The sequence below is a fragment of the Myotis myotis genome, unplaced genomic scaffold (genome assembly GCF_014108235.1).
Source record: "Myotis myotis isolate mMyoMyo1 unplaced genomic scaffold, mMyoMyo1.p scaffold_m19_p_9, whole genome shotgun sequence".
NCBI lineage: Eukaryota > Metazoa > Chordata > Mammalia > Chiroptera > Vespertilionidae > Myotis > Myotis myotis.
In genome coordinates, this window is record NW_023416401.1 from 60,819,313 (window position 1) to 61,054,049 (window position 234,737).

The 234,737-nt window shown below is 50.3% G+C and overlaps 2 protein-coding genes and 1 long non-coding RNA gene across 15 annotated transcripts; 1 reads left to right on the forward strand and 2 right to left on the reverse strand.

The window, feature by feature from the left end:
• Positions 1-29,174: 29,174 nt before the first annotated feature.
• Positions 29,175-156,618, forward strand: NOL4L (nucleolar protein 4 like). 6 transcript variants are annotated; one of them, XM_036321774.1, is made up of 12 exons: positions 29,175-29,778; positions 78,111-78,266; positions 84,586-84,697; positions 87,536-87,655; positions 93,470-93,579; positions 127,168-127,309; positions 144,084-144,361; positions 146,555-146,740; positions 146,815-147,006; positions 147,273-147,395; positions 147,998-148,199; positions 152,247-156,618. In XM_036321774.1, the coding sequence occupies exons 1-12, from the start codon at positions 29,458-29,460 to the stop codon at positions 152,465-152,467; spliced, it is 2,163 nt and encodes a 720-aa protein (XP_036177667.1). In that variant the 5' UTR covers positions 29,175-29,457; the 3' UTR covers positions 152,468-156,618. The 6 variants fall into 6 exon arrangements, with proteins under 6 accessions (XP_036177667.1, XP_036177668.1, XP_036177671.1 ...); XM_036321775.1 differs by lacking the exon at positions 87,536-87,655 and having other exon boundaries at positions 29,177-29,778; XM_036321778.1 differs by lacking the exons at positions 29,175-29,778; positions 78,111-78,266; positions 87,536-87,655; positions 93,470-93,579.
• Positions 151,669-158,744, reverse strand: LOC118662844. Its single transcript, XR_004969909.1, has 3 exons — positions 158,613-158,744; positions 157,722-157,878; positions 151,669-152,035 (listed from the first exon to the last, which is right to left on the reverse strand). It is a non-coding gene; the product is annotated as an uncharacterized LOC118662844 (long non-coding RNA).
• Positions 158,745-160,801: 2,057 nt separating this feature from the next.
• Positions 160,802-223,559, reverse strand: ASXL1 (ASXL transcriptional regulator 1). Of its 8 annotated transcripts, none has more exons than XM_036321137.1 (13): positions 223,048-223,559; positions 217,330-217,412; positions 216,346-216,402; positions 214,351-214,459; positions 171,651-171,771; positions 171,477-171,574; positions 170,831-170,924; positions 170,218-170,370; positions 168,820-168,983; positions 168,626-168,722; positions 167,224-167,329; positions 166,302-166,935; positions 160,802-165,572 (listed from the first exon to the last, which is right to left on the reverse strand). In XM_036321137.1, exons 1-13 carry the CDS (start codon positions 223,102-223,104, stop codon positions 162,738-162,740), a joined length of 4,608 nt encoding a protein of 1,535 aa, XP_036177030.1. In that variant the 5' UTR covers positions 223,105-223,559; the 3' UTR covers positions 160,802-162,737. The 8 variants fall into 8 exon arrangements, with proteins under 8 accessions (XP_036177030.1, XP_036177032.1, XP_036177036.1 ...); XM_036321139.1 differs by having other exon boundaries at positions 216,346-216,348; positions 223,048-223,550; XM_036321143.1 differs by lacking the exon at positions 223,048-223,559 and adding an exon at positions 222,586-222,710.
• Between the last annotated feature and the right edge of the window lie 11,178 nt (positions 223,560-234,737).

A 234,737-nucleotide genomic window follows, 5' to 3' on the forward strand; every position in this document is an offset into this window, starting at 1 on the left:
TCCTCCTATTTTCATCTATCATGCCAAAGATAATTTTATGCATATACAAGCCAGTGCATACCTTTATCTCTCTCTCTTTTTAAGCGCACAGTAGCATACTGTGCACATGGTTCTGCCCCGTGCTTTTTTCACTTGACAGTCTAATCTAGAGAATTTTCAGGAGGTTCTTTTTAAAGCATATACTATAACTGGTCCTTCCCCTGCAAACTAGCCCCCTGCTGGGTCCCCAGCATTCTCAGAATAAAATCCAAAGTTCCACAGGGTTCTCTGTGACCTGGCCACTGCTGGTATCTCTGACCTCACCTCCCAGCTTACTTGCACCAGATGACTCCACTCCAGCCGCATGACCGCCTCACTGCTCTTCCAATATAGCAGGTACAGTCCCACCCCAGGGCCTTTGCACTTGCTTTTCCCTTTGCCTTCTTCCTCCATAAATCCTCTCATCTCCCTCTCCTTCTTTTGGTTCTCTACTCAACTGTCACCTGCCCAGAGAGGCTCTCCCTGATTATCCTAGCAAGGGTATCCACCCTTCCACCCTGTCCCTTATTCTCCTTTCTTTTTCTTGATAGGATTGATTACCATTTGCAATGGGATACAAATGTTAAAAATACCTTGTTATTGATTTGAGAGAGAGAGAGAGGAAGGGAGAGGGAGAGAGAGAAACATCGATGAGAAATGTCAATCAGTGGCCTCCTACTGGGGATCAAGCCCACAACCCGGGCATGTGCCCTGACCTGGAATCGAACCAGTGATCACTTGGTCCATGGGACATCACTCAATCAACTGAGCCGCACTAACTGGCACAGGGATGCATTTTTTGTTCATCGTTTGACTCTTCCACCAGACTGAGCCCCATGGAAGTGAGCGCTGGTTGTCATCGTCACACTCCATCCCCACAGCTGGATCTTAAGGATTATTCATAAATAAGTGTTGTCTGAGTGCATAGACAGATCCCCATTTTAAGATGAGAAAACTGAAGCGCAGAGGAAGGGAATCCCTTGCCCAAAGTCAGGGTGGAGTCACTGTAGTTCAGCCACCCCAGTCTGGGTTCTCAGGTGAGCCCCATCTTCCCTGTTCGAGCTGTGCGCTCTGGGGCTGTGCTCTGGCCCTCCCTGAGCCCCGTAGTCCTCACCTCCCTCCCCGGGGACTGTGAGGAGAATGAGATGGGTGTCCGTGGTGTTTTCCTGGGGAGCACAGCTTTCCTCACACACCACAATGGGTCACTGTGCCGCTGCCCTTGGCCTTCCACCAGGGGCCCTACCCAGGCTGGCCCGTTCCGGCCACCTAATGTGATGAGAAAGTTCCTGACCATTAACAGCATTTTTAAACAACGATCCCACGGAGATATTTTTTAGATCCCGCATCGTGCTGGGGAGCAGCTCTGAATTACTAACTATCCGGCAGCCCTGCTGTATTTCTTGACAGAGTTTATTCCGACACACACAATTTTCCTCCCGGTAATTTATGAAACTCGCGTTCTCTTCAGGAAATCACACCCTCTTCTCCCGAGCACCGCCTCCCCCACCCCAGCTGAAGTGTTTACTGCACAAACCAACAAACTTTTATCTGAAAGAGTATCTGCCTCCTCGCCTGGTGTCAGAGGACATTTCCCGGGAAGACACTGCAACCGTGTTTCCCCAAATGCCCAGCCCGGGGCTTTTTAGGAATTCAATAAAACCCTGTCAATTAGGATGAGTTAATCATTGGAAGATCTTTTTGCTCAAGTCCTCCAGCAATACCCCCTTCCCTCCCCCCAACCCCCAGCCTCACACTGTGATGCTGTGGAGAGGGGGTGGGTCAGGGGAAAGCTCCTATCTCCTTCCCATCCAGGTGGTCACGGGTTTGAGTCCCAGTGGAATCCTGTTTCCTGGGATCCAGCTACTCTCTGTCTCCCTCTGCATTGCCCACCCAGTCCCAGGCCTGGCTGCCAAGGCTGCAGAGTTAAGGAACACAAATACAGAGGCAGAAGCCGTAGGTTCCAGTACTGATGGTGTCACAGACTTAGCTGAGTGGCTTAGCTAATCAGACAAACCTCTCTGATCTAATTTTTTTCCTGATCCAGTTTTTGGGGTTTTTTGTTTTGTTTTGTTTTGCTCATAAGGCAGGGAATGATGTTCTGAATTCTAATGTGATGAGATGGTTCCTGGCCATTAACAGTATTCTTTTTTTTAAAAAAAAAATACATTTTTATTGATTTCAGAGAAGAAGGAAAAGGGAGAGAGAGAGAGAGATAGAAACATCATGAGAGAGAATCATTGATCGGTCACCTCCTGCACGCCCCCTACTGGGGATCAAGCCTGCAACCCAGGTATGTGCACTTGACCAGAATCGAACCTGGGACCCTTCAGTCCGCAGGCCAGCGCTCTATCCACTGAGACAAACTGGCTAGGGCTAACAGTATTCTTGAACGACCACTCATCATATACACAGAGTGCCCTGTGCTGGGCACGGGGGATCCAAGTCAGTGCCCACCCTCATGGCGTTCCATCCAGGTACAGAGTCAGACCAGCTAAACACACAAATGAACTAAAGAAATGTTGGATGCGCCTGGCTGGCGTGGCTCAGTGGCTGAGCGTCGACTATAAACCAGGAGGTCACGGTTCAATTCCCAGTCAGGGCACATGCCCGGGTTGCAGGCTTAATTCCCAGTGTGGGGGGTGCAGGAGGCAGCCGATCCATGATTCTCTCTCATCACTGCTGTTTCTATCTCTCTTCCTCTCCCTTCCTCTCTGTAAAAAAAACAAGCAAAACAAAATAACAGAAGAAGAAATGTTGGATGCTGCTAAGGGAGAAAGTAACACTGGGGGTGGGAATGGAAGTGCTGGAGGTGGGGCTGCTTTTAGTAGAGGTCTAGGATGGGGTGAGATGGGGGGATGGAGCAGGTCTGGTAAGGCAGCGCAGTGGTTTCCCCACCCCCACCCCCACCAGGGAAGACTTTGCACCCCATCCAAGAGGCAGACAGGACAGTGTCTGGAGAGTTTTGGTTGTCACAGCTGGGGGTGGGGTGCTGCTGGCATCTAGTGGGCAGAGCCCAGGGCTGCTGCACTGGCATCCTGCAGTGCGCAGGACAGCCCCACCACAGTGTCAGTGGCCAGGAATGTCGCGAGTGCGAGGTGCTGCAGCCCTGCTGTGGGGCCTGTGGGCCATTGCAAGGCCTTTGGCCTTTACTCTAAGTGATCCAGGGGCCACGGGAGGGTTTTAAGCAGAGGGAGGACATGACCTGAAAGGATGGAGAACAGGCTGCACCAGAGAGAGGGAAGGCAGCTGTCCCCTCAGGTGCCTGTACAAGGAGCAAGGACTACTCAGCCCTCCCCCCCACCACCATATTTACTACTGTATGTGGACACCAGGGGCTGTGTGCACAGCAGGAATAAGGCAGACCAGGGCCTGCCATCACTGAACGTATGTGCCACTCGGAAGGCTCCTCCCATCTCACTTGGGACAAGCTCCAGGGTTCCCAGACCTGCCTGCCCTCTCTCTGCCCTGTCTGGCTCTAGTCCTCCCCACTCTCTCCTCGGCCCCTTGCTCTGTGCGTGACAGGGGGGAGCTCCCCAACCCCCTGATGGGCCCTGCTCTGTGCGTGACAGGGTACGCTCCCCCCTCCCCCCGCCTCCAGCCACTGTTCTAAATAGCCATCACCTCATCCTTCCCCTCTGGCTACTTATTTGCTTCCATCCATACATCCATCCCTCAGTCTCCCATCCATCTATCCTTCCATCTATTCATTTGTTCATTCATTTAACAGATATTCAGTGAGTCCCGGCTATGTGCTGGGTGCAGGGCCCTAGCCTGTGCAGGTCCACATTGCCAGGAGGATAGAGGGTAGTAGTCATGCGAGCACGTGCCTGCAGCAGTAAGGAGAGCTATGAGGGAAAGGTCTGGGGCCAGGAGAGCATCCAATGGGAGGCCTAGTACAGGTCAAGGAGGGCTTTTGTGAGGAAGCCATCCTTCCTGAGCTGCGATCTTCAGGACAGTGGGAGTCGAGTGGGTAAAGTGGGTGCACTGGTCATGGGGCTGTGGGTGGTGGGGAGGAAGAGTGTCCAACACCTGAGGTGGGTGGGAGTGTGGTGCAGGTGAGGGACTTCACGGAACCCAGTCACTGTGGAGGTGACAGGCATCTAGATTGGGAGGTGAGGAGGGGCAGGAAATGAGGACCAATTGTAACTGGGGCTCGATTGTGTGAGGTCTGTGGACCAGGGTAAGCAGGGCCAGGGGGAGGTTTGAGGACAGGGAAAGTGGGGGCTAATTGACAACCTAACTTCTGTTCTTGGAGAATGATCTGAAGTGGGGTGAGGGAGGCAGCAGGGAGTTCAGTGAGGGAGGGTAGTGGCCTTAGCCAGAAGGTAGCAGGGGGTCCAGAGAAAGTTAGAGGTAAAATATAAGGCCCTGAGGATAGAGTGGATGTGAGGCTAACAGTAAGTCAAGGACCTACTGAATTGCCCCTTTCAGGAGCCAGGCAGGCCCCTTGCTGGGCATGAGGAGCCCCACTGGCCCAGGAGTCCCTCTCCCCATCCATCCATCCATCCTTCCATCCATTCTCTCATCCATCCATCCATCCATCCTCCCATCCATCCATCCATCCATCCATCCTTCCATCCATTCTCTCCCCATCCATCCATCCATCCTCCCATCCATCCATCCATCCATCCATCCAAACATCCATTTATCCATCCATTCTCCATCCATCCATCCATCCATCCATCCATCCATCCATCCTCCCATCCATCCATCCTCCCATCCATCTTTCTATTCTGTGTTCCTCAGCACCTACCATGTATCAGGCTGAGTGTTGATACCCAAGGCAAAGGCTGTCACTGAATCCAGTTAAAGGGTCTTAGCAAGGCTGGAATGGGCCAGAGAGGTCAGAGAGGCCAGATGCCATTGCTCCAGGGTCACTGAAGCCCGGGAGAGCTTCAGGTCCCCATCCAAGGTTACATGGCCAGGAAGCAAGAGGATGGGGCTTGGAACCAGAGGGCCCCCATGCCTCCCACTGCAGCCCCTTTTGCAGGTCTCCCGGAAACCCTGCCAAGGACCTGTCACTCCCCAAGGAGGCCTTGCAGCTGGGAGGAGAGCAGCCTTCTGGGGCCCACAGGCCCCTCCTGGCAGACCTCCTTGTCCCACCCCCCTACACACCCAACAGCTGCAGAAGGGGCCTGGCTGGGAAAATGCTTCTGTGCCACCAGGAGGGCCCCTGAGATGCTGATTCATAGCTCACAGGAGAAGCCTATTAAATATGCAGAGCAGGGCTGTGGCCTGTGCCTGTCTCTTTAAGGAGGGCTCGGGCCTCCCTACCCAGCAGCATTCCCTAAGGGATAGGAACTGGGCAGGCCTGGTGTCCTCCCTGGCAGAAAACTATTGGCTCTAACCTGTTAAGGCAGCCTGGGTGGGGCCCACAGGTCTCTGGGTGGGGCCGGAAGGCTTAGAGGGACCTTTCCTTTTTCAGGCTCACACCCCCAGGAAGGGAGGGAGCCTGGATCTCAGACCAGGCAGCCGGACTCCAAAGCCTGGCTCTGGACCTAGGAGGTCCTGAGTGAGTGTGACTAACTGTCTAGTTCGCCTGAGTCTGAGCCAATCAGGAGGAGCTAGTGGACACTCTATTAAAGCCAAAGCCATCCCCATAATGACAGCTCTGTGGGGTGCACAATCTCTGGGAGCCTGGGACATAGAGGTGCGACCTCGAGCAGGGCCCCTGATCTCTGTGGACTTCATTTCCTCTGCTGTAACATGAGGGTGTGCCCATCGCCCTGCTCCCCTCGGGCCACTGGGAAGGTCCGGACTGCGAGTGACTTTGATTCTTCATCTGGGTCAGTCTCTGAGCATGAGGGTCAGATGTCCTCAGGGACCTCTGGGTTGGCAAGTGTGGGGGAGGGGACCCATGGCTTCCCCAGCACAGGCCTGGCCATAAGAGGATTTGAATAAATGAATGCAAGCACGAATGAATGACTGAAAAGTTAAACACGTGTGTGTGCGCGTGCGTGCGTGTGTGCGTGCGTGTGTGTGCGTGTGTGTGTGCGCCTCCTCTGTGCAGAGCTGGAGGAGCAGGACAACCAGACCCGTCTCTGACATCAAGGTCGCCATCCTCAGGGCGAGGGGAGACAGAGAGGCGTGCGTCTGGGGTTACACTACTTCCCAGCCAGGGGAGCTCGGGAAGACCTGCGCCTCAATACTCCCCACCTGCAAACAGCTCAGCAATGGCCCCTTCCTCACAGGCTGTTGAAAGAAGGAAATAAGGCAACGCAGGGAGCTCAGCACCTGTGTGTGAGGGAAGCCGATGGGAGGAGAGGAGAAAGCGGCCAGAGGAGGGGCATTGGTGTGGGAAGAGCCAGGAACCTGTGAGGGTGACCTTGAGGAAGGCCCCTGGCCAGTCTGCGGCCCACTGCAGAGGGAGTTGGAAGAAACAAGCCCCTCGGGTCTGCTGGTCTGTGAGTTTGCACGGAGCCTTCAGGAAGCTGAGCTCCGGGCCTCGGGGGCAGGGGGCGGGGGCAGAGGCAGAGAAGCCTCCCTGGCGCAAGCCCCTCTGCCCTGCCCACAGCTTGGCTGGCAGGGGTTGGATCCAAGGACAAACCCTGTGATTGGCCACTGTGCCGAGCAGCCTCCAGCCCTTCCACGGGACCACACTTACAGATTATGAATCCCTGACAGCTTGAGGTTCACCAGCCGCCTGACGAGCCAGGGTGGGGCACCGTTTCCTGCCCCAGAGCCACCTCTGCCCTGACCCTGTCCACATAGAGCTCCTTCAGCTCTGCCAGGGGGGCGCTCTTATCCCGCACGGGCAGATGAGGACCGAAGCTTGGGGTCAGGGGCCACCTGTGTTGCCCTGTGAACAGAGGACCTAGGTGGCCAGTCCCCACCTGTGCTTCAGGGGCTCCACAGGGCCTGTGGGGGCAGGGACGGATGACAGGGCTTCTCCCCAGGGGAGAACACAGAGGCACTAGGGCATTATCAGAGCCCACCGCTGGTGCCAGCTGGCCCACTGCCCTCAGGCTGCGGTGCCCACGGCTGCCAGTATCTGCCCTGCTTTAGGGTCCCCAGGAGCCCCATGGCCAGACCCATTCGTTGTTCAAGGGCCTGGGGACAGGGCCCACAATGAATCGGCCAGGTGAGGGGCCTGGGCCTGCCACTGCACTGAAGGGTCCTGAGCCACTTCTGGGTACCGCTCACTGGCTCGGCAGCATTTGCCATAATTATCCAGCCATCCCCTTCAAGTGTACGGCAACCATAGCAACAGACAGATGTTCTGTCCCAGCCACAGTCCATAGCGAGCCAGGAGCCAAGCACGAAATTTAACCCCTTCTAGCTCAGGCAGGCAAGGGCAAGCCTGGACTGTGGGCCTAGAGGCCCGGAGTTCCCAGGCCAGGCACCCGACCGCTCTGGCCCCCCTCAGGTGGGACCCATTCATCTCTGACACTCTCTGCGTTTGCCCTTCCCATCATTTCTGCTCACTTCTTCCTTCTCCCTGGAGCTGAAAGGTAATGAGGAGGAGAGGCGCCATCCGAAAGGCTGAGGCGGGACTGGCTGAGCCCTGAGTGCTAGTCATGGTGCAGGATGAAGAGCACTGGACACAGTGTCAGGTGAGCCGAGCTGGGCTGCTGCCTTGGTTCTGCCTCTGATTTTCTGCGTGACTTTGGGCAAGTTACTCACCTTCTCTGAACCTCAGTTGCTACCTCCGTACGATGAGGAGGTAGACCCGCATGCCCTCATTCTGCTGTGTGCCAGGCCCGTGTAGGCCCGAGGAGACTCCAGGGAACATGATACAGGGGAGCTCACACAATAGACAGGTAAACAACACAGAGGCTGTCATGTTTGTTAAGTGCCATCAGCACCCTCAAAGTGCCCTCTGATGGAGAGGAAGAGGTGGGGGGGGGGAGGGCTGACCTGCTGTAGACAGGAGGCCAGGAGAGCCCTCTGAGGAAGGTGACATTTGAACTAATGCCTGAGGCTAAGCAGGAACCAGCCACGCAGCTCTGGGGAGGAGGGTACCTGGCAGAGGGAACATCAAGGGCAGAGGCCCCCTGAAGGGAACTAGTGAGCATGTCCTGCCTCATCTGGGAGCAGGGCATGAGCAGAGGCCGGGGAAGGGGAGGAAGCTGGCGTCGCAGCCAGTCTCATGGGCACACCTGCCCCAGGAAGGAGCTGAGCAGGAGCCACCTGGTCCGATTTCTGTGTAGTCCCTAAGCCCTTGGCTGTGATTGGGCCTCTCTGAATGGCAATGGCTCAATCACGGGGGCGGGAGACAATGGCTCCAGCTGCTCCCCAGCAGGCCCCTTGCCCACTCACTCACTCACTGGGCTTTGCTCCGGAGGCCACGCAGCTGAGCCAATACCTGGAGGTTCCTGGAGGGCCCCGCCTAGGTTAGCTATTAATGAGCAGAGCATGGGTGAGCCCCAGAGAGCAGCAGGGAGGGCCCCACTTGGGAAGGGAGCCCCGCGTCTCTGGCCCCATAGCCCAGCAGGCCCGAGTCCAGTCCCAACTCTGCCACTTTCATGTTTTGTGGCCTTCGGCAAGTCACTTCGCTTCCCCGAGCCTCGGTTGACCTTCTGGAAAAGGGGCTAGGAAGACTTCGCGCCCTGTCCCCACCGACCCTCCTCGCCCCTGGTTCAGTCAGCTCTGCCTCACTCGTGTTTCACAGCACCCCAAGCTCAGCCCTGTCTCGGGGCCTTTGTAATCCACTGCCTCCTCCACCTGGCACTTTCCTCTTCAGACTCAGCCTTCATTTTCTTGAGTCTCTGCTCAATGACACCTCCTCAGAGAGGCCTCCTGGACCACCCCAGCCAAAACAGAGCCTTCCCCTCACTCTGCATCTGTTCACTGTGCTTTATGGACTCACAGCACTACTAGATCACACCCCTGCAGTCAGCACATATTTCCTCGGCGCCTGGCACTGTCGTAGGTGTGGGGACAGAGCAGAGAATAGCGCAGACAATCGCTGACTGCCCTTCCCAGAGGGTGCATTCTGGTGGGTGAGACAGACAAAGACAAAGAAAGGAGGGAGGACGGAAGGGAGTTTGGTGAGGGGTGGGCCTCACAGAGACAGTGACATTGAACAGGGACCTGAAGAAGCAAAGAGGCAGAGTTTGGGGATCTGTGGGAAAGTCAGGCAGAGGCACTAGAATGTGCCTCCTCTGGGCAAGGACCAAGAGCGTCTTCATTATTGCTCCATCCTTGGCACCCAGCACATAGTAGTGCTCAGTGAGTCTGGCGTTGTCACAGTGGGTGGTTGCACAACCAGGACCACCACAGAGCCTCTCACATGGGGCCGCAGCCTGAGGCCCTTGGGAAGTGCACCACCATCACGGGTTTCACTGACCAGGGTGTGAGGGAGCCCTCCACGGGAGGGGCCACCAAGTGGCGAGGGCTGGAGGCAGAGGAAGAGGAAAGGGTGGTGGCTGGGGCTGCTCTTCAGGGGCTCCCATGCCATAGGGAATCAGGACATTATACTGGGGGCCACGGGCAGCCATTGAAGGGCTTAGGGGAGTGGACAACATGACTAGATCCAGGCTTTTAAAAACCCTCCTGGTGTCCATGGAGGAGAATAGAGTGGATCTGAGAGAGGCTGAGGGACAGATGACAGGAGGCAGGGAGACAGTGAGAAGTGGGAAGGGCCCTGGGAGAGCAGAAAGGCCTCGAGTAGGCCCCAGTGTGGCTGGGGAGGAGTTGGGTCGCATTTATCATAAGCAGAGCTCCCACACCCAGTGTCCATATAGTGCTCTTCCCACTCACTCATTCACCAGGCGCATCTGAGCCCCTGACTGCCAGCCAGGCCCTGTTGTAGACCCAGGGGAGACGGTGGGAACACATGAGCCCAGGACAGAAATCCCGCCCTCCTAGCAGGGTCCAACTGTAAACATGGTAAGTAAGTAAAATATATGGAATGTGAGCGTGTCATTGAGTCCTAAGGGGAAAGAAGAGCAATGGGGGACAGAAAGTGGCAGGTGGCAGGTTGAAATTGTGGATAGGACACCAGGAAAGGCCAAGGAGATGTGTGCTGCTGGGGGAAGACGCTCCAGGAAGCAAACACCCCGAGGCAGGAGCTACAGTGGCATGAACCTTCTGGGGGCGTGGGCGGGGGGAGCAGGAGGGGACCATGCAGGTCTTCAGAGGTCTTTATAAGGACTGGGCTTCCCTGCGTGGTGGGCCCACTGCAGAGTAGAGAGCGCAGGAGGCTCTGTGGGACTCTCCTAGCAATAGGGTCCCTCTGGCTGCCAGGTGGAGAATAGGCTGCAGGCAGCAGGGCAGAAGCCAGGAGATCAGGGAGGCAGCTGGGGTGAAGATCTAGGCAAGAGATGGGCGGGGGGGGGGGGGGGGGGGGGGGGGGGGGGGGCTGGTACAGGTGGAGGCTGAGGGGATGGTGAGGAGTGCTGGGAACGGAGATGGAGTTAGAGCCGGCAGGACTCGCTGATGTTTCCCATGTGGGATATGAGACAGAGAGAGTCAGAATCAGAGGAGGGAGGAATTCGGGGTGGCAGCAGCGTTTTGGCGTGGGCCTGGAGAAGAAGGGAGTTGCCATTCATGGGATGAGTAAGGTTGAGGGTGGAACAGGTCACTGTGCAAATCAGAACAGGCCAGAGAGGCTGCGGGGGGCTGTGGAGGAGAACAGCCGATGCAAGGCTTTGGAGCTCAGGGGAGACATCAGTGCGGGGCTTTACAATCAGGCAGGGAGGAGGGTAGATGGAAAGACATAAAGGATAGGGACTGAGCCCGGGAGGTGAGGGGGGTATGGGGGGAGGGGGGAGGCGGGGGAGGGGCGCCAGCTGAGGAGGTGGCTCCTGAGAGGTGGGGGCAAGATGGAGGAAGACACAGAAAAGGGACTGTGAAGGGGCAGCCAGAGAAGTAGGAGGAAAACCAGGAGGTTCTGACAGCCAGCAAGGGAGGCGATGAGGAGCAGGAGAAGGAACCACGTGGAATACTGCTGATGAGGCCTAGGGCAGTGGGATAGCAATGTGGAGGGCCTCGGCTTCCTGGGAGGGGGAAGTGAAAACCCGGGTTCAGGGAGAGTGGGGACGCGAGGAGCTCCTGTGCACGGTGGGAGAGGAACGAGGGTGTGGGCTCAGAGAAGCGCTGTTTTAAGAGAACAATCTGCAGTGTGCATGTTGTGAGGGTTGCTCGGTAGACAGGCAAAAGCTGGTGAGACCTGAGCGCTGGGGAGAGCTGCTGGAGCAAAGGCTCAGGGAGGCAGAGGGAAGGGGTCACTCATGCCCTCACGATCGGAGGTGAGTGATACTATTATTTCCATTTTACAGATGTGGGAACCGCAGCCCAGAGAAGCCGGGTCTCCTGCCCCAGGTCACACAGCTGGGCAGTGATGGCGAGTCTCTGTAACGCTGCCAGACCCTTCACAGGCTGGCCTGTTTTCCTGTCTGACAGATAAGGCCCAGAGAGGTTCAGTTACTGGTCTCAGTTCACAGAGCTGTTGAACGACCAGATTGGGACATTGATTTGAGGGGATGTGGGGGCCAAGAGGCAGTGGGGGGGTGTCAGGAGTGACTCCTGTTCTCAGCGGGTTTGCCTGGGGCTTTAGGTGCCACTGCCTGGGCCGGAAACTGGGAGAGGAGCAGGTTTTCAGAAGGTGCTGAGCTCAGTCTGGGATGTGCACGAGTTTTCCTTGTGCAAAATGGGGCTGGTCATAGAGCTAGCTCACCGAGTTATTGTGACGCAAGGAGCTGATGTAGGTAAAGCCCTTAGAATGGGGCCCCAAACCCAGTAAATGCCACGTACGGTGTTGGTTCTCATGATTCTGAATCTGCCTAGTGAGACTTCCAAACGTGCACTGGCCACAGGCTCCTGGGCGAGCCAAGCAAGACAAGAGGGCTGATGAACACGGACCCAGAGGTCCTTCTTGGAGGAGACGCAGCTCTGAGTTTAGTCCCTGGGTTTGAAGGCCCTTCTCCAGGGACCCCAGGAGCCCTTAAGAAGCTCCAAGGGTCGGGCTCCTGGAGGAGGGGGAAGGTGCTGGGAAAGATACTAGTACTTCTATTCTTGAAGCCTAAGCTCTTCATCTGTACGGTGGATGTCCTGATCCTCACTTTGTGGTGACTGCAAGATGTGCTGAGTGAGCCCTGGATTGAGAGTGAGGAGGACTGGGCACCCTACCAGCTCTGCCCGAATTTGCTGTGTGACCTTAAACAAGTAGCCTAACCTCTCTGGGCTTTATCTATAAAACCTAGATGATGTTAAAGGTCTCTGCAAACTGATAACTTTATTATTACTTAGAATTTCTTTATTTTATTTGGTGGCAAGTCCCCAACTATACCAGGGAAGTGTTCCAGCTTTGGAGGTCTGCTTGTCATCAGGGCAGGACAAGGGCTGGAGCAAGTAGAATGCAGGGTCACCTGGGTCAGAAGGGTCCCACCCTGGGACAGCCCTGCCTCAGGGACACTCTGAGGTGTCTGCGGTGGCATCTCCGGTGGCCTATGTTTTATTGCTCTGGGACAGAGAAATTGTGGGTCCTATTTTCCAAGTGTCCCCATTTGATAGATGAATAAACTGAAGCTCAGAGGAAACCTAATATACCTACCTTCAGAGCCTTCCTCTTGCCACAACTCCAGGCCACTCTACGGAGCTGGCTCTCCGGGGGCAGACCTCAGACCCTCCAGGGCATGCATCAGTCTCACCCTTGGTTCCCTTATTCAGCCCCAGTATGTGCCACCTCTCACCTATCAGGACCTGTCCTGGGCAATGGGGATGCTAAGAGTACTTGGGTGGGTCCTGGCCTCCTCTAATGGCAAAGACACAGGCGAACAGAAACAAAGAGAAGTTGAAAGGGGTTGGGACACAGGGAAGGAGAGATTCATTCGGATTTAAGGACCTGGGGAGACTTCCTGGAGGAGGGGGCACCAGAGATGGATCTGGAACATGAGCATAACTGTTACCATCTTTTGAGCAACAGCTTTGGGCTGCAGGGCATGGTCTTATCATACCTTCCCAGTCACCAGTGGGGTAGTTTATTACCCTTAGTCCCATTTTTGCAGGTCAGAGAACTGGAGTGACATGTCCAAGGTCACATGGCCTGTGAGAGAGGCCTGGGCCTATTCCCAAGACCTCCCCTCCCCAGGCTGAGGAGGCAGGGAAGGCCCCACCCCACAGCCTCAGCCCAGGAGGCCAGGTCTTCCCCTGGCCGTGTCCCAGCACTCAGTTTCACTTCCCAAAACATAGACTTATTTTGGATCCTGCTGACTTCCTTTCTCACCCATGGCGGTTCTGGCTCTGAGGACTGGGCAACCGTAGAATGGACCTGGTGCCCCGGGGCCTTTCCCAATGCCCCTCTTACACCACCACCCGGGAGCCTTCTCCCTGCTCTGCCTGCCCTGGCCCTTGGGGAGGGCACTGACCGCAGGGGCCGGGTAGGAGCTGCTCCCCTCACCCTCCCCATGAGCCAACTCAGAGGTCCTGCTTCCAGCCCATGTTCAGCCTGAACCGGTCAGGGTAGGAGGCGCCCAAGTCCCAGGCCCACTGTGTCCTGGTCACCTCAAGCAAGTCACTTCCTTCCCTGAGCCTCAGTGCCCGTCTCTGTGACAGGAGGCTAAGGCAGCCTCCCACCCAGAGTTGTTAGAACCGTGAGAGAGTGAGTGGAGCTTAACACCTCGGAACCAGACACTTCTGGGCACTGGCGAGTCAAAGATTCTTGCCCTCAGGACGCTGAAAGCCTCATATGAGGTGAGAATAAGCAATATGAACAGGCTAATTAAATAGTGTAGCGGATGAAAATTGTGGATAAAATGAAGCTGAGAAAGGGATGCGTGCTTGATTGGGGGGCTGCCATTTTAAATAGGGTGATCACAGGAGACTTTCTGAGAAGGTGACATCGGATGACTTGAAGGGGGTGATGGAGCCAGCCCTGCAGACATTGCAGGCAGAGGGAACAGCATGTGCAAAGGCCTTGAGACAAGAGGAGAGTGTGCAGTACCAGCAGCCAGGTGAGGGAGGGAGACTGGAGTCAAAGGGCCAGAGCATGAGGCCCCCAGGGCTGAGGTCAGGACTTAACCCTGAGGGAGGTGGGAGCCACAAAAGGCTTCAGAGCAGGGGAGGGACGTGATCTGACTTGTGTTTTAGCTGTTTCCCTGTGGCTGCCTGACAGAGGGTCTATGGCAGGGGCCATGCTGGGGGCAGGGAGAGGCTGGTGCAACTGTCCTGCTGGTGACCAGGGAGTGAGAGGTGGTCGGAGTCCAGTTATATTGTGAAGGTGGAGCCAAAGGGATTTACTGATGGGTCAGGGGAGAGAAGGAGGTGGGGGCAAGGATAGCTCCCAGGTTTTTGCCCCAAGCGATAGGAAGAATGGACTTTGTGTTTACTGAGCTGGGAAGGCATGGGGGGAGCAGACTTGGGGGTGGAAATCAGGAATTCGGGCTTGGATACGTTCTGCTGAGGTGCCCTCAGCCCTCTGAGTGGTGAGGCCCCACCAGCAGGTGGGCAAGCAGGTCTGGAGGTCGTGGAGAGGAGCAGACTGGTTCCAGTGTCAGCCACCCTCCCCGGTCTCCGCAGTCCCGTCCCACCCTCCGGTAGGCCAGTCAGTCCCTGGCTGCCAGATGGGTCTCTAAGGAACAAGCCAGGTGGCAGATAGACCTTTCCAGTCCAGTGACTTCCCACTGCTCTGGCCTGGAGGCCAGACTCTCCAGCTCCCCTCTTCAGCCTGCTGTCCTGAACTCATACTTTGCGCCTTTGTACGAGCTCGTCTGGATTCTGGTCTGTCCCTTCTGGTTTGGTGGCCCTGGAGGCGACGCATCTTTTTTCTAGGCCTCAGTTTCTTCATCTGTAAAAGGGGGAGCACGGACTCGTTGAATCCTAAAAGTGACCCTTGAATTTCCACATTTGGGGGCTTTGGGAGCCACGAAGAAGCTGCCCTTCTTTGCTCTGTTCATACCTCGCTAGACCTTGGGAAAGATGCTTCGAGTTCCCCACTCCCCTTGGTCTTACCTGCCTTCTGGGGTCTGTCGCAGGTGCTGACTGCTGGAGGAGAGAAGCATGGTCCCCGGAGGAGAGGAGAGATTCCGACACACCTGTGTGGCCTAGGGCCAGTTCCTTTGCTGCTCTGATTCAGTTTCTTCACCTGCAGGGTGGCGCTTGTGATTCTGGAGAGGCCTGGCAGCCACCGAGCGCTGCCTGGGGCCCGGACTGGGTGTCCTGACTGTAGGGATGAGCGACTCAGCCCTGCCTCACAGTCGAATTTGCCCCGTGGGCACTGGGTGTGATTACCAAGCAGGGCACAGTCAGGATCCTGCCTCAGGGGGTACGGGGGCTCTAGCAGTACCTTCCATAGCACCCACTGCCCAGTTCTCAGCCCACAAGGCCTGACCCAGTACCTCCCTCTAGGAGTTCACTCTCAGGCCAACACAGCTTTCTTCATCCTTTGGCCCCCGGGCCCTTCAGAGCCAAGCTGTCATCAGAGCAGGCTCTGGGCAAGAGCCTCCCTTCTGCAGGTCACAAGTTGCGGGACCTGGATAAGTCACTTGCCTAGGCCTTGATTTTCACATCTGTAAAATGGGATGATGTTAGAGTCTGCTTCCCAGGGTGGTTGTAAGGATTCAGTGGGTGATAAAGTACTGGAGGAGTGAAAAATGGTCGGTATGATTAGTGAAGCCCTTCTCATCCACTGTCTGCAGTGGACCCGAGGGCAAGAGGCAGAAGCCCCATCCCTTTGGTATGTAGAAAGGAGTGAATCACTTCCTCCTGCTCTAGCCAGGTCAGCTCTACAGTTCACATGTATTAGAAAGTATCCCAGACCACTCCCTGCTTTGTTCTATTTATGTGCTAACCCAGATTTCCTCCATCTTACAGATGAGGCACCGAGAGGTAAAGTGCCCCAGCCAAGGCCACACAGCTGGCAAGTGGTAGAGCTGGGGTTTAAACCCAGGCAGCCTGGTGCCGTGCCAATACTCAAACCCTTAGGATGCTTCTCGCCAGCATCATCCACTCCTAGAGGTCACCTGTGGGATTATTCATCATCTGAAGCCACAGGGTCATCCTGGGGTTAAGCTCAGGAATCCTCGCCTCAGCCCAGCAGGAGCAAAGGCTGTGAGTTCAAGAACCACATTTCCCATCCCCCCATTGCTGCTGCCTGGCCAGGAAAACCGTGGGCCAGTCCGTTTCCCTTCCATGCCTCAACATCCACCTGAGTCAAATGGAGACTAGAAAGCCCTTCAGCATTGTTAACCCTGGGTCCTGTCCCAGCCCTGTCACACATTTCTTGTGTGGCCTTCCTCCAGCAAGCATGTCCCTTAGGACTGCTTCCTTTTCTGCTATGTGGAGCTGATGGTAACTGCCTTTCTCGAGTTCTAGGGATGGCTGGGAGACCCTCACTCCCATGAGAGCCTGGGTATGGGTGTGAGTTGTATGCAGGGGCTCCCGATGCACCCCCAAACATCCTTTCAAGGTAGGGCCTGTCAGCAGTTCACCTCCTGGCAGAGAATGGGGAGGTCATCCATCCATCCATCCATTTGATAGCTATATATTGAGCATCTACTCTGTGCCAGGCCCTGTGCTGGGCACTGGGGACATAGCTGGGACCAAGACAGATCCAGCCCCTGTCTTCATAGAATTCACAGTATAGGGGAGAACAGCTATCAACAAGGAAATCACATAAATGTAAAATGCACAGGTGGTTAAGTATCACAAAGGGGAGTACGGGGAGCACCCCGGAGCGTCCCTCCGTGGAGAGAGTCTGGAGGGGAATGATCTGAGGGCGGGGTTTGGGGGAAGTGACAATTCAGCTGAGAGCTGTTGGATGAGTTGGAGTTTATTCGATGAACTTGTGGCAAGAGAGGAGGGTTTGAGCAAAGGTCCTGGGGTGGGAGGGAGTGACGTGTCCAGGGTGACATGGCCTGTGATAGGGGCCTGAGACCATTCTCAAAACCCTGGCAAATTCAAGGAAGCAAAGGAAGTCCAATGTGTCGGAAACCAATGGCTGGCGGCAAGGTGGAGCAGGGGGAGACTGGACTGGATTAGTCATGGGTTTCACAGTTTCAGGAGGGATCTTGTAATCCTTCTATCTGTACTCATTATGATACAGATGGGGAAACCAAGATTCAGTTGGATAAGGGACAGGGCCAAGTCAAAGCAATTTGGGGGCAGACACAGAGTTAGAACCCAGACTTCTTCACATCTGCCAAGGCTCTATCTGCCCTGGAGAGTGGCCCAAGAGAAAGGGGAGAAAAATCAAACATTAATTTAGCACCTACTATATGGTCCAGAGTCCCATGCATGTGTGCACGCATGCATACATACTAGTACATGCACATACACATGCACACATGTTTCTCTGGGCCTAAAGCTGGGGCCATGGCTCTGGGAATTCTTTCCAAAAAGAGAGGAAAAGGAACCTAGGAAGGTAATTTGATCCAGTTCCCTGACACTGGCCTCAAGGCTTCATCCCATTGTTTCATTTTAAGTCCTCCAAGGTGATCCTGGCCGGTTTGATCAGTGGTTAGAGCATTGGCCCTTGAACAAAAAGGTCTCAGGTTCAATTCCTGGTCAAGGGCATGTACCTCGGTTGCAGGTTCAATCACTGGTCCTAGTCAGGGTGTGAGCAGGAGGCAACTGATAAATGTGTCTCTCTCATATATGTCTCTTTCTCTCTTTCCCTCTGGCTCTTTCCCTTCCCCCTCTCTCTCTGTACCCCTCCCCCTCCCTTCCACTCTCTCTAAAAAATCAATGGAAAAATATGCTCACTCCTTGGGTGAGGATTTTAAAAAATCTTCTATGGTGACTAGAAATTATAGCTCCAATTTTGTAGACAAGCAAACCAAGGCAAGAAGAAAGGAAGGCTCTCACCTAAAGCCCGACAGAAGTCATCAGCCAAAGCTGTCTTGACTCCTAGTTTCGTGCTCTTTCTGAGGTCATGCATAGCCCAGGTGTGAGCTATTTGGCAAGGAGGAAGTCCTTCCTGTCATCTAACTGAAATCTCTCCTGCTTTACTATGGCTACTTCCCCTGAGTTTGGATGGCTGAAGATGTGAGGAAGCACTGTGATCCTTCTCACGGTCCGTGACTACCATCCTGGAGGAGACTGAGCCGGGGGTAGGAGACTCAGAGACACTCCCCTCCACCGTGAGTCTGAATCCAGGATGCGGGTTTGCTTGGTGAGGTGGGGAAGATAACCAGGCCATTTGCCACTGGGGCCTTCCTTCTAAGAGAAGGTTCTGGGAAACCACTAGAAAGAATTCCCTGGGGACGAAATCCTTCTAGATTACCCCAAGGACACACACTCTCCCCAGGATGCAGCGGCCCAAGGGCTGAGCTCGAGGCCAGTAACCAGCGAAACCCAAGGAAGGCCTCAGACCCACCCCTGTGGCCAGAGGCAGCCTTGCGTTTCCCCCACACACATGCCTGTTCGACTTGCTTGTCAGAAACCACTCAACAAAATCCAATTTATAGAGCCAATATGAAATGGAAGAAAATACCTCTAAACAAAAAATGTCTCCTTTCAAACCAGAGAGGAAGGCTCGGCAGCGGGGCACCCAGAGGAGCAGTCTCCATGTGGGGATCCAGATTCCAACACCGTGGAAGTGAGCCCAGCCCGGAGTTGGCATTTAGTTGACATCTTTCTCCAGAGAGACCCAAAGCATCCCAAAGATGTCAGGGTTCAGTGTGTCTAATACAGTCAAACCATCTCAAACAATTTGGTTCTCAACCAAGTCGTTTACAGAAAAAATGTATCGGTTGTGGAACCAAACTTCAGTTATCGAACCGACAACCCTTTCAAGCGGATACCTCAGCATGACAAAAAGCATCTCTCGGGCAACAAAAGAGAGAATGCTTTTGTTGCTGGTGAAATCAAGGATTAGCACAATTTTAAAACACAGAGGCCATCAAGAGTGCTAATGCTGCTAAGGGTGTGAAAGAAGCAATGATCACAATTAAAGAGGTAGAAAAACTGTTGTTGACTTGGATAAACAAAAAGCAGTTAGCATTTCGTAGCAATGATATATGAACACGCAAAGATGCTGCATGCTGACCTGAAAGAGATTCCTGGAACGAATGCTAAAAATGATTCACTTAAGGCTAGTAGGGGGTACTTCGATAAATTTAAGAAAAGTGTTTGTTTATAGATTAAACAGTACATTAGACATGTACTGTATATGAAAAAGGTTAAAACAGGGAATCATTTGGGGGGTCTGGAATGGATTAATTCAATTTACATTATTTCTAATGGGAAAAAATGATTTGGTTTTCAAAACAAATCACTTCTCAAACAGCCTTCTGAAACGAATTCAGTTCGAGAACCAAGGCTCCACTGTACTAGGTGTACCGGTTAATAATGGCGAATTCTGTAATCAAAGAAAACACAATAATGTCAAGAGAAACATCAAAAGTGCTTTATTCAAAGTAATGTCCATCGCTAGCTACACATTTCCCCCATCTTTCAGGTAATTTGTGGATACCGTCCCAATAGAACTTTTCTTGTTTTGAGGCAGACTGTTCAGAGACCCAATTTTCCACTTCTTCGTACGTTTTGAAGTGCTGCTCAGAAAGTGTGCGTGCCATTGATTGGAACGTAATCTGAAGGAGCAAGGTCTGGTGAATATGGCGGGTAGATTAATACTTCCCAGGCAAGATCTTTTAACGTGTCTTTAACTGGTTTTGAAGTGTGTGATGGTGCGTCATCATGAAGCAAAATTACTTTGCTGTGTTTTCTGGCACATTCTGGTCATTTCACGATCAAAGCATGGTTCAAATTGATTATTTGTTGTTGGTAGCGATCAGTATTAATGGTTTCACCTGGTTTTAGAAGCTCATAATACACCACACCTTCCTGACCCCACCAAATGCAGAGCATTGTCTTCTTTCTGAAGCGATTTGGCCTTGCAGTCGATGTTGATGGTTGACCTGGATCAACACATGATTTTGTGCATTTGGAATTCTCAAAATAAATCCACTTTTCATTGCCAGTCACAATTCGATGCAAAAAAGACTTTCTTTTGTGCCATTGAAGCAACATTTTACTGATGACTTTTCGGTTTTCCCTTTGTCTTTCGTTCAGTTGATGTGGCACCCATTTTCCTTCCTTTAAAATCTTTCCCATTGCTTGTAAACAATCAGAAATTATTTGCTGAGCAACATTTAATCTTTCTGCAAGTTGTTTTTGAGTTTGACATGCATCTTCATCCAATAATGCTTGTAATCGTTGGTCTCCAAACTTTTTCGGTTGACCTGGATGTTCTTTGTCTTTCACATTGAAATCATCACTTTTAAAGCGTTTAAACCAGCGTTCGCAAGTATCTTGAGATGGAGCATGTTCACCACAAGCTTCCCAAAGTATATAATAACTTTTTCTTCAAAATAAAGTAATGAATTAAAACTTCCCGCGAATGCTCTTCTTTTGCACGAAATCCGACATTTTTAAGGGTAAAAATATCTATGATGTTAACACCTTCAGCAAATTTGACATATGAAGTTTTGAAGCGTGTTGTCAATACAACAAAATGGCATACATATCAAATTGCATATATATCAACATATGTGTACCTCCATCTATTGAAAAAAATCCGCATTGTTAACCGGTACACCTAGTATTTCCTGAGAAAGCCGAGGTCGTGGAAATGCTGGCAGCCATTTGCTGAGGGCCTGCTTTGTGCTGGGCACTGCTAGGTGCTTCTACATGGACTACTTCACTTGACCTCACAGCAACCCCATGAGGTGGTGCTGTCATTGACAACACCTTACCGTTGAGGAACTCAGAGCAGTGAAGCCATTTGGCTAAGGCCACATGCTGGTGAGAGTGGGGACAAGACTCAAATGCAGGCAGCCTGGCTCCTGAGCTCTTCCTCTTAGCATTTTGCTACAGAAGTGAGCTGCACCTAGAACGGGCCTGCGGAGTAGAAGGGAGAGGTGTGGAGGTGTAGAGGGAGAACTGCCTAGGTGAGTCTTTGTCCCTCTCTGGCTCTCAATTTCCCCATTCCTGAAATTGGGTAAGATGATTGCAAGCTGGTGTATAGATTCACTGTGTCCATCAGCAAATTAAAGACCTGGAGAAGTCCTAAAGTGAAACAAGACAAAGCAAAGCTGAACCGAAAAACACCAGTGAGTGGTTAACTTGAAGAGTTGATCAACAAAAATAGTTACCTAATGGCTCACAAGGCCTCATGGCAGTATGACTTTGAGTTCAGCCCCAGTCAGTATCTTAGTCAGTGGACAACTATTCTTTGGTCCTTTGAGAGATAAGAAGTGAATAAGACATGACCTTATCTTTGAGGAGCATCTCCTCTGGGGAGAAGGGTAGCCAAGCAGAAGACAATAATCAGACCCTACAGTCACTGCTCTGAAGTAGACCAGCTGGGAGCTCGAGGTGCCAGGGGGAAGAGACATTTCAGCTCGCCGGGGGGTCAAGGGAAGTATGGCAGACAGGGCCATAGTCACGTGGGATTCTGAAGAGTGAGTAGAAGTTCTCCAGGAAGAAAATTGGAGAGGGGATGGCAGTCCCAGTTTGGGAGCAGCATATATAAGTCATGATCATGTAAGAATTTGTTGTTCAGAGGAATGGAAAGTTCAGCGAGATTGGCAGACCAGAACAGGACAGCGAAAGACCTTGAATGCTAAGACTTTATTCTGTGGAATAGTAGAAGTCATAACTGAGAAAAGAAGAGAAACTTTGGGTTGAGGTAAAAGGGAAAACCTATAGACCAGTGAGGTGACTGGGCTGCCTGGGCCAGACCAGAGGGGCCACACTGCGTCTGACAAGGATCTTTGGGTTGCAAGATATCCAGCAAAATAAAAAGGGCTTCAGGCACAGCTGCATCCAGGGGCTCACACGGTATTGTCAGAAATGTGGCCACCATCATAGTGGTCAAGGGGAGGAGATGTTTTCAGTGGTCAGGGCTCAAGTGAGCCCAGCTCCAGCTACATGCTCTGAATATGGGAAAGGGTCCGTTTCTTAAAGGAATTCCAGCTTACCAGGAGAAGAATGTTGCTAGGCAGGTGAAAGCAACAGCCAGCCACTGTGGATGGTGAGAGCTGCGGCTTTTAGTGGAGGATGGGCCCTTGCCCAGCCCAGGCCTCAAAGGCCGAGGCGTGTAACCGAGGACTTATATGGTTGGGGCCAGCTTCATGGAGGAAAGGGGCCTAGGAGGAGACCTGAGTGGCCTAGGATCTGGACAGATGAATGTTATTTGGGGGAGGGATCTGTGAGAACAGAGGTACAGAGGTGAGAGGGAGAAGATATATTCTGGAGCCAGTGAGCCTGCCAGGCCCAGAGAGCTGGTGAAGGGGAGTGGAGGGAGGTGAGGCTGCAACTAGAGGCCTGGCCCCCTCTGCCCTAACTCGCCGGTCAGGGGGAAACGGTGACTTCATTGCTCAACCCCCTATGGCTCCCCATGGCTCACCCAGTGAAAGCCAAAGTCTGGCCAGGCTTTCAAGACCCCAGAATGTCCACTGGCCCCTCATAGGGCCCCTCCAGTCTTCTAAGTGGGCACCAAACACCATTCCCTTATCCACCTCCAAGCCTTTATCTGAGCGGTTTCCCTGCCCTGAAACACTCTCCCTCTTTGGTATTTTCTCCCATACCATGAAGGCCAGTTAAAGGCCTCGGCTGTGGGAAACCTTTACTGAAATGGGCCTCCTCTCCATTTTGAACTCCCAAAGCTCTTTATTTAGTTTAGTGTTTTGGGTTTTTTTACCTGTCCCTTAGTGCAGACAACCTGATGGGGGCAGGGTGGCAGTAACATGGGGACAGGGTGCCTGGGCTTTGGAGCGGGTCAGATCTGGGTTCAGATTCTCCCTCAGCCACTCACTAGCTGTGTGACCTTGAGCGAATCATTTGACCTCTCCTTGATGACATTTTATGACCTAAAAGATACGAACAAGACCTCATTGAGGTTTAGATGTGGTTATATGTACAAATTTCCTGACACACAGCAGGCCCTCCTGCAGTTCTATTTTTTGTGGTTGTTCAAATCATGAATGATGCCCATCTCACCCTCTAGGAGTTCAGGTCCAGTAGGGAATGCACCCGTTTCTTTCCTAGTCTCCCAGTGCCTGCTACTGGGTACTTGTAAGGGCTGACCTACCAGTTTTCCTGGGCTGTGCAGACCTACTCCCCCACCCTGCCCCACATGCAAGAAGCTGGGGGTAGGCCCCAATAACCCACACATCCTCCCTAAGGCTGACCCGGCAAGCTGCTAGGTGCCAGCATCCAGCATCAATAAATTACTGGCGAGTTCAGGTGACGGGACAGATCCAGTGTCAGCTGCTTCTGTGTCCTGCAGGAAGGCTCAGGCCATGTTGATCCCCCTGCATAAGCCTCCCCAAACAAGGGCTCCATCACAATAACAGAGTTGTTCATATGGCACCTACTGTGTGCCAGGCCCCATCTTGGTATTTTGTACCACATTTGATTGACATCTCACAATGATTCTGCAAAGTCAGTACTAGCTCCATTTTACAGATGAGGAAACTGAGGCTCAATGAAGGGAAGTGACCTGCAATAGGCAAAATTACAAACAAAATAAAAAGCCTCCTTCCTTTTCAATTTGACATAAATCTTCCTGGATCTCATTGCAATTTTTAGTTGTAGCACGTGAAGAATACACACACACACACACACACACACACACACACACACGGGATATATCCTCAATAGATTCATTCACTTATTCAACCAAATATGTCCTGAACACCTACTATGTGCCAGCTGTTCTGGATATTGGAGATACTGTAGTCAACAAGATAGAATCCCTACTCTTTTAGAACATACATTCCAGTGCATGAGATGTCAGAAACAAGGAAACAAACAATAGATATTATAATGGGAGGTGGTGCTGAGCCTGTGGAGGTGAATAAAGCAGCGAAGGGGAGAGAGAGTCACTGAGGGACTATTTTTGAAAGGACAGTCAAGGAGGGCTCCTCTGGGGAGGTGACATTTGAATGAAACCCTTAGTTTTGGGGAAGGAGAGATCCTGGACTCAAGGGGTTCTCAAACTCTGCAGGGTGGGCAGAACGTTTTCCCTCTTGGTTATGGTTCCACGGGCACCATGGCATGGGCCATTGTAGGTATGGAGACATTTTCCTCCTTCCCTAGTGTCTTTGCCCTAAGTGCCTCTGGCCAGGGATCCTTAGGGTAGGATTTCTCAAAGATGCTCATCTAAGCCCCCATCAATGTGATCTTACAGCACCTTTCTGTTTTTCAATTCTCAACCCATTTGTCATAATCTTTTGTTAAATCCTCATCCGAGGATAAATTTTTTATTGATGAGAGAGAGGGGAGAGAGAGAGAGAGAGAGACATTGATCCGTTGCTTCTGGTACACACCCTGACCAGGGATTGAACCCACAACCTAGGTATGTGCCCTGACAGGAATCAAACCCACAACCTTTTGGTGTATGGGATGACACTCCAACCAACTGAGCTACCTGGCCAGAGCATTTGTCATAATATTTAAAAAAATAAATAAATATATATATAGATAGATAGATAGATAGATATAGATATAGATATAGATATAGATTTCAGAGAGAAGGAAAGGGAGAGAGAGAATTAGAAACATCAGTGATGAGAGAGAATCATTGATTGGCTGCCTCCTGCACACCCCACACTGGGGATTGAGCCCACAACCCGGGCATGTACCCTTGACTGGAATTGAACCTGGGACCCTTCAATCTGCAGGCCAGTGCTCTATCCACCGAGCTAAAGCAGCTAAGGCTTGTCATAATCTTTTAAGTCAGCTAGTCCCTGAGCTTCACCAGGGCTGGGGCCAAGTCCATCTTGTTTGCAGCTGTATTCCCAATACCAGGCATGGCATCTGACACACAGGATGCACAAACGTCGGAATGAATGGTAGACGGACACAGTGACAATAGCAGCTAACATTTATTAAAGTGCTTATTCTTACAAGAGCCCAGTGAGTTAGGACAAATTCCTATCCCGTTTACCGACATTGAAAACGAAGCTGAGAGAAATCAAGGTGCTCACGTAAGGTCAGTGGCAGCGCCTACGGGGAAGAGCACAGCAAATGCCGATGGGCGGAATGACTGGGGAGAGGCAGCGGGTGCCGCAGACGTCAGCCTGAGATGTGCACGTTGAGAACCAGCTCTGTTTGCTCACTCATTCATTCATTCATTCTTTTTTTTGTTTTGTTCAGTAATTATTCAACTTCAGCGCCTGTGCTGGGTATTGGTAGGTACAAGCAACCAGGCAATCATGATATTGTGTAGTCAGAGCTGGGATGGGAAAGGCCCAGAGGTCTGTGGGCAACCACGGAAGTCCCTGAACCAAACTGACCGGTCAGGAAGCCTTTCTGAGTGAGGTGGACCTGGAACAGCAGGTTTGTGTGGCCAGGCAGACTACGGGGGGAGATGCTTTGAGATGGGCGGAGGCAATGGCTGCACAAGTCCACGATGGAGGTGGCACCAGTGTCTGGCAGTGAAAACCAGCCCTCTGCAAGGCTGCAGGGCCTCCTCCCAGCCTTTGGTGGGCAGGCCTCTGTGGGTGACTGAGTCACACTGCCCTGCCCCAGGCCTGGAACTCTGCCACACCTCAGGCCAGGTTGGGACATTCTCACTTCTGAGTTGCAGGCATTCCTGTTCCCCTGGGCCCAGAGTGGGAGCTCAGTGAAAAGGAGGCGATTTGGGCCAACCCAAAGGCCAGGTGCCCCTCTCTGCCTGTGACCCTGAGCCTGTTCCCTTCTGTGGTCCTCCGTTTGTTCATCTGTAACAGGCCGTTTAAACTATAAACTCCCTGCAGACCCTTCATCACTTACCTCTTGTGACCCAGAATGTTACTGTCAGTATTGGAAGTAGACATGAGCCCTTTTTGCTTCAATCCCAGCCTCACTTGGACATCAGGACTAAAGTTTAAAAAATATATTTCCGGGGGCTCCACTGAATGATTAATGCGACAAACTACTACGTACGTCCTTTTGGCAGGTTTCTGGTATGGGAAGGCGGAACCATTGACCTCTAGGATCATGACTGCCCACCCCACCCCCATGCTGGGCATTGTGAGAAACCTTCTACCCAGCATGCTCTGGGGCAGGGCCCCTGCTAGAGGATGCCACTGAACAGGCCAGAGGTCCAGGGATCTGTTTCCATAGAAGTGGGGATGGGCTGCAGCAGGCGTCTGACTCCTTGGCTCAGCCACCTCCACTTAGGGCAAGAGGTTGAGATGTGGCTGGTGTAGAGTGAGCTGATACATGGGAGGAGAAACCAAAGCCTCTGACCTGTAAGACCCTTAATCATAGACTTGGGCTATAGCTGCCCTCCACTTCTCAATCCCCCTCTGCTCCTCAGTGTCTCCCCTATTCAAAACTCACCAATGGCTTCCCTTCACATCTAGAATGCAATCCAAAGTTTTCCCCATGGTTTCCTGTCTTCCCACCCCGCCTCACCCACCTCACTGTAGTCACACTGGCCTCCTTTTGGCTTCTAGAAAATGCCAATCTCTTTCCCACCTCAGGGCCTTTGCACATGCTGTTCCCCCTGCCTGGAATGCTCTTCCCTCATAACAGCATATTTGGCTCCTCAAATCTACCTCCTCAGAGGGGTCTTTCCTCATTCCCACCCATTTTTTGTTTTCACAGCTCCCCATTTCCCTCATGGCCCTTTCCCCAAGCTGTAATCATTGATAGTTGCTTTGCTCAATGAATGGCCTCCCCCCCCACACACACACACATCAGTAAATTCCAAGGGGGCAAGGACCTTGGTATCCCATGGCTATCTCCCCAGTACCTGGTGCATAATGGCTGCTCAAGAAATGTTTGTTGCATGAATGAAACATGAAAAGTCTCAACAATGCTCATCTTCTTCCTTGAATTCGTTGTAGTCTCTATGAAGGAGAAAATGGCACTTATTGGTTACCTGTTATATACCAGGCTCTCTCACATTTTATTCTGCTGAACTTTTACATCCATGACACTCTGTCCATTGTACAGACAATGAAGTTGGGGTTCAGTGGCCTGTCTGAGGTCACAGAGCAAAGGGTGGACTGATGGGTTAATTCAGTTAGGAGGCAGCCAGTGGGTGTGAAGGGCATGAAGAATGCCATGGCCTATAACAGTGGTCAGGATGTAATCCCAAGTCTGTTTGACTCTCCCCAAAGCCTATGCCCTCTTCACTATACCACACCTCTGCCACACCAGAGCACAGCCCAAGATTGACAACCGGGTTTTTAGATTCTGAAAGGCAGAGTAAGGCCCAGACATTACATGGAGAGGCTGTCTGGCTCAATGTGGGTCTTGGAACTGGACAAAGAGACGTGGTCTCAAAGGGGGACCCTACCCCCTAGGCACCAGGGCACCCTTGCTGAAAGTGATCGTTAGCATTGCTGGACTGAAGGAAGTCAGCTGTGGAGATGTTAAGGGGTATATTGGAAAAGTCAGGGCATGGGTTTCCAAATCACACAGGAGCCCCTGCACCCCTGGAGCTGGGTGGCCTTTGGGTAGTGCCTTCCCCGCTCTGAGCCCCAGTGGTCATCTCTGAAAAACATGCATGCCAGTATGGAACCAAAAAGAGCTCTTAGGAAGATAAAGAGGAAAATGACTGTGGGGTTGTTGGTATATATATAAAGTAACATGGAAATGTAAATTATCTAAAATTAAGTCAATGTGAAATGCAGAGAGAGATTGGGACTTGGACAACCTCTCGGGTTCTTTCGGCATTTATTGGCACCTACTGTGTGCCAGGTGTTGTGCTAGGGCCTAGGGTACAGAGATGAGTCAGACATGGGTCCTGAGCTCCCTGTCTGGGGAAGGGAGCTGGGCACATACAGTGTTGGGATTCTTCCCAGCAGGATGGCAGGGGGAGACTTCTTGTTTGATGTGGTAGCAAAAGCTAGAGATAGACCTGAACTGAAACCTTCCCCTCCTCCCCGAATGACCTTGAGCAGGTCAGGCCACCACTCCAACGCCCTAGGCCTCTATCTGTAAAAATAGGTCTGTCCCTTTGCCTCTCAGAGTTGCCAGGACATGGCACACTGTAGGTACCAGGGTGGGGGACCTTGGGATGGGGGTAGCCAGTAGTTCCGAGGCAGAAAATGGTCCTGCACTGGCCCAAATCTGGGCCTCAGGCTTGAGTGGTGACTTGCAGGAGAAGCCTGGGAATGTGTGGGCTAGACCCCAGGGAACAGCAGGAAGAGAAACACAGCGATTCCTCATGACCTGTTAAGAAAGGAGGGCAGAAATTCTGGGGAATTGGCCTGTACCTTTATTTATGTTGGTAATTTCATTAAGGAGGAGGGGGCTGGCTCTACTCAAGCTCAGCCCTGCCCAGGGAGGAGGGGAATGGCAGGCCACCTGAATTTACTCAGCAAGAGATTCTAGGCCAGGGTGCACCCACGAAGACAGGTTATTTCAGGCTGAATTTATGGGTGTGCTGAGTGTCCCCTAAAGCCTTGGTGGGGTTGGACGGCGTGAGGCCGTGTTGAGACTTCCTTGGGGCCTGGGGCTGTCCCACAGCAGTGGGAATGGCAGAAGCAAGGTTAGCCAAACTTTGGGGAATTTGGGGTAAGGCTGAAGGGAGGAAGTTGGGGGGCCCCAAGGGCGGCGGTTAGGGGTTCCCCTGGGGAACACTGCTCTTCTGGCTCTGGGCTCAGAACCAGAGAGGTCAGACCAGTTGCAGGGAGGGAAGGGGCCCTGCCCTGTACTGCCAGTGCCTGGCTAAAATCAGCCGGGGCCGCCCACTAGGGGAGGCTGGGACGCTAGTGGCCGGGCGGGGTCTGTGCCCTACTCCCTGTGAGACCGCAGGTCCAGACAGAGTGTGGCCTGGGAGGCTTGGGCCCGGCCCGGTCAGAGGAAACTCAGTCCCTGGGCTGAGCACTGTGCGCCTGCGGCTCCTGTCCTCTCTGTGGCTGCGGGCGCGGCAGCCCCCGCGCCCCCAGGGGCCGGGCCAGGGCGGAGGCTGGGCCCCGCGGGCGGGCGCGGGAGGGGGTGGGGGGGACGGCGGCGAGGGCTGCGACGCTCTAACAGGTGGGATCCCGCGGCGTGGTGGAGGCGGGCGCGGGAGGAGGAGGAGGAGGAGGAAGAGAAGGAGGAGGAGGAGGAGGAGGAGGAGGAAGAGCAGCGGCAGCGGGAGCCTGAGCAAGAGCAGGATGAGCCGCGCGAACTGACAGCCGCCGCCGCTGCCGCCGCCGCCGCCGCCGCCCGCGCCTAGGCTCGGTCTCGCTCCCCGCGCCCCGGGCCGCTCCCCGCCTCCCGCCTCCCCCGGCCGCCCGCCGGGCGGCCCGCCCCCTCTGCACCTCCGGGCCCCGAGCTGCCTCCATCGCTCCTGCATCCCGGCCGGGGGGAGGAGGAGGCGGAGCAGGAGGCGAGCCGGAGCCGCCGCCGCCAACGCCGCCGCCGCCCGAGCAGGACAGAGCGCGTTGCAGCCCCGTGCGTCCGGCCGCCGCCCGTGCCCATCAAGCAGCCGCGCCGGAGCCACACCGCGGGACAGCACCGGTCGCGGCGCGCCCCGGCCCGGCCCGGCCCAGCCCAGCCCAGCCCAGTCCCGGCACCGGGCGGCCAGGCGGCCGGCCCGCCCCCGAGGGCGCCGGGCGCGGCGGGAGGATGCCGAAGCCGACGCTGCTGCTGCGCGGGGGCTGGGAGCGCGAGCGCAGTCCCGGGGACTCAGAGCTGGGCCGCCAGTTCCGGGACTGGTGCCTGCGCACCTACGGCGACTCGGCCAAAACCAAGACGGTGACACGCAGCAAATACCAGCGGATCACCGAGGTCCTGCAGGGCGGCGGCGGGACCGGCGCGGGCAATGGCCCGGCGGCCGGCGAGAAAGGCAAGTTCCAGTTCTGGGTGCGCTCCAAGGGCTTCCGCCTGGGCAGCGGCCGGGAACCCAAGATGGGCCAAGTGGTGTATGTGCCGGTCAAGACGGGCTCGGTGAGTGCGCGCGCGGCGGCCGCGGGCCGGTCCCGCCGCGGGGCTCCGGGTGGGCGGGGGCGGGGTGTGGGTGTGGATGTGTGTCCGAACCTGTGTCCCTGAGGCTTTCCGTGGGTCTGGCCCGTCCGAGACGCACGCTTCCCTGCTCACCCGCCCGCCCCGGCCCGCCCAGGCAGCGCTCCGGGTTCGGGTTGTCCCTGCCCCCCTCTGCGCCGCTGCCCGGCCCGTGGTCTTGCGGAGCGGGCCGTCCCGGGCTGCTCACCCCAGTGTGTTCCGTCCTCCCGTCCCCTCCCCCCGCCAGCAGGCGGCTTCTCCGAAGCCCGAATTCCCCCCCACCCCACCACTGCCCGCCCCGGGGCTGCCTGTCCCGGGCGCCTCGCGCTCCCGCCCCCGGGCCGGCTGGGCGGTGTGTGTGTGCGTGTGCGCGTGTGTGTGTGTGTGTGGAGGGTGGTGCCGCGGGCGGGGGGCAGGGGCAGCCACGGGACGGGGAGTCCACTCGCCTTCCCATGGCCCGGGGAGGGGGCTCGCCCGGGCACTGTCTTCCCGACCCCGCCCGGGGTTGGCCCGGGGAGGGGCAGCCCGAGCCGCAGCCTGGCGCAGGAGCAGCCTCCCGCGGGTGGGTGGGGCGCCCCCTCCGCCCCCCGGGCCCCTAGCTTTCCCCCTCCCTGGGACGGGGGCGGCCTGACCTATCCATCCCTTCCCCTCCCCCGTCCCTGGGGCAGCCCGGTCCGGGCGGGGTGGCGTGGGGGAGGGGGCGGGGAACCGCAGCCTCTGCGAGGGAGGGAGGCGGGCGGCCGGGCGGGGGCGTCCCCTCCGGCCCGGGGCGCCCTGGAGAGGGCGTGCGGCGCGGGCCCCGCGGCTCCCCCGCCGGGACCTCATTGTTCTGCCGCGGGTGGGGGCTTGGGGGGGGGGTCGGTTGCTCCCGGGGCGCTGCTGAGCTTTGAACTTTCCGTCGCGGAGACCCTCCGTTAGTGCGTTCAGCCCCCGGCCCTCCCGGGCCGGGCCGGCCTCCCTCCCTGCCCCCCTCACTCCCTCCCTGGCCTCGCCCGGCCCGAGTGAGCGAGCGGGGCCACCCCGCGCCGGCCTCCCTCCCTCGCTCGCTCTCCCGCTCCCCCCTCCGCGCTCCTCCCCCGTCCGGCCCGCCCGCCCGCCCCGCGCTCAGCCCGGTCCCCGGCCAGAGCGGGCTCTTCACACACAATTGATTCGGTCGTTACGAAAAGTGCACTTGTCCCCTCCCCCTCCCCCTCCCCCTCCTGCGGCCGCCCGGGCCCGGCCCGCGGGGTGAGGGGGCCGCGAGGGAGGGAGGCGGGAGCCAGGGAGCGGATCCGGAGGCGCCTCCCCCCCGCGCCTAGGGGACGGGGCTGCAGGCCGCGGGGAGTGGGGAGCCGTGAGCGCGGAGGGCGGGCGGCCCATCTGCGAGGAGCGCTGATAACCGCGCGGCTGCCGCTGCGGCCGCCAGCAGCCCATCTGCGCCGCTGCCGCCTCGGGCCGGACCCAGAGCAGAGGGCCGGGCCGACCACGGCCGATCCTCGCTCGAAGGGGAAGGCTGGGGCAGTGTCCCACCTCCCTGGAGTCAGGGACCCCTTCGACCTAAATCAGTGCTCTCCCCAAAACGGGGAGTCTGGGTCATTGCCCCCTCCCCGATCGAGTCAGGCATCCCGCCCCCAGCCCAAATCAGTGCCCACTTTCCCGCAGGGGGACCATGGGCTATTGCCGCTCCCAGCCTAGGTTGGCCCTCCCAACCCTAACAGTTCTTACCCCTCCTCGGTTCTCCCCCACCTCGGGCTGGTGTCCCCAGCCTAAGTGTGGGTTTTGGAGGTCAGGGACCCACCAGATGGTTGGCTGGGTCTGGGCCCCCCACCCTGGGTCATTGCCCTGAGCCATCCAGGCTTCCCAAACCAGTTAGTGCCCCCCCCCCCCACCCCCCCCCCCTTATCAGGGTTATTCCTCCTTAGGGAGCTGGAAGTCTTGGCCCAATCTCCTTCTTAGTCTGAGGCAGGAGCCCCCACTCCTGGAGTTGTGGGGCAGGTGACCCTCAGACTTGGCAGCTGGTTCACTGGTTCTCTGTGTGGGTTGACCTCTTCTCTAGGGAGTGGCCATCATGGGGCAGTCCCCTTAACCCCTTAGCCAAACAGCTGTCAAGGTGGAGCAAGAACACACTCGCCCATGCAGGCCACATACAGAAATTGGGTGCTAGGTCTGGGCCCGGGTTCTGCCAGCCCAGCCAGTCTTTTCATAACCTTCAAGAGGCCCACACTGACCCGCCCTGGCAGCACGGGCCTCAAAAGCCTCCGCCTGGCTTCCAGACCAATAATAAGCCTTCCCCAAGGGACCCCCTGCTTGGGAGGCAGAGAAGGGGACCCAGGCCTCCCTGACCAGGCTGCCAGGAAGACGACAAACACAAGAGACATGCCCTCCTGTGACAGCCTGCCCCTCGAGCTCCCCACGCCCTCCTGCCTGGCCTGCTGGTCCCCAGAGAGCCTGTTAGTTACCTGCCACCTGCCCAGCCAACCGGAGCCAGACACAGGAGATGCCCCTAGTCTTGCCACCCCCATCTTCAAGCACCATCCTGGTGCTCAGTTATTATTTTTACATTTCTGTTTTCCTTTTCACTGATCTAAGAGGAAAGAATCCTGCTGGGAATTCAGCAACCATGGCCTCTTCCTGGGAGGGGTTGAATGGGACCTTCTTTGACAGGTACAAAGGAGGACCCCCCCCTTCACTTGCCTACACACACACACACACACACACATACACTCACACACACACTCTTAAAGTTATCGTTGCCTCTGGTGGCAGTTGGGAGAGATCCTGTAGTTTTGTCCTGGGTGGGTTTTATGAAGGTCATTGGGCCATAAACCTTTGTCCAGGGCATTTGTTTAGCACCCACAGGCCTTGCGGGGAGTGCTGGGGCATTGGGATGGGTTGGTCCCTGTGCCTGCTCATGGGGCACCCAGCTGGTGGGGGAGGTGGGCAAAACTGAGGATATGATCAAGAAATCAGGCAGAAGAACATTTTCAGGGAGGAGGGGGTGTAGTGTAGGAGTTGGATCATCCAGCAGCTGAACAAGGTTCCCCGGCCTGGGCTCAGGTCCCAAGGGTGGCCATAGTGTGTTGTCTCTTTTCCATGCTGCTGCCCCCTCCATGGGCCCCCTTTCCTCCTCCCACAGCCATATGCGGTGCTGTGGTCGGGCCCTTCCCTGAGTCCCGGCCAGCAGCGGGTCGATGATCTGACACCACTTGTCCTGTCCCATCTGGCCCTGAGCTTTTTCTGGGTGTGTGTGACAAAGGCTTAATCTGTCCGGACCCGGCCGGGGGCTGAGAGGAGGGCAAGGGGAATTACACTCTGCCTGGGCCTCCTGCAGCTGGGGCCCCGTGGGGGGTGGGGCAGGGCGGGGGTCGAGCAGAAGCCTGGGCGTGGGGGGTGGGTGGAGAGGCAAGTTGGTCTTCAGTTTGCAGGTTGTCACAGGAAATAGAAGTAGAGGCGGAGGGCTGAGGGGAGGAGGGCGGAGTCCTCCGCGATGGGCAGGGGTGCTCAAGAGGATAAGATCTTTTTATGACAAGAGCCAGCCGGGCCTCCTGGCTGGGCAGAGCCTGGGTAGGATTTATTATTTCTTGTGTTTGGACTGCTCTGGCCTCCCTGGCTTGCCAAGCAGGGGAAGCAAACCCCTTGGAGGCAAGACCCTCTGATTCCGTTCCAGGGTCGGCCACAAAATGAACCCACCCCTTTCCTTTTCCTCTGGTCTCTTAGGGTGGGACTGTCCCCAGGGCCTGCAAGGGCCACAGGTTATGTCTGGGGTGGGGCCCTGGGCCATCTGTCAACTCCCTGGACCAGAGAGCCCCAGGGCTGCTTGGAGAAAAATGTTCTCAGCCCAACTCTACCATCTTCCAGATGGGAAAACTGAGGCCTCGAGAGAGGAAATTTCTGTTGATAGGGAGCCAGGACTGGAACACAGATCTCTGTGCTCCACTGAGGCTTCTCTGTGGCCCATCACGTGCCAGGATGCCTCCGTTGGAGCCCCGTTCCCCGAGGGGAAATGCTGGATCGCCAAACTCCACTCAACACCAGGCTCTTTGGAGCAGGACCCCAGGTGTTCTTCTGGCCAAATTGACTAATGGTGGTCTTTTCCCAGTTTGCAGACAACGTTCATTTAGTGGAGAGCATTTTCAGTCTTCAGTCTTTCTCCCCAGAGCTTTTGTGTAAACCTTTGGCACCTGCGGCCGCTGGTCTGGGCGGGAAATGGTCTCCGACTTAGCACAGTGTAATATGTGCCGTGACCTTCGGTCGAATACCTTAGTGTTTCCCGCTTTTCTTCAAATTATCACCATGGCGACCCTTTCTGAGTTACTGCTTGGTGCCTGTCACTGTGCTGAGAGGCCAAGACGCAGCGGCTTACTGAATTCTCACAGCAGCCCAGGCCAGTGCTGTTATTATTGCCATTCTTCAGATGAGTAAACTGAGGCCTAGGGAGGCTCAGAGCTTCCTTAAGGCCACTGCTGATGGGGGCAGGTCCTCCGCGCCGGTACTGCCCTCACATAGGTGCGTTCTGACCCTGTCTGAGGTGTCTTGCAGCCTGACCCAATTTGAAAACCTAGGTCCTTTACGACAAGCTTTCAGTTCATTGCACCTTAATCTGAACTAGTTGAGAAGAATCTCTCTGATCAACGTGTCCGTAATCTTACCTGGTGCGATTGGCTCTGTGTGAGGTGTCTGAGGGCTTTCCTGGGGTTCCCTAGGATGGGAATGGGTGAGAAGAAGGGAGGAGGCCTCTGCTGTCCTGGGTCCTGGGGGGCTTTGGGGAGAAGGTTGACAGTGGCATCTGGCAGGGCCCAATTTGGATTTCTCATGGCAGAAATGGGCTGTTTTGTTAATTAAGCCTCAGTTGCTCTGAATATGGTCTTGGGGACTCTGGGGCTTGGTATTTTGGATCGTGTGTGATGCTGGAGGATCAGGTTCTGCCTTCCTGGGACCTCCCTTCTGGGTCCTGGGTCAGACCTGGCATGAACATCCCCTCCCTCGTGGCCCCCCGATAGGCTAACTGTCCCCGAAAGTCTGGGAGTCAGGAAGCCCATCTGGGATCCTAAAAATGCTTCGGGGGGGGCGGGGCCTGAGGGTCAGGGAGCCTGTGGCTCGGGCTGCCCAGGGACAAAGTGACCTAGCCTCAGGCAAACCTGGGCTTCTCCAAGGCAGCTCTTACCATGGAGGTGGTGGCATTGAGGACTGTGCACGTGTGTGTGAACTCGTGGTAGAGCATGTGCGTGTGCATGTGGGCGCCGTGTGCGTGTGCGTGTGCGGGCAGCAGTGTGACTGTGTGGGCGTGAGTGTGCATGTGCCTGTCCGTATGCAGGCTGGAGATGCTGTCTGCCTGGGGCAGTGTGTGTGTGTATGTGTGCGTACAGGTGGAGGGGAGACTGCATGCTCATGAATGTGTGTGATTGTGAGCGTGTGTTGGCAGATGTGCAAGCACCTGGGGTGTGGGCACTGGCAGACCATGAGTGTGACTGTGTGTGCATGTACACATGTTCAGGATCCTGTTGAAAAAAAACACCCATCAGGCTGGCCGCACCATATTGACAGCGGTGTCCTTCATCATAGCTGAGCCAGCCTGAGCTGCTGCCTGGCCTCTGCCCTCCTCAGGTCTCAGCCGCTGCTGAAGCCAAGTGAGAGGGAGGGAGTGGACATCAGAGGTAGCACTGTGTCCCTGTCCCCATGACAGTGGCCCAGGCACCTCTCTGTTTCCAGCCTTCTTCCTCTACCTCCTCTATGCCTTGCCCCATAGGACAGCAGGGAAAAGCTTGTGACCTTTTGGCATTGTGGCACTTAGCCCAAAGCCAGGCACCATGGTGGGTGGGAGAGAGGGCACTGAATTTGAAAAGAGGGGGCCAGGACCTGTGGGATCCCAACTCAGCCACATCCTTGCATGTGACCTGAGCAAGTAGCCTGTTTGATCTCTCCAAGTCTCATCTGGAAAACAGACTCCAAAGCCCCACTTCCAGGAGGCTCGGTCAACTGGAAAAGGCGCTGCTGTCATTTGAGGAGGTCCCTCTGCTAACTTGTGTCAGAGCAGGTCCTGCCTCTGGACCCCAAAGCAGGAGACGGAGCAGAAGGAAGCTGGGTGAGGGCCCAATGAGGCAGGTGGCTTATTAGAACAAGGGCTCCTGGGTCTGCTCTCTGCCCCCGGCCCCGTCTGACATAGAGAGGAGGTGAAGGGCTTGGGGTCTCAAGCCACAGGGCCCTGGTTTCAACTCCAGGTCTGCTCTCTCACCAATCTGACCTTAGTTTTTTCATCTGTAAAATGGAGCTGATAGTCCTGTCTCCTTCACGGGACTGGTGTGAAGATGAATGCATTAATGCATGTAGAGCCTGAAGCATGTAGCCAGTCCTAGGAAATGTTAGCTGCTATGTGATCTCACTGAGCCTGACTTTTTCTCATCTGGAAAGTGGGGATGGTGATTAAAGATGTCATGGATATTAGATGGGACAGTGGAAATAAAGCACCCAGCAAAGTTCTTGGCATGTTGTAGGTGGGCAGCAACGATTAGTTCACTAGAGGTTGTGTCTTAGTTATTTCTCTATCTTCAGTGCCACTGGGGGCCTGGTTAATGTTGTAGTGAGCTTCAGGGAACCCCAGGTAAGTCTTGGTGAAGAACATGGGTTTGGCATAGGCCCCCAGAGCTGGGGATATGAAGACTCAGGGTCTCTCTAAGCCCTTGCTGAGCCTCAGTGTCTCTAGGTGATGTAGGGAAGTATCCCGTGGTTCCTCCTGCCTCTGAATCCCTTCCTGATGTGGGGAAGCCAGATCCCAGAGGTCAGGGTGCTAGAGGGAAGAGAGTGAGGGCTTTACCAAGGTTTGTGGTCACTCACCAGGTAAAAAGGTAGAAGGATGAGCCTACCAGAGGCCTCTCATTCCCACCCCTGCCCCCGTCCCTGCCCGGAAACCTGAGTTCTGGACTCTGAGATCCTACAGAGAACACAGTGAGGCAGGTTTAATAATTTCCTCCCTGGGCAGTGGTCTGAGCACATCCCCTATGTTTTTAAACCCCTGCCATGTGCCAGATACTTTATTTCATTTACTCTCCCCTGGATTCTGTGAGGTGGATGAGAATCTGGCATCAAAGGCAGGGAGTCTCCCGAGTCCCACAGTAAGCCAGGGGCAGGGTGTGGGTTCCATGGCTGTCTGACCCTCTATGCCCCTGGGGCATGGAGGCAGGCTCACAGGTGCTGGAGCCCACCCCAGGCTCATGATGCCCCTCATCCAAGGGCACTCTGCAAAAGCTTCTCAGAGCTCAGGGCAGCCCTCCCACTGGCCCAGACCGAGCCTGTGGAAGACAGATGCCACCTTTCCCCCTTAACCCTTCCCTTCTCATCTCAACTGCAGCCTGGGCAGGCTTCCGGGGTTGGAGGCAGGGCCTGTCTTCTCCCCACAAGGCCCAGTCCTCTTGGCCACCCCGGAACTCGGGGTTTCTCAGCTGTAGATGGGGACACCAAGGCCAGAGTGGAGAGAACAAGCTCGAGGTCCCACAGAGCACCAGTGCAGGGCGTGTGCCCCTCTGGTTTCAAAACCCGGTGGGTCATTCATTCAATCGCTTGCTCACTTATTTGCATCTTCCACTGTCCTCCCCATCTTTGCAGCTCCATGCTTTCCTTGCTCAGCCAAGCCTGGAGTCCTTGTTACTTCTTTCTCCTACTGACTGCCCTCCCCATTCAACCATTTGCAAATCCTCTTGGTTCCACCTTCTACTAGTAAATACATCTCAAATGTTACCTTCTCACCACGGCCACTGCCACCAGCCTCGTCCAAGCCTGGAGATGCATCTGCCTCCCCACTAGGCTCCCTGTGCTCACCCTGGCACCCCTGTCTCACACAGCCAGAGGAACCTGCAAAAAACAAATCAGATTCTTTTCCTCCTCTACGCAGAATCCTACACGGCTCCTGTCTCACTCAAAGCAAGAGCCAGTCTTTCCCAAAGCCTACAAGGCCCTGGCTGCGTGCGGCCCTCGCCTCCTTCCACTCTCCCTTTGCTCATTCAGGCTCGGCCACACTGGCCTCCATGCTATCTGCAAACCACCACAAACAGTTCTGCCCCAGAGCCCTTGCACTGGCAGTTCTCCCAGCCCGGAACACTCTTCCCCCAGATCTCTACATGGCTGGCTCCCTCTCCTGTTGCTCCAATGTTACCTCCTCCCTGATCACCCAGTCAAGACCATCTTAGGTCCCTTGGACCTTCTCCTCCTACCCCTTTCTAATTAATTTTTCTCCTTAACTCTTATCACCTCCTATATTATTTATTTATTTATTTATTTATTTATTTATTTATACTAGTTTATATGTTTGGTGTATGTCTCTTCACAAGGCTATGAGCTCTACCAGGGCAGGCCTGTCTGTTTTCACTGCTGTAGCCTCAAGGCCCAGAACAGCCCCTGCCCCTTGGGGGCTCCCCACTGTGGGGTGGGGGATGGAAGGAAACAGCAATGACAGCAGATGTCTCAGAGCCGACTCTGAGGACCACTCATTCAATCCTGCACTCAGAGGGCCTCAGGAGCCCCGGGCCCAGACCCATCCTCCTGCCCGAGGCTGTCGGGGTGTCCTCAGGGAGGTGACATTTGAGCTGGACCTTGAGGCCGGAACAAACTTTTCAGCAAGAACAGAACAGGGGAAGCTCATTCCATGGAGTGGGGCAGGTTTAGGCATGGTCAGCGCCCAGCGCCCGGCCACTTCCCTGGAGAAGTCTGTTCTGCGGAACATTTAAAATGGGATAGGGGCCCTAGCCGGTTTGGCTCAGTGGATAGAGTGTCGGCCCAGGGACTGAAGGGTCCTGGGTTCGATTCTGGTCAAGGGCACGTACCTCAGTTGCAGGCTCGATCCCCAGCTCTGGTTGGGGCACAATAGGGAGGCAACCAATTGATGTGTCTCTCTCACATCGATGTTTCGCCCTCTGTCTCTCCCCCTCTCTTCCACTGTCTTTAAAAAATAAAAAATAAAATTAATGGAAAAATATCCTCAGGTGAGGGTTAAAACAATAAAATGGGGTAGGGATGGGTAACGGGTCAAATAAGCTTGAGAAGCATGTGGAGTGCAGAAGGGATGAGCTGGTGAAATTGGTTGAGGCCAGATGGAAGAGGAGGATTAGAAGGCCACTCAGGAGCTAGTGTGCCTCCACCAAGGAGAGCAAGGCGTTCACAGGAGGGTGTTCAGGGAGGGGAGGGAAGGTCAGAAACGAGTTTTAGAAGGAACCCTCGAAATGCTGTGGCAAGGAGATGTGTTCCGGAGAAGGAGAAGCAGGAGGCTGAGAAACAGGTGCGGAGAGAGGCCAGGCCCAGAAGGTGGTGGCAGAGCTGGGGTCCAAATGCAGGTCTGTTGTTGGCATGTAACCCTCTGGCCTTCCCGCTGGTTGCTCCGCCTGTCAGAGCCCCTGTGGCCTAGGCAGACCCCTCTCCATGAGAATGACAGCCCACTGTTTAAGCATGTCGCACCGTTCTTTGGCCTGGGTGGGGCCTGGGTAACATGGGAGGTGGGGGTGGGGGGGAGAGGCTAGAGGATCACGTATTCTTGGGTGGGAAAAGGGTTGTTATGACACCAGAAATGTAGGAAGACGTACAGATCTGGGCCGAAGGCACAGGGGCAGGGTCCAGTGGGCAGCATCCAAGAGCTGTCCTCCAGACCGGCAGTGTGTGGCATGGGAGGGCCCAGAGGAGACCTGGTGACTCAGGCCTTGATGGGGGCAGCTTGGGAGTCATCATGGTCACGGGGCCCCCTTCCCAGTTTGGAACCTTTCCCGCCGCAGCTGGGACCCGATACAGGATCCTGGGAGGCCTATGCTTGGGCAGATGACTCATCGTTTTCTCAGCATCCCTGGGCTGAAGACATGTTCAAGGAAACATGGGACTCTCCCTATGCCAGGCAGCCCCCGACTGGAGGCTGGTGGGTTGAGGAAAATGCACTCGGGCCTCGAGCTTTGTCTGAGTGCACCTCAAGGACGTACCTCCAAGAGCCCCTGGCTTACACAGTCTTACATAGGCCTCAACCACCCTGGGAGGGCATTATGACCCCATTATACAGGTTAGCAAACCAAGGCACAGCCTCTGCTGGGCACCCGGCCAAGGAAACACTTGGTGTTTCAGTTTCTTCATCTGAAAAATGGGTCTGATGATTATCCCTCCCCTGCAGGTTGTTGGGAAAACCCAGAGAGAATTATGTGAGATCTTAAACAGCGGAATTGTCGTTTTCGTGGGGATGTGGAGAGGGGCCTGCCCCGGCCGAAGGGGCTGTGCCAGGTAGAGCAACCATAGGAAGGCCAGAGGGTAACATGGCCAACAACAGATCCATATTTGAATCTCAGCTCTGCCACCAGTTTCTGGTTCTGGGCAGATGGCTTGCCTGCTGTGACCCCCTGGCCCCTTCTGTATAAGGGGGTGATAACCCACACCCTGTGGGTTGGTTAGGAAGATGGCATAAAACCAGCTGGCCAGGCAGGCCACAGAGTAGGGGCTGCTACTCCATCTCAGGGTCCCTTGGAGGACCAGCCTCCCCACTGTGAAGAACTCCAAACTAGACAGCTGTTAATCTCTCAAGGGTGGTTCGGAGACCCTGTGTGGGGTGAGAGGAGAGCCTGGGCCAAGGTGGGGAGGGGGGGAGGCAATTCAGTGAGTTCAGGCTGGGGAGCTCTATGGGGCTGGGGCCTCCCTGGGAGATCTGGAGGCTGGAACAGGAGCAGGCCAAGGGGCAAAGGGTTTTATGTTGAATATGTGGCTCCTGCAAATCAGCAGAGCAGTGGGGCTGTGGGGGGACAGAGGCTGGGTCAAGGCTCTGCCATTTACTGATGTGCAATCCTAGGCAGGTCTGTTCTTCACTCCGAGCCTGTTTCCTCTTCTGTAAAATGGGGTTATAACAGCTGTGGCTTCCCTTCTTTCTCCTCCTCCTCCTCCTCCTCCTCCTCCTCCTCCTCCTCCTCCTCCTCCTCCTCCTCCTCCTCCTTCTTCCTTCTCTCTCTCTCTCTCTCTCTCTCTCTCTCTCTCTCTCTCTCTCTCTCTCTAGAAGCACCTGTATCCGGGTGTTTACGTAGTCAAGTCCTCAGTAAAAGGTAGCTATAATCAAGGGGAGCCTAGGATTAGGACTGTGATAGAATCAGTAACTCTAGAATCTGTACAAGGCCAGTATGGAGCAGTGCAGCTGAGTTGGGTTTTGGAGCTCAGGCCAGTCCCAGGTTTGAACTGAGCCCCACGACTCATTAGCTGGATGATCTTGAAACAAGTTGTTGTTCCTCCCCGAGCCTCAGTTTCCTCCTCTGGCAAATGGACTCAGTAGTATTTCCCATCACACGGGGTTGCTATGTGGATGTGAAGGGAGATTCCATGTCAGTTGCTCAACACAGGAAACAGGAGTGTTCTCTGCTTGTCCTGTGCTGTGACCAGTGGCCTTAGTCCTAAGGATGCGGGGTCTGGACAGGACCGGGGACACTGGAGCAGAGAATTGCCGAAGGGGCAGTGGACAGAGGTAGAAGAGAACGAAGGAGGGGTATGTGTAGGAAAACTGGAGGGAGGACTTCCAGGAGGAGGGTGGTCAGCTGGATCTGCTCTGGAGGCTTGACAGACCCCCTCCCCCACATCTGGGTGAGAGAAAGCCTTGATGGAAGCCAGAGGGCAGAGGGAAGGCGCTCCCCCAAAGCAGGTAGGAAGGAGAGGCCAGAGTCTTGCTGGTCCAGCCAGGGAAGGAGGGCGAGAGGAGAACTGGACTCCAGAGTCCAGGCTGCCCATTATGGGACTACAAGTGGGCATGCTCCCTGGGCAGAGAGCCCTGGGTTCAAATCCTGCCTCCCCAACCAGCTGTGAAAAACCTTGGACACATCTCACCCTCTCTGAGCCTCCATTTCCACATCTGTAAAATGGGGATAGTAATATCAACTATGTTTTAGGGTTGTTGTGGGGATCATTTGAGATACATAAAGCACTCGGTCAATGCCTGCTACCAAATAAAAACAACGATAACATGACACAGCCAACATTTGCCGAGTGCTTACGAAGCGCCGGCGCCCTGCTAAATACTTTATGCCCATGACTCCATGTGACTGTTCGACCATTAGAATTGTCATTACAATCCTCAGTTTGCTGATGAGGATGCTGAGGCTCAGAGAGGTTAAGTGACAGGCCTGAGGTCAGAGAGCTGGTGAGCACCAGCGCAGGGACTTGGGCGCATGCAAGCAGAGAAGTGTTGTGTCCTCGGCTCCTAAAATCACCCAGGCTCTCTTTTTTTAATTGCTTTTTTTTTTTATTGATTTAGAGAGGAAGGGAGAAAGAGAGAGAGATAGAAACATCAACGATGAGAGAGAATCATTGATTGGCTGCCTCCTGCACACCCCCTACTGGGGATTGAGCCTGCAACCTGGGCATGTGCCCTTGACCGGAATCGAACCCGGGACCCTTCAGTCCGCAGGCCAACGCTCTATCCACTGAGCCAAACCAGCTAGGGAAAATCACCCAGGCTTTGACAGCAAGGCTTAGATGCTGGGGCCCCTCATGGTAATGCATGGGCTTGGACAGTGACTCTTCCCAGGATGGGCGGCAGGCATGAGCCTGTCTGGCAGAGTGTGCTGACAGCAGGACATGCTGCTTAGGCACAAATAGGATCTATTGGTGGGGCTGACCCTCAGGGTTGCCGAGGTGTTCTTTGGTTAAGGGAAGGCCAGGGAGTGGCGTAGGGCCCCACAGCCAGCTAGCTGAGGTGTGTGTGTGGGGGGGGGGGGGGGGGGGGGTTGTGCCCACCTACATGAGAGAAGGCTCAGTCTTACACCCAGGCTACAGCCAGCTGCTAGCAGTCCCAAAAGGAGATGGGTGGTCAGTGCCCATTCTGGGTGGCACTGATGGGGATCAGTGCAGGGAGAGGGTGCCATGGAAGCTGGGGAGGAGCTAGGGAGAGCACTTACAAAGAGGGGAGCCATGAAATGGGAAAGGAGGGGTTATGGCCTCCCATGACGGGGCCAGTGGCTCTGTGGACAAAGGAGCACGAGAGGTTTGTTTTCAAGGTAACACACATGAATTAAAGCCACAACAACCACAAAATAGCAGCCCCAAGGCCCAGACCACCCTATTCCCCTCCAACTAGTTTCTGAGCCAGAGGGGTTCAGTCCTACATGGCCCTAGGGCTAGGCTCTCCGGGTTTGAATCCTGAGTCCTCTGTATACTTGCTGTGCAACTCATTCAACTTACTCAACCTCTCTGTGCCCTAGTTTTTGCATTTAGAAAGTGGGGGTGATGATAGGACCTGCTTCTCTAGATTGTTGTGAGAACCAGCTTCTGAAGCCTAGCAGAGGGCAGGGCCCTTGGGTGAGTGCTCTGTGAGCACTGGCACTGCTGTTGTTGTTACTATTATTACTGTGATTACTACTGTGCACTGCCCAGCTCCCCTTTGGGGTCTGAACCTCAGTTTTTGTGGCTTCTGCCCTTTTAAGCAAGAGGCAGAGGTGAGAGGTCAGCCCGAGGTCAGCCCGTGGCCTTGGATCTTGAGACAGGCCTCCGGTGTGGAGGGGTTTTCTATCATTGGCTGGGCCCCAGGAATTAGTCACTGCCTCGTCCAGGCTCATGATGTGGGGACTCAATATGCTGCCTCTGTGCTGCGGACGGACGTGGGCTGGTGGTGGGGAGAGGCGGGGTGGGGGGCTGTTGGCTAGGCCCCAGAACTCGGGGTTTCAAGGTCCTCCTCTGCCACTTCTCAGCCTCAGCTCTTGAAAAAGTTCCCAGCTCTTTGCCTTGGTGTCCTTATCAGCGAGGTGGTACCAGGCTGTGGTGAGGAGCCAAGGCAGTCCCTCAGACGTGAGGGGGCCCTGGGGAGGTGCTGCCAGGAACCCCCCTGCAAGCTCCCTGCCCTCAGGGATTCACAGTTGAGTTGATGGTGTTATTGATAAGATCCCAGGGTGGGAGGTGTTCGAGTGTAGCTGAGAAGAACCCAGTCCTGGGTTTACATCTTGGCTGTGCTGCTTAGTAGCTGCGTGAACTTGGGGAAATTAATTAACCTCTCTGGGCCTCAGTTTCCTCCTCTGTAAATTGGGCATAACAATAGAACCTGCCATGCAGGGTGGTTGGACACAGGTAAGAGCCTGGGGCCTGGCTCATGGTAAGACTCAGATTGGCAGCAGTTGCATTATTTTAAGGAGCTCCGACGAACATGGGAAGTCACCAGCAAACAATACAAGGCTACAGACCATCCCTTCATTCACTGGTTCGTTCAGCAAACTTTTATCGGCACCTGCTATGTACCAGGCCCTGCTCATTCATTCCATAAAGATTTAATGAACACCTGCTACATGGCAGGAGTGGTGAACAGGACAGACTTGATCTCTGCTCTCCCAGAGTTGGGAGTCCCAGGCACCCCTGTTTGGTGCTCAGGGCAGACTAGGGCCTGGCATGCCAACCACCTAGTTGGCTCAGGCAGCTGGGCCCCTATCCAGTTGTGCCAGACTTGCTGAGCTCAAGGGCACTGCTTCTGCCCGGGCCCTTACACTAGCTCTGTTGCCCCCAGGTCCAGCTCCTCTGAGTCCCTTTTCCCAGGGTATGGGGAGCACAGGGCCTTCTCATCACTCCCCTCCCACTCCAGTTCTCGTCCTTCCTCCTGCTTTCTTCCCTTTTCACACAGCTGCCTACGTGCTGTGTTAAAATGTAAACCTGACCATATTACTTCTCTGCTCAAAACCTTCCTGTGGGTCTCCATCACCTCTGAGAAAAAGCCACGAAGGCCCGTGAGGCCCAGCTCTGGCCCTGTCTCCACCTTCCAGCCTCCTGCTCACTGCCCATAGGCCACTGGTCTCCAGGCTGTTCCTTCAGCCCCCACTGGGCCCTGGTGAAACGTCACCTCCTCAGTGAGGCCTCCTCTGATTGCCTTTTCAAAAGGCCTTTGTCCCCCATCATTCTTAATCCTTTTACTCTAACTTCAGAACCCTTATCAACCTCTGACAGACACTGATTTTGTGTGTGTTCCTCTTGGGCTCCATGGGAACAGGGATATTTGCCATCTTGCTCATGGCTGTGTTCCCAGCACCTGGTGCATAGTAGGCAGTCAGTAAATATTTGTTCAATGAATGCCTCAAGCCTTTTTCATCTTTGTGCCACAGTTTCCTCCCCTGTAAAATGGAGGGTCAGGCCAGTTATGGGGCTTACATGCGGACTAGAGTGACAGCCAGGACGCGTTGGGGGCTGTCCGACCTGACCAACAAGCAGGCCCCTCCAGTCCAAGGACTAAGAGAGCCAAAGGAGGCTGGCAGGTCAACAGGTGGGTACGAAGGCCCCTCGCAGAAACATTTGGATTTATTCCTTGCTAGAAGGGAAGTCCCAGCAGGGCCGGGACACAGCTGTGGGAAGAGGGGAAGAGAAGCTGGCTTGAAGGGAGCCCTGGGGCTGGGGAGATAGGGCTATGTAGTCCCTTAATGGAGCCTCAGAAAGCCAGCTCTCAGGCAGTGGGAGCTATTGCAGAGCAGGGGACACAGGGATGGGGGTGTTTAGGGAGCTGAGTTTGGTCCATTGTGTGCAGAGCACCCTGTTCCCCTCCAACTAGAAGTTCCTGAGCCAGAGGGGTTCAGTCCTACATGGCTCCAGGGTCTCCAGGCTGTTCCCAGCCCTCACTGGGCCCTGGTGAAATGTCACCCCCATGTAGGACTGAACCCCCTGGCTCAGGAACTAGTTGGAGGGGAATAGGGAGTCTGAGGCCCAGGGAGGCTCTGGGTTCTAGGGGACAACAGCTCCAATGGGAGCAGAAGCTAGAGAAATGAGGTGAGAGGGCTGTGGGGCTGAAGGAACAGATCTACCAGGCTTTTCCTCCTCCTATCAGCTACTTTCTTCTCCAGAAAAGCCTTTTCATCATTCATTTATTCATTCATTCACTCATTGATTCATTCAACAACTCGGAGGAGCCTCCTGGGGTGCAGTGGTGAGCTCCACAGGTGTAGGGAGTGCAGGTCCTTTTGCATCATATAGAGCAGAGCTCAGGATGCATGGTGAGGGGCAGATGCTGCCGGTAATGGTGCTGATAGTGGTGGTGGCGATGGTAATTATGGTAGCGAAGGTGATGATGATGATGATGGTGATGATAGTGTTGATGGTAATGGTGCTGGTGGTGGTGGTGGTAGTGATGATGATGGTGAAGGTGATAATGGTGTTTATGGCAGTGGTGGTGACTGGTGGTCATTGTGATGGTGATGAGAGTTGTGGTGGTGGTGTGTCAGTTCCCATTTATTGAGCGCTCACTAGGTGCTGGGCCAGCTCTAAGTGCTTCCGATGTGTTTGCACAACGGGCTCCTGCAACAACCTGTGAACCACGGAGGTCTTAAGCAACTTGCCCGAGGCCCCCTGTGAGCAAAGGGCGGCACCGGAAGTGAGCCGGGCTTGCTGACTGGCCAGCAGCTGCTCCCAACTATGGCCACCTGCCCCTTCAGCTGTAGCTCCCTCCCTAAGGTCCCTTCCTTGCCTCCTGGACCCAGCACAGGGCCGTGCAGGGGCAAGTGCATGTGCATGTCTGACTTGCCTGAGCAGGGTTTGTGGTCTGGCATTGCCCCGGCAAGCTTGCGCGATTGGTGCCCTCACTCCTCTGCCCTCAGCACCTCGTCTGTGACAGGGAAGAGCAGTCCTCCAGGGAGGCCACCAGGAAGGCAAGGAACCATCACCCACACTATGGCAGGTGGTGTTTCCAGGGGGAGAGCCCGTTTTCTAAATCAGGAGGCAAGAAAGAAAAGAAGGTTCTATTCTGAGCCCTGCCTCTGGAATCTGGGATGGGAATGGGGCAGGGTCCCCTAGATGGGCATGCTGTATGCACACACCCTGGCTGCTTCCCTTACACAGGCCTGGGGAGGGGGCTCTTCTCCCACCCACCGCCGACTCCCATTGCCTCTGTCCAGGCCCTTGCACCCCGAGTTCTAGTAAAACCCAAGCATATCCCGTGCCAGTGACGGAGGGAACAGAAGGTAGGGGTTGGGAGCAGAAGGCCTGAGCATAAATGTTCCTTCTGGGCTCCCTGTGTGCCTGGGGCCCCCCACTTTCCCTCTATGGGCTTCAGCATTATTCAGTTTTAAGATACAGGGTTGGGCAAAACTAGGTTTACAGTTGTGAGTACACAAAACACAGAGTTTATTCTTGTATTTTTATTTATTTGTTTATTTTTGGTTAATCCTCATCCGAGGATATTTTTTGGTTGATTTTTAGAGAGAATGGAAGGGAAAGGGAGAGACAGAGAGAAACATCATGTGAGAGAGACACATTGATTGGTTGCCTCCTGCACGCACCCTGACCAGGGCCAGGGAACCTGCAGCCAAGGTGCGGACCCTAGACCAGAATCGAACCTGGGACCCTTCAGTCCGCGGGCTGACGCTCTATCCACTGAGCCAAACCGGCTAGGGAGTATTATTATTTATTTATTATGTATTATTTATTTGTACTACAACTGTAAACCTACCTTTGCCCACCCCTGTATTGACGAAGTGGCAGCTCTCTGGAGACACAAATGAGTCTCTGCCCTCGGAGAGCTGGCAGTCCAATGAGGGCTGACACTACATAACAACCAAGGGGAGCACCCAGCCGGGCAGACGCTGCGGGAAAAGATGAGCAGAGTGAGAGGAACCGGACGGTGCTGGGATGGGATGTACTGGAATTTTCAATGGGGTATCAGAGAGAAGGTGGCATTGCCAGCAAAGCCCCTAAGGAGGCACAGGAGCAAGTTATGCAGGTGTTTGGTGGAAGAGCATTCCAGGCAGAAGGAACAGTAGGTGTAGTCTCATTGGGTTTGAGGAACAGCAAGGAGACCAGTATCCCCACCCCCTATATTTGGGAATCAAAAGACCACATTTTACCCCTTGAGAGCTTACACCCCAGGACGGAATTCTTTCTGAGCCTCAGAGCCCATCCCAGTGGGAGCTGGTGATGCCAGCCTCCAGGCTGGGGCGTGGCTTGCTGCCGGCTTCTTCAGCCGGAGGGAGGGTTTCAGAGGGTGGGGGCTTGGAAAAGAGAACGCCATCCTGACTCCTCACCCCAAGTGGCTGACAGCTCTGGGTTCCAGTCCTGGGTCCAACTACTTTCCGGCTGGGTGACCTTACACAGGTCATTCTCTGAGCCTCCGTGTCCTCATCTCCAGAAAGGGCATACAATGCCTATATATCAGGTGGTGGTGAGACTTGGGGGAAACACACCAGGAAATGTGTGTAAGTGCCCAGCCTTGTGCCTGCCTGTAGGAGGTGCTCAGTAAATGTTTAAAATTGGAACCTAACATTTGTATGGCTTTGAATTATTTTCATAACTGTTGGGAAATTATCATATCACTTGAGTCTTCTAAGAACTCCAGGAGGAAGAGAGATCAGAAAATAATATCCCGACTTACAGAGGGTAAACCGAGGCCTGGAGAAGATGAGTGATTTGCCCAAGGTCACAGTGAGGCAGGGCCAGTGGAGGACTAAGATGTGGGTGTCCTGGCTCAGGGAACCCCGGGGATCCAGGGGAGTGGAGATGGTCCAGAGCCTGCCCTCCCTCACAGGCTCGCATGTACACATGCGCACACGTCACCACGCAATAAGAGCGACTTTCAGATTTGTGGTTCCCAAGCAGGTTTTGTAAGGCATGGCTTGATGGGTCGGGAGGTCTGTTGTAAGGATGTTGAAAAGCTCAGAGGGTGGGGAAGCTCAGGCCACAGGCAGGCAGAGTCTGGGGCAGGTCCCTGAGAAGAGGAAGAGGCCTGGGCTCATGTGATTGTCCACACGGCCTGTTTGTTTATCCAGTGTCCGGCCTTGCGGGGCAGGTCGGTCTGGGTCCACAGACTGGTCTCCCAGCGCCCGGCTCCTAGAGCCTTGTTGTCCAGATGACCGTCCCAATTAGCCTGGGAGCCTTGGGACAGCCCTGGGGGTGAGGGGCATTGCAAAAGAGGAAGCTGAGTTTCAGAGAGGGGCATGCCCAGCTGACGAGGGGGAGCCAGGGTTGGGACGCAGGCCTGCCTGACCTAGCCCCAGCACTGGCCATTCCTCCCACGGAGCTAGTCATAGCTCAGCCAGGTGCTGGCAGGCGGGCTTTGTGCAGGAGGACCCCTTCCTCCCGTGGCCTACCTTCCTGGCCACAATCTGGCCTCTTCGCCCTTGACAGAAGGCCCCGCCCACCGGTTCTGCTCTTTGGTTGCTGCAGCCTGAACCTTCATCTCATGGGGCTCAGGGCCACGGGATCTGGCCCTGCCCTGCATCCACCTGCCATGGGCACTTGGCTGGCCATCTGACCCCTTGGATTGAAAAGTCAGTGAGTCCAGCCTTATTCAGTGCCTTTAACATGCGAGACGGCCTTTCCCCAGTGTCCACATAACTCAGGGACTTCTAGGCCCATTTTCTAGATGAAAAAACTGAGGCATAAAGAGGAAAGGTTATGTCCTGAAGCACACGGGACATGAGAGCAGAGCTGGATTCCAAAGCCCATGCTTTTTCTATCATATAGCTCCCTCCCCTCAGTTCCTTCCGCTGCAACATGGGAGGCTGGAGCTCAATTTAGAGCACAATGGAAACAGCACAAACCGGAGTGGGCTGAGTTCAGATCCTCACGCCTTCACTCCTAGCAGGGTAGCCTTGGTAGTCACATCTCCCCGGGCCTCAGTTTTCTGATCTGTAAATGGGGCTGAGAGCAATATCACCCCACGAGCTGCTGTGAGGCTCAGTGAGCAGCAGTGCAGAGCGCCCAGAAAACGATGGACACATGCGTGGTCATTAGTGTTTGAGATCGCTGAGGTTCCTGTCCGCCCTTCCCTGTAGAGTTCGAGACGATGGCAGGGGACATGCACGCTCATGTGTCCTTTTGCTCTTCCTGAGCGGTGGCCCAGTGACTCAGGCTGAATGGGCACTGTGTGGCTGTGTCCTGTGGCCAGACAGCCGTCCCGGGCGCCTGTCGTGGTGGGCGGAGAGAGGCAGATAGTTCTGTGATGGGGACAGGAGGCTGCATCGGGCAGCAAAGGGCGCCTTTGTCCCCTTTGTCTCCTCCCGTGCAAATTAGCAATTACCTTTTCTGCTCCTGCAAGCTCGGCCTTTCCTGGGAGAATTATTCCAAAGCAGCCACTGAGCAGGCAGAGCCGCCTGGCTAATTAGCGGGTAGCCACCGGGGACAGGCTCAGGGCCTGGTGGCCAGAATTGGGGCTACAGCTGCCTGCCGCTGGTGCCAGCCCAGCTGGGAGACTAGGCAACGTCTTGGGCTCCAGGATATTGTGGCCTTTCAACCATGGGGTTCAGATCCTCGCCACGTCGCTGGTTAGCTGTGGGACCTCGGGTAAGTCGCATTGTCTCCCTGGGCTACGGTTTCCTCATCTTTAACTTCAAGGTTGTGTGGGTTTGGAGCCCGGCACCTAAATGGTGTCCATTATCAACAGGTAGTGTTCCTGTCACTGTTATTGTCGCCACTGCCGCTGCCTGTACTGGCTCAGGTGGGAGAGCACAAGAAATGCCAGCCCAGTGACGGCCCTGGGGGCCCTGTAGTGCCACCTCACCAGCACAGGCAGCAGAAGCCCAGCCAGACCTCACGCCCTTAGGCAAGAGAGGGGCTTGATTTCTCTAAGTCCAGTCTTCCTTTTGCTCCTCTAAGGATGGAATAATCCAGCTTTCGTGTAGTTATGTTCCTAGAATAGGGCCTGACCTGGAGCGAGTGCTGATAAAGGTGGTGCCCCTGCTCCCCGCCTTCTCCTCCCTCTGCTGCCCCCTCTCTGTCCTCCATCCTTCCCCAGGCCTCAGGAACACACAGGAGGGAGGCAGCAGCAACTCCTGCAGGAAAAACAGATTGAAGGGCTACCTTGGCTTGGGGTGGTCAGGAAAAGGTTCCAGAGGAGGGAGGGTCTGGACTAGACTCAGCAGGACTTGGGGCGTAGGGGTGAGGCAGCTGCTGAGAAGGCTTGGAGGGGAGAGAGAGAGAGAGAGAGAATGAGGGAGGGGGGTCCTATGTGAGCAGAGGAGAGGAGCATGCATGGATAGTCTGCTCAGGAGCTGTGAGGTTATGAGGCTGGTGACCCAGGACAAAGACTGCAACCAGGCAGCTATGGCACGTTAAGGTGGAGCAGAGATTCAGGAGAGAGGGTCTGGATGCCAGGCCAGGCAAATGCTCCACTTGGCTCGGGACCCCAGGGCTGGGGCATTCCTGGAGCATGGGAGAAGGGGTCTCTGGCTCGCCCTGGGGACTGGTGGCTGGGAAGGCTTCCTGGAAGAGTGAGATGTAGGGCCGAGAGTCAGCCAGAGGGAAGCAGAGGATGGTCATCCGGACAGAGAGCACAGCCCTGAAGAGGCACAAAGCGCGGCTCAGAGCTCGGGTGAGCAGGGCCACCTTACAGAGCCTCTCATGCCCGCAGTGAGCCTGGGGAGCCAAGGAAGGTTGGGGCAGGCAGCATTAGGATCTGATTTCCAACATCAAAGAGCAGGTCCATTCATTGGGGAGGTTGAGAAAGTGGTTGTGCAAACTGGAAACCTGACAGGGGGCGGGAATCAGCCGGGCATCTTATCCTGCCGGGTGTCCAACTGGGGCAAACCCCATCCCACTTGCAGCCTCCGCTTCCTAGTGTGTCCAGCGAGTGGGCTGCAGACCTCCTGCCTCCCTGAGTGAAGTCATCCTTATGAAACCCTAGGGCCGGGCACCCTGAAGCATCTCAGTGAAAAGGCACCGCTGTCTTCCCCCAAGCACCCACTATATGTGAGGTATTTTTCAGGGATTATATCATTTCATCCCCACACCTGCCCCTGTAGGCAGGTCCTCCTCATTGGCTGGGGAGGAAACTGAGGCACAGAGAGAGACATGTCTTGCCCAAGGGGCAGAGCTGGATTTGAGCCCCGGCTGGCCTGGCCCCAGCGTGCTTGCTGTTAGCCACTCCACACCCCTGTCCCCAGGTGAGTGACTCTGGCTGGGGTGTGGCCCCGTCCTCAGCCAGTTCCCCCGGGTCTAGTTAACCCCCTCTCAGGATCCACCATCACAAGAGCCAATTAGTGCCTGCTGAGCCAGGGGCACCACACCTGTCCCCCTGCCCCAGGCCCCCAGGAGCCCCACCCTGCCCACATATCTGTGGCACCACCCTCTGCCCTAGAAGCCGATGCTGTCCGTATTGCACCACTAACAAAAAGGACTCAGGCTAATTTTTTTGTCAGAGAATCTGAGAGAAATAAAGGCCATGAGAGCAGCATCCCAGCATCAGGGTTTTTCTAAGCCTTGGCCTGGCCGCCCGTGGAGCCCTGTCTCCCCCACCACAGGCTCCCTGTCTCTCTTGCATCTGCCTCCCTCTCCCCAGCCTGGGGCCTTGGCCCCACCGTGGGCCCCTGTGATGGGGGCTGCTGGCAGTGCTGGCTGCAGCTTCTCACCTGCGTGCAGGGTCTGCCTCCAGTGAGAAAGGAGGAGGAAATAAGGTCCTTGAGATGGTGACAAAGGTCTGAGTGTGGGCTGCCAGAGCAGCCTGTTTCCAGGCAACTGCTCTACCCCGGGCTCCCTGTGGCGGCGGGCACATCCGTCATGCCGCTGCTTGGCTCTGTGAGGGAGCTCGGGCGCCCCAGCAGCCTGGGCACACGGCCCAGGGCCCCCAAGCTCCAGCCCTGGTGGGGACACGAGGCCCCTTCAGTAGGGGCTGCAACAGAAAACACAACATTGTCATAGCTACTGCCTTCCAAGCTCCTACTGGGTGTGTGGCCACAGGCTTGGTGCACACAGGGCAGAGCTCCCATTCATTAGTCAATCTGTCCATCCATCTATCCATCCATCCAACCATCCAGGATGAAATGGCAGCATAGTGTGCCCGTTCCAATGGCTGGGTTGAAACTCCACCACGTCCTCACTGTTTGATCTTGTTCAAGTTACTTTACCTTACTGGGCCTCAGTTTCTTCATCTGTAAAATGGGCATAATAGTTCTTGCCTCATAGGGTTGTTTTGAGGATTAAATGACTTAATATAGACAATGTCCTAGGTACAGTGCCTAAACAAAATTAAATGCTCAATAAATAATAGTTTCTATTTTTATTATTTGTAAGGAGACAGAGTAGTGGGAAACATTCGGTCTGTTACGCTCAAACCCTGGGTAGGGTTTGTGTTTGCCCCACTTTCAACTGTACGACTTCGGGCAAGTCACTTGGCCTCTCTGAACCTCAGTTTCCTCTTGGCTAAATCAGGGGAATAATTAATAGATGCCTTGATGTATGCTCTCTTCTGCATAAGTCTGCTCCATCTTTCATGGGATCAGTGCTGCTGAGTGCCCTTGACAGCCCCAACCTGACAGCATTCAGTAGGCCTCATTTGGCGCCTACTGGGTTCCAGCATAGGGGCAGCCCTTGCCAGCACCCCACCCACCTGATTTCTAGGCTGCTTAGCCCTGCAGGACTGCTCTGCTCATTTTAATTGCTTCAGCCTCTGCCCTTGGGGCTGCCTGGCCATGTCCCTCATTCTTTCATCCACCTCCTTTTTGAAAACCTCTGCCAGTGCCCCCAACTCAGGCCCTGGAGGGAGAGGAGGAGGAAGAAGGAGAAGAGGAGGCAGCCTGAGTGCCAGAGAGCTGGGCACGCTGTGGGCCTTTGTCTGGGCTGCCCAGCAGCGAGACTCTGTCCCCTGGGGCTGGCCGCGTTGCCAGCCTGCTAGCGGTTTAGGGAAGGCTGTGTGGGCGGCAGGGCCTGGGCAGGCCTGGGCTGGCAGCGTCTTCCCAAGACAGCCTGGTCCACTGGGGCAGGAGGGAAACCCAAGCCGAGGAGGTGAGCGGGATCACACTGCAGCTTCCTATGGCAGTGGGTTGGGGGTGACTGTGTCCTCTTGGGGCCCACTACAGGCAAACCTCAGCACCTACTATGTGCCAGGAACAGTGGTAGCTGCTGGGCCCTCAGCACAAGGCCGCATACTGCAGTCCTGAAGTCTGACAGTCTAGGTTCAAGTCCCTGCTCTTCTATTTGACACCTGTGTGGCCCAAGCAAATTCTCAGACTTTTCTTGGCCTCCTTTAGCTGGTCTGAAAAATAAACAGAGTAGTCCTACCTCAGGAGCTTAGAGCAGTGCCAGAACAAAGAAAGCACCCACTAGGTGTTGCTACTATTGTTGTTGACTCTCTGCCCTTGAGAGGAAGGGACTAAATATTTCTTGAACTTCTACTATATATTAGATCTGTTGGAGAGATGATCCATTTTAAGAAACATGTACTAAGCACCTACTCTGTGCTAGCATCTAGATTGGGCATTAGGGATACCCAAATGAAAGACCCGGGAGAAGGGGTTTTGTGGAGAGAAGGAAGAGGAAGGGGGAGGAAGTGATGTATGAGGTCCTATTGTGTGCCAGGCTCTTTGCTGAGCACTGGGAATCCAGATGGGAGACAAGTGGCCCCTGTCCTCATGGCACAGAAATCTGGAAACCGATGATTATGACCCAGGATAATCAGTGCTGTGAAGGGGACATCCAGGGGGCTGCCAACCCAGCCTTTTAAGTCAGGGAAGGCTTCCTGGAGGAGGTGGCCTGGAATCTTGGTATTGTGGTCCAACTTGTCAAGTCCCTGCTGTAACAGCTCTGTCATGTTGTGGTCTGGGCTTGGTCGAAACATGTCCAGAGACAAGGCACTCACTCCACAAGGAGGAATATAATTTTCCCATTTGCAATCACTGCCCTTCCCTTGGACCTAGTCACGTCTCTGCTCTCCCTCTGGTTCAGGCTGCAGCCTCTTCTGCATCAGCCTCCTGCTCCCTCTTCTCCCTCCAGTCCATTCTCCACCCAGCAGCCAGAGCAATCTTCGGAAACATAAATCAGACAACATCAGTTCCCAGCCTAAAACCCTCCAGTGGCTCCCCAGGGGCTCTTAGGACAAAGACCAGACTCCATACCGCAGTCTACAGGCCCAGCCAGGCCCCACACAGCTGACCCTCCAGCCGCCCCAGGCTGCAGAAGGACCGCGTTCAGGCCAGATGCTGCACCTGCCCCTGCAGCCTGTTGAGGGGGCAAAGGTGAATCCAGTACAGCCCCCAGCCCCCAGCAGTTGTGGCTGTCAGGGGCTGAGCGGTGCAGGGTGACAGGGTGGAGATGTGCCTGGCCCGGCTGTGCCATTTGGGCACGCAGTTCCTTTCCAGCTCCATGCCTCAGTTTCCCCATCAGTAAAGCGGGGGGGGGGGGGGGGCTGGCTGCCTGGGTGATGCCCTCAGTGGTCTCATTCAGAGTGCTGGGCCACTTGGGCTTTCATGAGCCAACCCCCTCACCCCATGGCTCCTGCAATGGACTGTTTCGTGCCTTCCCCACCTCCGATCCAAAGATGAGACTAACAAATCGGGGTTTGATGAAGATGCGGATTTTAGCAGCTCTCTTGATCCTGAGGAGACACGTGCCTGTGAGATGAAACGAGCCTGACTGAGCTCACTCTGCCTCAGCCCAGCCCCTCTGGCCAGTTGTCATTTATCTGCAGTGATGACAGAAGGGTCATGTAGGCTCCCTCCACCAGGATCGTAGGTTCAGTTATTTTTAATTTAATTTTTTTTTTAAACACATGGTGCATTCACATGAGTTAGAATTTGAAAGTTTAAAAGCTACAGTAAAAATCCCCTCCGCACCCCTTTTCTTTCCCCCAGATGCTCAGTTCCCCTCTCAGAAGGCACCACTGTGACCAGCTCTGTCTGTCTTTCCAAAGACATCTGATGCACATCCAGGCACATGTACAGACCTGTTTTCAGAGCTAGAAAGAACTGGTCGGTGTCCCAGTTTGCCCCCTGTCCACCGCTAAGGGCCCCCACCAGCCTCCCCCTGCCCGAGCACTAGGCATACCCAAGTGGGGAGATTCGGGGAGCTGTTGGGTTGCTTCTGACTTCCCTGCAAAGAGGCGAGGGTCCTGCTTTCAGGGTGTGCCTCTGGAACTAGGAAGTAGAGACCAAGGAGATGCTGAGAACGTTCTGAATAGCTACCCAGGCACCTTCAGCACCATCCACAAAGCAGGTGGTGAGGGGAGTTGGTGCCGTGACTCAGCAGATGGGACCACAGGGAAGCTCAGCAACAGGGGGCCCATCCATGGAGGTGGGAGTGGGGTGGAGGGTGGGCCCCACTCTTTGGAATAGGCTGGGCGGGTGGACCCCACTTTACATGGTAGACAGGCTCTATATTAGTGGCTTCACTCTTAACATTAATATTAATGAGTGAAGAAAAATAATAATGAATGAACGTTAACCTTAACATCGTTACATTTAACCCTCTTCACATTCCCACCACATCGACACCATTCACCCCATGTTATAGTTGTGGAAACACGCGGGAGAGATGGAGTCTCTTGCCTAAGATCCCATGGTTGGATTTGACTCAGGACAGCCTGATTCCTAAGACGCCCTCTCTGTCCTGCTGCGGGAGTTTGATCAACAGAACATAACCCAGCGCCTGCATGGTCGTGCAGCGACATGAAAGGGGCAGGGTGGGCCTGTGGTCAGCAGCTCAGGCTTCAGGGCCTCCAATGCCAGCTGCACTACTTACCGGCTGTGTGACCTTGGGCCAGTCATGTTCTCTCCTAGGACCTTTGCTGCTCCTGAGGTCAGCTCCTGTCAGTCCCTTCTCAGTCCAGATCGGAGCTGCTGGGTGGGGTAAATGGAGGGGTAGGGCAGTTTCCCCAGGGCTGACGACACTTAGGTGAGCAGATGCCTCAGCTGTGCCCCAAGGGACAGGACTAAGCCCAGAGCCAGGCATAGATGCACCAGCCTCTGCTTGGCTGTGTGACTTTGGGCCACTCTCTCCCTTTTGGAGCCTGCACTTCACGCCTTGAGGCTCCCAGAGGTAAGCTTTTCAGGGAGGGAAGCTTTTGGATATAACCCCAGTGAGTTGGCAGGATTTGGGCAGGGCTGGAACTGGGGTTCAGGAATAACAGGGTTGAAGGAGGCCCAGGGACAGGTAGCAGAGGGTGAGGCACCTTTTCTTTTGCTGACTCTGGGAATGAATTTGACGTTTTTCAGCCACGATTTGATTTAAAGTTGCCGGGCAAAACTGAGCCTTGACAGAGCTGAAGCCCCTGAAGAAGAAATATTTGTTTCCGAGGAGGACTGAAGTTCAGAAGCCGCAGAGCCTTGGATTTGCTGTTTCGTGGCCAGGAAAACAGAGGCATAAAGGGAGGCAAGGAGTTCCCCAAGGCCACAGAGCTTTGCTTGTCCTCTACTCTTTTACTGCCTCGCTCAGCACATGTTTATTGAGTACCCACTGTGCGCAGGCACTGTGCTAGGCTCTGGCAAAGAACATGGCAGACCCCATCCTGTCTGTGACAGATTTGTCTCTAAGAAAAATTTGTTCATTTGTTAGGGCTTCCATATCAAAGTATCACAGACCGGGGGGCTTATGAGGCCTCCTCCTTGGCTTTCAGATGACTGACTGCCTTCTCCCTGTGTGAAATGGGAGTAACCAAACCAGCCTCATGGGCTGGGAGCCTTGGAGGGAGGTCACATAGGTCTAACTAACATGTCTTGCCATATTCCAGCTCCTTGTAGGTACTCAGGACAAGTTGTCCCCTTTTTCTTCCCTTCCTGGACCACCCTTAGTCTCCTTTATGTCCCCCCCTTAGTCCCCATCCCCCAGTCCCTACCTTGATTTGTATGACCCAGCTTGAGATCATGAGAACCCTTGGCAAATAGTATGAACTGGAATGGCCATTTAGGCCTCTCGGGAGCAAGGACATTTGCTAGGGAGGTGCATGGGAGAGCTGGCCTGACTTCTGAGCTCCACAGGGCCAGGCGTGGGCTCTCAACAAAGCGCCCGAGTGTCCTGTGGTCTTTGGAAAGAGACGCTCCACCGCCCCCAGTACAGCATTGCCCTTTGTTGCAGAGGAAATGGATCGCCGTGACGGGGCTCCTTCTCTTGGGGATGTTTGCCAGGCCTCTCTGCCGCGAGCCACTGCTTTTCACTGGCGAGGTAGCCTGTGCTTTCACGCAACACGTTTTTGAAATTTAAATAAATGGCTTATTTTAGAACAATTTTAGATTTACAGAAAGTTACAAAGACAGTCCAGCGCGCTCCTGTAGCTCTCTCACCCGGTTTCCCCCGTGTGAACATTTGACATTATTATGATGTGTTTGCCGCAACTAAGAAACCAGCGTGGATGTGTCCCTGTTAACAGAACCCACCCTTCTTTCAGATTAGTTTTCCCTAATGTTCCTTTCTGTTCCAGGACCCCAAGCGAGAGGCCACCTTACATTTAGTCATCACGTCTTCTTAACCGTCTCTGGTCTGTGACAGTTTCTTAGGTCAAATTTTTTTTTTTTGACAAAATTTTTTGAGCACCTACAGTGGGTATTGTTCTTGGTGCTGGAGAAAGAAAGATTGCTGCCTCCCATGGAGCCTACATTTGGGGTTGAGGACCACAAACAAGTGGTCCTCAAACAAGCAATTGTAAATATTAAATATGTCAGAGGTTATGCAGGAAAATGAAGCAGGACGGGCGATAGGGCTGGGGACTGCTCTGAGACAGGGAGGTCTGGGAAGGCCTCTCTATGAGGAGATGGCGTTGAGGTGAGGAGGTAGGGAAGCCTCCATGGAGATAAATGGCGGGAGAGTGTTCCGGGGAAGGAGCAGAGCACGCACCGAGGCCCTGAGGCGGGAAGGACCTGTAAGGCTGAGGAACGGCGAGGAGGCCAGTGGGTCGGAGCCCAGAGTGTGGGGGTGAGAGGCGGGAGGCAAGAGCAGATGTGTGTGGAATCCGGATGGGAGGGTGGAAGTCGGGAATAGGCTGGTGTCGTGAGCCAGGTGAAAGGGGATGGCAGCGGGGCAGACGGTGCCCGTTGAGGGTGAGAAGTGGCAGCTTCTAGGCCTGTTTTAAAGGAAGAGCCACAGGATTTGCTGGTGAAAACAGGGCTGGTACTGAAAGCTTCTGGCAGGGCTTGTGTGAGGAATAAGAGGATAGATGTTAGTGAGGCTTGAGAAACTGTAAAGTTGGGTTTCTCTCTGGATCTCTTGCCTAGCCCAACATGTTCTCTGGCTGAAGGTCAGTAATAAACCACTGGTGTGTGTGTGTGTGTAAGTGTAACATTTTGAAAAGGTAATAGAATCTCATTACCTAAAAAAACAATTCATCAGTTACCAATGCATAGTGAAAAAAGTCTTTCTCCTAGCCCTGCCTCTCAGCCACCCAATTCCACGCCCCAAGGAAAACCTGATTATTTCTTGGGTATCCTCCAGAGGTATTTGATATAAACATATATGCATATACATTGGGAGCGTTTGTTTTCTATTTTTACACAAAATATACTGTACACTGTTCTGTAGCTTGCTTCTTTTTTTCTTATAATGACTTTATTGAGATATAATTCACGTACTATACAACTCACCTATTTAAAATACAATTCAGTGGCTTTTAGTATATTTAGAGTTATGCAACCATCATCACAATCATTTTCATCACCCCAAAAAGCAACTCCATACCCATAGGAGTCATACCCTAGGCAACCACCCATCTGCTCCTTTTTTGCGGGGGCCAAGGGGAGGAAGGAGGTTAATCTTCACCCCAGGATATTTTTCCATTGCTTTTTAGGGAGAGTAGAAGAGAGAGGGGAAGACAGAGAGAAACATCGATGTGAGAGAAATACATCGATTGGTTGCCTCCTGCATGACCCCCGACCAGGACCAGGGCCCGGGCTGGGGAGGAGCCTGCAACCAAGGTATGTGCCCTTGACCGGAATTGAACCTGGATCTGCAGGCCAACGCTCTATCCACTGAGCCAAACTGGCTAAGGAGCCATCCATCTGCTTCCTTGTAGATTTGCCTTCTCTGGACATTTCCTATGGATGGGATCACACACTATGTGGTCTTTATGCCTGACTTCTTTCACGTAGTATGATTTTTTTTTCAAGGTTTGTCCTTATTGTAGTGTGTACGTCATTCTTTTTTATTACCAAATAATATTCCATTGCAAGGATATACCATATTTTGTTTAACCAACAATTGATGGGTATTTGCGTTGTTCCCACATTTTGGCTCTTATGAATAATTCTGCTTTGAGTAGTCATGTACTACTTTTTGTGTAGATGTGTGTTTTTACTTCTCTTCTACCGCGGAGTAGAATTTGCTGGGGCATATGGGGACCATGTTTAACCTTTTGAGGAACTGCTAGACTGTTTTCCCAAGTGGTTGCACCATTTTACAATCATTCTAGCAGTGGGTGAAGCTGCTGATTTCCCCACATCTTTGCCAACACTTACTATTGCCTGTCTTTTGATTAGAGCCTAGTGGGTGTGAAGTGGTTTGATTTGCATTTCCCTGACAGCTAATGATAGTGAGCACCTTTTCATGTGCTTATTGGCCATTTGTGTATCATCTTTGGAGAAATGTCTATTCAGATCATTTTATTGTGTTTTTTTAAAAATATATTTTATTGATTTTTTACAGAGAGGAAGGGAGAGGGATAGAGAGTTAGAAACATCGATGAGAGAGAAACATCGATCAGCTGCCTCCTGCACACCCCCTACTGGGGATGTGCCTGCAACCAAGGTACATGCCCTTGACCGGAATCGAACCTGGGATCCTTCAGCCCGCAGGCCGATGCTCTATCCACTGAGCCAAACCAATTAGGGCCATTTTATTGTTTTTTTAATGGTTGTTTGTTCTTTTATTATTTAAGGGCTCTTTATATATTCTAGATACAAGTACCTTATGAGATGTATGATTTGCAAATATTTTCTTCCAGTCTGTCAGTTGCCTTTTCATTTTTTATGGTGTCCATTGGAGTACAAAAGTTTTTAGTTTTGATGAAGTCCAATTTGTCTGTTTTTTCTTTTGTTGCTTGTACTTTTGGTGTCATATCTAAGAACCATTGCTTAATTCAAGGCCATGAAGATTTAGCCTGTGTTTTCTTCTGAGAGTTTTCTAATTTTAGCTTTTACATTCTTCAGGTTGTTGTTCCATGAAGCAGTAGATCTATGTGCTGTCCATGCATAAGCATGTCAGAGCATAAAGAACTTCCATTCTTTTTTACAGATACCTAGTATGCAGTTTTATGGATGTTCCATAATTTATTTATTAGTCCTCTGTTGATGGACATTTAGGTTGTTTCCAACATTTTGCTCTCATAATAAGACTTCAGTGAACATTCTTGAAGATAGATGGCCATTTCACATACATGTGAGTTTATATCAAGGGGTAGAATTGATGGGTCTCAAAGAATATGATTTTGGTCTTTAATAGATGATGCCAGATTGCTCTCCACTCCTGGCATCAATGTCTAGAATATGAATCATTAATTGATAAACAGGGTTACTATATATTGTGTGCTCACTATATACTGGCACTGTTCATCCCCACACAGTGACCCTGAAAGTCAGAGTTAGAATCACCGTGATCTTAGGGCATATGGTTTGTCTGACTCCAGACCTTGCTGACTTCTCACCATCTTCTCCGACCCCTGTGCCTTCAGAGTGCCTCACACCCCTTAGAAATAACTGCAGAAAGAAAGCAATTCAGCAGGTGTTGCCTGGAATATTTTTTTCTAAGACCACACTTAATCAGAGGGCAAAGTCTGTTCTGTTTGGTGACTAAGGAGTCTTGAAGGAGCACCTGTTGTATGCTTGACACTTGAATGGGAGTAAAGGGTGGCCTCTGCCCTCGGCCTGCATCCTCCTAGTAAGGCAGTGACACCCAAAGACAGACTTCTGGAAATGTGGGCTGATTCAGGGGTTTGGAGGTCTAGCTTTGGGCCAGTCCTGATTTCACCCATGTCATTTTGGGCAACTCACTTCCCTTCTCGGTGCCTCAGTTTTCTCGTCTGTAAAATGGCATTGTTAATGGTACCTACTGGCACACCAATGATACCCTTGTTGACCAAGTGCTATAGGAAACTGAAGGCAAGAAATATGGCAGGGGGTCAGAGAGTCTTGTGGAGAGGGGGAGGAGGGATGGGTGAGAGGTGGGTAGGTGGGGACGGGGGAGAAGGGCATTTGAGTGAAACTTGGAGGGGGCATGACTCAGAAGCCTGGTGATGGCACTCTAGGCACTGGGAACAGCTCGTTTGTAGGCACGGAGGCAAGACAGCCTCTGGGCTAATGGGGTAGAGAAGCAGTTAGGGCTGCTTGAGTGTCAGGTTTGTACTGAGGCCTGAGGGAGGAGGAGATCAACTGGAGCCCCTCCCAGGGGCCTTGAGTCCGGAGGTGGGTGTCTGGGTGTTATTGGATTAGCTGTAGGGAGCCGTGGAAGGATTGTTGAGCTGGCAGCCCTGCGCAGCATATTCCCATCGGCAACTAGTGCTGCCTCCTTGGAGCAGGCTTTCCCAAACCTCATTCCTTCTGGAAGGGCTGCCTGGAACAGTGTTGAAGAATGAGAGTTCAGAAAAAAAAAAAAAGAGAGAGAGAGAGAGAGAAAGAGTTTGGCCCGGCTGATGTGGCACAGTGGTTGAGCGCCAACCTATGAACCAGGAGGTCATAGTTCTATTCCTGGTCAGGGCACATGCCCGGGTTGCAGGCTTGATCTCTCTCATCATTGATGTTTCTATCCCTCTCTTCTTCTCCCTTCTTCTCTCTGAAATCAATTTTTTAAAAAAAGGATGAGAGTTCTGGGGCCAGGTTGGCTGGTTGGTCTGAGGTTCAGGTACTAATGAACTGTGTGACCTTGGTTTTGTCACTTAACTTCTCTGGGTCTCAGTTTTCTCAACCATAAAAGTTGTTCCTATTTCCCGGGGTTACAGTGAAGATTAAATGAGTTAATATATGTAAAACGCTTAGACCAGACCCTGGCACATGGTGTCCAATAAATGTTACTTGTTATAGAGAAGGAAGGCAAGATATCAGGTTACTCTGTTTCTCAGATGGGAAAATCAAGGCCCTCTGAAAGTGAGTGAATACCCAGAGTCCCTTTGGAGGGCCAGGATGGTTCGTTCATTCGTTCATTCATTCATTCATTCATTCATTCATTCATTGGTTCTCGTATTCAATAACTGTTTCCTGAGAAGTACTCTCTCTGGATATTGGGAATTCAGTCAGTGGTGAACAAAACAGGTTTCTGCCCAAGGAGCTCTCAAAACAGTCATTGCCTCAGATACCCACACACTCTAACCATGTCTCACCTGTGTGTCCTGCCCAGGCCAGAGGCAATTAGAATTTTAACAGGAAGTATCTTGTGAACCAGGTTCTTCCCAGCTCCCAAATCCGAACAAAGGGATAACAGGGGTCAAAATGACCTTCTTCGTCCCACCCTTCCTACAGGTGAAGAAACTGAGACCCAGGGAGGAAAGGCGGGAGCCAGGCCCCAGGGCCCTCACTGTCAGCACATGCCCTGCCCTGCACCCCCCAGGCCCTGGGCAGGAAGTCAGAGCCGGGGAAGTGATAAAATGCAGTGAGGTTCTGGATAGAGTTTAAAGGTGGAGCCGTAGGATTTGCTGGTGGATGGGATGGGCATGGAGGGATGTGAAAGGAAGAGGAAGGCATCAAGGATGACTCCCAGGGAGAGATGGAGAGGCTTCTGGTGGAGGAGATTTAGTGGTGATGACTGGGCCATGGACAGGGTGGTGGTGGCCCACGCACTTGCTGGGTGAATAGATGGATGCCTTCTCTTGGCCCTCTGACACACACTCACTTTCAGATATGTCTGGTCAGCTGAATGGAGGCAGAGGAGCAATGTGTGACCTGCTAGAGGTGTGACCCTGGGGGCATGACATGGTGAGATTCAAAGACTGGGTTCTGGGGCTGCCAACATCTGGAAGTTCCATCCAAAGTTCAAGTTTTCTTCCACGAAATTTCCCCACTTTTAAATATTAGCAATAAATCCAAAATTGCAATAAACCTCTGCCTGCCCCCCAAAATACATCCATAAGCCATTTGACCTGTGACCTGGTTAGGACCATCTGGTGTGTGAGTCTGGAGTCAGACTTCCTGGGTACCCTTAGGCGAGTAACTCTCAGAGCCTTGGTTTCCTCATCTGTAAAAAGGGAATGATAGTACCCATCTCTGGGCTCACCCTAAGGATTCTACTGACAGTTACACTGAAACACTATTTATGATGGATTTTGTTAGTGACCAAGACAGTTGCTGCCGAAGGGGAAGAGCACCAGGCTTCGAGTTTGCCCGAGGGTGAGATCCCTTCTCTGCCTTGAGAAGCTATGACCTGGGACTAATTTTTAGACCTCTCTGCGGGAGAAGTTTGTTGCTCTCGGAGTTGGGCAATGGTGGGAATGCCTGTTGAGGCCTCTGAGCCCCCACAGCCCCTTCCCCTCTCTGCCTCCTTCCCCCCAGCCTTGCCCACCCACCACCTGCAGCCCTTCCACCCGCCACCAGATGCTCTTTGGAAAGCACAAATCCCAGCACGGTCTTTCTCTCCCTTGAGAAAAATGGCATTGGCTTCCTGCTGCCTTTGAGAAAAACGTCCAAGAGCCTCAACCTGGTGTGGGGAGGTGGGAGGCGGCTTCACCTTCTCTGTCATCTTCCTCCACCAGCCCTTCTTAAGCACCAGCTGCACCCAGCCCCTGATCAGACTGAGAGGGCCCCTGTTCCTCTGCCTGCCCATCATCCACCTAACACATAATAAGCATCTGCTGTTTCTCCAATCCAACTACTTACCTCCCATGGTGACACGACCACTTGCCCAGGATCTCCCTGAGTTTCCTCTTGCCCCTTCCTCTTTGCAGCCCATTTTCCACAAGCAGCCAGAGGGATCTTTAGGAAATTAATTTGGATGGTGTCATCTGCCTGCTTCAAATGCCTCCATAGCTGCCTGTTTCACTGAGTAAAGCCACAGCCCTATCCCCTCTCTCCAGCCACATGCTGCAGGTTCCCCACTCTCCACTCTCCACAGCCTAAGATGCCACTGCCTGGCCGGCCCAGCTGTGGGCCTTTGCACATGTGGTTTCCCTTCCTAGATGCTTTCAACAGCACTCCTTCAGCAGGGTCTCCTTGACCACCTGCCCACACGTACAAAGCACTTATTTGGGAGATGTGGCCTCAGAGTCTGCCTGTGGCTCGGTAGCTGCAGTGCCGGGTAGGGGGGTATCCACCTTCCTCTTGGCCACTCGTCCAAAGCCCAGTCAAAACGTCACCAACTCAGTGAAGCCTGCCCTTCTTCTTCTTTTTTAAAAAATATATTTTATTGATTTTTTACAGAGAGGAAGGGAGAGAGACAGAGAGTTAGAAACACCGATGAGAGAGAAACATCGATCAGCTGCCTCCTGCACACCCCCCACTGGGGATGTGCCCGCAACCAAGGTACATGCCCTTGACCGGAATCGAACCTGGGACCCTTCAGTCCTCAGGCCGATGCTCTATCCACTGAGCCAAACGGATCAGGGGAGCTTGCCCTTCTTTACACAGCCCCATGCCCCACCCTGTTCCCAAGGCCCCTCCTCCTGGTCCTTCCCTCCAAGGCATCCCCTGACAGCAGCGACAGCTCCCTCCTGGCTTCCTGTGAGCTTTCTTTTCTTCCCTTTCTGTCTCCCACACTCAACACTATAATTATCACTGGATGGCGAGCTCCTCAAGGCCAAGGAGCATCACAGTAAAGAGAGCTAATGTTTACCATGCTGCCTCTGTGCTAAGCATTTCCCTGTGCCCTCTCCTTAAATCTTCACAACCCTGTGGGGTCGGCTCTCCTCAAAGTCTCACCTGGAAGAGAAGCCAGTGGAGGCTTAAGGAGGTTAAGTCACACGACCACCGTCACCCAGCAAATCTGACACCAGAGAGCGGAAACTTTTAATGAACAGTGGCACTAACTTACGTACAGCACCTTCCACCTGCCAGGCCTTCTACTGAACCCTCCCTATTCAGTTGTTTCCTGCTTACAATAACTTTTATTGCAACTCCATTTTATGGCTGAGGCAACAGAGGTGCAGAGAGGTTAAACAACTTGCTGAAGCTCAGGAAGCTAGTAAGGAGTGGAGTAGGAATTGAACCCATGCTGTTCGGCTCTGAGTCATGCTCTCAAACCTCATGCTGTGCTTGCAGTTGTACCCTCCTCCCTCTGACCTGCCTGGGAGGGTTATCTGTGTCACCGCATCCCCAACACCTGGAATATTAGCTAGCCCTCAGGTGGCACTAGTGAGTGAGTGGGTAATGAATGAGGAAGCAGGTAAGCCAGTGGACATGGGACTCTAGCCCAGCCATCCTAGAACCCTGTGTCTGGAAGCCCAAAGATGTGGCTGCCCCTCTCTGAAGGTCTGTGCCCAACACCACCACCCAGTTGTCCAGACAGCCCCAGGGAAGGACCAGATCCATAAACATGAGGCTCCTCTAGGGCCCAGGAGGGGCTCTGGGCACTGTACAGGTCCTCAATATTATTGCTTTATTGTCATTTAAATAGAGCCTGCCTCAAACAGGCCACCCAGTTTTAGCCACCAGCACTGGACAAAACCCCCATTGAAAAGCCAATTACAATCACTCCATCTAAATTGTCATGGATTTGTATAGAAAATTACATCTCCATTTAGTTCTGAAGCGACATCCTGGGCATGGACAGAGGGGAGGCTGGCCCATTTACCCCATGGCTTAGCGCGGGTGCCTCAGGCAGCGAGAAAGCCCAAGCTGCTGGGTCTTGGCCGGCATGGGGAACAAAGGCCAGTTTGTGGGGGCCCAGAAAGAAGCTGGGCCTCTCAGGGCGGCTCAGATTCCAGGCTGGGCCGATGGACCCTGCACCGCCAGCTGGTCTCCCCTGCTGGCGGCTGTGGCCAGACGAGCTCCTGACAGCCGGTTTCAGGCGGCCGGCCGTCAACCCCACCACCATCGGAGGTAGCTTGGCTTATGTTCATGCCCACGCTGCCAGGAAATGAAGGTGGGTTAGCCCAGGGAACGCTGGACTGAGATCCTGAGATCTTGGTTTCATTCATTCATTCATTCATTCATTCATTCACAAGTTAAGTGCCTGCTGGTGGCAGTGAGAATCGCCATAGGGTAGACATGAGCCCCAGTGTCCTGGATTTGGTTCCAAACTCTTCTCATTGGCTGTGAAAAGTAAGCCATACATTATTCGGGTAGTTCTGAAGTTGTTGAGCACCTACTATGTGCCAGAGAACAGGACAAAATCGTCGAATGGTAAGCTTTTGGGAGGAGCTATGTAAGGAGGCAGCTCTGGAGCTGGTCACACCAAGAGTAAGTGGCAAGGGCATTCCAAACAGAGGCAACAGTGTGCATGTGGGCGGGTAGTGAGGCAAACTGGAGCAGCAGAGGGAGAGTGTGGTGGTAGACAAGGTTCGTGGGGGCACCCCGAGGACTCTGTAGACCCCGTCTCTGAGCCTCAACTTCTTCATCTGCAAACATGGGAATGACGACCTTAGCCTCCGGGGGCTCAGGCTGGGACTCGGGGAGATAATGTTTGTAAGATCTGGGTGGGAGTTGGGCACAGGATGCTCCTGGCTAGCTAAGATAGCCTCACTTAGAGGGCGCTCTCCCTGGGCCAGACAGGGACGGGGGCTCTGCATGTTGTCACTCATTAACCCTCCCAACAACCCTTAATAGGTAGGGCTGTTACCCATTTCAATGATAAGGAAACGGAGGGAGCAGCATGGGTCAGCTAAATATTTGTTACAATTCCAATCATTCATACTATAGGTTAGCCCAAAACCTGACACAGAGAAGGCCCTCAAAGAGTATTTGTTGAATCTGAAACTAGGTGTAACTCTCTATGTGGGAGTCTGACTGTGACTCTGCCAATGACTATGGTTGTATGTGACTGAGTGCAAGCAACTGTGTCTGGAGCCCAGATGCCCAGTAGCTGTGGGGGGACTGTCAGACCAACTGTGTGTGTGGCTGTGTCAGACTATTCATCACTGTCTAATACATCCGTCTGGACCTGAAGGGACATTTGGCACCGCTCCTGGGACGGCTGGCAGGCCCAGAGACCACCGAGGGGCAGGATGGCAGGTTCAGAGGTGAGGAGGGCAGAATCCCCATCCTCCCCCACCCAGCTCCAGCAGGCATACAGGCAAATGGAAAAAATGTTCACACCCAGGGCAGGCGGATGGCTGCCCCATCAGGGACTGCTCTGTGCACAGAAAACAAGTTCTTCTGGTATCAGCTCAAGTTTGGCAGGAAGTGGCTTTTGGGTGGCAGGAAGTTGGATTCAGCTCATATCAACCCCAGCGAGGGGCAGGAGAGCAGTTATCTGGGGTTAAACAGAGTAACCGAGAAGCGGGGCCCCCACACACTATACCCGATAGAGCTGAGGGCACAGCCCACCCCTCCTGGCCATTTGGGATGATGGGTGGGGAGAGGAGAGTCCTTGTAAAGAAGAGCTGCCACCATCAAGTGACTACTGGGTCCCAGACCACAGACAGAGCTCATCATCCACCTCCCATCACCCCCATTTAGCAGATGTACACACTGAGACTCTGAGAGGCAGTGACTTGCCTGAGGACACCAAGACAAGTGGAGAGAAAAGGAAGAGAGAGAAGTAAGAAACTTACAACTATACGGACACAAGAGAAAAACCAGGACAGAGAGCAAAGAGGAGAGGGGAGATGGGAACAGGATAAAGTAGTTGAATGAATGCAGAGAACAATGAGACCACACCAGTGGGAAGACTTCTGGGGTGCCCGCTGCTTGCCAGGCCCTCACATGGAATCGCATGTGACCTGGAGATCCTGAACCCATTTTCCAAATGAGGGGTGTGAGACCCACAGCCTCAATGGCTGAGCCAGGCCTGGAGTTCAGTTCTGATTCCAAAGTCCTTGTCTTTCAGGCCATGTCCCTGTGCCCAACTTCTAGGGAAGGGCAGTTGCTACGCTAAAACAGATGCCCAGTCCCACTAGCCATTTGCCTGGGTACGCTGTTGCATTCACCCAGTTGGCCAGTGGAGAGCCAGGGTTCAAACCTGGGCAGAGTGGCTGCAGAACTCATGTGCTTCACCATGTGACAGGGTGTGCCAAGTACGATGCCAGAGCAGGCAGAGAAGCCATGGCCCTGCCCTCAGGCTGGGATCCCGAGGGTCCAGCCGCTAATCTGAGGCCACACCTGGCAATAAACTGAATCTCCCAATTCCCAGCCGTGGACCCCCGGGACCCCCAACCCAGCCCCCACTGGAGCCCCTGGGGAGTGGGCCACTGGTCCTTCTGTTCCCATCCCAAAAGCAGCACCCAAGCTGTTCCCTGGTTGAGATGTTGATTTGAAGCTCAGTTTGCATATCGTTTGCACATTACTCAGCGCATGTCAGAAGGTACGAATATCTCCTTTTCAGGGGGAGGGCTGTTGGGCCCCCCTGCCCTCCTCCAGACAGCAAAAATGCCAGCCGGCTAGACAGGGAGCTGCGCCCTGGCCGCTGACAGCACCCGCCTGCTGCCACCTCCCCCATTCCCTCCTGGAGCCAAATTTAGGCAGCTCTGTTACTGAGAGGTGGGGAAAGCGGAGGCAGGAAACGGTGAGGTTGGAGGCAACTCAGCCTTAGTCCTTGAAGGGTGGGACAGCCCCAAGGGTGCCCCTGTCCCTAAAGTCTTTGGCCCAGCCTCCCCCCATCCCTCCTCCCACAGGAATGCGGCTGGGTTAGAGAACGCTGGGTTCTCAGCTGTAGCCCAGGGTGCTGGCTACTCCGGCTATAAGGGAGGAGGGAGAGATGTAGGGAGGGAGGAGGTCATGGCCAGGGCAGTGGGGAAGGGATCAGATAGCCTCCTCCTACCCCAGACACCACTGCCACTGGGGACAGGAGCCTGCTCTGCTTTACAGCACTTCCTGCCCCTCCTTGGCATGCCCCCCCCCCCCCCCAGCCAGGCCTGACTGTTGATTGGGGGCAGGAAGCACAGGTAGGCCTGGGGGGACTGAACCACCCCCAAAAGGCCCCACTATCCATCTCTTCCTTGGGCCTTGTGGTCTTACTTTCCTACCTAGAATGATTTTCAAGTGGCTACCCACACTGAGAGCAAGGGTTTCTGGGAGGCCTGGCAGAAATTAGGGACATGGCAGTGGCTTAGGCCTAGGAACTTCTTAGAAATCTAAGATTTCTTAGGATGGCTAAGAGAAGCAGCCCCTCACTGATGCTGGGACAGAATATGGGTAGACTGAACACTGAAAGAGGGAAAAGACCTAGATTGGATGCCAGCCACCATGAACCCAGGGGTGGTGTTAATAGTGCCCAGTAGCTGAGAGCATGGATCAAGGGCTCTGACTGCCCGGGTCACTCTGTTCTTAGTGACTGTGGGCAAGTTGCTTCAGCTCTCTGTGCCTCAGTTTTCTCACCTGTAAGATGGGGGTAACAAAGCTTCCGGGGCTGCTGGGAAAGTGAAATGAGGCAGTGCATGTTTGGCTCACATGAAGTGCACCCGATGCCAGCCACCAGTGTGATTGTTTTGTCTCCCTGAGCAGTTGAGAAGCGCCCCCCCCACCCCCGCCCCCCAAGCTATAACGGATGTGGACGCGATGGGGAGGCGCTGTAGCTTGGTGGTTAAGTGGCCATCGAGATGGGGGTTCAAGTCTGCATGACCCTGGGCAAATGGCCACACCCCGCTGCGCCTTGGGCGGGGAACGGCAAAGGCGCCTGCGGCAGAGGGTCGGTGAGGATTACACAGATCGGGCTTGGCACAGCGCCTGACATAAAGCGGACGCTCCCCGAAGGAGAGCTGGTCAGATCGAATGGTACCGCCCCCTACAAAGGACAGGTGGGCAGCGTCCCGGGGGTGGCGGGGCGGGAGCAGGGCAGGTGCGCCGGGAATGGGGGAGGCGGGACTGAGAGAGGGGGAGCTCGAGGGCGGGCGAGCGGGCTGGCGAGCGGGCGGGCGGGTGCGCGCGCGCGCGCGCGCGCGCGCAGCAGGTGCGCGAGGAGTGGGCGGAGCCCCGCGCGGGCTGGGTCTCCAGGTGAGCGGGCGCGAGCCCGCAGGCAGGAGACGGGGCGGGGAAGGCGCGCCTACCGGCCCACCGCGGAAAGCGTCCCTGTGTCTTTAACGCCCTCCTCCCCGCCTCCCCCCCACAACCCCCTTTGTGCGCCCCCCCAGCCGGGCTGCAGCCGCGGAACCGTCCCCCCTGCACTGACAGCTGGTATCTAATTACTGTGTGAGAATGGAAAGTCAGGCTGTCCCAGCTCGGGGGAGAGGGGATTAACGTCTCCTGCAGAATACACTTCCTCTGGTGGGTTGCCATGGTTACTCTCATTACCTGCCTGCCCGCGAGGAGCCCGCGCGAGCCGCTCCAGCAGGCCCTCCGAACCCGGGCCGGCGCGCGCGCCCCTCCCCGGCCCTCCCCGCCGAGGCGCACGCGCGTGCGCCGTGGGGGGAGCGCCGGCGCCTCACCCCTGCCCCGCGCCCGGCGCCGGACGCCCCGCCCCCGTCCCCCCGCCCCGGCAGCTGTCAGCGGCGCGCGCGGCTCGGCCGAACCCAGCGCGCGCTGTCAACAGTCATTAGCGCGCGGGCCGCTCCCCTCCCCTGCCCGCCCCTCCTCTACCCCCTCCCCGTCCGGGTGGGGCCCGCACCTGGGGCCCCTGCTCGTTAGCGCTCCCGGGCCGCCCGCCACCGCCCCGCAGGGACCCGCCCGTGGGGCCTGCTAGACTCAGGGCCGCCCGGTTCCGCCCAGAGCCCCTCCCCGCAGCGACCCCTTACCTTGTCCTTGGCCGGCGCCCAAGGGAGACGGGGGGTGGGGGGGGGCAGAGTCCTGGAGCGCGCCCCTCCAGAGAAGTGGTGGCCTCGGTCCTTTATGGGTGTCTCGCCCAGGGCAGGCGCTATTTATGTATTATTTGGGTTCCCACAGCCGTCCTGCGAGGTAGTGAAAGCCATTGTGCATATTGTGTCACTTCAACACAAGAGAAAATCGAGGCCCAGGCAGGCCAGCTCCTTGCCCCCGGGACAGGGCTGAATTGTCCTCAGGCCTGTGACTTCACCCCTTGAGCAACTCGTCCCTCCTGACACCCCCAGACCAGAATCCTCAGGGTCAGGCCCTGATCTTGTCCTGCCTGAGAGTGCCATTAGCTGCTCCTTCCCTCCATCCCTAAAACCGGGGTCCTTGCCCCTCTCCTGCCAAGAGGGGGATACTTTTGCCCACCACGCCCCTCTGTTCCTATCCCCTTCCTCCCTTCCCCCTTTCCAGACATCCCAGAGTTAACAAAACCAAAAAAGGAAAAAGAAATATTCAGAGCTGCTTGAAGGATATGGCATCCCTCAAAGGTAGTGCTGTCATTTGGGGGCTGGTCCCAGACACCTTTCTCCGTGGCCCTGGGTGTGCATTTGGGTCCCGGCATGATTTGAACGAGGATGGAGATTCAGTGAAGCAGAAAGGAGCGTTGGAATACTCGAGGCCTGCTCCAGATGGCAGGTGCAACTCGGTGGCGGCTCCGCACTGACAGTTGGAGATTGTGCACAAGGGTGGAGAAGAGGCAGGTGCTGCACTGAGTCCTCGGTGCCTTGTTGGTGTGTTTATTTGGGAGGGGGCGGTCCTCATCCCTCTGTACAGACCTACAGAGCGCAATGCACTATGGGTCCTAAAATTCTGGTGTGCATCTTTATTTTGGAGGGTTTTTTGGTTCCTAGTTCACAGTAGGGTAGTATTCATAACCCAGAGACATGCAATACTGTCTTTGTCCCACTTAAGCAATACCCTCTTCTCAATCATCTGACTGCCCTTTACAATTATGACTGGATTCTCCAGGGGATTCTGAGGAGAGAATTCTGGAGATTTGGGTGAGGACCTTCATTCTGAACTTCTATTCTTCTTGTTCTCTCCGTTTTGTTCGGTTTTTAAATTTCTCTCCACCTCTTTCCTTTCCATCTGAGAACCCTTTGCAGGAGGCTGGCTCCTCCCCTCAGTCTTCCTCCAGTCCTGCCAGGAGTTAGACTGGGACTTTGTAGGAAACTCCTCTCTCTACACCCCCCCTCCACCCCAAACTGCTACCCAGACTTCCAAATGCTGGTCCTGCCTGGTTTTATTAAAGTGCGATTTGAGGGGCAGGAGGAGAAGTTAGGAGGAGCATGAGGCTCATCCTAGCGGTAGCCTCTGCCTGTAATCTCAGCCACCTAGCCGACTGGCCCAGATGGGATGGAGCGGCATCTTCCCATTTGTCTGCACAGTCAACTCCCACACAGGTGGTTGCCAGAGGTGTGTTTCCACTGGGGTGGATTCTGCTGACGGACCTTCTCCTCTGATGACAGTCTTGTTGGTTTTTATGCCTTGTCAAAAGCTGGATCTGAAATGCCCCGAAAGGGCACATCCTAAGGATTTTGTGGTTTCTTCCTCTACCTTAGGAGCCCAGCTGAGAAATGTCCCCGCTATTTAGCCACATCCTCTCAACCAAGGCTTTTTCATTGCTGGAAGGCGTACGCCACTAATATAGTGATGGTGGCCTGAAGCGGTGAGCCCACCTTGATAAGTATGTAACTTATTATCAGCATGTGGCTTAGAAGTTCCAATGGAGATGACAGAACTGCAATCCATTAGCATTTGGACCTCACCTGCCGTCAAGGGCAGGGGTCCATTTAATTGGCTTAGTGGGATACGGACAAGGTACAGTCAGATTCAGGAGGTTACCTGAGGGATGACTCCTGACAACAGCTCATGAGGCCACCCTGGCATTGCCTCTCTAATGCTGGTAAAGCATTCTGTCTCCCTTGTAAGTCTGCAGCCCTGAATGTAGCAGCCTTCCTTGTGCTAAGCATTCAGATCATTGGAGGAAAGTGAGGAAGCCCTAAAAGACCTGTCAAGGGATGACCTGGTTAAGTAGTAACTAACTGTGCCAGGGAGGATTTAAAAATCTGATGCCAGGATGCTGGGCACGCCTGCCCTCTCTATTCATAATCCACATTAAGTTTCTGGGCAGGTATTTTGAATTTATACTAATGTTACCCAGTAAGATTCTTTTGTTCACACCATTAGGAAAATTGGCCTTCATTGAAGAAGAAAATATTAATATGTTAGGCCTAGAAGCACAGAGCATGTCTGTATTTAATGAGTCAATGCCAGCTTCCTTAGTAGTTACCTTCCTGTCTCAATTATGGAGACATTACATTCATCAGTTCTCAAAATTGGCTGTGCATCAGAATTATTTGATGCCTTTTAAAACCCCCAGATTTGGTAGGTATTGGGTCGGGCCTGAGAATTTGCATTTCTAACAAGTTCCCAGATGATGCTGATGATGGTGACCTTGGGAGCACACTTTGAGGACCACTGTCCTAAACATTTGGTGATTTCTTCAGTGACTTGCAACCTGGCTTTTAGTTTAGAACCCAGATGGGCTAGGTTTAAAAAAGATGGTGTTGTCCAAGAAAGGTAGTAGCTCCATGGATTTTTTATTTATTTTTATTATTTTAAATATATTTTTATTGATTTCGGAGATGAAGGGGGAGAGATAGATAGATAGAAACATCAATGATGAGAGAGAATCATCGATCAGCTGCCTCCTGCACACCCCACACTGGGGATCCAGCCCACAACCTGGGCATCTGCCCTGACTAGGAATAGAACCATGACCTCCTGGTTCTTAGGTCAATGCTCAACCACTGAGCCACACTGGGGGGGCTCAGTGAATTTTTTAAAATGATTGCCATGCCTGGGTTTTGTTGGCCTGGGTCTGGCCAGCTGTTTGGAGTTGGCTGGTTCCAAAGGCTGGTGTGTGTTACCATGGTAATATTCTTCCCCATGCAGGAAGGCCCCGAGGTCGGTTTTTCGCAACTGCCCATGTGTTTTTCTCATGGCTTTTCCCATAGGGTGCTGCATCGGGGTCCCATGCCATCACTCCTGGTTGGTGTTCCCAGGAAGCGGGGTACAGTAAGGAGGCTCCAGGCCCTCTCTTTATCCAGCCTTGTAAATGAAGTGAGCTTCCTTTGTCAATGCAGGGCACAGCGTGCTGAGGGCAATGGATTAGATGAAGCTCACTTGGGTACAGAGCAGAAGTGGTTGGCAGGGGCATCCCAAGGCTGTGGGGAAGGTGCTTTCCGCTCCCTTGATTAGCAGCTCTTGCCCTGTGGAGGTGTGTCTGGATTCTCAGCTCGGGAAGGCATGCCTCCCCTTCAGCTTTTAGCATGAAGGTTATTACCTCTCTGGATGCAGGGCATGGCGGAGATGTCTGTGGCACGTGACTGCCGTGGGATTTGTTTGTTCTCCTGCCAGGGTCCTCCTTGAAGGCCACACAGATATCCTGGTGTTCTTCCCTTAGGGTGTAGCACACATGGTGTCCAGGTGGCCACAGCTCGGCAAAGGACAGTTCAAGGTGTGGCTCTGCATATCTTGTGTGGGTAGAATTCTGGTTGCTACAGGCCCTCTCCTTTCCTGGGTACCTCTCAACAGGTGAGACAGACCAATCACAGGGCCGAGGTTTGAACATCAGGGGACATCACAGTCAACTTTCAAACAGGGAACTTTAAAAAATGCTCCCCTGAACTGTTTCTCTGAGATAACTTTTTGGTCACATTGGACCAGGTGCAATGCTTTTGGTTACTCATGTCTGCCTAAGAATGGAAGTGGAAGCTAGGACAGACATGGGACAGGCACTGGACAGCGTTTCACTATTTAACCCAGGTTGATTAACAACACCGTGACTTTAGGAAAGCTTATTGCAAGTTTGTGTGACAGCCTTAGCATGTTACTTAGGACTTACATAAGACTCTCTCTTTTTGTGGTAGATATTACCTTGGGGTCCTGTTCTATAGCCTCAATGGATCAGAGGGCCCAGAGATAAGAGCAGATTCCTAACTATAACGTGTTCAAACTCAGTGGGCCTAAGGGGAAGAGATGGATGTTTACAATCCGATGTGTGACAAATGCCTGATGTATACATTCTTACATAATCCTTGGAACATCCAACTAGGACTTTTTAGGCCCATTTCACAGGTGGGGAAACTGAGTTTCAGGAGGTCGAGAAGTGACCTGCCCAAGATCACAATCTGATCAGGGAGCACTTTCCACCTCACCTGTGTACAATACTGTCTCCCACCAGATTTCCTTCTTCATTCCTTCCCACCAAAATACATCTCCCTTTTCCAGAGTATCTGTGGCCTGAAACAATATTATGAGCAGGGAGGGCTATTCACTTTTAAGCAGCTAAATCCATCATTATGCCTCTGGATTCAGATTACCAAAATGTTGTGGAACTACTCACTATACTTTTTAAATATACATTCTAAAAATTAAGTTTTAACAGACATATAGAAAAGTACACAGATTATAAGTGTTCAGATTAATGACTTTTTATAAACTGAACATACCTAGGTAACCACCATCAGATCAAAAAAATGGAAACCCAGTTATATTTTAATTCTTAAGATTCTTTTGTTTGTTTTTGCCAATATGAACCTCTGGTTAGAAGTATCTTATAACTGACCTGTCATAACATTTGTGCCACCCAACTCTGTCGCAGCAATATTTGAAGATCCCCAGAATGCTGGGTAGTAACAAGTCAGCTAATGAATGAGTCAGTCACTGATAAGCCCTGTTTACAAATGGTCCAGAACTGCAGAGGGGGACTTCAGGAAAGAGAGAACAGTAACTCCTGAGAGGACTTAGGAGCAGAAGAGTCATGGAATTTTACAGCTCATCTCATAAGTGGAGCTCAGGGAGGCTGAAGAGATTGCCCCCAACCTCACAACAAGGAAGCAGGACCAGCAAGCAGCTACACACACGCTCACACCCGGAGTACACATGCACACACACATGCACACCCCAGATGCATGCTGCTCTCTGACAAGTCCTCATTGAAATGGATCCTGACCAGGAAGGAAGCCATTGGCAATACTATCTGCACAAGACCAGTGATGTCACCACCCATGGTCACCACTCACAAACACTCCCCACCAGCTCTAGGGTTTGGTGCTCTACACCCCAAATGCCCAGATGCTCTCCCTCCCCCATTTTGCTCTCAAATGGGTCACTGGCAAAGAGACAACGCTGTTCACCCACCATGGCGTGTTGGGAAAGTTGCTGGATAAAACTAAACCCTGTCTGTGGCAGGAATATGTCATGAGTGAGGATCCCATTCAGCACAGCCTCTAGTCTCCCCAGACTGCAAAGACTGAGGGACTAAGCCAGCTGTGCCACTTCCCAGCCACCATACCACAGGCGGCCCAAGCTAGGAGAGGCTTGGCAAATGGCATGGCACTGCTTCATGACCATGTTTGTCCAGCAGTTCCTATGGGCTGGGTTGGTGCTAAGTGCCACACATGGATCTCATTTCTCCCCCTTGTAGCTCATGGGAGAGGTGCTTCTGTTCTCCCCATTTTCCAGATAAAGGATCGTAGGCTCAGAGACGCTAAATAACTGCTCAGGGTCACACAACCACCTAAATGATGGGGCCTTATTCAGAGCAGGGAAGAGCTGGTCTAAACTACATGGCCTGGCTGCTGCTGGTAACCAGCCAGTCAGTCTGCTATGTGCCAAGCATTGTTCTAGGCGCTGGGGAGACAGCCGTGAGGCAGTGGGTGCAGCCTACACTCTCACAGAGCTGACAGTTCTTGAGCAGGATCCTCTGGGGAAGAATTATCTTGGAAATTTGTGTTTCAGGAACTTTCAGAGAAAGGCTTTCCCCCCAAATTGTGCCCCAACTTCCTCTTTATCTTTGAAGCTCCGCCCCGAGTCCTGCAAGCTTCTCCCATGGGGAGATGATGGCTGAGAGCCAGGTGTACCTGAGCTTGTGTGTAGCCTTTGCCCTATGAATAAGGAACTCACTGAGCAGTCCGCTCCCTTAAAGCACCTGCCCATCCTCACGTCCCCCGGCCTCACACCCTGCAGTCTCCCCGTTCCACCCCAGGCCCTGCTCATGGGAGAGGACAGGTGTGGGCCCAGAAGCTCTTCAGCTGAGGGACTCCACCTCCATCCTGACACACCTTGTCGGGCCAGCCGACAGCACTCAGGCCAGACTGACAAGAAAGTGGGGGCGGGAGGGGGGGGTACGGCCACCCTGCTCACACAGCCCTGCCACCTCCACCTGGCCTCGTGTCTGTTATTCCCGACACCGCGCACAAAGAGCCGGGGTGCCGCTGCTGGCACTCAGCTGCTGGAGTGGGGAGGGCGAGCCGTGGTGAAAAGCTTTTCTGAAAGGCCAGGGTGGAGGCAGGAGTCACCCAGGTGATCCAGGCTGGTCCCCTGGGACCCCAGCCCAGGACCGCAGTGAAAGGTTACTGCTAATTGGCGAGCTCCTGATGTGGCTGCATCTATTTAGCACCCCCCTCCCCAGAGACTTCCAGGATGGTCTTGGCACAGCGTGTGATTCGAGAGCTCCCCGCCTGAGTCTGGCACAATCTGCCTGAAATTGTGAACAGGGAGCCTCTTGGTTTTTTAATTTGTATTTTTGTTGTTGTCACCCCCTGCCCGTTGTTTCTGGGAGACTTAGTAGCAGCAGCCACCCTGACTCTGGTAGCCCCTCCCTGGGCCCTCCCCGTGGGCCCTTTCCACCCCTCGCCATCCCCCTCCATCTATCACCAGAGACCTTGCTGGGGTCAGAGAGCAGCGCTGTCCTGCCCCCGGCCCACTGCCCATCCTGAGGGCCCAGCTCTCACCCCGCCATCATCCCTGACACTAACACAGCTTGTCCACCCTGTGCAGGGGGCAGATGGCCTGTCGGAGCCCGAGGGCATCTCTCTGAAGCGGGTCGCTGTGGTGGAAGATTTCTTTGACATCATCTACTCGATGCATGTGGAGAGCTCAGCGGAGCCCGGCAAAGCCCCCAAGCACGCTGGGCAGAAGAAGACCTACAGAGCGGTGAGATTCCTGCCCTGCCCCTGCTGGCAGCCCCGGGCCTTGGCAGGAGGCCATGGGCTCCGCACATGTGGGGGGGGGAGGGGGGGGCGGGGCGGGAACTGGGGCGTGATGAAAGGCCTTTGGGGACCCAGGGGGGCACAGGGCAAGGGCATGGCAGTCGGAGATGGCTCACAGGGCAGGGGGCGGGTTCTGTGGTCTGAGCACAAAGGAGAAGCAGGTTGAAGGGAGTGAGAGGGAGGGGAGGCGAGGGAGGGGGGCAGGAGGGAAGCCTTTCTCTCCCCATTTCTGCTTCACTCACCCCCCCCCCCCCCAGCCCTTCACAGCCTACTCTGCCACTCTGAGGGGCAGGGGTGTGTGTGGCTAGATAATGATAAGCGTAAGGGCAGGTGCTTTCATGGCGTGTACTGTGTACCAGGCCTGTCCTGCATGCTTTCTGTGTGTGAGTTTTTTTGATCCCCTACCGCCCTGTGAAGTCGGTGTTGGGAGTTCCCCAGGAAGAGTCTGAGGACCTGATCCCCAGCCTCAAGGAAATCCGTTTGATTTGGGGTGGGGAGTTCTGAGAAAAAAAACAAAAACCAAAACCAAAAACACACACAGAGATGTCTCTAAAACTAGGAGGGAACAAGAGCCTCGGTACCTGGGTATTTAGCAAAGGTATCTCCAGACACTGTGCTAAGCCAGGGGCTTCATGAAAAAGGTGGATGGAAGCCAGCATTCTAAGCTGTGGGTAGGCAGAAGGGAGGAGAGACAGCTAAATTGCTAGGGGTGGGGAACGTCCCACATGGGGAGGTGGGAGGGATGGTGCCCTGAGCACAAGCACGAGGGCCTGCCTGTGTTCTGGTTCCATCTCCCTCTTGGCCCCCATCGCCATAGCTTATGCACAGCTTTGAACCGTTTGTCCAGTGCCCACCACTAAACCAGGAAAGCCAAGCACTTCCCGTTCGTTTAAGCCTGATAGCAGCCCTGTGATGGGCTGTGGTCCCATTTCACAGTTAAGGAAACTGAGACCCAGAGAATTCAGCTACTTGTCTAAGGTCACACCGCACCTGAGTGGTAGTCAGCCAGTGTCCTCATGCCCCCTCTGTGTTGGCTTCCTCACTGGCTTCCTAGAGACCTGCGCCTCTGGGACCAGGCTTCCCCACCCGAGGCAGATACCACACCCCTCCTACCCCAAGTTCTTTGTCTAGATAGCCGTGGACTGCAGGGGAGGTGGCCTGTATAAGTCTGTACTTTCTCCATATGGCCTGATTTTTTAAAAACCCAACCATCTGCCCTGGGTGGATGGCTCAGCTGGCTGGAGTGCTGGTTGCGAGTTCAGGGTAGCATACAGGAGGCAACTGATCTATATTTTTCTCACGTCATTGTTTCTCTCTCTCTCTCTCTCTCTCTCTCTCTCTCTCTCTCTTTTTCTCTCTCTCCTTCTTTCTCCCCTCCCTCCCTGTCTCCCTTCCTCTCTCTCTAAAATCAATAAAAACATATCCTCCGGTGAGGATTTTTTTAAAAATCCAGCCCTAGCAAGTTGTTCAGTGGTTAGAGTATCTGCTTGTGGACTGAAGGGTCTCGGGTTCGATTCCCGATGAAAGGCACATACCTCAGTTGCAGGTTCAATCCCTGGCCCCTATTGGGGCGTGAGGGGAAGGCAATAAATCGCTGTGTCTCTAACACATCAATGTCTCTCTCTCTCTCTCTCTCTCTCCCTTTCTCTCCCTCCCTCCCTTTCTTCCCTCCCCTGTCCCTTCCACTCTCTGAAAATCAATGGAAAAAATATCCTCACTTCTCAGGTGAGGATTAAAAAAAGAAAAGAAAATCCAACAATCTGCTGTGTCCTTGTCCTCAGAAGATGGCCTTTGCCCTAAGTGAGTCTTAAGGACGGACCCTTGTGCCAAGGACCTTAGAGAGATGAGGGTTCAGGCTGAGGGAAGCAGGAGATTATTATACCATCTGGCCCACCTCTCCTGCTTCTCAATACATGTGGGAAAGTGTGGGAAGGGAATTGTGAGGGTATTTCCACCAGAGGGTCCTGGGCAGAGGGAGGGCCACCCAGGCTGGGGCCAATGTGGTACCGATGAGACCCAGCACATTTGCTCAGCGTTAAATTTGCCAGTGCTGGGCAGGTAGCATATGCCAGGCCCTGTGCTCGGCACTTCCCAGGCACCAGCTCTTGGTGCTGTTATCCCCATTTTACAGACAAGAAAAATGAAGGTCAGAGAGATGGGTAATCTGCCTGAGGTTGCCCAGTTGACATGCAGAGCGAAGTAGCTGGCCCCAGAGCCTGCACTCTGAGCACTACACAGCCTACCTTTCTTCAAACCCCTGTGGTCAGCTCGTAAAGCCAATGACTTGCTGCTGTCCAGGTAGATGGGCCGGAGCCAGCCAGACCATGTGATTGCCCTGGTTCCCTTGGTGTCCAGCACCACGCCTCACCTGCAGGCACCCCCTGGCTATTTATGAAGGCCAGGGGCTGTGGGCTCCATGCTATGGAGAGGGCAGAGCCAGGCTGGTATTGGCAGCATCTGTGTCCCTGGGCCAAGCGGCCGTCCAGGCTTTGCTCTGCATTTCCTGGCTTCTCGGCCATATGCCCGCCGCGTGCCCCACTTCCCGCTGCCCAGCCTGGAGCTGGCACATGACGGGCAGTGAGCCAGCTGGGCTGTGCACAGAGCTGGAATTTCAGCAGCGGGGCCAACGCTGAGTGGAACAGGCCAGGGCCCTCCTGCAGTGGGTGTGAGGCCAAGGAGGCTGCCGCACCCCCCTCCTCCCTGTGTGTCTCCTCTCCCTTCCCCCTCTCCCCCATCTGTCACCCTTCTCCATGCCACCCTTTCCCTTCTGGGGGTGGGGGTGGTGCCTGGATGTTTTTGTCCCCCTCTTTTCATCTGCCATTTCTTTCATCCGAGCCTAACTCTTCAGGCTCACTAGTGGACCTGCCCCGCCCCATCCGGACCTGGGGACAGGGAGCTCCCAGGAAACTCTGTGCTGATGGCTGCAGAGGGGACAGCCTGGCACCACAGGGCTGGTGTCAGGCTCATGGCTGAGGTGTTTGGGGACCTGTCTCTCTGTGTTTTGCCAAACCTGAATCCTGGGACTGCCTTATCTCCAGGGCAGCTGGGACTTTCGGATCCTCACAGGCCTGGGGTGCCTGCGGGAGGCAGAGGGCTGGAAAGGAGATGGGTCAACGTGCTCAGGGCATTGAAAGAGGTGCATTCTTCAGAGGGAAAAAGAACTTTCTGGCACCTGCCACTGTTCAGCAGTGGATCAGGATCAGGTAATGAGCTTTCTGAAGCTGGACGTATATGAGCTAATGCAGGGGGATTCCCACTTTGGGTAGGAAGCCCGGGCCTTACTTTTTGCCTCTGATGCAGTGTGACTTGAGGGCCAGAGGATCCCAGGAGGTCTTGCCAATGCCAGGGCCTGGGGAGGTTTCCACGCGGTTCTACAAAGTTCCCTGGACCCACATTGAGGATTGGTCCTTTCTCAAGGGGCTTTTCTGGTGCCTGCACCCATCTGGGTTAGAGTGAGCCCGTTTGCTTCCTCCCTCGCCCCCAGGGTGCTGGTAGGCAAGATCAGGTTCCAGAATCCGGATCTGGATGCCCAGACTACTTTGTAGTTGGGGCCAGATGTGGTCAGTAGCTACTCCAGGTCCACCACGTGCTAATCCACCCACGGGGCAGAAGGAGGATCTTGTAAAGTGGTGCAAATCCCCCCAATTGGCCTCATCTGTCTTAGTCGGCCGGCCTCCGAGTTGGGGAGCGAAATGGAGCCTTACAAGTCAGCGACTCTGTAAATAGCTTCTGCTCTTCCTGCCAGCAAAATCTCTCTTGGTTTTTATCACTAGGAAGAAGGTAAGAGGCAAATTCACATGTAAGTGCCAGGGTCCGGGCAGATGGCCCCGAGGAGAGCAAGGCAGCAGGCCCCCAAGGCAGCTGAGGGAAGCTAAGTGGAGACAGGGATCCTGGAGCTTCCCCTCCTTAAACACAGCAGCTCTATCTTTATCTGTTTCATGTTTTGGACTTCAGCATAAGAGTCTATTTCTGAAAACCACCATCCTACTGACTAGAGCATCCGCTGGGATTGTCCTTCTCATTTTAACTCAACCTGTGATCCTGTGCCCTTGGACGTCCGTGCATCGAACAGAAATGGAGGTTCCATTTCTCGTGTGCACAAGCCAGGAGGGTGCACCAAAAGATGCCCGCAAAAGGTCGCAGGCCCCACTGGGGGAAGCATCCTCCACGTGGCTCCCTACAGCAGTGCAGAGCTGGGCTGACTCCCCAGGGAGCTCTTAGCAAGGCCACAGACATTCTAGCCATGCAAGACAGGGCTTCCTCCCTGGTCTTCAGGCAGCTCGAAGGACCTCTCACCTATCTGCCTCCGGCCAACCCCTTTTCCCCCTCTGGAACACAGAGTCAAAGGGGGGTGCACTAGCACTCCCCCTGCATGTGGCGCTCCAGCCAGCCTTTGCATACTGCTGGGTCTGCAAGGCCAGGAGAGCTGGGGCCACCATTCTGGCCTGTGTCAGAGCCCTCTCTGGGAACCATTCCTGTACTCTCAGCAGGCCAATGGACAGCCCTCAGCAGAACAACCAGGCCAGGAAGGCCCTCTCTAGCCGTATAAAAATGGTTTCAGTGGCAGTGAGCTCCATGTGGAGAAGTAGGGCTGTCCCTATGGTATGAACCTCCCTTCATTTTACCAGGAATACCATGCCTCGGGGCACCTACAAGGTCATCTGGTTGGCCCTAGTTAGCCATAGCCCTCTGCTTTACTCCTACAGCCACTGGCCCTTCCGCAAGACCCATCCCTCCCAACCTGCAGCCCGACAGGGATGTTCTTCCCCTAAGACTTCCAGGCAGCTTTGGGCTGGGATGAAGATGTGCATGTGGGTGGCAGGGAAGCTCCCATCTCTCAGCCCTGACATCTAAGAAGGACTGGTGCATGGCTGACCACCACCTTCCCACTCACCAGCTCCAATCGGAGACCAGGGTTTTGCCCTTGTCCCTGACCTCCAAAGAAAGGCAATCAAGACAGGGAATTTGGAAGGGAGATAACTCATCAAGAAGCCTGCCTGCTCCGCAGAGCATCAAATCAGCTGAGAAATAACAATTGTGTCACCAAAATTAACTCTGCTTTTGCAGCCAGCTGCCTGGCAGGAGTGGTCCCTGGTGCTCCACAGGCTGGCTGAGCTGGGAGCACAATGGAGCTGGTCCTCTCAGGGCCTGGCTACAGCTTGGGGTGCCCTGGACTTCCTACTCCCCACCTCCCACCTCATCCATCCACTCCGCCCTGCACTACCCAGCCCCCTGGCCACACAGAGATTGAGCGGGGCGTTTGTGCATCCCTAAGGAGCAGCTGGGCCAACTTTCCCAGCTGGGTTGCAGCGAGGACTGTGGAATGCTGGGGCGATGCTGCCCCTTAGTGGAGAAGAGTGGGAGGGCCTGGGCTCTGGGAAATGGGTAAAAACCAGCAACTGGGCAGCTATGGGCCTCAGCCAGGGAACCTGGGCCTCAGAGGTCCTTCTGGACCCCTCAGGCAGCCAAACCAGGGCCAGCGGGTTTCCCAAAACCCAGAGCAAGAGAAGAGGGGTGGGCCAAGGAGCCCACCTTCCCCACGCCCCCACCCAACTTCTCTCTTGTGTTCTCTCCCATGCCCCCCCTTCTCTTCTCCCTAGCTAGGGGAGGCCCTCTGGAGGCAGGTATGGGGTGGTGTGACCTGAAACATGGGCTTCAGTCTGGCACTGCCTCTAGAGAGCTGTGTGACCTTGGGACAATAGGTTCACCTCTCTGGGCCTCATGACCTAACTTGGAACATGGCGGTCCTAAGAGTCTGTCCTGTTTGAAAAATCGGATCCCTTGGCATCAGCCTTTCACAGCTCTCCCTAGAAAGGTTCTTGATCTGTGAGTTTTCGCAGAAAATAGCTTGTAGAACCTTGGCCCAGAGCCTGTAGATTTATAAACGGGTCTCAGTTTATCCATCTGTGGGAGGGGAAATTGTTTCGTCCTACCCTAGAGCGATGCTCATAAGCTCATTTTTCAGTAACGGTCATAAAATGTTCTGCGAGGAATATTACTAGAATATAGGTTAAAGACTAGGTAATGTTTAAATGCTTTGCTTTTTTAATTTTATTCAAATTTTTAAAACACATTTTCTGCAAAAGTACTGACTCATTTCCATGACTGAGAATCGAGGACATCTGCCCCTTGCTCCTCAAATCCCTGCCCTTCCTGGCAAGGGCCAAGGGCCTGCCACCAAGTGCAAGCACAGCCCTTGTTGACGGGGTGACGAAGCGCTCCCCACGGATCCACATAACAAGCGAACCTCCTCTCTCCCCCAGATTGCGGAGACGTACGCCTTCCTTCCACGAGAGGCTGTGACCCGGTTCCTGATGAGCTGCACAGAGTGTCAGAAGAGGATGCACTTTAATTCCAACGGCCTGGAGCCCAAAGGTAGGGGAGGAGGCGGGCGTGCTGGAGGCTGGCAGGTGGGGGGGCTGTGCAGGGAGAGGCTCTCCCACCAGCAGGGCCAGCACAGACAGAAAAGTGCACGTCCAGCCGTTGTCACAATTCCCAGAGGCTGGTGTGAGTCCATGGGGCTGCCCAGAGAGCCTTGTTTTTTATTTGTTTGTTTGTTTGTTTGTTTTGTTAATCCTCACCCGAGGATATTTTCCCATTGATTTTTAGAGAGCATGGAAGGGAGGGGGGAGAGACAGAGAGAAAGAAACTTTGATGTGAGAGAGACACATCAATTGGTTGCCTCCCAATAGAGCCTGCAACTGAGGTACATGTCCTTGACCGGAATCGAACCCAGGACCCTTCAGTCCGTGGGCTGATGCTCTATCCACTGAGCCAAACTGGGCAGGGCTGTTTTTTGTGGTTTTTTTTTTAAAGGCAAGTTTCACTGAAAAACAAATAGTACATCCCTACTGCACTTCCGGGCGTGGGCCACAATTCTCCCAGGAGGCTCTGGATGGAAATGCCCCCTCGCCTGCCCCATTCCCTAAGCTCTGTAATTCTTCCACCCAGGTCTCTCCCCCAGCAGTGTCCCCTAGGTTTGGTCTTGCTGACCCAACTGTAAGCTCTCAGACGACAGGAGCACAGCCCTATCCTGTAGCCACCCAACTGCCAGCAGTAGGTCTACTCTAAGTGTTTGTCTCTCCTTGTGTACAAATCGGAAATCTAGGGGGATTGGTTAGAATTTAAAATGCCCAGAGCCCTTGTGACCAGCCACTGTTGGTCCCTTGGACCGACATCCATGCTGTCCAGCTCTGCCGACACAGTGAGAAGCAGCAGAGACCCCCACATTAGTCCCCCACACGCCGAACCCCAGCATCCCGGAGGCCTCCAGGAAGTCCCAGGGCCATCTGTTCACAGGCGGCTTAGGCACAGTGAGATGGGCCAGTGCATGTGACGGATGTGGTGTAACTTGCCCTGAGAAATGGTGCCCACACGGGGGATCTATCAGGGCTTCTAGGCTGCTCCTGGGCATCAGGCCTGCACAGGTTGCTGCAGTCCATGGGTGTTTTGCCTGAGGATGGGAATAGGCTCAGAATGAAGGGTGAGCAGCTTACTCAGGTGCCATCCTACAAGTCTGGAAAGGGAACACCAACAATGAAGCCCAAACAGGTGACCACAGAGGAACTGGAGCGCAGGAGTAGAGTTTCCCTCCTTTTGGTTGTCCCTGAGGCACATGAACGTCAGGGACAACTTCTGACACCGGCCAACTCATCAGGTGCAGAGGCTGTTCTGCCCGTGGGGCCGACAGGCCAGCGCTGCTTGTCAGGTACATCAGAGAGCTTCTATAGCTTGAGGGACAGGAAGAAATCTAGTTAATCTCTCATAAATGCTGGGTCCTGGTTTAAGAGCAGGGCCTCCAGGCCACACCGGATGAGTTAAAATCTCAGCTCTGCAGCTCAACAGATGTGTGTCCTGAACAAGTGACTTCGTCTGTCTGAGTCTCAGTTTCCTCATGTGTAAAATGGGTTAATAATGGTAGTCACCTCCAGGGCTGATGAGGCTTGAGAGTTAATTGCTGTTCCTGGCGCAGGGCTGCCACGCCCAGGAGGGGTGACCTGTGGCTGTTGCCATTGTCGTGATAACCCTGGATGCCAGGGTGAGGCCCCTGCGCCATGCGGCCTGGCCCGGCTGACTGGCTGTAGCCGCTGGGCCCAGACAGCAGTTGGTACCTGCAGATGGTACTAGAAGGGCTTTTCCTGCTGCGCTCCCCACCCTGCCCGGGCCTGGGTCCCAGGGGTGCCCACCCATCCACCTGTCCTCTCCTGTTCTGTCCTAGTCGTTTCCATAGCAACTGGGGGAGTCAGACACAGAATCTGTTTGCCTGGGGGAACAGAGGCAAGGCCAAGAGGGGCCTTTTGTGGGCTGCTCGGGTATCTGCAGGCTCCATCTCTGCTGCTCCCTTGCTCTCTGCTGGTGTGGAGAACATTCTCACCTCCCCCATTCCTCAGGGAAGGTTGCGAGGTCTCCAGGGCTGCAGTTCCACTCCTCATCTATGGGCTTCCGCGTGGCTGGGAGGGCGATGCTAGCACAGCAGCAGCCTGTTTTTTCGTAGCTGCCATCACCATGCCTCCACCCCAGGGTAGAAGGAGGGGGAGAAGGAAGGGAGGGAGGTGGGGAGGGAGAGAGCACACAGCCGGAAGGAGCCGCCTAGAATATAAACCAGCTCTGTGGGCTCTGGGCTGGGGCCTCTCTTTCCAAGGGCCTGCTCCAGGCAGGACCGAGGGAGACAGAGGGAGGCTGTGCCTGGCTCACCCTGGCCTGTCCTTGGGTGGAATGCCACTCCTTTGTCCCCAGGAGCGGAGCTTTCCCGGCAGGGAGAACAGGAGACACTGGGGAAGCAGGAGACGGGGCGCCCATGGGAGGGCGTGAGCTTGGCCTTGCCTCTGTTCCCCCAGGCAAACAGATTTTGTATCTTACTACTCAGTTGCTGTGGAAACAATTAGGACGGAACCGGAGGGCACAGGTGGATGAGTGGTCACCCCTGGGACCCAGGCCCAGGCAGGGTGAGGAGTGCAGCAGGGAACTGTTTCCTGCTGTGTGTCCCTCAGCCGGTTAGAGGACCTCTCTGAACCTCACCTGCTCATCACAGCTCCTGGGAGCCTGGGAGGTATCTGTCCCGGTTCACAGCTGAAGAAAGGAGGCATGGAGAGGTGTCATGGTGACATCACTTGTCCAAGGTCCCCAGAAGGCAAGAGAATTTGTCTTCTCATCAGCACTCCCTCCGGGGGCTATTGTAAGGCCTCAGTTGAATTAAACAACCGTGTTCTGTAGGGCGCCTGGTGCAGTGGGAACATCAGCCTGGACCCCATGTTGTTACACATGGAACCCAGACACAAGACTACCAGTGTCCGGGTGTCCCACAGGGAGACACACAGTCAGTCACCCACCCAGGTGAGCACCCTGGGTCCACAACCTAGACGCTGGGCAAAGGGAAGGGAGGGTTTGTTCCTGGCAGCTGCCAGAGGGGAGTCTTAGACTCTGAAAAGCTTCCCTGTCTGCTTAGCGGCCAGAGGCATTAGCCGCCTGGACCACCCTGGCCAGCTGGCAGGTTCTCCTTTCTCCTGCCCCAGCTGAGAGCCTGGGATCCTATCTCTGCCCACCACGCTGGCCTCTCTGGGTGCACTCAGCTGCACCTACCACTTTCACAGGCACCCCTGCCAGGCCAGCCCTGCCTCCCCCCTCTCCCACCCGCCCACAGGGAAATCAGAGCCTGCATCTGGCCACAGAGGCCAGCCCTGTGTTCCTGTCCCAGGAAGGTGGGGCAGGAGGGGGACAGGGAACAGGATGGAGAGTTCTTGAGGGGCTGCTGGGAGAACGCCTCGCTTCCTGGCCGAGGGTTAAAAAGAAAGAAAGGAAGCCAAGCAGCCTTCCCTGCTCAGCAGTTTGTCCCCGGCCGAGTGTGGGGGCCTGGACAGCCCCAGGTCCTCCCCCAGCACCAGAAGCACAAACAAAGGAGTCTGCCGAAGATCAGGAAGTCCGAGGATGGGAAATTCCAGGGCCTCCCGACTCCACGCTCTTCCCCTACCAGCTGCTGAGCAAGTCCAGGTGGAGAGGAGGCAGAAAATGAGAGCTGGTCTCTGGAGGCACGCTGCTGCTTCCCGATGTGACCAAGTATTGTTTGTACGGCTGCAAACTAGGAGTTCGCACTGGGCAGTGCCACCTACCTATGGAAAGGTTCCTTCCTCCTCAGCAGAGCCGTCCACTCAGAAGGAGGCTGCTTGGCAGCCAGGCCCGGACTCCTCTGTGTGGTTTCCACCCCCTCGGGCGCGGCTCCTCCAGGTGCCCCGCTTCCAGCCCGCTCTTCGCCTGTCGGAGGCTCCGTGCCGGCCTGCCCTCCGGCGCTCGTCCTCACTTGCTGGGTGGCAGGGAGAGTGCCTGGCTCTCCACGTGCTGTGGACTCTTCTGTGAAAGGGGGTACTGATGCTAGTCCCCACCACAGGGAGTGCTTGGGAGCATCAGGCAGAAGGGTCTGTGCGGAGCTCCTCGCGCGCTCAGTAGCTGTCAGCCGCGTGCACGCAAGTCCTGTTCAGACCCTCTCTCCGCAGAGCTGCCTCGAGTGCCTTCTCCTCTGAGCTCTGATGGACTGGCCGTCAGTCCCACCCTGCTGAGTGCAGGGACTGTACCTACAGGGTTCCCCCACCTTCCCCACCCTGAATGCGCACACATCAGTGCTCCTTGAAGACTTGCTGCTCCACTGATTGACTTCCTCCTGAAGAGTTTTTTTCGTCGCCTTCTGAGTTGGCCTCAGGCCTTGATCTCTCTTTCCATATCTGAGACCCATGACAGGCTGGCTGGTCTCAGGGCTGCTGTGTGCCAGGCCTTCATCACACGTGTCCCTCAGCACCCCGCCCTGCCTGGGACAGCTCCTGCCGCCGGCTCCCAGAACCACTCCTTACGTGACGCTCATGAGAACTGCCACCTTGTATTCCACCTTCAGGTGAAATTTGCGCCGATTAAGGCATGCCATTGGCGCCCAGCGGTGGAGGTCAGAGCTCAGCTCGGCCTGTGTGGCTTGGCCTCGGTAAAACCTCTGCATCGCTGATGGTTTTCAAGGCCTGTAAAACTAGGTCTTGCGCTTGGGCTGGTTTCCATTTCCCTTGGCAAGGAGGTGTTGTGTTGAAACGTTTCTTTGGGTGGTTCCTCTGCCTCTCTCCCCAGCAGCCTGCCTGATTATTTCGGCTCCGTGACCCTTGGGAGCTCCTGACTCACCAGGGGTATCGGATTATTTGTGGTGGCTGGAGCATGGCCACTGTATGTGTTGATCGCAGCAGGGGCCTGTCCTGTCTCAGCAGAGCCCAGGAAGCCGCTTGTCCGCGTTCACGTGTCTGTCTCAGCTCATCCCCCATCCTGGCATTTATCTCACCTGTGAGTGCCTGACCCCTCCACAGAGCTCCCACTGGCCCCTGCTCCTTATCTCTTTCCCACTAAGCTGATCCTCTCTGTGGGGGCATTTATCACCTCCAGAGCCGTGGGGGCTCCCCACTGTTCTGTGCTGTGGCTGATTTCTGACCTCCCACAACCAGCTCCCTGGCGCATTCCCTCACCTGGAATGTCCCCTGCCCGCCAAGGTCCTGCCTCCCCCACAGAACTCTCACTTCTGGAACTGCAGACGTGAGCATTTCACTGCATACTGACCTCTGATGGGTGTGTGTGTGCTTCAGGATGTCCCCGCTTTCCCAGACGAGGGCTCCCACCTCTTCTCTGTGTGCCCTCCAGGCTCGGCTCTGGGCACCAGAAGCAGTTTCTGATCTGTGGACATGCTGGGAGGGAGCAGGCCAAGGAAGACCCCTTCTCCAGCCTCCCACAGTGCCATCCCAGCTATCGCTGTTTTTGTTTTAACCAAGCTGTACCTGACTTCATTAAAGAGACTTTCTCATAAGCAGCTGTGGCATTTCAGGATGACCAAACACTGAATCACCGTGACACTGGGTGCAGCCTGCATTTGTGGCTCTGACCCGGGACCCTTCTCACATACTATGTTGTCTAACAGCTTTTCACCAGAAACCCCGTCTTTGGGGAAATGAAATGGAAAAGGCAGAATTCTCCCTTCTAAGACCCATGATCTGACAACGGGAGCCATGGCTTTTTTGAGTGACACCATCTCAGTGTCGTCGCTGGGCTGTCTGCCTCACACACTGCATCCACCCCCTGTCGAATTTGGGGGGCCAGGTCGTCTGGGTTGACGGTGGGACAGCGAGGAGAAGAGGCTGCAAGGACACTGGAGCACACTTCCATTCCCCACCGCGCTGGTGTCTGTGCCAAAGGGTCATGTGCACCTGTGTCAGAGAGCCCTTCTGCCACCAAACCAAGAGGAATTCTCTGAAAAAAAAGTTTGATCCATTCAAGTTTCTGAGACATTCTCTGTTAGTGACATTTACCTCTTCCTCAAGAACAAAAATCTTCATCAAAGAACACAAAAACTGACCCTAGCCAGTTTGCTCAATGGGTAGAGCATTGGCCTGCAGACCAACGGGTCCCGGGTTCGATTCCGGTCAAGGGCAGGTATCTTGGTTGCAGGCTCCTCCCTGGCCCGGGCCCTGGTCGGGCGTGTCCATGTGTTTCTTTCACATTGACGTTTCTCTCAGTCTTTTCCTCTCTCTTCCACTCTCTCTAAAAGATCAATGGAAGAATATCCTCAGGGGAGGATTAACAAAAACACACACTCACACATAAAAAAAAATAGCTGTGTGACAACAAAAAGCTAAACAAAGCTCTTTTATAAAATTTGATAAGAAATGTTATTTAGGCTGTGTGTTCACCAGATGTACACGGCCTCAAAATAGCACCCCTAGTCTCCGGGACCCGGCTGCATGGACCCCATTTTCTGCAGGCCTTTCTATCCTGGCCAGCTAGGAGCCTCCCTTCTCCCCTTAGGTGTTCCTCCCCCTTATTTGCAGGGGCCTGGCTTTCCTTATTCTGGTAAAAGATTTATAATCTAAAACTAGCCATTTTAATGATTTTAAGTGTGCAATTTAGTGGCATTGGTTCTTTTCACGTGATTGAGCAACTACCACTACTATCTATTTCCAAAACCTTTTCATCACCCCAAACAAACTGTGTACCCATGAAGCAATAACTTCCCATCCCTGCCCCCATCCCTCATAACCTCAATCCCACGTTCTCTGTGACTGTGTCCGTTGTAGATATTCCATGGAAGTGGAGTCACACAGTAGTTGTCCTTTTATGTCCGGCTTCTTTCACTCAGCCTAGTGTTCTCAAGCTCGCAGGGGTTTCTGGCTGGGCTCCGGCGCTGGAGCAGCAGGTTTAGCTAATCAGCTTGGAGAGCCTCTGCTTTCCGCCACCTGGGCCCATCACTTGCTTCTTCTCCAGCCCATCTCTCGGTGGTGATGGTGGAGGGCAGTCTTCGGCTAGTCCCAGTGTCGTTCGTACACTCAAGTCCCAGCTCATGAACAGAAGTAGGCACCAGGGAGAACTTTGGCCTGGAGTCCTGGAGGCAGGAGCTGGAGGCCAGAGAACAGGTAACCAAAACTGTTTCTCCAGGGAGAGGGCGAAAGCAGGGTCAAGTGACTAAATGACTAAGTGAGATGGGTCCCAGCAGGTGGCTCCAGGACTTCAAGCTTGGTCATAGCAAAAGACATCCAAAGCGGGACTGGGACAGGGGAGAAGTGACAGGCTCTCTTTTAGCCATGCTTCCTGTCTTCCTTGACTTATTCCTGTGCCATTTTCATCTGCCCTGTGTGCCACCCACAGGGCCACCTAAGATGCAGAACTACGCAGTGTCCATTGGCTGGATTGTCCGTGGCAGCAGCCTTTGAAGAAGGCAGCTCAGCCAGAGATTTTAAGAGTTACCGAATATTCCTGCCCTTCAACCCATGAATTCCATTTCTTGGAATTTGTTTTAAAAAGAAAATGATCAGAAATTTGGAACAATACCCACACACAAATATGTTTAGCGCAGTGTTGTTTATAATCACCAACAATAGGACACAACATAAATAGTCATTCATAAGGGAATAACTTAAGGAAAGTATGGTAAAATAGTACACAGCTATAAAAATTACATTTGTAAAGCAAAACAAGATTTTTATTTATTTTTGTTAATCCTCACCCAAGGATATTTTTCCATTGATTTTTAGGGAGAGTGGAAAAGAGAGGGAAAGACAGAGAGAATCATCGATGTGAGAGAAACACATCAATTGGTTGCCTCCTGCACACACCCCAACCAGGGCCTGGGCTGGGGAGGAGCCTGCAACCAAGGTATGTGCCCTTGACTGGAATCAAACCCATTGGTCCGCAGCTGACACTCTGTCCACTGTGCCAAACTCGACAGGGCCAAAACAAGATTTTGGATCGTGAAGGAAATGCTTATGACAAAATGTTAAACAAAAAAAAATTTTTTAAGCAAGCTACAATTTTCTGTGTGCATTCTGATATCAAGGACATAAAGAAGAGAAATCACGGGGGCGGGGGGGTGGGGAGCGGCGAATAAACAGAAGCATATGCCAAGCTGCTTAGTGCAATTATGGTTTTTTTTGTTGTTGTTTTTTCTTTACATCTTTCCACACTTTGCAAATGCTCTACAAAAAGAACACACATTACTTTGATCTTTAGGACAACAAAGCAATAAATGGGAGGAACAATGTTCCATGTGATAAAGGAGGAACCAGAATTTTGGGGGTGGAGGCCCAGAGCTGTGAGCCATATGGTACCTGACAGTGCTTTTGGGGGATGCGGTGGGGGTAGGAGATGGGTTGTGGGGGGGTGGCATGTGTGCACCACAAAGAGAGCTGGCTTAGCTCGAGGTTGGAAACATAAATGCCTTCAAGGGCCTGGCCAGTATCATAACTGAGTGAAAGTGAACAAAACAATAGGGAGTGGTGGGGACTGTGGCAAAATGGAGAGCTCACACCCTCTAAAAGCAGCGGCTGCCGCACAGCTGCAGTGGTTGGTGTGGGAATACGGGCCCAGTGTGTCCAGACCTTCCGTTTTTCAAAGCCAAATATCCCTGAGTTTTTAAATGTGAACTCTCTTATTAAACACTGGCACCTAATTGAAAAATATTTTCAGTGGCATGCAGGCCACATCTACGGGCCAGTCATGGTGGGCGAGCTGTCCATGTGTGGCCTCTGGCCCGTTCTTTCCTTCCCACAGGCTGTGCTGAGTTCTCCATGTGGGTGACAGGGTGTGCTGCCCCCGTGGCCCACAGCACAGACTGAAAGGAGTTCCTTTTGTTCTTTCTGCCAGAAAACGAGCCTCCCTCTCCTCTGGTCTCTGGGATTATTGATTACAACATGCCCCTCACCTCCACATACCTGAAGCAGATGAAGTTGCGCGTGATGAATTCCCAGGAGCAGGTAAGTCTCCCGTCTCCCCTCACCCCACCTGGAAGCGTCCTAACTTGCCTGGATGTGGCTGATCCTTCCCAAGATGTGGGGCCACAGCCTGTGTAAACACACTGGAAATCAAAGAGGCCCTTATCTGGTTATCTGGGCTGTGCCGTCAGGCTGAGAGGGGAGGGAAAGAATGTGTTCCTAGTTAAAGGGTCTGCTGGGCAGACAGCCCTGCTGGGTCTTCAGTGAAACCCAGGGAGCTCACGCTTCACAAAACTTGCCCCGAGGGCAGGGCAGGGAGGGGGAGGCGCGAGCTGCAGACCTTGGCTCTTGGGTGGTTCTGTCTCTGCTCTGCCCTTTGTCTGCTACTCCTCTCCCCAGGGAGACGAGGGAGGAGGGGCCCTGCCTGCCAGCCTGTGGCCTCTGTCACTCTTGGGGCCCAGACAGGCCAGGAGGATGGGCCCTGGCGGGTGGCCCGAGTGAGATAAGGCCCCTGGCTGTCCAAGACTCCCCAGCTGTGGACTGCCAAGGGCTGTCAGGCACCGTGGAAACAGGCTATTAAAAGAAAACCACTCTTGCCTCCCTCCCCACACAGTACACCTTCTAGCCCTTCGCAAAGCAAGTAGCCTGACTGTCTGTCTCTCAAAGGGGGGCAAGTGAGCGCCACCCTCTCCCTCCATCGCCGCCTAAAACCAGGGCCATAATCTCCCCTCCAGCTTCAAGGGTTCTCGTCTGTTGTGACATCTGAACTCTCCCTGTCTTTGTGGCCTGAACAGGGGAATGGGTTCTTTCAAGGAAAGTCTGACTTCCAGCCCTGGGTGCATGCTGTCTCACTTACTGCCGGTCTCCTTGACAACCTGAGCACGTGCTGTCACGGGAGCGAAGGGGGCGAGGGGGTGATAGCTCCAAGGTGACGTAGCAGGATGTGTCCTGGTAACGTCTGGGCCTGTGGCACCCAGTTTGAGGATTTGAGCTGTTTGGCTTGAACATACCAAGCCTGCGCTCCCCTAAGGAGGAGGGAGGGTGTGCCAGCCACGATCAGCCCCTAAAGGTTTAATGAGGTACGCTACGCTCTGGGTGGTAGAGCTGTTTGTGTCTCTGTGTCTCCAGTGTTTTCTTTCCCGAGAGTGTCTGTTCTGTGATGGTTGCATCCCTAAGAAATGTCCAGCAATCAAAGATAACGTCAATGGGGAAAGTGGCATTGGGGTTTCATACTCGCAGAAAGAACTTTGCCGTGGCGCTAGAACCGGCCTGTGGCCCCTGTCACGCTGTGGCCACCGCCAGGACCGGTAGTAGTCAGCATAGCCCACCTGTGATCCCTCATTAACGGATCCTGTTATATTTCATCTGGTTATACAAAGTCTTACCGTCTGGGGGGTGGGGGGGGATCAAGACTGTTGGCTAGATATATTAGCAAGGATTTGGGCCTTCAACAAATATTTATAGAGCCCTACTCTGTGACCTGGGGATGAGCAAAGGCAGCACCATTCCTAGTTCTCCTGATCTAGACAGACACTAATGATAAAATCACACACAAACACCCAGCTCCTAGCAGGTAGCCATAAATAGTCAAGGGAGAGATCAGTCAGCCGTCACGGTGCAGCTGTAACAAGTGTCCTGCAGTGGGGCACGTGGTGCTCTGAGTACTTAGATGTGTGTGGGGGGTGGGGGGGCGGGGCCGGGTCAGGGAAGGTTTGCCTCAGAAAGGGACGTTTGAGCTGAGACCACGACCTGAAGGGAACAGAGCGCCAGGCCTCAGCTTGTGCAAGGGCCCTGTGGCTCGCGGAAAGATAGCACCAGCGAGAATCCGAGGGCTGGTGAGGCTGGTGCAGAAACCGTGAGGAGTTCTACTGCTAAACAAAGGAGAGAGCACAGTGTGAGGCACCTGGTGGATATCTGTGAACGAACTGAAGTTCCTGAAGTGAGATGGATAAATTGTCCCGGTGAGGTCTGGCTACTCCCAAAGGAAGGGAGGATTGTGGGAAGGCATTTTCCCAGGGTGCTCTGAGAACCCAGCTGGGCTGAGGCTGAGGCTGAGGCTGAGGCTGCGGTGCCCTCTCCTTACAGTGGCGTTGACTGTGTCTTCCTCGCCTTCATTCTTAGCTTCCCAGATGGGGCTCTCTGAAAGTAGTTATTTCTCCTGGGTGCTGCCGGAGATCAAAGGGGCAGACCCTCCCTGCACACCTGGCAGAGGAGCAGCGTCCTGCCTCGTACCTAGGGCCTTTCATCTGTCAGTCTCCAGCACTCCGTGCACAGCAATGAGCTCTCAAGGCCTCTGCCTCTCCGGCAGCACTGTTACCCCTCTTTTATAGCCGGGCACATAGCAAAACAAAAAATCACATGCTCACCAGATTATTTATCTACAGCAGCAAGGAAGGGCCAGGGACCCCGAAGACTTGGGTTTTTCAGCTTGTAAAAACACACGTATTTGAACTGATAGCTTCTTTCCTGTAGCAGAGCCAGAGCAGGCCTCCCCTGGGGGTGGGTGCATAGGCCCCTATTCGAACTCAGCCAGGGGACTGGCTCTGCTCTATCAAATCTCGCTTCTCAAGACCAGGCTCCAAAAGTAGTTTCATTCCTTGCCCATCACTCTGACCAGGACACGCAGAGGACACCTGGAGTGTTTGCAAATCAATCACGCAGGCTACATGGAAAATAAACCAAATCTAAACTCACTGGGAGCCAGGACAAATGGTATTTTATTAATGCCGAGCACAGCTCTACATCTGAGAACTCTGGTGAAAAAATCCCAATAATTCATCTTTCCCATCCAAGAGACAAACCGTCAGGCAAGTAGAACATTTCCCTCGCTTTGCTTTGGGCAGACAAGGACAGGTGGTGGGGTTTCCTTGTGAAACGGACAGAATCACATTGCTTGTGCTCCAGTCGTGTCAGATCAATGTGCTGGGAGATGGGTCCTTCTCCACGAGGGTGTTAGGTAAAGTGAAAACCCAGCATAGCAATATTCACACAAAGGAAACATGTTCCTCTTGAGTTCTGATTCAATGCGGCAGAAATTTATGGTGCCCTCAGTGTGCAAGGCATTTAGGGGTCAGCCTCCACCCTCGCAGGACTTCCGTCCTAAGACACAGACCAGACCCCGGGAGCTGTCATTGAAGTGGCCACATTGAGCTGAAAATAAGAGAGTGTAGCCTGAGAAAAATCTCTTTTTTTTTTTTTTCATTTTTGTTCTTACTGGTGAAACTCTCATAAAGATATAAAACTGAAATTCACATTCAATTGTACTGATGATGAATACATTTCTTATAGGGGGCAGGATAGGAAGGGTTCTGTGCATGTAGACTTACTCTGCGCATTCTCTGATAAGAGGAGGGTCCAGGGAGGGATGCAGGCAGCACTCACAGGGCAGGCCCACCAGCAAGCGCCATCCCAGCAGCTGATCTCGCAAAGCCCTTTCGGGGCTGTCTGTGTGCGATGCTCCAAGCGTGCTGGGCCTCTTCCTCACGCTGCCACTGGTTTTGTTTTCTATCCCATTTGGGTTCCTTTCATACTCTCAAAAACATTAATTACACAAGTAATACACAGGTAATACTTTAGTAGAAGAATCAGTAGCCAAAAAAGCAAAAGCACGGTGATAAAAGTCACCATCATCCCACCACTCAGATCACTGAATCCTTTGGTGCCCACCCTTCCAGGCTGTTGAACAGAAAGGGGATTATCCTTTATGCACCCCTTTTACAATCTGCTATGTTTCTCTGGCGCTTATTTCCCATGTTATTTGAAGTCTCTTTGACCTTCGGGCCTTGATGTTTCCACTTGTCAAATGAGCTGGTTATATAATTTTCCTGTCATTCCCTCACTTCTTCACCCATATCCACCCATCTATCCATCTATCCATCCATGTGCACCTGAGCCAGGTGCCAAGGAGACAGTGGTGAATAGAGCCCTGTCTCTGCCTTGCCTGCTCTCACAGTTCAATGAGAGAGGCAAGGAGAAACAAAAGAAAGAGCTTAGGAGAGGAACAGACCAGAAACAAGGGAGCCAGCAGGGTGGGTGCTGTTCCAAGCAGGTGGGTCATTAGTGGGGCGCCTGTTCTGTGTGCAGTACTGTCCACGCTTTGCCCTTCACCCTCACCATTCTTCAGGGTCATGTTATTATCCTCGTCTTACAGACGCCTTGGCTGAGGCTCCAAAAGGGTCAGCACTTGCTCAAGGTCACACAACCACTAATGTGAGTGGAAACTCAGACCTTTCCCATCCCTGAACCTGTGCACCTGCCTGGGCCCCAAGCCCTGCTCCTCTCCCCACCTCCTGGAGGAGGATGCGGTCCAGTATTGCCCCAGGCGCTGGTGGAGGGAAAATGTCCGTGGCAGCGATGCTAGCAGGGCAGGCTTTGTTTGCCCGGTAACGGGGACCACCCTAAATATATGGTGCCTAAGGAAATACGTGAAGAGGAATTTGACAGGGGCCAGGGTTGGGGTGAGGTGGTCTTCCTTACCTCGTGAAGGCTCAGTTATCTGCAGAGGCACATCTGCAATTTGATATCCACATTATGGGTGACTTTATTCTGATTGTTCCTGAGATCCCAGTGTTTGGACCCGCGGTAGAAATCAGATCCAGACCCGGAAGGAGAGAGACAAATCGTCTGTGCCTTCCCGGACACACGCTTTCATTTTATAGAAGTGGAGGCTGAGACCCCAGAGGTGCAGCGACTTTCCCAGGGCACCCAGAGTGGGAGGGCCGTCAGCACCTTCCTCCGCCTCCCCTCTCTCCCCCATGCTTGGAGCAGCGCTAATGTCCCACTAATGGTTTTAATGGTTCTCCCAGCAGTGTGTGAAGTGGTGCACGGCTCCATTGTTTAAGCCCGCGTGATGGAGGCTCTTACTTGCTTCCATTAACCTCTGCCTCCCTCCTCCGCCTTCTGCTCCTGTCCCAGAGTTTTCCTTAGGTCCTGGAGGGTCTGGGAGGAGGGGCAGGACTCCTCCTTCCCTTGACATGTAAGTGGGGTCCGCGACTTTCCCAGGGCACTCAGAGGATCGGTAGCCTCTGCCCAGGGGTCCTGGCATTGCCAAAATATCGGCCCTCCTGCTTTTTCCCCGGGGGTAGTGTAGAGCATTACTGTTCTCAGCCAGGATTCCAACCCACCCACCTAAACCGAAGACCCTGGGTCAGGCTGCCAGGACCGTTTCCACCAGCTACCAGCTGGGTGACTTTGGGCAAACGGCTTCACCTCTCTGTGCTCCCCCCGCCCCTCAGTTATTTGAGAGTAATATAAACACACCTACCCCATAGAGTTATTTTAAGAGTTAATGACACAAAGCAAGCTCAGTGTTGAGTACAGTGCCAGGCATATTAGGAGCACAGAGGAAGTTTCAATGACCTCTACTACTATTGACAGTAATACTATTATGCAACCTTTGTTTAATAGACACGGTGAATGACCTCGAACAAGAAACCAGGGCCATAAAGAGGAATAAGACAGTGCAGTTGTTTCAGTGAGCTCTTCTTAGTAGAAAGGACAGGGCAGCAGCCGTGAGCTATAACCAGGACAGAAAACAGAAACAGGAAGGGGCTAGGGACCTGCCAGGTGGCTCAGGGGACAGGCACTTACTTCATATGAGATTTGAACAGTCAGGAGGGTCCAGGTGAGGGAAGCTGAGAGGTAACAGCTCTGATGGACCTGGGCTGGGGAGGCCAAAGCCAGTTTGGTGCAAGAAGAAGGAAGAGGAAGAAGAAAGAGGAGGAGGAGGAGGAGGAGGAGGAGACAGAGCATGGGCCTTTCTTGGAAATGAGGCCGTGAAACAGCCTTTCCTTAGTCAGCACAGGGAGCCAGGCAGGGATTTGGGCAGGAAAGGAGCACAGTCGAGGACGGAGCCTTCTGAGTCTCCCATCTCTCTAAGTGGAGAAGGAACCAAGCCCACTCTGAATAGCTCTCCACATTCACTTTATTCGTGATTGTGGTAAAATAGCTGTAACATAAAATTAGCCATCTTAGCCATTTTAAATGCACAGTCCAGTAGCGTTACGCACACTCGCAATGTTGCGCAACCATTACCACTATTTATTTCCAAAATTTTTTCATCACCCCCAACAGCAACTCTGAAACCATTAAGCAATGATTTTTCAGTCTCCCCTTTCCTAGCCCATGGTAATCCCTGTTTTACTTTCTGTCTCTATAAATTTGACTCTCTAGGCCAGGGGTGGGCAAACTTTTTGACTCGAGGGCCACAATGGGTTCTTAAACTGGACCGGAGGGCCGGAACAAAAGCATGGATGGAGTGTTTGTGTGAACTAATATAAATTCAAAGTAAACATCATTACATAAAAGGGTACGGTCTTTTTTTTCAATAGTTTTATTCATTTCAAACAGGCCGGATCTGGCCTGCGGGCCGTAGTTTGCCCACGGCTGCTCTAGGCCCCGCATATAAGTGGAATCATACATGTGTCTTTCTGTGTCTGGCTTATTTCACTTAAAGTTTCCCAGGTTTATCTGTGCTCTAGCACCTGGCAGAACCGCATTCTTTTCTTTTTTTTTTTTTAAATATATTTTATTGATTTTTCACAGAGAGGAAGGGAGAGAGATAGAAAGTTAGAAACATCGACGAGAGAGAAACATCGATCAGCTGCCTCCTGCACATCTCCCACTGGGGATGTGCCCGCAACCCAGGTACATGCCCTTGACCGGAATCGAACCTGGGACCTTTCAGTCCGCAGGCCGATGCTCTATCCACTGAGCCAAACCGGTTTCGGCCGCATTCTTTTCATGATTGAATAGTATTCCACTGTATGGACAGGTCTCCTTGTGTTTACCCATTCATTCATTCATTGACAGGCGGTTGGTTGTTTCTGTTTTTTGGCTAACCACATTCTCTTTTTTCTCAGTATCTTTTGGACCAAGTTGTGGGGCAGGGAGAGTAAAGCAGGGTTCTGTTCCTTCTCCGTCTGAACCCGTACCCCTTTTTGTGGCTTTCTTTTCTCCTGAACACTTTCAACCTCCCTGCTGCTCGTTGGGGGAGAGCCCCAAGAAAATGGGCAGACCCAAAGGAGAAACGCAGTCAGTGGGTTTGACAGTGAAAGCCTGGCACTTACCTAAATGGTGCCTGACTCACAGGATGCTTACCTGTGGAGCCACCTTACCAGAGTGCTGACTCTGACACCAGACTTAGAACTCCATAGCGATGATGGAGTTTTCCCCTTTCTCAGGCTGCCCTGCAGCTCAGGCAAGGTATGGACTCGGGGAAGAAACAGCAGAATGGAAATAGCCATGTCCCCGCTTTGGCTCAGTGTGTGTAAACCTTTGATGGTCTCTTAAGAAAGCAGCGGTTCTGATGTCTTTCTTTAAAATTAGAGTAATCTCCGTGAAATAAAAATAGAACGTAGGACTTCTACATCACTGGAGAAAATTAAAGGAACAGAGGAAAATTGACCAGCCCAGCAAGAGTAATTAACTGGAGAAGTAAAAGAAGAAACAACCAAAAGAGACAATGAATTAAAAACATAAGTAAGCTGCCCGGCTGGTGTGGCTCAGTGGTTGAGCACCGACCTTTGAATCAGGAAGTCACAGGTTTGATTCCCGGTCAGGGCACGTGCCCGGGTTGTGTGCTCGATGCCCATGTGGGGCGTGCAGGAGGCAGCAGATCAATGATTCTCTCTCATCAGTGATGTTTCTCTCTCCCTCTCCCTCTTCCTTCCTCTCTGAAATCAATAAAAAGATACACATATATTTTTTAAAAAACCCACAAAAACATAAGTAAGCTAACAGAACAAGACCAAACACTGATAAATTACAATAAATGTCAATGGGTTAAATGTCATTACAGAGTGAAAAAACTCAAATGTGCATTTTTTAAATATATTTTATTGATTTTTTTACAGAGAGGAAGGGAGAGGGATAGAGAGTTAGAAACATCGATGAGAGAGAAACATCGATCAGCTGCCTCCTGGGTATGTGCCTGCAACCAAGGTACATGCCCTTGACCGGAATCAAACCTGGGACCCTTCAGTCCGCAGGCCGACGCTCTATCCACTGAGCCAAACCGGTTAGGGCTCAAATGTGCATTTTTACTGGCAAAATTGATTTGGTATTTATAAAAGACATTTATTTTTTGTTAATTTTCACCTGAAGATATTTTTTCAGTGATTTTTTTTTTTTTTTTTTTAGAGAGAGTGTAGAAAGGAGGGTGGGAGGGGAAGAAAGAGAGAGGAGAGACACAGAGAGAAACATCAATGTGAGAGATACATCAATTGGTTGCCTCCTGCACGCACCCCAACCTGGGTTGGGGATCGAACCTGCAACTCAGGTATGTGCCCTTGACTGGGAATTGAATCTGGGACCTTTTGGTGCACAGGCCGATGCTCTAACCACTGAGCCGTGCCTGCCAGGGTAAAAGACATTTTTTTTAATGGTGTTTTTTTGTTGTTATTGTTAATCCTCACCTGAGGATATTTTTTCCCCTTGATTTTTTGAGAGAGAGTGGAAGTGACAGGGATGCGAGAGAGACACATCGTTAAGTTGCCTCACAGACAATGGCCGATGAATGAACCCTCAACCCAGGTACATGCCCTTGACCGGGAATTAAACCATCAACCCCTCGGTGTGTGGGCCAATGCTCCACCACTGAGCCATGCTGGCCAGGACAGGATACATTTTTAATGACACTAAAAGGAAGATGAAAACAAAAGAGAGGACAGTGCTATTAATGTCAAATAAGTAAATATTCAAGGCAAAAAGGGCATTAAATAGGGCAAGGAGTGATAGTTTATTTTGATCAAAGACATCATTTCCCAGTAAGATTTCAGAGCCTCTTGACCTTGGAGTTCTGCCACTTGGGGAAGTTGAGGCAGTGGTCCTGTTGAACATAAGGCGTGCCTTAGGCTTCACCATGATTTTCACTGGGAAAATCATCATTGCTATCGATTTCTAAATCTTTCATAGCCCTCAGCATCTTCCCCAGCACTGGTCTCTTCACCTTTTGTAATCTTTGCTACTGTCTTGCTGTAGTCTCTTTTCTAGACCAGTGTCTTCAAACGTTGAGCACCTGTGTCTGCTCTCCAGAAATGTGCATGTGTGGACCCTGTGGAATTTGCGAGAAGGTGGGCTCTGCTGTCCTAGACACCTCGTCCCTCCCGCTCATCCTCTTCCCACCGCGGTATGCTGGGACCACTCTCTGTTCCCAGCCTTCTTCCTTCTTCCTGATTCCTGGCTTCGGAATCCGCTGCTGGCTGCTTCTCTTGTCCACCCAGCTCTCGCCTCCCTCCTCTTCAACACCCCTCAGGCCTCCGGGATCAGCTGGTTACTTGTTATGTAGTTGAGCCTTGGGGGCCCAGCTTACTTCTGTAAGAGCCCAAGAAAGGCCCTAACCAGTTTTCTCAGTGGTTAGAGCATCGGCCTGCGGGCTGAAGGATCCCAGGTTCGATTCCAGTCAAGGGCATGTACCTTGGTTGCGGGCACATCCCCAGTAGGGGGTGTGCAGGAGGCAGCTGATCGATGTTTCTCTCTCATCGATGTTTCTCTCTATCCCTCTCCCTTCCTCTCTGTAAAAAGTCAATAAAATATATTTTTAAAAAAGAGCCCAAGAAAGGCCTAAAATGCCACTGGCCCCATTTTCAAGATCTGAGAAGCTATAGCCCAAATCTTTTTCTGTTCAGTAAATTCCTGGCACTGCGGAAGGTTTGTGCTGTGGCAAGAAAAACAAAAAGCAACCAAAACACTGCCCTTGACCAAGGCTGCTTGGCTTTCTCCAGGCAAAGAATAATCCTCGGAGCATCTTTGTTGTAAGAAGATTAGCTGCCCTCAGGTTGGCCGTGGCCCCTCCCCGTAACCCGGGCAGCTGGCCCTCAGGAGCAGCTTCTCGGATAGCCCTGGGTCTTTTTTTTTTTTTTTTTTTTTTTTTTGCTTATTTGTATTCATTTTTATTTTTGTCAATGGAATACCTATTTTAAAAATCACATAAAAAACAGCAGACCCTGCCCTGGTCTTCCCACTTCAATTTCTACTCTCCACTGACAGCTTCTTTTCCTTACCTTTCAGCCGCCGCTTCCGGTGTGTTGCCTCCTGTTTCTAAATCACACGCTCACACTGCTGGCTCTTGAATGCTCAATTTGGATCGTTTTGGTTGTTTAATTCCCTGCTGTGGGAGATCAGAGTTTACACTCCTACATCCTCTCATAAAACACATATTATTTCTCCTTCCTCTGTCCCTCAGTATATCTATACCTCTCTGTCTAGATAGGTCACTATCATCATTTTTAAATGTATTGATTTTAGAGAGAGAGAGGGGAAAGGAGAGAGAGAGAGAGAGAGAGACATTGATTTATTGTTCCACTTATGCATTCATTGGTTGATTCTTGTATATGCCCTGACTGGGGATCAAACCCTCAACCTTGGTGTATCGGACAACGCTCTAACCAATTGAGCTACCCAGCCAGGGCATATCATTATTTATATTATTGTGACTGTGTATATATTTTTCATAGCTGAGCCAATTAGCATACTGTGATTACATTTCCTTTCTTTTGATTCCCTGGAGTTGGCCATGGCCTCTTTTTCTCAACCATAGCCGATGTTGTGTGTATGTCAGAGGGACCCTTACCCCTTGTTGTGTGTGTTGTCTTTTCTTTAATGTTCTCAGATTCACCAATTTTTTTTTTTATTTAATGTCTTTTGCATTTGAGTCTTAAAAGGGCTAACTCCACTCCACCTCCATCCATTGTTTTTAATAACTAATGTTTTCTTTTAGTATTTTCATGTGTGTTTTTTTTCTTAATAGACTGGGGGTTTTTTTTTTAGAACAGCTTTAGATTTACAGAAAAATTAAGATAGTACGGAATTCTCATATTACCCATTCTCCCACAGTTTCCCCCATTATTAACATCTTACATTAGTATGATACATTTGTTACAACCAATGAACCAATAGTGTTACATAATTGTTAACTAAAGCCCATAGTTTATTTATATTTCCTTAGTTTTTTCCTAGTATCCTTTTTCTGTTCCAGTGCTATCTGGGATACAATATTACAGTTAGTTGTCATGTCTCCTTCGGCTTCTCTTGACTGTGACAATTTCTGAGACTTTCTTTGTTTTTGATGACTTTGACAGTTTTGAAGAGTACTGGCCAGGTATTTTCTAGAATTTGGGGATTTGTCTGATGTTATAATACATAAAACTGGGGTCAGAGGTCATTAAGAGGAGGACCACAGACATAGTGTCACTTGTACCGTTTCATGTCACGGGTTCCCACTGCCAGCATGATCCATGGTGTGGGGGAGGGCCACCCCTGGCTGCAATAATGCTCGTCAGGTTTCCTCACTGTGAAGCTACTCTCTCCCCTTCGCCATAACGTGGGCTTCGGAAGGAAATCGCCGTGTGCAGCCCACACCCCAGGTGTCGGGGATGACGCTTCCTTTCCTAAGGACGAAGTGCCCACCACATTATTTGGAATTCTTGTGCATGGGAGATGTTTCTCTCCTTCCTCATTTATAAATCCAATCATTTATTTATATGGTTATTTATTTTCTGTTTTGGCTTATAATTCAATACTAGTTTATTCATTTTATTGCTTAAATTGTTTTAGCTTTGGCCATTGGGAGCTCTTTCAGTTGGCTCCTGTGATATTTCGACAATCCCCTATTGCTTCTTGGGGAGTGTTTTTTTAAAAATAGGATTTCATTTTACTTTAATGTTTCTTTACTTTCTGGCACTACAATATGCTCCCTGCTCGTCTTATATATTTCCTGCCCCAATCCTGGAATCAGTCGTATGTCCAAGGAGCTCTGGTTCCTTCAGTTGGAGAGTCGTGTTAAAAACCAAGATCTGGGCGCTGGGTAAGCCTAGTGCTCCTGGGGTGTCCTTTCTTTTACACCCTCTCAGCTGACAGAGCAGAAAATAGACGTTCTTATTTCCCACATTTGACCTTTGATCCGTTTGGACCTTATTCTGGTATATTCTGAGATGCAGACCCTGCTTTACCCTTGTATGTCAGCGTCACTTATTAGAGAATCTGTTTTCTTCCCACTGATTGGAGATGCCGCCTTTAACATTTACTACGCTTCCTTCTGAAATAGACTCTACTTCTGTTCAGTTCAGTCACTTTGTCTCTTCATGTACCAGCTCCACACCGTCTTAGGCATTGAGACTAATATGTGTTCACATTTAGTAGAAATGGTTACCCTTTGGTGTCCTTCTTTTTAAAAGTTTTCCTGGCTTGAAAAAAAAAAGTTATTTGGGGGAAATTGTTTAATGCCTAAAAATTTTTGCAGCTCCTTCTTGGTGGGGGAAAAATACTGCAGAGACACTGTTGATCTTACCATATAAACAAGATATTTTTACTGCAGGCCTTTCTGTTCATGAAAAAAAAATGAAATAAGGGGAGGGAGGCCAGGAGCCAGTGTTGGAATCTGGGGGCTATAAATATTGACAGCCCCCTGCTCCCACCCTCCTAAAGATGGTGTCAGGAAAAAAGAGGCATTTCTAAACTTGAGCGGGAATGTTTTCTTGGAAACCTCTATTTTAATTTTTTTTTAAATATATTTTATTGATTTTTTACAGAGAGGAAGGGAGATTGAGCTAGAGAGTTAGAAACATCAATGGGAGAGAAACATCGATCAGCCGCCTCCTGCACATCTCCTACTGGGGATGTGCCCGCAACCCAGGTACATGCCCTTGACCGGAATCGAACCTGGGACCTTTCAGTCCGCAGGCCGACGCTCTATCCACTGAGCCAAACCAGTTTCAGCGAAACCTCTATTTTGAGGAGACAAGAGGGGAGTGTAAAACCCATTGTCAAACATCTTTATGAGGCATTCATTTAGTGATCAATATATATTTTTGAGAATCTTCAGGTGCTTTCTGGAAACTTGCCGCAGCTTCAAAACACACAAAGACAATGAGCGTTGCCAGGGCAGCCTGGGCTTGGAGAGGTCTGTGTCTCCTTTCTTCCTGCTTCCCTGAAGCGGTGTGGGGGGTGGAAGCAGAAAACAATTGACATCCTGTCTGTCTCGAAAGCTGGTTGCGGGATGGAGTTAGTAGGTACCCCAAACCTAAACAGCTCCTGCTCTCCATCAGCATCTAAAGGCTCATCCCCTTCCAGGCGGCCGACATCCGCGCCCCCTACATGCAAGGATGCCGATGTGGCCTTTCAACTTCATTATCCAGGAAAAAAAACGCACGCCGTGCCCATAATTTACTGGTGCAGCAGGAGAGCTGCCTGGTGCCATGAGCAAAATCCTGCACGCAGGGCTGGCCGTGGCTTTATTTGCATCGAGGGAAAAGCCAGGATCAAGGTCAGGAGCTGCTACCTGGGCCTCCATAAATGGGGGGCGGCAGCTCCCCTCAGATCTCCCACTGTCAACACCCCCGAGGCACCCCGGGCAGCAGACTCCCTGCTCTGTCCCTCAGGATAAGAGGCATCTCCCTGGTCTGGCCGGGAAGGGGTGGCTTGAACACCAGATGGGCACTGAACCTATTGCTGACCCTGTGACCCCCAACTCTGGGCCTGGCCTGAGACCCGGGGGGCCTTAGTGTGTTGTGGCGAAGTCCTGTTTTTGTTGTTGTTTTTAATAGCGAATCTCCTAATTCCAGTTTCCAGAATGTCTCCTTCACCTGGAGAAGTGGGATGCGAGGACAGGGTGCTTTTTCCAGCCCTCCCTGACTTTGTCGCATTTTTTTGAGGAGGAGACTCTCGGTGGCTTTGTCGAGACTTAAGCTCTGAAACACCAGCTGCTTGGCTGCTGGCGGCTGAGCATTTATAACAGTTGTGGCTTTTGACCAGGGTCTGGACCCACCCTCACTCTGTCAGTCTGATGGCTCCTTCTCGTGTGGGGCCAAACAGTTCCCAGCCCCCAGCGCCCAGCAAGGAGCTGCTCCAGGAGGCCTGACCCCCCTGGGTGGGTGGGTGGGTGGGCTGGGGCTTTGTAACCAGACCTGGAGGATGCAGGAGGGTTTCAGACACTTCAGCAGCTGACGTCTGGAGATCAATTAGAGATAATGGCTTTGGGTGGACTGAAGAAGCACCGCCAAGATTTTTCCTGGTTATGATTGTGTTTACCTCATTAACAGGCCTTAGGTCTCTCTCTCTCTCTCTCTCTCTCTCTCTCTCTCTCTCTCTCTCTCTCTCTCTCTCTCTGGGACAGCATGATGTTGTGCTGTGAATTTGTGCTGCTGGCTGCATTGTTTTTGCTCAAGTGTGACCAGTCGTGGATCCCCAGTGGGCTAGTAGCTCCCCCACCTCCGCTCAGGAGAAGACAGGCTCACGGCTTCCTCTCACAGCCCACCAGGCCCTTGTCCTTCCTGTGACCCAGTGTTTGTATAGTTTAAAAATTTTTTTCTTCCTTCATTCATTCAAAAATCATTTAAGTTCCTACGATGTCCTGGATACTGTTCTAAGCACTGAGGATTCATCAGTGAATGGGACAGATACGAGAGCCTACCCCCCGGGGAGCTTACAGTCAATCAGAAAAAAATACACAAGTGAGGAGTTTGGGACAGAGAATTAAAACAGGGGCAGGTGATAGACTGTACCTCTGGGTGAGAAGGCCTCTCTGAAGAGATGGTATTGAGCCCAAACCTGAATAAGTGGCAGGCCCTGTGGCCATGAAGGGGAAAGGGCTTTCCAGGTGGAAGAGGCAGTGAGTGCAAAGGCCCTGGGGCAGGAACAACAAGGGGGCTAAGACCAGAGAGGGAGCGAGGGAGCGGCATGCTTGGGATAAGTGTGAGCAGTCTGCAGAGGACAGTGCTTGCAGGGGCTGCGAGCTGGGTACGGAGTTTGTTCTGTGCACTGTGAAGCCTCAGGGTGCATCGCCCTCTGACACAGGACAGCAGATGCTTGACTGGGAGTGATCGCAAGTGGAGAAGAGCACCCAAGAGGGAGTGAAGTGACTCTGGTTCTAGGTGTGGCCCTGCCCCTGACCAGCTGTCTAACTTTCGTTTCTCCGTGCTGCAGCTTCCCTGTTAGTAGAACAGCAGGTTTGGGCCAGACTCCAATGGTTTACAAAGTTTGCTTTTTGACAGAGGAACTCCTTTCTTCAAGGAAACTCTTCAGTGGAGGAACTCCCGTGTATCAAGGATCAGCAGCAGGCGGGCATGTCACTGGCAAAAGCTAGGGAAGGGAACCAGAGCTCTGCCCACCCGTCCCTCCCGTCCTCAGGCAGCCGCTCTCCACCTTTCCTGCAACCCAGTGACATGGCCTGGCTAGCCCTGAGCTTTGGACTGGGGTACAGAAGACAGCCAGGGAGAGAGGCTCAGCCTGGCACAGCCACCAGCCTGGGCACTCCTCTCTCTCCTGCAGCCTTTGCCTTGGCAGAAATGAGTAACAGGCCCCATGCCTTGCGAGGCCCAGGGTCATTCTAAGCCTTGGATGTTTGGAGTGGCTTCAAATGCCTCAAGAAAAAAAAAGAAAAAGGCTTGAAACAGAAGATACTGTTTAACTGGAACACGGCTGTGGCTCCGGAAGTGCCCAGGCACACCTGTGCACTAACTAGCCTTGACACTTTTCCCTCTTGGAGAGTCCACAGCTAGTGGACATCAGTGCTTGTCTTCCCCAAGAACCACAGTCCGCACAACCCGAGCCTGGACACAGCCCCCTCCCCAGTCTCTCTGAGAAGTCCGCGCTCTAGAGAAGAGGCCCCCTGGAGTGGGGGAGTGGGGGCTCTTGCTACCCAGTTCATCCACAAACAGGAGCACTGTGATTCAGTCAGGGATGCTTTTGATTAAAAAGTACAAAAGTCTAGCTGACTGTATAGCAAAACATGAAGTTTTTTACTCCTGAAACAAGGATGGAGGAGCCACTGGTGGTACTGATGTTGGCCATGTCGAGTTGGTGTCCCTGTGATATTGTTGACCTTTCCTGGTGGTTACAAGTTGGCTGCTGTTTCTCCACATTCAAGGTGAGGGAAGATGGGAAGGGGTGGTGTAAGCTTAGTCCAGCAAAGCAAAAGCTTCCCCAGAAAATTGCCGATAGACTTTTGTTGACATCACATTGGCCAGAACAGCTACAAGGGAAACTGGGAAAGAAAGAATTGCATTTCCCTTCCTAAGCATACATCATAAAGCACTATAACTTCTCCTGGTTTTAGGTTTTCAATAAATGGAATCATACTATTAAAAAAAAAAAAAAAAGGATTGCATTTCCCCACTCTCTGTAGTTAAGAAGGGAAAGGGAGAGGCGTTGAGTCTGGGTAGCAGGTAGGTTAGTTCACAGTATCTGCTGTGGCCTCGGCGCCTTGGACGGAGTTTGACGGTGCCTTTTGGCGCCAAGTTGCCAGGGCACCACAGTACACACAGCAGGTGCCCGGACGCAGCAGGGGCACAGAATAGTGAGGGAAGGAAACAGAGAGGAAGCGAGAAGGAGGGGGAAGAGAGGAGAGGGCGGCCAGGAGGAGAGCTGGGACCATTGTGGAGGGGCTTCTGTGAGTCAGCTCCCTCCCAGGGAACATGGGGAAACTGAGGCTCGGTGTCAGAGAGCTTCAGTAACTTGTCCAAGGTCATAGTTCATGCTGTCCTTTCCCAAGAGAAGGGGAGGAAGAAGAGAAAAAAAAAGGAAAGTGCTAGTGAGGGTAGGGACAGGACAAGGCCGCAGCGGAACCAGCACCACCAGCTTCACGGGCAGGCCCAGGTCAGCTGATCTCACCACCACAGTCCCTGCCCCTGGGTCAGGCCCCCGCACATGGTAGGGCCCCAATAAATGTTTGTTGACTAATGTCTATAGTATTGGTTACTTATTTTCCACATTATCATCATCATGAATGATAACTAAGTTGTAGGCAGGTGCTCTGTGCTGGGCACTGGTCCAGCTCGCTGCAGGCATTACTGCATTTATGCCTCAGGGCAGCCTTCAGAAACAAGTCCCTGTTGTTGTCCCCCATTTTAGAGATGAGGAAAACCAAGGCTCAGAGCAGTTACTGTCACCTACCTGCCTGAGGCCACACTGAGGAAAGGCCTGAATGCAAACAGAACACATTCCCCGCTGCCTGCCCCCTACTCTGCTCCCCCACCCTAGAGGCTGACCGGCAACCACAGGACTCCGGCCACCAGAAAGGTCTCTGAGCAGCAGCTCTGGCCCCAGAACCCTTGGCTGTTACCCACCCACCCACACACCCCTTGTGGGCTCTATCGTGACGGGATTTCAGCTGAAACGGGAAGCCCTGCCTGTCTCTCTCTCTCTCTCTCTCTCTCTCTCTCTCTCTCTCTCTCTCTCGCTGCTCCCATTTCCCAGAGAGCCTTCCTGGGAGCAGCAGGTTACGTTAGCATCTGACAGCCTGCAGAGGGGCCCTCTCCCGTCCCCAGGCACCCGCGGAGGAGCCAGCTGGAGTTCCAGCCCAGCAGACTCTCGGGCCCAGCCTCCTCAGGGGTTGCCTGGAGGAGCCTCGGGTCCAGCAGAGGCTGAAGGCCTCCAGCAGCCCCGGGCCACGCCCAGCTCCCAGCCTGAGGGAAACCGCTGGCTGCCCTGTGGGCCCAGCCTGCTCTGGTGGCTTCCTCTTTCTGCTCTGCGGGAGGCCGTGAGGTGCCCCGTCACAGCCGTCACCGTCGGCTCGGCGGCCCACCTCAGCAGGGCCCACCACTGCTCTGGATACCCACACCCCTGTGCCGCCCCCGCAGGGCCTCTAGCTTCCAGCGCAGTGACTGCGGGCGGGCGCGTCCCCGCAGTGCCTGTCCCCTCACTATTGGGTGACTGGACGAGCCATTTCATCTCCCTCATGAGCCCCTACTCTTCAGACGTAAAAAGGCAGTCAGGACCAACCTGTTATTGGCCTGATTAAAGAAGGGGACCTGTACCACCATCCGGCGCGGGCCGGTGTCGAGTTGGTCGCAGTTAAGGGTTGTGCCGAGCTCCAGGCGGCTTGGCCATGGTAACTGCCTTGGCTTTTTCTTCCCTTTCAAACTTCTGTTGAAGTATAAGACACACAGAAGAGAGCACATATCACTAAGCGGGCACTCGGTAAATGTTTACCAACGGAATCCGCCTCCTGTGGCCAGTGCTCAGAGCAAGAGACAGGCAGCGATGGCGAACCTGTGACACGCGTGTCAGAGGTGGCACGCAAACTCATTTTTTTGGTTGATTTTTCTTTGTTAAATGGCATTTAATATATAAAATGAATATCAAAAATATAAGTCTTTGTTTTGCTATGGTGGCAAATATCAAAAAATTTCTATATGTGACACGGCACCAGAGTTAAGTTAGTGTTTTTCAAAATGCTGACACGCCGAGCTCAAAAGGTTCGCCATCGCTGAGATAGAGCATTGCCAGCGCCTCGAAGACCCTTTGTGCCCCTTCAGTCCCTGCCCCAGCGGGGGCGGCCACTGGCCTGACCTCGAACAGCACAGACGGGTTTGCCTGTTCTAGAACTTGATCCAGAACGAATCCTATGGCCTGTGCCCTGCTGCTCATGAGCGTGCGTTTGTGAGAGTCATCTGTGCCGAGGCTGCGGAGTAGTCCACAGCGAGGATGTGCCACGCGGTCCCTTCTCTGTTGGTAGGCAGTTGGGGCCACCGTGAATACTGGTGCTGGGACCATTCTAGATGTGTTCGCTAGGAACCAGCAGTTCTCGTTTCTGTTGTGCACACGCCCAGGAATGGAGGTGTCTGGCCTTGGATTTTTGGCTGAGCCTCTCCAAAGGTGCTAGGAAGGAAGGAAGAGAGAGGAGGGTGCATGCTCTGTGGGAGTTACCAAGCATGGCCCACGTTGAGGATGGTCTGCTTAACTCAGAGTTCTGTCACAGACCTCAGGGCAGGGGGCAAGACAGGCTCCTGCGTCAGGCAGTGGTGAGCTCCTACTGTGTGTGGATGCCTGCCACGAGGGACTCTGCCGTCTAAGAGCCTGTCTCAACCCCTGGGAGCTCACTTCCAGTTGGAGAAATGAGATGCCACGCAGGGAACGGGAAGTACCACAGTGCGTCGACTGACAGAGCCCGTCACCAGAGCCAGTTGAGCTGTCTGTGAGATTGACATTCTGAGTTCAGGGGGCCTAGATTTGGCAAGGGTGGAGGGTGTCTTTGCCAACTACCCAAAGCATCTTCCCACCTAGTGAATGCCCGTGCATCCTTCGGTGCCCAGCTTAAGTGTCCCCTGCTCAGTGGAGCCCTCCAGTATCCACTATGTCCTTCTCACATGCTGGGCACTTCATTCTTAGCGGGTCCCACAATTGTCAAGTACAAACTGAATATATATCCTATGACCAGAAACTGTGTGGCCATCTGTTTAATCTCTCTTTCCTGCTGGCCTGCAGGCTCCAAGTGGGCAGACCTTCATCTGGATTATCATGGTGTGTCAGTCATACTTATGGTAGTGGGTTTATGCATATCTGTGGAAAGAACATGTGCCTGAAAGCATGCATGATGAAAGGTGTGGACATGGGTGATTGAAGGGCAGAAGACGGTGAGTCTGCCTGAAGCGCAGTTCACCGTTTGGAACAGGCTCTATGGCCAGCAGAGCTGTGGAAGGCCTCGAACACCAGGCCAGAGAACTCTCATTTGATTTCGCCAGCAACTCAGAGCTGTTGAAGGTTTTGAAGTAGAGAGTGAAATGAAGAGATTAATTGATGACATTTTCAAGTAACACATTTCTGAAAAGATGGATGAAACTAATTTTGACCTTTGTTGTGGTTGTTGGGAAAGTACACTTCAACAAGCCAGGCTCTTTTAGTTATATTCATCATGGGGAATTATCTAATAGAGAAGGAGTGAGGAAAGAGCACTAGTGTCTCCTGGATTTCAGCAAAGTGTCAAACTTACTGTGAGGTTGCAGCCGCCTGTGCAAAAATTGGCAAATGTGAAGAATAAATGGATGAGCTGAGCTACAACCCAACCCGCAGATCGAGGAGTTTGAAGTCAGGCACCTGGGAGGCTGTGGCGCTTCTATCCATGCTCCTCTTTCTGCCTGAATACCCTCCCCCTTTGCCACCTGTCCCATTCCTCCTGCCTTCTTTTGGTTCTGAGTCGATGTCACCTCTTCCAGAAACCCCCCACCCCCTCCTTACTGACCTCTCAGGCGGAAACAGTCCTCCTTTCTGCATCATTGTGCATCTCTGCTATGGCATGGGTTTAATTGTCTTTATAATGGTGGGGGCAGGGACAGTTCATGGGGGTAGAGGTGCTAGCCCCACCATATATTAAAATATATTCTAGAGCTATAATATTGGGACAGGAATAGACAGATCAATAGAATAGAATAGACAATTCAAAAAATAATGGAAAATTAATGTACTGTAAAGATGGCATTTCCAATCAGTGGATGAGTTATTTAAAATGATGGTATTGGGACAACTTGGATAGCCATTAAAAAAAAAAAGCTAGATCTTCACCTCACTACTTATATGGAGATAAATTACAGATGGAATAGATATTTAACTGTAATGAAGCTATAAATGCTCTAGAAGAAAATATGAGTGAATTACTTTTATAATCTTGAAGTGGAAAAAACACACCTTTGTTTTGACCTAAAGCCCTAAAGGGAAAATAAAATTAATGGGATAACATAAAATTTTCATATGGCAAAAAAAAAAAAAATCCTTTCATAAACAAAGTAAAAGGACAATAAAAAGAAAACATATTTGTAAAATATATGACAAAAAATTAATTTCATTTTCCCAAGACTTCTTACAAAAAAAAGACCACCAACCCAAGTAGAGAAATAGACAAAGAATATGAACAAGTTCTTAAAAAAGAAGAGAAACGAAATATAAGTGACCAATAAACACGATACACATAAACATGCTCACATCCCAAAGAAAAATAAGAGATGCCATTTTTCACCTTTCAGACTGGCAAAGATAGAAAGGATTACTAAGTGCTGCCAAGTGTGTAGTGAAATGAGAACTGCCAGATATTGCTGGTGGCTGAGTGAACTGGCACAGCATTTGTGGAGAGGGACGTGGCCATGATTGTGAAAAGTTAGAATCCTGGTAAAAGCTCCCATTTACCAAGCACTCCCTCTGGGGAAAAGATCAAGCTGCATTTTATGGCCTAACCTCAGACGTCATACACCCTCCTTTTCATACTCTCCCACTGGTTTCACGACCCTATTCATTCTGACAGCTCTAAAGTGTGACACCAGGAAGTGAGGATCATCTGGGCCATCGTGGAGGCTGGCTACCATGGTTTCTAATTTCAAAGAGGACATTTTGGTATCAAATACTACATTAAACACACTATCTTATTATTTACTTTATAGATGAGGAAACGGAGAGAGATTTACATATGCTGCCCAAGGTCACTTGTCTAGTGTGAGAACCAGAATTTGAACCAGTCCCCTTAGGCTAGATTATTTCTAGACTCTTGGCTAGACCTCCTTACTGGTCTCCCCACTGCCACTCTTGCTTCCTTATAATCTCACTCTTCTGATCTAAAAACATAATTCAGATTGCCTCATTTCCTTACTCTTAGAATAAAATCCAGACACCTCACAGTGGTGTACAAGGCTCTGGGTGCTTGGCCCTGCATGTCTTCTCACTCTCATCTCCTCCTCCGCTCCCCATGGCCCACTCTGCTGTAGCCACATTGGTCATCTTTCTATTCCTCAAACATTTTAAGCCCCTTCCCACCTCAGAGCCTTTGCACCAGCTGTTCCCTCTGCCTGAAAGACTGTGCCCATGTCTTCACCCAGCTGTCAACTTCCGCCATCCCAGGGTCAGGGCACTTGCTGGCTTTCTCCTAGAAGGGGCCTTCCCTGGCTACTCAGCCCAGAGCCCACACTTGTCTCCCTCCTTAACCCCTGTCTCCACTCCACCCCTCTTGTCTCTCCTTCAACTGTCTCCACTTCAATCCTTACGTCCAGGATCCAACCAAGATTCAAACTTTGCATTTAGGTGCTATTTCTCTTTAGTCTCATGATTTAGAACAGTCAAGTTAATAACAGTGGATCTTTTGAAGAGTTCAGAACAGATCCAGGTTATGATCAGATCCAGATGGAGCATTTTGGGGGAGAACACAGCATAGGTGATGCTGTATCCTCTTATTGCATCCCTTCGGGAGGTGAGCACATTGCATCAGGTGACCCCACTTTCCTGTTTGATTGCTCAGTTGGGGCATGTTGGGCAGATCTTTCCATTGTGCAGGTACATGTTTTCCCCTATCATTAGTAAGTAGTTAGTTGGATAAATGTGTTTTTAAAATACATATTTTTATTGATTTCAGAGAGAGGAAGGGAGAGGGACAGAGAGGGAAACATCAATGATGAGAGAGAACCATTGATCGGCTACCTCCTGCACGCCCCCTCCTGGGGATCGAGCCCTACACCCGGGCATGTGCCCTGACCCAGAATTGAGCCTTGACCTCCTGGTTCATGGGTGGATGCTCAACCACTGAGCAACACCAGCTGGGCATAAATGGGTTTGCTAATGCTTGGAGATGTTTAAATAGCATCTGCTCTGGTCACATTAAGATTCCCAATTATAACAACCCCCTGGTTCCATGGCTAGGTCCCCACTTGGGGAGCAGGCCCATGTCATATAGGGAACTATAAGGAAGGGTTGCTGCTAAGAAACACCATAGAACAAATGCCCCCACCAACTGTTCCTTTACAGAAGTACCCACCATTTGCAGAGCCTGGAGGAGACATGAAGGCAGCTCTGCCCCGATGGGCAGGAGGGAACCGCCTTCTCTGCCGCGGTCTCCCAGCCGACTGGGACACATCATTGCGGGAATCAGTGGTCAAAAAACTAGGTCACGCCATTCCTTGTTAGGACGCACGCACGCTGTGGCCACTTTAAGGATGGGGAGAGTTGGCCAGAGGCACAAGGACGCTGAAAACAACCTGCACAAGGTTACTCAAGGAGTGGCAGCTCCTGTAGGTTTCTGCAGCTCCAGCACACACAAAACCTGTCCAATTCCTGGTGCGCTCAACAGCCAGGTTACCCCAGGGCTCCTAACTGCTTTCTGTGGGTCGAGCGGGGCTGGGGCTGCTTTATCTCAGGGATGGTAAATGAGTTCACATTTCATGCTTAGAGAAAATCACTGCTCTGCCCGCCTGGGCAGTACTCTCTCTCTTTTATTAGTCAGAGAAGAAGTGGGTTATCTGGGTTCAATTCCACCTTTGAACTTCAGTTGGATTTGGCTTTATATTTCAAGCCCAGATGTCCACCACCACTGTGAAATAGTGACTCAGACCAGGAGAAGTCAAAGGTCTCTAGAAATGTGGTGGGAAGAGATGGGAAATCCTGGGCCTGAATCATCTCATTTTCAGAGTGAAAAAGGACCGCCCCTGTGTTGGAAATGTTCACATTTCCCTGGGTGAACTGAGTTGTGGCCACTAATTCTAAAAATCATTATTGGCCACCAACATGTGTGGCGGTTCAGGTAATGAAGTCTCCAAACTCCCCCACCACAGAGGATGTGAAGTAAAAATCTCACAGAGAAACGGGAGTGAATTTGTTTGCGCACACATTTGATTTCAGGGATAAAAGGTGCTAATGAGTAACATGTGAGGTGTATATTGACAGTAAAATCTCCAGCATGTGCGGAAGTAAGTCTGTGCTTTAATTTGATGTGTTGTCATCCTTTCATTTTTCTAATGGGTGAATATACTGAGCACTGAACCTGTGGCGGTGTACTTCCAACTCTAACCTATAGAGGGAGCCTTGTTTTCCTCGGATTGTTCACAATGCAAAGCTTTCAGTGGAAGAAAGAAAAAGGCTTTTTACAAAAAAAAAAAAAAAAAAGTTGGAAGGTTAAAGGCAGTCTGTTTCAAAATTGCGAACAGTCGCGGTGGCTGTCTCGTTTTCTCTTTGTTGTTTCCACCGTGAATGAGTGGTAGCGTACAGTCAGTAGAAATTGTCCTTCCTTTGCCGATGCGACCAGAGGAACCGGGAGGTGGGGTCGTTACTGGTTTTTGTTTTGGTGTTTGGCCATTTCCTCACAGAATTCCACGAGAGCAGCACTCCATCCCTGTTAAAGCACAAGGCTTTCCCGAAGGCTGGTCTGATGTAAAGGAGGATGTGAATTTGGGGAGGTGGGCATCTGCCCGTGACCCACCTTCTCTGTCGGCTCTAATTCTGCTGTTTGGGGACGAGCGTGTTGCTTCAGGCTGAATCCGAGGTGGCTCGGAGATGTAGCCCCCCACCCCTCCACCCCCACCCCCACCCCCACCCCGCGACGCCCCATACCGCCGTCCCCAGCACCCTAGGCTGATGCGGTCTGTCTGCGCGGAGGACAGCGTCTCGGAGCCGCGTGGGTCTTCCCCCTCCGGCGATGCCATGTCTCCCTGCTCAGTGCGCGCCTAGGTCTGGGATAGAGCTGCATTCTTGATATTGTCCCATTACTTTACAACTGTAGCTTAGCTAGCGCTCGGTACGGAGCCTGCACGGTGTGGTCTACGGGAGCACAATGACCGGAGGGAGGGAGCCGGGGGCGAGCCGGCGGTGGGCGCTCGGGAGAGCTGAAACGTTTGGGTCGGACAGGTGAGCCCAGCCTGGGCTCCCAGGCACCTGCCTGGGGGAAGGAGGGGCGCAGGGGTGGGTGTAAAATAAGTGGTGGGCAAGAGACAAAGGAAGAGTGAGAGGCGAGGTGGTGCGGAATAGAGAGGGGGAGGGGAGTGGGCAGCGCGCCGAGGAGCCTGAGCTTGAACTTGATCAAGAAAAGGGGGGCCCTGAGGTGGGGATGGGGGCCCGGGAGAGAGCCAGCCGTGTGCCCGGCTTTCCCAGACCTAGGTCTCGCTTCCACCGCCCGGGGGCCCAGCCCCCGGCCCGGCATCTCCGCCCAGCGAGGACCCGCATCCCCCAGGAACCCGGAGACGCGCAGGGGTCGAGTCCTACCCGAGGGCCCCGGGAGTTCCTAAAGGTGCCCGAGTCACTTTCTTTGGGCCAAGTCTCTCCTCTCCTGGCCTGAACGCGGAGAGCCGCTGTGTGCCCTCCAACCCTCACAGAGACCCAAAGACTGCGGCCTCCGGGAGCGAGGGGAGGGCACAGACCCCATTGCCTTTTTTCTCGGGCTCAGCACCCCCCGATCCCCCCCCGCCCCCCAGCTAGGCTCTCCCTCGAAGCGCTTCCCCCTTAAGAGTGCTCTCCCACAGAAGCGCATGGCGGTGCGTCCAGTGCGCCCTCATCCCTCCCCCCCTACCTGGCCCAGCACCCCCTTCTTCCTCCTCCTTCCCCCCCGCCCGCCTCTCCCTCCTTTCTCCTCTCTCTGGGTGCCTCCTTTTCCTCTCCCCCTCCCCCCGGTGCCCACTACTCCCTCTGGCCCGCCCCTCCACCTCCTCTTCCTGCCGCTCCTCCTACTCCCCTAGCGTGCGCCCTCCCGGCGCTCCCCTCCCCCGGCCCCCGCCCCGTGCCGGGTCCCGCCCCCCTCCCCCGCCTCCCCGTGCCCGGTGCCCCCCTCCCCCTTCCACCCTCTTGGCCACGGCGCCGCCGCTGCCGCCGCCGCTTGCCTGGGCCCTCCCCCTGGCCACCCCCGCCCCCGGGCCGGGCAGTGACGCGCCGCGGCGGTGCCAGCCCCTCTCGCCGGGCGGCCGCGGCGGCAGCACCAGCACCAGCAGCAGCAGCAGCAGCAGCAGCTGGAGCTGTGGGGCTGTCACCGCCGCTCACTCGCGGAGCCCGACCGCCAGTCTCCGCCTCGCCTCCCGCCCAGGTACGGAGTACGGCCCGGATCCCCGAGATCGGGCAGTTTCTGGGCCCCCGGCCGCCGCCCCCCTCCTCCCGCCGCTGCCGCCGGCCGTTGAGCTGCGGTTAGGGGGCGGGGGGCTGTGGGGGTTCCGGGGAGGGGGACGGGGGAGCTTCCTGCGCCAGGGCAGAGGAGGGGGGCTCAGGGGAGCGGCTGCGCCCTGGGCGGAGCGGGCGGGGGGCGGGGGCGGGGGAGTGTGCCCGAGTGATGGGGCAGTGAAGGCTGCGCTCTGGGGGCCGCGCGGTGCCGAGAGGTGTGCGGGGCCCGGAGCGCCGGGGCCGCCGGGCGCACTTCTCTCCCGGCCCGCGCGCGCCGCCGGCCCTGGGGGCGGTGATTGTGCGCGCCGCGCCGCGGTATTGTGCGGCGGCCACACGGTTTGCAGCGAGCTGGGCGCCGCGTCCCGGGCACGAAGGCGTTCTCAGGCGGCGGGGCGGGGGCCGGGCTCGGGGGGCCGCCGCCGCGGCCGCGGCGAGAAGGGAAGTGGACTGTGTTTAGGGATGTGAGGACGGGAAGCGTCGAGCGGCAGGGAGGGGCGCCCAGCCTGGGCGCGGGGAGTTGAGGCGAGGTTTGCAGAGTTGAGCCCACTTGGGCAGGCCCCTGTCCCTGCTCGGAACGAGCGGACCGGTGCCCCGCTCAGGTGTACGGTGGGAGCGGAAGCCGGGGGCGTCGGCCACCCTTCCTGAAGGGGCAGCTCCTTCAAGAAAGGTGCACATGGGTCGGGGGCAGCTGTCCGGAGTGAGGGCGCGCGTCCGGATTAAGTTAGGTTTACACCGCGCTCGCCACTGGGCGCTTGCCACCTAGTCCTCCAGGGCCCGACACTTTGACGGGGGGCGGGGTGGAGAGTGCCAATCGCATTTTTATTCCAGCCGTTCGGGGGCCGAAGTGACACCCCCCCCCCCCCACTCCCACCTGGAGCTGCGTTTGCCTGAGTCTGGTCGCCCCTCCCGGGCGGCGCTTCCTGGGGGAAGTTCTCATTAAGCGTCGCTAATTAGCATTATTCCTGGAGAAAGGTTAAGGTTAGACTGTCCTTCCCCTTCTCGGGAGGCCTACCCCCCTCCCGATTCCCCTCTCTCCTTCCTCCTCAAGAACACAAAAGCAAAAAAGAAAGTGTGAAGAGGCGGAGATCAATGGAGAAGCCACAAACCCATTAATTCAAATGGAATCCCCCCCCCCTCTAAAAACATTGATTTTTCTTTCTGTCTGCCATGAGGGGAGATTAATAACCTCCTGATTTCACCTGAAATGGTGTTTGGACTCTGTGATTTCCTCCTCTTTCTGAGAAGGATTGTGGCTTGAAATAGATTCTCCCTTGAGATAAAGCCCTACTTATCCCAGAATCAGCTGGAAACCCCAGCCTGGGCCCCACCAGGTGGGGCTTGAGACAGGGAGAGGGGTGGGGGGCTCGCACAACTCTGGGAGAGCCATCTGTGGATGGGACAAGGGGCCCCATCTTGCCCTTGCTTTGGGCTGTAGGCTGTGAGGGGAAAGGCCTGTTTATGACCCAGGCCCCAGTGGTAGTTTAACCCCCAGGTAGTAAATCACCCCGTCATTGGAAAACCATTAGGGCCTAAATGTGTCCTCGAATACTATCAAGCTCCTGTCCAATCGCAGCTCAGGCTGGGCTTATTTTATAGAGAAGGGTTGCAAGACAGCTCCTCTCCCCACACCCATTACACCAAGGCTGGGTGATGCCCATTGAGCACCTTCCTGCGTCTGAAGCTGGGAGCAGAGCACCCCAGGACTTTCCCAGCTGAGAAGGCTGACTTTGGGGAACTTATCCAGCCTGGGCCACCCTGGGGCTATGTGGAGCTGGACTGCCCCTGGAGTTGCTCAAGAACTTTTTTGTCCTGTCTGGGCCCTTTTCTTGGAAAGAAACTCCTAAAGGGCATTGTGTCAGAGTGGTTCCTCTCCAGCCCTCCTTTTGGCTGGATGAACCTTGTCTGCTAAAGCCCATCTCTCCAGCCTCCATTTAAAGAGACCCCTGTTCATGGCAGGCCCTCGTGGTGAGGAGTGCTGGGAAAACAGCCAGTTGCCTTTGCTTGGGGAACAAAAGCCTGTTTTACACTCCATACACTAGTAGGAAGGTGTTGAAAATGCTCACCCCCCAGCACCCAGGCGTCCATGACAGCAAGAGCATTCCCATGTATATATGAATATGTTTCTGGCAGACAGTGTGTGTGTGTATGAGAGAGAACACACCTAAAATGTGGTAGGTGATTGGCTCTGTCTCAGCTCTCCCCCACTTCACATTTCCCAGAAGAGCTTGTGCTTTTAAGCAGAGGGGGTATGTTAGCAGGAAGGAGTGGAATTGTGCAGGGTGTGTCCCTGGGAGGCTGGCTTCCTCCCCGGCGGGCCATATGGGCTTGGGGGATAGCATGAAGCTACAGTGTTGGGACCCCACAGCTCCCAGGAGTGGTGGGTGACTCGGACCACCCTACGATTTCATTGGTGCAGTCCCTTCACAACAGGGATTTGAACCCTGGTTGCTTTAGATCCTGGTGGGAGTGGGGGTTTGTCTTCCATTAATAAGCCATCGGATGAACTGAAGTGGTTAAGTTGGGGTCAAATGTGGTTCAGTACCTTCTTGGCATGCTCAGAAGGCTGTGTGTGTAATGCTCGCTGACATGGAGACAAGGGAGGAATTGCCTTGTATTGAAAAATTTCCAGGGCCTGGAAGGGCCTGCAGGTGTTCCAGAAGGCGGTGCTCACTTCCTACGCCTTGGTACCCGCCTGCTTGGGTAGAGCTGGTGCTGGGGAACTGCCCAAGTCTGGTGGTCTTTTGGCAGGAGCTTCAGCCTCTCATCAAACAGACCCTGAAGCTGGACAGAGAGGGGTCTGTTTCCTGCCAAGCCCAGAAACACCCCCTGCACATCCCTACCCGTCCTCTGAAATCCATACCCAAGGCTCCTGGCCAGGGCTTGTGGCTTACAATTGCACTAAATTCTCAGCAAATCCTCCTCCTCTTCTTTCTCAAAGCAAGTGGTAGAGATAGAGTTACAGCTCTGGGGAAAGGCCTGGAAAATGTTGTGTGAGGCACGCCCCAGGATCCCTGTCCTGAAGGATGCAAATGGCTCAACTTCAGAGGCACCAGGAACCCAGTTCCCGAGAAATTGACCCCAGTTGTAAAATAATCATGTTACTGATAGCACCTGCCCATAGTTACACACCATGGATACAGGCGTGTTTCCACCGTTTCCCCTCTGCTCTCCTGTTTTCCCCTCCTCCCGGGCCGGGCAGTGGTTGGTGCTCGTTTGTTTGCAGAGGAGGAAGAGCCTCAGAACCGGGGCAGAGAGGAACTGAACCTGCCCATGAATTTTGGACTGCAGATAAGAGCAGAGAGGGTTTGGGCTCCTCTCCTTCTGCCCAGATTTGGGTGTGTCCCAAGGGCTGGCTGGGTGCTGTCTGCCTGCCCCCTCCCATTCTGAGTTCTCTTTTCAGAAGGGCAGTAGGCTCTATCCCTCTGTGAACCACAATGGCTCAGGCCCTTTTGTGCCGAATAAATGATGCACTTTACCAGCAGGTGCGCAAGGCTGCAGGCTTCAGGGTGTCTGAGGTCAGAGGTAAGAGGAGTCAAGGGCAGCTATCCAGCCAGTCACATGGGATCTGAAGAGAGACGGCCCAGAAATAATGGATTGTACTCATTTATTTTCTAATACAAGTGTCATTAAAGTTTGTTTACAGAGAGAAATTAGTAGACCAAATTCCCTTGAAATTCCAGGAGGGGAAAGCAAGATGTACCTGGCTATGACTTAGGACTTCTGGGCGAGTAGGGGGAGCACTCAAGGTCTGGGCACAGGCCTGGGGCCCTGCCACTGGCAAACCTGTGTACCACCTCCCACAGATGCCTCTGGACTTGGGTGTCTTTTGCCCCTCTGCACAGTTGCTGATGGGCTCTGAACTGTGAGTGCTGGTAATTGCATGTGTAATTAGCTTGCTCCTGGAGCTTTGGCTCAGAGAGAGGCGGTGAAGTTACAGTCTACCCTCTGCAGCTGGGGGCTCTGTTGTAGCAGGTGAGTTGCAAAGAGGTCTTGGGAAGGCTTCTCTCCTAGGTCAGTCCTGAAAGTGAAGGTGTGGAAACTAAGTTTGATTGGGACTTGCTCTCTCTCTCCCCACCCGCCCCCCCTTAGGTTTAAGGGACTTGATTGCTCACTTTAAAATGTTGCTGTAGTAGCAAGTGTCAAAATCTTATATAGAACCATCACTCACATAATAGGGACTCATGTAGCAAAACCCTGGGGGCCATGAGAGCACTGCTGGGGAGAGTATGATTGTCAGTAGATACTAGTAACTGTGGAGGGGACTTCACAGCCCCCTTTCTCTCTCTGCACTTACAAGTGGGTCAGAATTTTTTGCTGGTCGCTTTCCCCAGATAACAAGGTCCTGGAGGAAAGGAACCCTCCCTAAGTCATTATGTCCCTAGCACAACACCAGCACATATTGAGTATATGCTCAATAAATGTGTGTCAACATTGGAGAGAGAGAGAGAGAGAGAGAGAGAGAGAGAGAGAGAGAGAGAGAGAGAGAGAAAGTAAATATAGCTTAGTCTCCCATGAGTTCCTTTTGGATCTCATCTTGAGACACGTTGTTAAGGAATCTGGTTTTTTTTTATTGAAGGGAGGAAGTGTGGTGAGCAGCCTCTTGGTGTGGTGACACTGTGATGTGGGCTCTGGGCAGACTGTCTGGCTTCAGATCCCAGCTCTGCCACTAGGTATGGTGCCCTTGAGCAGGTGCCACATCTAGAGATAGGCCTGGCATGGAGGCCTGCTTTATGGAGGGGGGCTGTTGCAAGGAAATCTCATAAGACCGTTGCCCTGAAACCCCTGTGTGTGGACACTGGATGTGGCCTTCATTATCAGGTGGGTGCAAAGTCAGTGTAAAAGTTCGCACACCTCTTCCCAATGTGCACCATCAGAGCAGGGGAGGTAAAGGGGGATCATTGTGTGAACTGTTAAGTGATTTGAGCTTAGGCTCTGCTGTAGGAAGGAGACCCTGCCAGCCACGGTCCGGTTTCCTATGGCCTCCACTCAAGAACTGTATGCAGTGGGACCGAGTCCTTAATTGTCAAACTAATGCCACATTGTCATTAAATACCAGTATCATACCAGGCGGTTCAGCCGATTCAGTAAGTCTCCCTTGCTTTGCGGGAGGGTCCAGGGAACATACTGCCTGGTCCCCACTCTTTTTTGTTGTTGTTTTGTTTGGTTTGGTTCCCACTCTTAAAAAGGCTTAGAGTTTTTCTGGGGAAGACAGGGCAGAGACCTGTGTGTTGACATGCTACAGCTGAGGGGGGGGTGCCTGACTGACTGATGGGGTTAATGGTACAGGCAGACAGGTTGTGCAAGAAGAGGAACGATGGAGACTGAGCTGGAGTTGATGGAGAGGAATTTGGGTCCGATGGAGACTGAGCTGGAGTTGATGGAGAGGAATTTGGGTCATGGGGCACCACAGTGGTATGGGCATTCCAGGTGAGAGGGACAGATGAGCAGAGGCAAGGAGAGTGTGTCTGGGCCTTCAGGATTGTACACATCTGGCTCTGCCACTTGTTAGCTCATGACCTTGGGCGAGTGCCTAAACCCCTTGGAGCCTCAGTTTTCTTACCTGTAGAATGGGCTGGTAACTGTACCTACCTGGTGGGCCTGTGGGAAGGGTGAAATGAGGTGATCCAAGGGAGCACTTGCCACCTGATAAACTCTGACTTCTGCTGTTCTTTTAAACTTGACCAAGTGGCGCAAGAATGTGGGAGCCTTCGGTGCTGCACCTAGTGGTTCTTACTCTTTCCTGCTTCTCGGCGAGAACACTGCGTGTTCAGTGGAACACTCTACAAGCCTTTCTCTGAGCTGGAGACAGCCCTGCCCAAGGTTTTGTGCATCTTGGGAGGGGACACTCCTGTGTGGCTACTCCTCACATGCACCAGCCTGTGCCGTGGCCTGGAATGCTTCTGGATAGACTGCCCCACAGCCACCTCCCTCACTCCCTGCAGGCCTCTGCCTTTGTTCCCTGGCAGCGAGGTCCTCCCTGGCCACGCAGCCACAGTCCTGCAGGCCCCTCTCCCCTCTTATTAAGCTTTATTTTGCTTTGTACCCCTCATCACCACCAGCATCATGTGTTTTTCCACCTGGGCGGCGTGCACCAGGAGGACCAGCTCTCTGATCCACAGCTGAATCTCCCAGCACCTGGAAAGGTGCTTGGTCCATAGTAGGTGTCCAGTAAATACTGTTGAATGAGTGGATGGGGCATTTTGAGTAGATGGTGCTTCCAGATGTTAATAGAATACTCCGTGTTTCAACAATCAGAGTCAGGAGAGGGCCTTCCTACTCAACCAGGACTTCAGTTCATACCCTGAGCACAGTGTCCCTTGGGTAGCCAGGGGCCCAAGTGAGTATGTCCCTGGTCCTGACTCCAAGTGCCTGCATGGGCTGGGTACCTCTAAGGGTCTGCTCCCCCACCCAACAGCCTCACTCTCAGGTTCTATCCAATTAGCATAGGGGAGAGTTTCGTTGGCCCTTTGGACCCTTTGTGCAGAGAGAGCTTTTTGAACGGGTATGTATCCCTCCGGGTGTGAGAACACTGTCTGAGCGAGTATAAGTGAGCGTGTTTTCACCCAAGGAAGAGTGTGGGTGGGTGTGCCTGTGGGAGGGAGGCAGAGTGAGTGCATGTGGGAGGTGGGGAGGGGGGGAGAGGGGATGAAGATACTTGGTCTCCATCCCCTGAGGTTCTGAGTGTGCTGTGTGGTGACCCCGGAGCTGGGCAGAGCTGGTGTCCTGGCCCAACTTGAGTCCTCTAGATTCAGCTGCGGAGGGTACACACTCTTGCTGCACAGAAGCCGTAAATTCCAGGAAACTCCCTGCAGCCCTGCGGAGTGGGGGAGGGAGTGGAGGCTGAGGCAGGCTGGTTCCCTAGCACTTGGAGAACAGATGTGTCTGCCTCAGGGATAGCAGCAGAAGAAAGTTCAAACTAGAGTGTGTTTGCTCACTATAAAAGAGATGTTTGTGAGGAGGCCCTGGAGGGGAGGCCTGGTGTGGGGGTGCCCTGCCAGACTTCCTTACTGGGAGCCCACAGAGACCATTGTATCTTGCCGGAGGGGCAGGGGGGTGGGCAGTCAGAAATCAGGGGTGTGGGAGTTGCTGGGTCATCTTTCTGAGATTTACAGCCACCTCCAAACACAGTTGCTTGCTGCTCCTGAAGGAGGCTGGGCCAGAGGAGGTGGGGTCCCTTCCCACTGGAGGGCTGGATTGAAGGGGCCCCGCCCCAGGGGTTCCCGGATGACTGGCCAAGTGCTCACTGAAGCCAGTGAGGGGAGAGGAGGCAGGCGTGGTCCTCTCAGCAGGCTCTCCTCTCTGGCAGGCCCTCCGGCTGTTTGGAAGGCCCTAGCGGTCCCCTAGGCCCTTGAGCCGAACCCCCTTTGCGGTCTGATCTGAACCCTTGCCTGCCCCACCCCCTTCCTTCTCTACACTTCTGGGGCTGGCCTTTTCAGCTCTGGAAGCTGCCCAAGAGCATATCTTTGAAGCACAGCAAAGGTTAGAAAGAAGGAAGACAGAAATGTCCTCTGGGCTGGGGGAGTGGGAGAAAGGCATTCCATGCATGCTCTATGGGGGTCAGGGTGGTAGGCCTGGTGGGACGATTGGCTTGGCCTGGGAGGTGCCCGGCATGTCCTGCTACCCACTTCTGGCTGCCTGGCCCTGTTCACAGTGAGCCCTCCTCCCCAGGCTGTGGGTAGGGAGCGGGGAGCTGTGGCCTTTGTTTACGGTGCTTGTTTCAACCTTGGCTCACAAGGGTAAGAGCCAGGCCCTGCCATCCGCCCCTACAGGATGCGAGACCTCGTAATTGTCTTCAATTACAGAGCTCCGGCCCTCAGCCCTGGCTTCCGACAGGAACCAGAGCCCGAGCCCGAGCCACTTCCACGGGGGGCTGGGAGCAACCCAGCCCCCTCTGCAAGGTTTGGAGGCTCTCATGGTCTCCAGAGCTCTGGCAAATGCCCACGGGCCCTGGGCTTCGCTCACAGGGTGGCCTAAGGGCTGCTGAGAGCCCATCCCTGTTGAACACCCACCTTCTTTGTCCCTGATCAGGATGAAACTTCTGTGAGCAGTGAAGATTTTGATATGAACGACTCCACATGGATGTCAGCTGACCCACACCTGGCCTCCAGCCTGAGTCCCAGCCAGGACGAGAGGATGCGGAGCCCGCAGAACCTCCACAGCCAAGAGGATGGTGAGTGTCTCTCGGTGGCTGGTGGGGGAGAGGCTGTGCAGGACAACAGGGCCCTAGGAATCTGGGCCAGGACCTCTGGGGTGGCCCAGGCTTACAGGTGCCCCCACAATGTTCTCCACATCTCCGTGGGCCCCACTGCCCAGCTCCCGGTTCCAGGGAGACCAGGTCACTCCTCCCAAAGGTGAATGAATGGCTCTCAGGGACTGGTGGCCTGACGGCGGGCATCATGCTGGCTTGTTTGTCCTGATGCTCAGGAGCTGATGTGATTTCTGAGTTCCCACGATTCAGGTCTGGGTGGTTAACAGTGTGCTTGGCCCGGAACAGTTCATTTGTGCAGCAGTGAAAGCAACGCCAGGCTTCTGCCGCTCTGAGGGAAGCCTGTAGGGACAGGGTCCCTACCTGTCACCTGGCGATGGAGCAGGCAGTGCACTTGAAAACGTGCCCCCCGTCCCGGGGATGAGATGGGGCCCGGGCTGAGGAGCTGCCTGGACTCTTCCCTACCCTGGCCCTGCTGCCTCCAGGGCCTGCCAGGCGCCACCTCCAGCCTCCCAGAGAAGAGAGACTTCCTCTTTGGGGTGGGAGAGTTGGGCTCAGAAGTCACGCCCAGGAGTCTACTCCAGTGCCCCCTCGTGGCGGCCCCGGGATGCTGGGCACTGGGGCTCCAGTTGTTGGCCTCAGGGGGCACCTATGGCCAGTGTCCTGGCTGGGTTCCGTTTTCTGGGGAGGAGGTGACTGGGGCTAGGGGATGAGCCACACCAGGCCTCAGAGAACTGGGGTGTAGAGCTGGCAATTAGGAGGGGTCGAAGGTCGGGGCCTGGAATGTGAGAGGGAGGTGCAGGGTTAAAAAGGGGTGTAATGTTAACTCTGTGAAACGGGTTAGCCTTAAAGAGTAAATAAGGGGCAGGAGCCTTGCAGTTTGGGTCAAAGTTCATCTCCATGGCAGAACCGCTCGCCTCTGACTGCTTTCTCAGACCTGAATCCGGCTTTGTCTGGGAGGAGACTCCGCCCGAGGCAGCTGGGTGGCTGGGCCAGGGCTGGGGGGCTCAGGAGGTGGCTCTTTGAGAAGAGGGTGCAAGGCCGCTGGGAAAGAAAAGGCTTCTGTGCCTTGCTACCTCGTGAGGTCAGCACGACCCCTTGTGCTTCCAGCCTCCAGACCAGGACTACCTTCTAGCTTTCCCAGCAGGTGGGGACCTGGGCGGAGGCAGCCACATGCTGCTGGGGGTGCTGAGGCTGGGAAATGCCCAACAGCTGACCTCCCTCCTCAGCTGAAGCGATTGAGAGCCACACCCAAGGGCTACACCAAGGGCCCCTACAACAACGCTCAGCCTAGGGTGTCAGTTATATTTTCCCAAGAAGGATCCAGAACATGTTTTTTTAAAGAAAGAGAGTATTTTATTTTATTTTTTATATTTTTATTGATTTCAGAGAGGAAAGGAGAGGGAGAGAGATAGAAACATTAATAATGAGAGCGAATCATTGATTGGCTGCCTCCTGCACACCCCATACTGGGGATCGAGCCTGCAACCCCAGCATGTGCCCTTGACCAGAATCAAACCCGGGACCCTTCAGTCCGCAGGCTGACGCTTTATCCACTGAGCCAAACCATCTAGGGCCAGAACATTGTTTTTTTAAACTCAGAGCAGTAGGACTGAATGGGGCCCCAGCTTATTCTCAGACAAGTCTTGTGGTATTGCTCCCCACAACCACCCTCGGAGGTCTGGCCTCCGTTGGAGACAGTTCCAGGGACATTTGGTGATTTGGGGGGCTCTGGGGTCAGGGAGCAGAAGGGAGTGTTTCTGGGGTGGTCACGGGGCTTCCGCAGCATCACTGGCCCGCTGCCCAGAGGCAGCAGAATCATGAAGATGAAGCAGAGAGAAGCGCAAAGAGGCTGGTGGGGTCAGCATGTCCTGAGCTGTCCCCCAGGAGCCTTTTGGGGAGCCCAGCCTGGGTGTGGTCACTAGTATTCCCCTCACCTCGCCCCCTGCCATTCAGGTCCCCCTGGCCTGGGTGCTGGGCCGAGGCAGGCTGGCCTGCTGACAGAACATGGGTGTTTATCAGGGCGGGCAGCCAGAGCTGGAGACAGGGAGGATGGTGTTGACCATGATACCATCAATTTAATTATTTAATCAGAGGCTGTGTCTGGAGGCTGTGGGCTGATGTGCTGGCCAGAGGCCAACCTAAGCCCTGTGCGGGGGTCACAGGCCTTCAGAATGCCCAGCCTGCTGGCCCTTCTGGTCCCAGATCTGTCGGTGACGCCATGTCAGACCAAAGCAATGGGCTCCCAAAGGGTTGTGGCTGACACAGCCCCAGCCCGGAGTCCTCGTCCAGCCCTCCAGCTCCCACAGTGGCATGCAGCCAGCGTCCTTCTCCGAAGGTACTTAGAGTGCAGACAGCCTGAGCTCCCGCTCCCGTCAGTGAGCCAGTGGGAGACCATCGGGGCTGCAGGGTGTTCTCATGTCCCCTCTTGTTAACGAAAGTGGGGACAGGCCAAGCAGGAGCTCTAGTTGGCGCTGCACTCCACACCCAGCCACAGCCCTCCACGGTCTCCGCTCCCTGCTCGTATGCCTTCATCCAGAGGCTTCCCCAGGCCCACTGACCATCTCTAACCCATGGAAGTGGCAAGTTGGGAAGATGATGTCTGAGGCCCCCACCGTGAGCTCTGAGATGTGGACCGTGTCAGTGTCGCTCTCTGCTCCGTCCCAGTGACTGGCGCTGCATGCCAGGCACATTGGAGGGACCTGCTGAATACTCGTGGTCTGGATGAGTAGAGGAACTACTTTTTTGAGACCTACCAGAGAGGATATAGGTCTGCCCCTTGTTGAGGACAAGTTGGGTTTTTCCTCCTCCTCCTCCTCCTCACTTTTCAAGTTTTAACAAAGGCAGATGAAGGCAGGGCAGGTTCCAGGGCTGACACCCAGGAATGAGTGATAAACAGGCCAGCTCCCCATCTCCACAGTTTTTCTCGAGGTTTGCCAGCCGGTGGGAGTGTGCTTGCAGTCAAGTAAGCTTATTTTTCTTCCCCAAGCCCTCCCTCCATTGCCTGCAGGCTTTACTTCACAGATCTCTCTGTAGCCATTCCCAGCTCCCTGAAATCACAGCGTTTGGCCGGAGCACCACTTGCAAGGCACTTCCTCGCTGGGGCTGTAGCTGCCGTGGTGAGCACATCACCCTTGTCTCCTGTCAGGAGAGGAAACAGGATCAGGGAGCGGATTTGGGCACCTGGCCTGAGGCAGGAGGTGCGCAGGCTGCCCTCTTCCTCCTTGGCACGCGTCAAGGCCATGTGTGAGGTTCTGGGGACCAGGTCTCGATAAATAGTTGTTCCGGCCCTAACTGGTTTGGCTCAGTGGATAGAGCAGCCATGGGCAAACTACGGCCCCCGGGCCGGATCCGGCCCGTTTGAAATGAATAAAACTAAAAAAAAAAAAAGACCGTACCCTTTTATGTAATGATGTTTACTTTGAATTTATATTAGTTCACACAAACACTCCATCCACGCTTTTGTTCGGGCCCTCCGGTCCAGTTTAAGAACCCATTGTGGCCCTCGAGTCAAAAAGTTTGCCCACCCCTGGGATAGAGCGTCAGCCTGCAGACTCAAGGGGTCCCAGGTTCGATTCCGGTCAAGGGCATGTACCTTGGTTGCGGGCACATCCCCAGTGGGGGGTGTGCAGGAGGCAGCTGATCGATGTTTCTCTCTCATCGATGTTTCTAACTCTCTATCCCTCTCCCTTCCTCTCTGTAAAAAAAATCAATAAAATATATATTTTTAAAAAACAGTTGTTCCTCTCTTCCCCAGAAACGGGCACGGAAGCCTGGGAACCAGAGGAGGCCCCCCACACCCAGAGCATTGCCTTTTCAGGGGCCCAGAGCGACCCCTCCCGTGCTGCTCACACACAGCCAAGACCCCTCCAGACCACCGCTAAGCCTGCTGAGGCTCTGCGCTTTCTTTGGAGTCCAGACAGCACTCTGGTCTCGACAGAGATGCCTGGAAAAGCACTCTGGCCCAGGGCTGCCTTTGGGGTTGGAGAGAGGATGCCTGGGAGAAATCAGCTGTTGAGACTTTGCCCAGAGATACTGTGGTCTGGTGCTGACTTGGGCCTGAACAGCGTGTCAGTCTGTAATGACGCTCTGTCAGTGGATTATCTGATGCCGTCTCTTCCCGGATACCATGAGCACCCTGAGAGCACAGGGCCTGGCCCAGAGCAGGCAGACCAAAATGTCTGTTGAATGAATGAGTGAATGCAAGAGTGAACGAGGGCAGGCTCCCAGGCAGGTGAGCCGCGGGCCGCCTGGCCATCGGGTACGTGGCGAGGCCAGGGTCCCCACTCCAGCAGGCAGCGCCAGGCCAGGGCTCCCTCCTTCCCTTTCCTCTTGATGTGCTTCACCAGGCCTCTTGCTCTGCCCCTTCCTGAACGGAAAATGTGAGGCCTGGCCTTCAGAAGGGACGCATGGGGGTGGGGAGCGGACGTTACTCACCCCCGGGGCAGACAGGAAATCAGCACCAGGAGAACTGGGGGTCCTGCTTCCCTTTTCCTGCAGGGTCACCAGGAGTTGCCGGCTGGGTGGTGTCCTGGGGCGTCCCAGGGCCTCTTGTTTGAGCCTCTCAGATGAGACCTCCTCTAGCCTCGGCCCCTGGGACCCGCGGGGCCTCAGCGCTTCCTTCCCTCTGGGGATAGGGAGCCAGCTGACCCGCAGGCCTGGGCCTCCCCTCCAGTGCCCATTACCGGGCTGTGAGCCTTTGGTTCTTTCAGGCTCGTCATCAGGTCTGTCATGGGAATAGCGAGCCTCTGCCGTGACATGCAAACAACCGTCAGCCCACCCTGCCTTGAAGGAGCCTGCCCTTGGGGCTATAAGCTTCTGAGGGCAAAAGGGGCATCTCCGCAGAAATGTATCTTATTTTTCTCCTTATTTCTAAAGTATTACATTCAATGTAAAAAATTTAGGAAAAGATAGAGGAGAAAAAAAATGAAAATAAAAAAGACCAATGTTTGGGGCATATTTTTCTTGATCTTCTCCGTGTGTGTAATCAGTCTCATTTTCTTCAAAAAGCGGGGAGGGGACCATGTCGTGGCGGCCATCTTTTTTCCCACTTAATGTCGTTTGCCTCTGCCCCTGTGACTGAAGTGGCATTTTTAAAGGTTGTTTGGTTAGTTCAGTGTCGGGGGGCCCCTTCCTGGGCCCTCTGTGTGCTGGGTCCCCAGCTGGTGACAGGCGGGGACCCTGTGAGTCACGGCGATGGCTCTGCTTTTCCTACCGGGAAGGAATAACCTGCCCAGACCACAGTCTCTCTGACTCCAGAACCAATGTTTGGGCCACTCGTGGGGAAGGACATGCAAGTCCCCCTTTTGCTTCATTAAAAACAGGGCCTTGCCCTAGCTGGTTTGGCTCAGTGGGTAGAGCACCAGCCTTTGGACTGAAGGGTCCGGTTGATTCCAGTCAAGGGCACATGCCTCAGTTACAGGCTGGATCCCCAGCCCTGGTCGGGGCGCATGTGGGAGGTAACCAATCGATGTTTCTCTCTCACTGGTGTTTCTATCTTTCCCCTCTAAAGAGTCAATAAAGACATATTTAAAAAACAACAACAAACAGTGCCTCAGGGAGCGTCCTCAGGACTAAGGCTTGAATCCTAAGTGCACCCCCCCGTCAGCCCCCCTGCCCCCCAAGTGATCAACAAATGGCTGTTGAGTAACCGGGGGCAGAGACTGGGCCAGCGAAGGCCTCTCGGAGCAGGCCATGCTGGCGTGATGTTGAAGGCAGCTGGGGCCGGCCTGAGGCATCCTGGGCAGCTCGGGCAGCACGTCAGGAGGAGGCTTGGAAGGGGAGGAAGATGCTGAAGGCCAGGATCGGGGCCCCTGGGTCGCATGTCTCCAGAAGCTTCGTATGCAGGCAAGGGTGTGGCCTGCAAGAATGCTGGGAACATGGAGAGAGGTGGAGTCACCTCTGTGGGCCTGAGGTCTGAACTGGACACGGCTCCCTGCAGGTGGGCCCTGGAACTCTGCTGTGGATCTCCTGAGGGGGCCCTGGCCTGCCCTGCCCCTGCAGTGCGGTCTTAAAGCAAGTTGTGCCCCTCTGACCCCTGGCTTCTGCCTCTAGTGTGGCCTGGGTGACGACAACCATTAGTTCTGTGTCCTCAGAAGCTCTTTGTGAGACCAAGGCTTTCTGCCTCCTGACTTGCTCCCCTCAGGTGGGGCCCTCCACTGCCCAGAAATGCAAACTGGCGGCAGGGCAGTCCCCCGGGGAGCAGGGGTGTGACTTGCTTGCCCTGGGCCCAGGGGTTACGGTGGCGGTGCCTCTCCTTTCCTCACCGGCAGGGCCTCTCCTCTCCCCTGCTCCCCCGACCCCACAGTGGTCTTGGGGTGGGGGATGTATGCAGGCCCCAGGTCCCAGCCACCGACCTCGGATCCTGCCTCCACGCCCTCCTCCCTGGCTGTGTGGCCTGGGCCAAATCACTGCCCCTCGCTTACGCTGGGTGAAGACTGGGTGATGTGTGAGCAGGACTCAGCACACCCCTGGTGCTGGGGAGGCTCAGTGAACGGTTATGGGGCCGTTTCCTCTGAGGTGGCCAGGCTGGTGCGAGGGGCTCACCGAAGGACCGGAGGCTGGGGTCCATGGCCACAGGCTGAGGGGCTATAGGTGGATCAGCACGGACTGGAGAGTCGTCCTCCTCACCTCTGCCAGCTGCTATGGTCCCTCCTTGCTTGGTCCAGTCCTGCCTCCTCACCTGTTCAGGTCTCTCTTGGTCCCCTCTGCCCCCGGCACCCTGTAGGGTTCTGACCACAGCTTTCTATTCAACACTCACACCAGTGCCCTGAGCCCCTGCTCTCAATCCCCTAGAGCCGTGGTTGGCAAACTGCGGCTCAAGAGCCACATGTGGCTCTTTGGCCCCTTGAGTGTGGCTCTTCCTAAGCCTTAGGAGTACCCTCATTAAGTTAATAACAGTGTACCTACCTATATAGTTTAAGTTTAAAAAATTTGCCTCTCAAAAGAAATTTCAATCGTCGTACTGTTGACATTTGGCTCTGCTGACTAATGAGTTTGCCGACCACGGCCCTAGAGTTTTATCTCTTTGGAAAGGGAGCTGGGCGTGGAGGGTCTGGATACTCAGTTTCTCCTGAGTTCCCATCCCATTCCCCACCCACATGTGCCAGAGCCCGTCAGGGAACCCCGAGTCTTGCTCCGTGATCTGCAAACCCCAGATCTGTCCCAAGCTCAGCTGCAAGTTTGTTCTGCCGTCCAGCTGTTTGGGCAGTCACTGTGCCGGGCAACCATGGGTGCCCCAGGAGTGTTCTCAGCCCGTGGTGGAAGCTGCTCGTGCAAGGGCACGGGCGGGAGACCATGTGCTAGTGCTGACGGGGCGAGTGAGAGTTGGGGCCAGGCCAGGCAGACTCAGTCGCCGCATTACCCCCGAGCCTTGGCCACTGCTAGTGTCCTCTGCAGATGGTGTCCGCCCTCCCACGGGGTCACCTCTGGGGTTAGAGCAGCTCCCCCCCTCCAGGGGCCATAGGATTCCATGGCCTATGCAGCCACCTCCCACGGCCCCACACCCGAGGTGGGGCATCCACCCCGGTCATTGTCACATGGTGGGAGGATTGTGGCTGCTTTACCACAGCCGTCCTTTTCCTGCGGGGGGCTTTTAAGCTGAGCCTTCTCTCCCCGTCACAGGCACATCTTGCCCTGTCCTTCCCCTGACCCCACTTGTCCGAGGTGAGGCTGGAAACTGGGTCTGGGCCGCCTCCTCCGGCTACAGGTCACCCTCCTCGTTCTAGAGCAAGAGCTGTTGCTCCTATTTAAGGCTCTAAATATCCACACCGGATGGAGAGGCAGTGGCCTCCTGCCCTCCCCTCCCCCCAGGAACAGAGAACTGGGGGCCCAAGCCCTTCCGGGAATTGGCCATGGGCCACCCTGGCAGTCCTGGGTCACAGGAAAGTGTCCATCATCAGCTGGGCTGCAGGCAGCACAGACAATGCTGGGCTGTCCTGGTCTCTGGACACCGAAAACGAAGAGAGGCTGGGAGACAGCACCGAGGGATCCTTTATCCCAGGAGCAGGCGGGGCCCGCACAGCCCTGGCCTTGTGCAGGCTGCCAGGGTCTCGGGCCCCCGGCTCCCAGACACCTGGTGAGGACATTCGTACAGGACAGGGTCGGGCCTGAGAGGTGAGGGAGAGGGAGACACCCCCTCCCCCACACACCTGAGATTCGCCTGGGCCATCAGCACATCAGGGCCTGCCCCTGCCTGTGCCCCTCAGCCCAGGGTGTATGTGAACCCCACTGCCTGCTGACCCTCTGCGGAAGGCCCTGCTGTGCTGGGGAGGAGCTGGAGGAGGGCATGAAGGAGAGGCATTGCCACCCTGAGCCTGTCCAAGGGCAACTTTCCTAGGAACCAGGAAGTGACCAGGGCCACGTTGGCGTCATCACTCTGACCTAAGGACTGGGATCCACCGAACCCAGACCTGTTTCCCTGCCCCTCACCCCCCGCCCACCCCCCCACTACCCCCCCCCCCCGGCCACACACACACACACACACACACACACACACACAGGCTCAGGGGCAGGGCCCTGCCCCATGAATCATTCACACATGGTTGCCCGAAGTGGCTTTGTTTGCTCTCAGAGCACATGATTGGTTTTGGGGTGGGAGGGTGGAGTGGGCATCTCATCTAGAGCTTTGCACATTGAATTAGCATTGATTTTCCACTGCCTATGCTTGGCCTAGAGGGTGGGGCCAGGGGGAGTGTGGAACTTGGGAAGACACAGACCCAGGCAGTCTGTCCTGGGACTGTTTCCTCCTGGGCACTTAGGCCAGTGTCTGCTGGGGGAGAGGCTACAGGACGGGCGGTGGGGACAGGGGTGGGGTCTGCTCCATAGTACAGATGGGGTAAACCAAGGCCTAGAGGAGAAGGAGCACCAGGGGTGAGTCAGGCAGCCCTGAGGCCCATCTGGGCTCTGCTGCTCACTCAGTGTGACGGCTGATGAATTCCCTCTGGGAGCCTTGGTTCCTCCCTGATGCCTGCTGTGGGGGTGGGTATGCACGTTAGGCATGGCGGGCGAGCTGGCCTTCCACGCAGACTTAGTGCCCGCCCCACCAAAGGTGGCGCCGTCCTCAGAGCCCCTCACTGGCCCTGCTCAGGCCAGCTGCCCCAAGACCCCAACTCTCCCCTCCAGCTTGGACACCTCTCTAGGGGCCAGGATCTGCACTGAGAGAAATCATTTTAGTTTCAGGTGGAAGTCGCAGAAACCTAGGTCTGCGCTGTCTAATACAGGAGCCACAGAGGCCATTGAAAAGGGCTCGTGAAAACGGAGGTGTGCTGTCCTGTGCATAACTCTGAAACAGGGAGTTTCAAAGTTAGCATGGAAAGAGAACGTAAAATATCTCCGTTTTAACACAGTAGTAATCACTTGTTGAAATCACAATGTTTTAGATATATTGGGTTAAACAAAACAGGTTATTAAAATTCATTCTGCCTGTGTCTTTTCACTTTTTTAATGTGGCTACTAGAAAACTGAAAATTTCCCAGGTGTGGCTCGCATTCTGTGTCTATTGGACAGCCCTGCTCGGAGTTGGCACCTGTTTAAGGAATGAGTCACAAAAGCTCAGGCAGGAAGGCGGGTGCTGTGAGTAGAGGTGCTGGTGTCCCTGAGCTGGTTGGTGGCTTTAGGTGAGAGTGGAGCCTTTGGAACCGCAGGGATGGGTGGGGTGCACAGGAGGGGCAGCCAGGCGGGCAGTCAGGACCCGGAGGCCAGATGGTGGGGGCAGGCGCCCAGTGTGACCCCCTCACCCACGAGGCTGGGATCCCAGTGGCACTGCCTCACCCAGCCTCTGAGTGTCTCCACCCCACCCCCATTGAACGCGGGGCCCTCCCCCTTCTTTCCGGGAGGAAGAGCAGGGTAGCCAGCCAGGAGCCGAGCACTCCCGGGGAGCTATGCATCATGTAAACACGGCCTAGGCCGCTGGCCTTTGTCAAAGCAGGCGGAGGCCAGCCCAGCGAGGTGCACACCCCAAATTCAGAGCAAAGTCTGCCCCAGACTGCAGCCCAAAGGCTGAGGGAGGAGAAAGGGGGCGGCTCTTCAGACATCCGGCCTGGCTCCTCTGGTGTTCACACCTCCCTGGCCCAGGCACGGTGGGGCTGCTGGCTCCAGCACGCTGCAGCCCCCAGCCTTCTCCTTTGTGTGTGAATTATTGATGTCCCTGTTCTCCCCTGCCCGGCTGCTGCTGCCGCCGCTGCCATGGAGCCATGAAGGAGGGAGGCAGTGTCTCCAGCAGCTGCGCCTCTGCCCACCGAAGGCAGCCTGCACCAGGCCGGCTGGGCTGGCATGGCCATATGCCCATGGTCCTGGGGATGGCGGACCAGCCCACCTTGGGAGCCAGTGTGGGTCTCACACTGGGAGAGGGTGCCACTGGCTGTGGCCCTGGAGCCTGGTGTGGCGATTGGCGGCTCGCACAGAGCTGGGCTTGTGCAGGCTGCAGGGCGCCCAGCCCACATAAGGGCATTGTTTGCCGAGGTAAAAGGGGTTTTTGTCTTCTTCTGGAGATGGGACAGAGGGAGAAACAATTTCCCCCATTCATCACTAATTCCCCCATTTGAATAGCAGCACATTGCCCCACGTTAAATAGATGGGCACAGCAGGCCTTCCCTGCCCGTAGGCATTCCGGGCGCAGGTGGGGGGCTCTGCGTCCTGCCCAAATCAGAGCCAGGGAGGCCCCGTTTTGTGGGCATGTCCAGAAGGGGTGCGGTCCCCAGCCGCTCCCCTGCAGCCCCCCAGTCGCCCTTCCCCTATGGCTCGAGGTTGGGGCAGCCTTGTCCTGCTGGCATTGTTCTGGGCTCTAGCAGGCTGGCCTCAGGGGGGGTGCCTATGCTGGAGGGACCTCCTGGCACAGCAACACAGGTGGGAACAAGAGGGTCACCCCCAGCTCCAGGTCTGGGCGTCTTTAACCAGAACATGCGCCTGTCCAAAGAGCCCTGAGGCTGGAGGCCTGCACCTCTAGAAGGCCCAACTCCTACACCCCCTGTTCCAGGTCCTCAGTGCCGTGGGGCCAGCTGGTTTCTTTCACAGGGTCATAAAGTGTCAGAGCCCAATAGGGCGGCTGCAGCAACTTCCTGGACTGCAGATAAGAGTTGCCAAGGAGGCAGGCTGTGCCCAAGGTCAGGAGGCAGCGAGGCCCCGCACTGCCCCTGCCTGGGCTGCCACAGCTCATGCAGCAGGGGTTTGGGTGTGTATCTGTGTCTTCCTTCAAGCACATGTTTTTGGAGGGGTTGAGAAGAGGAAAGGGTTAGGAATGGGTCAGAAACCTGGCTTGCCCAGCCTGGGGTACTGGCGTTTCTCTGTCCCTCCTGTCCCTCTCTGTGCCGGGTGCTGCGCTAGGTGCTGGGGGCGGTCCTGAAGCCAGCCCCTCCCGCAGGTACCAGCCACCTCAGGACCACACTGGGGGACAGGCCTGGGCTGTGCTGGGCCACGTAAGGAGAGAGCCGACTTGGGATCCAGTCCTTTGTCCGGGGGAGGTGGGGGGCGCAGTATGAATTGCTCAGACCAAACCAGACACATGTGACACAACCTCCCTTTAACTAGCACCAGCCCTAAGGAAATTACTGGCTTCCATAAGTGTGTGGGCCTCCCTGCCAGGGGCGTTCAGCTCCAAGGGGGAGAGCACTTCTTCCCAGTCACCCCAGGACAAGCCCCAGGACTGACTTTCCTGGGTTGAAACTGGCCTGTCGCTAATCACCATGGTGGGCCGTGCTGAGTGGCCAGGCCTGGGGCACCTGCTTCCTCCGGAAGACTAGGGATGCCTCCCCAGATAGAGCAGTGATGGCGAACCTGTGACACGCGTGTCAGAGGTGACACGCGAACTCATTTTTTTGGTTGATTTTTCCTTGTTAAATGGCATTTAAATATATAAAGTAAATATCAAAAATATAAGTCTTTGTTTTACTATGGTTGCAAATATCAAAAAATGTCTGTATGTGACACGGCACCAGAGTTAAGTTAGGGTTTTTCAAAATGCTGACACGCCGAGCTCAAAAGGTTCGCCATCACTGAGAGAGAGGGGTGTGGTTTCTGGAGAGTCCTGTCAACCTTGGGTCTGACCACAGAGACAACACGTGAGAAATGTTCTAGGAAAAATAGGTAGAGGGGTCAGACTGGGCAGGAGGCTGGGCAAGGAGGTCTCACTAGAAGGCGATGTTTAAGCAAGGCTCCGAAGGAGAAGGAATGTAGGGGGCGGGGGGACAGCCAGTGCAAAGGCTCCGACCACAGCTGGAGTTGAAGGGATGGATCGAAGCCCTCGGCGCTCCCTTTGGAGCCCCATCTCCTTCAGAACCCGTATGTTTGATCTCTGGCTTAGTAGAGCGTGAACCCCCAGGACAGTGGCCACCCCTATCTTTTCACCACTGTGTCCCCAATGTCTCTCATGGGCCTGACACCCAATAGGAGTCCCAGAAAGGAAGAGAATGGGGCAGAAGCGGCATCTTCCGAGTGCTGTCCTCTCCCTCCTCCCCTCACTGTGCCTCCTCAGATTTGGCACCGGCTCCTAGGGATCCCAAAAAGCCCACGGTGCAGTCTGGGAAAGATGTGTGTGGAGGCAGTAGGTCTATTTTGAATTGAGAAAGTGGGGTATAGGGAATCAACTTTTTTTAGTGCCTACTGTCTGTACCCGGTATTGTACTAGTATACACCCTACAAAGACATGACACCATTCGGAAAGGAATCTGAGGCTCAGAGAGGTAGCACCGTGCCCATCCCCCTCCACCAGCCCCCCGCTTTCTGCCTGGAACCCAGTTGGCAACAAGAGGACCCGAGTTGTGGGCAGCCCTGAGCAGGCGCTGCTGGGCAGGCTGCACCGGCAGAGGCCAGCACGCCGGTCCAGGGTGCTTAAGCGGCGTGATCGGAGGGCACCCGCTCTGGGGACTCTGTCCCTCCGACGTGGGCTCGGTGTGTAGCTGGCTTGCCCTGCCGCCAGGTGCCGGGTGGAGGTGGGAGAGGCTTGGCCTTTGGGTAAATGGAGTGGGAGGAAATGGAGATTATGAACTGGGGCCTACTGGCCTGGATTTTTTTGTGGTGAAATACATAAAACATAATTTTCCCCTTTGAACTTTTTAAGCATGCAATTGAACAGCATTAAGTACATGGACAGTGTAGTGCAACCAGCACCATTTCAAAAATACAGCGGGTCTTTGAATAACATCTGTCGTTTTGTTCAGTATCGTTTTGTTACGTGATAGGAAAAAATCAAGTCTGGTCAGTGCCACTGCCTGCATGGATTTGCTCTGGCCACTCATGACCCTGAACTGGAATAAGCGGGTTGGAAAATAATCGTCTTGTTTTTATTAATCTTTTTTTTTTTAAATATATTTTATTGATTTTTTACAGAGAGGAAGGGAGAGGAATAGAGAGTTAGAAACATGGATGAGAGAAAAACATCGATCAGCTGCCTCCTGCACACCCCCTACTGGGGATGTGCCCACAACCAAGGTACACGCCCTTGACCGGAATCGAACCTGGGACCCTTGAGTCCATAGGCCGATGCTCTATCCACTGAGCCAAACCAGTTAGGGCTATTAATCTTTCTTAAATGTATGTATAGCTCACATTTATTTCAGTGTTTAATATTAGAAGTCTTTTGGGGTCTTTATTTAGAAATTTGGTGATATTTTTTTTACCAGAAATATGCCATAGGAACTTAATGCTTGTTTATATCAATTAGCCTGTGGTAAAATCAGTTTTCTTATACATTGTTTTGCTTAAAGCCTCAGATTCCAAGAACCTATAGATGAATGTAGAGTTAGTATCACTCTGAACAGAAACTCTGTATCCATTAAGCAATAACTCCCATCCCCCCTTCTCCCAGCCCTAATATATATCTTTTGTCTCTATGAATATGCCTATTTTAGGTATTGTATACAAGTGGACTCATTCAGTATTTGTCTTGTTGCGTCTGGCTTATTTTACTGAACATAATGTTTTCAAAGTTCATCCATACTGTAGCGTGTCAGAATTTCATTCCTTTTTTATGATTAAATTATGTTCCATTGCACAGAGAGACCACATTTTGTTTATCCATTTATCTGTCAGTTTTTCAAAACGTAAACATTGTATGTCATTCACTAATATTTTAAATCTGCATATATACTGTTGCAGGTTTCCAGTCTCTTCTAAAAGCTCGGAATGCCCGGCCACAGGAGGTCTGGGCTCCAGGCGCTCACAGGTTTCATCTGCCCAGCCACTTTGCTTCCCAAACTGGGGTGGCATCTGAGTAGTGGGTGCCACCACCTGTGGTTCCTTGGCTGGACAGCCCAGGTGCACAGCCGTGAGAGAAGGACACTGGCAGCTCAAGAGTCTGGGCCACCACCCTGGGCTTCTGAGCTGGGAGTGCCTGCCCGTGTGTCCTCCCAGCCCATGAGTCTCCTGCTCACTCAAGCCAGGACCAAGGGGGTCCACACTCCCGGAGAAAACCTGGTTGGAATGTTGCCTCTGGGGTGTGGCCCTGCAGAGAAGGGGTGGCTGGGCCTCATCCCCATGCTGAGTGCAGTGACTGCTCACCGAGGGCCAGATGTGGTACCTGTGGACCCTTCTAGCTACGTCCTCCTTCAGGAGGAGGAAGATGGTACCTCCAGGGTCAAACAAGTGGCTTGTTGGGGTGGTGCCAGGGTGTGGAGGGATGGGAGCTCAGTGGATCGGCCCGTGTGAGTGTCCATCCTTGCCGGGCGGAGGATTCGGACCCTCGGGTGTGGGGGCTTCTCCAGCAATGGGCCCTGCCCTGGTGGGGGGAGGGCAGCTCCCAGGACTAATCCTGGGCCATGTGAAGGAGGCATGGCCAGGGCTTGAGTACCTCCTTCCTAGGAATAGAGGGAGAAGGAGGATGGCTTTGAGCCAGGCCTGAAGGCTGACTGACATTTACTGAGCTGGAAGCAACATGGCAGGCAGGCAGCAGTGCCCAAAGCAAAGGTCTGGAAATGTAGGTCCAGTGGTGGCCAGTAGAGTGGGACCTGGGCTGGGGAGAGACTGCAGGGGCCATGGGACGGAGAACACACTGGGCAGGCTGTGGGGAGCAGGGAGGTTATTGAACAGGGCAGTGATGATGAGGCCAGTGCTGGGAAACAGTGGGGTGGGGCCATATGATAGAGGGGAGCTGGGGTGCTGAAGAGGGAGGGCAGTGAAGGAGATGGGTGGGTGGGTGGTTGTGGTCTGGAGGTCGGAGGGTGCTCGGTGGTTGGGTGACTCACATCTGCCCCCAGGAGGGCCTGCACCTTAGTTGTAGTCCCTACTTTGTTTCCCAGCAGGGCCAGGGCCAGCATGCAGTAGATGCTCAGTAAATACTGCTGGTCTGGATTGGTGCTGGAGATAACTACCAGAAGAAAGCCAGGCCCATCTGTGATGGAGGAGAGGGGATGGGCCGCGAGGTCTCAGGGTAGCAGGACCCAAGGCCTGGGGGCTATGGAGTGTGGCTGAGGGAGGGGGTAGCAGTGGGGCAGCTTTGCGCAGACTGGAGCTGCCCTGTAGGAGGAAGGAGGGAGCGGTGGCTGCACAGAGGAGGCCAGGCAGCCTGGCCCAGGGACCTGCGGCAGCTGAGCGGGAGGAGTGCCACTGGGCCTAGGCCTGTCCCATCCCCCTCTGCCCAGGGACCCGCCTGCTTGACTGGCAGTCCGGCCCCGCCCCCTGGCAGCAGGGAGGCCAGTGATTGGTTGAGGCTCTAGAGCCACTCAGTCGCCATGGGGACGCTCTGGAGGCGCTGGTGCGCCCAGCACTGAAGACTAAATCTTCATAATCTGCCGGCTGGAAGGGTGGGGGTGGGGTCCTGCGCTGCGCGACCCTGGCCTTAGAGAGGGGGTGGCTTGGGATGCGGTCAGGGTTCCCTGTGGCCGCCCCCCTCTCCCCCCCTCCTCCCGTTCTGGGTGCGGGTGCAGAGTCGCACGGGCACCACAGAGAACCACATGGTACTCACCTGACACTGACCTGGGAGTTCGAGTTAGTACCACCGGCCTCTGCTGTCTCAGCAGATCAGCAGGAGGCTGGGCTGGGCGTGGGAGAGGGGCCTGGAGTCTACCTGAAAAGGTCTAGCCCACCAGTTCAAGTGTGTCCTCCGGGATGGGCAATTCTGTCTCTCCGCAGCAGGGGGCGCCCTCGACAGAGCTTTGTTGGGCTGTCACCTCATGAAAGCTGGGATGGCCCTCTGAGGTGCAGGGCATGCAGACCCTGTACCCTGCAGCACTGTCTCCGTGTCCAAGGTCACTGCACCATGGACAGAGGGCAGATCTGGGGGCCCCTGTGTCTGTGTGCCTAGGCGGCCAGGATTGCGCTGGGCCTGCTTGCAGGAGGGACCTGGGAGGTTACAATGGAAGGAAAAATTCAAGGGCCTGCTGTAAGGAGGAGATCCTGTGGGGAAAGGGTGTGAAGGGGCAAGGTTGTGGTGAGCTGGGGAAAGGTGGGGGGCACTGGCCAGACCCCAAGCAGCCTCTGGGGTGACCAAGGACCTCTGGTAGGCAGCAGACCAGTCAGACCTGAGGTCATAGCCACTCACTCCCAAGCCCTTGAAGCTGGGCCTCCCATGAGCCTGGATGTGGTGTTTAAAGTTCATGGCAGAGGGAGCCACCTCTGGCCCCACCTCTGGCCAGGTTAGCCTCTTGGAATATCTAAAGGGACAGCAGGGCTCACTTCCTGCCCAGGGATGCTTGGCACAGGGCAAGTCCTCCCTGTGGCTGTTGTGCCCATGGTACTCTGGGAGGAAAGGGTCTTACGGGATAGTAGGTACTGGGGTAAAGCCTCACACCCAGGCCTCTTGTTTCAGACGACTCCTCCTCCGAGAGTGGCAGCGGCAATGGCTCCTCCACCTTGAACCCATCCACTTCGAGCAGCACGCAGGGCGACCCTGCCTTCCCCGAGATGAATGGCAACGGCGCTGTGGCCCCCATGGACTTCACGGCCGCAGCTGAGGACCAACCCATCAACCTGTGTGATAAGCTCCCGCCAGGCACGTCCCTCGGCACGCCCTCCTACCCCTCGGACAGCTGTGGCACAGATGGACTGCGGAGCCGTGTCAAGTACGGGGTGAAGACCACCCCTGAGGTGTGTGGGGCTGTGGGCCCGCCTGAGCCTGGACACCCCAGGGTGTGCCAGGCTAAAGTGAAATTGTCTGTGCCCAGAGTTGATGCCGAGTCAGGGTGGTGGCCAGGGTGCCTTTCTGAGGAGGCTCTGGTAGGGGGGGACCACACTGTGACCCCCAGCAAGGCCCTCATTTCTCTGAGGCTGCGTCCCCGTCTTAGAGGAGTGGTGGGTGATGTGTCCCCTTCCACCCACAAGACAGAGTCTGCTTTGAATAACAGCACAAGTGCCACCTCCAGCAGATTCCCAAGGCCTCACGTTTCCGGCTACTCTGCAGGCCCCTCCCCGGTGTTACAGACGGTACGGGAAAGGGGCGAGGTCTTTGTGTGTGGCCAAGGGGTGTAGAGGCGGGAAGCTCAATAGGCCAGGCTGCAGGGTGGGCAGGGCAGGTGCTCCCACCATCTGGTACTCCCCCCGTACTTTTTTAAAAATTGATTTCAAAGAGGGAGGGAGAGAAACATCCTGCACGCCCCTAGTGGAGACTGAGCCCACAACCCGGGTATGTGCCCCAATTGGGAATTGAGAACCGTTACCTCCTGGTTCATGGAAGACACTCAACCACTGAGCCACACCAGTTGGGTTTCTCTTTTTTTTTTTTAAGATTTTTTATTTTTAGAGAGGAAGGGAGAGAGACATCGATGTGAGAGTGAGGCATTGATCTGCTGCCTCTTGCACACCCCTACTGGGGATTGAGCCCACAACCCGGGTATGTGCCCTGACTGGGAATTGAACTGGCCACCCCTGACAACACCCAACCAACCGAACCGCACCTGCCAGGATCCTGCCCCACTCGTGCTGTGTCTGACCTCTTTGACTGGGACTCCGGGAAAGGCATAGCTGCTGTCCCCGGTGAGCAAAGAGCTGGAGAGGGAGAGTTTGTCCCCAAGCCTCAGGCCACAGGTATGAGCCCAGGAAGTAAGATGACAGCAGGAGTGTCACCAACAGCTCGTATCTTCAGTTTCCTGCCTCCTCTGACCCTGCCAGAGGATTGGCTAAGGAGCAGTTTGGGACGTGACTTGCACAAGTCTTTTGACTCCATTGCAAGTCTGGCATGAGCCAGTGGCAGGCCAGAGGACCTGGGTGTTGCTGTCCCCTTTCAAGTCTATGTATGGATCAAGAGATGGGCACAAGGCCAGTGGTTCCGGGGAGGCCAAGCCTGTGGGATTGGTCACAGGAGGCCTGGTGGTGTCCATTTTCTTCATTTGTCAACAAGAGCTGTGACCCCTGCCAGACCACCCTGTGGCTACATCGCAGGGTCTGGCCTGTAGCTGTTTGTTTCCTGGGCCCAACGACCTGCTAGGTGCCCACCTCCTGGAGGGCAGGGACAGCGCTAGTCAGGATCCCAGTAAGTGAAGTCAGGACTCGCCAGAGATGCAAACTTCCTGAAAGGCAACGACAGTGTCCTCAGGTGGGCCCTGAGCTGCAGAGGGTGACACGGTGGGAAGCTGGGAGGAGAGGGGAGTGCGTTCCCGACGGGGGTGGTGCTGTATTCGGGTGAACGCCCCTCCCCGTGTGCGACACCTGGTTGCCTTCCCCTTTATCCTCTCAGCGGCTCTCGGCTCTCGGCTCTCGGTGTCTTCCTCGAAGAAAGGGGGCGGGTGGCAGACAGGAGGACCCCCGCCGGGAGCTCTGGGAATACACTTTGCCTAATGGACCTGTCGCCTTGGCTGGTTCCCTCTCCCAGCCCATCTGTTCCTCCTCCCCGGCAGACAGCACACGGCTGCTTTTGTGACAGCTCGGTTATCACCTCAGGGTTGCAGCCCCTTGGGGGTTGGGGAGAAAGCCCCAAAGCAGAACAGATCTGGCACAACCAGAAGAGGCTGGCTGTTGGTGGGAACCCTCTCTGTGTCTGCCTTTCCCTCACACGACGTGGCCGGTCGTGGTGTGGCCTCTTGCTGAGTAAACCACTAACACCCTCCACCCAGTGCCCCCCGGACGCCAGGCCTTGTGTGAACTGTTGTAGGCAGTCCTCCCTGCAGCTGCCAGGAGGGGGCAGTGTGGCTGTCCCCATTCCACAGGTGAAGGGGAGGGTGACTTGCTCAGGACCTTGCAGCTTTGGCTCATGAGGCAGGGGGTGTGTTGGTACCCAGTTCCTAAGCTCACCGAGGCCTGTCGGGGACCATGGAGGGCCTGCCTGACTGCCCCCTCCTCTCTCAGTCCCCCCCCTACAGCTCAGGGAGCTACGATTCCATCAAGACCGAGGTCAGTGGCTGCCCCGAGGACCTGACTGTGGGCCGAGCTCCCACAGCAGATGACGACGACGACGACCACGATGACCACGAGGACAATGACAAGATGAACGACTCCGAGGGCATGGACCCTGAGCGCCTCAAGGCCTTCAACGTGAGCACCGGGTCGGTCCGGCGGGCGGGGCCGCAGCCAGGGCCAGCCCTCCCCACCGCCTGTCTCTCCCACAGATGTTTGTGCGTCTCTTTGTGGACGAGAACCTGGACCGCATGGTGCCCATCTCCAAGCAGCCCAAGGAGAAGATCCAGGCCATCATCGAATCCTGCAGCCGGCAGTTCCCCGAGTTCCAAGAGCGGGCCCGCAAGCGCATTCGCACGTACCTCAAGTCCTGCCGGCGCATGAAGAAGAACGGCATGGAGATGGTGAGCCCGCCCAGCCCAGCCCCCCTCACCTCCAGCTAGCCTCCGGGATGGCTGGGCGTCCCCTTGGCCAGACACTTTACCCATCATCCTCCCAATGTCCCAGGAGCCGCACCATGATCCCCGTTTCACAGCGTGGGGAGCTGAGGTCCCTAAGAGGCCCCCTCCATAGATAACGGCCCTGAAGCCTGACCCGGCCCTCCACCAGCACCTCTAGGGCAGGGTCTCTGTGTGGGCCCAACACTGCCCTGTTCCCATTCTGCCTGCAGACCAGACCCACACCTCCCCACCTGACCTCGGCCATGGCCGAGAACATCCTGGCAGCTGCCTGTGAGAGCGAGACGAGAAAAGCAGCCAAAAGGATGCGCCTGGAGATCTACCAGTCCTCACAGGTACTGCTCGCTGCCGCCACTGTCAGGGGGTTGCTTCTGGGCGGGCGGACATCAGTCATTCCACAGACATTGGGGCCCCCAGTGCAGAAGGACCAGGCGGACCTACCAAGAAGGCAGCAGTGATCGAGTGGGATGGGGAGAGCTTGGGCACCCAGGCCCTGCAGACCCAGGAGGGCATCTGGGCTTCATCCCGAGGGCCCTGTGTGAGACGACCAGGGATGGAAACAGTCCTGCAGGACACAGCACTGTGTCTCAGAAACTCTTCATCCACCTTGTCCGGCTTGCTGCCCCTCTGGTTCCTCGGTACAGTGGGGCCTTGACTTATGAGTTTAATTCGTTCCGTGACGGAGCTCGTAACTCAAATTACTCCTTTGTCAAATCAAAAAGTGAACGAGTGAGACACATGATGCTGGGCTGATGTTGTGGTGTTCACTGTGACGTTCGCTGCGCCAACTAGCGGTGGGGTATCTGAAGCTGGCTCGTAACCCGAATTTTAGCTCGCAACTCAAAAAAATCGGCCAAGAGACGACTCGTATCTCGAAAAACTCGTTAGTCGGGACACTTGTAAGTCAAGGCCCCACTGTCTCTCCCTCCCCCTGCAGGACGAGCCCATAGCCCTGGACAAGCAGCACTCCCGGGACTCTGCAGCCATCACCCACTCCACCTACTCACTGCCAGCCTCCTCCTACTCCCAGGACCCCGTGTATGTCAATGGCGGCCTCAACTACAGTTACCGCGGTTACGGGGCCTTGGGCAGCAACCTGCAGCCCCCTGCCTCCCTGCAAACAGGAAATCACAGTAATGGTGAGTGAAGGAGGCTACGGCCTCGAGAAGGGGGAAAAGTAACTCCTTCATGGCTCAGGGACCCTTCCCATCTCATCATCTTAGCCAGTCCCTCAAGAGGAAAGCGAGGAAAACTTCAACTGATTCAAACAAAAACCCTCCCCCCTCCCCTCCCCTCTCCAAGGAGGTGTGCTTTGTTCATTGCACTGTGGGCCTCTCTGCCCCGCCCCCCTCATGGCCCTGTGAGCTGAGCACTGCGGTCCAGCCAGCCAAGGCCCTGCTCTTTATCGAGTGGAATCCTCTCCACACCTCCATTTTACCTCCCTGACCAAGGCTCAGTGAGATGGTGGAGCAGGACTTGGTGCAGGCCTGGCCCCATTCACTTGTAGCCTCAGCTCCGGACCTTACTTGTGAGGTGAAGGTCTTTACCCTCCGATGCAGGGCCCAGGCCTGGCCCCATCAGGTCCCCCGGGGCCGTGAGTCCCTAGGTGCTCCTCTATAACTCTTCCCGGGCCATTCTGGGGCCGCCTAGCCCTAGACCAGTGTTGGAGAAATATCCTTGAAAAGGCAGAAACCTCCCCATGGAGGTAGGTGCTCCTGAGTGGGACCTGGAGCGGAGAACTCGGGCCCATGCCCACTGAGGCCAGGTGGGGGTGTGGCAGGGAGATAGCAGGTCCCGCTGGGGGAGAACAGCCTGGGGTGATCTCTGTACTGATAGGTTTTAAGCAAAGGAGGCTGTAAATTGTACTCTGTCTGCCCCTGTGATATCTGAACAGGAGGGCAGAAGCAGTATGCATTGGGGGGCGGGGGGGAGGGGAGGCGGGCACCGGGCTGGGGATGACACCAAGTTGCTGCCTGAGGAATAGTTGGAGGAAGGTGCCAACCACAGGCCAGGGAACCCTCGATCTAGGTCTTGGCCAAAGAAGCCTGAGAATTCCTCTCAAACTCTTGGCTGCAGAAGGGCCCAGGGTGTTCCTAGTCAGTGATGGCGGGAACTGGCCCCTGCAGATCGCAGAGAGCCAGGCACCCTGCACTCACCTTGACCCCCCCAGGAAGTATGTGCAGGTTCCTGGAAGATTCCTGCCTGGGCTTAACTCCTCATCCCTTCCTAATGCCTCTTAACCTAAAAATAAGAGGCTGCCCGGCCCTAATCCCTGAGCCTGAGGGTGGAAGCTGTCCAGGTGGGCCGCTTTCCTTCCAGAAGAAGGGCCAGCTGACAGGTCCCAGGACAGGGAGGCTAGAACCCCTCATCCCTCCCAGGCAGCAGGCGATGGTGATGAGCCTCCACCTGGCACCACGAGTCATGGCCTGTCTCAGGGCTGCAGCTGTCGGGCTGCTCCTGCTCGTAAGAGCACTGGCCTGCTGACTCCCTGCCCTGCTCTCACCCGCAGGGGCCTCCCTGAGCCTCAGCCTCCTGTCTGTGAGCACCCTGGTTCCGTGGAGGCGGCTGGCCAGATCACTGAGACAGAGATCTGCTCATTTACCTCCTTGCCAGTGGGCACTGGGCTTGAGTCAGTTGGAAAGCAACCAGCAACAGCATGGCTGTAGGGCTCCCAGTCCCACTCCCTCCCAGTGCAGCCTCTAAATGGTTGCTCAGGCAGTTGGGCCGCTGGGTTGGGCAGCCATACAAGTGGCTCAGAGCTCCTTACTTTGCTTATTAGGTTGTCATCTGGAGATGCAAATCAGCTTAAACAGATGTGGGCTCTGCCTGCTCGCCTGGCAACCTGAGCGTCCTCCTGTAACCAGAGCCCGAGAGCAGATAGCTCCGATCAGATGGGCCGCAGGAAACGGACTTTCTCCTCTCTGGGCTGTAGCTAAAGCCCAGGAGAGATGAAGGACAGCCCTGAACATGGGTGAAGAGGACAAGACTTGGGGATGGAGGGAGGAAGGAGGAAGCCCAGGGCCAGCTCACCACCTGTGCAGGCGGTTCCATCCTCCCTCTGCCATCCCCAGGCATTGTCTGGAGGGACTGGGAGCTGCCCCAGAAGGAACCAAACAACCCCTGTCACTCTGAGTCCAGCCCCTGCCGCGTCCAGGAGACCCCAGAGGCACCCCTGCTCCCACCTGGCCTCTCATTTAGCCACCAACAGGGGAGTTGGCCGCTTGCTTGACTGCTGTTTCCAGCAAGTCACAACCCCACTCCTTCCTGGTTTCATTTTAACAGACTTAACTGTTCCCTTGACTCACAATTTCAAGGATATTCCTAGCAAGTCAGTTCCTAGGGCCCATGTTCTCAAGGGAGAAAATAACCTCATGTGACACACTGTCCCATCTTAGACTCCAACTTCCTTCCCCATTTGGAGTCTGCACCAGCTCCTTTTAGCAGCAGTCTAGTTTCCATCATTTCTCCCAAGATGTTACTTCTGGTCTAGACGTCTCCAATACAAGAGCTTGTCCATCTCTCTTTATAGCAGCATAAAAGCTGCCACTGTAAATGCAATAACGAGTGAAACCAATAACAAGTGAAACCAATAACGTGAACCTACGGGGTGGGGTGGGGGGTGGTGATCGAGAGCCTCACACACCGTGGAGATGACCTCTGCACAGGGCGGTGGGGAGGGAACGGGGCACTGGCCTAGTTGGGTCAGAGAAGCCTCCATAAGGAAGCCCCAGCTTCCAGATCCTCACTTCTTGGGTCTTTTCTTACCTAACACCTTAAAAGAATGCTTTTCCAATCCCAGGAGTGTCCGTGTCTCCCGAGAGCCCATTCAGAAAGCCTGGCACCTGTCTGAAAGCTCTTTCCCAGGGGCCTGTGCAGGCTGTGCGGTTCACGGGCCAGGCTCAGCCCCCAGCTGCCTCCTCATACTGCAGACAGAGAACCGAGGCTCAGGGAAGCTACTGTACAGCCTTGGCGTGGAAGGGCAGGCCGAGCCCAGGCTTGCCTGTTTTAAAGCCAGTGGCCCACCCTGTAGAGCTGCTTGGAAAAGGTGGAGAGGAAACAGGGCCAGTGGGCCCCCCAACATACACCCCGAGTATATTTCAGATGTCACACTCCCTCTTTCCTGCAAAGGGGAGGTGATTTCTCCAGACAGCACTTCTGGGTCCTGTCCTGACCATTCTAACCCTCACACATCCATCCCACACTCTCTCCTGTCCGGCAGCATTAACCTTCCCCTCACTCCGGCACAAAAGACCTCCTCAAAGTAAGGGAGATTCAGGGTCCCTGCTTCCTCTGGAGACAGGCTAACAGCCCCGCCCTCTCCTGCGGGCCGCACTCCCGGCCTGGGCCCACCTCTTTCCCACGGCCAAGCAGGGCAGCTGGCCTCGACTGCTTCTCTCCACTGGACAGAAGTCCCTTCCCGACCTGTGCACGTGTACACGCACACGCACACGCACAGGTGTTTGTCGTTCTGGTCTCCTATGGCTCCTCTCTGGCTCTGGACTGCACACTCGTCCCTCTCAGGGATCAGGCCCCTGCTTACCTGCAGCCTCTAACCCCCACCTCTGTTGACAGCCGCACCATTGGGGGAGGATCGCATACATACCTCATGCCCACCAGACACGCCAGCAGCCTTTCTTCTCGGGTAGCATCAGTTCCTGCCGAAGCTCTGCTCACCGCTTTGGGGAGCCAGGGAAGTTCCTTTCCTTGAGGCTTCCTCCTCACTTGGAGACAGAGCCAGGCTGTGTACCTGCTGGGGGAGCACCATCCACCTGACGGTCCTCAGAAAGCAGCAGAGGTGTGGTCAGTGCCAGAGAGCCTGTTCCCCACCTGACGCCACAGCCCGTGCCTTGTCACATGCACGCTGAATGCAGAACCATGTGCACACGTGATCTTGGTGAAACCTCTCAACCGCCAGGCCTCGGCTTCCTCCACCTGTCCCGTGGCGAGGACACGTTTCCTCCCTTGCAGGATCACCCTGCGGGTGAACAGAGAACCCCATGTCTCATCTGCTGGTCCCAGGCCCCATTCTAGGCACTAGAGGTACAACTATCAAGATAGACAAAGGCCTCAGGCCCCCAAGTGTCTGGTCCACAGCAGGCCCCCAGGACAACGAAAAGGATGGCAGCACCTCCCAGGTGCCCTGCAAGGTGTCCACTCCTTCTCACCCTCCCTCTCCCTCCCCACAGGGCCCACGGACCTCAGCATGAAAGGCGGGGCCTCCACCACCTCCACCACACCCACCCCCACGCCCTCCAGCAACAGCACCAGCAGGACCATGCCCACCGCCCAGCTCAGCCCTACGGAGATCAGTGCTGTGCGGCAGCTCATCGCTGGCTACCGAGAGTCTGCCGCCTTCCTGCTACGCTCGGCGGACGAACTGGAAAACCTCATTTTACAGCAGAACTGACCCAGCGGCACCTGGAGTGCACTACCCTCGGGAATGAGGCTGTCCCGCCCGACCCAGCTTCCTGCCTCACCAGTTGGTACATTTTGTTTTTTGCAAGAGGTGGGATCCGAGAGCTGTTTCTAGCCACACTCCAAGCACCTGAGACTTTGGGCACAAGGACACTTTTTTTTTGGAATCTCACCACACAGGTGCTCTGACCTGCTTGGAAGAGGCCAATGGGGCAGCTTTGGAAGGGCTGGGCTCCCCTGACAGGGCGCTGGGGCCACAGCTCTAGTTAGATCATCTTCGTGGACCCTGATGTTAGAATCCCACTCCCAGATAATTACCTTTCAAGTCTTAGGTGAGCAGAATTGCATATTTATTGAGAAAAACAAAGTGGACCCTTTCTTCCTCTCCCCTTAGTAATTTATTTTTTTGAAAATGGATTCTTTTGTGTTTGTACAGATTGCCAGTCTGTGTCTGTCTGATCAGAAGGATGTCTCCCTGTGCCCTAACATTCCATATCACTACACTGGCGCGGGCGGGGCGGCGGCGGGGCAGGTGCCAGGGGCTGTCCCTCTGAGTGCCCAGCACCACCAAGCAGGAGGACCTCACCCACACCCACTGCAAAGCAAAGACAAACACACACCCCCTCCCCCCATTTCACAGAAGCCCCAGCCATGGCCACCTGTATTCTACCTCACACTCCAGCGGGGGCTTTTTCCAGGATGTGCCCGAGCCTGCTCTGAATGGCTGTCTCCCAACTCCCCTACACGGGGTGTGCGCCTGGGGCGTAAGCCCGGCCCTCCTGGCTGCACGACGGGATGGAGACTGGGAGACGGAGGCCGGGTCAGCAGAGTCCCAGCCCTCACCCTGCCCAGGGAGTTAACACTCCCCGCACAGACCCAGGCCCTCAGGCCCTTGCTGGGAAGACCCTGTTTCCTCAGGGTGATCCTCTAGGTGTCAGGCAGCCACTGGCCAGGAGAGGTAGCTGGGCACCCCTGGACTGGCTTGGCTCCCGTCCCCGGCCCCCGTGGTGGAAATGAAGGGACCATCATCCACCGGAGTAGCCAATTGGGTTCTAAGACCAGCCCTTCTGGAGGGACCAGTCCTGGAAGAAACCTCTCATTCCTGGAGTGTGAAAGGGGCAACAAGGAAAGGCTGGCCTGGTTTCCCTCCTCCCGATAGGCACTTCCTCTTGCTCAGTGCAATACCTACCAGTGCTGCTAAACCAGGGATTCGCCCAGACCTCAGCAGGCCCCCGGGCCTCTCCATGCAACACTCCGTAGCCATGACCGCAGCCTCCGCTGCCGCCCCTGCCCAGAGCTGGCAGAAGCCCTCTGTTGCCTTTCCTCCCTCAGAGCAAAGAGGCCCCAGGGAGCCAGGGCCGAGTGGACCCTGGGACGGCCACTGAGAGCCACCTGACCCCAGAGTAGGTATCCCTTCTCAAACCAGCTTCTCCGCAGCCAGCTGCCTCCTGGCACTGTGGCAGACCCCCCTCAGGAGGGGCGGGGAGGGCACTCCAGTGTGGGTGTCCCACCCTGTGCTGACTCCCAGCCCCTAGAGGCTGGGGTGGTCTTTTATCTCTCAAGTGGCCTCCAACACCCCATCCCACCACACCACCTCTGCCTTGCATCTGACCCATCCCCAGGCCTCTGGTCGGGGCCAGGACACCCGAGACTCCCCCTTAGCACAGCACAAACTCCAGTGCCCACGGCCTCTCCCTCACCCAGCCATCCGCACAGCCATCCTCCACCTGCTCAGTACACTCCCTGATGTTTTAATTTGTGTAAATATTTATTTTTGTGTGTGAACAATATTACAAAGTAATCAGTAGATCTTTTGCAAAATGTTACCCCAGGCAATTTGTGAAATCTTAATGTTAAAAACTGGCAGAGACAATCGCCGCCTTAGAAGTCTTGGTATCAATTGCTTAACATGTCATTTCTCCTCCCAGAGGCAGTACCCAAGCCAGGCATGAACGGTTTGCTTTTCTTAACAGCCAGGAGTGAGGAGGGCTGGGGAAGGGGCTCCTGCGCCACCACACACGGGATTAGACCTAAAGATCACATAAGCTACAGTTTGAAGTCACGTTTTTCTGTTTAGGCTGCCCTAACTGATCACCTTCAGCCGGCCTAATGCTGCGGTAAGAGTGGAAGTTCCGTGTGTTAAAGAGAAAGGAAAGGGACGCCAGTGGCACTGGTCCCGGGGTCTCCCAGTGGCTCCCCCAGGGCGGGTCTGAGGTGGGGTCCTTCCCACTGAAGTTGCACCAGAAGCCCTGGAGGTGGCAGCATCAGGAGCGAGTCACTGTGAAACAGGATCCCATTAGCTAGTTCAGTCAGGGAACTTGTTTGGTTTGGCTTTTGTTTTAAAAGATGCAGCTTCAACCCAGTCCCTCTCCTGACTTGGAGAGTACCTGAGAGCTGGTTCTGCTGAACCTCGCTCCACTGTACCCCTCCCCCAGTCACCCCAGGGACAGCCTTTTCCCAAAGCCCTGCCCCAGAACCATTTAAAATCTTTGTGGAGGGGAGGCCTTGGTACAAATTAGTCATTTGGGATCCAAAGTTTAAAAGATAATGTGAGTAGAACACACCAATTCCAGAGTCTTTGCAGGGGCCTGATCCTGAGAGGAGAGAAGGGCAGAATCCAGAGAATGGGGATTGGTCTTAGACCAGAAAGAGCGTGGCGCACCTGAAACTCATTTACCCTCACCACTCGGACGAACGGACAGTGCACATCCGAGGACAGCAATGGGGGGGCAGGAAGCGGGGATCAGGCAGGGGGCTCAGAGGGTTTTAGAGGATTTCAAACAGGTGGAACCCAGCCATCCCTATTCCCAAGGGCCACTTACGACTCCAGGGGTGGTTACAGGATTAACTACCAGTTCATTTTCAAAATGCTGCTTTGAACTCAGAGGGTTGATACATTTAATTTGTAATTTTTTGTAAAACTTTTTACAAGATAGTAAAGTATTTCACCAGAATACCAGTTTCAATCCGTCCATGGTCTGATTTTTATATAATTTAGTGGTGCTTTAGAAACTTTGTTTTTGTTGTTTCTGGGCTAAACAGCTCAATCCTTTTTCGCCTGTATCTACCTAAGACCAATGTGAACCTTTGTATTTTTGCTCCTAATTTTGGACTCAGTGAAAGTGTACTGTTTACATGTACAGATGCCCCTGTCCCTGTGTGTTCTGCAAGACTCGCTCTTGAGGAGGAAGGTGCACCTCACTAAGCTCATCTGCTTAGCAAAGCCACAAAACAAAAACCTCTCACTTTTTACCTGTTTCCACCTAAAAACAAAAACAAAAAAACCTACAACACACAGAACTTGGATTTACTGAAAAACACTTCTCTAAGCTCAGAAAAATCTCTGTGCAAGTAGATGGCCCGCGTGCATCTGTATGTGGTCCATTTAGAAGCAGGGTCGGGACAGAGACCTCCCACGCCATTGGTGGGTGACTGCACGGGCAGGTGAGCAGTGAAGCAGGACTTGGCTGCACAGTGGTGAGTGGAGATAGTTCTCCCAGCAGCCTGGGTTGGGCAGGTTGTCCTCAGTCCTCTGGCATCACTCAGACAGGTTCTGGGAGAGCTCGAGTTCCCGACCTGGGCAAGACTTTAAGAGTCTCCAGTGCAGATGGGATGAGCATGTCTTCAAGGTTCCCCTGGAGGCATCACCTCTGGCGAGGGGCAGAGGGCTCCAGACGATAAGCATATGGCACTTAAGGCAAACAGTGGATGGCACCAACTTTTAAAGGTGACTCTTTATTAATCAGTGGCTTCACCTCTAAATTATATTTTTACAGATATGCACCTATGCAACTTAATGTGGCTCTTCTAAGCAGGTGAGAACTTCCTCTTCAATGCTCTATAAAAATTCTTTGTGTTCTGTATAGTGAGTTTTTCCAGTAAATGTGGCTCAATATTTTAATTCTTAGACTGTGTCTTCTCTACGTGATGCAACTAAATTCTGTTTTGTTTGTGGAATGACTAGCACAGGCCAACTCCCTCTCCCCTCACTTAACAAAAGACCAATGAGCTGTTAATCGAGCTGTTTCTCCATGGTATTACTTGCTAAATGCACTGATTTCATAAGTATGTGGAATCCTTTTTCTTTTGAATCTGTATATCATATATGAGACTGAATCTACTTAATAAACACTGAATAACAAACGGAATGTGTTCTTTCCACTTGTCCTCTCAACAGCCACACTGGCAGCTAGACCTATTCCAAACCTAGCTGGGCACTGAAACACCTTTCCAATAGTAGATTCCACCTTTGCCGGGCCCGGCAGCGAGCACACGGAAGGTCCTTGGTAAATGTGTCATGTCCTTCGGCACCTAGCCCGCTAGAAAGGGACGGAAATGCATCTTCCCTGGTGCTCGCCAAGCACCTGTGGGCACCATGTTGAAACCTCACCGTGACCTTCCCAGAGAGGTGCCCTTGCCTCCACTTGCAGATGAGTCAGCAGGGGTGCACTGGGGGCCTACCTCACCTAAATTCAGCCAGTGGCCAAGCCAAGTCTTAACTGTTTGCCTGTAAAGCGTGCCCATCCCACTCCCCAGTATGCAGCTCTTCAACCATCAGAAACCAAAGCTAGGGAAACAGGAAATGCCATCCCTGGTCCTGAACCTTCACTACTTGACATTCTACTCGACCCCAAACCCCAGATCCTGCTTTGAAGGGAACAAAAAGGCTGCTTTTTCCAAAGACGTTTACTTGTACACTTACTTTTTTCATCCTATACATTATCATTTAGGTTAAACTTTAAAGGAAAACGTATAGGAATATGGGTAGGAACAAAACTGGTTGTCATGAGTTTAAAAACAAATTTGACCAAGTTAACTGCATAAACATGTTTTACTGTTAACATTGTGCCTGTCGCACAATATGGAAGTTGTTTTCAAAACATTTATTTTTCGTTATGGCAGAATCATCTTTTTAAAATAGAAATTCTGTGCAACTGCCAAATACATAAAATAAAAAGAGAGGAGCCAATCGTTTGAACACACCGGGAGTGCACTTTGGGGCTAAGATTCAGACCAATAGTAGTAAGAACAGCCGAAGTAGGGAACCTCTCAGCACCCTATCTTTCCACATGCACGTGGGGACCATGGGCAGCAAATCCTCAGTACTACCATGAAAAGGTCTGTCCTACTGAATCCACCACTGCTGAGAATCACCAAGGGACCACACACCCCAACAACCAGGACAACATCTACAGAATCCAGACCAGCCACACACAACCACGCTGGTCAACCGGGACAGCACTTACCTCGGATGAAGCCACAGCTCCGCGGGAGCACTGGTATCCTGGGACCGGAGAAGGTGCTGGAGGACAGAAGGGCACTGCTGGATCCCCGGCTGGCTGCTTTAATGGAGCGCCCCACCACGGCTGTCAACAATGTCCAGGACATCAAACGGGAATGTCCCTTAGAGCAGGGAAAGCAGACACAGTGACCAAACAGGGACCCTCACTCCACTCTGTGGACAGGGAAGACATGCATGCACTATAGGGAAGGAAACCTGGAGCAACACTGTGGTTCACCTAACACACTGACCTCTTGCTGGCCATTTGCCCAAATTCTTATACAAAAGAAAGGAACTCAGGTTTGAGAGTACAAAACTGGTGTGGTTGCAAACGTCACAAAGGTTGGTAAACTGAGGAAACCAGTGTACACAACAGAAGTGGCAATGATTTTATTTTCAATTCTGACCTTTTAGAGATCTGAATTTAGATTGTGTTTCATGACGTCGTACAGTAAATAAATTCCAGTTCCCAGAAATGCTAGCTAAATCCTATCATACATAAATATACCATCACAGCCCAAACTAGTTGAAGGGAACATCTTCAAGTCCTGGTTTCTGGCTCACTTCAAGAAATATTAAAAACAAAGATCTTTCATTTGTAGAGCCCAGATACATGGAGACAATTATAATGGGACCTCACTTAAAGCAGCATAACAGACCTTGACAAGTAAAAAAAATTTAAGTACTTTAAAATGTACCACGGAAGGTTAGTAGTTACCGAAACTTAAGTCATCTCTCCCCTCCTTGATCTTTTGAATAAACTCAGATTAAGTTTATCATCAGTCAGAGGCTCTTAAATGAGAGGCTCCAGATGCCTAAGGAGCTCTTGCACCCTGAAACAGTGCACACAACTTACAGCTCAGTGTGAACGCGCATTCCTGGAGAGAGGGCCCAGACCTTCCATCAGGCTTCCATCGTGTTCCCAGAAAGACCAAGAACCACTGCACTGGCAGCTTTTTGTTACTCTCCTTTAAAAAAAAAAAATTTTTTTTATTGATTTCAGAGAGGAAAAGAGGAGATAAATCAATGAAGAGAATCATTGATCTGCTGCCTCCTGCACACCTCCTATTGGGGATAGAGCCTGAAACCCAGGCCAGGAATCCAATCATGACTTGGTTCATGGGTCGATGCTTAACCACTGAACCACAAAGGCCTGGCTCTCCTTTTCCTTATACAGCTTCTGTCTACACCTTTTGGTAGAGATGTTCATTCCAGGCTTTCAAATTGATCCATAGAGCCCTAGCTGGTTTGGCTCAGTGGATAGAGCGTCAACCTGCGGACTAAACGGTCCCGGGTTCAATTCCGGTCAAGGGCACATGCCCAGGTTGTGGGCTCGATCCTCAGTTGGGGGTGTGCTGGAGGCAGCCGATCAATGATTCTCTCTCATCAGTGATGTCTCTCTTCCTCTCTGAAATCAATAAAAATACATTAAAAAAATAAAATCAACAAATTGATCCATAGAGATGAGAGGAAGCATTAGGCACTATCAAGGTTTGGTTTCAACTACTAACCAGTTAACTGCCACATGTCCAAATCAAAAACCATCCCCACACGCCACGGTATTTTGAATTTAATTGCATCTATAAACACTAATGGCGTACAAAGTGTTAATCTCTAAGGTCATAAAGCCCACCTTGTCACTTTAAACGGTGCCCATACAGGAGGGCAACACAGCCTGTGCCTCCTCCTCTCAGGGCACAGGGCAGGCAGATGCTTGGCCCCTAAAGCCCCTGATGCAGGAGGGCTACTCTATGAAGCATGCACACCCCTCAGGGTCTTTCTGGGGTCTTTCTCAAGAGCAGGTTGGATATAAAGCTAATGACACCTCAAAAAGGCCACTGAGGTTTTCATATTCTGAAACATCAGGTTTCCTTGTCCTCTGAAGAAAACGTCTCCACTACCAAGCACTCCATCTCTAAGCACTGTGCTGTGTATTCAACGATAGCACGAGGCCACGAGCCAGATTTCCGCTCACAGGCCCGCACCTCCACAGCTCCCCTCCGGGGTGAGGGTCAAGCAAGAGCCATACAGATCCTATTATAAATTCATGGAGTGATTGCCTGGCTTGGTGCATTTAACAGTCTGGAGTACTTACTATGTGCCAGGCCCTAGTAACTTTATGAAGTAGGAGCTACCATCCCCATTCAGATGGAAAAGTTGGCAGAGGCTGAGTAACTGGCAATCACAGTGTGGGCAGGCAGCAGGGCCTGTACTCTAATCCACCGCACTATTCTGCCTCGCTAATGAGATGCAACTCTGGACCCTAATGCATTCTAAACTCCTGCAGACTACATGCACAGATCCTATGACATGAAGGTACACGGACACATCTTCACCACCAGGTGGCTGCCCATGGAGCCCAACCGTAACTTCTCCAACTGCACCTGCAGCACCACAAAGTTGCAGCTTGAACTGGCCCCAAGGGATCCCACCACACAGTCTATTTTCTCCAACTCATAGGAAACAAGTCAACGGATCCTTCTTTTAGTTCATCTTTACTTCTCATCATGTTGGGTTTTTACGGTTTTTTTTTACTCTTGGCATATTTAGATACTAAGATAGATCCTACGAAGCACAAAATCACGTATTTAAGTAGTCCAGTAGGTGTGAGGACTGAAGTCAACCCCTGCAGGCTGGAAGCCACTTAGCCTCGGTCTGCAGGCAGCACCTCCCTCACTGCTGCCTGCTGCTGCGCAGATGCCCGTGTTTATGGCTTTTCAAGGTCAGAACTGTTCACCCTCCCACAGATCATCAGCCATTAGGAAGCTCTCAAGCAATCTCAGGCTCAGTGAGGCAGTGGAGATGAGCATCCTCACCACTTGCATTAATTTCCGCTTCCAGTGCACAGTGGGAAAGTTTGCCAAGTCACGCGGTCTAGAGTGAAATTGACAAGTTATACCTCTAAGTCTCATCTCACAAAGGAGCACCTTACACCACATGAGCTCGAGCCGAGGGGAGGGAGCTGGCATTTGCTTCTACACTCCAGCTGAACCTTCCTTCCCACTGGGAGGGGGTGGGGAGCCACAGAAGATGACGGAGACCAAGTGCAGGTTGTACAGGTTTATTTTTCCAAAACCACAGGAGACATACAAGAGCAGCGCTTTCTCTGGGCAGCCCCATGGACTAGACCCTAGAGTGGCCTCAAAGGTCACAACAGAAGGAAGAAGAGGATCAAACACACTTGGGCCTCTGCTCCCTGTCTTTGGTAAACAGACTCTTAAAGTTGACAACTTGGACTTGGCCAATACTGCATTGAAATCACCACATCACTGCCAACTTCTCACTCATGCTTCAGATGACAAAAATGCCACACTGGATGAAATGGGAAAGGGAAGACCTCTCAGATGAAATGAGATCTGCTGAAGTCATACCAATTTTATACTTCACACATAAGCACTCACACAAGGAGACTGGAGTTAAACAAGGACTCAACTCTGCAACAAGTTGAGGTACAAGAAATAAGGCAGGAAGCAGGGTGAGGAAAGACAACTATGGAGACATCTATTTGTTAGAAATGTGTTGGGAGAGAGGCAGGCAGCAGGCCTGCCTGTTTCTTCCCCAACCTGCTGTCAAAAGGAGCTCTATGGCCCCAGGAGAACATGGTCCCAGGTATTGCTGACAGGCAGTGGCCCTGGAGCTAGGTCTAGAAGGCCCACCTGAGGCTGCCCAGGGCACTCACCCTCGAGTTCAGAAGCACTTAACACTGGTGGTGGTGATTTGTCACATATGGCAGTGAGCAGCCAGTGAAGGTTGGAGAAGAGATGTGAGGAGCAAGATGCATTTGCTCAGCAGTGGACAGGCAGGCTGACTCTGGCTCTGCAGGCTGCAGCAGGTCCCCTGGGTGCACCATGACAGGGCACCGGGCCAACCTGGCAGATCACAAGTTAATCACTCAAGTTGGGCAGCACAGCATGCAGTGGCTCTGACACAGGTGGAGAGAAGTCTATTACACCACTTTAATGCGATGATGCCCAAAACGTGAAGTAAGGGAGAGACGTTCGTGTTGTCTATATAATACATCCATTTACAGAATCGGCCAGTACTGTGTACAACATATAAATACATGATAAAACATTAGAGGTGCATAGAGCATACTTACAGAAGCCAAAAAATTCACTTTATACATCCAAGGATAGAGTTAAAAATATAAAAATAAGAAACACACACTGCTTTGAAATGTAAAATGATTTTTCAGATACATAGGTGTGTGGAGATGCCCGCTCCCATGAGTCCAAAGTGACCGGGAAGGTGTCAGGCAGAGGCATTCACCTGCCAAACATCTGGACATGTGACTGACAAGGTCTACAGGTGGGATTTTCAGATCGATGACCTTATGCTCAACCCAATTGTCCAAGCAGGTCTATTCAAAGGTTCCAAAAGCTCCTGTGGGCCAGTGGGTTGTAATGAGTCAGCAAAGTCCCATATTTGCTTCAGCAACAGAACCAAAGGTTAAATCCATCAACTGGCATCAGAATGAACTGTGACCCTGAGGTCAGCAGGTACTTGAGCCCCCTGGTGGGCACTGCTGGGAGTTACCTTAACCCTGTGCTGGTTCTTCCCCAACCATCACCTCCCCATAATAGTAGGAGGAAAGGTGGCAGGGAGGGGGCGGCGGAAGACTGACATTTCTACTTAGTTCAGGTAGGTTAGTTCCCTGTGTGGAGAACAACCTTCTTTCTTCAATTTCAGGTCCCTCTGGGTGTCAGGCAGGCTCCCTACACCTCACCAGGCTCTGTCTACATGAGGGCTCAGCTGGCCAGTTGCAGCCCAACAAGTTGCCCTGTGGAAAGCCCCTCCAGCAAGACAGGAAGGTTGCTAAGTGACAGAGGCCTTTAGCACTATAAATGTTAGGGAGAGGCAAGAGTGCTTCTGCCTGAAGAGACAGTCTACTGTATCAATGATATTCTGTATACAGACTTAAGATCAATCATTATCAAAATACACACACTAAATATACAACTTTTCCCATGGCCATAATTTATTATCTTACCACAAGGCACAATACACAGAGCTTGGAGGGTCCAATACAGTCGTCATGACAGAACGCACCACAGCCCTGGCACATGATCATGGCTTTCAGGCTGCACGCACACTGGAGCGAGATGCTTTCCACTGTGCTGCTGTCGGTGAACATTTGCAAGGAAAGTGATGCACTGTGGTTCGCACCAAAGTTTGCTTTGTGGCTCAGCTGCACCACACTTCCAGCAAGGCCTTTGGGAAAGGCTGGGGAGCTGGAGGAATAATTAAAGCTGGTGGAACTTAGCTGGAGTTTAGAAAGCTTCCCATAAAATGCCTGTTTAATGTTGAGTTGGGAGGGGATAGAAGAAGGCTCGAGAGGTTGACTGAGACCTTTCCCAGGCTCTCGAGGCAATTTCCAGAAGGGCAGGTCAAGGACAAAGGGCATCGCTTGCAAGTGATCCACCAGATCCCGAGGACCGGGTCCAGCTTCATTTCTGTTTTCTGCATTTGCCTTGAGAGGCGCCCCCACAAAAGTCTTTTCACTCTTGATGCTGCCAACAGAGGCAGGTGGTGTCTTTGGAGCCCAGTCTTCCCTGGCAGTCTGTACCCCACCAGACACAGAGTTTTTACTTGGCCCCAACTTCCTACTGGGAAAACCAGGAGGGGCATCAGCGGGCAGCGGGACTGGCGCCATAGGCTTGGGGCACTGAAGGGTTGCAGCCAGGTTTCTAGAGCCAAAGAGCTTCTTCCCTTGACCTCCAGCACTGTTCTGATCACCCCGGGCCCGGCCTGTCTGATCAGGACCCATGGAGATCACATTTGGAGATGAGAAACAAGGGGCTCTCGAGGTAGTGAGATTTCCTGGACTTTTGCCTGGGGCAGCATTTGAATTACTGCACTGGGGCAGATCTCGGCCTTTCTTCTGTTCTTCACAACTAAAGGAAGAGAACTGCTCTTTGGAATCCACTTCTATTTTCCCAGAGGCAGCTGTCGGATTGGTCACTGGATATAGGGAATCTAAACTTGGGACCATCTTGGAAATCTTTTGGGGTGTTCCAGGAGCCTGGGTGGCCTCCAGTCTGGCAAGATCAGTGTTGGCTTCACAGCTGTCGGGTAGAAGAGGTTCCTTCAAAGCTCTTAAAGGACCAGGGCTGCTCCTGCCCACCATACAACTGTTTCCCCCAGGATCTTGCAAAGATCCCATTCCCTGCTCTTTGGCAAGTGGGAGTCGTGGAGGTTCCAGTCTGCTGCCAGAGAGGGCTGGAGGAAGGACCTTTTCCAGGGGCAAGTTGCCCTGCAGCAACTGCATCACGAGTGGGTTAGTGGCCTCCACTGAGGACCCAGGCCTGCCCAGGGACACAGGCCTCGGCTGGTACTCGGTACTGGCCAGCAGCAGGGAATCTGGGATCTTTTGGGGGACTGCACATACGCGAGACACCCAGCTCTGAGGAGCAACCATCCTGTCTGTCCTTTTAACCAGACTATGGTCACCATTCATTTTGGCAAGTGAGGCAGAGTGGTTCCAATCGTGGTTCTCCTCTTTGTCCACCACCGAGGACCTCTCCATCACTGTGGCTTCAGTAGGGTCAGCATCACTGCTGTTCTCAGAGAGGTGGCTTTCAAAGTCAGAGGCTGTGTCTGTGGATTCGCTGTGAGGACTCAGTGCTTCAGAGTCTCCATTGATTTTCACGTTTTCAACTTCCACCTGTTGGCAGTCATTCCCTGGGCTGTCACTGCACCTGTGAGATGGCACTGTCCCAAGTGAAGGACAGCTGGAGAGATCTAAACCATCTTCGGCTGTCAAACCCCCAGGCAATGCAGGAATGAGGGGAGCAGCCTTCTCCCACTCTTCTCCAACCTGGGGCTGGACAGATGGGACGTTCTCTCTGGAGTCTGGTTTGAGCTGTCCCACATTGGAGAAGCCAGCCTCGGTTTTCAGGTCTTCTTGTATAGTAGCTCTTCCCTTCATGGGTGGGCATGAGTCACCAAGTCCTAATTGTCTGTCCTGTACGCAGCCTGTCAATGACGACTCAGGGGTGGAACTGGGGGTCACATTCACAGGATCCTTCACAGTTGGATTACTGTCCCTGTCCAGAGTCTGGCCAGTTCCTCCTTCTAATATAACATCCCCCACCAGAGACTGAATAGGACCATCGTCAGGGAGAAGTGTGGGTCTTTGCTCTTTATTATCCCTTTCCCGGGAAGTGGTATCAGATTCACCTTCAGTTCTAACATCTAGATGCAAGGTAGGCTGCTCAACTAATCTCTCAGGTGCTGGGGTTTTGGAGGACAGTGGGGGCAAAGCCTGGCATGGCTGGTCCCCAGTGGGAGCCATGAGGAGTTGGGAGACATCTTCTCGCCTGCTTGCATCTGGTGCCCTCTGTAGGGAGTTCTCCTCCTCTCTGAGAGAAGCCAGGTGCTCCCTCCTGGCTCTGGGTGTAGCAGTTCCAACGTGGGTGTGCTCCCCATTTAGAGGACGAGGCGGCAGTAGTTGTGTTCGCTGTAGATCTGACGCACACTCTCCAGGGGTGCTCGGGGCTCCTCTGGGCTCAAGGTGGCCACAGGCCTCACCACCATCACCACTGCTGCTGCCTCTGCCACCTCCCTCATCGGTGGTCCTGCCGCCACCTCCACCCGGGCCACCCCCCCCTCCGATGGCAGTGGTGGCCGCCTCTCGATGGCAGTGGTGGCCTCTCGCCCCTCGGATCTGCAAAGCACGGGCTTTAATGTCTGCGAGGGTCCTGGCACCAGTCCAGCCCCGGCAGGAGGACTCCGTGATGGGGACAATTCGGGGGCATATCTGGTAAGTGGGCTGACCTTTAACCACCCAGGGTGGTTTGATACGTGAAAGTTGTATCTGCAAGAGAAGAATTAGAAAAGTTTTAATTGACTGGGTGTTCTGACCTAGGCACTGTAAAGCTAAATTAGGAGTCTAGTAGCTTAGGGGCCATGGCCTAGAGAATTAAATCATTTTCCTTAACATATTGCGGACCAGTAGTTTTATTACTAGCTTTACCCAGTGCTAGATAAGTTCCTATTGAACGAGTACAAAAAATGTTTTACATAAATGCTAAAGGCACGCTTTAAAATTAAATACCCGTTGCATTTTGAAGTTATTTATTACATTCTTACAAGCTAATATCTTTTTAAAGTATGATACTTCGTAAAACACTGTGTAATATGAAGCGAGAATTCTCATGACCTGTCCACAATGTGTTAAAAATGAAAGTGTCATGGTGAAATGGCGGTCCGCAACAGCACACCATTCTCAGAAGGCTCTGCTCAAGGGCTGTTACATGCTGCACTTCTAAATTTAATTTCTGGTGGGACTATGGGAGTCACTATACAAAGAATCTAACACCACCTAATAAAAAATGTAAACCCCCCACAGGATTCTGACCTCTAGAGATAACTTCAACAGAGTGAACACACCAGTGAAGCAGAGAAGACCCTCATCCCCAATTGTCAAACTGGTCTCAGGAATGGCTCTCTTGTAGAGGGCTCTACACGCCCACTTAATCAACACAAGGGTCCTGCAAAGGGGCTCCACAAATCGCCTGGCCCTCAAGGGGAAACGGCCTCCTACCCGGATGGGCGGGACTTTGGGCTCCTCTTTGGTGGGCTGTGGCTTTTCGGAGTGAACACTTTCAATTGTGTTACGAAAGGACTGACGATCTTCAAGCCGGGGCTTCTTTTCGGGAAAGGATGCAGAGGCTGCCTCCTCAAAGGATTTCCTCTTCTGATCTCTAGGTTCCTGATCAACAGTCTCCTGATGCAAGCTGGGAATTCTGTCTGGAGAGGCAGAGGCCCGTGCCAGGTCGTCAGGATCAGTTTGGATCAGGGAAGCTCCCGTCTCCACTGTGAATCTGGGACTCTCGGAGTCAGGCACTGCAGAGGATGTGCCAGGAAGGTGGGGACTGCCTGCCCCTGCTGAATCAGTCTTAGCCTCCCCATCCTTGTAGAGGGGGATGTCAGGTGCCACAGGCTGTGTGTCTTTAACAATCCCTCCTTGTTCTAGCTCCGGTTTCTTGTACAGATTCCTTCTGGCTCTGGTTCGGAGATCTGGCCGAGAGCGTTTCTTGAAATGCCCGTCTCGCTGCCGGGTGGCTGGACCACGCTGTGGCCGTGCTGATCCTCCTGGGACTCGCAAGTCACTCTTGATTTCAGCCTCCTCCTGGCCCACGTTCTGCTGCAACAACTCTTCTCTGGCCAAACCCAACCTGCAAACCAAACTCACACCGTCAGTTACAGGGCAGAGAAAGCATGCTTATTGTATCTATGAATGACACACCCAGATATTAGATATCTCAGAACCAAGTGAACCTAAATGGTGCATAATATTAACCATAGGCTCTGGTAGCTTCCTTCCATATGGCATTAGGCTAAATGAGCCACGTCAGGCAATCTCCACATTCTCATTCAACACAAAAGTATGCACAACTTGGAGAACATCTGCCTTTATCCCCCCCAAATCCCAGACCAACACTCTCAGCAACCAAGTGCCTTACTTCTGTCCATAGTAGTCCTCAAAGAACTTTTCTTTCCATTGTTCCACCTTCTTTTCCTTCTCCATTTCCTGCCGTATCCTGACTTGCATCTCATGAGTGAATTCACCTAGAGAGAAATAAAACTTCTGAGTACATGCATTCAGGATATTCATGTGTCTTATGGAAAGTAGTTCTACTTCCTCCATTTTCAAAATACATATGACTTTGGTGGATTTAGAGATCTTCTTTTTTTTTTTTTACCCTCACTATCTTCACACTGGTTTCCGTCTTCTCCAAAGGATCTCTCACATCATGCTCTTCTCAGGACAAAACTAACATGTCTGTTAAAAGGGAAACTTAGTCTTCAAACAGCAACACGTTGTTCAAAAAAGCAAAACAAAAACAAACCAAAGAACCATTCTTACTTCCTGTGAAGAAAAAAGTTAACCTAGCAGGCCTGATTGCTTATCCTTAGAAAGGACTGCTTACAAGGTTGGCCCTTGGCTGACATCTGGGAACCTGGATTTGGGGAGGGTTCCCACCCCCAAACTAATATGAATGGCTCACTGTGCCTAAACTGTTTCTGCAAACAAGATGGTTTATGGCGAGCACCTGCTTTCCTTTGGGGAATCTGAAATTTGGGTATGTGCCAGGCACAGGCATGCTACATGATCAGCCCTTGATAAAACCCTGAGCACCAAGTCTTTAACAAGCTTCCTTGGTAGACTACATTTCACATGTGCTGTCACAGCTCGGTGCTGGGGGAACTGAGCGCATCCTGTGTGATTCTACTGGGAGAGGACCTTGAAAGCTTGCTCCTGGTTTCCCTGGACTTCACCTTTGCTGAAGTCGTTCGCTCTGTATTCTTTCACTCTGTATTCTTTTGCTGTAATAAACTACAGCCATGAAGAAGACTCTATGCTGAGTGCTGTAAATCCTCCTAGTCAAGCACTGAACCTGGAAGAGGTCTCAGGGACTTCCCAACACACTCTCCTGTACCTTCCCCACAAAACTAAAGTAGGAGAAGCTAACAATCACTCCAAGTGGCGATGTCTAAAAACAGAGCATCTGGTAAAGATTAACATTGTAGCTCAATGCCACAGCGCACTTTCCTCCGTCCATCCAGACAACACCACGTTTAATGGAAAGAATAGGCGTTGACAGGTTTAATGATGAAGAGGCAATGCAGACGGATATTTACACACAAAACAATGAAAGCCCAATACCCTGTACCTTCTAAAGCTATGAAGCACATTAACACCTGCCACATTTATTAGTGTTGTGAGGAAAGCCTGCCTTACACTAAATACCCCTTGGAAAAAGAGATAAATTGGTAAAAATGGGGTTTTAAATATCAGGAAACAAGTGATACCACACATGGCAGGTACCTCTCAAACAATCTGAGATAAGAACGTCTACTCACCATCAGCCAGGCGTTCCCGCCAGCTCTGAGCCGCGTGGGTGAAAAACTCGTTATTCAGTGCACTGCTGCTGAGACGCAACAGGCCGTCTGTCCCCACCTAGAAGGATCAGGCACATAACCCGATAAATAAAAAACTTAGAAGGACAACACAAGCTCGCTCAGAGAGAAGCATAGAAGAGGCGGCGTATCCGTACCTGTCTGTCCACTTCAGGCAGGAGGAAAAGGAGCTGCTGCTGGAAGTGGGATGGCAGGGCGTGGAAGGTCCGAGAATTTATCAGGGCCCGAAGGTTGGTATTGACAAGAATGGACCCAGGTGTCTCAAAATCTACCTCTTCCCCTCTGTTGCGCTTCATTTGACCTGTGATTTTTGAAGCAATAAAAAGTAACGTATACATTTTCAGCTTCTAAAAGCAGAAGAAACAAATGCTAACTGTAGGGGGAAACTTTGGTGGCACCCAAGCTACTCAGAACTTATCAGCACACAATCTGCTCGACTACCCAGTACACCCTAACCTATATGTTACAATTATTCTCCCCAGGTAACTGTCATTGCCAGCAATCCCAAGACAACACTTGGGCTGCATCTTCTCACATAAGACTGTACTAGGCTGTGTCACAGCCTGAAGAGGACACACTTCCCCATAAAACCAGGCAGGGCAGGCCCTGACCCTCCCTCCAAAGCTGGAGAACAAGTTCCACAAAGTCAGCTGGTGAAATGATGGAAGTTGTCTAAAAGCAAATCTATTATCGTCCTATGGGAAAATCTGCAGAAGCCTTCTTGTGAATGGGCCGAAGAGGTATGATCTCCATGCAGAAAGGTACTAAGGGTTGTTTAAAGCCCACGAAAATGTCAATACCTCTCACAGAAGCCTCAGCAAATGTTACTTTAATTTTTTTTTAAAAATCACTTAGAATAGACACCTGTTAATCTTAGATTGAGCACTGCTGAGGAATTGGAAAAGCAGACCTAGTTCCGGTTTGGGCAATGGTTTATTCTAATTTCACAAGCTAACTCTTAATGGTTTCTTGTGGCCCATCTACAAACAGCCAGCATGTGGGCTTTGAGATATAAATCCTGAAATAGCAAACAGTATATTGGCCTTGTAAGTAAACCTACTGGGTATGGGAGGTGCACACTACTGAATTTGTTTGCATCTCCCAAATTCAAATTAGGCTTCCACTCAATATGCTGACTGGGCTATAGAAAAGGGCATCTGACAGAGACTACGATGCTGAGAACAAATATGGCAGGATGTTAAAAAAGAAAGAAAATGGATGTTGGAATTCTTCACTGAGAAGCTCAGAAGCAATTTTCACTCACATAGACAGACTGAGCAAGACCACTAAAGCAGGCAGACTAGGCCCTTACAGGGACATACGAGGAGCAATGTGGCACCATCTTTGCCCACAAGGAACTCTCTCTCAGTCTAGCAGAGACTATCTATATGTGGAATAACCAAAATGCAAGGTAAAATTAAACAAAAAACAGAGGACCACCCAAGATAAACTGGTAAAAGAAGTAGACTTCTTCATGTCACTTGGCCTGCAGGGGCCCCCTTTACAGGCAAAGAAATGAGTGCCAAGCCACTCACCTGTGGCCGGCTTCCGGAAGCCTCTCAGGAGCGGGGCAGGGTCCCGGGCGACCTCGGCCTGGCCACGAATAGCAGCGCTGCCCAGGGCCAGAGAGCCGCTGCTGCTGCTGGACGGGCTGCCACTCTCGCCATCGGCTTGGCGGCCCGAGAACCCTGAAGGCACATCATTCCACTGGTCAAAAGTATCACCCGCCATGCCCATGGCTCTTAGACAAGCTTCCTTCTCCCAACTCTCCCTGAGGTGCTGCCAGCTATACCGGGTGCTTCCATGGCCCAGCCTTGGGCTGTCAGAGCTCAACACCGCAGGCGCTGGCTTTAAAATACCATATAAGAATGCCAAACTGCCATCTTAGTTTGTACAGCACTGCACCTTTTACAAAAAGCACCTGCACACTCCATCCGACCTTCACAGCCACCCTGTGAGGCAACGGGGAGGGCACGGCAGAGCCCAGCACTGGAACCTAGGTCAGGTCTCGCCACCACAGAGTGCTGCTGCCAGAGGAGGGTCTCCTGACTCCACTGGCATTGCACTACCTAGGTCAGAAACTGCTGCCTCTGGGAGGTAGCCCCAGGAGCTGAGGAAGAGGCACCACAACCCAGATCTCATACATACCTGATGCAGATTCCACGTGGGCCCCGTTTACCTTCAGAGGAGTCAGGACAACTCGAGGCAGCATCACACCAGTCTTTTTCTTTTGCTTGTTTGCCTATATCCCCAGAGGAATCCAAAGAATCTGAGTCACCTGCAAGGCCACAGTGCAGTCCCTCTCCACTATGTCTCCACTCACCGTCTTGTAAAACAGAGTTTGTATTCGACGAACTCAGGCAGGTAATGCTAACAGCAGCACTGTTATTGGGCCAGGTGCCAGTCCCTGTGCCAAGCATCACCCACGCTGAGAAGAATCTACCATTATCCCCATTTTACAGATAAGGAATTTGCCCAAGGTCCCAAAGCTCGTGAGTGAAAGGGCCAAAATTCAAACCACTAACTCCCCGGCTCCCATTCTCCCCATTCTACACAATGCTCTACTTCTCCCTGGTTATCCAGCCATGTAAAGAGAGAAAAAACAACAACAAATCACTCTGCTGTCAGATCTATGACCCACTTTTCCTCCGGCCCACTTTTAAAAGGTACTAACAGGTGGAGACCAAATTGACTTTCTCCACTCTTCAAACACACATCACAATTAACTATAGGATGGACAGTCCTATCTGTGCCTGGCCTCTCTTATCCCCCTATCACCAACTCTCCTCCCTACCTGTGAGGAAGCTCTGTAGCTGTCCCTGGGATTGGAAAGAGGCCGACTCTGAGATTCTGTAGAACAGGATGCATTAGAAGATGTTTCATCAAGTGATACTGGAAGGGAGGGAAATAAAGGTTAGTGCCTAATAACTGCTTATGGCTCTTTACCCATCTTGTTAAGGGCACTTACCATCATTTTCACCACTCACAGTGCTGGTTTCATTAGACCCACAGCTCTCTACATCAGCTGTGTCCTCTGGCTCCTCTCCCTCCACTGCGGCTGGATTGCGAGACCACTGCAGGGCATCCTTCTGTGACAGGAAGGAAAACTAGGGTGAGCAAAACCCTACAAATCGATCAAGCACAGTAGTAATTTCTAAACATGTATTGCTTTTCCCTTTCTGACTTTCTCAGCAAGTTCTTTTCAAACATATATCAAGAAAGTGAGATAAAACTCTGCACTCAATCATTCACTAAATATTTATGGGTGACCCCTATAAATGCTAGTTTCTGGGGATAGGGTGGGATATCAGGAGTAGGAAACAGGCCTAGCCTCAAGGAGCTGAACTGAGTGGGGAAGAGAAATCAAACCTATTATACTCCAAAGCACAGTGAGAGGTACACAGAGAAATGCAGCAGCTCAGAAGAGGGGCATCTAAGTCCTGAAGTTTAAGAGGGCATGGGGTACAGAAACTGGATTAAGAATCAGGGAGATAAGCTTCCAAAAAGCTCAGTTTTAAAAGGTGTTCGCTAATCCCTGGCCTGGACGGCTCAGTTGGTTAGAGCACTGTCCTCTACACCAAAAGGTGGCAGGTTTGATTCCCGGTCAGGAGTGCATGCAGGAGGCAACCAATCGATGTTTCTCTCTCACATCAATGTTTCTCTCTCTCTCTCTCTCTTTCTCTCTCTCTCTCTCTCTCTCTCTCTCTCTCTCTCTATCTCTCTCTCTCTCTCTCTCATCAATTTACTAAAATAAATTCTTAAAAAAATAAAAAAAGATGTTAGCTGCCCTAACTGGTTTGGCTCAGTTGATAGAGCATCAGCCTGCAGACTGAAGGGTCCCAGGTTCTATTGTGGTCAAGGGCACATGGCGTCTCTGTAGTCAGGGGAATGATTTGAGTTTTAGAAATTTCATTCTGTTAAGCATGGGAAGTCTGGAGGAAGAAGAATCACACTGACAGAAATGAAAATGATGAAGATCTAAAGTAAGATAGTGAAAATGAAGCAAGAGTATGGAGGAGTGCTCCACTCCAAGTTTCAACTAATAAATGCTTCTTCTAGCAGGCTCTGTTGTAGAGTCTCAGAATTAAACTCCACCCATCCCTAAGAAAAAATTAGGAGCTACCTTACATCTTGAAACTAGGATGAATACTGGAATTTGGAGAGAAGAGATGAGCAGAGATAAGTTGGAACGGGATGTCTTCTTTGAATAAAAGTATGTGGAGGTTAGGTAAAATCATGACTTTACCTCTTACAAATATACCAGAAATTTATAAAGGACATCCACAAAAGTCTAACTCATCAATTTCATGGGTTCCTTTGACTACTATTTTAAGTTTTCATTAATTTAAGCCCAAATCAGACTGACTTAAAGTAATTAAAAAAACCCCAGCTTTTTAGATCTTTATCTCTTTTCCCTACTGGCTAGAAATGCTCCTCTGAATCAAAAGCTAAAGAATATTTTCAGTATTAAGCTTGTAATTATGGTAATTGACTGCCATGTTTCTGGAATGATGCAACAAATTTATCTCTGAGAAAGTAAATTTTAAACCAAAAATATAAAAAATGTACATACCTTTTAACCAAACACTTCTATTTCTGAGACTTAATATGTTAAAACATAATAAACTTAAAAAGAATAATCCTTCAAAATAAGAAAATCAAGTGAACTAAATTAAGATCCTTTGTTCATCAAAAGACACCATTAATACCCTGCTGGTGTGGTGCAGTGGTTGAGCATCAACCCATGAACCAAGTGGTTCAATTCCCAAACACATTGTGGGCTCAATCCTCAGTAGGGGGTGTGCAGGAGGCAGCCAATTGATGATTCTCTCTCATCATTAATGTTTCTATCTCTCCCTCTTCCCTCCTCTCTCTGAAATCAATAAAACCATTTTTTTTTGAAAGACACCATTAAGAGTTAAAAGGGCAAGCTACCTACAGAGATGGGGAAGATATCTGCAACTCATATAACCCCCAACAAAGATCTTGTAGCTAGACCATAAGTCAGTAAGAAAAGGGCAGCCCAGAAGAAAAATAGGCATAAAATGCGAATATGGCATTATGCCAAAGAGGATATCCAACACTCACATTAAAAGGTATTTAACCTAACAATAAAAGACACAAAATTATGCAAATTAAAACCACAATGAGGTATTATCGCATCCTTAAAAGGCTAAAATTAAAGGTTAGCAATGCCAAGTAGTGTTATTGTGGATGTAAAACGGTTATACTGAAAATGGATCCAGCCATTTGAGAATACAGTTTGGCATTATCTGGTAGTTGAAAATACAAACATCCTATGACTCTGCAATGTCAGTCCTAGGTTTGGATTCCCTAGAGAAATACATATTTATACACATCAAAATTCACATCCAGATATTAATGGCAGCATCGTCTGTAACTTGGGCTATAAACAACCAAAGTGTCCATCATCAGTAGAATCAATACATGGTTAGTGTGCTCAATAAATGGACATTATAAAATAAAAAATGAATGAACTACAACTACTCACAACAATATGGATGGTTCTTAAAAACAAATGAAAGAATAGAACAAAAGAATGCATAACGTAATTTATTTCATTTGCAAAAAGTTCAAAACAGACAAAATTAAACTATAGTGTTGGAGATGCAAATATAAATAAATAACAATAAAGAAAAGCAAGAAGCCCAGCAGGCATGGCTCAGTGGATAGAGCGTCAGCCTGCAGAGTGAAGGCTCCCAGGTTCGATTCCAGTCAAGAGCACATGCCTACGTTGCAGGCTCAATCCCCAGTGTGGGGCATGCAGGAGGCAGCCGATCGATGATTCTCTCTCAACATTAACGTTTCTATCTCTTCCTCCCTTTCCCTTCCTCTCAGAAATCAATTAAAAAAATATTTTAAAAAAAGAAAAGCAAGAAAATAACTTCTATGAAGTCAGGGGAATGAAGGGTGTTGCAATTAAGAAGGGGTACACGGTGGCTCCTGGCCATGTTAGATGTCTTGATCTGAGTAGTATTTAGAAAAGTGTTTACAGGCATACCTCAGAAATATTGTGGGTTTGGTTCTAGACCATCGCAATAATAAGTAACATGAATTTTTTGTTTTCCAAATGATATGAAAGTATGTTCACACTATAGTCTATTAACACATTGTTTGGGGGTAGTTTTTATCGCGCGCTAACAGCCGTGGCGCGGGCCATTTTTGCTAATTTTTTGCGCAAATGGCAACGTTCAGTAAAATTACAATAACTTTAGTTTACGTATTTATACGTTACCCGCATTCTACCGCTAGTCTATAAAAAACGTATTAATACGTGTCCCGCGCTCTACTACACTGGTAGAACATATAAATACGTAAAACGTGTAAACACGTTTCCCGCATACAATGTGTTAAGTATACAATAGCATTATCTCTAAAAACACAATGTGCCCTGGCTGGTGTTCTCAGTGGTTAGAACATCAGCCCGGCAACCAAAAGGGTCTTGGGTTCGATTCCCGTCAGGGACACATACCTGGGTTGCAGGTTCAATCCCCAGCCCTAGCCGCGGCACATACAGGAGGCAGCCAATCGATGTGTCACTCTGATGTTTTCTTTCTCTCTCCCTCTCTCTCGCCTCCCTCCCTCCCCTCTACTCTCTCTAAAAATCTACCTTAATTACAAAGTATTTTATTGCTAAAAAATGCTAACCATCATCTAAGTCTTCAGTGAGTCATAATCTTTTTTGCTAATGGAGGGTGTTATGGCTAGGGTGGTGGTTGCTGAAGGTGGGGTAGCTGTGGCAATTTCTTAAGACAACAATGAAGTTTGAAGCATCGACTGATTCTCCTTTCATGAACAATTTCTCTGCAGCATGCAATGCTATTTGACAGCATTTAACCCACAGAACTACTTTCAAAACTGGAGTGAATCCTCTCAAACCCTACAACTGCTACATCCACTAAATTTATGTAATATTCTAAATCCTTTGTTGTCATTTCAACAATCTTTATAACATCTTCACCAGTAGTAGATTCCATCTCAAGAAACCACTTTCTTTAATCATCCATGAGAAACAACTCTTCATCTGTTGAAGTTTTGTCATGAGATTGCAATTCAGTCACACCTTCAGGTTCCACTGCTAATTCTAGTTCTCTTGCTATTTCCATCACATTTGCAGTTACTTCCTCCACTGAAGTTTTGAAGCCCTCAAAGTCATCCAGGAAAATTGAAATTAACTTCTTCCAAACTTCTGTTAATGTGGATATTTTTATCTCTTCCCATGAATTATGAATGTCCTCAATGGTATCTAGAATGGTGAATCCTTTCCAAGAGGTTTTCAATTTATGTTACCCAGATCCATCAGAGGAATCACTATCTACAGCAGCTATTATAGCCTTAAAAAATATTTTAAAAAAAGAAAAGCAAGAAAATAACTTCTATGAAGTCAGGGGACTTTAAGGCTATCTACAGCAGCTATTATAGCTATTACTGCTTAAATAATACTTGAAAGTCAAAATTACTCATTGACCCATTGGCTGCAGAACAGATGTGTTAGTAGGCATGAAAACATTAATCTCATTGTACCTCTCCTTAAGAGATCTTGGGTGATCTTCTGTTGTAGAGTCTCAGAATTAAATGAGGAAGAACAATATTTTTTGTTAAATATATTTTTATTGCCTGGCTAGCATGGCTCAGTGGTTGAGCGTTGACCTACGTACGACCCAGGAGGTCATGGTTCAATTCCTGGTGGGGGCATATGCCCAGGTTACAGGCTCAATCCCCAGTGTGGGGCATGTAGGAGGCAGCCAATCGATGAGTCTCTTATCATTGATGTTTCTATCTCTCCTCCCTTCCTCTCTGAAATCAATAAAAATATTTTTTAAAATGCTCGAAGTCACTGATCATCAGAGGAAAGGTGCAAATTAAAATGACAATGAGGTACATACACCATCTCACACCTGTCAGAATGGCTACCATCAACCAATCAACAAAAGATAGGTGCTGGTGAGGATGAGGAGAAAAGGGAACCCTAGTACACTGCTGGTAGGAATGCAGACTGGTACGGCCATTATGAAAAACAGTATGGAATTTCCTGAAAAAAATTAAATATGGAACTGCTATTTGACTTCTAGGAATATATCCTAAGAGACCCCAACAAACAATAAAAAAGAATGTATGCACCCTTATGTTCACAGCAGTGCAATTTACAATAGCTAAGATCTGGAAATAGCTCAAGTGCCCAACAATGGATGGGTGGATAAAAAAGTTGTAGTACATTTACACTATGAAATACTATGCAGCAGTAATAAAGAAGGATCTCTTACCCTTTGAGGCAGCATGGAGGGACCTGGAGAGTATTATGCTAAGTGAAATAAGCCAGTCAAAGAAAGGTAAGTACTGTATCACATGACCTCACTATACGTGGAATCTAATGAACAAAATAAACCGATGGACAAAATAGACCAGAGACATAGAAACATGGAAGAGACTGTGGAATCTCAGAGGGAATGCAGAGATGGGTTGGAAGAGATCAACCAAAGAACTTGTATGCATGTATGCATAATCCCTGGACAGAGACAATAGGATGAAGGCCTGGAGCAGGGGAGGGGAGGAGGAAGGACAGACGTGGGGGGGGGGGGGGGTGGCGGCGGCAGGGGACAGGCTAAAAGGAGTCAATGGGGAAGTAGGGCAACATATGTAATGCTTTCAGCAATAAAGATTCAATTTTTAAACATTTTTCCTGAGTGTGATAATTATATAGTGCTTACTACGTAGAAAATTGCCCTTAGATCAGTGATGGCGAACCTTTTGAGCTCAGCGTATCAGCATTTTGAAAAACCCTAACTTAACTCTGGTGCTGTGTCACATATAGAAATTTTTTGATATTTTCAACCACAGTAAAACAAAGACTTATATTTTTGATATGTATTTTATATATTTAAATGCCATTTAACAAAGAAAAATCAACCAAAAAAATGAGTTCACGTGTCACCTCTGACACGCATGTCATAGGTTCGCCATCACTGCCTTAGATCAATGTATACTCCTTGTGTCCTGTCCTTTCCCTCATTTTTAAAAACTGAGGTATTACTTACATAGAATGAAATGCATAGATCTTAAGTAGACTATCTGATAGGTTTTGACAAACACACATCAAGGTATAGAACATAGCCCTAGCTGGTTTGGCTCACTGGATAGAGCATCAGCCTGTGGACTGAAGGGTCCTGGTTTGATTCTGGTCAAGGGCTCTTAGCTCGGGTTGCAGGCTCCTCCCTGGTCAGGGCTCGTAAGGAGGCAACCAATCAATGTGTTGTTTCTCTCACATCAATATTTCTCCCTGTCTTTTCCCTTTCTCTTCCACTCTCTAAAAATCAATGGGAAAAAAAAAAAACTAACCTAAGGTGAGGATTAAAAAAAAAAAAAAAGATATAGAACATAGCCCTAGCCGGTTTGACTCAGTGAATAGAGTGTTGGCCCGCAGACTGAAGGATCATGGGTTCAATTGCAGTCATGGGCACATAACTTGGTTGCATGTTCCCCAACCCTGGTCAGAGTATGTGAAGGAGGCAACCAGTCGGTGTGTCTTTCTCACACTGATGTTTCTCTCTGTCTCTCCCTCGCCCCCTCCAAAAATCAATGGAAAAATATCCTCGGGTAAAGATTAATAAAAAGAATAATAATAAAATAAACTTTAAATGTTTATTCTAGAACTGAGCAAATAAGTATATATACAGTAGATAATGGGAGGCAAGTTTCTCAGTTTTGAGTAGCAAATACTACATAAAGGGGAAAAGCTACTGGTTCTCAACCTCCCTAATGCTGCGACCCTTTAATACAGTTCCTCATGTTGTGGTGAAACCCAACCATAAAATTATTTTCGTTGCTACTTCATAACTGTAATTTTGCTACTGTTATGAATCATAATGTAAATATCTGATATGCAGGATGTATTTTCATTGTTCGTGACCCACAGGTTGAGAACCGCTGAACCCTGTAATAAAAGACTGGAATTGAAGGTATCAGTATGAACCAACATATGTAAAGAGAGACAAATGCAGAAATAGACATAGATGTGTACATGTACACTGTTCTTAACTAAAAGGACCCAGAGCTCCCTGGGAAACAGCTTAGCTTGTGAATATACAAGCTATGCCAACATCTTACTGGGCCAGAAAGCAAATAAGTAAAAAATGTTTAGGACATATTAGAAGGACATAAAAACTAGAGTGAAGGGAGTCCTACTGGGCAACACTGTACAATCTGCACATTAAAGTTAAAAATGATAGGAACAGATAATTCAACAATAAAATAGGAAGCCATAATGAAAAAACAAATGTGGGAGGAAGGAAGGCTCTTCCTTACTGTTGAATGCCAATTAATAAATGTCATATGAACAGTGGAATTTTAAAAAGCACCACTTGACCACCATCACAGTAATAATGGTTGTTTCAGGAAAGAATCATTCATCACTAAAACTAGTGAATGCAAGTTTGACAAGACTACCTATATCTCACAAGATAATTTTATTTCTAGTGCAGAAACATGACAGACCATCCTAACCAAATGACTGAAGTTGTCATTATCAGAAATCAAACAAATATTTGTCTCCTGATAAAATACACTGAGAAAAAACATCACTTCTGAAATATTCCTGTCAAAAATATACTACTTGAATCTGATAAATTAAAAAACATCAGGTCCTGGTCAAGGGCATGTACCTTGGTTGCGGGCACGTCCCCAGTGAGGGGTGTGCAGGAGGCAGCTGATCCATGTTTCTCTCTCATCGATGTTTCTAACTCTCTATCCCTCTCCCTTCCTCTCTATAAAAAATCAATAAAATATATTTTAAAAAAAAGAAAAGAACTTGCATGTTGGTGAAGGAAGAAGCTAGGTGGGACAACAGTTGAAATCTACAGTAAAAACCAGATGGTCCAAGGTGTCCTGTAGGCTGTAAAATGCTGTGTTAATCAGAATGCCATTTATTTTTTGTTAAAATCATTTTTATTACTGGAATGCATAATTTTTAAATATGTAAATAGTTTTAAACCTGGAAAAAAAACAAAACAAATGAAAGAAATTTGACAAAAAAATACCATATGATCCAGAATTGGATGGCTCCTCACCAAAATCTCATTTAATTACTATAAAATAATAGGAAATTTTGACTAAAGTATCCAGATTAGATAGTAAGCAGTACTACTACTTTATCAATGTTAATTTTCTGATTTTGATAACTGCCAGAGGATTATGAAAGAGAATTTCCAAATAAAATGTAGGGAGAAGAGAATGATAAAGCAAATGTGATGTCAGAAATTAAATAAGAATGTGAGTTTTTTAAAATCAACTATACATATGCTAAAGCTGAAAAACCATTTCTACTTACAATAGAATCAAAAATTTAAAATACTTAGGAAACCATAAAATACTGCTCAGAAAAAGTAAAGAAGACCTAAATAAATGAAGAGATGTGTACCATACTCATAAATTAGAAAAATCAATGTTAAGATTAGGTCTCCCCAAAATAATCTATAGATTCAACACAACCTCAATCAAAACCCCAACAGGCACTGTTCTATTAAAAAACTGGCAAGCTGATTTTAAATTTTATATGAAAATATAAAGGGTCTTGAACAGTCAAAACAATCTTGAAAAGGAAGAAGAGAGTTAGAACTACTAGCACTACTTGATTAAAGACCTAAACACAGTCACACAAATACAATCAACTGACTTTGGACAAAGGTATCAAGGCTATTCAATGGGGAAAGGAAAATCATTTCCACAAATAATGGTGGAACTAGATAAACAAAAACACAAACCTGAACATTACCTCAAACTACACACAAAAATTAAAGGTGAACCACAAATGTAAATGTAGGAGCCAGAAATAGAAAGCTTCTAAAATATTTCTAAAAACATTAACTATATATTTTTTAGTTTGATAAAATGGGCTGTCTCAAAATTGAACAGTTCTAATCAAAGACTCCTTAATAAAAATGAAAAAGTAGCTAACAGAGTAGGAGAAATTGTTTATAATACATATATTTGAAACACAGTGCATTAAAGAAAAATTTCAACAAACTCAAAACAAAAGAACAAAAAAAACCTATTTTTTTTTTAAGTGAAGAGCTGCCATTTTCTTTCCCAAATTAATCTTTCCTTCCATTGGGAGGAGAATAGCATCCCCAGTGATCTAGAGTAGAGTATCAGCCTGAGTGGGACACAGAAAATATCCACGTATGAGAGTGACATGTGAGAGTTAGAGCTCAAGAAAGATGAAATGTCCAAACAAAAAATGACAAGGGGCCCTAACCGGTTTGGCTCAGTGAATAGAGCGTCAGCCTGCAGACTCAAGGGTCCCAGGTTCGATTCTGGTCAAGGGCATGTACCTTGGTTGCGGGCACATACCCAGTAGGGAGTGTGCAGGAGGCAGCTGATCGATGTTTCTCTCTCATTGATATTTCTAACTCTCTATCCCTCTCCCTTCCTCTCTGTAAAAAATCAATAAATACGTATTTTTTAAAAAATGACAAGGGGCAGAGCATCAAAGCCCAAGTTGAGTGAGGATGGCATACAGTATATGAGAGGGCAAACTGGTGTGGAGGATCAGAGCTTGTGCAGGTGAGGCAACCACCCATGGGGAGCCAGCCAATGAGGATTCTTTGTGAGGGAGTGCCAGCAACAGTGATGGAATAGGAGATTAGTTATTTAAGAAGGTGTGAGGATTAAACATGTAAGTTACAAATATGGAAAGGGAGAAAACTAGAACGAACCCTCTGGACTTGCATTAGAATTTGTCACTGGTGTAAACTCATGATTGTTACCATATTTAGTTAGATAAAACTAGACATAAATATAGATGTAAATGTATGTATGTATGTAAATATATCCAAATATTTCTTAGTCTCTTCCTACTAAGAGGAACTGGGCTCAGCAACACCCCAACACACACATCTAGAACCTAGATCTTGGCTTCTAAATACCACTGAATATTAAAATAACCAAACAATAAACAATTAGAAAACAAAATTAAAATCACAATACCACTTACAATAGCTTCCCCAAAAATTAAATACTAATGTATAGAGAAATGAAATATTTTCCCATTAAAACCTGCATGCAAATTTTATTTGGATAGTCCCAAACTGATAACAAACAACCCAAATGTTCTTCAATGGAAGAATGGCTAAACAACCTGTGCCTATAAAATGGAATACTGCTTAACAATAAAAAGAAATAGTGTTGATACACAACCTGGATAGATCTCAAAGGTACTACTCCCAGTGAAAAAAACAATCTCAAAGGGTAACATTATATAATTTTTTTAAAAAAATATGTTTTATTGATTTTTTACAGAGAGGAAGGGAGAGAGATAGAGAGTTAGAAACATCGATGAGAGAGAAACACCGATCAGCTGCCTCCTGCACACCCCCCACTGGGGATGTGCCCGCAACCCAGGCACATGCCCTTGACCGGAATCGAACCTGGGACCCTTCAGTCTGCAGGCCGACGCTCTATCCACTGAGCCAAACCGGTTTCGGCAACATTATATAATTTTTATTTATACTACCTTCTGGAAAGGATAAAAATATAGTCAGTATTAATAGTTTTCTATAGTTATATATCAAATTACCACAAGCTTAGGGGCTTAAAACAACACACATTTATTATCTCAAGTTTCCAGGGGTGAGGGTCTAGGGGTGGTTTGGCTAGATACTCCCCTCAGGGGCTCAGAAGGTTCACATCAAGTAGTCAACTGAGCTCTCTCTATGGAGCTCAGTTTCCTTTGCCAAGGTCACATGCTTATAGGCAGAAAACAATGTCTTGTGGTTGTAAGACTAAGGTCACTTTCTTGCTGGCTGTCAACTGGGGCCTACACTCAGGGATCACTGCAGTTCTTGCCACGTGGCACTCTCATGATATAGCAGCTTGCTTCTTCAAAGCCAGCAGAACTGCTTACTTCCTCTATCTGACTTTCAGGTCCTCTTTTAAAGGGCTTGCCTAATTGGGCCAAGCCAACTCAATTTCTTTGGGCTAATTTAAGTACATCTGACCTTAAGCACATTTGCTAAATCTCTTCACTTTTGCCATGTCCTATTGGTAAAAGCTAATTACAGTTCTCATCCCATGCCAGAGAGATTATAGAAAGGCACAGGTATTAGGGATCACCTTAAAATTCTGCCTAACACATCCAGCCTGCAGGCATCCCTCCAACTGACCACAGTTATGAGAGCCCAGCACAGATAATCTCAAATAATCTAAGTCAGGCCAGACCAGAAAAAAATGCCCATTCAACCCAAAGAACTGAGAGTTAAACATACAATTGTTGTTTTAAGCACCAAGTTATGGGATGGTTTGTTCCACTGCAAAAGCTAACTGATACAAAATACATAAAATACTTAGCCATCCAGAATAATCAGAAGAGGCTCAAGATCAGGCAGGTTTCTATAAATGGGGCCAGCAATTGCCAAAATGAAATGTATACACACAAATTTCTAATCTAAAAATAAAACAAGAAATTAAGTTTCAACCATTTAATATATGGTTTGACGCTGCTGCCCTTCCATAATTCCTACATCATATTTCAGTATTCTTAAATTCACTTATTTTCAGCATGTTCTTTATGTCTAATTAGGTGGATTAACAGATTTCATCTAGTTTTAACTAGGCTTAAAAACATTACTATAAAGAAAAGACAGTTTGGAAATAATACTGATAATGGAAATACAAGAGACACTAAGAAAACGGCAGAGCTGACATTTTTACACCAAGCATTCTACATAACAAAAGGCGAATATGCAAACTGTCCCCTTGACAAGGATTTCCAACACGTTCAACCAGGAATTCGAAAAGGGGGCGGGGCCAGCCAGACCCCACCCGTGCACGAATTCGTGCACCAGGCCTCTAGAATAAAAATAAGATCAATAATGAGAAAATCATGCCTGAAAAAGTTAGCCAAAAGCATTAAAAATTAGATAAAACTCGTTGAGCCCTAGCTGTATGACTCAGTGGATGGAGCATTGGCCTGCGGACTGAAGGGTCCCAGGTTTGATTAGGGTCAAGGGCACATACCTCAGTAGCAGGTTTGATCCCCGGCCCTGGTAAAGGTATGTGCAGAAGGCAACCAATCGATGTGTCTCTCTCACATCAATGTTTCTCCCTCTCTCTTCCCCTCCCTTCCAATCTCTCTAAAAATCAATGGAAAAACATCCTCGGGTGAGGATTAACAAAAAAAACTAGTTGAAACATAACATATCCTCTATCATTTACTAATTTCACTCTAATATTAACTGATTATTTTTAAAGTATAGCATAATTTTAAAATGCTTTTACCATTTCACCCAGCTGGCATGGCTCAGTGGTTGAGTGTCAACCTATTAACCAGGAGGTCACGACTAGATCCCCAGTGTGGGGCATGCAGGAAGCAGCCAATCAATGATTCTCTCTCATCATTGATGTTTTTCTCTCTCTCTTCCTCTTCCTTCCTCTCTGAAATCAATAAAAATATACTTTAAAAATATATACTTTTAAATTTCCACTTTAGGGTGTACTTCACAATGGACATATTATAAAAGAATATAGCTAACTTACATCTAGATGTATATATAATCTATATGAATAAAAGGGTAATATGCTAATTAGACCAGACGTCCTTCCTGACAAAGCCAGGCCCGGTCAAAGCTGCCTATCCACAGTCCTGGATGCCAGTGGCTGTGGCTGCAGCCCGGGAGAGGGAGAAGCCTGCCTGCGGCCCCGGGCAGCAGCGCCTGTGGCCGGCCCGGGTCCCGGACGCCAGCAGCTGGCTGGAGGAAGGAATCCTGGGTCCCGGGTGCGGGGCCGAGCCAGAGGTGGTTAGAAGCAATCAGGCAGGCAGAGGTGGTTAGGGGCGATCAGGCAGGCGAGCAGTTAGGAGCCAGCGGTCCTGGATTGTGAGAGGCAGTCGGACATCCCCTGAGGGGTCCCAGACTGGAGAGGGTGCAGGCTGGGCTGAGGGACCCAGCCCTCTGGTGCACAAATTTCGTACACCAGGCCTCTAGTCTATAATAATAAAGGCATAATATGCTAATTAGACTGGACGTTCTTCCAGACAAAGCTGGACTGCGAGGGCCGAGGCAGCCACCACAGTTGTGAGGGCCCAGCCCCATGCACGAATTTCGTGAAGAGGGCCTTTAGTGTATAAACAAACATGTGCATAGGTGCACTCTCCCGCTGGGAAGCACACCCGGGCACTTCTCTTCCCCCACTTCTTCTTCCATGGTCACACATGTCCTAAACTCTAAGGGACCCCATGAGACAAGCTACAGGGAAGCAATGGGCAGCAGCAGCAGTTCGTCCTGGGCTAACACCCCTGAACATATCTACAAGGCCCCCTTTTCTCTGACTTCCCAGCAAGCCAAAGCAGCCCAGCCTAAGCTCTCCTGTTGCTTCTTCTATGCTAAGCCCTTCCTTGCTTCACTATCCTGAGTGTGCTTCTATGGTCAATAAATTCTTGCTTGCTTTGATGCAAAAGTTAAAAAACAAAAATAAGCCCTAGCTGGTCTGGCTCAGTGGATAGAGCTTCAGCCTGCAGACTGAAGGGTCCCAGGTTCGATTCTGGTCAAGGGCATAGGCCTGGGTTGTGGGTTTGATCCCCAGTAGAGGGTGTGCAGGGGTCAGCCAATCAAATGATTCTCTCTCATCATTGATGTTTCTATCTCTCTCTCTCTCTCCCTCTCCCTTCCTCTCTGAAATCAATAAAAATATATTTTTAAAATTTTAAATAAAATAAAAAATTTAAATAAAATAAACGTGTACATATATGTATGTGTATGTATGTACACACACACACACTGAGGATGTGAACTCAAAAATCTTTTTATTACCACTAGGGGATTAAAACAAAAAACAAAAAACAAAAAAAATACCTGAATACCACTGCCGTAGGTAGTGAAAAACAATACAGGGACATGATCAGAGATGTGCTTTAGAATCATCTGACAGCAGTCACTAATGGAAAGAGTCTAAAAATAAGAACACTAATTAAGAGACCAATGCAACAATCAGGCCACAGGTAATTACTGCCCGAGTAAGAATGAAAGAACTGTAAAAAAACAACTCTAATTAGCATTAAATTAAAATAAAAGGAAAGAACATATCTAAGCTATTTGTGTAAAAGAAAGAAAAGGAAATAAGAAAACATGTATAGTTTTACAAAAATAAACACAGAAAGGATAAACCCCACTTAACACAGCTTAAAAGAAAGACTCAAAAAGATACATTCCCAAGTAACTTTATTCACATTCCAGAACAAAGCTCAAAAATAGACATGAATACAAAAATATTCCCAGAAACCAAAATTTAATTCTCAGTGTCTGTCGACAAATCAAAAATTATTAAGAATGCATAGAAGCAGGGAAATTGGACCCATAATGACAAGAAAAATTAAAAAGTAGAAACAGACTAAAAAATGATAAATGGTGAAATAAGAATTGAAGCTATTATAACTATATTTCATGTGTTCAACATGTAAGAAATTAAAAACACCCAACTAGAACTTCTAGGAATAAAAACTATAGCAGGAAAAAAGGTTAATGACAAGAAGGTTAACCAGTAGAAACTACCCAAAAAGAAAGATAGTAAAAAGACTGAAAAAAATATGAATAGCTCATTTGTAAATTGAGGGACAACTTCAAGTGGCCAAATATATACTGGTTTGTAATTACAGTCCCCAACGAGGAAGGGGAGCTACTGAACAATTTTTGAAGAAATAATGACTATATATCTACCAAATTTGACCTAAGCAGTTTAATAAAACTCAGGCACAAGAAACATGAAGTAAACCACATCCTAATGAAACTGCTAGAAGGCAGTGGTAAAAAGAAAATATTAAAATTAAACAAAAGAAGGTAGAAAAGATATATTATTCACAGAGGAAGGAACAAAGATTAAAATAACAACAGAGTTCAAGCCCTAGCTGGGTTGGCTCAGTGGATAGAGCGTCGGCCTGCGGACTGAAGGGTCCCAGGTTCAATTCCAGTCAAGGGCTGTGGGCTTGATCCCCAGTAGGGGTCGTCCAGGAGGCAGCCGATCAGTGATTCTCTCTCATCATTGATGTTTCTATCTCTCTCTCCCTCTCCTTTCCTCCTATATATTTAAAAAATATGTTAAAATAAACAAATAAATAAAGTAACAATAGCGGTCAAATCAGAAATAATGCAAGCCACAGACATAAGGTGAAGGGAATTTTTAAAGCACAGAAAGAAAACAGTCATCCTGGAATTCTGTATCAAGTGAAAATATCTTTTAAAATAGAAGATAATTTGCCCAGGCAGTGTAGCTCAGTGGTTGAGCATCGACCCATGAACCAGGAGGTTGGGGCTCTATTCCTGGTCAGGGCACATGCCCGGGTTGTGGACTCAATCCTCAGTAGGAGGCATGCAGGAGGCAACTGATCTATGATTCTCTCTCATCATGGATGTTTCTCTCTTTCCTCTCTCTTTGAAATCAATAAAAACATTTTAAAATATTTTTAAAAATAAGATTGAAGATAATTTTTCAGACACACAAATGCCTTACTACTGCTGTAAGGTTCTTATAACAGCGGTTACAGTATTACTTGAAGGTAGACTGTGATAAGTTAAGTATCTATATAATAAACACTAAAGCAACCACCAAACAGCAAAATAAAGTTATAGCTAAGACAAAAAGATATACCAAAACTCCTCAAAGAACAGTAGTGGCCACTGCAATGATTCTTTCTGATAAGAATTGATGATAACACAAGGCAATCAAAGGCACTCTGATCAATCAAGCTGTAAATGGCCCATTAGTGATATAAACTGACATATCCCTTCAGCCTAATACATGCTATCTAGACAAAATGAAACCATCTCAGCAATACCACCACGGCATTACCAGTATCACATGAATCCTGGCAGAACTCAGAAACTTGTGTTTTAGTGAGTTACACCTAATTTACAGGATGTAACTACAAATGAACAATTTGTCACACATCTTCCAGTGAATATACAGGCCTGACACAAAAGCATTCATTTTCCAACCCAAATACATGGAAAAGCTATGCAAAATATAACACATACACATAGGCAAGCCCAAAAGCAAGAAAGAAATAGTCCCTGATGCTAGAAACAATGAAGCTACTCGAACCCAAGTAACTCTCAGGGTTACTAAAATCAGATACAGGTCTTAGGGCTTGGGACATGTGTTTTAATGCCTACAAAAGACTAACAGACAAGAAACTGAAAATGAGTTAGATCCATAAAATACCAAAAGATACAAAGAACTACACAGAAATAACATGAATTCCAAGAGAAGTCAGAGGTGAAAGAGTTACCTTGGAGAAACTGAAACTCCATGCCACAGGTAATGGGTTCCAAAATCACTCCATCCAAGAGGTCCAGGAACCCCAATCCAAGAAATTAGTCTAAGAACAGGTATGGCACTAAGGAAACCAATGGGTTGGTTCAACAGAAATGCAAAACTTCCTTAGGACACCTCTACCATAAGACGGATAAAAATAAATCTCACAGGTGATAAGCATTAAGTCAAAATTTTTAAAGAAGAAATGAACCACCAAAGCTGGGGAGGGTTTTCAGCAGACACAACAGAAAAATTGAGACCTCAATATCTAGGTAGGCTAGAACAGCAGTTGCCAACCGGTGGTCCGTGAGGTCCGAAAGGTTGGCGACGGCTGGACTAGAACAATAAAGAGGGTATAAAATGGCCTGACCTGCGTGGCTCAGTGGTTAAGTGTCAACCTATGAACCGGGAGATCATGGTTCAATTTCTGGTCAGGGCACATGCCTGGGTTGCAGGCTCAATCCCCAGTGTGGGGCATGCAGGAAGCAGCTGATCAATGATTCTCTCTCATCACTGATGTTTCTATCTCTCTCTCCCTCTCCCTTCCACTGTGAAATCAATAAAAATATATTTTTAAAAATAAAATAAAATATACAGAAATAGGGGGTGTGGGGTAGAAGAGGTCAATGGGGAAAAAGGAGACTATCTGTAATACTTTCAATAATAAAGGTAATTTTTTTAAATGTACAGAAATAAAAGAAATAAAAGCCGTAAGAAAAGGATAGAATGAGAATAAGCAAATTTCAAATAAGAATCAGAAAAATATAAGAATAAAAATGTGATAAAAAGCTGAATGTCCAGTCAAAACTGAAGTATTAGTGAACTATATTATTAATCTGAAATAATCTCAAAGAATGTAGCACAAAAAGATAGAGATGAAAAATAAATGGAGACAGGAAAGGTATTCAAGGACACACTGGCCAAAACTGAAAACTTGAGTCTTCAGATTGCCAGAGTAACTTACTCAAATATACACTATAGCAAAACTGCAGAACAATAAAAGCAAACAAAAAATAGTAACAGCAACCAAACAGAAAACAATAAAGCAACAATTTAGTTACTAGATTCCTCAAATGCAACAACAGATGCCAGAACACTAACAGGCAAGGACATCTTCCTCTGAGGGAAAATAACAGTCAGCTACAAATAACTGCACAGCTAAAATGTTGTCTAAGAGGTAAAGGCAAAATAGAGGCCTTAAGATATACAAAGGCAGTTTATTACTTACAGATCCATACTGAAGGAACTTGATGATACACATTAATACAAAAGAGAAATTAAACACAGAATAAAGGAGTGGGATACAAGAAGCAAAAGTAAGCCAAGAGATCTGTAATATTTCAACATAAATATTAACTTCAAATTTTTTTTATTAATGCCCAACTTTAAGAGATTTAAAAGTAAGGTGGATGCCCTAACCAGTTTGGCTCGGTGGATAGAGCGTCAGCCTGCAGACTCAGGGGTCCCCGGTTCGATTCCGGTCAAGGGCATGTACCTTGGTTGCGGGCACATTCCCAGTAGGGAGTGTGCAGGAGGCAGCTGATAGATGTTTCTCTCTCATCGATGTTTCTAATTCTCTATCCCTCTCCCTTCCTCTCTGTAAAAAATCAGTAAAATATATTATAAAAAAAAAAAAAAAAAGTAAGGTGGAGCCTGGCCAGCATGGCCCAGTGGTTAAGCATCGACCTATTAATCAGGAGGTCACAGTTCGATTCCCAGTTGGGGAGCATGCCCAATTGTAGGTTCGATCCCCAGTGTGGAGCGTGCAGGAGGCAGCCGATCAATGATTCTCATCATTGATGTTTCTCTTTCTCTCTCTCTCTCTCTCTCTCTCTCTCTCTCTCTCTCTCTCTCTCTCTCCCCCTCTTCCTCTTTCCCTCCCTCCTTCTTCTCCTCCACCTCCTCCCTCCCTTTCACTCTCTAAAATTCAATGGGGAAAAAAATATGCTAGGGTGAGGATAAACCAAAAAAAAAAAAGGTTAAAATTGTAAATTTTGTGTTATGTATAAATTTTACCACAGTTTTTTACAAGGCAGTAATTTTTTTAAAGAAATTAGTCCAGCCCTGGCTGGTTTGGCTCAGTGGATGGAGCACCGGCCTGTGGACTGAAGGGTCCCGGGTTCGGTTCCGGTTCCAGTCAGGGGTGCATGCCTGGGTTGCGGGCTTGATCCCCGGTGGGGGACATGCAGGAGGCAGCCAATGAATGATTCTCTCTCATCATTGATGTTTCTGTCTCTCTTTCCCTCTCCCTTCCTCTCTGAGATCGGTGAAGATATATTTAAAAAAAAAAAAAAGAAAAGAAATTAGTCTAGCCCTAGCCTGTTTGGCTCAGTGGATAGAGCATCAGCCTACAAACTGAAGGGTCCCAGGTTCGATTCCGGTCAAGGGCACATGCTCAGGTTGTGGGCTCGATCCCCCTAGGCAGCCAATCAATGATTCTCTCTCATCATTGATGTTTCTATCTCTTTCTCCCTCTCCCTTCCTCTCTGAAATCAATTAAAAATAAAATAAAATAAATAAATTAGTCCAATAAAAGCCAGAAAAGCAGTAACACAAGATAAAGCATGGCTAGTATTAAAAAAGAGACAGAGACAAAAATATATTAATCACAATTAATGTAAACATATGTAATTCACCTATTAGAGAAAATCCAGACTAATATGCTTTTTAAATCCAGCTATAATCCATTCACAAGCAACAGTAAAAACAGAGCAGTTTAAAAGGTTGAAAGACTTGAAGAGTATATAGCAACCATATCCCACCCAAAAGACAAAAGAATTTTAAAAAACCATTAATATAAAGAGGAATATTTTTAGCAATAAAAGAAACTATTTAAAAAGTTATCATCAAAAACCTGAATGCATGGCTAGTCTCCAAAGATGACCCCAATGAAATGAAGCTGCCTCGTACTTCTGTCCTCCCACTGAATTTGGAAGGATTCCTTGATTTGCTTTATACAACACAACGTGGTAAAAGTGGTCCTGTGCCAGTTCTGGGCCTGAGCCTTAATTAAGAATGCCTGGCAACTCCTGCTTTTCCACTTCAGAGAGCCCTGACCTGCCCTATAAGAAAGTTGGATAGCCATTCTGGCAAAACAGCATAAACTGTGGGAAAGGGAGACCCCATAGAAAGAAAACAGCCATCTCTGTATCCAAGCTAAGCCCTGCCTTCCAGCCATCCCTCATTGCCAAATATGTGAACTGTCTTGTATATTACAGTCTACTAGAGGCACCACATATCTGCAGCCCCAGCCTGAGATCATGTGGGGCTGAAGAAACACCCTACTGAACCCAGTCAATCCCAGATTCATGAGACAGGATAAAATGTTATTGTTTTGCCGAAACCGGTTTGGCTCAGTGGATAGAGCGTCGGCCTGCGGACTGAGGGGTCCCGGGTTCGATTCCGGTCAAGGGCGTGTACCTGGGTTGCGGGCATATCCCCGGTGGGAGATGTGCAGGAGGCGGCTGATCGATGTTTCTAACTCTCTATCTCTCTCCCTTCCTCTCTGTAAAAAATCAATAAAATATATTTTTAAAAAAAGAACAAAATTAAAAAAAAAAAAAAAGTTATTGTTTTAAGACACTAAGATTTTGTACGGTTTACTACACCATAATACACAACTACTGTAAAAAATCAATAATATAGCCTCAAAATATATAAAGGAAGAACTGTCTGACCTCAAGGAGAAATTGACAAATCCACAATAAAAGGGATATTTCAAGTTGATACATAAAACAGGTTTGAAAAATTAAAATTTTAAAAAACTTAAAAACTTGACTGATAATACATATATAGAATACTGTGATGCAGAAAGACAAATAGAAAATACATATACCATTAAAGCGTGCCTCATACACTCAAAAAGAAAAGAGGTCAACAGAATCCAAATCACACATACCATGTCTTTGACACTGATTTAATAAAATGGGTAAAATGGGAGGAAGGGGACACACTATCTATTATGAAACTAAAAAAAACAACAAACCACTTTAATTCATAAATTAAATAAGATTTTGTAATAGAAATCTCAAAATATTTAGAACTGAAGAAATATAAAATCATACATGTCAAAACTTGTGTAGTCATGTCTACCAACAGGTATTCAGAGTCAATACACTCCTCAATCTACCTGTGGTAAAGGACCAGTTTTGCTTTCCCCGCCCCTCCCAACCCATCAAAGACCAATATGTGGCCTGACTGTCATGGCTCAGCGGATGAGCATCAACCTATGAACCAGGTGGGCATGGTTTGATTCCTAGTCAGGGCACATGCTCTGGTTTCAGGCTCAATCCCCAGTGGGAGACGTGCAGGAGGTGGCCGAGCGATGATTCTCTCTCATCACTGATGTTTCTCTCTCTGTCCCTCCCCCTTCCTCTCTAAAATAAATAAATAAATAAATATATATTTTTAAAAAGTAGAGTGGGGAAGAAAAGTGTGTATTATTTCATTCTAATAGAGGAGAAAGAGCCCTGGCCAGTTAGTTCGGTTGGTTAGGGCATCGTCCCAATACATCAAGGTTTTGGGTGCGATCCATGGTCAGGGCACCTACAACAGACAACCAATGAATGTATGCATGAGTGGAACAATAGATTTATGTTTCTCTCTCTCAAGTCAATTTAAAAAAAAAAAAAAGAGGAAGGCACAAATGTTATTTGTTTATATTTCAAAAAAGGAAGGAAAATAATTTTTAAAAACAATAAAATGCTTACCCATAGGGCAGCAATTTTCAACTGTTCTCATCTCATGGAACACAAATTATTAAAATTCTGTGGCACACCAGAAAAAAAAAAAATCCGTTATTTTTTTTTGCCGATCTGACAAAAAAAGGTATGATTTTGATTGATTTACAAAAAATAATAGTAATTACCTACCACTTTTGCTCCAAACTAACTTTAAAAAAAAAAAAATCAGATGCCTATACTTGAATATAAGGATTTCTGGTACCAAGAATTAACCAATTAAATGCAACCTTATTATGTGATGTGACCAATAAAGTGCAAATCTATTATATGACATATATTTATGGTTCAAGATAGGGCATTCACACCGAACAGCTAGTTGTCATGTTGGCAGTTTTCATTTTTTATTTGACAGCCTAAGGAAAAAGAGGTCAGTGCCCCTGACTACATAGTCAGGTATTGAATGTTTTAAAAATTCTTGTGGCACACAGGTTGAAAATCGCTGCCATATGGGAAAGAAGGAACAGGTGGAAGGGACTGGATGTGACTTAGACTTCACCAAATGTTATATTGAGTATTTAAACATAAGCAAATATTTACATCATTATAAAGCATAATTAAGTTTATAAAAGCAATCCTTTAAAATAACAAGTAGACAAAACTAATGAACCAAACTGTTTATCAACTTGATGGCATAACCACACATAAATGAGTTAGTTCAAGTGACTTTAATTCTTTTTAAATATGTTTTTATTGATTTTAGAGAGGAAGGGAGGAGAGAGAGAGAAAGAGAAACATCAATGGGCTGCCTCAAAATCATTCGATCTGGCCCTGGCAAGGCATTAGGGGTGAGTTAATTGTTTGACTAAATATAATAGCAGGCTATTTGTTGTTGTTATTGTTAACCCAAGGACATTTTTTTCCACTGGTTTTTTTTTAGAGAGTGTGTAAGGGAGGGGGAGAGGCAGAGAGAGAGAGAGAGAAACATCGGTTGGTTGCCTCCTGCAAGCACCCCGACCTGGGCCAGGGACTGAGCCTGCAATCAAGGTGCATGTCCTTGACCAGAATCGAATCCAGGACTCTTCAGTCCCGTGGGCTGATGCTCTATCCATTGAGCAAAACTGGCCGGGAATAACAGGCTAATTTTTTAAAAAATACATTTTATTGATTTTTTTACAGAAAGGAAGGGAGAGGGATAGAGAGTTAGAAACATCAATGAGAGAGAAACATTGATCAGCTGCCTCTTGCACACCCCCTACTGGGGATGTGCCCACAACCAAGGTACATGCCCTTGACTGGAACCGAACCTGGGACCCTTCAGTCCACAGGTCGACGCTCTATCCACTGAGCCAAACTGGTTAGTGCTAACAGGCTAATTTTTAAGTTGATAATTTTGTATGGCCCTCAAACGATGTTATAAATATCCAAATGGCCCTTGGCAGAAAAATAGTTCCCCACCCCTGCTTTAGAGTAATCATATTGTTAGTGGTAGTGCTATTTTAATTCTGAGGCTTTTGAAAAAAGCAAATGAGTAATTATGTGGTTTCACTTGGAACCAGCATTTTTACATGATTGAGAAAGAAGGTACACATGTCAGATTAAAAAAGGTCAGGCAAAAAAAATCTAGTCTTAAATTTGATTTGGGACTATCAGTAAACCCTGAAATAATTTATAACAAGTAGTATATCCAGTGGCATCTGGTCAAGATGGCGGAAAAGGTAACCGTGTAATTGGTACCCTCCCATGAGCACATAAAAATTACAATTAAGCTACAGAACAACCACCATTGAGAACCTGCTGAAGTCTAGCTGAACAGAAGTCCCACAACTAAGATATACAGAAGTCCCATCAGGATTGGTAAAAGGGGCGGGGATTGGAAATGGGTTGGTCACACACACACTCCCTTCAGTTTGGCTCTTTTTTTTTTTAAAATATATTTTATTGACTTTTCACAGAGAGGAAGGGAGAGAGGCAGAGAGTCAGAAACATCGATGAGAGAGGAACATCGATCAGCTGCCTCCTGCACATCTCCCACTGGGGATGCGCCCGCAACCCAGGTACATGCCCTTGACCGGAATCGAACCTGGGACCTTTCAGTCCACAGGCCGACGCTCTATCCACTGAGGCAAACTGGCTTCGGCCAGTTTGGCTCTTAAAAATTAGGAGAAAAAAAAAAAAAATTAGTAGAGACACCCGGCCGGCAAGGCTCAGTGGTTGAGCATCGACCTGTGAACCAGGAGGTCACGGTTTGATTCTAGGTCAAGGCACATGTCCTGGTTACGGGCTCGATCCCCAGTGTGGAGCATGTAGGAGGCAGCCAATCAGTGATTCACCATTAATAATGAAACATCATTAATGTTTCTATCTCTCCCTCTCCCTTCCTCTCTGAAATCAATAAAAATATATATATATTTTAAATTCGGAGGGATATTTCACAGCTTCAGAGATGCCCCCTGAGGAGCAAGGAGTCCTAGCCCCACACCAGGCTCCCCAGCCCAGGGTTCAAGTGCTGGGAAAAGAAGTCCCATAACTTCTGGTAGTGAAAAACAGTGGCGATTGTGGCTGAGACAGAGGACTTCTGGAGTCCCAGCCTCTCCTTTTAAAGGGCCCATGCAAAGACTTACTCAGCCCTAGACGGTTTGGCTCAGTGGATAGAGCATTGGCCTGCAGACTGAAGGGTCCCAGGCTGGATTCCAGTCAAGGGCACACGCCCGGGTTGCGAGCTCAATCTCCAGTAGAGGGTGTGCAGGAGGCAGCCAATCAATGATTTTTCTCTCCCCCTTCCTCTCTGAAATCAATAAAAATCTATTTTTAAAAAATAATAGCCCAGCTGGTGTGGCTTAGACATTGAGCATTGACCTATGAACCAGGAGGTCAATCAAATCAGGTTCAATTCCCGGTCTGGGCATATGCCCGGGCCTCGGGCTTGAATCCCCATTGGGGGGGAGTGCAGGAGGCAGCCAATCAATGATTCTCTCTGATAGCTGATGTTTCTATCTCTCTCTCCCTCTCTCTTCCTCTCTGAAATCAATAAAAATATTTTTAAAAAGAATAACAAAAAATAAATAAAAAGGTTGAATTTACTGTATGTAAATGTAAAACTGACGTTTAAGAGAACCATGTTAGCACCAACATTTACTGGAATAACTAAAGCCACATATGGCGTACCTTTATTTTATTTTTTTTAAATTGTCACCCAAGGAATTTTTTTTAATTGATATTAGAAGGGAGAGAGAGAAACATCGATTGGTTGCCTCCCGTACATACCCCAATCAGGGATTAAACCCACAATATAGGTATGTGCCCTGACCAAAAATCAAATCCACAACTTTTTTTTGGTTGTATGGACAACACTCCAAGCAACTGAGCCACTCAGCCAGGGCTGATATACCTTTAAACAGCACTGTTAAAACACCAAATAAAATGTCAAAGCAGATGTGAACTAAAAACACAAAACAAACAAAAAATCAATCTAACGAATTTTTTTAAAAACTCACAGAACTATCCGCTAATGGGTATTGCCTGTAAATAATTCCATAATTTAAATACAAGGGGGAAAAAATAACTATTTCATACCCACAACTAGTGACCTGGTGCACAGATTTGTGCACATTGAAAGGAAATTAATTAGAAGGTGGCCGGTGGGGCAGGACACGTACCCAGGCTGCAGGTACACACATCAATGTTTCTCTCTCTCCTCCTCCCTCCCCTCCTCTTCCACTCTCTCTGAAAAGCAATGGAAAAAAATATCCTCAGGAGAGGATTAACAAAATAAAAAAAAAGTGAAAACAATATATTCTCAAAATAAAACACACCATGCCCAGTAGGGATTATAGGCATGTTCTAAAGAAAACAAGTAATCTCTGTCTTAAAGAGACTACTGATAGTGAAAACAACACAGCTTGTTTTGGTACCAAACCAGAACAAGATTTGAAATCGAAATATCACAAATAAGTCACTTCCTGAATACATATGTAAAAGTCCTAAATAAAATATTCAGACTCTAAATCCAGCAATGTGTATTTGAAAAGAAAACGAGCCGTAGCCAGTTTGACTCAGTGGATAGAGCCTTGGCCTGTGGACCGAAGGATCCCAGATTTGATTCTGGTCAAGGCACATACCTAGGTTGCAGGCTCCTTGCCAGCCAGGGCCCTGGTCAGGGCACATGCAGGAGGCAATCAAATCAATGTGTTTCTCTCACATCGATATTTCTCTGTCTTTCCCTCTCTCTTCCATTCTCTCTAAAAATCAATGGAAAAATATCCTCAGATGAGGATTAACAAAAAGAAAAAAGAAAAAAAACATATCAAAGTGAATTTATCCTAAAAATACAAGGATGCTTTCACACTGGGGAAAAATCAATTAATGTAATTCACTACATTACCAAATGAAAAAAAATAAACTATGATTCATTTATTCACAAATATCTAAGTGCCTACTTTTTCCCTAGGAGCTGAAGAGACAAAAGTAACTAAAATTAAAAACCCCTCCGCTAGTGGAGCTTATGTTGTAGACAAAGTAGAGAAACAACAACAACAAACGAACTATATACCATATATACAGTATATCAAACAGTGATAAATTCTAAGAAAAACATAAGGCAGGAAACCAGGATTGGGAATGCTATGGGGCATGGTGGAGTAAGAATGCAATTTGAGCAAAGACTTGAAGCAAGGCATGCAGGTATTATTTGGGAAAAAATCATTTCAAACAGCTGAAACAGCAAGGGTAAAAGCCCTGAGAGGAATGAATAATGGAGACATGTTTAAGGATCACCAAGGAGGCCACTGTGTTTACTGAGCAAAGTGAACCAGGCGGAGAGAGTAAAAAGAAAAGGCATGGGAGTGAGGGTGGGAAACAGATCCCACAAGGGCATGCAAGCGACTCAGGATTTTGGCCTTTACCCTGAGTGAAGGGGGTAGAGGGATAGAAGGGTTTTGAGCATAGAAATAACTGGATCTGATTGACATTTTTCAAAAAACATTTCTGGCTCCAGTGCTGAAGAGCATGGAAGAGTGGAAGCAAGGGGACCTTAGGAAGTTACAATAATCTGGGAGAACAATAATGGTGGTTTAAGCCAGAATAATGGTGGTGGGGGAGTGGTAAAGGGATATATTCTGAAAGTTAAGCCAACAGGATTTATTGATGAGAGCAAAAGAAAGGAATCAAAGATTACGCCCAGGTTTGTAACCTAAGCAACATAAAAAGTGGAATCCCCACTAATTATCATAGGGAACAGAATGTTAAAACAGGTTTGAGTTGGGAAAATCATGAGATGGGTTTTGTACAGGTAAATTTTGAGATGCCATTAGTATCCAAATAAAGACACTGAATAGACAATTGAATATATAACAAGTCTGATGTTCAGGGAGGAATATCCAGGGTGGGAATATAATTTGGAAGTTGTCAGTGACAGAGAAACAAAGAAACAAAGGAGACAAGGTAGCAAAACAAAGGAAGATGACATCTTTAAGTGTTGCAGAGGCAGATACTGAAAAGAACTCAGGGTATTTATCCCCTAAATTCCAGACGGCCTCAGAACTTAAACCAGGTGCCATGGCAGACAAGAATGAGGTAGGATGAGTTATGCAGTTGTGAACATGGAGACTGTTACAAGTCTGTATTGGGAGACAGACACCCTCACTCCAGCACCACACATCTAACTGACAACTACTATCCACAGCTGCAGGAGACAAATGAAGCCATAAAACGATGACGCACTGAATCTCCCACTAGTTTAAATTTAAGAGCCTGAACCTCACAAACAGCCCTCAACCAAGGATCATTCAACATTTGAGTAAGGCATACAGGGTGTAAAAATACCCACACTACAGTATATAATCATAGAAAAGAGCCTAAAAGCTTTCAGGGAGAGGCGGTAGGAAAAAAGAGGGGGACGCATATAGAAGATCAAGAATCAATATGGAGTGTTACCTACAACAATCAAGGCTTAACTACAACAAGACTGCACACAAAGACCACTAGGGGGTGCACGAAGAAAGCATAAAAAATGCGGAGACAAAGAAACAGGACACAAATGACAGAAATGGAGGAAAGCAAAATGCTGGATATAGAGTTCAAAACCACACTTTTAAGGTCTCTCAAGAACTGTCTAGAAGCCGCCGATAAATTTAGTAAGGCCCTCGAAAAGACTGGTGAGACCGCCGATAAATATAGTGAGATCCTCAAGAAATCTAATGAGACCCTCGATGTTGTATAAAGGACTAACTAGAAATTAAGCATACACTGACTGAAATAAAGAATATTATACAGACTCCCAACAGCAGACCAGAGGGTCGCAAAAATCAAGTCAAAGATTTGAAATGCAAAGAAGCAAAAAACACCCAACCAGAAAAGCAAAATGAAAAAAGAATCCGAAAATACGAAGATAGTGTAAGGAGCCTCTGGGACAGCTTCAAGCGTACCAACATCTGAATTATAGGGGTGCCAGAAGAAGAGAGAGAACAAGATATTGAAAACCTATTTTAAGAAATAATGACAGAAAACTTCCCCTACCTGGTGAAAGAAATAGACTTACAAGTCCAGGAAGCGCAGAGAACCCCAAACAAAAGGAATCCAAAGAGGACCACACCAAGACACATCATAATTAAAATGCCAAGAGCAAAAGACAAAGAGAGAATCTTAAAAGCAGTAAGAGAAAGAAACTCAGTTACCTACAAGGGCGTACCCATAAGACTGTCAGCTGATTTCTCAACAGGAACTTTGCAGGCCAGAAGGGAGTGGCAAGAAATATTCAAAGTGATGAATACCAAGAACCTACAACCAAGATTACTTTATCCAGCAAAGCTATCATTCAGAATTGAAGGTCAGAGAAAGAACTTCACAGATAAGGAAAAGCTAAAGGAGTTCATCACCACCAAACCAGTATTTTTTTTTTAATATATTTTATTGATTTTTTACAGAGAGGAAGGGAGAGAAATAGAGAGTTAGAAACATTGATGAGAGAGAAACATCAATCAGCTGCCTCCTGCACACCCCCTACTGGGGATGTGCCCACAACCAAGATACATGCCCTTGACCGCAATCAAACCTGGGACCTTTCAGTCCGCAGGCCGACGCTCTATCCACTGAGCCAAACCGGTTATGGCCCAAACCAGTATTATATGAAATGCTGAAAGATATCCTTTAAGAAGAGGAAGAAGAAGAAAAAGGTAAAGATACAAATTATGAACAACAAATACGCATCTGTCAACAAGTGAATCTAAGAATCAAGTGAATAAATAATCTGATGAACAGAATAAACTGGTGATTATAATAGAATCAGGGACATAGAAAGGGAATGGACTGACTATTCTTGGGGGGGAAAGGGGTGTGGGGGATGCGGGAAGAGACTGGACAAAAATCGTGCACCTATGGATGAGGACAGTGGGTGGGGAGTGAGGGCGGAGGGTGGGGTGGGAACTGGGAGGAGGGGAGTTATGGGGGGGAAAAAGAGGAACAAATGTAATAATCTGAACAATAAAAATTTAATTTAAAAAAATCAGTATGACACTAGATTTCAAAAGCTACATTGGACATTACTTTTTTCTTTTGAGAAAATAAAGCTTGCTCTTTGGAGGTTTTCAAATACTCCATTCCATGGAAAAGAGATCCTAGTAAGCACTCTATACAACATATTTCAATTTTAATACTGAAAATTACTATCTTGAACAATTTAACTCTTTGGCATAGAGGACTGCTACCAATCAAGTTAAAACAATCTCCTTCTACTAGTATGTGTCTTTCCACTGCAAACATTCACTGAGCACCTACTATGATAGATGCTGAGGATATAACCAAGAATAAAATAATACAGATTCTCTGCCCCTAAGGCCTAGTCCAGAGAGACACATCAAACGATCATGCAAATAATTATATAATTATAGACTTATAAGTGATAAGAAGTAAAGTTCAGGGCACAACAAGAAAATCCTATTTAGAGGTAAAGCTCCTCTGAAGAACTGACATTTGAGACCTGGCAAAAGTGAAGAGAGTTCCAAACAGAGACCCTGAAACTGGAAAGAGCTTTAGGAATTCAAAGAACTGAAAGGGGAGTATGGCTGAACAAGGTTTGGATTTGGGGGTATATGCTATAGGAAACCACTGACAGGCATCAAACAGAAACGTGTCATGATCAAATTATGTTCTTTAAAAAAAATCCCTCTGGCTGCTGTGTATATTCCAAAGCAGCAACATGGATTCCAAAGGGGCAAAAGGAAAAGTAAGTAGACCAAGCTGGAGCTATTTCATATCCAGCACACCACAATAAGGTGGTGGCAATGGAAATGGAGGCCCCCCCCCCCAAAAAAAAGAAGTTTTAAAAGGAGTACTTGTCAGAGTTAATTTATACACAAACAAACAAAAAACCTGACATGAAGTATCAAACTTAACAAAAAAAAGACCACATCTTCCAGAACAGAAAAAAAAAGACATCTTTTCGCTCCATATTCCTCTTCCATCCCATGATGAACAAAGAACTTGAAGTTTTGTGTGTTTTTTAGAACCTTGAGTATGTTTCTCAAATGTTTGAAAACCAACTCAATTAGTCAAAACTTAAAAGCTCCAACCTGTCCCCCATGTGCTAAATTCAAATCTTGCAAATAACAAAAAATGTGACTTTGTACCATCTATTTAACTCTCTCAGGTTGCTTCCCCATTAGTACAGAGAGACATATTTATGTTTCAAAAAAGACCAATATGAGGAGCATGATGCCTGGCTGGAATACAGTTAGCACTCAATTAAACATCAGTTTCCATCTTTTCTTCCAGATTCAGCTATGCTAGATTAAAAAGCAACTTTCTTAGACTAAACAAGTTCCTCAAATAACTCTCCCAAAAAGTCTGATCTGAAGGACTGAAAAGAGATCAAACGCAGTTTTCATACTGGCTGAGCAAAATAAAAGTATTTTTCCAAACATAGTCCCAAGGAAGCCCTGCAATATGTACAATCTCATTTTCCTAGACCCTGATCCTTTAAAATCATACTTTTAAAATGTTATAACCTTTGCTTCAGAAAATGTCACTTAAGTAACCCTGAAATTATCAACCTACACACACTCCTCCCTCCAGCAGCCACAAAATCATTTCAGTGGTAGTGCTTTCCAAGCCTCTGTTACCTGACCTTCACCAATTCATTCTTACAGGTCTTTGAACTTCAGGACAAAAGACAGTTCATGTCTTAGGCATAAAACCAGAGTCTGACCAGGGCTCCAAAAACAATCAAGTTCTCTCTTTTCCCTGAGCTGGTTGGGAATACTGTGAGATAATGGAATACCCCTATTTTAAGAGGCAGTTCTAGACATCCCTTGAGAATCACTCAAATTAGGAGCCTTTTACCAAATGATGAGTCAAAGCCTTCATCAAAACTAAACTGCTGCTGCCTTGGCCAATGTTTCTCAGTGATTAGAGCATCTGCCCGTACACCAAAGGGTCTCGGGTTCAATTCCTAGTCAAAGGCATGTACCTGGGTTGCAGGTCTTTCTCACATGGATGTTTCTCTCCCCTCCCCGCATCCTTTCCACTCTCTCTAAAACTCAATGGGGGAAAATATCCTCAGGTGAGGAGTAACAAAAACAAACAAAAAACTAAACTGCTGCTACCATTATCCAGAGAACATGGCATTGCTCTACTAACCAGGCCTTCTGTGCAGAACTCCCTCCTACAGTACAAAGCGGAAGAGGGTTTGCAATGAATCAGCCTCCAGTAGATACCAAATGCATTACAAAAAAACAGGAAAGAAAAATATTCAGGGCTGCCTTACTTGTCACACAAAATAGCCTAGATATTAGAATGTGAACTCAGGAAGTATCTTTACAGATTTTTTTACTCTAGGACAGTGGTCGGCAAACTGCGGCTCGCGAGCCACGTGCGGCTCTTTGGCCCCTTGAGTGTGACTCTTCCACAAAATACCACGTGAGGGCGCGCATGTACAGTGCGATTGAAACTTCATGGCCCATGTGCAGAAGTCAGTATTTTGTGGAAGAGCCACACTCAAGGGGCCAAAGAGCTGCATGTGGCTCGCGAGCCAGTTTGCTGACCACTGCTCTAGGAGGTTTTCAACAGAGCTTCAGGGTCTGGGAAAGATGCCTGGGGTGCGTGAGGCATGAGGTGGGGATAGTAGAACCTAGAAAAGGAGAAGCTGGGCCCTCATGCTTGTTCCAAACAGAGTAGTTTCACAGTCATTTATATTTTGCAGCTCCATTTCATGAGATGAAAAGGTTTTACATCTGATACATTTAAACGACCAATCAAATCCAACTCCTTAATGTTAGCAAAAGAGATGTGTAAGTGGAGAAACTATATTCGGTAAGACATGACGTGCTATGCTAGAACCTTGACTTCTGGAATCCAGTTACAATCACCGAATATTACTCATTCTGGCATGGAAAAGAACATCCATGATCAGAAACACCCCAATATAATTAATGCGAAGTGTAGAAATTCAAACCAACCAGCCATAATAACTAAAGAATTCACATCTAAGAATATGAAAAACTACTTGTGCTGAACAAGAATTTTCATTAAAGCTGGGGTGGGAAACATCTGGCCCACAAGCTGTATTAAGACCCACGAAATTATTTGGTCTGGTCCTGCCAAGGCATTAGAATGAGTTAATTAAAATGTTTGACCAAATACAGCAGACTAATTTTTAAGTTGATAATTCTGTATGGTCCTCAAATCCTATTCATAAAAGTTAAAAAATGGAAACACATCAGTGTTCCTCAAAATTAGAATAGATAAACTGTGATATCTATACTAACTAATAAAAGCCTAGGTGGCCCTCATGCGCAACATCATCACAAGATGGCCGAGTGCACAGTGGAGGCGGGGCCCAGTGGCCGCTCTGCTCAGTGAGGCCTGGGGGTACCGCAGCTCCCTGCGGCATGAAGGAGTGCCGGGGTCCAACCCCAGCAGGTCCAGGAGTCCCCAAAGGTGTGGATGGAGTCGGCGAAGAAGGAATGACAGGGAGACAGTGTTCAGTTGATCAGCAGCCTAGCCAGGATCTCCAGCCAGGATCTCCAGCCAAGTTCTGGTCTGGATCTCCAGAGAGGTTCTGCTCTGGATCTCCAGCGAAGTTCTGGTTAGGATCGCCAGCCAGGTTCTGTGTCCATGTTCTCTTGCTAGGTTCTCCAGGTTCTCCAGCCAAGTTCTGTAGCCATGATCCCTCGCTAGGTTCTCCAGCCAGGTTCTGTCCAGGTTCTCCAGCCAGGTTCAGTAACCAGGTTCTAGTCAGGTTCTCTTGCCAATTTCTGTAGTCAGGTTTAGTCCAGGATCTTTTGCCATGTTCTCTCCAGCGAAGTTCTTCTGTCTCTAGAGAACGTTCTGTGTAGGTTCTGTGCCTAGGTTCTGTCTCTCAGTTCTGTGTTCTAAGTTCTGTGTCCTAAGTTCTGTGTCTTGCTGTCTTGTTACATCTGTATTTATACCAGTTGATTCAATCCTATCAATCTCTATTACAAAGGTTAGGGCGTTTCTTATCTCCATTCCAGGGAGTAAAGATTATGTAGCTTAAGCATGATTGTTCGTAGTTAAAGTGATTAATTACCCGCCTGGCACTTAGTTAAGAGGTTTTATTCCCTCCCTAACTTCAGGGGAAAATCCCTACCTGGGGAAACAACCTTTCTCAGAGAGGAGACCTTGGTTAAAACACATAGTGCCAAGAAGGTGAGCAAACATATTAAGAACAGTATGCCATATATGCCGGGTCCCTTGAAACAGCAAGGATGGACCGGCTCCCGGCAAAGGAGGCCGGTCCCGGCGTCTCTGCCACCTCGAATGGAGGAGGTGGGTCCCGGCAGAGGAGGCAGATCGCGGCAGGAGAAGGCAGTTGTAGGTGATCAGGCCAGCAGGGGAGGGCAGTTGGGGGTGATCGGGCCAGCAGGGGAGTCGTTAGGGGGTGATCAGGCTGGCAGGCAGAAGCAGTTAGGGGCAATCAGGCAAGCGAGCGATTAGGAGCCAGCGGTCCCAGATTGTGAGAGGGATGTCAGACTGCTGGTTTAGGCCTGATCCTGCACAGGGGTTTAGGGATCAGGCCTAAACCGGCAGTTGGACATCCCCTGAGGGGTCCCAGATTAGAGAGGGTGCAGGCCGGGCTGAGGGACACCCCTCCCCTGTGCACAAATTTTGTGCACCAGGCCACTAGTGATATTATAAATATCCAAATGGCCCTTGGCAGAAAAAAGGTTCCCCACCCCTGCATTAAAAGAATAAAACCAACATTTTGAGAGGAATACCAAGCAACTCACAAGATGCTTCAAAAAAGGTGAAGTAACCAAAGATCTTAAAACCTGAAGAAAAACTATATTCTAAATTGCCATAATGAAAATAAATCAAACTCGAAAAGTGGGGTCCTGGGTTTTAATCCCAATTCAACCACATGCATTCGTCACACAGATGTATGGTCATAAATTATTTGATTTGTTACAGCTCAGTTTTCCATCTGCAAAATGAAGATGATTTGAGAGCCCCTGCCACACCAAAACTCTACAATTATAAGTATTTAAAAGATCACATATTTGATAAAGCTAACACATACTATAAAAGACATAGTCTAAAATGTCACTATCATTTGAAGTGAAAGTAGAAAAATTCTTTTCTAACAAGCAAGAAAAAGGAATAACCACATGATATCTAAAACATATCTAAAATGTTTAAATAGTTTCTTTTTTTATTTAAATTTTTTATATTTCTTTATTGATTTCAGAGAGGAAGGGAGAAGGAGATAGAGATAGAAACATCAATGATGAGAGAGAATCATTGATTGGCTGCCTCCTGCACAGCCCGGGTGGCAGAGGGCAGGCCCAATCCCTAGGTGCAGCCCCTGGTCGGGCTCAGAGGAGGGCCGATTGGGGGGTTGGGGCGCCGCCCCGTCATGCACAGAGCAGGGCGGATCGGGAGGTTGCGATGCCACCCTCAGTCACGCTCAGGGTAGGGCCGATTGGGGGTTTGGGGCACCGCCCCCTGTCACACTCAAGGCAGGGTAGATGCGGAGGTTGCGGCGCCACCCCCTGTCACGCAGAGCAGGGCCAATCAGGGGGTTGGGGCACTGCCCCCTGTCACTCACAGAGCAGGGCCCATCAGGGGGTTGGGGAGCTCCCCCCTGTCACGCACAGAGCAGGGCCGATCAGGAGGTTGAGGAGCTCCCCCCTGTCACTCACAGAGTAGGGCCAATAGGGGAGTTGGGGCACTGCCCCGTCACACACAGAGCAGGGCGGATCAGGGGGTTGGGGCACCGCCCTCTATCACCCACAGAGCAGGGCCGATCAGGGGGTTGGGGCGCCGCCATTGTCACACTCAGGGCAGGGCCGATGGGGAGGTTATGGCTCTACCCCGTCACACACAGAGCAGGGCCTGTGGGGGGGAGGGGGGAGGGTTGGGGCACCGCACCCTGTCACACACAGAGCAGGGCCGATCAGGGAGTTGGGGCGCCGCACCCTGTCACACACACACAGAGCCGCAGGGCAATCAGGGGGTTGGGGAGCTCCCCCCTCTCAGGCACAGAGAAGGGCTGATCAGGGGGTTGGGGCGCCTTCCCCTGTCAGGAACAGAGCAGGGCGGGTAGGGAGGTTGTGGCCCCGCCCCCTGTCACACACAGAGCCACAGGGCGACCAGGGAATTTGGGCGCTGCCCCCTGTCACGCTGATCCCGGTGCTGGGAGGCCTCGTGGCTCCGCTGATCCCGGTGCTGGGAGGCCTCGTGGCTCCGCTGATCCCGGTGCTGGGAGGCCTCGTGGCTCCGCTGATCCCGGTGCTGGGAGGCATATTACCCTTTCCTTTTACTATATAGGATAGAGGCCTGGTGCATGGGTGGGGGCCGGCTGGTTTGCCCTGAAGGGTGTCCTGGATCAGGGTGGGGGTCCCCACTGGGGTGCCTGGCCAGTCTGAGTGAGGGGCTGAGGGCTGTTTTCAGGTTGGCGGGTGACTGAAGCTCCCAACCGCTCCTTTTTTTCTTTTTTTTTTATTCTGGGCCAGCTTTAGTTCTGGCTCCAGCTCTGAGGCCTCTGCTGCTGAAAGCAGGTATCTGGTTTGTTTGGGTTCTATAATCAAAACACTGTATCAACTCCAGCTCTGAGATCCCGGCTGGCTGAAAGCAGGTTTCTGGGGTTTTGTTTAGCTTCTATATTTGTAACAATGTTTCAAACTGCAAGCTCAGAGGCCAGCAAGGCAGGCGGGGAACGTTGGTTTCCTCTGTCACTGAAGCAAGCAAGCCTCATGTTAGCTTCAAGCTGCCTGGCTGCCGGCCGCCATCTTGACTGGCAGTTAATTTGCATATCGCCCTGATTAGCCAATGGGAAGGGTAGCGGACATATGGCTAATTACCATGTTTCTCTTTTATTAGATAGGAGGATGATATATGTGTTTTCCAATGGTCTTAGGCGATCCCTGTGAAAGGGTCGTTCGACCCCCCAAAGGGGTCGCGACCCACAGGTTGAGAACTGCTGCTCTAATTGCTTTCCCCTTTATTTGTAAACTGTGGATTTTAATGGATGAATATTTCAAGTGTAGTCATCTATTTCTTTTACAAAGAAGGTTTTTATATGCTTTTTAAACAGCCTATATTATATATTTAAAAGATTAAACTGAGTTTAATTAAAAGACCCTAAAGGCTGAGCCTATATTGACATGAGATATTAATAAAGTGCAAACAGCCATACGTGACCTAAGTGACATTTTTAAAAAATATATTTTTATTTATTTCAGAGAGAGGGAAGGAGAGAGATAGAAACATCAATGAGAGAGAATCATTGATCAGCTGCTTCCTGCACACCCCACACTGGGGATTGAGCCCGCAACCCCAGCATGTGCCCTTGACTGGAATCAAACCGGGACCCTTCAGTCCACAGGCTGACACTCTTATCCACTGAGCCAAACCAGCTAGGGCCTAAGTGACATTTTGATTTAAGCATTATCCCACAATAAAACCATATTCAGATGACTGCAGTTATGCCTGACAGTGTGTGCTAGAATGACTACTCACCAACAACACAACCACCAAGTCACAAAAGCAAAGTAGTTCAACATGAAGGTCCTAAAAATGTAGAATACTACAAAGGAACTCACAGTGGTTTTATAGGACAGGAAATCTAAACTGTAAAAAAAATTATATAAATACTACCTCTAACCAAGCAATGATGGACAATGACAGCTGACTTCAGGAACAGCTTAAGGAAAGCAACTCAAATCAAAGCATAGACAGATTTCATCTATCCCATACATCCCTTAAGACTAACTCTTTAGACCAGTGGTTCTCAACCTTCCTAATGCCACAACCCTTTAATACAGTTCCTCATGTTGTGGTGACCCCCAACCATAAAATTATTTTCGTTGCTACTTCATAACTGTAATTTTGCTACTGTAAACAATACGTAATTATATATGTGTTTTCTGATGGTCTTAGGCGAGCCGCGTGAAAGGGTCGTTTGACCCCCAAAGGGGTCGCGACCCACAGGTTGAGAACCACTGCTCTAGACTGATGCAAGCCATCTATTATATTAACAGACTCATAGATAGAGAACAGACTGACAGCTATCAGAAGAGAGGGAAGTTGAGGGACTGGGTGAAAAAAGTGAAAGGAATAGGAAGGGGGGTGTGGAAATGCCCTGGCCCGTGTGCATAATGGTTAGAGCATCATAATGCACAGAAGGGTCTTGGGTTCAATTCCTAGTCAGGGCACATACCCAGGTTTCGGGTTCAATCTCCAGCTAAAGTGCATGTGTGAGCAACAGATCAATGTTTCTCTCTCACATCAATGTTCCTCCCTCCCTCTCTCCCTAATCGATGAAAAACATACACCGAGTGGCCAGATTATTATGACCACCTGACGTTTGTAGGCAAATTAGCTATAATTCCGTGCTAAAGTTGCTAGAGGGCCAGACCATTATAAACAGGGAAGCAGGTTGTTTACCGCGACATTAGAAGTGATTTTTTTCTGAAGATATGGGTAAACAATGCAATTTAACACCCTCTGAACATGGGATATATTTGAACATGAGTGGCCAGATTATTATGACCAACTCACGTTTGTAGGCAAATTAGCCGTACACTGCATCGTATGGGATATGGAAGCCGAAGGCCTGTTCGAACACCTTTGCTGTCTGCAGTTACCAAGATAAAACGTCTCCAATTCGCACAGAAATACAAGGATTGGACAGTTGAGCATTGGAAAAAAGTCATGTGGTCCAATGAATCACGTTTCCAGTTGCATCATGCAGATGGCAGGGTGAGAATTTGGCGGAAACAGCATGAAAGCATGCACCCCACATGCATGAGTACAACCCTTCAAGCTGGTGGGGGCAGTGTTATGGTTTGGAGCATGTTTTCCTGGCATGATTTGGGCCCTTTAATTCATGTACAACAAAGTCTGAATAGCACAACATACCTAAGTATCGTTGCTGATCAAGTTCATCCTATCATGTTGATGGCGTATCCCAATGGAGATGGCTTCATTTAACAAGACAATGCACCACGCCACGGTGCTTGTATTGTGCAGGAGTGGTTTCAAGAACATGAGGGAGACTTTACCTTGCTTAGGTGGCCCCCACAATCACCAGATCTCAATCCAATTGAGCATTTGTGGGACGAAGTTAAAAGAGCCATCAGGCAGCTGGTTCCACAACCATCAAATCTCACAGAACTGGACAGTGCTATTCATCAGTCATGGTGTCAGATTCCTCGCATCACCTTTCAACATCTCGTGGATTTCAATGCCAAGAAAAACTGCCGCAGTATTGAAGGCAAAAGATGGCCCAACAAAGTACTGATGGGGTGGTCATAATAATCTGGCCACTCAGTTTATATACATATCCCACGTTCAAAGGCTGTTAAATCGCATTTTTTACCCATATCTTCACAGAAAAAAATCACTTCTACTGTCGTGGTAAACAACCAAGTGCTTCCCTATTTATAATGGTCTGGCCCTCTAGCAACTTCAGCACGAAATTATAGTTAATTTGCCTACAAACGTCAGGTTGTCATAATAATCTGGCCACTCAGTGTATACTCAGGTGAGGATTTAAAAAACAAAAAAAAACAGCCAAAACCGGTTTGGCTCAGTGGATAGAGCATAGGCCTGCGGACTGAAGGGTCCTGGGTTCGATTCCGGTCAAGGGCATGTGCCTTGGTTGCAGGCACATCCCCAGTGGGAGATGTGCAGGAGGCGGCTGATCGATGTTTCTCTCTCATCGATATTTCTGACTCTCTATCTCTCTCCTTTCCTCTCTGTAAAAAATCAATAAAATATATTTTAAAAAAACAACAAAAACTTGTAGACAGACAACAGTATGGTGATTACCAAAGGGAAAGGGAGGTGGGGGGAGGTAGAAGAGGGTAAAGAGGGAATAAATAGTAATAGAAGGAGACTTACTTAGGGTGAAGATAATACAATATACAGATGGTGGATTATAGAATTATTTACTTGAAACCTATATAATTTTATTAACCAATGTTGCCCTAACGAATTTAAAAAGAAATTTTTTTAAAGTGTCAAATGTACTGTCATATTACCCAGAAAAACTTTATCAGAGAAAGAACCCTAGCATACCCCAAAAGACTCCAGCTTATCAGAAAACCTTTGGTAATCATGGACAAGGCTACACAAATGTACCCAGAACTGAAAAAACTTCTATTTTCAGCTAAGTAGCAAAAACACACAGATAAATATAATTCTGACCTTGATGACCCACTAGAAGAGATCTACAAAGGGGGGGGGGGGAGGATGTTGGGGGGGGACTACCAAGCCATTCTGAATATGCCTTTTTTCCTTAACACATGAGAAAAACCTTAGGAAAAAGAAAAAAAAAAGCCACAGGATTTCAGAGGTGTCACTACCACATTCAAAAAGAAAAATGAGGAATGTGTATTAAATAATCTGTGTCTTCCTGTTCCGCATTACAGGCAAGAATCTGACCCTAAGTAGACCACTACACAAAAACATTCCATCCTTCATGGCTGAATGGCTCTGGGCTGCAATCTACAGTAGACTTGATCTAGCAGTACTAACATAAAGGAGTCTGGAAATAACCAAGATTTCTACACTTTCATTAGTCCTTTAAAAATGTATTTAATTCCATAAGACAACTGACCTGGACTGTTCAAAAATATCAATGCCATGAAAGAAAATAAAGCAAGGGTACTGTCCAATATTAAAGAAGACTAAAGAGACATGAAAAACAAATGTAATACATGACTCTTAGACAATGCTGGAGTTGAAAAATAAGCTATAAAGAATATTTTTAGAACTAGAGAAAATCTGAATACAGACTATATACTATACATTATATATGTTTCCTGAATGTAATACTGGCGTTGTGGTCATGTAGGATGTCCTTGCTCTTACAACATACATTCTAAAATATTTAGAAGTGAAATACCAGTACTAGTTAACACTTCCAAATGGTTGATTAAAAAAAAAAAATGTAGAGAGAGATAAAGCAAATGTGGCAAATTTGTAACAATTAGCTAGAAAAAAAGAAAAGAAAGCTGGATGAGTGGGGTGTTCACTGTAGTTAGTACTCCTTCAATTTTTGTTTGATATTCTTTTTAAATAAAAAGAAAAAATGGGGGCCCTAGCCGGTTTGGCTCAGTGGCTAGAACACTGGCCTGCAGACTGAAGGGTTCCTCATTCAACTCTGGTCAAGGGCACATGCCTGGTTTGCTGGCTTGAACCCTAGTTGCAGGGTGTGCAGGAGGCAGCCGATCAATGATTCTCTTACATCATTTATGTTTCTATCACTCTCTCCCTCTCCCTTCCTCTCTGAAATCAATGAAGAAATATATATATTTTTCAATGGGGGATAAATATTGTGTTTAAAGTAAAAACTACCTTGAACTTGAGTGTTTATTGGGCAGACCTGGGTTCTCAATGACCAGGATGGTAATTAGCTGGTTCAGATTTTTGGTGCCCTTTCTTATTCACTCCTGAATAACAAAGTAAATGCCTACACAGCTTCTGGAAGATAGCACGGTGATAATGAGGCATTTAACAAGAGACTAGTGTTTAACACACATTCATAACCTAGAATCTACAACGGTTGTTAATAAGAAAAAGGTATGGCTATATGTACCATCATGCAAATATATTAATAGAATAAAGCAAACAGCAAAGCTATAAGAAAAGTATGATCCAAGTTTTTTCAAATACTATTATTATAAATTATTGTTTACAGGTAGCAGAATTCATGGTTTACTTTCACTTTCTGTTACATTTGCATATATTGCTTTTATAACAGGTCAAAATTAAGACACAGATAATCAAACAAAAATTCTACCAAAGCCATAGCAGTAAATACCTTTCATTTTAGCTGAGATAGGAGCTAGATGCCAAAGGCAGATGTAGGGATAGTTTCATCAAAATTGTGAGCAGTATTTATCATGAAATGTCAAAACAAAAGGATAACAAAGTATCATAATATAACCATTATGTACTAATTCATTCATTATATATGCATTTGATAGCTACTTTGCATCGTATCCTAGTGGATACTGAAATAAGTAAGAACTAGTCTCTGCCCTCAAGGAGTTTACAGTCTCACTGGGGAAACCAGACAAGCAAACCATTACCCCTAAGAGAGCACAAAGAACATCAGAGTGGTGATGTACAATGCCAACAAGGAAGACACTATGAAGATCAAGCAACAAAGCCAAAGGCAGATGAGAGGACATGCTGAGCACATCTTCAATCAACTCATCTCAAACAGAACACTGCAGACTAACAGAATGCCCCAAATTTACAGCAGATTCATATAATGTTTATTCAGATATATTGAAATTAAAATGAAAAATTTAATTCAGTTCAAATATTTCTAAAGCATGGACCATGCCAAGAATTCTGCCCAAAGCCAAATTACAAAGATAAATAAAACTCAGTTTCTGCCCAGCTGGTGTCGCTCAGTGGTTGACTGTCGACCTATATGAACCATGAGGTGAACTGATTCCCAGTTAGGGCAAAGGCCTGGGTTTGGGCTCGGTCCCCAGTAGGGGGCATGCAGGAGCCAACCAATCAATGATTCTCATCATTGATGCTTCTATCTCTCTCTCCCTCTCCCTCCCTGTCCCAGCAATCAATAAAAACTTATTAGAAAAACAAAACAAAACTCAGTTCCTACCCTTCATAGTGTTCATAGAAAAAGGTATTTTTCTTCTCCCTCTTAAAATACAAATATGTCATTAAGAAGCATATGTATAATATGGATCATTATAATTACACATAATTACACAAAACTGCATCATATATAAAATAGAAAACTGCCATTAATCAGCAATTAAGGATGAGGAACCTAAAGAAATACCATAAAAGCTACCATTTATTAAGAACTGATTCTGTGACAGGAATGTATACACCACCATAAAGAGACATTAAAATCGTCTCAGGTTACAAAGCTAGGTTTTGAACTCAGCTGTCTCTCCTAAAGCTCAGTTCATAACATTACATTATGCTGCCTCAACCAAAATAAGTTCGAAATATTAGAAATAATAATACAGAAAACAGCACAGACATCTGAACATAAGATACACTTGATATACACACAAAGATCAAGTTTTATGAGTGCAGGTTATATAGTTGATAGTTGCTCAAATTTTTAATCTTGAATTAAAGAAAACAAGTCTACAAAGTAAACAAAACAGGGAAACGTTTGAATAAGGACTACTGCAACTTAAACTACATTATGGAAGAGTATAAGAGCACCAAATTCGCAGTTTCCTCACTGTCAATAGGTCATCTTAAGTCTACATCAGGAGTCTGGAAACGACAGCCCCGAGCCAAATCTGGCCTGTTGCTGGGTTTTCTAAATAAAGTTTTATTGGAACACAGCCAGGCCCATTCATTTGTGCATTGTCTATGGTTGCTTTCCTGCTACAATGGCAGAGCTGAATAGTTGACAAATACAGTCTGATCCACAAAACTTAAAATATTTATTATCTGGTCCTCTACAGAAAAAGCTTGCCATCTCCTAGCCTAAATGATAGCCATATATACAGTGGGGCCTTGACTTATGAGTGTCCCGACTAACTAGTTTTTTGAGATACCAGCTGTCTGTCGGCTGATTTTTTGCATTGAGTTGATAGAGTAATTTGAGTTAACGAGCTCCTTAATGAGCTCGGTCTCAGAACGAATTAAACTTGTAAGTCAAGGCCCCACTGTATATCACAAATGGTAGAAAAATAATTACCTTGTCATTTCAGCTTTATTAATGCTTTATTATGAATTCTACCTAAGTTCTCTTCCTTTGTAATTAGTGTCACTTAATAAATGCTAATAAGTTTTTGAATTTCCACAAGTATGTTCACATTTCAGTTATTTTCCATAGTGTAGGTCTTACTTTAGCTACCCAGTAACTTATCCTTCATAATATTACAAACAAAATCCTAATTAAGGAACATCTGCAATTACCTCCACATACACACTTATCCCTCTATTGCACACAATCTACAAAGACATAGACAAGGAAAAGCTGAATATATACACAACAGTTTATATGACTAAATATTTCCTAATTCCCTGTTCACACTAGAATACATACCTCTTAGTCAATTGCCATTTAGGACTAACAGCATCTACACCACCTGCTTGCTTATTAGAAATGCAATTCATGGGCCTCGTTCCAGACCTACCAGGTGATTCTTATGCACACTAAAAGCTTAAGGATCACTACATTAAAACAAGGTTTATATTACTTACCTTGAGTGTGAAAAGGCTGATTCGCCCAGGCAGTTTATAAAATAGCCCCTCTCCTCCTCTTGAATTGGAATGTAGCATGGCATTGAGACATGCGAGAGGGGATGTCCCACTGTAAAAACATACAAGGATGGGTGAGGGTCACACAAGTTCATATGCCTACTTACTCAAAGATCTAAAACTTTCTGGCTCCTTAAATTAAGAAGCGGAGCAAGAAATATAGAAAAAAAGATCCCATCACAAGTCCAGTTTGAAAGTAGCAAAAGAGTAACAGATGGAATTCGCATAAATCATACCCAGAGAATTCAGGAGTTTGAAAAAAACACGTTACCCAATATTTAAATTAAAATTTAATATTAATTAAAAACAAAACCGAGTTTTCTAGCCTCTATATCATACTCAGAAACTGCCACATAACATTATAAAAAACAAAGACGACATAATGAATGGTGCCATCCCAAGAAAACAAGCACACCTTTTTTGCCCCCAGTTAAACATTTTCTAATAAGCACACAAACAAACAGTATTTCATTTGCTTTTTCTCTGTTGGGAAGAGGGAATGGATGGGTTTTATTCTACATCAATCCTGGAGCAATCACTGAAATCTGTCAAATGGCCCTGACCGGTTTGGCTCAGTGGATAGAGCGTCAGCCTGCGGACTCAAGGGTCCCAGGTTCGATTCTGGTCAAGGGCATGTACCTTGCTTGCGGACACATCCCCAGTAGGGGGTGTGCAGGAAGCAGCTGACCGATGTTTCTCTCTCATGGATGTTTCTAACTCTCTATCCCTCTCCCTTCCTCTCTGTAAAAAAATCAATAAAATATATATTTTTAAAAAGTTAAGTCAAATGGATCTGTACCCAAGAGTGCTCAAACATTAAACTAAAAACAAAATGGAAGAACCGGTCCAGTGTGGCTCAGTGGTTAAAGCATCAACCTATAAACCAGGAGGTCGAGGTTCAATTTCAGTCAGGGCACATGCCAGGGTTGGGAGTTTGATCCCTGATGTGGGGTGTGTAGGAGGTAGCCAATCAATGATTAGCTCTCATCATGGACATTTCTGTCTCTCTCTCTCTCCCTCTCCCTTTATCTGTGAAATCAATAAATATATTAAAAAAATTAAATTAAAATTTAAAAAGATTACAAATTAAGTTATTTCAATGTCCCTGCTACAACAGTAGGCTGCAAAACAAGGACAATTCAGTGAATGAAAGGCTACTTACTGGATCTTAAAATAGAAAATGTCAAAAATACTAAAAACTGCCCATTATTAATGTTAACTGAATTTGGCACTAGCATGTGCTTAGTGGTAGGGTTCACTTGTGCACCTTCTCTTTCCTCTCCCCTTAATATATAAATATAGTAAGTAAAGCCTCTTAGCATTTTTTTAGAACTAGCACTAGCAGAGTGTTAAAAATAATTTGAGTTTTAAAAAGGCATTAAAAAAAAAACCCTATTACTTATTCTGCTTTGGAACACACTGGATACTAAAAAAATTTTCACCAAGAACCAATCTCTAAAAGAAACCTTGAGCAGAATCTGGTTTATCAAGTGGGTGTGCTAAAATCTCTGCTACAAGGAGGAACGGCATGTTGGCAGAATCTTTTTGTGACAATGTGACTCCTACACATTATGCCTCTGTCTACAAATTACAGAGCTGCTCACTCATCACAGCCACCATGACTGCTTCAGAATTCCTATAAGAGCAAGAAGCAGCCCTAGCTGGTTTGGGTCAGTGGATAGAGTGTTGGCCTTCGGACTGAAGGGTCCCAGGTTCGATTCTGGTTAAGGGCACATTCTCAGGTTTCAGGCTCGATTCCCAGTAGGGGGCGTGCAGGAGGCAGCCAACCAATGATTCCCTTCATCACTGATGTTTCTATCTCTCTCTCCCTTCCTACCTGAAATCAATAAAAAGTACATTAAAAAAAAAAAAAAAAGAGCAAGAAGCAGAAACAAGCTAAGGTTCTTAATCCCATCTGTCCCAAAGGGACTAATTTACCTTCTATAGGCATAGTGGTCCAACAGCAATGCAGACGACAGCATGATGGGAAATAGCCCATAAAAACAAAAATAAAGCACAATTATAACACTACACAATGCATATTTAAATGAATGTGATCTAGATAATACTGATCTTCCCTCCTCACAAAATGTCAACTTGAGAATGTTTGAACTGGTAACTGGAAAGTGAGTATCTTTTAACCCTAAAAGGTCAATTCCAAGAATCTAAAGCTTAACCAGCAAAAATATATGCTGTTTATTCCGAGTCCCAAGAAGAGACTGTTGAACTCTACTCTTTCATTTAAAAGAAAACAGTCATTGGTTTTCATGCCTGCAATTCCTTTTGTGTTTCTAACTTGTTGCTTCTCCAAGAAAACTACATCATAGGATAACAAAATCAAGGTCATAGGATAACAAAAGGAAGGTCACCCTCAATTTACTATATTCATATCATAAATGGTTAGAATCAGGAGGGGAAAAAAGGCCCTTGGGTTTATGGTGATGAAACAACCCTTCTTTGATCCTAAAACAAAGTACTTCAGAGATACAGTATAGAGAAAAGGGTACTTTTAGACTCAATACAGCCCCACCAGAGTCCACCCCTTCTCTATTATTGAAACTTAAAAAATAGAGTACAAGAAAAAATGTGCAGACTCCTTACACAAAAAACAAGCACCACTGTCAAGATTTAAGGGAAAACAAGGATGAGGAAAGCCACTGGACCTCTGATAAAAACAAATGGATATTCACACTCCCACCTACACTTGGGAGGACATACAACCTGAGATAGTTCCACATTACCACCAGGCACATCAGAGAGAGAGAGAGAGAGAGAGAGAGAAAATATACACATATATATGTATGTACACATATATATGTGTATATATATATACACACATACGCACATACACGTGGACTTATCACTATATAACAGACATATGCCCTATGAAACCCTCATGTAAGCAACAAAAGCAATACAAACCTCATTTCCTTTAGTCCTTCTGCTTCTATGACCTGCAGAATCTGTTTTGGTGTCATCGGAGCATCTGAGTAGTTTTCTAGTACCTGAAGAAATACAAATGCTCTGAATTCAGTATACTATTTCCATTACCAGTCTGTATCATGGGCGACAGTTCTGCCACTGCTGACAATTTAGATATTTCCACAGTTAAAATTACTTCAGAAACCAAGGCGACACATTCTAATTTCAATTCTAAAACACATCTTCTTAGCATAGATGTTATCATATGTAGGGCCTTAGCAACGTTGGTTAGTGCTTAACTTGATAATGCTAATATGACTAAACCACAGAATAGGTAGTGCCACACACTAATTTATAAGACAGACATGCATTCAGATTTTCTTTCCCAAGGAAGTTTGATTAGTACCCATATTTTTAAACGATTTTTTTAATTTTTTTTATTTCTTTATTGATTTTAAATGATTTTTACCAGTGAGTTGTGAAATTCTGGTGTTAATTGCCAAAGCAGATTTTGCCATTTGGCAACATGATGCTATGGTTCTACATGGTTGGTGCAAGCAAAACAATGAACCAGAATGTCCCATTTATGTTAAAATCACCTAGAAGTCATGGCAGTAGTTTCTCATAAGCAACTGCAGCTCGTTGACGTTAGGAGGTTGAATTGTTTTAGAATGTTGTCTTTCTCAGGGAGAAAAAGACAGGCTATCAATATCTTTGTACTGTCTCTACCTGAGCAGGTGCTGAGGTTACTCCAAACCATACTAACATGTTGCAGTCATTCCACAATGGTAACAACTAAGTACTGCTCTGTCACAAATAAAACATGAAGCAAGAAGCCTGACAGGACTGCTGCTGAAGGTTCCCACTATTAGAACACGAGCCCTTAGCACAAAAGGAAGTCAAGTTTTAGAGAAGTAGGTACTCAGATAAACCTCTATTTACCATTATCCCATTCTTAGCTTCTTTCTTTTCAATTTTTACATTCTCCTTTGGTAACATTATCATCTCTCATAGTTACAACTATTACCTAAACTCTGATAACTCCCAAATCCTTTAGCCCCGATTTCTCCTCAAACTTCAGACTCAAATATTCAGTTCTGTACTAGGCATCCCCCCTTGATGGTCTAATTCATCTCCCCTTCTTCCAGTATTCCCCACTTTGGTTGGCAGCCTAATTACCTAATTCAGAAACCTGGCGGTCATCCTTCACTCTCACCTGTCCCCCAATTCCCACAGCCAGTTTCATACTAAACCAAACACAACCACCCCTTTGCTAATATCCCTGCAACCAGCCCTGCTTTCCTCAAATCCATTCTTACTCTGCTATCATTCTTCATTCAATAAATACATGAATACTTTGTGCTAGGAACAATTATCAGAATTCATAAGTAAACAAGACCATATCTCTACTCTCACAGAAATTACCTGCTATAGACTGACAACCCAACAATCACTTCCTGGCTTTAAAATCTTCAACAGCAACCTAGCTTCCTGAGAATCCACTGGCCCACCAGAATAACAGACAGAACAGAAGTCAAATTCTAGACTTCTAAACTTGGGAAGTCACCTACCCAATCTGAGCCTGTTCCCTCAATTATGAAGGAAGGATACCGGTGTCTTTCTCTCAGTTGTTTTACAGGTTAGCGCAACTGGCACAAAGTAGGTGGTCACTGGCCTGGCATACAAGGCCCTCATGATCTGGTCTCTACCTGTCTCTCCACCTGACTGCCAAACACACTCCATCAACGTTATGTCCCAATAACTAAGTGGAGCCCCACCCAATTCCCACACTGTCCGCCCGGCAAATTCTCTCTCACCCTCCCTCCTTCCCTCTCTCTCCAAGATGCAGTTTGGGAAGCACCTTCGTCCTGGACGCCTTCTCTGACCTCTGCCAGGCAGAGGTCACTGTCTTTTCAGTGTCCCAATAGTTCCACACACACATATAATTCATATTCCAAAGCAGAGCACTGGAGAGGGAAAGGAGGAACTATTCATAATTATGCCTGGACAATACGCAGGAACAAGGATGTCTGTTTACCATTTACACATCTATAATGGCGCTTTACCATGCCTATAGTAACATTATATTCATGTGTCTAGACTTTCCCCATCCCCAGAAGACCATAAGCACCCCAAGGGCAAACCTTATCCATCTTTGTATTCCAAGAACTTAAGTACCAAGTTAGGCAGTGTTGACTTAGACCCACAACAAATCCTAGGACAAACTACCAATGTTCACTGTCACAGATATATTTCTTTGATACTAATTAAGTGGGAGCTGAGATAGTGAATTTTTGTAGGATAACTTTTTTTTAAGAAGCATGAATCTGAAAAATTAATTACCAATTATTTAAACAATTAGGAAGAGCCTGAGAATCTCAGATAGAGGAAACAAAATCTCTAAAGGGAAGCTGCATTAAAAGATACAAACTATTCACTTTTCTTAAAACTGTACATTCCTCCAGCTTTTAGTATAAGATCAATTCAGCAGTGTTCTATTCCTAGTTTCTGTCTTTCTAGAGCACATTTTAAAGAAGGGTGGGGGGGAATCTCTCTCCTACTTCAAAGGAGAAAAAAATGTTTGATGTAAGAATGGTCAGTCATGAATCAAAATGAAAGATAAAGCCGTGCAATGAAGAGTTTCTCAAAGCTAGGAAGAATCCATTTAAGGGCATTCAATCTAAAGGGAAATCCCCTTGGCCACTTCTCCCAAACTGTTCCTAACAAGCAGGAGGATTTACACCCATCCAACCTCTAAAGTCTACCTCTTCAATCTAAAAAAGACAGTATTACAAAATGTTTGAAAGAATATCTACTTTTCAACGACATAGTTAACATTTGCAAAAATCAATCTTCTGGGGCATACTGCAGTCATCTTTTCTTTCCTACCAAAATACTTTATAAAAGGGTTCTCAGGCCCTAGCTGGTTTGGCTCAGTGTATAGAGCGGCGGCCTGTGTACTGAAGAGTCCCGGGTTCGATTCCAGTCAAGGGCACATGCCCGGGTTACGGGCTCAATCCCCAGTAGCGGGCGTGCAGGAGGCAGGCGATTAATGATTCTCTCTCATCACTGATGTTTCTCTCTCCCTCCCTCTGAGATCAATAAAAAAATATTTAAAAAAAAAAAAGGTTTCCCAGTATCACTCTTGCCATTTGAGCAAGGTCAGAAGCAATATGAAATGCCCCCGAACAAGTGCATCTGATTGCCATGGCAAGCACTTCATCACCTGTCCAAAGAGCAGTTAAATCTAATCTACTGCCCTCCCACCTGAGCTTACTCTAGTCAAGCTTCTCTGTCCTGTGTAAGCTCTCACAAGCTCTCCAGCACTCAGTCACAGCAATTTTTTTTTTTTAATGAGGAGAGGACCCTGAAAAGTTCCCCCTCACCCACCAAGAAAAATTCTAAACAAAAAACAATAGCCCTAACCGGTTTGGCTCAGTGGATAGAGCGTCAGCCTGCGGACTCAAGGGTCCCAGGTTCGATTCTGGTCAAGGGCATGTACCTTGGTTGCGGGCACATCCCCAGTAGGGAGTGTGCAGGAGGCAGCTGATCGATGTTTCTCTCTCATCGATGTTTCTAACTCTCTATCCCTCTCCCTTCCTCTCTGTAAAAACAAATCAATAAAATATATTTAAAAACAACAACAAAAGAATGCAAAATTATGCACAATGTTCCCGAGTGTTATCTTTCACATTTTTAGGTGCACCACAAAATATTTTCTATTCGCATTACTATTTTTTAGTGAAGAGCCACAGAAAAGAGAAAGAACTTATTCAGAAAATCTGGCATAAATTTGAGCTAATGATAAAACAGAAATAGCAACCTGGATATTGCCAAGTTCATATCACAGTAAATTCAAGAACCTAAAGAAGCTTAACAAAATAGTGAACCTCAAATTCCTAAAGTCTTTCAACTAGTAAGAGCCAAACCAACAAAGCTTTGAGACAAGCAGACTTTAGAATTCTGTCAGGACATAAATAACAGGATTTAAAGGTACTTTCACCTACCTCTAACAAGCAAAACTCTGGCAAGCAAATTTCCTTTTGGTGCCCAGAGCCATAAACACCTGCGTAATAGGAACTCAGAGGAGAATTTCAATGAACACCCAAGACTCCTCTCCTTTAGGCCTACATTTGTTTTCAGGTGAAGCAACGCTGGAGGAATCCTGAAAGCCAGCCAAAGCTTCCAGTTTTGATTGAATCAGAAAAAAAATAAATTAGGAACTTCAAAAGCTTCAAATTTCATATGCCAGAACAAATTACCTGAAGCACAAAACTTCAGCATAGAAACAACTGTTATTTCTGTTCCTTGGGCAACACATGCCCAGGGAAGACCATCAGGGATACCAGTGAAAATTCTCCTAGAAGCCAGATAGCTTTAATTCTTGCAAGTCAACAACTTGAGTTTTACAGACTTCAAGCAAGAAAAAGGTGTGGCACAGATCTATAAGAAACCCCAATACACACGCATCTTTTTTTGCACAACACCTTCGAGGCAGGAACCACGCTTCCCAATAAAATAAAAGATCAGATGGTTGAGCTTCACTCGTCATTAAAAGTGGATTACAGCAATTACATAAAAACTACGGGCTGTCAAGAGACAAGCCGTGCCTATCTGCACTGTAACCCTGCTCCGTGACAGTTAGAACTGACATCCCCGAGAGAAACAGAGCCCATTCCGACTGGCGCCGGCAACCGTGTACCAGAACCTGTCCCAAAGCGTTTGTGGCGTGGGTGCAAATCCAAAAGGAAGACAGTGCATGGACGAGGCCTCTCCACACTTTGGAAAAACAAAATTCACGCCCCCCCCCCCCCCCCGGCGGCTTCCAACACTCCACGACTCCCTCCCTGGCTCAGTGCCGCGAGCAGCACCCTCGCACAGAAGACACCTGGTCTTTGTCCAACGCTGCGCGTGCACACGCACCAGGGCGCTCAGGAACACGGAGCGCACAGACACCTTCTTTGCAAAGTGTCGTCAGCTCCCTGCCTCCCTCCAGTCTGACTGAGGAAGGAAAAAAACGCCCGTCAGCGTTTCTCAAAGTGTGGTCCTTGGGCCACCGGCAGGAGCCTCCACCTGGGCGGCGGGGCCACAGGAAGGCACTCAGGCAGCGCCCCAGACCCTCAGGCTCGGGTCTCCCCCCAGGAGGCCTCAGGACGGGAGCGCCGGACCGTCCCCCCCGGTGTCCCCAGGGAAGTTGGAGGACCACCGCTCGGGGCTCCAGCGAGGCGACAGCCAGCCCTTGCCCCCCCCACACACCTGGTTTAGATTGGGAAGGCTCCAAATGCCACTCGCGTCCTGGGAACTGGGGGCGCTCCCCCAGCCCTGGAGTCCCACGCACCATCCCACAGCCCACCAGGAAGCGAGGGAGGAGCTTCCGACCCTTCCCGGAAGCCGAACTCCCCCCCGAGTCCAGAAAACAAGCTTCCCCAGACCCCCCGACGCTGCCAAGCGGTGGGGGAGGGGAGGCTGGGCTCCGGCGCCCGGAGGGGGAGGAGCCGGCCGGCAGGCTCGCCCCTCCGCAGGAATTTAGAGGTGGGGGGTTCGTGCGGAAAAAGGCGCCATATCCAACCCGGTGGGGGACCTTTCCCCACCCAACGCCGGGGAGGGCAGTCGGGTTCCCACAGGCAGAGCGACCCCGCCCCTCCCCCTCCCGGTGGGGGGTGCGCGCCGAGCCCACCCCACGCCCCCCACTGAGACCCCTCAGGCGACCCGCCTCACCAGGCGCGCGGCCTCGGCCCACGTGCGCTCCTTCTTCCTCTTCTGTTTGTCCTTCATCCTCCTCCCCGGCGGCGGCGGTGGCGGCGGCTCCACGCGGGATCTCCGAGTGGGGCGAGCTGGGGCGGCGACGGTGCGGGGCGGTGAAGGCGGCGGCGGGGGGTGCGTGGCGGCGGCGGCGCGAGAGAACTCGGGTGCGGCCGAGGATAGGGGGCGGGCGTGTGGGGACCGGCTGGCGCGAGACCGGGGCGAGGGCGGCGATGGGGGAGGGGTGGCGGCGGCTCCACGCGCCCGCGCTGCGTCAGTCGCCCACGGCGGCGACGGCTGCTGCCCCACGATCGCTAAGGAATGCGGCGGCTCTGCATAACCATGGGGTCAGAGGTCACGGCTCCGGCCTCCGCTTTCCCGCCCTGCTGAGGTGCCGAGACAGGACTGGAGGTGGGGCAGGCAGGCGAGACGCGGCTTTTCTTTCGGCGCCCGGTTGTGTGAGTGTGTGCCGTGGGTGTGTGTGAGTGTGTGTGTGAGAGTGAGGAGGGGGAGTGTGGGGTTTTTTTTTTGAACAAAAACAAACCGAAAGGGCTGCTGGGAGTCGTAGTCCCAACTGCCTCTTTGGCCTCCCCCACTCCGGAAGAATATGGCTGCGTGAAACGCTTGGACCACACTTCCCGGCGTGCTCCGCGGTTCGCCTTTCGCCCCTCCTCTCACTTCTCTGCCTCTCTCAGACCTCTGTCTGCTAGAGAGACTGCAGATGTTCGGGGAAGGGACAGGGCGGAGTCTCGCGAGGTGCTGGAACTGGCTTGGGCCTGAGGCATTGTGGGAAGCGATGCTGGAAAGGCGGTGGCTGGGCTCCACCAGCCACGTTTAACCCTTTCGGTGCTTCTCGCCGCCGGGCGGGTTAGGGAGGCGACCGAAAATTGATAGCTTACTCCCAGCACCCACTTTGTGTCTCGACCCGCCCCAGCGGTTCTCACTGGCAATTCTTTTAGGTGACAAGAGGCAGGACTTTCCCTTTTGGTCCTCCCCTAAATGACTCATTGCTGCATAATAATGAGACAAAAACACTCATATCAGTAAAACGGTTATTCCACAATTGACAGACCTGGACAGTTCCCCATTTCTTCCTGTGCCTTCATGTCGCTTTGTGTTTGCAGAAACTGTTTTTGCAGAAGTTGCACTTAGCAGCCTAGAGCGTTGGTGAATTCAGTAATACGGTGACAGGTAGTGTAAAAAAATTGGATTTGGGGGCCCATACTGCACAGAATGCACCTGAGGCCTTTTTCGAGGAGCTACTTTGGAGAGAACACGGTCCTGGAGTTAAACCGGCCCAAACTGGGTCCTGGCTAAGCCACTCCCTGGCTGTCAGCCTAAATGTAGGGGCTCAACATGGGCCTCAATTTTCTAATCTACAGTAGCCTAGTGCCGGACCTGATGGTATTATTGGGTTAATTAAAATTAACATAAAACAACTGGCAGATTGGAAGAGGGTGTGAAGGGAGGCCTTGATATTAGGTCTATATAATTTGGCTCCTGGCATAGAGCAAGTGTTTGATATTGACAATGGGCAATGGTACTTTACCTCTTTGAGCCTTGGTTGCAGAGCATGAAATGAAATGAGGTGGCCAACACACAGGTCTCCTGTTCGTATTTGTTGAATCAATGTCCAGAAACCTGCCTAGATTCAGTCCTAAACTGGATTAATGGCCAGCTCTTAAGTAATAGGGAGGCAGGGTCAATGGCCACATTTTAAAGGTTTCCCTGGGTGAGGAAACATACCCTCCACTCCCTGGTGTTAGCACAGGAGAGAGCCAGCGCTGAAAGAAGACTGATAACTGTGCTGCCCACCACCACGGAGTTCAGTGCTCCTGCTTTTTATGCTCGTCACACAGGCTTCCGTGTCCAATAAAATTCTGCAAATGAATAGACTCTAGGAGGTGAAATAAGGCATATTTTTAAGTCTCTCTCCATCTAAGTTTACCCCCAAGATGGGGAAAAGGAAGAACAACCCCATCCACCACCAAAATATTGTTGGCCTGATTTTTTACAAAGGGTTGTTTTGTTTTTGTTTTTAATTTAAAGCTGACACAGTAACCCAATTTGACAAGTCATTTGGCTTGTTCAAACATTTTCTTCTTGAGTAGCTTCATTTCTCCCCTGCCCCTGACTTCCAAGTAGAAGCAAGAAGATTCATTCTAAAGTGTACATGTTTAGTACAAGCACTGTGGTAGAATAATGTCCTCCCCCACTCAAACTATCTATACCAGTGATGGCGAACCTATGACACGCATGTCAAAGGTGACACGCGAACTCATTTTTTTGGTTGATTTTTCTTTGATGGCATTTAAATATATAAAATATCAAAAATACAAATCTTTGTTTTACTATATGTGACACGGCACCAGAGTTAAGTTAGGGTTTTTCAAAATGCTGACACGCTGAGCTCAAAGGGTTTGCCATCATTGATCTATACCTTAGTCTCTGGAACCTGTGAAGGTTGCATTCCATGGCAAAAGGGATTTTGCAGATGGGATGAAAGACCTTAAAATAGGGTGATGACCCTGCACTATCTGGGAGGGCCAACTGTTACCATATGGACCCTTAAAAGCAGAAAAGGAAGGCAGAGAACAATCAGATTCCAAGCTTAAGAGGAACTCAACTTCACTCCCAAGATACAGGGGCTTAAAACAAGCCACTGTTCCTTTGAAGGGAGCCATGAACCTGAGAATGTAGGCCGCCTCAGAAGTTGATAAGCTCTGCCAACAAGTAATAGAATCTCAGTCCTACAACCCCTTGGCAGTGAATTTTGATAACCTGAATGAGCAGGAAGCAGGTTCTCCTACTCTAGAGTCTGCAGAAAGGAACACATCCTGTCAACACTTGATTTTAGCCTTTTCAGGTTCAAAGCAGAGACCCACACTCTGGTCAACTTCTGGCCTACAGGAAGTGTGAGATGTAAATGGGAGTTGTTTTGAGTGGGTCTGAGCATCATCCAGATATTCTAAGGTAGGTTCAATCCTTGGTTAGGACACATACAAGAAGCAACCAATGAATGCATAAATAAATGGAACAACAAATCAACATTTCTCTATGTCTTCCTTCCTCTCTCTAAAAATCAATAAAAATTATTTTTTTAGCCAAACCAGTTTGGCTCAGTGGATAGAGCGTCGGCCTGCGGACTGAAAGGTCCCAGGTTCAATTCCGGTCAAGGGCATGTACCTTGGTTGCGGGCACATCCCCAGTAGGGGGTGTGCAGGAGGCAGCTGGTCGATGTTTCTCTCTCATTGATGTTTCTAACTCTCTATCCCTCTCCCCTCCTCTCTGTAAAAAAATCAATAAAATATGTTTAAAAAAATAAAAATAAAATTATTTTTTTAAAAAATAAATGGATGTTGTTTTAAGCCATTCTATCTGTGGTAACTTAAAGTAGCAAAAGAAAGCTAATTCAGGCAAAATTAAAAATGCCTTTACTTAATTTACAGCCAGTACTGCCTCATTCTCACAGTTGGGTCAAGCCAATGGGAGAATCCAGATGTGAATATTTCAAGGTCTCTGCCCTTGCAGAATCATACCGAAACTAATTACAACATCATAGTTAAGAGTAAAAAGAGAATATGAGTTGGAAAATTGGCTTTAGTCATTAAACCTTAAGTAGCTGTGATTTTTTTTTAAAGCTAATAACACTCATGAGTCTCTTGTCAGAAGCACCAAAAAACAAATCTATACATTTTTTGGTGTCTGTTTTTATCACAGTGCTTTTATTACAAAGTATCTTTGAAGTCAACAAAGGTGTCACAGGGCAGTGTAAGATAAACAGGACGGATAATCAACCCTGTCCTGCTTGGGATGAGTCACTTTTCAAACTGCACAGTTATGAGCACAGCACGTATTCAGAAATCGGAATAAATACATCACTAGCAGACACCGAGGAATTCCCCAAAAGACACACAGACATCCTGAACCTCACTATGAGATAATGTATTGTCACTGGCTTTGAACTAGAGCAGGCCTGGGTTTGAATCTTGCAGTCATTCTCCAGCTGTGTGGCCTTGGTCAAGTTATGCAACCTCTCCTGGATTCAGTGCCATCATTTGGACAGCAAGATTCATATTAAACTCAAAGGATGCAATTGGGATTAAATGGGATTTTTGTAAAGCATTTTGCACACAGTAGACACAGTAAACGCTTCAGTGAATCAAGCCCTGGAACCATTTGCCACCCTAACAAATGTTCTCTTTCAATAACTGCACCTTCAAATGAAGTTGAGGTTCAGAGAGGTCAGCTTATCTCCCCTAGGTCCAAGATGATTAAACGAGATCACATTTACTAAATTTCCAGCATAGCAGATGAACAACAAATGTATATCACTTCTGGCCCCTCCCTTATTTCCTTTCTTTGTATGATCGTTAGTTTACTAGTGTCTGTCACTTGCTAGCATCTTCTTGCATTCATTATCATATCCCCAACATCTGGCACAGCCTTGGCACAAGGTAGGCACTCAAGTGTTGAATGAATGACCTTAATAATTACTTTATTAATCCCTGAGGACTAATTTCCCATTGAATGAGCCCTAAACAGTATTTAGAACCTGGCAGAACTGGGAAAGACTGAGGTCGGACTTCAACCAAACCTATCTATGCAAGTTGCAAAGATGCTCGGGAATAGAGACTTCATGACCTCACTGTTGTCTTTAGGCACTGCACCTGCTCATGTGATGGACAGCCCTAACTCAGCTTATCTGCCATTCATCATTTAAATCCACTCCTGTTTTTTTATTCTCCTATAAGGCTGAAAAAGGTGTTTGAATTCCATTTTACTCCTCCAAAATGTTAATAATGGTTATTTCTGGGCTGTAAGACTATGGTTGATTTTTTTGTTTTCTTTTTTTTTCCTACAAAGTATTACATTTTTTAATTTTAAAAATTCTCTTTTTCCGTTGACCCACAAAACAGCATTTAGATTAAGGTGCTAGATGTAATGTTTTTTTGCTTCTTTACACTTGTCTTTATTTTACAAGTCTTCAAGAATGAGTACGTACTACTCATATTCACATGATGAAAAAAATTTTAATGCTCAACAGTGTGGACATTTTTTTGTTGTTAATCCTCATGCGAGAATATTTTTCCATTGATTTTTAGAGAGAGTGGAGGGGAGAGATAGAGAGAGAAACATCGATGTGAGAGAGATCAATCGGTTGCCTCCCATACTGGGATTGATCCTGTAACCAAAGGTACGTACCCTGGACCGAATCAAACCCAGGACCCTGCCCTAGCTGATTTGGCTCAGTGGATAGAGCAACAGCCTGCAGTCTGAAGGGTCCCAGTTTGATTCCCGGTCAGGACACATGTCTGGGTTGCGGGCTCGATCCCCAGTAGGGGGCGAGCAGGAGGCAGCTGATAAATGATTCTCTCTCATCATGGATGTTTCTGTGTCTCCCTTTCTCTTCCTCACTGAAATCAATAAAAACATATTTAAAAACAACAACACAGGACCCTATCCACTGAGCCAAACTGGCTAGGGCACTGAATTTAATCACGCCACCTTACTGCCGAGCATACTTTGAAGAAGAGTAATGCGTTGGGACTTGTTCTAGGTATTAAAATGCAGTAGGTAGTGCAGTTTTGACAAAGGAGCAACAGACATATTCAGCCTAACAGAGTACAAAAATAGGGCCACACATATAAGGAGTTGTAGTACATAAAGTTAACATTTCAAACTGGTGGAGGAAGATGAAAGTTAATAAACGGAACAGGACTACTGGGTACCATTTGGAGAAAAATTAAGTTGGCACTTACCTCCCTCCTTAAATCTGAATTTCACCTAGATCAAAGATTTATATGTGATAAAAGAAAGAAAAGTACTGGAAGGAAATAAAAGTGAATATTTTTGTAATCTTGGAACTGGAAGTCTTTCTAAACATGTTATAACAGTTTTTAAAAATCCAAGAAGTTGACTAAGAGCTAAGATTCCTAATAAACAGAGTTCTTAAAAAGTCATTAGGAAACACCTCAATAGGAAGATGGCCAAATAACAATGACCTAAACTGGCAATTAACAAAAGAAGAAACACAAATAGAAATACTTGAAAAGATTTTCAACCTCGTATGAGTAATCCTGGAACTACAGATAAAAACAAAATTGAAATGTCATTTTTCAATAGATCAGGCTGGAAAACGTTGAAAAAATCAGCAGAACCCAGTGTTAGCAAAGATGTAAGGAAACGGGCACAATTTATGCACTGTTGGTGGGAATGCAAATTCATAGTCATTTTGAGAAGCAGTTTAGTAATATGTAACAAAATTAACATGGGAAAACCCTCTAATTCTTTAAATGTTTCTGTATTGTCTCAATGTTCTACCATCAGAATATTTATTCACTGTTTTCCCATTTAGAAATAGCACTTAACTGAACACCTATTATACAGCCTAAAACTTCATTATCACATTTATTCCCTTCCTCAACCCTACAAGGAAGGTATTTTCATTCATTCGTTTTATAGGAAAGGGGACAATCCAAGGCTCAGAAAGGTTACGCAACTTGCACTGGATGTATCTGTCCACAGGTCTGGCTGCCACAAAGAGCTCTTTCCATATGCTGCACTGTTACTAATAATATTGCTATTAATACTTAACATATGTCTTTTATTGAGTCCCTACTAAGTGCCAGACACTTGATGGATGTTTCTTTTAATCCTTTCAGCAGCCCTGAAGGCAGCAGGGTCAGCAGTAACCCTCCTGCCAAGGTGCAATAGCTTGCCGCGGGTAACAGCTGCCAACCGACGTTCATCTCGCTCCAAAACGCCCTCCTCCATTTTGCCACATTTCCTGCTCATCTAGTGGCATACTGTCTTCACCTTGAGACATTACTTGCCCTGAGGTCTTTGCTTGTCTACATGTCTTCAGATCTCCTTCTTGGAGCTCTCTGGGTTTGACTGTGGTGCCTAAATATAGATTTTGCATTTGACCATAATGCAAATGTTTACTTTTACCATGTAGCATTCAAACAAGAATGTTGGGAAGTCTTAGTTTTGCTGCTAACTTTATCACCCGGCTCAGAATTCTTCAGGGCCTCCTTGGGCAGAATAAAACCAAGGCAGCCAGACTCCTTCAGTCTGGCTCTCATCTGCCTGGCCTGGAGGTTCCCAGGGTGCCCCGGGCTCCCTTCATTCATGCCCCTGGCCACACCCCTCCTGGGTGTTTCAGCTTAATAACCCCAGCACCCAGCAGAACACCTGGCCCGAAGTAGCCTTCCGTCAGTACCAGCTGAAGGGAGGAGAGAGGAATGCTCTACCCTTGAAGACACATAGATTTCCAGCAGGCAATGTGAAAGAGGCCTTGGAGGCTGAGTGAAACCTAACTGAGCAGAAATGAGGTAAGACTTAAGTGAAGGCCACATGCTCGCACAGCCAGTCACCTAGAGACCCGCCTCTATGCTGTGCTGCCCAGCTTTAAGAAGTGCTTTCACATAATAATCATTACTGCTATCATTTATGGCGTGCTCACCACATGCCAGGCACCAGATGCTTTACATATATTTTTTTCTTTCTGTATTTACTTATTATGATCCTTAGGATGATTATTTACTTTCTGTTCTCTCCATCAACTCCACACAAGTTCTAAGAGAGCAAAGCTTTTTTTCTCTTATGTTCAAAACAGTGCCTGGCAAACAGGTGCTCAATAGGTCACTGAATCTTCCAGAGCCCTATGAAGTAAGGCTGTCTTTAACCCTCACTTTGCAGATAAGTAACTTGAGGCTTAGAGGGAAGAAGTGACTTTTACAAAGTTACAGATCCAACAAGAGGGAAACATTAAAAATAGATCTATGATCCCCCCCCCCCCCCCACACACACACCCCTGCAACCACCTGGGTTCAGAAATGGCCATTCCCAGCCTTGAAGTTGGGAGTCACCACCTGCTTGTAGGACTCCTTAACTGACTAATAATGGGAACAGCACTGCACCAATGACCATTTACTGAGCACTTGCGACATACCAGGCACGGCTCCACACATTTGAACTCCCAGCAACTTAGGAAGTACTTGCTATGGGCCCTTTTTGACCATTGAGGATTCTGAGACCCCAGGGAGGTTAAGAAACTTTTCATCATCACAAAACTAGTAAATTATGAGTTCAGAATTCACAACCCAGCAGTCTGGATCCAGTGCCCACACTCTTCTCCACTACTCACACTGCCTCAGTAAGATGGCCAACAGAGTCAGCAGCACTTACTAAGGCCAAGGCCAGTCTGCCTGGCCCATTAGACACATCTCATGTTTTCATGTTCTCTCTTAAACCTCACAATCACCCTGTGAAGTTACAGATGAGGAAACTGGATTCTAAGACCCTAAAAGAGCCAGATGTAGACAGAAGAGACAGAAAGTAGATGAGTGGTTGTCTAGGGCTTTGTGGTTGGGAGTGGCTGCTAATGGGTACTTTTTGGGGTGATGAAATGTTCTAAAATTGATGGTGGTGGCCCCAGCTGGGTGACTCAGTTGGTTGGAGCATCAGTCTGTGCACCAAAACGTCGTGGGTTTGATTCCCGGTTGGGGCACATGCAGGAGTTTCGGGTTTGATCCCCAGTGAAGGGCATGCAGGAGGCAGCCGATCGATGTTTCTCTCTCTTCCTCTCCTTTCCTCTCTCTCTAAAAGGTCAATAAAAATCATATTTAAGATTAGATTAGATATTAGGCTTTGCAGACACAGCCACCCCGAAGCAGCTCGTCAGCCATGGTGAACCCCACCGTGTTCTCTGACATCGATGGTGATCCCTTGGGCTGCGTCTCCTTCCAGCTGTTTGCAGACAAAGTTCCAAAGACAGCAGAAAACTTCGGTGCTCTGAGCACTGGGGAAAAAGGATTTGGTTATAAAGCTTCCTGCTTTCACACAATTATTCCGGGATTTATGTGCCAGGGTGGTGACTTCACACGCCATCATGGCACAGGCAGCGAGTCCATAAGGCAGTGGTTCTCAACCTTCCTAATGCCACGACCCTTTAATACAGTTCCTCATGTTGTGGTGACCCCCCAACCATAAAATTATTTTCATTGCTACTTCATAACTGTAATTTTGCTACTGTTATGAATCGTAATGTAAATATCTGATATGCAGGATGTATTTTCATTGTTACAAATTGAACATAATTAAAGCATAGTGATTAATCACAAAAACAATATGTAAAAAAAAATCATATTTAAAAAAATAATAATAAATTTTAAAAAACTAGATCATGAAAAAAAGTGGGGCGGGGAGATGGTACATGGAAGAAAGTGGCAGAGGTGAAATGTCCATAGGCTTCAGATCAGAAACTCTGGGGCCATTGTTGCCTCTTCTTTTTCTCTCACCACAATCCAGTTATCAGCAGTAAACATATCCTAAAGCATGTTACCACTTCTCTGCTCTCCTACGGCTTGGTCCTAGCCACCACCTCTGGTCCAAACTACAGCCCCTCTTCTAAGCAGCCTTCTTGCCTGACCCATTTGCTCTGTTCTCTACAAAGCAGCAGAGGGATCAGGTTTTTTGTATGATTTTTTGTTAATCCTCACCAAGGATATTTTTTCCATTGATTTTTAGAGAGAGTGGGAGGAGGAATGGGAAGGGGGAGAGAGAGAGAGAGAGAGAGAGAGAGAGAGAGAGAGAGAGAGAGAGAGACGGAGAGAGAGAAACATTGATGTGAGAGAGACACATCAATTGGTTGCCTCCTGCACCTGCCCCAACCGAATTTGCATCCCAGGTATGTGTCCTTGACTGGGAATCTAACCTGGGACCCTTCCATGTGCAGGCAGATTCTCTAACCACTGGGCAACATGGGCCAGGGCTAGAGGGATCCTTTTAAAACATTCCTATCAGATTTCCCTCTTTTGCTTAAAATCCTTCAACTGTCTAAAAAATAAAATTCACTTATAATTCAGAGTTAGCCCCTGGCCACCTTTCCAACCTCACAGCCCACTAGCCACACTTGCCTCCTTATCCCCAACACACTCCCATCTCCAGACCTCTGCACTGTGGTTCCTTTTCCCTGGAATACTCTTCATTCCAGTCCCAGGTACCCACACACTTGCTCCCTAATTTCACTCAGGACTCTGCTCAAATGTAACATATCACCATTGCAAAGAAGCCTTCCTTGACCTCCCAATCTAACCCAAGCCAGCACCTCCCCCAGCTTGTCACTCTCTAACTCCTGCCCTGCCCTGTTTGCCTTCACATCCTGCACATCCTTCTGTTACCCCTCTATCTCCACCACTAGAACGTGACACGCCTAGGGACAGGGGCTTACGCTAGCTCTCTCGGACTAGAACAATGCCCAGAACACTGCAGATACTCAGAAATGAATACGTTAATCTGAGGCTGAAACCCTGGCTCCTCTTGCTGCTCCTGGGATAATCTAGCAAAGAGACTGTCATTGCATTTAACATGCTCCTTACTGAAATCTGCTACCCTCTCTGCACCCTGTCCGTACCGTATCTGTGCTGATTACCTTGATTTGTACTTATTGGTGAATGGGGTAATTCCCTGCCAGACTGGGAGCTCTGGAAGGGCAGGGTTCTGAGCTGTATACCATGGCACCTAGCACAGAGTCTGGAACAACATATGTAAGTCAGTTGACTGGACAAGGAAGGTAAATTTTAAAACCAATGGCAGAAGTTTAATTTCTCTGTTCCCAAATGCAGCAAAGGGATCTCCTTCCAGACCACTACCCTGAAAAATCCCTTGGCCCCACTGTTAGGGAAACTAGGATACTGAAGTCAAGTTCAAGTGCTCCTTGGAATTCCTTGGCTGGTGAGCTGTGCCAGGGAAAGCTCCTTGCAGAAAGGAATTTGCCAACTGAGCCCTGAAAACCTGTGTGAACAGCAGGGAAACTTAAAGCCGCACTTAGTGAAATTGCTTTCTGCATTCTCAAAGAAAATAATAGCATGTGAGGCTGCCATAAGAAAATGCTAAATTAAGGCGTGCTTCACTCCCACAAGGAAAGAAAAAAGGCCTCCAGGGCTCTCCTATCTGCAGGATGTGCCATGGAGTCAAGACCCTTCCCAGCCCCGTTCTCATTTCTCCATTCCCATCACCAGCAAGTCCTCATGTGTTCATTCACATTCCCTTTGTCTGGCATGCTCTTCCCTCCTTCCCAAGTGGGTGACACCCTACCCATTCTTACAGAGGATGATGCAAATGCTTTACAAAGCCTTTCTCCACCTCTCCTGGCACATCATTCCTTCCTCTGACAGAAAATGCTGTGCTGAGCCGTAGGTTTCATTCAGCACGTATCCCACCATCCAACTCAGGTGTCAAACTTGGAGGGGACAATAGGACATGCCTTCAGGGAAATTACAGTCTGGTGGGGGAGACCAAAGTAAAGAAATATATCATTGCAAGCTGGGAAAGGGAATAAGAAGGAAACAAGGTAAGATAAGGACACCACACACAGGTGGAGATGGAGAGAAACCAGAATGGATGGTGGGGGAAGGCTTTTTGGAAGAGGTGACATTTAACTGATACCTGATGGATGAGTCGGAGTTAGCCAAGCAAAGCGTGGGGAGAAGCCTCCAGAAAGAGGTTATAACACATGTGAAGGTGCCAAAGCATGAAAGCTGTTGGCATAACCCAAAGGAGGCCTGTGTGGCTCCAGCTTCGGAGGGCTGGGGAGTGCTGTGAGGAGAGGAAGCAAGTCTTCTGGTAGGTCCTAAGCACTCTGTCCTCAGAAGGGCGGG

Excerpts from the sequence above, each read along its gene's own strand:
- NOL4L (XM_036321774.1), top strand. The coding sequence starts at position 29,458 with ATGCCGAAGCCGACGCTGCTGCTGCGCGGGGGCTGGGAGCGCGAGCGC. Across the intron at positions 29,779-78,110 it reads TGCCGGTCAAGACGGGCTCG|GGGGCAGATGGCCTGTCGGA; the intron begins GTGAGTGCGCGC and ends CACCCTGTGCAG. Across the intron at positions 93,580-127,167 it reads TGATGAATTCCCAGGAGCAG|GATGAAACTTCTGTGAGCAG; the intron begins GTAAGTCTCCCG and ends GTCCCTGATCAG.
- ASXL1 (XM_036321136.1), bottom strand. The coding sequence starts at position 219,280 with ATGAATTATATGTGTGTGTGGAACTATTGGGACACTGAAAAGACAGTG. Across the intron at positions 216,403-217,329 it reads GAAGGACTAAAGGAAATGAG|GCTATTTCCCATCATGCTGT; the intron begins GTTTGTATTGCT and ends TTGTTTTTATGG. Across the intron at positions 170,925-171,476 it reads GCTACAGAGCTTCCTCACAG|GCAAACAAGCAAAAGAAAAA; the intron begins GTAGGGAGGAGA and ends CTGGGGATATAG.